The sequence below is a fragment of the Trifolium pratense genome, linkage group LG7 (genome assembly GCF_020283565.1).
Source record: "Trifolium pratense cultivar HEN17-A07 linkage group LG7, ARS_RC_1.1, whole genome shotgun sequence".
Lineage (NCBI taxonomy): Eukaryota > Viridiplantae > Streptophyta > Magnoliopsida > Fabales > Fabaceae > Trifolium > Trifolium pratense.
In genome coordinates this window covers 578921-831540 of record NC_060065.1, presented here as the reverse complement: position 1 = coordinate 831540, position 252620 = coordinate 578921, and the positions used below count along the sequence as shown (strand labels likewise).

Here is a 252620-nt window from a genome sequence, read left to right as displayed (position 1 = left end):
TAGTAGATGTGAAATAGAGAATAACAAAAAAATAGACATTGAAATGCCTTTTCATTTAACGTTTTTACATAATTTTTGTACAGATTAATTTATTTAAATTCCCTGTCAAAAAAAATTATTTAAATTCTTTTAACATTCAAATATATACAAGGTCATTCCAATATTTTGTTTTATTTATTTATTTGATTATCTGGTAGATCACTTTGAAAAGAGCATATATAATATTGAAAATGTCTTGTATCCTTAATTTCTTTTCTACCACTGGAAGTGTTCTACAGATATTCGAGCGCAATTTCGTTAATTAATCTCTCGAACTTGTGAGACTAAAATCAATGACAATTTTTCTCTAAACTATTTAATATTGCTACATATCCAAAATCAAGATGGAATTTAAAATCTTGGGAGAAGAAGTGCACTTTATCACATTCCTAGCTATTTTCTCCATCCCGTATTCTAAACACAAACTACACAAATTTTCAAAAGTACAAAGGCCTTTTCTTCATGAACAGAATTTACATTATCTTAGTTGAAAAAAGCATGGATATATGTTGACCAAAAAAGAGAGAAAAAGGCATGCATATTTAAAACGGTGGTAATTAAATAATATGAAAAATTGGACACTAGAAAACCAAATATAATAAAATTATATTAGAATTTGTTAAGTAACCTTTTAAAATTATTACTATTTTTAATATAAAATTTACCATTTTTATTTCATTACCTACCACCCCATATGCATGATGCATAACTCAAATTAAATTGATCGGAATCATCATGGTAAAATAATAAGTGAGGAAAGACAAAAAAAATAAAAATAATAATAAGTGAGGATTGTATATTTATACAGTATGGACTATAGTCTATGGACCGCCGATTTGATTTCTTCTTTGTTTTGTTCCGATGACAAATCAACCTACCATTTAGTTTGGAAGATGTTACTAGTATTGTAAGACAAAATGAAACATAACATGTGTGTTTGTTGAGGTGGAAAATTAGTCTAAGAAAATCAATTAATTAAATAATGACTTCAACAAATAAATTTGGTTAAGAAATCACAGTCAATTGTCATCATCCTTTGCCAGTTAGCAAACGTGAAATATTGCTGATGTTTGCATCTCCGCATACTTGTTAAATAGAATAGTTTTATGATAAAGTCACTATGTTTGATCTAGTGACGAGAGATTTGAGTAGTACGTTATAGGTCTTATGTTCAATTCTCAGTCATTATAAACAAAAAAAAAAAGTTTTATGATCGGTCAATAAACACTTACCATCCATAATAAGAATTTGTGTAATAAGCTGCAAATAAATTTTTTTTTTCAAAAAATATCTAAGTTTTACAGGTTGGTACTAGTACATATAGTTGAATCTTGTGCTTGTATTTACTAGACTTTTTTTATTTATTTGTCAAGACCTTTGCTTGACCTAACCAACAACCAAACCAACTGTGCTAGCGCGCATTTCATTTACTAGACTTTAGTTCAAATTAATTTGATAATTTGAAAAATTTCGATGAAAGTTTCATTAAAATAATTATACGTAAATTTTGTCATAAATCATTGTTAAAATGGATATTCTCTTTAAATTTTCTCTAAAATTTTATGAGGTAATGCTGTCAAAATTGAGTGATGGGTTTGGGTGAATCGGACTTCAAAAAACTTAGCCTAAATATAATTGGGCCTAAACACATACCCGCACCGAAAACAGTTTTGCTCCTTAAATATTGCCGCGTCGACATTACATTTAAGCAATAAGCATGCCTTGCACTGGAGGTGTCCATATTACATGTACGGATGAAGCATACCTTGATCAAAATTTTAAAATTGAGCAAGTAGTGTCTGACTTCATATTGTTTATAAAAATTACTCGTATTCAAACTCATATATATTTTTGGAGAACACTTTTAGTAATCGTCCCCCGAACACCTAAATGCATGTACTACGCCTATTACATGCACTTAAACACAAAATATTCTTTCTTTCTTTTTTAAGTAAAAATATATATATATATATATATATATATATATATATATATATATATATATATATTTTCTTCTTAAAAAACATAAGAATATCCCAACATAATTAAAATATGATCCAAAATCTTTCGAATCAATTTTCTAATAAATATTACAAATCATAGTATTAGTCAAATAAAAAAGCATACTACAGTAAATATCAAAGATTTAGGACACTAAACCACTAGAGTATTATAATTAGCAAACTACATACCATATTACCTCAACAAAAAATGTGTGCCTCTAGAGTATTTGCTCTATGCGCGCATTACATATATTTTTTGGGTGCCCAATAAACTTAGATTCTTTTTTTTTTTTTTTGACAAACTTAGATTCAATTGTCATTCCAATCTTTCAAAAATGTTACTACTAGAGGCACACTATAGTATTCGTCAAACAAATGTGATTTATGAAGTTTCAACAATATTAAAGAAAAGACATGTTTGAATACTAATTATTTTCCAACTGATACGAACATTTCAATTTTCAACCACTAACTTATCTTGTGTAAAATCATTGAAAGAGAGCAATCAATATAATTTAATCATAACCAAATAAAATAGGTAGGCTATAACTTGATGACTTGATCGATTCTTTTATAAAATACTGGCTATGTCAACAGTGACAACACGTGCAAGGAGTGCAGTCTAATATTTTTTTTGGCAAGTCATATTTTCGATTCAGTTGTACTATATTGTTCTTTTATTTTTGGACAAAACTTGTACTATAGTACTTATTTATTAGTAAGTGGCTCAATCAAAAGAATCAACTACTACTACTGGTCTTTTCTTTTTATTTTTAATAAAAAATAAATGCCTAAAATAATGATCTACAAGTATTAAAGAGTTTTGGTTTTAATTATTCTAAATATTATTTTTGTTGTTAATTCTTTAAATGATATCACATGTTGTTAATTCTTATTATTATTACTTTTTAGTCCTTGTAAAATTTATTAATATTGAAATTAGTATGTTTTTTACGTATAAAGTTTACAGGGACACTTAGTAAAAAATGTCCTGAATCTAAATCAAAGAATAAGTTAGTAAATATGTAGAAAATGTGATGATCTTTCATATCACTAGGGTTTCATGTATATAGACCCCCTTGTACTTGTTTTGGCGAGAAAGACTCGAAGAGAAAGTGGAGCGGGGAATCGCGCCAGAAACGGGGGAAGTACCCCATGTGGCCTATTTTTTTAGACCTTGTCATTGTCATTTTCCCATGATCAAGTCCAAACCCAGAAATTTTTTTTTCCTACCCAACAATCTTCCATCTACCCCAACATATTTTTAAAAATACCCATTTTACCCTTATAAAATATTAGTATATTTTAATATTTTTTATTTTGTCATTTTATAACTGTTCCGTAGACTGTTCAGACTCCCAAAAAAACTGTTCCGGTAATTTTTTTTCTTTTTCTATTAGTTAAAGTTACCGGAACACTCTCTACAAAAAAAAAAGTTACCGGAACACTTTAAAAAAAATGTTCCGATATGTAAAAACTATGAATGTTTACCGGAAAACTTAAATTTATGTATGTTGTTAACCGGAAAACTTATATAACTTAATAGAATAAGTTTTCCGGTTTGTTAAATTTCATTTAAGCATTGTGTCAAAAAAAAATTCATTTAAGCAAAGCTTGAGCCTTTATCCATGGCTATGCATGTCTACCATCGCTAATGTTTCATTCTCTCTCCTATTACATAACCTCCTTTTTTCACGGAAAAAATTTCTAATTCTTTTAACATAGATTGGACAATAATTTGTATTGTAAAATAAAATTGATACTTGAATTGAAATGATTCGTTTGTTCAATGGTGAAAAAAAATTCATATGGCTATAGTGATGATCAATTGGAAATTTACAATCTCAAATCAAATGACAAAACCCCATATTTGATTATGCTCTTAAGAGACAAGGAAGAACTCTCTATGGATTTGGAGGTTAAAGAAGATGAAGCACTTTTCTTCTTGTGTTATGGTTTAAATGTGTAATTTGAACAGTGATTGTTATTTATAATGTTTAATTTTGATTTTACTTGTTTACTAGATCTGTTGATTTGTAAGTTTTAACAAGATTGAAAACTAATGAAGTAAGCTTTTTCTGTGAATTGGGATTCTTGTTTATGTTTTCTTGTTTATTTTAGTATAAATTCTTTGGTTTTTGTTTACATATGGCTTATAACACTATTCATTCCATTCAAGTAATAATAAAGAATCCCAATTGCTCTATTGTTGCAAATGTAGATACAATTTACTGAACTATGAGGGCATAGTGGTTATGTTCAATATCTGTTGATTGATTAACATTCAGGGAAGTCTGAGTGGTTTTTGTTTGGTCTGATGCATTTTTATTGAATTGCAGAATCTGTGTAGATTCCAATAGTAGCATAAGCAAAGGCCTCAAGCTTTATTTAACAAACCGGAAAACTTATTCTATTAAGTTATATAAGTTTTCCGGTGATGAACAACATAAATTTAAGTTTTCCGGTAAACATTAATAGTTTTTACATACCAGAACACTTTTTTAAAGTGTTCCGGTAACTTTAACATACCGAAAAAGATAAAAACTTACCGGAACAGTTTTTTTGGAGTATGAACAGTCTACCGGAACAGTAATAAAACGACAAAATAAAAAATATTAAAATATACTAATATTTGATAAGGGTAGAAAGGGTATTTTTAAAAATATGTTGGGGTAGATGGAAGATTGTTGGGGTAGGAAAAAAAATTTCCCCAAACCCATCCTTCGAAGCTATCCATTAATGGAATATCTCGGCCTAAGACATTGGGCCCTTCTTAAATTGGGAGATATGGACCCAAATTCCTTGGATTAATTGGCGTGACCCGTATGGTAATGGTGTATTTGGTCTGACCGGCGATTCTAAGAAATCGCCCCGTACAATATACAATATTTGATTTTAGTCTTTTATTTTTATTAAGATTTTAGTCTTTTAAAACAAGGACTAAAATAAATATTACATCGATCAATTTAATATCCTGGGACTAACATAAAATATCAAAGACCAAAAACAAAAATTTATATATATAAAAACAATTGCATGTATAAAATGATATTTAAATCAATAATAAATTGCAACTATATGTCGAAATGCTTAATCAACAATTACATTTTAAACTATTGAAAATTTCGGGTATAAATAATAAATTTAGAAATGTATAGTTATAATAAACTACCAGTTTTTTATTCTTCTTTGCTAATACTCCCTCCCTCCAGTTTTTTATTACATTTTATAGTTATAATAAAGTGTTTCTTATAATAAGGACCGGAGGGAGTACTAGTTTAAGTTATCTTCAAAGAATTCATAAAATTTACATAAGCATAAAAATAGTCAATTAATAGACTTTTTATTAATGTAAAAAGAACAATAGTAGACTTTGTTTTTTTGACCAAAAGTAGTAGACTGGTTCATACATTAATCTACAATGTCAACTAGAATAGTCTACCAAAACTACATACTGTTCTAAACAAATAAAATTTTGAATGGATCTAATTACCAAATAATTGAACATGTTAAATTATGAGAGGGTTTTAAATTAGTGACATCAAACACGCCCTTATTCAATGTCAAGGTAAGGTGTACCACTTTGCTTTCTCTGCCAGAATGTCTGCGGCAAAAGTCATTTTCCTAACAACAAACTTTTAGCTTTCAAACTACTAATATTATATAGACATCTGCATCGCTAAACTCTTTGCTAAGTTCTATTGTGTACAACGTGAAGTTTCCAACTTATTAATAATTTCAATTTTCAACTTTGAATTATATATTAAATGTAAAGAATAACTACCTACGAATTATATAATCCTATGATGTTTATGTTTTTTTACTAAAAATAACATAAAAATGGAGATTGTAAACTCCGTAGTAATTGGTGTATATTTGAATATTTTTATTTCTTTCGAACAAAAAAACCGTGTTGGAAAAGAAATTGGATTCATTAAGGATTTTTTCACATTCATGCGGTAGGGGTGTTAATATTTTTCAATTTTAATTGGACGGTTTAAAAAATACTTCTACTTTTATTTTATATTTTAAAATATCAAGTTAAAATTTAAATCTCATCTAATATTTGATAGAATGACCACTAATGGTCGCGTCGACTATCGAATGCAGAATAATTTAGATGAAAGGAATCAAAATCCTCCGGAAAATATGTCAAAAAGAAATAGAAGAGAAAATTGAGAGACTTGTTTGCTTTTTGAAAAGTTTTTTATTTTTATTTTTTAGATTGCTTTTTATTTTAGCAAATTCTTTTAATATTTTCTTTGTTTCCAAATATGTTACTATTTTTATCAAATGGAGTATCAAAAATTTAAAGATGGGAATAGTCAACGTCGAAGATATGATTTCTTTTCCCATTGCCATTTTTTTAGGTAACTATATGAAAATATTGGGCCTTCAAAATTTTCAAACTCTATGTTGTATAGCTATCTGCAAAGTCACATAATCGACACAAATTCAACTCATTTATATATTTGTTTTAACCTTCTCATGTTCACGATCTAACATTCATATAGCCAAAATAAAAGGGAAACTATCTTCACATTGGAGGGAACACAAACATTTGGCCACTATAAAAGATGAATATCAAAACCATCAATTGTGCAACACTGTTACAAGAAACTAAAGCGTCCATCTCACCACTCCTTTTTAACAAAGTCCATCTTACCACTTCAAGCCATAATTGTATCATTTGAAACAAAGACATGAAATAGTATGAGACACGTAATTAAAGAAACTTGTCTTGTGTACGTACAAGGATATTAGAAGTTCTTAATTTTAATCGTTTATACACTAAATTAATTTAAAAGGGTATCTCCATTTGTGCTTCATCCAAATAAAACATGATTGACTCATTGCAATGATAATCATGGATTCGTAAAAAAACAAAGTTTGCCATTGCTTTGCTTTTCACTCCAAAAGCCAAAAAATTACACAAGTCATGATATGAAATAATCGCACGTGATCTATGCTAAGTGGGTAATAATTTGTTTTCTTTGAATGATTAAAGCGTTTTATGTGTAACTTGGAAGTATACATGTACTATAACAAGCACAGAATAGAAACTCTATTTCCTGACCAAGAAAAAAGAAACTCTATTGTAAAATAATGAGTGTTAATTATTGCTTGAGGAATTATAATATTGACTAAAATTGAATTCGTTCTGTAGAGTAGGGTTGATATGATTTTAAATTTTGATGACATAAATAAAAGAGCAAAGCCTAAGCAATAAAATTGTTTCCGTCACACCGGTTTTAAATAATCATAGTCAAATGCAAGAGTTTTTTTAGACAAATGTTACAGCTTCGAAGTGTTTGCTAACGAGTTTCTCTAATTAGTTTATAGTGTTTTTTTATATGTTATTTCAAGTAGCGTATGAACTTATAGCTTATAATTTTTTACATTTTATTTCATGTTTATCCTTATTAGTTTTATTTTTATTTTTTAAAAAATTATAATAACTACCCACTCACACTTACCAAAAGAAGAAGAAGAAAAAAAATTACACACTAATCATGTACTTTTATGTAATTTTAAACTTACAACAGCTAAATTTGCCAAACACTTTAATTTTATTCAACTAACTTTTCAGCTATAAGCTATCAGCTAACTTATAGCTTATTTTTACCAAACAAATGAAAAATGTATTACTCCCTCCGTCACATATTGTTTTGATCATATTTTTTTACTAATAAATAAAAATAAATATTAGCATATAAGATGTTTGATTCGTCTCGATGAGTATTTTAAAAATATCAAATTTTCATAATTTTAACTATAATATAATTAAAAAATATTAATCGTCAAATTTATGCATCGACATGCATAAAATAATCAACTGTGTTACTCAATTTGAGACGGAGTAATGCGCAGCCATTTATTGAATGCTGAAATTCAACTTGTATCAAGATAAATTTGTAGGTCAAATACAGCTAGTTGAAAGGATTCAATTCAATAGTCAACACCTATAACCTTGACTTTTAAACTTTAATTTAACGTGTTTATCCATAACTCTCTCATCTCACACATAGAGGGGGGTTGATGAGTTCGTCTAGTTGACAACACAACACAAATACTAGTAAAATTATGATTCATTTTCGTTTCTTTTTTTTCAAATCATTTAAGCTCTATGGTTAGTAAAATTAAACTATATGATAGCTGAAAAATTAGTAGAATAAAATTAAAGTGTACGATAAATATAATTGTTGTCAGTAGAAACCGACACGAAAGTATGTTATCATTTTAATTAAGTGAGTGATCATTTTATTTTAAATTAAAATAAAGAAATATTTAAATTAAAATAATAAAGTTAACATTAGAATAATGGTAAAAAGCTATAAGTGTTACATTGAATAACATCTTAAAAAAAACTATAACTCCGAAAGAATTTTTTTTTTCAAGCACATTTTATTTTATCAAATAATCTTATAAGCTAATCTAACTAGCTATAAGTTAGCTTATCCATGTTACCTAACATGCTCATTTGAATTTTCCTTATTTTTGAGCTTATGATAATATATTATGCAAATAAATAAATTTTTACATTAATTCTTAATTATTTACCAATAAAAATGGCATCTTTATAAAATGTTTTTTCATAAACTATCTAAAAAATTTATAATAACACATAAAAGCTTATTTATTTACGTAAAATATTTCGCATAAGCTCAAAAATAAGTCAATCAAGACGAGCCCTACTATGTAAATCAAGTACTACTTAGTTTTGAGGGGAGGTCATTTTATTTTTTGAAACAAACCGCACAATTTACTGGATTTGGGCCTTTGGGCCAAAAACTAAAAAATTATAGATGATTCGATCCAAATCCTATTATCACTTTCAGTAGCGTTTTGAGTTTGAAGAACACAAAAAAAATAAACAAATGAAGAAAATACACAAGAAAATATGTGGGTAACATCGACATACTCAAGAAAATAAACAAATGAAGTTATTACTTTTACTTATGTATTTCATATGTGAAATTTTATATTTTGTTATTTAAATTTCCAATGAAAATAAAGATTTTATACTATAATTACTCATGATAAGCCCCCCGTTAATCAAGAGTGCCGCGTATAAGTAAAGTATGATAAAAATTTGTTCTAGTCGGGTTATCCCAAACAATTTATCATAATGTGAGCTCTTATTAACCACTTAATCTCAATGTATGTGTTACTATTGTTATTGTTTAAATATTGTACTTGATGTCTCAAATGTAATATATATGATAAGAGAACCTACTAACCTACTTTTTTTCAACAAGTTGAAACCAAGCTTTCAACATAATGCTTGCCACGGTACCAAAACATTATGCTACAGATTCCAGTTTTCTCTACTTTATTTTCTCTGCTATTATATCACTCTCAAAGAGGTCACGCTTATGGTCATCCTTTGGGTCTTGATAGCTAAATTTAAACAATTTAATCCAAGAGTCTTGTACTCCAAATTCTCTCATTTTCCATATAACAAAATCATTTTCATTGGAGTAGTAAGAAAAACAAAGACAATCTGTCAACAAAGAAATCTTAGGCATAAAAAGTGGGACTTCATCAAAACCCCGCCGGGGGCGAAACTCCATGTATGTCTCCATTCCCAAATCAAGTGAGATAATCACAAATTGGTCAATAGTAAAATCCTTCGGGCGATAAGCACCTGTATGGTTGGAAAGGGAAAGCCGGTTAAGACTATTACTCAAATAGATACCAACAAAACTCTCATAAGGAGCCTTAGGAAAACTTGGAATACTTCTCCAACTATTATTATTATTATTATTATTATTATTATTATTATTATTATTATTATTATTATTATTATTATCATCATCATCGTCGCCCAAAGTGAAAACTCTAACCTTCCCAAGACGGTAGGCTACAACTTTATATTTGGCAGTTAAACCATCATAACCAAATGAGAATTTGGTAAATATGCCGGTGCCTGGAGGGCGAAAATAGACAAGTTTTTTCGACAATGACCTTGTGGTTGGGTTATAGAAACGGAGAAAAAACTCTGTATACCGATGCTTTTCCTTGAGAGGATAAAAAACTAAACAGAGCAATCCATGGCAGGAACCAACAAGCTTACAAGTGTAATTGACAAACAATTGGTAGATAGTATGATCCATGGCATCAATCGACCAACGGATTATCCATAATACTCTCTTCGGTCCTATATAAGAGAACAGTTTGACAAAAATACACAGACCAAGGAGAACTATTTTTCTAATTAAAAATTCTAAAATATCATGTTTAATTCCAAAAATAACTTTGATGTCTTAATTTATTATTGTCTCTTGAAAATAAAACTATTTTTCTAATGAAAAACCCTTTGTATAAAGACGTCAGCATGCAGATATTTATGAAGGTCTTTTTGACTAAATATTTATGAAGGTCTTAAAAATATGCCGATGTCCTTTTTTTATTGCTTGGTCATCCCACGAATTTTTATGCATAATTTGTTTTTTTTTTTCGGTTGTATTTTTACGGTAAAATTTGATTAATTTCCTTTTCAATTTTTTACTGTAATTGTGATAAATTTCTATTAATATTTTTTTTTTGGTTTATTGAAAATCAGAGTACATTGCAACATATATTTGATATATTATTGTTATATTCGTTTGACCTATGATGTTTCATCTTGTCACAATTATAAGAAGAAAAAAAATCATTTTTTAAATCATTGAAAACTTGATGAACGGATCAATCCAGACCAAATTCATTAATTTTTTAATTAACCTAAAAAGTTATTTTTTGTTTATAATAGTAAAAAAAATTACATTTCTTTCTCTAGATCAAACCCTACACATGACCTATATACGAAGCAATTATACCTTGATATAACTGTCTCCGCAGTATAAAACATGGCGTACAGGGAAACATTGCGATTTATCCAATGATACATATGCGTTGAATGAATAATTTCAAATTATATTGAAAAGAACGACAACATGTTGGACTAAATTAGTACTAATAGTTGAGCAATTGTTATAGACTTTTAACCTAGTCTTTTTTTTCTTTAGTTACAAGTAGAGAAAAAGAAAAGGAAAACAAAAGAGCACCAAGAGAGACTACTCCCCGGTGAAAACTAACCATTAGCATCTTCAAAAAGAGGCCTAGTCAAAGTTCTCGGAGGCGTTGTTGTCATAACCAAATGGTATGAGAGAGAACCACCTCCCAGTCACGAGTAATAAGCTGCCGAATACTCAAAATCTCATTAGCAAACCAGTGATGAGGAGAGACCCCACAGAGTATAAGATTAACTGCCTGAAGCGAATCAGATAAGCAATTAATCCTCCTGTAACCCTTCTCCCAACAAATTTTTAGACCATGAAGCACCGCATTATTTCAACGAATAGAATGCTGTTAATCGACAATGTACCGTAAAATCCTAATATAAATCACCGTTGTGATTTCGCAGAAGACCACCATAACCCGCGGAGTTTAAAGAACCCAACAAGCTCCCAAAAAGTGAACTCATTTCTTGCGCACCAGTTCACCCACATAGTGATAAAGAAGATCTTTCCATGTTCCATGCTTTGCTTCTTGTACCAAGTGAAATTGTCCACACCATGAGAAGAGTTGGGGAAAACATGTAAACCATAAGCTCGCCAAACACTAGCCGCGTCATTACAAGTGAATAAGCAATGCTTAATACTCTCTGGAGCTGATGTACAACTCGGACAAATGTCTGTAGCACAAACCCGTCTATGATGAAACACCGCTCAAGTTGGTATAGACATATGGATAGCTTGCCAAATAAAGAATTGGATGTTCGTCGGGAGCTCAAGCCGCCAAATCCACTGCCAGCTAGAGTGGTCTAGCAGAGGTGTAGGATTTGAGAGCCAATTATAAGCATCCTTGACTGTGTACACACCCGAAGCGAATTATCCCAAGTCCATACATCAGGGGGGATTCATCACCAAACGTGGCTGAGTCGTAGTAATAGCGTTAATAACATACTATCTTTGATTTAATAGCATTAATGTATAAGCTGTTCAAGTTCTACTCACCATCGGTCCATACATCTTAGATTTTCACCGCAGTATCTCGAATCGCTACAAAGGGCCACACACAACCTTGATATTAAAAGGGAATTGTCCCTTCAAATAAATATCTTAGAAGATTTTGACCCATAATTTACCGGAGATTGGAGAATTTCCTAAATAAATTTGTCAAAAAGAGCTACATTTTGAGTTTTAACACTTCTCACACCTAGACCCCCATATTTGCATGGTTGCGTGATTTTATTCCAAATGACAAGATGCATAACCTAGTCTAAAACACCATTAATGACAAATAATTATATATATTTTTTGTCTAATTATGTGAAATATTTGGCATGTTGATTGCTCGGATGAGAATAGAGACATTATATTATTAAATGATGTACCAAGGATCACTATCTTTAAGGTGATTGTCTTTTAGTTCTTTTTGAATTCTACCGTTCATGTTTATAAAAAAATAAATTGATTATATATTTTTTAATTTGCATAGAATAGATAAAAAAAATATATAATTTGAAACGAAAGTAATAAACTAATAATAGTAGTTTTGTACTAAAAACTAAAAAATTACGGCTTAAAAAAAAAACTAAAAAAATTACAAAAATCAAAATAAACACCTAAAAAAAATCATGAAAATAAAAGATCTGGAATTTATTTATTCAATTTATTTTTTGAAGCAATTTAAAAAAAAAAAGAAGCTTGGTACTCGTATTTCACTGATTGGTTAGGTTACCACTGACGGCCTCAATCGACGGTCTACATGAATCTATTTTGAACCCTGGTTTAGATCCAACGGCTTATAAGGCCCGTTAACGGGTGTAGCTTAACTGTAGTTAAAAATATCTCCACTATATAAGAACAATAGGGGTAGCTATTTTTCTTCGTGCTCTCACTTCAAGGTGGATTCTAGTTAATCCTCCTTTTTTTTTCTTAAATTCCCAATTTAACCCTATCCCTAGGGTTTGTTCCATTCCCAATTTCAATGGCAGAAGTTGAATACCGATGCTTTGTTGGTGGACTTGCCTGGGCCACTGACAGTGTCGCTCTCGAGAAAGCCTTTTCAACGTTTGGCGAAATCGTCGAATCGAAGGTCCGTTTGTTGCTGAGATCGGATCTGACACCAATCGGATTTGGATTTTCGCAATCTTTTGTTACTCTCTGATCTGTTTTGCGTTACTTGATCTATGTTACTATAATGATTCTGTTATTAATCGCTTCAAATTGGTACGTTCATCTTCATCTTTGATTCAAAGACGAAGATCGATCGGTTACTATTAATTTTTTTTTGATATTTTATGTGAAATTTAGCTAGATCTGATTCGGTTATGTGTTTTTCTTTGTTGTTATTGTTGTTGTTCAGGTTATTACCGATCGTGAAACTGGAAGATCGAGAGGATTTGGATTTGTCACGTTCGCGTCTGAGCAATCGATGAAAGATGCGATTGAAGGGATGAACGGTCAGGATCTTGATGGACGTAACATCACTGTGAACGAGGCTCAAAACCGTGGAAGTGGAGGCGGTGGTGGAGGAGGTGGATACCGTGGTGGCGGTGGTGGAGGTTATAGTGGTGGTGGTGGAGGTTATAGTGGAGGAGGCGGTGGAGGTTACAACCGTGGTGGAGGAGGTGGAGGTTATGGTGGTCGTCGTGAAGGAGGAGGAGGTGGATATGGTGGAGGAGGAGGTGGATATGGTGGTGGAGGTGGAGGATATGGTGGTGGCCGTCGTGAAGGAGGAGGAGGTGGTGGTGGTTATGGAGATGGTGGTTCCAGATACTCAAGAGGTGGTGGTGGTGGTGGTTCTGATGGTGGAAACTGGAGGAGTTAGTTGATTTAGTATTTTAGTTATTTAAATTGAATGATCTTGTTCTGAATTATGTGTTGTGACTTTGATTGAAATGTTCTTTGTGGTTCTAGTATCTGTTATGTTTTGTCATGTGGTTGTGGTTTTTGACCTCTGAAGTTGTGTACTGATATAAACAGTTCATCAAAGAATAGTCAGAAACAGTTTAGTTTACTATACTCTGCTTACTTACCGTTTTTGTTTTCCGTACTATACTATTTTTATCGCTTACACGAATCTTTACTCTAGCCAAGGAATTAACTATTCTAAGTAAATTAACATGATGAATTTGCTTTTTTATTTTGATATGAGAATTGACTTATCAAACACAGTTTGTTGTTTTTTACTTTGAAGTTAATAGGAATCTTTTTTTGTTACAAGGTTAATAGGAATCTATTTCAATAGAACCCATTACTTTACGTAATTTTAAATGATTTAGATTTTATTGGGTGAAATTGGGATAATTACTTATCATACAATACAATATTGTTTAGAGACACATGCTAAATTTGACTACTTCAGCAAGCGTTTGATTAGTTTGTTTGAAAGTAAAAAGTAAATAAAGAGGAGTTCAATTAGACGCAAATAATGTAATTGATGTCAACCTTCTTATGGAAATTGAAGGAAGCGGTATGTACAAGTAAAACCATAACTCCAATCTGCACTTTGGATATTGCCAAGATTTGCTTACTGCGACCATAATTTACTATTGTAATTAAAACATGTGGTAACATGCATTTTTCAATCTCATCTGTTAATCGTAGATGAAATTATTTAGATTGAAAATTGCGTTTTTAATCACATATGATTTATACTATTACACGACCAGATCATTGTATGTATTACACGACCAGATCACCTTCTATTTACTAGTAGAATATTTTTTAGAACGACTACACTGCAACAAGATCCATAAATTTGAATCCCAATAAACTGTCTGATTTTTCATGATTTTGCAGAGATCGAGCATATACATTTTAACCTTCGATTCTAAGGAGAAATAAGTCTTGAAAATTTGGATATACAGTAGTTAAGTGGAGTTCATTAAATAATAGTCCAATCACTTGATTAGAAATGTTACTTTTATAAGTAGAATATTTATGAAACACAAATTTCAACATGAAATATTTTTTACAAAGTGAGGCCCTATACGATCTAAGAATTCCTTCCTACGAGCTGGCTAAATTAGATTAGGGTGATAATTCTATGGTACATAGTGAGAAGCGGCGGAATGCCACCGTTTTTTTTTCTTCAATTGTTCTTATTATAGGTAGAATATTTTCCATGCTTCCGATAAACCCCAATGTTATTGAGACGGATTTAGAAACCCATTGGTTGGTTGTTAAGTATACCCCTCCGAACACAAATACAAGAAATTTAGTTATATGTAATTAATTTTTTTGATTTAATGTAAAATATGAGTTAAGTTTACTATATTAATCTTTTAAATTTTATATTAAAAAAAAAACAATTTCATTGAAACAAGGAATACTTAGTGATTTATGCCTTGAAAATCAAATAAACTTTTGAAAAGTGAAATACGTGTAAAAATGATTAAATAAATGTATATTAAAAATAGTAGTATTAATTAGTTTAAAAGTAATTGATTTTGTTTATTTATCCAAAATTTGAAGTTTTTTTTTCTTCTTATATTTGTGTCCGAAGGAAGTATGAGTTGGGCATATCATAAGCCACCCACATGAAAGTTCCCCATAAGCTTCTCTTCTCACACAAAAACACGCAGAATACCTCGGTAAACATTTACCGAAGTTTTGACCAATGCAAACCGAATGATATTGCGATGACATTATATTAATGTTAGTATAAATAGTATTATTTTGAACGCAAGGAGCCATAAGAAAATGTTTAGAGTGAGTATTTTTTTTTTTTTTGATAAGCAATGTTAGTTGTTAGTATTACAATGTTAGTTTTTTCTCCTTTGCCAGGACTTGAACCCTGGACCTCCTGCTCCTTAACCCTTAGCTCAACTAGTTGAGCTACCCATCCCACCCCTGTTTAGAGTGAGTATTGATACACCTTCAATTCATTCTTATTATTCCATACCTTAATTACTCTACCACAACCATCAAATGAACTTTATATCTTAATGTGATCTAGTTAAGTTTGTTGGGTTTGGTGTGGTTTAGATTCTAGAATTCAAATTCTATCCCATGCATTTCCTAATAAATTGCCATGTTAGAGTTAATTAGGACAATAAAAAGTGTCAATTTTTTCATGATTTCGGATTTGCCATGATCACCACATGAGTATTTAAAAACATTATATGAACTAGACACCCTTTTTTGCATAATGAAATGATTTATTAAAGGGTCTTGCTAACGAGTGCCCCCGGGGCACTCTTTAAGCATTCCATTTAAAGAAACTTTTTATTCAAAAAGTTAAACACTACAATTTCCAATGCGTTGACTTTACGCATTCCGATAAAAATTCTATAAAAAACTTACTATTTAAGGGCTTAAAGAGTGCCCCGGGGGCACTATTTAGCATTTGCCTTTATTAAAATAATCAAAATTACAATGGTGGATGGGGGAGACATGGAGAACATAGGCATTACATTGCTTCAAATCCACTCAGCTTTAAATACTTCACAAGCCTGAGGCAATCAAATAATATAAACAAAAACAAAAGCATGAGTAAATAATTATAATAAAAAAATATCTAGAAACATGCACAAAAAATTGTGACATAGTACATAATTTGATGCTACAAAATGAATTGAAAACATTACCTTACCTCTTTTCTTCATCAAAATTGCTAATTAATTTGCTACACTTTATAGTTTGGAATTGGAACATGACCAGACTCAATATGTTTAAGATCCTCCAAGAGTAACTCATAGTGTCTCTTAACTTCCTCAACTGATTTACCACCAACTGCTTTTGCTACATTTTGCCAACGGTCAGGAGTATCCTTGTCATATTTTGCAAGTGCTTTTTCAAACAACTTGTTTTGTTTTGGTGTCCAAATTGAATCACAAGGCTTGTGTTTGCTAAGTGAAGTTGAAGCCATAATTAAGTAGTGTGATTAATTTAATGATCCAAGGATTGTAAGGTATAAGCAAGAAAATGTAAAGAAGAAGAATAGTTGAGTATGAAAATAGTGCGGTGATTGTTATGCTTATAAATGGGTTGAGGATAGTGGGTTTTAGCTAATAAGAGAATCTGAATAGCTAAAAGTTGAAAAACGTTGTGGCCCTTTTGCTTTGGAACCACAAACTGATGAAGGACAAGGTACAGATACAAGCCAAGATTAGAGAATCAGTTTCCAATGAATCAGGTTCCATATTTCAATTCTTTTTTTTTTTTTCTTTCCTTTTTCATCATATATTGCAAATAAAGTTGTTCACCTTGCTTAGCTTCATAGTTATAAACGTTAAAACTTAGCGTCACCAAAACTTAGTGTCGTAGGTGGGAATAGACTAGACTGAGTTAGGCTTTGTCAAGTCCGAGCCTGTCCTGTCAAAAAATCGAAGATTTGAGTCTGGTTTGTGGCCTATCATAGGCCTACTTTTTAGGTCTGATCCTGGTCTTTTGAAAGTCTGATGTGGCCTGTTGGCTTGTTTAAAAGCCTATTTCATATGAACATATTTAAATAAATAATTATATTTATTTTTAAATATACTTGTTAACGAATAAATCAATGTTACTTTTGATATTTAACATGATATTTTAGAGGATTTGACTATATATGTCATCATATTTTAATTCTAGTTTATAATAATACATTTACATATGTTAAAAACGAATGTAGATTAATAAATTTAAACTACTTAAAAAGTTAATAGATTTATAATTTAACCAAAGTACAAATTTTAATATATAAATTATAATCATAGTAAAAATATTATTCATATTACGTTAAATAGGCCGGCGTAATAGGCCTCAAAGACTTTTTTAGTGGTATGCGGCCCGACCTTTTTAGCTAAATAGGCTTGTAAAAAAACCTTGGTCTGCTCTATTTAAAGAAATAGGCTGGCCTTGCCAAAACCTATGTAGGCTAGGCCTTATGTCCCGGTAGACCGGCCTGACCTGTTCCCACGTCTAAGTATCGATATTTCTGATTGAAGACACATGTCGATGTCGGAGACCGATACCACATAACATATTACATATTGTAGTTATATATGATCACTTCTATATATTTTCTCAAATTTTTAACAATGTCTGCGTGGAGTGTCGCTATTGTGTTTGTTGACTTTTAAGTGTGATGGTTAAATCTCACATTGAACATGAATGAATTTAAAGTTAGATATACAAGAGAGTGACTTTTATATTTGAGAAGTGACATTTATATATGATGTGAGAGTAGAGACATTGATACTTAACAGGAAGATGTATAAGAGGAGAAACTTATTTACCTACCTTAAAATTTTGAGTGGAAATGTAACGTCTTTCTCTGGTACCGAAGCATTAACATGCTGTTGCTTCCATCGCTCCCCAAACTCCGAATAGTGTTTGTGTTATGCTTCGTACTAAGTTTCTAATGCTTGCTTAAAAGAAATTTTACAGTTTCACCCCAGCTAGATAAAACAAATATCTTAAATTGAGGTGGTCATCATCAGCCACCACTGGTGCTATGTGCTGAACTGATAAAAAGCTTATAGTACTATTTTATTCAGTTCTCAGATTTTTTGGAATTGGTTTTTCGGATGTTTTCTCCCAATTACTACATTCCAAAAGGTTCTAGCTGGCTATCTGAAACTTTTGAATATATACAAAATCCATCTGCTATTTAGACTTGTGATACTACTTAAAATATTTTATTGGTTTATATGATTTTTAAAATTATGCATAAACTGGTAGAATTTCATTACGATACATCAATAATGTACATTTATTTTACACATGTCCAATTGCATATCACTGTGTGTAGATATATATTTCCCATGTTACCAATAATCACTTATACTGCAGAATTTTCAATCAAGCTACCAGCATTTGATTCAACAAATACTTTTCATCCCAATTTCATTCTTCTTCTTTTTTTTCCATACCACCCACTTTCTTTTCTGGACACATTAAGGAGTGTGGCTCCTTCCTTTGCTAGGTCGGCAGAATGGGTCACACATCTTGCACACAAAAATGATCTTATTCTTAAAACATCAAAGTAAACTCCCATGAAAATGATACTATTATTGTTAAGCTATTTTTATTTACTTTTCACCTCCGGTTTAATCTGCTTTGGGGGTCACTTATAACATCAAGTGGTTCCACCCCCTTTCGATCGAGTTGCGGGAGAACCGTGGTTCTCTCTATCAAGTTTAATGTCAATCACTACCGAACTAACTGACAATTAATTTTTTCTTTTGACGAAGTAAAAAATTACACCGACTCATGGCTGATTATAAAAAAAGTTACATTGTAATTAAGTGAATTATGTTGTTTGACTCATTGTTTCTTACTAGAGCTTTTAAAAATTGTTGTATTAATTACTTCTAAGAAAAAATAAGAGAAAAAAAAATTAGGTCAAACAATACCATAGTCTCGTAGAATGAATAGTCTTTTCTTCTAGTTGAACCGGCCTCTTGTGTTTTGTTGATGGATTCCAACAGCAGTGAGTGTGGATCAAAATAAAAAAATCGTTTGCGGGAGAACATACCCATAAAAATGGATGGATTCACACTTGAGGTAGGTGAAGATTGTTGATGTTTCAAGTGCGGATTGAATCCCAACATCATATGAAAAAAATGGATGTTAAAACATTTATAAATACCCACAAACCTAATGTCTTAAGATTTTAAGTTAAGATTTGATGTCAAACTCATTGATGTAGTTGTTCGAGACTAAATGGAATGATGATTTTCTGAACCCATCATGATCCAACCGTGTTGTAGTTGATTCTGCCACAAGTTATTTAGGGGATGTTTCACGAGCCCAAAAAAGATAAACGCATCAGCTCAGTGCTCACGTAGTTCATAGTGTAAGTTGAGCATGAATTTCAAGCCTCTCGTGTTAAAAGTGATTGTGCAGATAAAAGCTAACTAAAGATATAAAAAGGTATTTTTGATAATGTCATTGTGGCATATAATTTTTCCTATAGATATTGTGCTTTTCCACAATATATGCGATGATGATTGAGACATCAAAGTTTAGTGTCCATGCTACTTATAGATAATAGTAAGATATTTTTTATAATAAACCATCAACTTTGTTCAAAAACTATCACTCACACTTGAATTCAGTTTCTTAAACTATGCATATATAATATATATTTGTTAATTTACTTTGTTATAAAAATGTTAATAACTAAATTGGCAGATTTTAATAAATATATATTGACGAATTTAATATAATTTTGAGATTTATTATTATACTTATACTGTCTAAAGACAGAATTATGGAGAATAGTTTTTTTGAGTTTTATAGAGAGAATAATATTTTTGGATGGTTTATTCTTTTTATAAAAAAAAAATGGATGCTTTATTGTTATACGGATAACATAGTTGTGGGCCTAAGGCCCATATGTAAATAGAAATCTTGTTATAGGCCTGTCTGATTCATGGGCTTTCAGAACATCTTTGACAGCTGCAGAATAAAATTAACTACAAAATAAAATACCGAATATTTTATTTATAATATATATATATATATATATATATATATATATATATATATATATATATATATATTCAACCTAAAAATTCTGTCTCTAAACGATTCAACCTAAAAATTCCCTGATTTCATACACATTTCTTTCCGCTATAATTATCATTTTTTCCCCTTCCATTATGATTCAGATTGGTCATAGGCCCAACGAAGCCATATAACGTCCGATTCTTTTTTATGCACAAACAGCTGTTCAAGCTCGTAATGCCTCCTAACAGATATTTGACTTCAGCATTGATAAATATGACTACTATAGACTTCTTCATCAGTGTCCACCCACTCCTCAAAAACCTTCCACTCTTACTTGCGCTCAGTGTCTTAAGATTTAGATGTTTGCAAATATCTCACAATCATTTGACGAAATCTATTCCAATTCGACCTACCTTTTTGATTATCTAAATCATGCAATTTAGTAGATGTGAAATAGAGAATAACAAAAAAATAGACATTGAAATGCCTTTTCATTTAACGTTTTTACATAATTTTTGTACAGATTAATTTATTTAAATTCCCTGTCAAAAAAAATTATTTAAATTCTTTTAACATTCAAATATATACAAGGTCATTCCAATATTTTGTTTTATTTATTTATTTGATTATCTGGTAGATCACTTTGAAAAGAGCATATATAATATTGAAAATGTCTTGTATCCTTAATTTCTTTTCTACCACTGGAAGTGTTCTACAGATATTCGAGCGCAATTTCGTTAATTAATCTCTCGAACTTGTGAGACTAAAATCAATGACAATTTTTCTCTAAACTATTTAATATTGCTACATATCCAAAATCAAGATGGAATTTAAAATCTTGGGAGAAGAAGTGCACTTTATCACATTCCTAGCTATTTTCTCCATCCCGTATTCTAAACACAAACTACACAAATTTTCAAAAGTACAAAGGCCTTTTCTTCATGAACAGAATTTACATTATCTTAGTTGAAAAAAGCATGGATATATGTTGACCAAAAAAGAGAGAAAAAGGCATGCATATTTAAAACGGTGGTAATTAAATAATATGAAAAATTGGACACTAGAAAACCAAATATAATAAAATTATATTAGAATTTGTTAAGTAACCTTTTAAAATTATTACTATTTTTAATATAAAATTTACCATTTTTATTTCATTACCTACCACCCCATATGCATGATGCATAACTCAAATTAAATTGATCGGAATCATCATGGTAAAATAATAAGTGAGGAAAGACAAAAAAAATAAAAATAATAATAAGTGAGGATTGTATATTTATACAGTATGGACTATAGTCTATGGACCGCCGATTTGATTTCTTCTTTGTTTTGTTCCGATGACAAATCAACCTACCATTTAGTTTGGAAGATGTTACTAGTATTGTAAGACAAAATGAAACATAACATGTGTGTTTGTTGAGGTGGAAAATTAGTCTAAGAAAATCAATTAATTAAATAATGACTTCAACAAATAAATTTGGTTAAGAAATCACAGTCAATTGTCATCATCCTTTGCCAGTTAGCAAACGTGAAATATTGCTGATGTTTGCATCTCCGCATACTTGTTAAATAGAATAGTTTTATGATAAAGTCACTATGTTTGATCTAGTGACGAGAGATTTGAGTAGTACGTTATAGGTCTTATGTTCAATTCTCAGTCATTATAAACAAAAAAAAAAAGTTTTATGATCGGTCAATAAACACTTACCATCCATAATAAGAATTTGTGTAATAAGCTGCAAATAAATTTTTTTTTTCAAAAAATATCTAAGTTTTACAGGTTGGTACTAGTACATATAGTTGAATCTTGTGCTTGTATTTACTAGACTTTTTTTATTTATTTGTCAAGACCTTTGCTTGACCTAACCAACAACCAAACCAACTGTGCTAGCGCGCATTTCATTTACTAGACTTTAGTTCAAATTAATTTGATAATTTGAAAAATTTCGATGAAAGTTTCATTAAAATAATTATACGTAAATTTTGTCATAAATCATTGTTAAAATGGATATTCTCTTTAAATTTTCTCTAAAATTTTATGAGGTAATGCTGTCAAAATTGAGTGATGGGTTTGGGTGAATCGGACTTCAAAAAACTTAGCCTAAATATAATTGGGCCTTTTCAGCCCAAGCTTATGCAGCCCATTAGGCTTCGGGTTGGTCCATTATAAAAAAATTATGGCATTTTTGTAAAAATAATATCAATGAAAACATAAAACATTATCATCTAATTGAAAAGTTATTATAAAAAATATAGTTAAATGTGTAAGCTCAATAAAACAGGTTATATTTATGTATGATTTGTTAATTTGATTTAATGATTTTATAAGAATCAAACTAGAGTTTAATTGATATTGAGTGCTAATATAAAAATTATTTACACTTGCGTAAAATTATATCTCAATAAAATTAATAATCATGAGTAACTAATACATTAAAGTGACGTAATTGTTTTTTGAAAAAACGAAAAAAATAATATGAAATGGGTCGGGCTGGGCCGAACTCTTTAATGTCTAGCCCAAAAATAATTGGGTCGGGTCAAGCCGAGTCAGACTAACCCATTTGACAGCTCTATTAGAGTTGCATATAAATAATTGGGTCGGGCCAGGCTGAGTCGAGTTGACCCAAAAATAATTGCATATTTCAACTTTATTTTAACAATTTAATCTTTAATTTGAAGTTATAGATAAATGAATCAAAATTAAAGACTAAAATTGTTTGATTATGAAACTAGTTTTATTTTAAGATCTTAATAATGAAGTTTTTAAAAAAATGTCAATTAAAACGCGCGCGATACACTAAATTTTGAAAAGAAGCGGGCCCAAAATTCAAAACTAAAAATTTAATGGGACTAAAGTTCGAAAAAAAATTTATAGGACTAAAAATAAAATTTAACATATTTAGAGGGATAAAAAATATATTTAACTTAAAAAATACATGAGTGTTTAACCCATTCAGTATAGTTATAGTAGTTATAGTCTTGATGTAATGTTTAAGTGATTGAGTATAATATTTTGGGTATGCTAATATGTGTTACCCGAGATATTTGTTAAACATACAAAAAAGAAATATAAGATAAAATTAATGTTTGTAAGACACTCCCTCGTTCCCATATTATAAGAAAAAAAAATTATTTTTTCATGTCACAAATTATAAGTCCATTCAAAATACAAAAAACCTTGTGTGACCCAAAATTGCGATCTACCGCCATGGAGGTAGGGGGCATGCATGCACCCACCGGCAGCAAGCTAATTAAGAGAAAACTTTCTGTGCAAACTTAAGACGTCAGGGGCCGGGGATTGGAACTTGAAGTTTTAAAAACAACTTGTAGTCAATCTTTTCAACTCTTTTCTTCGATACTTAACTCTCTTTGACAAAGAAATAGTGCATATCTTATAAGAGCAATTTTCATTTGGCCACAGCCCCAAATCTATATATTGGCGCGCATAAAATAAATCATAAATAATTTAGTCACATAAATTAATATTAATTAATTCTTTTATCTTTTAATTTTATTTAGGTTTTGTATGTGTGCTTAAATTAATATAGTTTATGTTTGTCCGTTTGTGTCTATATAGGTGTTCTTGGTCTTATAAACTACTCCATCAGTCTCAAAATATAAAGAAATATGATTATATGAGTTAAACAAATTTGATGTATTTAGTTAAAAATTTGGATCAAACACATTTATTTTTGTTGACTAATATTTGTTTATATTTTGTGAAGAAGGGATTACTTTTACAACAAAATGAACTTACATTGAAAAATAATTAGACAACAATGCCAATTTTAGTGAGAGGCCAGAGGGTTGAATTTGGTGCAAAATTATGTGTTGTGCAATATTTGTATTTAAGGAGAAGGCCAAGTATGTATCTGTGCACTGATCATTTGCAACTTGCAAGTGGACCAAAAGGTCCAAGTGAGCTATAACTATGGTCTATGGATATCAATTAGCAACAGACTTCTCCATATCCCAAACTTTATGCTGTCTACATTTTATTTATTTTTTTTATATATTAGGGATGATATGATACTATGCAAGAAAGAATTATATAAAATTCCCCATACATATATTGGATCTGCTGCTCTTCTTCACACAGTATACAGTATGGCATATCTCCCTCACCCAATTATTAATCTGCATGCTCATAGGTATATACTTATAAATTAGATAAGAAGATAAGAAGTTAAGGCTTTTCAATTATTGTCATTGGTTCATTTTTTGAAACTCTAATTTTATGAACAGTAGCAATCTAGCAGATTCTAAAACTGACCATATATATATAAATTGTAGATATTTAAGTTTCTTGACTCCTTGCGAGTTTACAAGTTTGAAATCATAAATTTATTGCTCGAAATGAGAAAATGATCACCCCAGCTATGTCACAAATACCACATGGGACTTATATTTAATGAAGGATGAATTTGTACAACAATGTAAAAATAAAGGAACAAAATTAATCTTTTAACGAAAACAAATTTTGAAAAAAAATAAAAGTATACTTTAGCCTATTTAATTTATTTGTTATTTGAAATTGTGAATATGAGAGAAAAATATGTACAATTTTTTATCTCAGATTTTTTTTGGGTGTAAACTATAAACATTAGTTTAAATTCTCTTGCTTAACATTGTAGTTAATTTGCTTCTACAAAAAATAAAAATAAAAATTGTAGTTAATTTAAACTAAAACATGAGAGTAAGAGAATAATCATAGTTGGTTATGCAAGAGGGAAATTTGAAGCTTCTTGTGATATTATCGGTTTTTTGCGATGTCCTCTATATAGTTTTGTGAGGTGGAGTTTGTTAGGTTTGAGCTCCATTCTTATGCAAAGAAAGATCAAAGTTGTTAGTTCATTATATCTCACTTAGGTAAGTTGAGTAGTGATCATATTAGATTTATTATGTGAATGAAATTTTGTGAGAGAACAACCTTCGAAAGAGAGAAAAGAAGCGTGAAAGCAAATCTCGTTATTCATATAGTAGCCTCAGTAAAACATTGTTTATTGATTCGTTAACCTTTGGATTTTGCTTAGTTTTGGAGGGCAAGTTCGCAACACATGAAGACAATTTTTCACCCTTCGGATCTTTAAAACAAGGTAAGATCTAAGAAATCACAGTTCACACTGAAGCTGTTCTATTGGGAACCTATATTTCAATTTTTTATTTTTGTTTTATAAGCTAGTTTGCTTTATTGTTTGATCGATTGTTAGCACTAACTTGTGCATCACTTTGAGACTTTTTTGTACTCTTATTTGACTATAGCGAATCTATTTCTTCGGTCTAGACGATCCGTGATTTTTTACACTTACATCGAGAGTTTTTCACATTAAAAGTTCAATGTCTTTATTTTGTTCTATTAGTTGGTTTTTATTTATTGTTGATCTTCATGGATTCTTACGGATTTGAAGAATTTAATTTCCGCTACGTGTTGTTGTGTGTTAATTTTCCATCATAAACATTAGATTAGTTTAAATTGTCTTGCTTAACATTGTACTTAATTTAAACTAAAACATGTTTGGTTATGCTAGGGAAATTTGTTATTGTGTTGTTTGATTGGATAATTAGGTGCTCACACAACATATAGAAGAAATTATAGGATGTAACTTATATTGATAGAGAAGAGGAATTAAGGGGATGGTGACTTAAACCAAAATAAAGTGGAAGGAAAAGCTGTTTGATGGCCCATTAGGTGTGTGATAATGGAAGTTGTACGTTCTCATCATCCTATTGGGTTGGACTCCTTCCTACTCTCTAATTATTCATTTTTGTTCACCTTTTCCCTTCCTAATTACTATATGTTGCTTCAAGCTGCAAATGGCAGCATAATTTTGCAAGCAAAGCATGACTTAGACATTTCAGTATTCATTCATTTCAAGTGCCTCATCAGTGATCACATGCCTTACACACTGCTCTCTTTCAAGGTATCATCACATTTTACTCACTAAAGTTTGCAACAACCATGAGAGATGAATATTAACTATCTATCTTCAGATTATTATTTCATTGAAACGCGTCTGGTGGCTAGAAATTCAATCCTTGAACTAAATAAATAAAATGATCGGGATACTTATCACTTGAGTTAAGCTTATGGAACCAAATGATTTTATTTTTAACAAAAAACAACCAGTCTAGCAAGTGCAACTTAGTTAATACTCCCCCCTCCCATAATATAATCAAAAGATGACCAACAAAAGTGAATGTATTTAACTCAAATCTTTAATCAAATACATCAAGTTTTTTTGACCCACTTTTGCTTATATTTTGGGATATAGGGAGAAAAAACTTACAAAGATATTAATGTGCGCATTAGACAAATTTATGTAAGAAAATAATCCCTTTAATCCTTTTTATAAGAAATTTTTGACTTTTCAAATTCATTCAATAATTAATGTATTTGGTTTATATTATAGACCAAATACATTGGTCAAACAATATATAAAAAAAAATTAATTATTTCTTATAAAAAGGATCGGAAGAACTAACCGGTACAAATCAAGAACAAATGAGTCATGTAAGTTTCTCAGCACATTCCCAGCTAAAGTAAACGGGTTCCAATACTAACCAATGAAAGAAGTTGAAGACTAATTCTATCCATGTCACGTGACACGTCATTAACTGACATGTCAGAATGATAGCATAGAGAATTGCCACGTGGAAGAATCTCACGTGGGTGAAGACGTAAGTTGGACCAAGTTCCTGTCATATTTCCCGGGGCCCATAATAAAGATTAGATAACCCCACCCACCACAACAAAATACAAATGCACCCCATTCCCTTCCTTTTTTTTTTAATTTTAAATTAAAATGGAACACCAAAGTTAAATGAGCATGTAATCCTTTTCTTCAAGACTTACGTATAATTTCATTAATTAATCAATTATAGGATGAATAAATGGGGTGACTAAACTTTGGATAGAACTATATATAGGTTCAAGTCTAAATTATTAAATACACATGCATTACTTTAGAAAATTAAAAGATAAAAAAATTAATTAATATTAGATAAGTGAATAAGTGATTAAATTATTTATCTTTAAATTTTTTCAATAATATATGTGTTTAAATATAAATGATTTCACTTTGCGTCCAAAGCAACATTTCTCCTTTGACAACCTTGATTTGATTATAGGATAATTGGTTGAGCGGATTAAAATAAAAAAATTCATAAATTTAGATCATTTGATCGATAAAAATGTTATAATTATCAAGTAAAATATTAGTATGATTAAATTTCGAACTCAACTCTTTTACTTATATACGTGAATTTTTAACAACTATTTTTATTTCGTCTAGTTACTAAAATAATAATACTCTCAATTTCCCAAATAGTCACTTAATTGTGAAGTCACTTTGCAATTAAGAGATATTGTACCTGATTCGAAACTTCGCATTGGAATATCATGCTTCATTGAGTAATCTATTGCATAAGATTAGTAAAATGATGATTACGGAGTGGAAGAGCGCCTCCGTTTTGCCGCGAATGGAACAGTCCCACGTGGCAGTCATATCAAATGGGCCCCAAAGCCCACAGATTCGTTATAGGAACACATCCCTCTCCAATCAACTCAACTCAACTCAACCTCTTCTAATCTATCCCTCTTTCCTAATAATTTAGCCCACTTCTTTCTGTCTTTCACACATTCATTCACCTTTTATTGTTTTTTTGTACTATCTACCAATTTAATAATTAAACTCACGTATTTTATTTGTGAAATACTACTGATTTACTTTTGTATTAACTCTCTAAGAATGTGGTCATAATCCATAATTCAGTTATTGAGGTAAATAAAATTTAACTAAGATTATTTTCATCTAGAATTAAATTTGAATTCTTTTAAGCAATTCGTTTTGAGAGAACTCATTATAAATTTGAACCAAAAATTTGATTTTATGAATAAGAAAAATTGTTGTATCTAATATTTAGTTAATGATCGTAAAAAGATTTTTTTTTTTTAGAATATACATCAAATTGCTTCCGAAATTGCCTCGCCTACTACTAACGACAGGCCAGCTGAAAGATTCATCAAATGGAACAATAATAATCACTCTTGTACTATCCTCACTGTTGATGGAAGTTGCACTAGTTCTCCCATTCGATCGAAATTTTGTGGTATTATGTAAAACACCTTCGACTATTATTTTCCAAGGATTCATTCAAAATGCTCTGACATCATGCTTGCTAAACTTTACGCTATCTACATGGGTCTCTTATTGACTAAAGATGTGGAAATTGACGAGTTTGTGTGCTACTTTGAATTCTTACATTGTATTATGAACTTCATCAAAGGTCCAAACTCAAGTATCATACTCATGATATACTGATCCAAGACATAAAAAAAGTTGTTCTCTCAAAATAATGTTTCTTCTAGTCACTCTTTAAAGAAATGAATTAATGTGCAGATTTATTGGCAAAACTTGGAATCTCCTCCTATCCTGATTCACGACTTCTCAATTATTTATTAACTGGTCTTATTATTTCCCCAAATAGAAATTATATTATATTTAAAAAATAATTTCTCCAATCTATATATACCCCACATCCATTTTCCATTCCAACCTTAACTACGTTTCACTCTATCATCACCTCCTCCTACACTACACAACACCTTCATTCATTCATTGATGTAGTGTGTGCATTGACCCACCTTACTTTGCTTTACTTTCCTCTCAAGTATTCTTCTTCTTTCCTCTCCAAAATTGAATCACTCACTATCACTACAACATATATATAATTCATCTTCCTTTGTTTCAACTTTCAACAACAAGCTAACTCTAATAATCATTATTATTAATTAGTATTCAAGTTTAATAATAATAACAGTGATCAATATGTTGCACTGTTTGAATACTAATTCAGGGAATCTACCATCTGAAAGTTGCTCTTCCGACATAACTGTTTTGGAAAGACAAAGAGAAAGAATGAAGTGGCAACAACAACAACAACAACATGAACATGAGCAACAAAATGAACAACAACGTTACTTTTCTGGAAATGGATTCAACAGTAATAGTACTGTGTTCTGTTCTTCTCTGCAACAACTAGTTCAGAATTCTCAAGATTCTTCATCACTTCCTCTTTTAATGCCTCTTCAAATCCCAACCGTTGATGTCACTTCTTCATCAATTTCAAGAACTTTCAGCTGTCCACCTCTTCTTCCAGACCCCAAACTCATTGATTCTTCAATTGGAAAACACAATTCTTCTAAAAAGAGAAAATCTGAAAAGCTCAAGGTGTGTGGAAATTGAATTTTGCATAGAAATCATTTTTTTTTGAACGGTCAAAGTCAGTAATTAGTTGTTAATTTTTTTTTTGATAAGTAACGTTAGTATTACAATGTTATGTTAGTTTTGTTTTATTCACTTTGCATAGAGATCATTTTCTTTTTGAAACGGCTAAAGTCAGTAATTAGTTGTTAATGTTAGTATTTTTCATTTTACATAGCGATCATAGTTCATAAAAATATCAATGAAATTAGTTGTTGCTTGTTGTTTAGGTTGTTGATGAAATTGAAAACAAAGACAAGAGAATCAAAATTGGTGCTGAGGATGGTGAATCTAAGATCACAGGGAACCACAGTGCCAAAAAAAGCAACAGTAATAACAAAGAAAACTGTGGAGCAGAAGATACTTCAAACTCAAAGGAAAATTCAAAAGTCTCTGAGGTTCAAAATCAAAAGACTGATTACATTCATGTTCGCGCGCGTCGCGGTCAAGCCACTGATAGCCATAGCTTAGCTGAAAGAGTGAGTAGTTTACTATCAATAATAAGAGTGAATATTCATTTTAGTCCGTAACTAAAATGGTGTATGCCGAAAAGGAAATTAGTTTTAGTCTTATAATCTGAATTTTGATGCAGGTGAGAAGGGAAAAGATTAGTGAGAGAATGAAGTATTTACAAGATTTAGTACCAGGGTGTAACAAAATTACAGGAAAAGCCGGAATGCTCGATGAAATCATCAACTATGTTCAGTCTCTTCAAAAACAAGTCGAGGTAAATTCAAGAGTTAGTTAATTAATTAGTCAGATTATTTTCATTAATTCTTGATTTGCCTATCACATTGATCCATCCATCACAAATTAACTTATGTTCATTTGACACATGCAGTTCTTATCGATGAAATTGGCGACAGTTAATCCAAGACTTGATCACTTCAATATTGATGATCTATTTGAAAAAGAGGTAATGAATGTTCAAACTTCAAATTGAAGAATTTCACTTTTCAACTTATCTTAATTAATTAATTATATTCTTGTGTTTGATTTGATTCCTATATAGGTGTTTCCTACTTGTGATGCAAATGCAAGTTTTCCAGCAATTGGAATATCATCAGAATTGAATAATAACAATCCTTATCTTCAATTCAATTCACCACAACAATTTGTTCCTTATGGTGGATTAGATACTGGAATGAACCCTACAGATATAGGACTTAAAAGGAGCATAAGTGCCCCTATATCATTACCTGAAACTTTTATTGATACTTCTTGTTTCTCTGTAGGTTCACTCTCTTTGTTAATTTTTTTGTCCCTATACTAGTTAGTGTTCTTAATGTAATGGTAGATTTGATTAATTTTAATTATAATCTTGTTTATGTGTTTGTTGCAGCAAATTTTACCTCCTACAACATGGGAAGGTGATTATCAACAAAATCTTTACAACATGAGTTTTGATCAAGCAAGAGCAACAACTTTTCCTTCTCAATCTCAGTTATTTACAGGTAGATAAAAATTTGTGTCTAGTCATAAATTCACTTTTTAATTAGCTTTGTATCTTTAAAGTAGAAAGTAGAGGCAAAAGATAGTGGATTTATGGATGATGGAGACATTACATCCCATTGATTTTGATCAAGCATTGAAATATACCAAGACCTTTTAATTTTTATTTTTCACAATAATCAAAATAATGATTATTTTTTTAAATGGATCTGTTAAATCATTCAATTATACAGCTGGTTTTTCTTTTTTATGTGTAACCACTTTCCCACTACTTTTTTTTTGTTGTCATAATTTAGTGGCTAGAAATTCCACTCTTAAGGTGGATAAATGGGATGATCCGGGTTCGAACCCCGACCCTCTGCATATATAATGCAATGTCTCAGCCAACTGAGATAAGCTTACGTGAGACTTTCCCACTACTTTACTCACACATAATGGTTAATGCTACGTAAGAAGACACATGAATCAGGCACACAGACATTAATTTGAAAAAATAAAAATGATCCGGTATTTTAGTATTGTATTTGTGTTAGACATTGACATATGTCAGACGTTGAATACGCCTTTAATTTAATGTGTTAATGCGATGTAGCTTGATTTCTGGTAGTTTGTTTAGTTTAAGGAGAGAAGAAGATTATATTAGCATGACAAAAACATGCATTAGTAGTATGGATTAAGTGATAAAAGCACTTATTTGGCAAGTTAATTGTTTTTATGAAATAAATTGGATTAGAGGGAGCTATCAGCTTCCCTTTTTGAAATTGTAATTTCTTTAGCAACTTGGATGAAAAGGTTTGAAACATTGAGCATTGAGGACCAGCAATAGCATCAATCACTTTCTTAAGGCACAAAGTGGATTACAACTTGAGGGTTGTTTCTGGTTGCCATTTCACAATCTCCCAATTTAGAGACCACTTAAAATCAAAGAAAATGATACTCTCACACTACTAAATGAATGGAAATAAAAAAGAACTTCTTAGATAAAAAAACCCACTTGGGTTGGTGCATTAGTATTAGTTTAGGACCTGGGAGTGTGCTCCTTTTGAGGTTTAAGGTTTGATTCTCTCTAGTGTCAATTTGGGTGGACTAATTTAGCTTCTTCAAAAAAAAACTTCTTAGATAAAAAAGGTTAGAAAAAACTGTAAAAGTTGACTTTGATATTTACATAAATGAACATAAGAATGTTGTAACACTAATTATGGAAATCTTTATACTATACAGACTACAAATTTGCAAAAATTCTAAAAGTGTTGTTTGACATTTATGCAGGTCTAGTTGAAAATGGAAATCTAAAGATCGAGATGTAGACCAGAAATTATGTGACCATTCGTTGGATTAATTAGCTTAATTACTCCAAATGCCTCTTATTAAGATTCTTTTTTCATTTCAAGTACATAGCCTTATATAGTAATCAATTGTCTGTATACTACTCCATAATATGAATAAAGTCATATTAATTAATACCTGATAATTAACTTCAGTAGCTCCTTTAACACGTTCAAATTAAAATATAATCAATTAGGGGTTGAACTTAAGTATGAAAGATCACGGTTCAATCTGCCGTAACTATCACCGAGAGTGGTTGAAAACACTAAATGTCAGAACCGACTCTCGAACCAAGAACGCATATTTCCTATTGTAATATATACACACAAGTACACCTTATTTTAAATCGCAACATTGATTTAAAATTAGATAGTTCAGATTATACACGCATATTTTCTGGTCAGGTTTTACTTACCTCGCGGTTGAACTCCAGACTACTAGAATTTCTTTTTCCTAGGAACCAAGAGAGTTATGAATAAAAAAAGTAAACTATAAACAAATTTCATACGTCAATTCTAGATCGTACGATTAACATGAGTAACTACGTAACACAATTATTGCGTTAAATCCAGATTCAAAGATACAATGTATGTAGGTGAAAGATTTGTTATTCACTCAAAATACACTAAAAATATCTTAGGGGGATGCCTTCAAATGCAAATGATTGCAGAAGTAATAATAGTCAAAGTGTCAAACTAAACATTCCATTTTCTATGCAACAATTTAACCTTAAATAATATGTGATTCAATTAAGCCTTATCCATTTAATTGGATAAAGTAAAACAGAAAACACTGAACATGGTGGAGGGAAAGAGGTGAGATAGTGGACCATCATAAAGTAGCAAGCAATTTGGGTCTGGGGACAGAATAAGAGGGTGTTGATAAAGACAGTGATAGCTAAGCCATAGAATGATGAATACATAGCTCTAAATATGCGGTGGTAAGAAGGGTTATGGGCAGACATTTTTATGTCTTCAATTTATTAGAATCATATTTTGTCTCTAAATGTATCCAAAATTATTTATGATTCAGTTCATTCAAAAATATCATTCATACTTACGATCATGTGTCTATAATTGAAAATGAAATTAAAAAATAACATATATTTAATTATGTCGAGTCATGAATCATGAGGACCAAAATGCAAGCCTCATTATCAAGGTTTCCAAGTTGCTCCTAGTTCAATGGCCCTTATTTATTTTTCAATCCAATCCTTATTTATTTTCATATTAGATGAGATATAGTAGTAATTTAGAATTGAGTTAGGACAATCCAATTTTATATGGTTCTAATTTCTATTACAACATATTTTAACATGATCTCCAAATTTATTTAATACATGTTTGGTCATCAGATATAAGATTACTCGAATCAAGATTCAATGGACATATAGAACAAACATGTCATCTTGTAATTGATGTGAAACTTCTTTAATAAGTGTTTATACTTATAGATAAGTTCAAATAAATTAATCCAACGAGATCTCTCATTATTTTTTTTTTTATATATCTTCCCAATTGTTAGCACATACTATACGTAATACTCTACTAATAAATAATAGGGGTAGACCATTGTTGTTGTCTTAACATGCATGAAAGGAGCTTCTCATTTCCAAAATTTGGTTGTATCGACGGTTAATTAGGAACTACGTACTAATGTTTTTTTAATAAATACTATTTGAAGGTAACAAATACCGCAGCCATATTTCATTTTCAACGTATACATAATTGTGACATCGGTGGATATGTCTCCTTCATAGTGAAGATTTTGTTGATTCTCTGTTCCTAAGGATAGAGAGAGATTTTATTTCATGTTGCTTTCAATTGGCCCATTTTTATCTTTATGTGAGAAATTCTTTTTCTTTCTACCCTTTCAATCACATGGGGGGCTCTTAGCCACAGTCCCAAACATTTTATCATATCATATTATTATAATAATTTAATAAAATCAACACAGATTCCCTTGCTATCAGCATGTAATCTCTATTTTATAGTATATACAAAATAATTTCAAAAGCAAGAATCAATGTTAGCTTCCACACCTTAGTGTTGTGTCTTATTCTTTTTCGAAAAATTCTAAATAGGCCCATGCTGGATCAGATTTGGAATTTGGAGTATGAATATTTGATCCACATACCTTCTTAAAATAGGATCAATTGACATCATTATCAAATTCACACACTTATTATTTTTTTTTACAGAGTATGAAATTAACAACCCCACTAGATTTGGAGTATTAAATTAACAACACCTTAATGTTAGCTTATGAAGTATTATATATAGTATTTATATATAGTATTTACAAAATTTCATGCAAATTAAAAAATCATATTGTATGACACTACTTTCAGACCTAAAGCACAAAAGCCCATAAAAGAAACGTAAACCACAAACTTGGGCTTTTACTTCTACTTAATGATAATGATAATGATAGCTTCTCTTCCGCCCCTCATGTTTCTTTTATTACCCCCAACAAATTTTATTTTGCCCTCGAAAAACAATTCAGAATGCAGAAACCAAATTTTTTCTCGTGAAAATTCAGGAAAGATTCGGTAAACAGAAATCAAAATTTTTTTCATGGAAAAAAAAATTCGGTAAATAAAAACCGAAGTTTTTATTAAAAGACAAAAAAAGAAATCCAAAAAGGAAAAAAGAAACATAGGGCCGGAAGAGAAGTCACACATTAAAATGTATTTTTCTATACACTACTTAAGCCTTAAGGTGTTGCTTTCGATTAAAATTCAACCATGACTTTTCATAAAAATCTATTAGGCCCTTGACCAACAAATTTAACTCATAAGTTACTAAAATGTAAAGAGTTTTTATTTGTACAAACACCTTGACCAACAAATTTAACTCATAAGTGACTAAAATGTAAAGAGTTTTTATTTGTACAAACACATGATTTATTATGAGTTGTTAATACTCACTTTTGAGAAATACAAAGTACATTGAAGGACTAGTATGAATTTACATTTTTAAAATTTAGGTTTTATCCATATTATTATGAGTTTTTCGCTCCCGACATAAAGGCAATGAGTAATGTCAAAGTTGAGTTTGAGACATGTGTCCCATTTTCACCTTTTGACCAACTTTTATGTGTTCTACCCAAAGAGGTAACTTTATATATTGTCCAAAATTCCATTTTAATTGATACCAATTCTTTTGCCCATAAGGTTATGCGATCAATTTCACTACTTGGAATGCTTATGCCTTCCTCAATCCTATTCAAGACTTATGATATGTTTAAAAGTCCTATATAAATCTTAGCCGATGAGATTATCTTGTGGACATTACTAGAGTAATTGTGATATGAGATACACATTTTTTTTGGTTTGTTTATTTATATCATTTGTCTTTTCCTCCAAATTTCATTCATTTACATTAGAACTTGTTTTCTGTCTATGCAAATTGGTGAAGCACCAAAAGAGTTTGTCAATTTGCCAGTCGTGGAAAAATTCATACTTAAGGTTGGGACTTATGAATCAGAAATCTTTAAAAAAAAGCTGGAATCAGAGCAAAACTTTCTAAAATGAAGCATTTGGTAAGTTGTTATTCATTTGAAAATTGAACATGTAAATACTAGTGTTTACTGTAATGTTGGACTCATAGGCATCTTATTTCAAAAAAGCATACGGACAAAAACTTGCTGTTAGTTTGTCTGATCTTAAGAGTGGAAGTAGTTCCGCGGAGATGAATACCAAGGATTTGAAAATGGAACTGCAGAGATGCATGGATGAAAAAAGTGACTTATTGAAAACTGGAGACTACCTTACTGACAAAGTAATTTTTCTCAAAGCCTCTTTTCATTCTTAGTTTTTTTTGCCGTTGCTGTTTTGTTTTTTTATTGAGATTGAGATAATTATTCACTTCAGTAAAAGTTGGCATTGCCTGTTGGGAAAACAAGGTATTATCAACTAAAGTTTTCTGCGATGACCCAGGCTGAAATTCAAGCTAAGAAAGTAGAAGTGGTAAGCATTCTCAACAAAAAATTTTTATTTACTTTTCACAAATTGCCTCATGGTCTTGGTAAGTTAATAATCTAATTTGAAATATATTTTTGAAAGATATATCTAATATGGGTAAAACCTAAATTTCAAAAATATATCTCAAAAATTTTAGAATGGTATCCTCATGGTATGCTGGTTTATTCTTGTTTGATTTTTTATACTAATTTTTCTGGTGTGTGGTTGTTTGAAATTGTTTTCTAATTCTTATTCTTCTTCTTTTTTCTTTTTTTTTTTAAAGATTTTAAAGTTGATATAGATGGAAAGCGCTACTTGCGGAAGGCTATTTGCAAGCTTCCATTTATCGATGAGGAACTGCTTTTGACACAAACAAGAGAAATCTCTGGATTATCAGTAAGAATTGCTTTGTTTACCTCAGCAACAAATGGTATCTTGGAAACTTCAATTGCTAATTTTGTGAATATTTTTTATTTTTCAATTGGGTTTTGTAGGAAGATGAAATGATAAGGAATTCGATCAAAGTTGACCGCATATTTGTTAGAACAAGCCATGAGGATGTTGATTGCTGTGTCGACTATCATGATTGTGATGAGGTCCCTGCTCAAGGTACTAGTCATATGCCTCATCTACTTTCGGGGCTGAACCTACCGCCACAGGTGAAACCCAAAATTTCCGAACATTGTTATCTTTTTTGGTGTTGTATTTTGGCTTGATAAAGATTCCAAACAAATATTTTGCAGATGATTCATGAACGTGACTTGAAGAGAACACCACGTCTGTGGCATGAATCCCACAAATTTAATAATACGTACTATATTTATTTGTTCTTCTATTATTTCTTTTGTTGTGGGTTGAAACGTTTGTTAACCAACTTTTAAAATTTCAGGAGGTAGGTTGCTAAAATATCGTTTTAAATGTTAAACTATATAGATTCTATGTTATTAGGCATGAATTTCATGATAAATGGGAGCTAAAATCATTTTGAGTAAAATTGAAAGTCAAAATGAGTTTACTCGATTTAACTTCCTATGGAATGAGTATAATCACTTAAACTCGCATGTTGTCGCCTAAGGATTAAAAAACTTAATTTTTGTAGTTAATTTAAAAGTTCAATTTTATCATATTAGTAATAAATACTAAGGATTAAAAAACTTAATTTTTGTAGTTAATTTAAATGTTCAATTTTATCATATTAGTAATAAATACAATAACATATCGAGAGAGACATTTCATTTTTGTATAGTAGTATATGTTTTATAATAGAATAGATGAAAACAAGCGAGAAACAAAACAAATGAGTAATTATATTTTGATAAAATAATATAATAATGCAAATAAGTTTTTTTTTTTTTTTTTTTGTAGATAGACGAAATGACGTCAAACTTATAAATTTCGATATTTCAACCAATTGAGCAAAGATTTGTGGATATTTAAATATAATAGGTTATTTGATAAATAATAGATACATGAATATTGTAAAAATAATAATAATATAAAAGGGGTTTCATAAAAATAAAACAAAACAATAGGTGTTAAAATATACAATCACTTTGTATTTCATATATAATATTCAATATCACATGACATGCAAGAGTCACATTTAATACGTGAAAAAATGAGAGAAATATTATTTCTTTACACGATATATTGATATTGATATGTACATATAGTTATTGTATTATTTGTTATTGAAATGCATGACTATATTCATATTTAACTAATGAGAATGAGAGAAAATCAATTAAGCGTGAATTATCTAATATTTAAAATTCATTTTTAATTTAAAATTAATAATATATTAATTTTATCATATTTTATTTAATTAATATTCATAACACTTAAATTTCTAAATTAAAAATAAAATTAAGTAAGTTAAAATATATATTATATGGGTTAGGATCAATTGACACCAATGTGTCAAAATTTATTTGACATCAAATCTCATCCACTCATTTCATTTAATCCAGTGGTTTAAAACTATCACCAAAATAATTAATGTACACCAATATCACCTAATTATAAAACAATTCTTTATCATCATAAATGCATAATAAAATATTCTCTATTTGTTTTCCCAATTTTTTATTTGCTCATTAGCATGTCATGCTAATATTTTTTATTTTTTTTGTTACAAAACTAATAATTTTATTTTTATAATTAAAAATCATGGCAAAATTTATTTTTATGCAATATATATTTTTATTTATATAATTAAAAATGTATAATCTTTAATTTTTTTAAGCAATATATGTTTTATAATTTATAATTCTTAAGTAATATATTGTTGGAAGTTAATACAATTGATAAATTAAAATAAATATTTTCTTTAGTCAAAAAGCAATATGCTATTTTTTTTTTTTTTTTGGTACAAAGCAATATGCTATTTTATTCACAAATAAAAACAATGGGAATTGGTAAAAAAAAAATACAATGGGAATTATGTAAAAAAAAAAACGTGGATTTGTAAAAATCAAAATGGAAAAAACACTTGAATAATAAAAAAGGGAAATCAAATAGGAAATGTTTGATTATGAATTTATTGTGATACAATTTGCTTTTTAATTAGGTGATATTGGTGTACATTAATTATTTTGGTGATAGTTTTAAACCATTAGATGAAATGAAATAAGTGGATGAGATTTGTTATCAAATAATTTTGACACCTTGGTGTCAATTATTTTAATTTGAGGTAAACTCTAAAAATTTACAAGTTAAATCTACGTTTCAATTTTATTTAGCCAAAAAAGAGTTGACTTGAAAATTGGATTGAAAGCTTTTATGAAAGTGACATCAAGCTAGGCTACATGACATTGGTTGAATGAATGAAAAGAAGAAAATTTTGAAAAGTCAGAAAGTTAGAGGGTACAAAAAATGTAAAGTGAATGAGATATTCTGTCTTTTCAAGCAATGATGTTTGATAGATGAATGATTAGTTGTAACTTAGAAAGATTTGGCATGTCAAGCATATTGTTTTACAGAATTGTAAACAATCTCTGTCTTTAGTATAAAAGGCCTTAGTTATCCCTCACCTTTCAATTCAAGGCACCCTCTTCTATTGAGTCTTCTATCATTTATCAAAGTTTTAAAAAGAAACAACCTTTCTTGAAATCCTTATATCTTATTTGCAACATTATTGTTCTAGCTGCAGTTTTGATGTCAGTTGGCTATTGTATATCTTTGCAACTGCAACCGAGTTCTGAGCATAAACTCGAGTTCTGTAAGTTACCTAAAGCAAATGTGCGTACTGCCAACACAATCAAACTTAACATGGCATTTAGAATAACTCTCTCTATATAAAATTAAAATATGGATCTACATGTCTGTATCTTCTCATCAACTTAACCATGGATAAGGTGAAATTGGCTAGCATTTTGCATTCTTCAACAGACTTCCAATCAGAAACTTCCCCGCGAATGACCAACTTCTTGAGCTTGGGGCATAGCTTAATCAGCCCCTCAACCCGGTGGGAGAAAACATCATCGAGCACACTCCAACCTAGTTCCAAGAAACTAACATTTTCCAGATACAAAGCACAGCAAACCACTCCATATTTCACATCATAACTCAGACATAAATGGCTCAGGTGTGGATTGCAAGTGGCAATTAATTTTAAATCCACATTTTCCCCTTTCCACAGCCCGAGCTTCTTTAAATTCGGTGATCTCGAAATCATGTGGTAAAATTTTGGCCATATGGTTGTGGAGTTGCTTGTATCCACACTCTCAAGATCCTCAACTGTATCACCAATATCAAGATGTATAATACTAACAATTTCAATCCTTAAATGCTTCAAGGTTCACCTACCAATAGTTTGAAAACCTCAATTTCACAAACTCTCAAATGCTAGCTCTCAATCCTATCCGCATCCAGTACAAACTTGTCGAAACTGATTCTATCTATATACACACTCTTCAGCTTTGGGCTACTCACTTCAATAGTCGCCAATGAATCAGAAATTGCAATCTCTGGATTGACAAGTTCCAAAGCTTCAATCTTTGGGCATGCAGACACCAAAAGATTAAGATCCAAAGCAGATATACAGACATAACTCAAGGAAAGAGATTTCAAACAAGGAAATCTGTGATGATTAGGCTCAACTCCAACAATGGAATTATGAGCCATCAGGCACATATTTGGAGAATGTTAACATCAGCCATCAGGCATGGTACTCCTCACATTATAGAACAACTGCCTCAGAGTCTCCCTGGTGTGCATCAGCCAAGCCATAACACAATCAATACCGGAGTTATTTTCGAAGGCTTTGTTTATTCTTAAAAATCAATGTAAGAGGTTAACCGAAAATCTGTTTTATATTGCTAGCTAACTATGAATTTGTATGCATTTCTCCGGTCATCCTACAGGATATATATATATATATATATATATATATATATATATATATATATATATATATATATATATATATATATATATATAGCGCTAGACTTGATACAGAATATGCTAAATAACAGTGCAAATGAATTCATAATTTCATTACAAACTAGCTAGCTGATTCATACTCAGAATCTGTGTAACTTGCTTTAGCATGACCCTAATCATGTCATTACTAATAGTAATTTACTATACCGAAAAGCTTTCTTTAAGGGAAAATATATGCATACAACGTTTTTATCCCCAAAAGTAAAAATTCTCCGTAGAATCATATGTACAAGTACAGGGACATTCCTATGCTGATTATAATAGACAGTGTTTTTCTTTCTATTAGTATTTTACAGAAGCATACCTTTCAAGTCCGGTATATAAGAAATTACTCTCTCTAATATATATATATGAAAAAATTTATTTTTTAGGTTCATCGTAAAATTTATGTATTTAGATTATAATATAGTCTAAATTTATCAACTTTAGAATGAATCTAAAAAGTAAATTTTTTTCATATATAAGACCGGAGGAGCATAGAAACTAAAATAGGAGTACCATTTGATAAGACGAGAGATATTTATTTAGACACAACACTAAGGCTCTGTTTGGCAAAAATAGCTTTTGGCTGAGAAGCTACTGACTTCTGACTCTGACTTCTGGCTCAGAAACTACTTAAAATAGCTTCTGAAAAAGAAGCTATAAGTCAGCAAAAAAAACTAAAAGCTACTGAATTTTCTATGAATGAAAAAGATACGTATACGTATAAAAAAAATACCTATACAAATAGATTAGGAAGATACTTAATTTTCTATGAATGAAAAAGATACGTATACGTATTAAAAAAAAGATACGTATACAAATATTAATATTTATGCATTTAGACTATAATATAGTCTAAATTAAGAGTATTATTTGATAAGACGGGAAATATTAGACACAACACTAAATAACATATTTTTTTTACGATACTAAATAACATATGTTAAACACACATAAATTTAAAATGTTAAAAAATAAAATAATTAATTAATATGAAGTTAAAAGATAACATATGTTTTTTTTATTACTAAAAAGATAACATATGTTTCTTTTTGACTAAAAAGATTCTTTTTGACTAAAAAGATAACATATGTTAGACACACATAAATTTAAAAACGTTAAAAAAGAGTGTAATCTCTATACATCAATGATTTGCTTAAAATAGATGTTGAATATTCCAGGAATGAAAAAGATACAAATACAAATATTAATTACAAATATAAATCTCTATATTAGTTATTTAATTTTTTTATTTACAATAATTATTTAAATTTAGACTTAGAGTTCTATAAATTAAGATTGATATATGCCTTGAAGATATTGTGCATCTAGCTATGGCATATGGAAATTCATTTTGCTTAAAGTTCTCAATACTACTTATCATAATATTTGTATTTGAGACTAGAGAGACAACTGCTACTTTATTTGGTAAAGTAACAGTTACAATTACCAATAATGTAACGTTAGGTTCAAGTTCAACCCCCACAAGCATTGAAGTTCATTGTAAATCTAAAGATGATGATCTTGGATTTCATACACTTCAGTTTGGAGAAAGTTATGGGTTTTCATTTAGGCGAACATTAGTTCTATATAAAAATACATTGTTTTTTTGCAGCTTTACATGGCCAGGAGACTCAAAAGTTCATTATCTAGATATTTTTGATCAGAAATATGATGATTGCAATAAGTGCAAATGGAATATCCGTAAATTTGGAGGCTATAAATATATGACAGAAACAGATTCTTTCTCTGAACATCGCCATTGGAACAAAAGTTGAATTACGGCTGCAAATAATAGAATGAAAATGTAATTTTCTTGTTTTTCTTGCAATTGAATAAAATAAATCCAATTTATCTATCTTTCTTTTGATTAAATTTATCTAGTTCTCCATGATGGTGCTTTTATATGAACTTTTGGTATTCTTTTAGTTTATTTTTTTCTTTTCTCTGTTTTTTTTCACGTGTATTGACCGAAATTATACTCCCCTCCATGTTGTGTGAGGTGTCAATCAGTTGGAATTTCTTAAATCCATTTGATACCATCTATTCTCTTAGGTTATTAAAAAATAAACCTTAAGGGCCCGTTTGATGGTCAGGATAAGAAGACATGATATGATAAATCTATCATATCCTGCTCATATCTTCCATTTGATGCACCAATTGGATATGATACATTAATCCTCTTTTTAATCCTATCCTGTCCGGCCTTTGTATTTTCTATCCTGAGTATAAGCTGGGTTAGAAATATCCTATCGTAATTAACAACCCTTTTCTAATTTTGTCCTCTGCTTAACATAGATCTAAACCTTTTCTTCTTCATTCCTCTATGTTGGTCGCTCCTCTCTACATTTGTCTTCTACCTCTGCACGACTCACCTCCAACCCCCCCCCCCCCCCCCCCCCCCCCCCCCCCCCCTCTCTCTCTTCCTCTCCCTCTCCCCCTCTCTCTCATCTAATTCAACCACTACCCTTTCACAGATTCAAGCAAACCAATTTCTGTTCTACATAAACCCTTTTTCCAATCCAATCAAAATCCCAATTGCAAAACTTCAACCAACACCCCCCATAAAATTGAAACCCACTTTTCATCTCTAATTTTATGAATCAATAACCAGATCCTAAACTCAAATATTCAGTGTTACAAAAACAGGTTGATCCTTTCAATTCTATTTTGATTCGAATCTTCCTTCACCACCCGAAACTAATTCTGAACTTGGATCTTTGACTTCGCGGTGGAAGAGTTATGGTCCATCGGATAAGGAAGAGTTCCAAGAGAATTTGTTGGGAGTTTGTAGTAAACTAGTAATGGTGTTGACAGTTTGAATTTGATGTTAATCGGTGCTAATTATGGTGCTGGGTTACAACTTAACATTTTTAAGTTGATTAAAAAATCATACGGTAGTTATAAAAAAATAAAATCATACAGTACAAGTTAATTTGAAAGAGAAAAAAATCACTTTCACTTGAAAGAAAAATAATGAAATTGAATTACAAGGGTAATTTCGTCGTTTAGTTATGATATATATCATATGCTATCTGTTATCATGTGCATCAAACACATGATAGGATAAATAACTATCCTGTTTATATCATGTCCTGTCTCTATCCAGCTTTGTATCCTATCCTGTTTTTATCCTATCATGACCATCAAACGGGTCCTAAAAAATCATTCTTAATGTGTACTTAAAAGATACAGTTTATGTACAAAAAAAATACAGTTTTTTGTCAATAAAAATATACAATTTCTTTTTCTTTTTTTGTTACAAAAAATACAGTTTCTTTACTTTCGTTAAGTATAATTTCGAACAAAAATAAACGATTTTTATTTCTCATTTAAAAATAAAAATTCACAAATAAAAGAACTTGTTTGACCAAACTTTTCTTTTAAGGAGAAGACAAGTTTAAAATAAGTTAGGCAAAAAAAAAAAAAATTGATTCACGAAAAAATAGTTAGTTAATAAAGAATTAATTAAAAAAATAAAATCAAACATACCAATCCTTTTGCTTAGTTTATGAAATAGAAAAGGACTTTAACCCATAAAAAAAAAAGGACTATAACCCATCAAATTAGCTGGATGAATCAGATCGATGGTAAAAAATCAAACATACCAATATAAATATGGTTACTATACTCTTATTAGGACGGCCAATTCTGGGTTAGCTTATGTAGATTTGAGATTATTTCCTTATGTATTGAACATTTAATAGTTAATGAAATGCATTAAACTTGTTTGCTTAAAAAAAAAAAAAAGACTATAACCCATCAAATTAACCGGATGAATCAGATCCATGGTAAAAAATCAAACATACCAATCATTTATTAATTAAGCATCTTTAATCTTTATTGTAGTATAATTTTAAAGGTTATTTAGCATCTTAATTTAGAAGTTAATTAATATCATTGATATAGTATCACTTTTTTCAGTTTTTTACAATATTTTTGCGTTTTTTAATTTTTAGTGTAATCTTTTTTTTTCTTTAGGCATTAGCCCTCTCTACTATAAAAAAAAAAAAAAAAAAAGGAAATCGTGTTCTTAAATGAATTTTCATGAACCTGTTCTTAATGATATATTATATATTATATATTTCTCCATAGAATCATATGTACAAGTACAGGGACATTCCTATGCTGATTATAAGAAATACCTTTCAACTCCTGTATATAAGAAATTCCACTATCTAATCCAATCCAGTAAGAAAAAATTTGTTTTTTAGATTCATTATAAAATTTATGTATTTAGATTATAAATTATGAGTACTATTTGATAAGACGAGAAATATTTAGTTAGTCTGAATTTATGTATTTAGACTATAATATTTGTAGTATATTAACAATGGGTTTTTTTTTTTTTTTTGTCAGGTAGCCTAGTGGCTTGAAATTCCACCTTTAAAGATGGATAAGTGGAGTGTCCAGGGTTCGAACCCTGGCTCCTGCATATAAAATGCTGATGTCCCAACCAATTGAGCTAAGCTCATGGGGACAACAATGGGTTTTTTTTAGTCACACCCAACATGAAGATAATAATTATGAACTCATTGTTCAAACACAAGAGCAGAAACCAGAAGATGCTAATTTATGGAGGACTAGTATATATGTTCAGATATATGGAGAAATGCTACTTAAAAGCACATGGAGTTATAATCACTTTGTTACTATTTTTTTAGGCAATAATGAATTTGTTATAAAAAATTTCGTTTTTATTTGCTTTATTCAAACTTTAGAATTTATTTATGTAATAAATAAAAAGTTAAAATTTATACTACCAAAAAATAATAATTTATCATCTTTTTATTCATTTTTATAATTTTTTTATTTAAAATTCAATGAATTTTTCAAAATCTTAAAAAATTCAATGAATTATTCGAAATCATAAACATCTATAAAGTAATTTGAAATCTGAAAAATTTGTATTGTAAATTCAACAAAATCCCATATAAGAATCCTAATTGTAAAAAGTTATTTTAAAAAAGTCCATTACAATCTCACAAAATCAATAAAATCTCACGAAATCTTTAAAATCATAACGATTTTTTTTTTGTTGCCAAAAAAGTCTTTTAAAATCCCAATCTAGTACACCCCCTAAATAACATATGTTAGACACACATAAATTTAAAACGTTAAGAGATAAAATAATTAATTAATATGAAGTTATATGACTAAATTATTTAACTTTAATTTTTTCCTCCCAAATATAACGTCATATTAATTAATTAATAATTTTATCTTTTAACGTTAAATTATTTAGTCATATAACTTCATATTAATTAATTATGATTAGTGGGGAGAGAAAGAAAAAGAAGAAAAAACAAGTGTAATGTCTATACATCAATGATTTGCTTAAAATAAATTAGGAATATATCGATTTTTTCAAAAATGAAAAAGATACAAATACAAATATTAATTACAAATATTAATCTCTATATTAATTATTTAAATTTTTTTATTTACAATAATTATTTAAATTTAGACTAAGAGTTCTATAAATTAAGATCGATGTATACCTTGAAGATATTGTGCATCTAGCTATGGCATATAGAAATCCATTTTGCTTAAAGTTCTCAATACTACTTATCGTAATATTTGTATTTGAGACTAGAGAGACAACTGCTACTATATTTGGTAAAGTAACTGTTACAATTACCAATAATGTAACGTTAGGTCCAAACCCCACAAGCATCGATGTTCATTGTAAATCTAAAGATGATGATCTTGGATTTCATACACTCCAGTTTGGAGAAAGTTATGAATTTTCATTTAAGCGATCATTAGTTTTTTTTAAGAATACATTGTTTTTTTGCAGCTTTAAATGGCCAGGAGATTCGAAAGTTCATTATCTTGATGTTTTTAATCAGGCAATTGATGATTGCAATAAGTGCAAATGGAATATACGTAAAGGTGGAGGCTGTAAGTATCTTACGGAAACAGAGTCTTTCTCTAAATGTCGTGATTGGAACAAAAGTTAAATTATGAATGCAAATAATTCAATAAAAAAATGTAATTTTATTGTTTTTCTTGCAATTGAATAAAATAAATCCAATTTATCTATCTTTCTTTTGATTAAATTTATCTAATTCTCCATGATGGTCCTTTTATCTGAACTTTTGGTATTCTTTTGGTTTATTTTTCACGTGTATTGACCGAAATTATAGTCCCCTCCATGTTGTGTGAGGTGTCAATAAGTTGGAATTTCTTAAATCCATTTGATACCATCTATTCTCTTAGGTTATTAAAAAATAAACCTTAAAATCTGTAATGAACAACTTTTTAGTTGTTCATTAGTTTACTAATTTACTCTACTTCGAGGGTAGAGAAACCTCCTAAAAACAAAATAAAAACTAAAGACTAACTTTTCATTGATTTGATTCATAATTATTACATTCACTACTACTCAATATATAGGATAGATAATTGGCATATTCCCTAGCATATTTCCTCCTTATCCTAAAGACTTATCTAGAAAATTCTAGAAAGTAAATGACTCACTACAATAGAAGAAGGATCTAGAATCCATCTTCAAATGACTCATCATAATCTAAACTATTGGGCTATTCTCTTGGACCTATTAGATCATTACATTGGGCCTATTAGATCATTACAAAATCATTCTTAATGTGTACTTAAAAAAGATGTACAAAAAAGAATACAGTTTTTTGTCAAAAAAAATACTCCTAGGAGTATACAGTTTTTTTTTTCTTTTTTTGTTAAAAAAAATATAGTTTCTTCACTTTCGTTAAGTATAATTTCGAACAAAAATAAACAATTTTTATTTCTCATTTGAAAATAAAGATTCACAAATAAAAAAACTTGTTTGACCGAACTTTTCTTTTAATAAGAAGAAAAGTGTAAAATAAGTTAGGCAAAAAAAAATTTGATTCACGAAAAAAAATAGTGAGTTAATAAAGAATTAATTAAAAAAAAAAAATCAAACATACCAATGCTTTTGCTTAGTTTATGAAATTGAAAAGGACTATAACTCATCATATTAACTGGATGAATTAGATCGATGGTAAAAAATAAAAAATAACAATGCGAATATGGTTGCTCATACTTTTGCTAGGGCGGCCAATTCTTGGGCTAGCTTTCGTAAATTTGAAATTATTCCCTTATATATTAAATATTTAATAGTTAATAAAATGCATTAAGCTTGTTTGCTTAAAAAAAAAAAAGACTATAACCCATCAAATTAACTAGACCAATCAGATCGATGGTAAAAAATCAAACATACCAATCATTTATTAATTAAGCATCTTTAAATGTTGTATAATTTTAAAGGTTATTTAACATCTTAATTTATAAGTTAATTAATATCATTGATATAGTATCACTTTTTCCAGTTTTTTACAATATTTTTGCGTTTTTAGTGTAATCTTTTTTTTTTCTTTGGGCATTAGCCCTCTCTACTTTAAAATAAAAGGAAATCGTGTTCTTAAATGAATTTTCATGAACCTGTTCTTTGGTAAGGAACCTGTTCTTAATGATATATTATATATTTCGTTTTAAGCTATTATTTTTTCTTCATCAATTTTGTTTTTTTTTTAAAGTTAATATTTCTACCTTGCTTAAACTAAGAAAAAAAATTAATCCAAAAAAAAAAAACTTAGAAAATATATCGTTTATTTTTAGTAAATTTGTACATAAATTGACAACTGCTATATCGATTTAAATTGACCTTCATTAATTAATACATTTATTTTTAGTTAATAAGCAATAAATAATTATATGTTGAATTTAATTTCTGTCAAAGAAAAAATATATTTGAGTTATGAGTTATAATACTCCATCGCACACAATTTCAATGTCGGGCTTCCAAATCATAAGTTGAGACTTAAAATTTGAGTTCCAGTTATGCTATTAAGGAATTTGAATAAAAAAATTACGATTATGCAATAAATTATTACGAGATTGAGAAAACGTGCTCTCGAAGAAAAAATTATTTTAGAAAGTAATATCGGTGATCAGGTTTTCATACCTAAATTTTCTCTAACATCAAGAATTCATTTTAAATTTCAACGGAAACAATATCTTTTGATGATTTCTTTAGTTGGGATATATTTAATGTGGTCGGTTGTATGTTGCCAGTATTTTTACATTGTCAGTTGTATGTTGCGATTTCAAGAGTTACTTCTAGAGAAGAATTAAAAATATTGATCGTCGACGATGACGGTCAAGATATGAATAAGACTTTCAATGTAGTGTATAAACAAGTCTTTCGTAATATATCATTCCTTTGTATGAATATTTATCTAAATTTATTGTTGAACTATTGTTTATTTTTAATCACTCACTACTTAGAGAGCGAACTAAAACACAGTTCGCTGTCTAGAATGCGAACTAAAAAACAATTTGCCATTTAATGTGAATTTATATTTCTCTTTATGTGTATAATTAAAAAAATGTAGGCTTAAATGCAGTTTTACCCCCTGTTTTGAAAAATGCGGAATTTTACCCCCTCTATTTTAAAATGCGGAATTTTACCCCCTCTATTTTATAATTTGTTGGATTTTGCCCCCCCACCAAAAATCTGCTTCTGAGCCTCAAGTTCAAAGTTTCGCACATAACTCAATTTGGATCAATAATTTACAAAAATGATACCGAAACGACCGTAATCGAGTTAGCTTTCCACAGAATCAAACCCCAGTAAATTTGGAGTTACAGAGAGAGATTAATTACCGTTTTAGTGAAGGTCTGTCCAATTATTAATTCTGCAGAAATCTACTTGTGATCTTCAAATTCAACATCGTCTACCGAACGCATCGTAACTCCAAATTCGACGAAATTGACATTCCAACAAGGGTAATTTAGTTAACTTTCCATACATGTAAATAATATTAAAAAATGAGCTACAGACTGAGAGGCATGATGAAAATACCAGTAGTAGTTTCATACGATAATTAATTTGAACAGATCTTCACTAAAACGGTAATTAATCTCTCTTTGTAACTCCAAATTTAGTGGAGTTTGATTATGTGGAAAACTAACTCGATTGCGGTCGTTTCGGTACCAGTTTGGTGAATTATTGATCCAAATTGAGTTCTGTGCGAAGCTTTGAACTTGAGGCTTAGAAGCAGATTTTTTGTGGGGGGCAAAATCCAACAAATTCTAAAATAGAGGGGGTAAAATTCCACATTTTAAAATAGGGGGGATAAAATTCCGCATTTTGCAAAACACAAGGGGTAAAACTGCATTTAAGCCAAATATGTATTTACACTCACTTCTTAAATAGTGAGAGAGGTAAATTGAGAATATCAAGAAGTGCGCATGTATTTCGGGGTGCCAGAAGTTGGATTCTTACTCATAGTCATAAGTCATAACCCAATATAATGAACGATCACTCTATGCTTTAGGTTTTACTCATGATCCGATATATATATATAAAGTAGACGAAACCTAAGATGTGCAAAAATTTAAATAGGGAAAAACAAAATAGAGCAACAAAGAAGAGTCATCCCTAACTATAATATCATCAATCCATATATCGTCTAACATAATATTTCATATCTTGAACACACATAATTTTTTTTCATATCTTATATTTTTTTCCAAACAATTAATAAACAAACAACATATGAAGTTAGATACATACATTACAGTTATAAAACAATGCAGATTTATACAGAACACAACCTAAATCCATTAGACGATTGATGCATCACCAGCTTCTGTCAATCAAAGAAACAAAAATGCTTCAATATACTAAAATTCAGTTGAAAAAAATATGAATAAAGAGAATATCGTAAGGCTACAAATCAGCACCTTTTCCAGGAACAATGACAACAGGTGCTGCTTTACAGTGGTGAAAGCAATACTCACCAACACTTCCTTGTAGCACGCTGAAGAAAAAAAAAAAACCAGAAACATATCAACAATATTACATTTGTATATATATTCAAGATAATTACACCTGAACGAAAAAACAAAAAAACGGACAATAAGCTGTGTCGCTGACCCTAATGATTCAGATTAAAATGGACGATTGCTTGTTTTAGAAAATGAGAGAGAGACAGAAAGGGATTGAATTGAATGGAAAGGTACCCTTACACACACACACACACACACACACACCTTTGAAACAAGCTTCTGCCTCTGGTCCCCAAAACCACAGCTGCAGGTTTAGTCCTCTCTGCTTCCTTGCAAATTACTTTTCCTGCCTCACCTTCCACAATCCGAGCTACTGTTTTCACCTGTGCCAACATTATCATTTAGATTAAGTTGAATCAAATCAAATAATAGATTACCAATTTGCCATAAAATAGAGTTAATAATAATGAGTAATTCTCAGTCTCAATAGAAGTTAAGAGTTGTGTTGGGACTTCTGGGGGAACTTTATCTCAAGTGTATGATTGTCTGCATCTTTGATCCAACACTAGAGAAGAGACCACTCTTGCTCCCTACCATGTCGAATCAGGCTCTAATAACACTGTTGGGACTTTTGGGAGATCCTAAAATACCTGGTCTGATCATTATATTGGACTATGAATTAACAATGCAACACCACTTCTTTACCTAAAACATCAAATATATAGATCTTCTCACTTATATGTAGCTCAATATCTACTTTTTATCCGATGCAGGACTTCTAAACACTTAACACTTCTACAAGTTGAAGTCACAAAAATTAGTATTCATTATTTTTAGGAGTTAAGCCTAACTCAACCCTTAAAAACCGGCTTGCAAGGTGAATATCGTGGATATAAATGGTGAGTGGTCTGATAGCGAAAACCTAATAGCAGCTAGCCAACGGATGTTGTGATACCATCTTAAAATTGTTAGTTACGTCTAACTCAACCAACAATGATAATTGCATTTACTTATAAACTTACGTTCAGACCATCTGACATCCGATTCTTAACAAAGTAACAACTCTCATCTTACGCCGATTCAAAAAAAAAAAACAACTCTCATCTTACAAAGTAATTTTATAAGGATGGATTAGATCTGATATGAAAAACTAATATATAAGGTAAAATAGAGAAACACTAACCATTGCAACTTCAAAAGCCTCAACAGCTAATTTCTCCATCAGCACCTGGGTCAAGTCATACACAACTTGGTTCTTCACATCTGCAACAAAATATTTCATTTAAATTGAAGAAAATGAAAAATATGAGAAGGTAAGAAAGTAAAGGAACAAACCAGAAACAGCATGAACAAGGTGAAGGGTATCAGCAAGTCTGCATAGATGAATAAGAGCCCAATCAAAAGCATGTTTACTGTTTGGACCATGATCTATGGCTAAAACTATATCCCTTCCTCTTCTTCTCTCCCCTGTTTCTCTTTCAAGCTCTGGCTCAGGTACTATTGGAATCAGAGAAGGAAGTTTCACTTCTCTGTAGGTGTATTCTTCAACATCTTCCATCACTGTCTCCATTAGTTTACAATAATCTTCACAGTTTTTGCTTTGTTTTTTTCTGATTAACTCTACTCAAACTTTCAGAAGGTGATTGATTACTCTAATACAGAAATTAATTAAAGGATGATAAGTGTTGACTTTCTATTACTTTTTGAATGAAAAGTTTTCTTTGTTGCTTGGTTGGTGGAACTTTGTGTATTTTATTTTCCATGCTTTTGTCTTAAAATTGTCGTGTCCAAATTGAAAACTTATTGTTTTTATTTTTTTTATTTTATATTACTAACTCTTTAGTTTCCAAAGAAAAAAATCGAATTCGAATTTTCTTGAATAATTTATTCGTTCTAGAGCGAGCTCATTAACCGGATCTCAATGTCTTAGTTTATTTATTTATTTATTTCTTTAAGCAACCTTGTGTACACTTATCTTATTTTCTCCACTAAAGATTAGTATCTTTTAAGATATAATAAAATACACAAGATATTTATATAACAGTATAGTACATAGCACATGTGTGATGGTGATATTTATTTGTCTTTCTTGAAACAAATGGATAGCTGTCTTTCTAGAACCAAACATAGACATAATTTTGTGTTGAAAATTGAAATGCATTTGTTTGTTTGAACATAATAGAGTAGACACTGCAACACTCATGCCACTTCTATTCACATTTTAGTTTCATAATTGATAGTATACTGTGAGTTGTTGAGAATTGAGATGGCAGGGAGTAAGATTCTGTTGATCGGCGGCACCGGTTACATTGGAAAGTTCATTGTGGAAGCTAGCGTCAAAGCTGGACACCCAACCTTCGTTCTTACCCGGGAGTCAACTCTTTCCAGCCCTGCTAAATCATCCACCATCAACAAATTCAAGGACTTGTCTGTCAATTTTGTTGTTGTGAGTAAAATCCTATTATTCCTTTCCAATCACTCTATAACTAGTTTTTATATTATCATCCTTAAACATTGATATTCAACTTATTATATGTAGGGGGATCTATATGATCATCAAAGTTTGGTGAAGGCCATAAAACAGGCAGATGTCGTCATTTCTACCGTGGCTCGCTCCTTGCTTGCTGATCAAGATAAGATCATTTCTGCCATCAAAGAAGCAGGAAATGTTAAGGTACATTATTTGCTCTAAAGCATGTCATTTTACCGTATGATAGTTCATAGTTGTCACATAGGATCTGTTTGATTTGGAAGTGGAATAACTATTCTCGCGTCCTAGTGTGCATTACCGTGCTTTTAGGAAGCTTGAAATCGTAGATTCTGCTAACACACACGTAATATGAAATGTGATATTGTTCTAATGACTAGTATTTTGTTTCATAGAGGTTCTTTCCTTCGGAATTTGGAAATGATGTGGACCGGAGTCATGCAATTGAACCAGCAAAAAGTGCATACGCCGCTAAAGCACAAATTCGGCGCACCATTGAGGCCGAAGGAATTCCTTACACTTATGTGTCAAGCAACTTCTTTGCTGGTTACTTCCTACCCTCTTTATCACAGCATGGTGCTACAGCTCCACCAAGAGATAAAGTTGTTATCCTAGGAGATGGAAACCCCAAAGGTGAAAGAAAACTAGAGATACAGTTTAATATTGAATTTCACACATTGTCCTAACTAATCACTTTTGTTGTTTTGATTAATAGCTGTTTTTAGTAAGGAAGAGGATATTGCTGCTTATACAATTAAAGCTGTTGATGATCCAAGAACCTTGAACAAAATCCTGTACATTAGACCACCAGCTAATGTCTTGTCTTTTAATGATCTGGTTTCTCTATGGGAGAAGAAGATTGGTAAAACTCTTGAAAGAATCTATGTTCCAGAGGAACAACTTCTGAAGCAAATTCAAGGTTAGTGATAACTGAACTTTGTTCTTTATAGTAATTTAATTTGAATATATAAAAACAGTAATAACCAACTTGTTTAACTTTTCTTGTTTCAGAGTCGCCGCCTCCCTTAAATATGATGTTGTCGATTGCTCACAGTGTGTATATAAAAGGGGATCATACTAACTTCGAAATTGACGCGGCATTTGGAGTAGAAGCTACAACTCTCTATCCTGATGTGAAATACACTACTGTAGATGAGTTCCTTAATCAGTTTGTCTGAGATTCGAAAAAAAAGTTTGTCTGAGATTCGAACCCTGATGTGATTTGTCGTCTGGCTAAAATAAATCATGTAATAAGTTGATAATATGGTTTCTTTATTGGTTTTCACAACGAAGAGCAATCGAGATTCAAGACTCAGTATCTTCATAGACACTTTGATACTCAAGTAAGGCTGGTCTAATACTAGAGTAACAATAACAAGAAACAATATGTGTATCTCTTCCATTTTTCTTTTCCATTTAGGTACTTCTTGTTGGTTTATTATTAATTATATTTGGCTATTTAAAAAAAAAAAAACGAACAATATGCATGTGAATTTGAGATGTTCCGAAGCCATCTTAGACAAAGATTAGAAGTTAATGATGCCTAGTTAGCATTATAAATAAGAAAAATGATAGTGTCAGTGCTATACATGAGATTGGACGACTACATTCGAAATTTAATAAATCAGTTTCAGCCATCTGATTTTTACTAACAATTAAGATCGTTTCGACTGTCATTTTTAACAGTAGAAAATCCAAATTCCTGAACAGATTCTGTGTTTGTCGTTGGAACACATACCTTGATCAATGATTACGAATGATAGTTCCATTACTAACATGACATCCACTTTGCTCCAAAGCCAATTAAAAAAATCCGCCACCACCAATTTCACACATGGAGGTGCAAATTGCAGAATTATATCTCTCACTGTTATCAAACCAGTAACTTGTTCATTTTCATTCATCAGAAAACTGAAATTGCTATTAGTCTCTGTCATATGCTCCATTACTTGCTTCAGTGTAGCGTTTTTCTTGTTGGTTACCGGTGAATCCATTCTCGGTGTTAAGCTGTTTTTCAGGTTGAAACTTCCTGCCATGTGATCAGCACGATGATCATGCTCAATGGTTGGTTCAGTGTTTGTCTTGTCGGTCTTTGTGCGAACAAATTCTTCGACAGTTAAAATTCTGTCATCGCATAGAAATGTGTATCTTTGTCATACTAGTCACATTGATGCTGTAAATTCAATATTGTTGCTGGAATTAGCCCATTATTCATAGAATTTAATTCATATACACCATGAGTAGTAAACAAAAACTTACATTGGCAATCAATCATATTTTTTTAGTAAACTGTCAATCAATCATAATCATCAGATGATTAAACACATTTGACTTTAATCATAACTACTTCTAAAGTGACACATATGATTGATTGTGATTTGTTGACCGTGCAAAACTTTTTACTCTAACATTGTATTAAAATCAGACTCTATTTCATTTTCATACATCTATCTATTCATAAGCTGAAGGCAAAGAGCAAGTAGACATATCACATTGGCAATTTACTTGATTGAAGAAGTAGTTGGACTAGGGAATTCTATCATAAAATCAAACACAATACTCATCCTGAATATCTCAATTTTCAATAAGATGCAGATATATTTGCTTCAACTCATAATTTGACAGATACCTGTGTAACGAAACCAATGAGTGCAGCATTAGGTTGTTGTATGACAGGCAAAACTTGCAGCTTATGCTTAGATAGATGTATACTGGGAGAAAGGGTACTGGGAGAAAGGGTTCCCAGAGGAATGACTTTGCCAACTCGCCAACCTAGTAACGAATAACACAAAACTTAGGTCCACTAAATTTCTTGCTTTTACTATTCTCTAATTACAAGTATTCAACACATAAACTATGTATCTAATAGCATAGAAAGAATCGTTTTAATCTTAAACCTTTGGTTTGGCCAAGATGGAGAAAAAACCATCATTCTCTACATCCTTGAGATGACTATCAGTGGCATCTTCCCTTATATTTTCATATTCCTTGAAAATACAAAATGTTCAATGAGAATGCGATCATTAGAATATACAATACAAGTTGCAAGAAATTTGAAAGAAAAAAGAAAAGTGACAAATATACATCAAGACACCAAAGAACAATGTTTGGAAAAGCGATGAAACCAATATAGCGATCAGAATGTCTGATATCATCTGTTTCAGTGTCTAAGACATCCACAATGACTGCACCAAAGGTGTCCTTTTCGTATAACATTTGAATTGCATCCCTTATAGTGTTTCCAGCTTTTATTTCCAACACTTAACATAGGAAGGAACGAAACAACGTTGGACAGCATTGAATCAGACAACAACATTGTTAACAAACTACTAAATGTAAAAAAGTAGTACTACGTACCAAGTGAATTGTTTATGCCGGATATTGACTTAATGGATTTGTGATCAAGACATTGTTGGAGGGCAGAGCCAGAATCAAGCTGCACGCGCCGATCATCATTATCTTCTTCCTTCCTCTCAGCTACTAAACCACAATCTTTTATTTTTCTAGATTGCATTTTTTTCGTTACTTGTTCTTATTTCATATTAATTCATACACAATTTTAAGTTTAGCTTAATTCTTTATTTTTCTACCTCTCTCACCACTAAATTAGGCCCTTGTGACTCGTAAAAAACACAAGAAATTCTTCGTGTCAATCTCTCACTAAACTGATCTTGCAATCATGCATTAGATTTGGATCTGCTGCTGCATATACACGTAGTTTCACACTGTATTTCATCACGGCCGTTGATTTGAAATCGAACGGTTCAGATTACAGATTAGTTATAACATAGTGAAACAATCTCAGCCGTTGATCTAAATCAGATGACCGGCCGCAGTAACTGTGCGAGGCAATGCGTCAAATCCAATTCCTCCTGCATTGACATAGCTGTTTTTACCTTTTCTATCTCCATACATTAAAAAAAAAAAGTTTGATATTATTTATGTTCTGCTATTGTCTCTTTTCATCGCATACACATTTATATTTTATTGTTAAGAATTTGATGGAATAGGGGTAAGGATATAAAAATGTTTACATGATTATCAAATTATTTCATTTTAATGTCACAATATAGTAGATGTATTTTAAGAGAATTTAAGAGTAATAATTACAACAAAGTAGCACTGTATATGTTAAATAATGAAAAAACCACAACACTGGTGAAATATGATCAGATGATTACATAAATATAAATATGTATTCGATTAAACACATTATACTATGAGCTTCTAAACAGGAAGATGATGCTAATGAATCCATGTCCCGTGTGCGGTCTATATATTCAAACTGTGTTATGAATAGATTGTTTGTCACAATTTTCATGCATTCAAGTAGTCAACAACTCGAAGTTGTTAGATCAAGCTGATTTATCGAGCATAAACTTAAAGTCACAATCTCAATCCAATAGCTCTGCCATGCAATCTTGATCCAAAGGCTCCGAGATGCTGACTACATGAATGCCTAGAAATCAAAATTAGTTTATATATAGAGTTGCAGTGAGCAAAGCATTTTGCATTTAGAATCTGCGGAGTAATACTAAACATTTATGTTACTTGGAGAAACAAGTGATTACCATTCAAAATAATATTTCATTGATACAATAATTTGAAAGGAGTCATAAATGTCATATGCAGTTGCCAGTGAGGGGATATGGAAACTTTATAGCTCACATGCTCAACCCTTCAATTTATTTTACTTTGTGCAACTTCACTTTTGTAATTTATTTATTTATTTATTCATTCATTCTATTTTTACATGTAGTGGGAGAGCTCCTATTTTTCACCCGCCGCTTTCTCTATTCAACATAGCATTTTGCAACATCTACCATTCCGCCCCCAAAGATGGGGGAAGGAATGTTCCTCGCGATGCTTCTTCCAGCGCCTTAGGAAAACCAGCTCATGAAATAACCACTAACCATTGTTTATATAACAGTTCCATCTACTATTGTTGCCTTCTCCATTACGATTGTGATTCCTGATCGTATGTAGAATCCATCTTCTGATCTATCTGCTTCTTGAACACCCTACACATAAAACATTCGAGTTTATAAGCATGCATAAATAGCATCACAAAATGTATTGGATCATAAAACTACTAGCTGGTATTTATGCTTACATCTTTGTTCGCGATGATGACATCTTTCCCGATCTTTGCATTCTTGTCGATAATGCAGTTCCTTTAACAAAGATACAAACCATGAGTTGACAATAATAAATAAATCCAGTATGCAAAAATGCAAATTCTCTATCTATCATGGTGCTGGTTACATATCTATGTGGAAATGTTAATTCATTATCTATCACGAGTAACAATTACTTACTTAATTTTGGTATTCCTTCCAATCCCAATAGGGACCTTCCCCTCTGCAAGTAGAGAAGCAATTTCGGATTCAGTTTGGTAATAGTCTGCTCCCATCATTACAGTGTCCTGTAAAAGGTTATTTTATTTTTAGTTAGGATTAACCATTTAATGGGGTGATTTGGAATATTGAGTCTAAAATATATGGTAATTTACCTGAAGCTCAACACCATAATCTAAACGCGATCTTTCGCCAACAATGGAGTGTTGGATTTTACATTCTCTCAAGAAACATCCATGGGAGATAATGGCATCCACAACCTACCATCAAAACGAAAGCAACACAAACAAAATAAGCAAGACATGATGCTACGACATACAGGCAATACAGGCACGCTACAAGATAGATATATTATCGTACCCGTGAGTTGTCAATCTTTGTTGGTGGTAGGAATCCTGGAGATGTGAAAATTGGTGTCTTTGGATCATAAAACTCGAATTTTGGACTCTGCGCGAGTAGCATAATGCAGATATTATATTAGTTCCAATCAACTGAACTGAACGGGAACACTGAAAATTTCTTGCACCTACCTCTTTTGTAAGAGCAAGGTTAGCATCGTAAAAGGATTTTATTGTTCCAATATCTTCCCAGTAATCTCCGAAAAAATATGCCTGCAAAACAACAGTTTTTTTTTTTCTTTTTTCTCATTGCTACCTCTGTCATAAGTGTTATTAACTCTTCCTTAAATGGATAAAAACATCTGTAAGCAGATATTTTTATTGGAATTCGTCTTACTTGAACATTGTGTTCCTTTATAGCTGAAGGAATGATTTCGGATCCAAAGTCATTAGAGGTAGGATATCTCCATTTCAGGAGCTTGAGTAAAACATCTTTCTTGAATACATAAACTCCCATAGATGCAATATATGGTGAATTCAATGCCTCTTGTGGTGACAACCCAAGACGAGAGGTATCTACTTGCTGCAAAATGAGGATGATCAACTTATTTTTTGATTTCTGATAGTGAACAGTCTCGGTAGAATTACCAGATGATAAGAAAACAGAAAGAATGTGCAATCATTAATGCTATTATGTTGTGAATTACCATTGCTTTCAGATCAGTGCCCTTTGGTTTTTCTGAAAATTGGATGATGTTGCCTCTGTCGTCTACCTTGACCAACCCGTAATCTGATGCACGACTGAAAAACCAGGCAATTAAATGCATCAGATTTGTTTTCAGTGAGTCGGTTGTTTTAATTCACTCATTCTAGAATGAAATTAAGTAGAATATTCACTGTGTCCAAGCAGCATAACAATATCATACCAAGCAAAAAAAAGAAAGCATTCTAACAGAAGATTGAACTCACCTGTCATCCACAGCAGCACACGAAATTGTAATATCGGCATTTCTATCAACATGACTCTGTTTATTTGTTATAGATGAATCAGAAAACTATAGAAAATGAAATTAAGAAACAACCTACAAAACAGTTACACTGTATACCTGCACAAGGTCCATGTAATCCATTCGGTATAAATGATCGCCCGCTAAGATCAATACATTCTCGACGTTTATATTCTTGGCATCCTACCACAAAGAATATATTACTTATTTACAAGCTCAAAATGAAAAGTTATATTAATAGAAAATAGGGAGGAATGTTTATTTACCAACCTCAAATATCCAGGTAAATTGTCTCACAGCATCTGCAGTTCCTTGAAACCACTTATTTCCAGCCTCTCCTGGTGTTTGTGTCGCCGCCAGAACCTATTTGGAATTTAGATTCATTTTAATTAGTCATCATGAATCATGAATAGAAACAAACTTAAAATTGGTCAATAATAATCTCCTCCAGCGGGGCGTAAGCCAAGTGGTTGGTATATAGTCTGTGTGTGTGTGTTGTAAACTCCAACTCCGGAGTACTGAGTTAATTCCTATTGATAAAAAAATAGAATCTTATCCCGTGGATTGTATTTCTCTATCAATCGGCAAAATCCAACCAGGAAAGAGCTTATTTGTTCATTTTATGCAAACAGAATTACTTAAGTTTTGTTTCTTTTGTCGGATGTTAATGGCAACTGTCATGTTCGTCTCAAAACACATTGTATGAATATCTATTGATTAATAAAAAGGAGAGAAAAAAGACTAATTTCCACCCACTTTTGTGATGATGATGCATGCACACTTACCTCCACAAATCCATCCCCAAAGTTGACGCCATTTCCGAAATAGGTGCGGGCAATGTGACGGTTAAGGGAAGCAGAATTGAACTGAGTTAGCACAAATATTTTGTTGATGCCACTATTGATACAGTTGCTCATTGGAATGTCTATAAGCCTATAGCATCCCCCAACAGGAACCTTAAAACAAACATAATACACAAAGCATCATCAAAATTCACAACACAGAACACCAAAATGCTAGGATTCACAGACAACAATTATGAGTACTCCCTCCGGCCTTAATTATTATAACCAAATATTCAATTTACATATTCATTTAATAATTGATGTATCTCGTCTATATTAAGGTCAGATACATCAACTATTCAATGAATCTAAAAAATGAAAATTTGCGTATAATTAAGACTAGAGGAGGTATATATTACTATAACATAAGATTCACTTACCGCAGGTGTTGCAGCTCGTTTGGTAAGAGGATATAAATGTGTCCCTGGTCCTCCTCCCAATACAATGGAAATAACATTTTTTGGATCAGCTCTTAGTCTCATAAATGAAGGCACTTGCAAGTTCTGAAATTCCAAACACACTCATAATAATCATAATCATATACCAAATAAAAATGCAGCCATATAATTCACATAACCATAGTAAAAAAAAAAATACTACCTAGTACATAACTTTGCAATTATGTCATATAAAGATCAAAATTCAAAGACTTCATTTTTATTTTATTTTTCAGAATTGGAAAGTTGAGAAACAAAAAGTGAAGGCCAGAATGAAATTGAGCTTACCAAGGAACTTTTGGGGTCATCTGAAGTAAGAATAGCAGATACAGAAAAGTGTTTGACATTTTTCTTGGTTGTGAATCTTTTATTCAACTGATCCGTGACCCAGTTACTATTGTTGAATCTTCCATTGATTCTTTCACCAAAAAAAGAACCTTTATTAGATTTTGGAAAATGGGTGTTGGCTTTTAAGGTCACACAACCAGAAGCCATTGCAGTGACCTCAAGAAACTAAACAGTTTATGAGTTTTTTTGAATGAAGGTGAAGAAGAAGAAGATGAGACAGAGTCAATGCTAGTAGTAAAAAGTCAACTAAGTTTGGTGAAGAATGTGAATCTAAAATAAATGATTGAAAGCAAAATGAAGAAATGTGATCTGAGAGTGATGATGAAGGAAAGGGAGTTGCCTTTATTGGAGTGTGAGCAAGAACCTCTCACGAGAAATCTTGAGATTTTTTTGGTAAAGATCAATTTCTAAAAAACTATAGACAATAAATATAATATTAATGTTGATTTAGCAGCATAGTATAAAATAGAAAGTACTCCATTTCGACGCAAATATAAAAAAAAAAAAAATATTTACGTGTTGTTTAAGAAATTTAGTTAAGTGTATTTAATTTTTTTTATTTAATGAAAATCATGAGTTAAGTTTACTATATTATCCTTTGAAAAGTGATTTATATCTTGAGAATTACATAAACTTTTGAAAAGTGAAATGATTAAATAAGAGTATATTAAAAATAATAGTATTAATTATTTTAAAAATAGTTGATTTTTGCTTATATGTCTAAAATTTAAAGAATTTATTTCTTATATTTGTGTCATGAGAGAGAGTATAGACAATAAATATAATATTAATGTTGATTTAGCACCATATAGTATAAAAAAGGTATAGTTGATTTCATTCATATAGTCCAACTCCAAGTTTTGTAGGTGTACATTATTTACACGTGACATGAGAATCCCATTAACAGACAAAGGACTTGTCATTTTCATGCCCTGCCCTACTAAGTTATGTTAATAAAATTTTGATGTGAACTTCTACGGTTGTTATTTGCTTCAAATGTGTTGCAACAATAAGTGTGATTTTTTGACGTCAAAAATAAGTGTGATTATGTACATCTTTGACATCACAAATAATGGTTTGTTTGAATAAAGTTGATACACTCTATGTAACCAAAAAAAAAAAAAAGTTGATACACTCTTTGATTTTGCAAAAACTATGATGCCTCAGCGCAATTTTGGCAAATAATTGTTGATATTCTAACTGGATGTTAAACATTTTAAAAATAAGATGACCTAAAAATTTATTAAAGTTTTAGGTTAAAATACGGTGTCAAACTCTCTTATGTGGGTGTTCAACAATTTAAGGTCCAATGTCATTCATTGACCTCTTATGATTCAACAATGGTATCAAAGTTTTTTTAGTTTAAATTCAGGAAAAATTCGAAAAACACATTTCGAAGTTTTTCTTAAGGCAAAATATTCGAAAAATACATTCCAAATTTTTTATTGAAGGACAAAAATAGAAACATGAGGATCGAAAGAGAGACTTTCATAGTTGAATTGGTTCGTGGTGTCAAAACTCTATCTTTAAATTTTCTATATCTCTCTTCAATGTATTTTTTTCTCATGTTTTCTCTCTTCTCCTCAGACACATATACTTTATTGCTTGAGGAGAAGCATACAAATCCCACCTCAATGGGAGCCTCCTTCCTTCAAATAAGGCACTTTGGACGGTTCTCGTGAAATTGAAACACATACTGTACATAGTTGGTCCCATATTTACGTTTGTTCTTCATCTCGTGGTCCACCATACCTTTCCCATTCAATACAACTTTCATATATTAAATATATATTAAATTAAATACTAAATAAATTATACTATATATACACCGACACTTGGCAAATCGAAAAGACCATTTCGTGCATTAATATTATATATTTTTTTTGTTACACATTAATTATTTTTTTTACAAAAATGGAAAGCATGACATCATAGTAAATCATCGACATCTCAACTATGTTACACATTAATAGTATATACTAGTAGTATATATATGAAAACTATTACGAAAATTTACTTATTATTTTCTTAACAATAATTGTTTGATAATTTTTTAAAATTTATTGTTGGTATTTAACCCACTAGACTGCTTAATCTTATTCATGGATAAGTTCTGGACTAAATATATATTTTTGTTTATATAGAAACGGAGTATATTTACTTGACAAAAAAAAAGAAACGGAGTATATTTGCAAGTTTTAACTTAACTGAATTGTTAGATGGAACAAATGTGATATGTCATGTTTAAACTTGAGATTACTCATTTGTGTGTTACTATTCCGTCTACGGACAAAATAGAAGAAGCCAACATATTATACTCATTAATAAATTGGTCATAAGAAATTTGGGTCACTTAAGCAAAAACAATAAGATGAAGCAAGTATATTAATCATCAATAAATTGGTCTGCGTGGTTCGGATGACTTGATCCAATTTATGAATGAGTTGTCCAAAACAAAACCTTTTAAATAATTTCACTTTGTATTTTTCATAATGTTTTTACAACGTTTGATCTATTTTGTTAAAATTGAATATAAATTCTCAAGAACTAAAATATGCTCCGACAAATTTAAATTTTGGCAGAGTTTATGAGTGTGTAAGAAAGATGGGTCGATCGGTGTTGTGAGATAAGGATTATAAGTGAGAGGGAGGATGCATGAGCATACCTTATTTAGGCATTTTTAGGGTGAATGGGGTTTTTAACATTTTGTAGGAAACAAACAAAGTGCATGCTGAATGTGATGCACATGAATGCATGCATGCATGCATAAATGTGAATGTGATGGCCTCTTATTGCTTCCTTAGTTCATGACTCACTCTCCACCGTTCAATTCTCCATAAATATCTCACACACACACGGGGTTCCCACTACAAGTCATTGTTTCCTTTCATTTTTGGCCATATTATGTTGTCCTAAATTAAATTAAATAAACACCATTTTATATCAATTTTTGGTTTTGTCACATTTATAAAAATAAGTTGTTTCATGTTAATAACTCGAGTGTTGTGAATTTGTTTTTTTTAGTTTTTAGCGAATTTAATTTTGATTGATCTACTCAATCAATTTAAATGAATGCTTTCTTAGTAAAAATAAAGACAAGAAATGAATATATATACGGTCGTTTTAATTTATTTAGTTTTTTGAAATGGAATAGTCTAAGAACAAAAAATGAAACTAAAAAACGACAATTCGAGGAAAAGAAAATTGCAAACAATCAAGTAAATAATGTAAGCCGAAGTGAGTTGGAACATGTTCACGAATGATGAAATTAGACTTACTATAACACAGTCAAGTAAATAATGGTAATGCATCTACAAATCTCGATTTTTCAATTAAATGGTAACAATATGTGAACTTATGAACAACTCTCTCTCTCATTTATGTGTGTAAGTATATAATGATTTTGTCATTTTTTTCGTCTATCTTAAAAAAAAAAAAATACATGGAGTATTAAATGTGTCCAAGATGGAGTAGCTTATTTTCATAAGACTATCCAAGATAGATTACTTTTAAAATTTGGATTGTTTATAATTCAATTCTATAAGGAGATTAAAAAAAATATGAGATCAATGACTTTTTCTTTTTTTTATGGCTTTCCAAAAGTTTCCTACATGATGTAAGGACTCGTTTGGCCCAACTTATTTTAGAGCTTATGCAAACAACTTATGCAATTTTTATATATTATTATAAGTTTGTCAAGGTAGTTTATGATAAAATATCTTATAAAATTACAATTTTCACTAGTGTGAACTTATAAACTAACATAAAACCTAATTTATATTGCATAATCTGTTTGCATAAGCTCTAAAAAAAAGTTGGGCCAAACGGACCCTAACTAGAAGTAAAAAAAAAGTTACATTTTTAGGAAAAAATTATTCTCTCCGGTCCTTAATATAAGAAAAAGTCCTTAATATAAGAAAAAGTTACATTTTTAGATACATGAAATGATTGATGATTGATGTATTTAGACTAAAAAATAGACCAAATACAATTCACATTCTACTAATCTAAAAAACAAATTCTCACTTATAGTATTAAGGACTTGAGGGAGTATTAGTCAATTTAGTCACTAAACACCTTAAAAAAAATAAAATTGGGATTTAGGGTTTATGGGAAAAATGCAATAATGAGTGAATTGAGTTGAGTTAGTTACCTAGAGCGATTCTTCTTCTTCTTCTTGATCGTTGTTTTTGTCTTCCCGTGGTTCTGTTTTCTGAACAGTTGGATTCTTCGATTATCTCTTGGATCGGTGCCTCACACTCTCATTTGAATGGAAGAAGATAGAAGAAAAGATGATGAAGACAACAAACTCGCTTTGCAATTTATGGATTCACTTCATAACTATCTATCCCTAACTCATTCTTTATCCTCCACACTTCGACAGGTACTTACTTATTCAACCCCTTTCAATTATTACTTAACTTTTCCACCATAAGTGTTTCTCATATAACTGATTATTATGTATAAGTCATTTTTGTAACCAAATATTAAACTATAATCAGAAAATAACTCATGGACATGTCATACATTGCTTCTATAAGCTTTTTCAAACAGTTTCATAACTGCTTATATCAGTTGATAAGTTTAGATAAGTCAACCCAAACAAGCACTTACTTTTAAGATATTCACAGGGATGGCTAGAGCTAGCAAGTGCTAAGCATTCTATGGGTACTTCGCGCGTTAATACTTCTGTATTGGACCTTAAATCCCATTCAGCTTCTACAACATTGAAGATAACCGAAAATGATGATGGTAAAATTTGTGTTTTATAGTTAAGGACATGCTTGCGACTCGACATGCTTTCACTTGCTTTTTTATGATGCTTTTTTGTAACATTGTACTTGATATTAATAAGATAAAACCTCTGTTTTAATATATGAATTTCTGCACTTGATTCAATAGGTACACAACCGCAATTCACGTTGCAGAAATGGGTGTCCTCTGAACATGAAAGTACTAAGTTGGAAGACAAGAATGAGCATGCACAAGATAGTGATACGAAATCGTCCGGTACAGTTTTCTTCTCCTTGCATACTAAATAAATTATGTTTTCCCCATTGACTGCTGGCATTGACAGTGTAAATGGGAGCCTATCTACCGAACATAATGCAAACGCTTTCTTTAGACATTAGCATGCCATTCTGTAATTTCAACTTGATGGTAGGCTTAATCTTGATATACAATTTAGAACAAATTTTTACTTCATGTGTCATCTAATTCTTCCATTATATGCTTTTAGTAGTATGTTTCCGGTTTCTCATTTTCTTGTATATCTGGCTTTGCAAGCTACTGAGGCAACCCTTACTAAGAACTTAACTGGACTTGCAGATAATGACGAAGTAAGTACTTGAATTTTTTTTACCATTTTCTTTTCTTTTGTTATTATATATTCTCTTAACAAGATAATGCCATATTAAAACGAGTAGAACTGGGTTAGATTTCTAATATCTTTGGTCTTGGATTAACCAGGTCAATAAATTATAGATTTGGATATTTCAGTCATTAGCATAAGCATTTGAACTGTCAGTTAAATTACTGTTTAAATCCTTTTAGTGGTTTTCATAGGTTCGAAAGGAGCGAGACAAGTCCTTGTCGGTTTTTGGAGTTTTGATTTCGCCAAAGCTTCGGGCCACCCAGCTGTCATTCGAGAAAGGTGGATAACAAAACTCTAGATCTTAACGGCATGTTAGATTCCCTTCTCAAAAACAGTTTTTTAGTTTTTAAAAATTAAAAACTAAAAAACTTGATTGGTAATCGAATTTTACAAAAGCGTTTTCAAAAATTATTTTTTGTTCATCAGTTTTTAAAACTGAATAACTAAAATTGTTTCAAACAGGCTCTTAGTCTCCTTACTTTATGCGATTTTAGTTGTCTGTTTATATTTCATAGTACTTGACAGTCATGATAACAAATTCTGTCCATTGAAATTCTTTGCAGCACTAGAGACACTCATTGATATAGCAAATATGCGATCATCAGTGTTAAACTCTTTTAACCAACTTCATAAAGAGGTGGAAGATACCAAAGAATGAAAAAGTGGCAACTCCTTCAGGTATGGATAACCTCACTTCTTATCTCATCTCTCTTCTACTTCTAGTTTTGCTGCACATACTTAGAATGGTGTTAGGGATTTCTTTCTTTAAGTTGCATCTGCACATTGAGACTTAGTAATGGCGTTTCATCTGTTTATTGTGATGTATATTATTTAACACCCTATACTATAAAATGTCAGAGTGCATGAGATACTTTAGTTTTGAATTCAAGTCCCTTTTATATACTAATGTTGATAATACCCTTTTGCATCAAATTAAACAAAATTATCATTTTGTGCGCATTATCCCTAATAATATATACCATTACTCTTACAAAGATAAGTTATTCAGTAATATAGGAAGAATTCAAAGGAAATCATTATTTTTAACACCTTGGTAATTAATTTCTTATACAGGCTGCCGGATTAGCATCACACGTGGACAATCCGATTACACTATTGGCCATTGGGGAATTAACATTGCAAGATGCTAGCGTTCATTTTATTGATTTATCAGAAGACTAATTGAAAAGTTCCTCATAGTGTTTATTTCAATTTTTACCTTTAGAGTTTGTGTTAGAATCTACATTGGCTGTGAACAGTTTTTTTGTAGCACACCATACCACATCAAGATGAAACAAGTTTGAAATAATTTTTTGGTGTTTTGTTTCGCTTTTTATTGTGTCGGTTCAATATATATTCGATAGCACTCTCACACTCCAATATTAGCCAAAACAGATGGATGGAATACATAGAAAAGTATCCTTAAAAAAAAAAAAATTAAATTTCTGGTAGACGACCATGGATGCCAGTCCATTATTTTTATCGGTGAGATTAATGTTTCAGGCAAGTTGGCAACTATGAATGCCTTGCATGAATGGATGTTTTGAGGTTGGACTCACCAAATCCTGTTGCTGAGAGCATTGTATCAAAGGCTATTTGTGATGGGGCAATTGATGCTACATTGGATCATGCAAATGGGTGGATGGTGTCCAAGGAAACTGGGGATATTTACTCCACTAGCGAGCCTCAGCTGGCTTTTAATTCTAGGATTGCCTTCTGTCTTAACATGCACAATGAAGCTGTTAGAGCACTTCGTTTTCCACCAAACACACAAAGAAAAAGAAAGTGCTGAAAAGAGAAGAGAGAGACAACAAGAGCAAGAACTGGCCAAGCATATTGCAGAGGAGAATGATGATGATTTCTGATAAGATTGTCCTTTTTTACCCTACCAGTTGCAATCGGGATCTGTTTATTTCCAACGTTTGCTTATATTTCCATCTTGGAGAACTTCTCAACAGTCATTTACCATATGGAAATCTCAACAGTTTGTTTTCTTTCATGATGACTGCTATGATTTGTTTCTGTTGGGATAAACATGTCTTAGAATCTTTGAAAAAAAGTCAATTATTTTGGATTGTGTTATTAATTCTCAGAATTTTTATTATTCAAAGGTGTTGCTCTGAATGACTTGTTGAATCAGCATTGCATTGCATTGCATGGAATGTTATAAAATGTTTTAGGCAATCATATGCTTCAACAAAATACATGGGGATTGGTTTTGGATTTGAAACACGAGGTCCGATAAAATGTCACAAGACACTGCATTACATAAACTTTATACAGAAGGTTTGTGTTATTAAAGCATGATATTTCTATGGCAACCATCCATTTCCCCAACTCCCTTGGATGAAAACCTCTCCCCTTCTCATTTACAATGTAGACTTGATTTATGACAATCCCTCCCTTGGCTTGTTTAAGTTTGATTATTGTGCAGGCTGGAGATGTAGGATATAAGCATAAGTGCAGTGAAATCAGAAATATAGGCTGGAGATGTAGGATGTAAGAAGAGATGATGACTTGTTTCATAGTCCTAATACATAACATAAACTACAACCAGATACCATTATAAAGCAACAGTGATGCATTCAGAAGCAATTCGTATCTCCTCTGATTTTCATGCCTCAACTAAACATTAGAAAAATAACTGCAAGGAAATGACAAACAATACTGCAATAAACTTGAGTCAGAAATAAATCATCAATAAGAAAGAAAACAATATTGCAATAAATTTTGATAACCTCATTGAAACACCAAAAAATGGTTCAAAGCACACTGTTAACTACTAGAGGAAATCACAACAACAAAAGGAAATAAGAACAAATGAAAACTATGCCAGACAAAGCACACACTTATTATAGGCAGTCACAACAATAAAAGGAAACTAGAATAGTTGAGAGCAATAAATACAAATGAAAGAGAGGCTTTTTGTTTTCAACTCAAAAGACCCTTTAAGCCCATCCAAGTATACCTCCGGGTAGAAAGTGCTTCCCAATGCCACTCCGGCAACAAGACCACCTACATACCCAACCAGAATTACATTCCAGTAAAGTTCAAACAAAGATTCTGATTCATCGTCACCATCAGAGGCAGAAGGTGTGGATAAAAAGAAGGCCCTCTTTGATATATACACTTCTTCAACAACTGATCCACACACAGACCTTGGTTACCCTTAAATGAATTATCTTGGAATGTAGCAAATTGCTCATTCTGAGGTATAGGACCTGAGTGAGATTGTTGAAGGACACATTAAGGAACTCCAAAAAAGTAAGTTGTGCCAACTGTTGGGGGAATGTGTCAAAATTGGAACCATAAAATCAGAAATGTATAGAGCAGGGAAATATAGGCCATGACAGGAGAATCAATTATGCATTAAGATGTAATGGAAAGGAAATAAATTGCAAGTGTAGTCCATCTTCATTCTTATGTGTGACATTAAAAGGAAATAAATATAGGGTGGTAGTCATGAAAATTCGAATAACTTAATTTGTAACTACAAAGGATCTCACCTTGTTTTACTCTTATGATAGACCTCTAGCCATCATTTCACAAAGAAGTTTCTCTGTTATATCAAATAGCAGCCATCATTTCACAGAGTGAGCACATGTCAGTATGACATTTTCTAGATTATGACGACATAATAAATAAATCATGAAAATGTAATAAACTAATAGTCAATTTTATTAGGTAAAAAGTCCTGCCAAGAGACACATTAAGACCAAGAGTAGATTCACAAAATCCTTAAATTCATACATCAAATCAAACACTATGATGACAGAAACCATAATTGTATATATCAAAGCTCACAACAATGCTAGAATTTAACTAAGAATTTAGCTACTAGTATAAAATCAAACTAGAATGATAGAAAGGTGCTGAAGTAGTGAAGTCCGAACAAGACCATAGAATTTACTAAGTATTTAGCTCAGGAAATAGATTATTTAATAACCATTGTAGAACAGAACTACCAGATATCTTAAAAATCATTTAGTTTGAGAAATGGATAGATTGGAATTCTCAGTATTACATCACTACCTCAGATACATAAAGCTTGTTTGATCTCTACTATTAGGAAGATACTCTGAAATCTACTAAGCACAAATGTATAACAAAACATTAGCAACAATTCATTGAAATGTATGGTCATACATCATAACAAACCAGTTTTCTAGCATCATCATTGGTCAATTTTTTCCTCTCAATTACAAACTCAAGTTTTTAAATGGGTTGAGTGTATGGTTCACAGTATACATTTGACAAACCATGAAAGTGAGGTTCCAATATTGTCGGAAATCACAAGCATAACAAAGACATACAGAACCTAGTTAACTTAGTTATCTTTCAGATGTTTCATTTGGTGCATTCAACGAAGTTCCCCCGTGATGAACTGTGAAGATCAAACTCTTCAGTTGTATGCATGTAACTATTCCAGCATATGAAGGGCGCAGAACTGGTTTGCTTTTACACATGCTACCAACGTAAGTTCTATCTCTTTCGTTTCATTTGTTACAAATGTAACATTGAACCAATTCCACCAACCATATTTTATAAATATGAAAAGAAATAAAAATTAGCTGGTTGTTTTACTCTTATAAAAGATCTCTAGCAATCATTTCACGATGAAGTTTCACCGCCTTCTCATTTTTTGACAGAGCATGAATAAGAGTTGTGTAAGTTATGCCGTTAGGGGTGCAACCGTTATCTTCCATTTTTGACATTAAGAACAATGCTTCATCAAGCAAACCCTCTTTACAAAGCCCATTAATCAGAACAGTATACATCGTCACATCAAAATGGTAGCCTTTATTCAAAAGATCGTGATAAATCTCTAGTGCATCCTTAAGTCTTCCATTTTTGCATAGTCCATCAACAAATATAGTGTATGTATACATATCTAGCTGAATTCCTTGGTCTTTGATCTTCGCTAATAATTCAATTGCTTTGTCAACCTGATGATTTTTGCACAAAGCATCAAATATAGAATTGTAAGTGATCACATCAGCACGTAGACCTCTATCATGCATCTCATCAAGAAGATACCAAACATCAGAGATTCTCCACGATTTGCAAAGCCCATCAATAAGCGAACTGTATGTTATAGTATCAGGAGACATGTTTTTTAAATGCATTTCTTTGAAGAGATTCATGGCTTCATCCACCATTTTATTCTTGCATAATCCATTAATCATGACATTGTAGGTACAAACATTTGGTTTCACTTCCGTTCGAGCAATAGTGTTGAATACATATGTGGCCTTGTTCACTTGTTTAACCAAAAAATACCCATCTATTAAAGAATTATAAGTAACAACATTTGGTTTCACGCCTTGTTTTATCATAATAGCTAAGACATTTCTAGCTTTTCTCATCTCTCCTTCCTTAGATAAAGCATCAATCAGTACAGTAAAAGTAAAAACATCCGGGCTGATGTTGTTTTTCAACAACATTTCATTTAACAAACCAACAGCTTCTTTGAATTGACCCACAATGCAAAGGCCATATATCAAAGCATTGTAAGTGACAACATTAGGATAAATATTCTTGACAATCATTTCAGAATATAAATGAAAGGCATCACTCACAAGTTTATCCTTGCAAAGACTATGAATGACTGTGGTGTACATTACAACATTCGGTTCAACCATTAACGCGTCAATCCTTCTAAGCAACTGCAGGGCAGCTTTTGTTTCTCCTTTTTTACATAAGCCATCAATCAAGATTCCATAACTAACTTGATTAAGGCGAAATCCCTTTGCTATAACGTCGTCATGAAAATCCAATGCTTTATTAACCTGACCACTAAGACACATGCCTTTCAAAAGTGTAGTGATTGTTATTGTATTAGGGTGATAACCTAGCTTTAGAATTTTAGCTAATACAGAAAATGCAAAATTGAGTTGACCTAGTTGGCAGAAACAATTGAGCAAGATGTTCAAAGTAACAAAGTTAGGTTGAATTCCTTTGGATTCTTCCATTTGATGATAGAGTGAAATAGCAGTATGAAACTTGTTCTTTCTAACAAGGGAACCTAACATCTTACCAACTTCGAAGACGGAGTTGGTATCGAGGAGCATTCGATTGAATGAAGAATCATCATCATCATCAACATTAACAACAACAGGATTTTGATGTATTTTGGAATTGGAGGAATGAGCATGAGAGTAAAAGTGGCGACGAAAATTGAAATTGTTGGAAGCAGAAAAAGCAGCACCACCGTGACTTAACACTGAAAATGACATTTGAAGAATGGTTTCAGTTCAGAGAGTGAAGAATGAGAGTGTGGTATGGTAGTAGTGATTCACTTTAATTCTGCAAAAAATGCCACTCAGTTTTGGATAATAAGATTCAAAAACTGCCATTTTCAGCCACTACATTAAATCAACTATACAAATATATATATTTGTCAAAAAAAAAAAAAAAACTATACAAATATATAAACTGAAAAATAATTAATAATAATAATCTATATCATAGGTAGATACTTACCAAAAAAAAATAAATATCATAGGTAGATACTTGATTACTTGGGTCCGTTAACCATTTGGTCCTGAGTTCAATCCCCGGAAATCCCCGGACGGTACGTATGCCCAAACATTTGTTGGGAGAGGTCAACCCCTTAAATGTACCTCGAGGGATTAGTCTTCGCAGTTGCGCGATGAGGATACCTTTAGTTTACAAAAAAAAGATACAAAAATTTTTGGTGTGAAATTTTCATAATACCAACCATACCATTGATTTTTTCTAACTCTTTGTTACTTTTATTTCAATTATTGTTTTTGACAAAAAATTCATCAATTTTGTTAAAGAAATAATTATTTTTTTTGTCAAGTAACCTGGTGACAATAAATTTCACCCTTAGGTGGATAAGTGGGATGACCGAAATTCGAACTCTGGCTCACTACATATATTATGCAATATCCCAGCCAACTGAGCTAAGCTTACGAGACTAATATTACTTAACTGAGCTAAGCTCACCAAAAAAAGGTTGCACACTCCGTCCACACTATTAGCATTGGCCTCAATGTTCATTGCACCTTCTGGCCACTGTTGATGGCTAGCTATTTTCCTGTGGTGATTGTGATTTCTTGTAAATAGCTACCATACCTCTGAATATATTCTAGTAAGTAACTTAATGTTCATCTATCCTAGATATTATACCTTGTACAGTAGATATATAAATTCAACCAGTTTTAACAAAAGCAAAATAGCATAGGAAATTCTGAAGCTATTGTCATGATTTTTCATTATTGTGACGATTTAATTGCTCGCTCTACCAGTTAGTAAATAATCATCGGGTTTAAAAGGATGTTGCAACCAGAAATTAAGAAAAAGATTTGCTTTATTATTGCTATTGCTATTGCTATTGCTATTGCTATACATTTACACATAATTTCCATGTACAAGTATATCTATATATCACTACAAAATTTTGTTCCTCATACATAAAAGTTCAACTAATTGTTGAGGACATTAAGAAGTGAGAATCTGATTTTAATAAGACGCCTAAATAGAAACTCAAGCCCTTCTTCGAGGTCTTGAATGCATGATTCTGTTTTCTCCAAATGATTTTGCAGATCATTGATGGCTTCAAGTTTTCTAGTTTTGTTCAATACAAAAGACTGCAATGCTACATCCACTTGACCAAATTCACTTTCATCTGTCAATAGCGAGCAAGCAACTCTTTTCGGCTGAATTAGCTTTGAAATGGAACTCCAGCTGTTTGACTTTGATTGTGTGGCTCCTGAGATAAACTGCAATATTGTCTGAAATGTTGATAGTGTAGCCACTTCAACATCTTGTAATAAGTTAATCAAAACAACTGTTTGATGATCTTTGTTTGTAGATAACATGTTGCAACTTTTGGTATTGCCCTTCAAATTTGCCAATGTTTTGGCAATAGCCTTTTTAACTATCTTTCTAGATGTCAAGAATTTCTTAGCTTCTGTCGCGATTTCCACTTCACCTCCTCTTTTTCGTCTTATGATGGATTGAAGTTCCCTTGTACACTCTTTTGTGTGGATTAAAGCATCTTTGGATGAACTGCATACATCTAATAGCCTTAAGGATCCATCCAAAAGGTTATTAACCCAATTTTCTTGATGTTCATGAACAAGTGCATCTTGAGTTAGTGGAAGCTGAATCAAATTTTCAACACACTCAATCAAATCTCGCAAGCCATCAATCTTATGGCAAAGTGAAGATGATGAGGTTTCATTGGAAGCCTTTAATAAGGTGTCTAAATGGTCATTGCATTTAAGAATGAGTGGGTGTGGTCTAGAGGGCAAACTGATTGAGCGACCATGGAAATTGGATTTTGTGTTCAAAGGAGAGGTTGCCATTTTTATTTTATTTTCTCGAGAGGAAGAGAAAGAGAAGCCTTGATGTTGAATGTTGAATTGAATCTATGGATCTGCCTATTTCCATTGACATCTTCTCAATATATATTATCTGTGTTAGGAGACATAAGGAATCTGATCTTAATGTCATATCAATGAGGCCAACTAATCCAGATTTGAATGCAGACATTATTACATAAATGTTAGAGCCATGTCTCCCCTGAGGAATCTCTCCAACTCATACTCTTGTCTCATTTGCATGATTATAACATTTTCAATGCAAATGCTTCACCGAAAAATGTGTTTTAATCTTGAACATAGCAATCTTCACGTGTGTAGTAATGCTGTGATGCTAAAGCAACAACTGCAGTATTGTTAGGCATGTCTCTGGTTGAGGAACACAAATCACACCATGCATTTAAACATATGCAGAAACCCTTGATCTACTCACACACGTGTACTTGATCAAAACAGATCTTAATAAGTGTTATATATATTGAAATGCTTCTCCTCCTACAGACACATGATCTGTTTTCCATGTTCGTTCCCAAATTGTGCATGCTTCTTGCAGTTAACAATTTGAGTTTTTATTATATCCTATGGCAGGTGTGATATTCATGTGATTCCCAAGTTTAAAATCGAGGGATGAGTTGGGAAGCATTGTTTGTGGGAAGCAGCATTGAGGAAACATGTGGAATTTGAAAATAAAATATATATTCTTGTCTCCTCTAGTCATTTGATATATAGATATATATATATATATTGTAAAGTGGCAGAAAAAAAACCTCAAAAGTTCTCTGCATAGCCGCAGCAACATCCCATCGTATCACTAGTCAAGTCGAATCTGCAAAGGTTGAAGGATTCCAAAGCCACTGCTTCTTTGTAATCGTCTTCATTCTGTCACATGCTCAACAGCTTGCAGGATTTGCATGAAAGCACTGGTAAGTTGTTCCAATTGAGAATCATCAAACAAGCATTAAAGCGAGAAAGAAGAAACAAACATGTTGAGGGTCGATATTTGATGGATCTATGAGACTCTTGGATTTTTATTTTTTTGACGAAAACTATAAGACTCTTGGATAGTTGCCATCAAAAGGATATAATGCACGAACTTCAGTGATCGCAGGAGGAGAGATGTGGAAAGTGGAATCACGGTTGAGGGGGTACAATACTTGACATATAGGAAGAACATGAAGAAAGCTAGAAACTAAAAAGCAATGAAAAATGAGTTCACAGTTTCTTCTTGCACAAACAAAGACAATGAAACTTTTTCAATGCTTAGTATCTTAATAGAAGCAGAAGCTGTCACTGTTAAGCCATTAAAATCTTTGTTGTTGTTTGTCAATGGCTCAAAAGGACTTTTAATGCAGAGAAAGTGATCAGCAATATCGTAGCTCTTGCGGTCTCAAAGAGTATACTGTCATTCGCAAGTATCAGAAACAAATGAGACCCAAAAGGTTGACACAGTGTTGCAGTTTCTTATCAGTTCAAAGCCTTCATCTATTGAGAATTTTCAAAGTCATATGAAGAATTTAGAGCTGTGCATTGAAGATAGAAAATGGAGTTGAACGCCTCTCAAGACAACTTATATTAAACCAGAGTTTCCCTTCTCAACAGTTTAAACCACTAGTCAAACTCAAAACATGTTTTAACCATCACTGTCTCATACTTTTTACATAGATGTGATTAAAGAAAGTTGTATAAATATTTTGATCATATTATATTTAGCATTGCAACACTACTTCACACGTGCATTGGGGTTATTCGTTTAATATTAGTTCGTTTCTGGTGAAGCATTTGCGTTGAAAATGTCATAATCATGCAAATGCGTGAGAGAGATAAGATAAAAGTATGAGTTGGAGAGTTTCTATGAGGGAGACACTTCTCTATCATTTGTGCAATTATGTCTAGATATTCCAAATCTCGATTAGTTAGCCTCATTGATTTTATACATGTTTAATTAACATGAGATTCCTTATGTCCCTGACTAGAGCTAACAGATTAGATTAAGGTAATTTCCCCTATGAATGAGTCAGTGACTTGAACTAATAAAATAGTAGCCAAGTTCATATATTAATCTGTGTGGTGTCCTATTTGAAGCAGACATGTTCATATGATGAACGCTGTTTAATACTAGTTGAAACAGCTCCTCATCCAGACAATTATCAATAATCCATGAGATTAGAAAAATTAAATTAAGGATTAAGGATTGAGAAGGCTGGATATGCTCAATATGAAAAGAAAACTGAGATCTGAATCAATCAATATTTAACATGACTTAAATTCAAATACTTTCTGCTAGCAATATATAACATGACTTAACTGTGCTGAATGAGAAAATTTGGACTTGCAATGGAAAATTAAGGAAAATTACTTCATATCATTGCTATATATTTACACATATAATTTCAATAAACATGTGTATCTACATCACTACAAAATTTTGATCCTCATAAACATTCAATTAATGGTTGAGAATATTAAGAATTGAAACTCTAATTTTAATGAGACGCCTAAACAGAAACTCAAGGCCTTCTTCAAAGTCCTGAATGCACAATTCCATTTTCTCCAAGTTGTTTTGAAGATCATTCACTTCTTCAAATTTGCTAGTCTTGCTAAAAACAAAGGACTGCAATGCTACATCCACCTGTGCAAATTCACTCTCTTCTGCCACAAGTGAGCAAGAAACTCTTTTTGGCTGAATTAGTTTGGAAATAGAAATCCAAGTGTTCGACTTCAACGGTGTGGTCCCTGCGATAAATTGTAGTATTGTCTCAAATGTAGATAGTGTAGCCACTTCAACATCTTGTAATAAGTTAATCAAAACCATTGTTTGATGATCTTTGTTTGTAGCTATGATGTTGCAATTTTTGGTATTTCCCTTCAAATTTGTCAAGGCTTTTGAGATGGCCTTTTTAACTATCTTCCTAGCTGTCAAGAATTTCTTAGCTTCTGCAGTGAGTTCCAATCCACCTCCCCTTCTTCTTATGATGGATTTAAGTTCCCTTGTGCATTCTTTTGTGTGAATTAAAGCATCTTTGGCTGCACTACACACATCTAATAGCCTTAAGGATCCATCCAAAAGGTTATTAACCCAATTTTCTTGATGTTCATGGACAAGTGCATCTTGTGTTAGTGGAAGCTGAATCAAATTTTCAACACACTCGATCAAATCTCGCAAGCCATCGATTTTATTGCAAAGCAATGATGATGAGGTTCCATTGGAAGACCTTAATAAGGTGTCTAAATGTTCATTACATTTAAGAATGAGTGGATGTGGTCTAGAGGGCAAACTGTTTGATCGACCATGCGAATTGGTGGATTTTGTGTTCAAAGGAGAAGAAGCTGCCATTTTTTCTTTCTCAAGAAAAGAGAATGAGAAAGAAGCTTTGATGATGTTGAATGTTGAATTGAGTTTATGTGGATGTGCCTTTCTTACATTGGCATGTTCTCAATATATATATGAAATACTATGAGTCATGTTGGAAACATAAAGAATCTCAATTATAAAAACGTATCAATGAGGCTAACTAATTGAGATTTGGAATTAGACATAATTGCATAAATGTTAGAGAAGTGTTTCCCTCATGGAAACTCTCCAACTCATCATACTTTGTCTTATCTCTTCCTCTCACTTCAATGATTATGACATTTTCAACGCAAATACTTCCACATGAACGTGCTAATATTAAACATAAAATAACCCAAATGCACGTGTGTTATGAGTATATTTATTTGATTTCAACTAAAAAGCCTTTACATAGAATTCTTTGTTCAATGTAAAGTTGAAATTCTCAACTAAGTAAAAAGAACTATGCGAACAAAAGTAATGGTTCTTCAATCAAATAGATTTCTTTGTTCAATGGAAAATTGAAATTCTAAACTAGTAAAAAGAACTACGCGAACAGAAGTAATGGTTCTTCAATCAACCAACATTGTGTTCGGTGTCAGGTGGAGTACTTGCAACATACTGCAACATATAGAAACAAGTATCAAGATAGAGAACTACTTGAACAAAACTATCAAGTAAAGCATGTAAAAGGAAGGTATCCAATCAAATAGAGAACTCAATACTTAAGATAATGTGATGGTTTTAATCAATGAAATAAACCAGTTTCAGTATTCTCACCTCGGAATCACTTGAACTATCCTTCTCAGTGTCATCATGAGTACGCTGCAAAATGTGAGCATGAGTAAAAAACAAATTTATACAAAATCAGCCCAATTTGTTTTAAAAAACAAACTACTTTAAGTACCTTATTTGTTTGCTGAAGTACACTATTATTTACCGGGGGATCATTGGCAATCACACGCTGAACATCACCAACATCACTATATGGATTAAGACCATCTCCAAAAGTAGATGTGTTCATGGGGGGATCATCAGCTATCACACGCGGAACATCACCAACATCACTATATGGATTGAGAAGACCATCTCCAGAAGTAGATGTGTTTACGGGGGGATCATTGGCTATTGCAAGTAGATCACCACCGACCTCAACACATGGACAAACACCCTCTTCCCCAAAATACTGATCCCATGTGTAAAGAAAGATTGATCTCAATAGATCAAAATTTTGAATGGTGGATCGGTGAACAGCATAAAAAGTCCGTGCAGTCTTCTACAAATTTATCGCATATATATAAGAATAAGTGCTGGGAAAGATGAATGACAATTTTTACTCAAATTTATATTAAGAAACTTAAATTGCAATTTGGCCTCAACAACTAACCTTATGTTTTTTCATTAGTGGACAAACCTCACCAGTTTTACAATTGAATGTTAAATTTTCGGTAACTCCTTGTAATCCATGACACATTAAAGCACAATAGTCTCTGAAAATTTGATATGAAACACTCAAAATGTGGTCAACCTGAAAAACAATACAGCACAGCTTAGTTGACATTGTTTTTGACAACACACATGAAGACACTAATTAACGTAACTGGCATGACAGAAAACAGCAACAGTGGCAGCACAACAGAGGGATCCGAAACACAAAAACAAGACACTAATTAACATAACTGTTACAAGTGAGTTCCTAAAGGTTGACACAGTGTTAGTTTCTTATCAGTTCAAAGTCTATCTATTGAGAATTTTCAATGTCATGTGCAGAATTTAGAGTTGTGCATTGAAGATAGAAAATGGAATTGAACGCCTCTCAAGACAACTTATTAGAACCAGAGTTTCCCTTCTTGACATTTTAAACCACTGGTCAAATTCAAAACATGTTAACCATCACTGTCCCGTACTTTGTACATAGATGTGATTAAAGAAAGTTGTATATATTTTTTTATCATATTATATTTAGCATCGCAACACTACTTGACATGTACATTGGGGTTATTGTGTAATCATTGTTTTAGCATCATAACACTACCTTACACGTTTAATATTAGCTCGTTTCTGGTGAAGCATTCGTGTTGAAAATGTCATAATCATGACAGTGCGCGAGTAAGATAAGATCACAGTATGAATATGCGAGTTTGCATATGAGGGAGACTCTTCTCTATCATTTGTGCAATCATGTCTTGATATTCTAAATCTAGATTAGTTAGCCTCGTTGATTTTATACGTGTTTAATTAACATGAGATTCCTTATGTCCCTGGCTAGAGCTAACAAATTAGATTAAGGTGATTTCCCCTATTAATGTGTCAGTGACTTGAACTAATAAAATAGTAGCCAAGTTCATACATTAATCTGTGGGATACTATTTGAGTCAGACATGTTCATATGATGAACGCTGTTTAATACTAGTTGGAACAGCTCCTCATCCCAACCCCCAGCTTCTGTCACAAGCAAATCTTTCGCGACTGAGACACTAAAAAAGCGGGGAAATCTATCTTTTAAGGGCTGAAAACCTACCCACACATCGGATAATGCTTAGTTGTTGCTTTTATAATTTTATAGTATTGTAGTGAAGTTATATATTTTTCAAACCATAAATTTATAACCGGAAACAAAGAGGAATTTATAGGAGTTTTTTAAAATAAAAAAAAAAAAAAGCAAAGAGATATTTATTAACAATGCATAAGGGATGCCCTTCAGAGAGTGCAATAGAGTCCACCTTAATCTAGATACTCAATTCACAAAAGTAGCACACCACAAGACCCCCACACAATGAAACCAATCCATCCCACATGCTACAAAATCACCATGCCAATCCATCAGATACATAGAGAAAAACTAACCCCTCTTAAAATAACACAGACAGCCTAATAAGCAACAAATTACAAAGAAGACTCAAAACACTTCAAGCTACTACAAGAATGGCCAACACCAAAACAATATAAACAATGCACACCATAATTATAAGAATCAAAAACATATTTAAATTGATTCTAGTAGTTATATATTTTCCTAACCTCGTGTTTCGTGGTATTAAAGCCCGGTTTTGTCCCATTCAAATATATGCTAATCGATGAACATTCGTAAGCAGTAAACATTTCAGTTTTGTCCATTCTTGGATAATTTTTTGCAAAGCCTTTCGTCCTTAGAAGAATCGCTTGGGTTCTTTTATCATCAAGATTCAATCCTTGTATATTTTTGAACGATGGATCAACCTGTCAATAAAATTGAAAGAAAATAAGCTATATCAATAGAATTACTAATTAAAGAGACTTGATAAAATTGAATGCTTACGGTGTCATCTTGAACATAAGTTGTTGCCATTTGAAAGAAAAAGTTGAATATGCTTGAAAAGTTGAAAATGAAGTGATTAAGAAAGATACATGCTTTGTAGAGGAATCAATATTTGTTTATTCATATAGTATATTAATAGCAGTTAGTTAGTTAGTTAGTTAGAGTGTGTTATATAATAGAATCATAAAAGTTAGTTAGAGTTTTGTTACAAGATCCTGTGACTTGGAATCTATTGCTTGAGTATGTACTTATGAAAGGCAACAAATGGATATATATACAGCCACACTCTTAGAATGCAAAGTACATTGCATGTTTCAGTACTATATGATTAGGGTCATATACTCGTGTTTCCTTTTATTTAAAATTGGTTTGAAAATTTGAATTTTTTTAGTCAAGCAAACTTAAAGCATTTCATTAACCAGTAAATGTTCAATACATAAGGAATAATCTCAAATCTATAGAAACTAGCAAAAAAAATTGGTTTGAATTAATTTTGTTGTCCAAATAGAAAATTCCTGGTGACCTAGTTGACGACGGTTCACCAAGCATAATTTTTATTGTTCATAGTGGTTTCTGCCCGACGTGGAATTCCCGCTCTGTACTAGTGTCTCTACCGTCTCTTGTTTGTTTGGCACGGCATGCGTTTAGTATGCAGAAGCAATTATTTGTGGGATTGAATTAACAAGTGCTCTAACTGATTAATTAAGAATGTAAAATTTATACTAGGAATCACAAACTTTTTAAGAAATTGAATACAACTTTTCAACTCAAAATTTATATAGATATTTATGAAATTCCCTAAAATTACTCTTTTGCGTTTTTACTTGTTTGTTATCCTCCATCCAAGATAACCCTAAAAATTGAATTGCTATTATATTTTTATTTTTTTTACTCATTTATTAAATAAATAAATAAAATACAACAACCCACAAGAATAATATTTTCGGACGGAGGATTATTGTTGATTGATTCTAGTGGTACGTAACTCATGGGTTTCAAATCGGTACATGGGATCGAATCGTAGTCATTTCTATTAAATTCAGCACTAATCAACATTGAATTAACTAACGATCGATATGAATTAAAATTATTTGGACACACATACCAAATAAGTAGGGACGACCCTGTGTTCAGTTAGTAAAATTGATCCTTCATCTAACTAGCATTGGTATTAACATAATATAACTTGAATGGTGAACAAAAAAATTGCAGTAAAATTCTATCTCAAGTTGATGTTGTTACTAGACTATATATGACTTGAAAATATATATCAGCAACCACGTGAGGTAAGCAAATGAAAATACAAATTATGAAGGAATTATTAAAAGATTTCATTGAACAAATTAAGATCCAAACTCTCCCTTAATAATAATCAGATAATGTTTTGCAATGTCTTAACAAATAATTCATAAATGAATCATGGCTCATAAATTGAAAGGAATATCAAACAAATCAAATTGATGAATAAAGATAAACTTCAAATTCTCAATAAATATAGGTAATTACCTATGAATGAAAGGTATAAGTGCAACAAGTTACGCCACAAACCTTTTTTGAATGTCAAAACTAATGTCTTAACATTGCTATTTGACATATATAGTCTTAACAAACCGGGAATTCTTTCATTTAAAATTCAAAAACCTGTCTCATCAGGCATGGTCCACAAACTATAGAACAACTGCCTCAGAGTCTCCCTGGTGTGCATCAGCCAAGCCATAACAGTGGAAGGCGAGTTTAAGGATTTGTGTTTACAAATGTTGCAATTATTATGATGGACAATTGGTTTTTTATATCGAATAGTTTAATTGTTAGATTTACACACTATAAGTATAGAGAATCTGATATTCAAACTTTGATTCCTCCAAATAACAACATTATGCGTTATCCTCAATTAATAAACACAACGAGCAAAGGACAACGTTCCAGGGCTACTAACGATGTCATTCTCAAATCTCAATTGTATTGCGAGTAAGGTTTTCCACAGACCCGAGATGACTTCAAAGTTTTGCATCACTAGGAACTTTTTTAGTTTACTAATAAACACCCGCATATTTTGGATAAGAGTACACCAACGTGTAACATCTATTCCGAAATGGCCTCAAGGGATTCAAAATCTTCAATAGGGAGGAAGTGGAAGACATTCCGAGAGTTGAAGAAATGAATGTTATGCATGTGAAATTATGAAGGGTAGTTAGATGCAAGCGAAGGTTGATGTCTAGATGAAGGTTATGCGGGGCTTGAACTTGATCATTTATCTCAAATAGTAGTGTATCAGACATCAGTGCTTTTGAGCAAATTCTGCAAGCCCTCGGAGCCCTTTAATCTATGCAGATGAAACTCAACTAGGAGACTTGAATACCATTTGGGGTCTTAGTAGTTGATATCTTGTTAATATATATATCAAAAGAACAATATTTTTTATTTTCAAATTCCAATATAGTGTGCTACCACAACACTGTTAGTTTAATGCTTCCCACTAACCATACTTCCCAACTCATCCATCAATTTTTAACTTTAGAATCAATAATTCAAGTCTAGGATGGAAGTGAACTCCAAGAATCATGCAGGAGATGTGAGTGAACATGGAATGCAGATCATGTGTCTGTAGGAGCAGAAGCATTTTCATTTATAAATTATTTATCGAGATCTGTTTTGATCAAGTGCACGTGTATGATGAGTAAATCAATCATTTCTACAGATGTTAAGATATGTTTAAATGCATGGTGTGATTTGTGTTCCTCAACCAGAGACATGCCTAACAATTCTGCAGTAGTTGCTTTAGCATCATAACACACGTGCAGATTGTTATTTTCAAGATTAAAACACATTTTTAGGGAAGCTATTTGCATTGAAAATGTTATAATCATGCAAATGAGACAAGAGTATGAGTTGGAGAGATTCCTTTAGGGGAGACATGGCTCTAACATATATGTAATAAATTAATAATGTCTGCATTCAAATCTCGATTAGTTGGCCTCATTGATATGTCATTAAGATCAGATTCCTTATGTCGCCTAACACCCTTAATATATATTGAGAAGATGCCAATGGAAAAAAGCAGATCCATAGCTCAATTCAACATTCAAATCAAGGCTTCTCTTTCTCTTCATTTGAGCAAAAAATAAAAATGGCAGCCTCTCCTTTAAACACAAAATCCAATTTCCACGGTCGCTCAATCAGCTTGCCCTCTAGACCACACCCACTCATTCTTAAATGCAATGAACATTTAGACACCTTATTAAAGGCTTCCAATGAAACCTCGTCATCTTCGCTTTGCCATAAGATTGATGGTTTGCGAGATTTGATCGAGTGTGTTGAAAAATTGATTCAGCTTCCACTAACACAAGATGCACTTGCCCACGAGCATCAAGAAAATTGGGTAAATAACCTTTTGGATGGATCCTTAAGGCTATTAGATGTATGCAGTTCAGCCAAAGATGCTTTAATCCACACAAAAGAATGCACAAGGGAACTTCAATCCATCATAAGACGAAAAAGAGGAGGTGAAGTGGAAATCGCTACAGAAGCTAAGAAATTCTTGACATCTAGAAAGATAGTGAAAAAGGCTATTTCCAAAACACTGGCAAATTTAAAGACCAATACCAAAAATTGCAACATCTTATCTACAAACAAAGATCATCAAACAGTTGTTTTGATTAACTTACTACAAGATGTTGAAGTGGCTACACTATCTACATTTGAGACAATACTACAATTTATCTCAGGGACCACAGCGTTGAAGTCGAACACTTGGCTTTCTATTTCCAAACTAATTCAGCCAAAAAGAGTTTCTTGCTCACTTGTGGCAGAAGAGAGTGAATTTGCACAGGTGGATGTAGCATTGCAGTCCTTTGTTTTTAGCAAGACTAGCAAACTTGAAGAAGTGAATGATCTTCAAAACAACTTGGAGAAAATGGAATTGTGCATTCAGGACTTTGAAGAAGGCCTTGAGTTTCTGTTTAGGCGTCTCATTAAAATTAGAGTTTCAATTCTTAATATTCTCAACCATTAATTGAATGTTTATGAGGATCAAAATTTTGCAGTGATGTAGATACACATGTTTATTGAAATTATATGTGTAAATATATAGCAATGATATGAAGTAATTTTCCTTAATTTTCCATTGCAAGTCCAAATTTTCTCATTCAGCACAGTTAAGTCATGTTATATATTGCTAGCAGAAAGTATTTGAATTTAAGTCATGTTAAATATGGATTGATTCAGATCTCAGTTTTCTTTTCATATTGAGCATATCCAGCCTTCTCAATCCTTAATCATTAATTTAATTTTTCTAATCTCATGGATTATTGATAATTATCTGGATGAGGAGCTGTTTCAACTTTCAACTAGTATTAAACAGCGTTCATCAGATGAACATGTCTGCTTCGAATAGGACACCACACAGATTAATATATGAACTTGGCTACTATTTTATTAGTTCAAGTCACTGACTCATTCATAGGGGAAATTACCTTAATCTCATCTGTTAGCTGTAGTTAAGGACATAAGGAATCTCATGTTAATTAAACATGTATAAAATCAATGAGGCTAACTAATCAAGATTTGGAATATCTAGACATAATTGCACAAATGATAGAGAAGTGTCTCCCTCATAGAAACTCTCCAACTCATACTTTTATCTTATCTCTCTCACGCATTTGCATGATTATGACATTTTCAACGTAAATGCTTCACCAGCAACAAGCTAATATTAAACGAATAACCCCAATGCACGTGTGAAGTAGTGTTGCGATGCTAAATATAATATGATAAAAAAATTTATACAACTTTCTTTAATCACATCTATGTAAAAAGTATGAGACAGTGATGGTTAAAAACATGTTTTGAGTTTGATTAGTGGTTTAAAATGTTGAGAAGGGAAACTCTGGTTTTAATATAAGTTGTCTTGAGAGGCGTTGAACTCCATTTTGTATCTTCAATGCACAGCTCTATATTCTGCATATGACTTTGAAAATTCTCAATAGATGAAGGCTTTGAACTGATAAGAAACTGCAACACTGTGTCAACCTTTTGGGTCTCATTTGTTTTTGATGCTTGAGAATGAAAGTATACTCTTTGAGACCGCAAGAACTATGATATTGCTGATCATTTTCTCTGCATTAAAAGTCCTTTTGAGCCAGTGACAAACAACAACAAAGATTCTAATGAGTTAACAGTGACAGCTTCTGCTTCTATTAAGATACTAAGCATTGAAAAAGTTTCATTGTCTTTGTTTGTGCAAGAAGAAACTGTGAACTCATTTTTCATTGCTTTTTAGTTTCTAGCTTTCTTCATGTTCTTCCTATATGTCAAGTATTGTACCCCCTCAACTGTGATTCCACTTTCCACATCTCTGCTCCTGCGATCACCTGCGATCACTGACTGAAGTTTGTGCATTATATCCTTTTGATGGCAAATATCCAAGAGTCTTATAGATCCATTAAATATCCACCCTCAACATGTTTGTTTCTTCTTTCTCGTGTTAATGCAAGTTTGATGATTCTCAATTGGAGCAACTTATCAAGCTGTTGAATGTGACTGAATGAAGATGGTGGTGAAGAAGCAGTGGCTTCGGAATCCTTCAATCTTTGCAGAAGCGACTCAACTAGTGATACGATGGGATGTGGTACGTGCAGAGGGTAAGCTGTTGCTGCGGCTATGCAGAGAACTTTTGGAGTTTTTTCCTGCCATCTTTTCCTCTATAGTTGATATCTTTCCAATATATATCAAATGACTAGAGGAGACAAGAAGAATATTTTTTATTTTCAAATTCCACAAGCGCTATCCTACTACAGCAGTGTTTGCTCAATGCTGCTTCCCACGAACAATGCTTCCGAACTCATCCCTCAATTTTAAACTTGGGAATCACATCAATATTACACCTGCCATAGGATATAATTAAAACTTAAATTGTGAACTACAAGAATCATGCATGAGATGGGAACTAACATGGAAAGTGGATCATGTGTCTGTAGGAGGATTAACAGTTCTATTTATAAATTACTTATTAAGACCTGCTTTGATCAAGTACACGTGTGTGAATAGATCAAGGATTTCTACAGATGTTAAGATATTTTTAAATGCATAGTGTGATTCATGTTCCTCAACCAGAGACATGCCTAACAATACTGCAGTAATTGCTTTAGCATCACAGCAGTACTACACACGTGAAGATTGCTATGTTCACAAGATTAAAACACATTGAAAATGTTATAATCATGCAAATGAGACAAAGTATGAGTTGGAGAGATTCCTTGGGGGAAACATGACTCTAACATTTATGTAATTGTGTCTGGATTCAAATCTGGATTAGTTGGCCTCATTGATATGTCATTAAGATCAGATACCCTATGTCTCCTAACACCTATAATATATATTGAGAAGATGCCAATGGAAAAAAGCAGATCCATAGCTCAATTCAACATTCAAATCAAGGCTTCTCTTTCTCTTCATTTGAGCAAAAAATAAAAATGGAAGCCTCTTCTTTGAACACAAAATCCAATTTCCACGGTCGCTCAATCAGCTTGCCCTCTAGACCACACCCGCTCATTCTTAAATGCAATGAACATTTAGACACCTTATTAAAGGCTTTCAATGAAACCTCGTCATCTTCGCTTTGCCATAAGATTGATGGCTTGCGAGATTTGATCGAGTGTGTTGAAAAATTGATTCAGCTTCCACTAACACAAGATGCACTTGTCCATGAACATCAAGAAAATTGGGTTAATAACCTTTTGGATGGATCCTTAAGGCTATTAGATGTATGCAGTTCAGCCAAAGATGCTTTAATCCACACAAAAGAGTGTACAAGGGAACTTCAATCCATCATAAGACGAAAAAGAGGAGGTGAAGTGGAAATCGCGACAGAAGCTAAGAAATTCTTGACATCTAGAAAGATAGTTAAAAAGGCTATTGCCAAAACATTGGCAAATTTGAAGGGCAATACCAAAAGTTGCAACTTGTTATCTACAAACAAAGATTATCAAACAGTTGTTTTGATTAACTTATTACACGATGTTGAAGTGGCTACACTATCGACATTTGAGACAATATTGCAATTTATCTCAGGAGCCACACAGTCAAAGTCAAACAGTTGGGGTTCCCTTTCGAAACTAATTCAGCCGAAAAGAGTTGCTTGCTCACTATTGACAGATGAAAGTGAATTTGGTCAAGTGGATGTAGCATTGCAGTATTTTGTATTGAACAAAACTAGAAAACTTGAAGCCATCAATGATCTGCAAAATCATTTGGAGAAAACAGAATCATGCATTCAAGACCTCGAAGAAGGGCTTGAGTTTCTATTTAGGCGTCTCATTAAAATCAGAGTCTCACTTCTTAATGTCCTCAACAATTAGTTGAACTTGTTATGTATGAGGATCAAAATTTTGTAGTGATGATATAGATATACTTGTACATGAAAATTATAGCATAAATGTATAGCAAATAATAATAAAGCATCTTTTTTTCCTTAATTTCCTGTTGCAATATCCTCTTAAACCTGGTGATTATTACCTAACTTTTAGATCCAAACTCTCCCTTAATAATAATAATCAGAGAATGTTCTGCAATGTCCATTCCAATGTTTTTGGCGCGAAAGTCATTCAATTTCCGATAACCATTTTTCGTCAAGTATTGGTTCAATTTCCGGTCACCATTTTCTTTCTATGTGAAAAGCTTCAATGCAGACTGTGCCACATGTTTAAAGTGATTGGGCCACATGGCTTAAAATGATTGGCCCACGTGGACTAATCATAAATTTATTTTATTTTATTTTATTTTTTCACCACGTATTCCAGTTCATTTGACCAATTAATTTGGGTCCTGTGTCTTGTTTGTTTACTCTGTTTAATAAGTAGTCAATTAAGAATTTACTTCTGAACTAAATTAACGGGTTAATTTGGGCCACATGACCCTGAAATTTTTTTCTACAAATTATAAGGAGTTAAATATGTTTTTGATCCCTATAGTTTCACAAAATTTTCGTTTTAGTCCTTGAAGTTTGATTTCACACTTTTTAGTCCCTAAAGTTCCATCACTCAATGTTTTTAGTCTTTGCCCTCCACATGGATTAAAGGATGATGACGTGGCAGTGCCACGTGGTTAATCAAGTGTTTTCTAAGTGCTTAATTTGATTCCGGATTAGTTCTGTTATTAAGTGGTTCCAACCTTCTCCAAATCGCAATTGTAAGGGATCGAATTGTAGAACTCCCTATCAAATTCAACGTTAATGACCATTAAACTAATTAACGATTGATATGAATTAAAATTATTTGGACACACATACCAAATAAGTAGGGACGACTCTGTGTTCAGTTAGTAAAATTGATCCTTCATCTAACTAGCATTGCAGTAAATTTCTATCTCAAATTGTTAATTGATGTATATATGACTTGAAAATACTGATTAACAATTGAAGACAATACTAATCACCCATATTTTGCATTTGTTAGCCACAGTTTTGCTTTCATGTAACTAACCAATTTCTCTTTATTCCTCTATAACAATATCAACTGGTCAATTATAATTAAATTAACTTTCATATATTTATCACTATATGCATGCTTCCCCACACGGTTAAAACTATACCTTAATTTTGTCAAAACATATTGTTGTCACGCAAAACCACATTAACTAATTCAATTTATCATTTAAGGAAATGAATTGTGCTATAAGTTGGATTAATATGAAACCAATTTCATTCCATGCAAAACAAAGAAGAAAATAAAAAATAGTAGAGTATGGCAAAAACCACTACTTCTTCACTTGTTCTACTTGTCCTAATTGTTGTGCCATTGTTTCTTAATGGCTATAGTGTTGAAGGTGCAGAAAAAGATAATCAAACAAAGAAAGATGACGCTGATGTTTATAAATCTAGTAAGACGTTTGGTTTTGGTTTTCCGTTTCACTGTATTAAATTGTTGAAATGGTGCAAATTTGGTGACCATAAATTCTGTGAAGAATTCAAGGAGAAATGTCTAAGGAAGGATCATGATGATCATCAAACCACCGTAACTAAAAGTGGTAATCCTCCTAATTAAGCTTAAAGCCTTCCATGATCGGACATTGTGGCCTCTAGCTATATCTATATGTATAAATCAAATAAATTTGTGCGAGATCATGTGAAAATATTATGTTATCAAAATTATATAGTTACTAAATAAAGCTTTATAAGCTATGTGCTTTGTAGTTTGTACCAAATTGAAATAAATTCACATGTGTGTTTCTTGTGTCTGGGAACATCACAATACGTATAGAATCTTTATATATATTTAAATTTTTCTTAATTACAATTTTGGTTTTTCTAGCTATTTTTACTCAATTATAAAATTAGTCTCATATTTTAAAATCTCTCAATTTTGGTCTTTCCATTAGTTTTTTTTTACTTAAAAATAGTGATTTAATATATTTTAAATGATATGAGATACTTTGTCCAAAAAAATAAAATGATATGACATGCAGTCTAATGATATTGAATAATCAAAAGTAGGACTGAAAATAAATCAAATCAACTCGAAAATAGTTTGAGATTCAATTTGGTAATAAATTCGTTGAACTTAGTTTATGAACCAAATAAATCAAACTTCAGTTGCAAATTAAGTTCGTTAAATAAATGATCTGAACTTGAGCTTTGCATAACTCGACTCGTTTAATTCATAAGCCAACTCGATATAAATTATACATATATAATATGGATTTTTCTATCATGTGCAAATTTGCACATGTTAAGAAGTTTAAAATGGTAAGTATATATTGGAATTTGGGTAGTTTATATTATATGATTAATTTTTTAATAAATTATTACTATTGTTTTTCAATAAAAATTTACTATTTTTAGTTGCTTTAACATATGCAATTAGACAAACTCATATAATATAAATTAATAATATGACAACAATGAATGCTTGTATAGCATATATAAGATAGTGTTGTAAACAAAACACTTTCAATAAGCTAAATTAGTCAACAACTCACTTTTTAGATAGATAAGTGGTCTTGAATTAATTTGTTCATGTGTTTTTTTTTTTTGAAAACTGTTTATGTGTTGTTTGGACATACTCCGTATTTGTATTTGGACTTATATTTTTATGTCGGCAAAAAAAAAAACGTTCATTTGATTCAGATTATCGAGCGGAATCTAATGAGGTTAATCGACGTTGTTCGTGAATTTGAAATGAATTTTGAGCTGAACTAATTCTTATCAAGTTAATTGGAAATACCATGCATGTTAAGCAATTGGTGAACATGATAAAATTCTCCTCGTGAAAGTGGTTTCTTGATAAGACTTCTGGTTATTCTTGTACTTAGTATGGGTGGAACATGGACCTTGTTCTATGTTTAGCCCAATAATAATTTGTGGGGTTAACCGGATTGATCGGTTCGTGTTAAGATGATTAACGAAGTGTATTGTGCTGTCCATGTATTATTATCGATGAGTTAACACAGAAAATGAACTAGACAACATAGTAAAATTGACACTCACCTAGCATTAGTATTAACAAAATATATATATCTACGTGAAAACATGCATGTTTTATTTTATTTTTAAAAATATTGCTATAAGGCAAAAATGTTTTACATGGGTATCCATTTTTTGATACTTAGAATTCGCTGGGTCAATTTTTAAAAATGTTTTAAAAATTATGATAATTCATAATTTTTCGACTTTAATTATAATTATAAGTAAATATTTACTTATTAGATTTATTGAATAACTAATGAACCGATATTTCAATATATGAATATATGCTTATAATTAAGGCTACAGGGAGTAAGTTTTTTTTTTGTGTAAGTTCTTATGTATTTATATATAATTATTAATATTTTTAGTTGAAAATTTTGCACCCTTGAATCAGGATCCTGATCCGCCACCGACTTAGATCTATTATACAAGTGAGTTGGACACAATATTTTTACTTAAAATTTTAAAGCGTTAGGTTTATGAGTCATAACGCTTGTACATTGTTCTTTGTTCAGCCTTTACAATGTGAAATTTAACTCTCCTCACAATTGCCAAAACATTTTTCTCATTCATAATTGATGTGAGCTTAACTTCTCACGCTTAAAACCCAATATATATATATATATATATGACTTTTTTTTCTTAAGCAACTATACTATATGAATGTGACATGAAAATATACGTGGGTAGAAAGAGAATGAGCAACCACGTGAGTGTGGCTTGGCGTCTGCCTTTGTCCATGGAGTATACTAATTAACAAAGTGAAGACAAATGCATAATCATTAATCAATGGCTCTAAAATACTAATCACCCTATATTTTGCATTTGTTAGCCAGTTTTGCTTTCATATAACTAACTAATTTCTCTTTATTCCTCTATAACAATATCGACTGGTCAATTATAATTAAATTAACCTTCATATATTTAACACCATATATGCATGCATATGCTTCCTACACGATTAAACTATGCCTTAATTTTGTCAAAATATTTTTTTGTCAAGCAAAGTCACATTAACTAATTCAATTTCTCATTTAAGGAAATCAATTGTGCTATAAATTGGATTAATATGAAGCCAATTTCATTCCATGCAAAACAAAGAAGAAAATAAAAAAATAGTAGAGTATGGCAAAAACCACTACTTCTTCACTTGTTCTACTTGTCCTAATTGTTGTGCCATTATTTCTGAATGTCTATAGTGTTGAAGGTGCAGAAAAAGGTAATGAAGCTGAGAAAGATAATGATGATGTTTACAAATCTCATGATTGGATTTTCAAGCATATTTCATTGCGTTGTTTAAAATTGTTGAAGTGGTGCAAATTTGGTGATCATAAATTCTGTGAAGAATTCAAGGAGAAATGTCTAAGGAAGGATCATGATTATCATCAAACCACTGTAACTAAAAGTGGTAATCCTCCTAATTAAGCTGAAAGCCTTCCATGATCGGACATTAATTGTGGCCTCTAGCTATATCTATATGTATCAAATAAATTGGTGCGATCATGTGAAAGTATTATGATGTCAAAATTATATAGTTACTAAATAAAGCTTTATAATTAAGCTACGTGCTTTGTAATTGTACTATTGCTCCAACTTGAAATAAATTCACATGTGTGTGGCTCGGAACATCACAATAAGCATAGAATATTTATATTATTTTTTTTGACTTAACTTATCAATATTTATTATTTTCAAATCTATATGTAAACAGGATCATAAATTTAGGACGAAGAGAACACACCAAATGAATTTTCTTTACGATTATAAAGGGTTCATGATAAATATGCATATACATCTTTTAAGTATACTCTTTTATATTTTATCAAAAAATTTTTAAAGAGAAATCACTTCAAGAAAATCGGCTTTTATATATATATATATATATATATATATATATATATATATACCCATGGCTGTTTTTCAAAGTAGAGAATAATTTTACCTATGAATGTCTAATAATCGTCAGAGTAAGTTAAGTCATACTTCTTTTTAATTTATTTTTTTAATTTGTCATTTTAAACAATTAAAACAAAAATGAAAACACATAAATAGTCTCGGACATTAATTTATTACTCACTCGGGTTTTTATATTATAAGAAATACTTTGCTTTTTAGATTCATTGTAAACTTGATGAATATAAACAATAATATAGTCTAGATTCATCAATTTTACAATGAATCTAAAAAGTCGAGTTTTTCTTATATATAAGACCAAAGACGGTCTCACTCTTCACGTTATCTCTCAATCGTCTTTCTCTTAGCTTAATCTTCTTCATCTTTCACTCTCGATCTATTTCACACTCATTCATCTTCCAAATCGTTCACTCTTAATTGATCGAATCTCTACTCAATCGTTCAAATCCCTAAAATCTTAAAATCTTCCAAATCGCTCAAAATTGCTCTCAATTGTTTCGAATAGCTCTCAATCGTTCCAAATTGCTATTTAGTTTGTTTTAATTGAATTAGATCTATCATATTGTTTACGTGATTGTATTTTTATGTGGAGATAGTTGAACTTTATGCTTCTAGTGTTCTAATTGAATTATATCATTTGATTTGATGCAGATTCAATTTAAAACAGTTGATTATTGTTGGATATTAGGTAAATTGTTGGATTCAAGTTCCTATACACGAGGTAAAAAAGGAGAGTTTGAATTTCACTTAAAAACTGTTTTTAGTTACAATAATTTACTCGCCGGTTTTGATTTTATACTTGAATTAATTTGTTAATCTATATGCTTCATTTATATTTGAGTTTATCCCATTTATATTTTCATTTATTATTTTATTTTTGAAAGGTAAGAGGGATTTAATAATTTTGCATAATATACTTAGAATAAATTTGGTTATTTTTGGATTTTTGTACAAGTCTTCGTCCATAACTGTCAACAATGGAAAAGACTCGTGGTTGAAAGTTCTAAAAAATTTAATTATTGAGTCTAATTCTGCACTAAAAGAATTTTCGTTGGATTGGCCGGATAGAGGCATCGGTGGCTACTATGATTTGGACTTCTCTCATAATAGTTTTTGAGACAAAGTCCAAATCATAATAGCCACCGATGCCTTTATTCAGTCAATCCAACGGAAATTTTTTAATGCACGATTAGACTCGGTAATTAAATTCTTCAGAACTTTCAATCATGAGTTTTTTTCATTATTGGCGGTTATGAATAAAGAGATATACAAAAATCCAAAAATAACAAAGTTTATTCTAAGTATACTATGCAAAACAAATCCATCTTAAAGATAAACGGGTTAAATTCACTGACTATCTGAATCAGATAATATTAAAGACAATAGTTTGATTTTCCACCATGTCTGTTCGTCCACCATTGTTGTCCTATTTATATTGTCGTTTTAGCTTCACTGAATATCTGAAGATTAAAATAAGGACTTGATTCATAACCTTGCAGACAGGTGGGTGGTAAAACTTAAATTTCATACCATTTAATCGTCTAAGAGTTTTTACATTTTGAGGACGTGAACAAATTTCACGACCAATATTATATAATGCCTCGTCAATTGGGGAACAAAACTTAAAGAGTGTGGATGCTTCCAAAAAATTATTTTTTAATCAAGTAAATATTTTTTTTAATCAACTAAATATTGTAATAGTAATAATTTCAATAATTTATTCACTTGAATCTATAACAGTAAAAAAAATTATAAAATAAGGCTCAAATATCTAATTCGTCCTTGTAAATTATCGAGTTTTGATTTTCGTCACTGTATCTTTTTATTTTTTAAATAGTTTTTGAAAATATATTATAAAATAAAGAAAAATAAAAAAGTTTTTGAAAGATCAAAATTGTTTGATTTTGGTACCTGACATTAGCTTCTGTTAAAATAATTAATAAAGTCTATGTGGCCGACAGACGTACACATGACACATTGTGACGTAGTAAGTTATGGACATGTGGCATGTTGAAGTGGCAGAGTGATTAAAACATAGGACTTAATTCAAAAAAAATTTAAATAAGACTATATTATTGTCTTTGGCTCTTTGGTTTGGTGCTCGTGAAAAATTGGTGCAATTTGCAAAATTTGGATTCCCTACATTCAAAAATCCTAAATTCATCTATATTCACTTGTATTTAATATAAAAATGTTAGCAGAGAGATTGTAGAGAGGCGGAGTAGTATGATAGGTAATAATGATAAAATTGACATTAAAAATAAACTAAATACAAATAAATGCAAGTACGGATGTAATTAAGTGTAAGCCATTGGGGGCTCAAGCCCCCACCAAACCAACTAATTTTCTTTTAATATTTGTATTATTATTTTTTTAAGCCTCCATGACTAGATCTATAATTCACTTACCATAATTTTTTTTTTTTGGAAAATATTATTTTTTAACTTTTCACTATTTCAATTTTCACATACTTTCTCTCTTAAATGTATTATTCTTCTCTCTTAATTCATTCCAACATCAATTTCATCTCTCTCACTCAACCATATTTGTGGTATAATATTACATTTTTGATATTTGTGGTATAATATTACTTTTTTGTCCTAGTTCCTTTTTGGTTGTTAGTGTACGTTATGTGGTGAGTGTAGTTGTCTTTTGGGGGAGGTGTCGGGCTCTTGCATCTTTTTTATTATTAGGTGCTTGTTTGTTGTTTTGAGTTTAGATTGAGTTTTATTGCTTTGTAGAAGGTGGAAAGTTATGTTCTAGGATTTGAATTTTGTTATAGTTGCAAAGGTTAGAATACCTCTTGTATTTTTATTAATAAAAAAAAGCTTAATATAAAGAAATAAATTAAATCCAACATAATTTCAAAATAGTCTCCTAAAACAAAACAAGCCACTTGCAAAATAAATAAATTTAAAACATAATTGTCAAAAAAAAAATTCTCTAACCATTTGTAACCTTCCTACTAAAAAAATATAAGGTCTATATATCAAAAAATATATATAAGCTCTGATCAAAGGGTAACGTTGAGTAAAAAAAAAAGTGATATCCTCAACTATTTTTTACGATTTTTTTATGTTTTCTTTAAAGAATGGTGGATATGTTATCCACCTTTTAATAAAAGTTAACTAAATAAACGATTTGATATCTATTTTGTCGCATCATTGTTATTTCAATGATAAGAAAAAAATAAGATATGAATCATTAGCCTATAAAACTCATTTAATTTGAATACTCTATTAATAAAGATGCTCAAAGTAAAGTAAAACTTTCAAATTTACTTTATGTTGAATATATTATCCATAATTCTCAAAGGATAACTTACATTATATCTCTTGTCAAAAAACTTACATTATATCCCACTCTTTAATATATGTGTTGCGCATAAACATAGATAGATGATTATATTTGTCCATATAATTAACAAGTGAAGATAAAAAATGCATAATCAATGGGTTAAAAGTTTTTTTTTTTTAAATAGTTTGATGGCTAAAAAATTGGAGAAATAAATGAAGTGTTTGAAATTCGAACCTTAACTCCTGCATATATAGTACGATGTCCTTGCTACCAACTGAGATAAGTGCATGGAAACAATGGCTCAAAAGTTATCACTCTATATTTTCATTCTCACGCAAAGCCATCGTAATTATTTCATTTTCTCATTGGAAATCAATAGCGCTTCGGTTAAAAAAAAGATTTTGCTGACGAGTGTATCCGGAGCACTCTTTAAGCATTCCATTTAAAGAAACATTTTATTCGAAAAATTAAACATTACTACAATTTTCAATGCATTGACTTTAGACATTTCCATAAAAATTTTATAAAAAACTTACTATTTAGGGCCCGTTTGGTTCGAGGTAGATGGAGGGGAGAGGAGGGGAGATGAAGAGGGTAATCTTGAATTAAAAAAAAGTTTATTGTTTTTGATTCTTGAAAAAAAAATTAAAAACAAAAATAAAAAGTCTAGAGAGATTTGATTGGTTAAAAAAATTTGTTTTTAAATTTTGATTCAAAGTAGATCGAGGGGAGGGGAGTTAAGGGGGATAATCTTGAAAAAAAAAGATTAAAAACAAAATTTTTTTAACCAATCAAATCTCTTTAATAATTGAGATATTTTGTTTTTTTTTTTAATTTTTTTTTTCAAAAATATAAAACGTTATTTTGTCAAGATTACCCCTTCACCTCCCCTCCCCTCCCCACTATCTACCTCGAACCAAACGGGTCCTTAAAATCTTAAAAGTGTCTCAAGGGCACCCATTAACATTTGAAAAGAAAAAAAAAAATACTGCTATAAATTGAAGTGATATGAAACCAACTTTATTTCATGCAAAACTATATTATCAATAAGAAAATAAAAATACTCATTCATATATAATAAGTATGGCAAAAATCACTGCTTCATTTGTTCTAGTTGTCCTTGTTATGGCTTTCGTTCTGAATGGCTATAGTGTTGATGGTGCAGGAAGAGGTAATGAACTAGAGAAAAATGGAGTTGGTATTCACAACTCTCAAAAGTTTTGGTGGCTGCTTGATTGTTTGTTTTTGTATAAGAAGTGTATGATTGATGATTTTAAATCATGTCCTAACTACTTAAATAAATGCGCCAGCAAACACCATCGGTGATTACGGATTGTGGTGTCGGTCGGCTTAGTTCGGTATGTCATTGTTTCCTGTTGTAGTGGTTGCTAATAACGTGTGGTTGTGGCCGCAAGTGTGTTTTTCTCTTGGTTGTTTTATTAGCTTTTCCTTCTTTGGTTGTTGTGTTTTCGCCTTATTTTCCCTTTTCTTGTTTGTAAGGGTTTGAGCACGTTTTGTACTAAAAATAATAAAATTGTTCTCAATGTTTATGTGTTATTTATATATGTAGGAGTATATCAAATTTCTGAGTTTGGAAGTATTAAGATTTTCCAAAAAAAACCCTCCTCATCATTACTTTGCCATAAGATTGAAGGCCATCTCCAAAGACTCGACAAATTAGAAGGGCACTACAAAAATTGGATTACATATATTGATATATATGGATGGCCAAGATTCACTAGTGCGGTAAACTAGCTTCTTGAATTCACTGCAACAACAGTGAATCCATGCTACATCTTATACATGGAAATTATAAATTTAAATTTATTTATGGGGATATAATGAATTAAACTGAAAATCATACACAGTAATGTTAAATTTATACGTGGTAATGTTGAATTTCGACTAAAAATGACTGAGACATGTAGGTTCTTTAGTAAGAATAGTAGAACAAATAAAGGGTAAGTCAAAAAAACAAAAACAATAAGATATATGGAAGTCTCGTATGTTACCATTGAAAGAAAGAAAAAAAAAAAACAAAAACAAAAATGAAGCATCAAATTAGAAACAAGTACACTAATACATTATAGAATGAGGTATATATCCAAGGATAGAGAAAATTACTACTCATCAAATCTCAATACAACATAAACTATGAAGAATTCAAGGAGAAATGTCTAATTTGGAGGAGAAAAAATTGAGTATTGGAGGAATTTTCCTCTTCTCTTATTTCTTTCCTTCCATCTTAAAAATTGAACCAAATAAATAAGATTTAAAATATTAGCTTCCCTCTCCTCCAAAAATCCCGAACCAAACACACTCTGAAGGATCATGATGATCATCAAATTAAACCACCCTAACCAAAAGTGGTAATCCTAAAATTGAAAGCCTTCCATGATGGGATTTAAGTTAACACTAAGGATTTAAGTTTGGTGTGTCTTTGTTTGCATATTTAACCCTTAATTTATAGCTTTAGCGACGTTTGAATTTGTGTTGTTTTCAATGTTTTTACAAATTTAAGTGAATATATTTTTTATTTTTTTTATTTTTAGTAAAAACAATCACTTACACATGAAAAAATTATATCGGTTTTGTGTTGAGTATCGGATAATTTCCAAAAAAATTATAACATTTGTCTCCTTCAAAAATACACTTCCAAATTTTTTTAGAGTTGTGCATAGGGAACGCTTGTTTATAAAAATAAATAATAGTGTTTGTTTACTTTATGAAAATATCTTGTATTTTCAATTTTAAAAAATATATTACTATTCCATTTCCAACAATAACCTTAAAATAGTTTATGTTGAATTGAATCCAACGTGATCTCAAAATAATCCCCAACAAACAAACAAATAACTTGCAAAATAAATTCAACACATAATTGTCAAAAATAATTACTCTAATCACCTTTCCTTTTGTACGCACCAAAAGATCCCCAACCTTTCTACTAAAAAATTTCTACTAAAAATTATAAGGTCTGTTCAAAGGGTAACTAGAGTTAAAAAAATCAAAGGGTAACGCCAACTATTTTTTATGTTGTTTCTACATTACTCTTAAACAATATAGTAGATGAAAAAAAAACAAAAATTGGTAGAATAGTAATCAATGGCTCAAAAGTTATCACCCTATATTTTTCATTCTCACGCAAAGCCATCATAATTAATTCATTTTCTCATTTAAGAAAATCAATAGTGCTTCAGTAAAAAATAAAATAAACAGTGCTATAAATTGGAGTGCTATGAAGCCAATTTCATTTCATGCAAGACAATATTATCAATAAGAAGAAAATAAAAATACTCATTCATATATAGTAACTATGGCAAAAAACATTGCCTCACTTGTTCTAGTTGTCCTTGTTATGGCTTTCGTTCTGAATGGCTATAGTGTTGACGGTGCAGGAAGAGGTAATGAACTAGAGAAAAATGGAGTTGGTATTCACAACTCTCAAAAGCTTGGTGGCTGCTTGATTGTTTGTTTTTGTATAAGAAGTGTGCGATTGATGATTTTAAAAATTGTCCTAACTACTATAATAGGTGTCTCGCCAGCAAACACCAACACCGGTGATTAGGGATTGTGGTGTTCGTTGGCTTAGTTCAGTATATGTGGTTGTTTCGGTGGGGGTGGACGGTGTGTTGCTTTCCCTTCGATTTGCTTGGTTTAGTTTCCTTGTTGGGGTTGCTAAATAAGGTGGGGTTATGACCGCATGTATGTTTTTCTCTTTGTTGTTTTTATTAGCTTTTGCTTCTTTTGTTGCTGTGTTTCCGTCTTATTTTCTTTTTTCTTGTTTGTGAGAGTGCTTCCATCTTATTTTCTTTTTTCTTGTTTTTAAGCACGCCTTTGTACTAAAAAAATAAAATTGTTGTCAAGGTTTGTGTGTTGTTACATATGTATCAAATTTCTGAGTTTGAAAGTATTATGAATGATATCAAGTTTATATTATTTGTAAAAAAAAGTAAGAAAAGAAAACCAAGTTTATATTAGCGTATTCTTACTAAAAACAATTACATTAGTGTATTCTAATTCTAATTAATTACTTTGCTGAATTTGATTACTATACACTAATTAACAGTATAAACATTTTACACTAACATCCAACGTATCAACATTTACATAAGCAACCACTCCAAAGACTTGTCAAATTTGAAGGGAATACCAAAAATTGAATCTTATACATGTAAATTATAAATTTATATTTATTTAGGGGATATAATGAATTAAAACTTTTCCCAACTTTTTAGTTTCAATATTGTCTCAGTAGTACAAAATAGGCAATGATAAATTTTGACTAAGAACATTAAAGTGGAGGAGACATGCAGATTATTTGGTAAGAATAGTATATCAAATAAAGGGTAAGTCAAAAAACAAAAACAATACGATATGCGGAAGTCTTGTATGTTACCATTGACAAAAAAAAAAAGAAACAAACCATCGAATTAGAAACAAGTACACTAATGCATTATAGAATGAGATACATATCCAAGGATAGAGAAATTACTACTCATCAAATCTCAATACAACATAAACTATGAGCTGCATAAAATTTAGGTGTTTGTAGCTCTGGTGTAAATCTGCTGACTTGCATGGGAAGATACCAGCCTGATTAAACCTCTAGCCATCAGATCTCTTATGGCTCTCCTTGCAAGTGATCCGTTAATCTGCAAGTTGTAACCAATTGTACAAATCATGAGAATCTTACTCTACATACAATGCATTTATATTGACAATAACTCACTCATAAAAGATGAAAACAAGTATTAAAATAATGCTAGCACCATCACTTCATCTATAGCTTCAGAGAAAATATGTATATGTGCATGCAAAATGACAATAAAAGTAGGATAATGGTTCAGCTGGTATTGTTTAGAGTTAAGCCGTAAGCAGACAGACAATCCTAGTCTACATGAACAAAACAAGATGAACACGACTGCGTTGCAAACTGAGAAAACAAACATTTTTTTCACAAAATGCAATCAATCATGTGTAATGAAAATAGCAAATATGAGTCCAAGAGCATAGATATTAACATAAACATTGGGCAAAAAACAAAGTGAAAACATGCTATCTAGATTCACAATCCACAAGTATAAGCAAAAGCAAACCTACTTATGTAAGCTCAAACAAAAAGTTCATAAACACTAACTAGTTTCATATTTTTATATCTACCATCTATAATGTTTACCATACCACCCACCAAATATATGTCTCACTACATTCCAATATTCTAGTTTCTTGACAAGTAAAGAATCATCCACCAAAAAAGTGTGAAACAAACATCATAGCAAGAAAATCTAGGCATGTTCATGTCCACACAAGAGACAAAGAATGTATGCATAAAACAAACTTAACAGGATAATTATCCCACTAAAACCAGCACATAGGACAGTTACACACATAAACAGGATTTACATTTCATAATGGATCCATCCAAGGTTGTATAAGCTTGTATTGAGACTCAAGTAACACAAGCAATCAGTGCATAAGTTTCAAGTATGTTATTGTCGGAGTCTCGACAATTCAAATTAAGAACATAATACAAATCATAATCATAATAATATAGTACATATACAACAAAATCTCAATCAATAAAGAGAGAAAAAAGTAAAGGATGTACCCTCAAACGATCGGACAGAACAGAAGGAGTAATGAGCTTGTATTTGGGAGCCTCAGAGAGAAGCTTATCATAAGTAGCTTGATCAAACAACACCATGTTATTAACCTTCTCCTTTTGCTTACCCTTGCTCCACTTCTGTTAAAATCACAAAAATTGACATTAACATTACAATCTTACACAACAAAACCATTCATCTTTCAAATCTAGTGTGACCCAATTGGCACAATGACAAAAAAATTGAAACTTTAAGAAGAAAAATGCAAACCTTCTTCTTCTGCTTGCCACCACCGGATTTGGCGGGCTTTGAGGAAGGTGGTGGAGCTTTGTCCTTCTTTGGAGCCTGAAAGTACCATCAAAAGATGCACAGAACAAAAATTTAGAAAATGGTAAAGAGAATGAAAATTAGAGGTATTGAATTTGGAAGAGAAAGTACCATGATTTCGTAGAACACTACAGTGACAGCAGAAGATGGAGGCGATCACAAATTCACAATCACAAACCTAAATCGATTAGGGTTTTACAATTTTTTTTGTTATAGGAGGAGAAAGCAATTTTTCCTTGGGCCAGGCCCAATAATATTTGGGCCACAAAGCACTGCTACCAAAAAACAATTATAACGTCCACTACTTAAATAAAAATGAAAATGCGTAGGGTGTAACATAAGTAGTTAGGGCAGCAAAAGAAAATCTCTCTTTCAACCTCCCGTTCTCAAAAACCTTTTTAATTTTTTTGGATTTTTAAAAAATTTGGATGCGTAAAATAGGGATTTGTCAAGTTCAAATTTTAAAATTCATATAAATAAAAAGACATTTGTCTCTATGAACATAGTTCATATGATATGAATATTACATTTTATATACAGGTCGGAGTTTAAATCTAATATCTTTCGGTTATTCACTTTCTTTTTTTTGATTTACAATGAGTTGGGGATCGAATCCAAGACCTATAACGTACTACCCAAACCCCTCACTACCAGACAAACCTAGTGGCTTTCAACAAGTGTTGCGCATGAACATAGATCAATATAATGGAAAGGTAACCTCTATTTTTTTTTTCTATGAAAAAAAAACATAGATATACCTTATCTAGTCCAATTAATCTGTATATTATTTCTTTAAGTAATGTGGCTTTGAAAATATAAAAAATGAGGAGGGATTCGTTGACTCCAGGAGTAAGTTATTGGAATCAACGATCCCTCCTAAAAAAAAAATAGATTGGACAGTATATATGTTCTTTCTACTTTATTACTATTTCATTATTATTATAATGTGTTAAAAAAGTTTCACATCGGTTGCGATATGACTTGATTAAGAACTTATAAACTAGAGGCAATCCTCAGTTTACAGGTCGGTTTTGTAAGAATGAGTTAGACTCATTTCGTCGCCACTGCGCTTGGCGAGAGTAGGGGTGTTAAAGAAGTCTCACATTGATTGCAAGATGACTTAAATATGTGTTTATAAAGTAGAGACAATTCTCACCTTACAAACCGATTTTATAAAAATTAAGGTTTTAGAGTTAGACTCAATACTCATTTCTAAGAAAACGTAAAGTGTGGGATACAACCCTTATAATCATTCTTCAACCTTACTTCATATAAGTTTATAATGTGATACACAAACACATCAAATTGGTCAATTTGAAAACTAGCATTACAGAGAAATATGTTTATCACAATACTAAGTTACTAATCGTACCAATTTAATTTTAAAACGAAACAACTGCAAATTACGCAAAATATATCAAGTTACTAGTCTCTTGACAGCTTTTTCTTTAACATCTGCTTCTTCTTCTTTTTCACTTCTTCAAGCTTCTCAGTAGTTTCCTTCAAAGTGGAAGCTTCTTCCTTCACAAGAATTTCTTCCATCACTTCTTTACATATCTCTCTAACATATCGGAGATGTTCCTCAACCATCTCTAATCTTTCTCTTCGTAATTTTTCAATGTTTTCCCAATCTGCTTTCAGTTCTTTCTTAAGTTGTTTATACTTCTTTTTTTCCTCTTCTTTCTCTTTGCGTAGTTTCGTAATCTCTTCTTTAAACTCGTTTTCTGCCATTTCCTCTGTATCAACAACATAAAAAGGTTTAAAAAAAAAAATCAAAATTAGGACTTTTCAGACAGAACTTCAAATATGAATACAAACCTGTTTTTTTTTTTTTTTGGATCAGTGACGGTAGAAAATGCAAACGATCACAAATTCACAATCAAAAACCTAAATCACCTTAGTTATAGGAGGAGAAGCAAATTTTTTCTTGGGCCAGAATAATATAAGCCCAATAATATGTTAATTTGGGCCACAAAGTATGTAAAATTTTCTATTTTATCTTTTTGGTATTTAAGTAGTGAAAGTTATAAAAACGAAAAAATTTAGAAAAAAAAAATTCTCTAACATGAAATTTTTAAGATTTTACATGTCTGCTTCCTAAGTAGCAAACTTAGTTTGCTGCTACTTAAGAAACCGACGTTATAAAAATAAGAAATTTGGAAAGAAAAATAAAACTTCCTAACATGAAATTTTAACATTTTACACGTTTGCTACTTAAATAGTGGAATGGATATTTTGATAATTTCCACTATTTTGATACATAGTAGAAGGGATATTTTGATAATTTCCACTATTTTGATACATAGTAGAAGGGATATTTTGATAATTTCTTAGGAAAGAAAAGCTCTATTAAGTTGATTGTTTCTCTTACATCCTCATGTTCTCAAAACCTTTTTGATTTGTCTTGATTTTAAATATATTGGATTGGATGCATAAAGTTAAATTGATCGCGATAATGCATTTTATATGTAAAGTTAGAATTCGAATTCGAGATCTTCACTTATTCACCTTAAAAGCTGATTTGACAAAAAAACAAAACTTTGAGAAATGCAAAGATTGAAAGAAAAATTATAGTTTAGGTTTAAGTGTATTCACTCCTTTGAAGGTTTTAAACCAAGTTGGCAACGTATTTTATAAATAAATAAATTAATAAATGTTAATAAAACTTTTTTTTTTCGTGTAAACAAAATATCCTCATAGGGGTACATATTTTCTTTGAAGAGCTTATTTATAAGTACTTTTAGGTGTTAATAATGTGTAACGTATAATTGAATTGCTTCTTTTATTTTGAACAATTTATTTTAGGAGGAATTTATTAACCACTTAAGCTCTATATTGTCGATTACAAAAATCTATATTGAGGAGTTTCAATGCATCATGTTTTAAGATTGTCCACAAATTGTATTGGCACACTCCATTCCTTAATCCTTCCCAAGTTTAGTTCACCACTCCTTTACCCAACTTCTTTGATCACCTTTCCTTTTGCAACCCCAAAAGATTCTCAATCTTCCCACCATCTCATGAGTCCCTACCAAAAAATAAACACCAGAGGGTAACGTTTATTTTATTGTATTTTTAATTTGTGTTGCGCATGAACATAGATCGATATAGTGGGAAGGTAACGTCTATTTATTTTTTTTGTGTTTTTTTCTTAACAAATTAATATAGTAAAGATATGTCTTATCTAGTACTCCAATTAATCTCTATATTATTTCTCTAACTATGTAGTATGTACTATGGCTTTGAAGATATAAAAAAGAGACAAAGGACAGTATTTGATGTTCTTTCTACTTTATTATATGGTTATCGTTATACTTATAGTTATAACTTATAACAACGTAAACGTGTGGGATACAATACAACCCCCTAATCATTCTTCTTACTTCATAAGTTTATAAATGTGATAAGGATAAACACATCAAATTAGTCAATTTGCAAACTAACATTACAGAGAAATATGTTTATATATATGGCCTTACTTTATACCTTTAATAATATTCCTTGCTATCACCTTCGTAACGATTTTGGCTAATTAAGCTTGTATAATATTCCTTGCTATCCCAAATTATAATACTAATATGTGTATTTTCTTCTTTTTTATTAATAATAATATGTGTATATGTAACCAAAAAAAAAAAAAATAATAATATGTGTATTAATTGTTAGGTAAATTAAGTGGCTTCTAAAATATATCTTTGTACCAAACCATATATACGAAGCAATATTTGAGCTTAATATTATACAGATTATATATTTCTATTTTACTCAAGTGCACTGGTATTTAATCATTAAAACTCTTAAAAGAAAAAATTATAGTGTTGTACACTTTACAAATTAGACAAACTTTTCCCCAAAAAGCACAACTCAAGGACATGGAGTTTATCATGACTCGGGTATAGGTTTTAATTAGTTCTATATGAAACTTAATCATATTTGCCTATTAACTAATACCAACAACATGGTCAATCATAAACCCCAAACATGGTGCCGTGCCATATGTTTTGAAAGTTATTTTAAGTACTCCTCCTAAATGGCCATTAGAGGGAAATAATTCATCTTCTTCAATCATATTATCCATGTCATTATCCACTACCAAAAATTAAACGTATGATTATTGTCTTTAACATAGGACATAGCTACCTACCAAACAGGGAAAAAGGAATAGTGGACCCTTCAATCCATACCACTACTAAGTAATAATGTTATGTTATACCCTTCTCGTTTAAGTAATTAGCTATGTCCTATGCAAGGACTTGATATTTAATAGTATCAAATATAGATCATTCTCGAACCATATTTATCCATGCATGATAAAACTATGAAAGTTAAATGTCATTGTCACATGAAATAATTGAAAGATTTTTTATATCATGCCAATATGCCAGTGCATGTATCATTCATCCTTGCATTGAATTTAATTATAGTTAAACCTTATTACTCCTATATACCTAACAAATCACCTTTAAGATTAAAAAAAAAAAAGGTATAATAATGAAGTGAAAACATAACCAATTGAATTTGTGCACATATTTATCAATTGTTTAGTTTAATAAGAGGAAAAAAGTAGCATTCTCCTCCATTATTGTTATTGATGGGTCCATTGAGGACAAAAAGTTACTGAGGGACCATGGAGGCTTTGGAGGGTTGACAAAAAAGAGAAGAAGAAAGCAAGAGATAGTGGGTGGCAAGGCAATGCATATTTTTCTTAAAGAGTAAGAAATGGGATGCAAATCTTTGTGGTTTCTTTCTATATTGACCAACTGTCATGCACTCCAATAAGCTACTGCCAGATTACCACTACTAGTCATATATTAATGCTATTCTTTTTATATTCAAAATATTTCATTTGAGGTGATCTTTTAAAAAACAAAATACTATATTGTACATTCATAAAGTAAAATAATTTAAAGCATGGAAATCAATATATATTGGGTGAAGGAAAGACCTTGAAACCTAGAAAAGTAGTTAGAATTTAAATTATCATGAATAAATTAAATGGTGTGTGTAATCATGTACAATAAAAATTTAGGCTTTTTTTTTTTGAACGGTTAAATTTTATTAAAATCGCAACTGAGCGCAAGACGAGCACAGTGCGTAAAACAAACACATACGATCACATTACAAGAAAATAAGCTAAGACAAACAACACCTAAAACCATCGATACCCATAGCGCGCCCTTACACCAAAACCCTCAACCCCCTATCCAACACAAGCTAAATCAACACCTAACCACCGAAATTCATATCGGGCCCTTACACCAAAATCCCCAACCCGCCCATCCAACTCAAATATCATCGCCACAAAAACAATCAATCGTACTCGAACACTAAACACATGGAATCAGGTACAACCAAAACGGCAGCCCCCGAACCAAACAAAAATCACTACACCACACGCCAACACATCACAGTTAATATTTTCAATATTTTTATCTTATACTTTTCATGTTTTAAAAAATTAATTAATATTAAATTGATTCCATGTTCAAAAATTATAATGTTCTAAACATAAATCTAGAAAACCCATATATTTTTTTGTTTTGGACTAAAGCAAATTAGAATATATGTTGCATATTTTCAAATAAAAGAAGGAAAAGAAAAATCATTGTTTAAGAGAAAAGGAAATTGATAAATAAATTAACAAAAAAAAAAAGTAGGAAAGGAAATGGAATATTATTGGGGAAAAGTAAAAGCACTAGATTCGTGACTCTAAATAATATATTGTTTTATGAACACTTGTTTTATGCATGCTTTTGATTCGGTTCTATAAATTAAAGGAAGACAAGACCACTCATTTCCGAAAAAAAAGACCAAACCCAAAGAGAATACAGAACAAAACATAGATACTCTGTCTTCAGATTCTTACTCACACTCCAATATCTTTTCTTTAAAATAAAAATTATTCACTCTCAATTTCCATGCTTCTAATCTTAAATATCACTGCAGTGTCTATTATAGCTGCAGTTTCTTCAGATATTGTTTATATGCATAAATTTTCAGTCCCTTTTATTTAAAAACAAAACAGAGTAAAAAAACAGAAAGTGTTCTGTTTTGTTCTGTTTCATTGCTCTTTTACTAAGATAAAATGGGTTCAACTTCAATCAAGTTGTATAAACTAAAATCAGAGAAATCCAACAAAGTTCAAAAACATCGTCAGCTACGAAAGATTGCAAATTTGTTGAGGTATGTAGAGATGTGTGTTGTGTTGGTTTTGATTTCAAGAGTTTCATTTCAACAACTACCATTAGCTTTGAAGATGTCGAGCGAGTATTTTCACGGTTTCACAGTTAGTCCTCGATTTGTTTTTCTGATTGGAAACATCATCATCATCACACTCTTTGCTCAATCTGGTCATTTTTCATCTAATGATTCTGCAAAAAGAAGTTCAGAAGATGAACTGTATCTTGAGTTTCTTAAGAATAGCAGCATGTACCAGAGAGTCCAAGGTTTTGAACAGAAAAAATTGAGCATAAAAATGGAAAACAACATAAAGGGTCGTCGAAACAATGATCGTTGCATGGTGAAATTCTCTGAGAAAGAGTGTAAGAAAAGTGATGATGATAAGAAAGTGGAGTTGGAAGAGAAACAGGGGATAAAAACAGAGTGTTGCAAAGGTATGGAAGTGAAAGAATATAGGAGGTGTCAATCGGAAATCACATTGGTGAGGGGTGTCAATAGTGATGATGAGAAGGAACAAAAAGTTCTGCAAAGGTGTGAGAGTGAGAATGATGAAAGAAAGAGGAGAAACATTGATTTTGATAAACAGAAAATGATGGAAAAAAGTTCTTGTTTATATCCTGAAGATGGAATGAGCAATGATGAATTTCGTCAAACAGTCGAGGCATTTATTGCGCGACAACAGAAGCTACGAACAAACGCAATACAAAGCTTTTATTCCTAGCTATTTACTGTGTAATTTGTGTGAAAATATTATCAGGAATTGGGTTGTAAACTAAGCTAAACCCTTCTGGTTTTTCTTTTCCTGTTTTTTTATCTAAATTTTTCTTCTTTTTTAATGAACAAACAAATATGTGATGTATCTTGTATCATCATGTAAATAAAGGTTAGGGGAAGTGAGTAAATAACATTTTGGATAATAAAACCATGTTCTGTTTATATTTAATTGGGTTTTGTTTTCAAATCTAAGAATATTTGTGTTATCTAAAGTTAAAACTCAGTAACTGAACTGACTTGATCAAGTAGAACTGAGCTTCAGATGAAGGGTTGTGATTCCATCTCAGATAGACACAGGAAAGATAATAACTAGCATTTTAATTTTTGAGAATGAATTCACATCCTATGGTGTGGCCCTGGTTTTTTTCTATGTAAATCAGATATTTTTCATGCAAAACTGAAAAATTAATCTATCAAGCTGGATTGAACAAAAGGTAAAAGGTTATTAATTATATATTTCTCTTCTTAAACTATTTATGAGCTGCAAATTTCAAAAAATCTAGTTTAGTTGAGCTTGCATCTCTATAGGGAGAAAGTAAGTAGACGCATTCCTATTACTTTAACTTTTTATATAATAGGAATGCGTCTACTTTTCCTACCGTCCTCAATGTAAAAGCCATACAATGTGATTGGCACTAATTCAACAAGCCAAAGTACATTATTACAACCTTTTTAGGCACTAATCAAGTCTTTATTTTTTGGCACCAAAATCTAACTGTCTACCACTATAGGTTTAGGCCTTGTGCATCTTACTTTTAATTTAATAATAATAATTATTATAAAAATAACAAGTGTGGGCAATTAGGGGTCGTATAAGGTAGTACACAATAGAAAAAATATATTATGATAACTTTTCTTCTCACTTGCCCAACTTAATTGTCCAGGTACACTATCTTGACCTTCCTTCTTAACCCTCTTTGATGAGCTTCAATTCAACAATAAAATGGATCAATGAACCTTCCCCTATGATTTCTTATGGAATTGAAAAATGATTGTGAAATTAGTAGTTTCACATCAGGATTTCAATTCAAATAAAAATTACTCTCTGCCTCTATATGTAAGATTCCATTGAGCAAAATACAAAACCACCAAGTGTCCCAAGCTTCGCGGCCCATAAAAATGAGAAGCTCCCTTAGTGTTTACTAACATCACCACCCGCCCCACCCCACAAGTTTTTTTTTTTTTTTTAATGAGAAGCTCCCTTCCTTGAAACACTTCACAATAATAATTTCATATGCTTTCAAAGCAGTTGCACATGTGAAACCATTCTCGAGATGGGTCGGGTGTTACACTTTTTTAATTAAATTACAAGTAATGGAATACTATAAAAATGTATAGTCCGCTAAGAACCAAGAAGCTGCCCACAATTTACTAGAATCTTCTAAAAGATAATTGCTCTTTTCCCCAGCATTACGCACGTAAAAAAAATACACTACCGAAAGATATCTTTCGGTGAGAGTGGAGGGATTCAGAGCAATGTAGGGGGAGAAGAACAATCACCCTTCTTAAAACTACGATTTATACTTCCAATCCGTTTATCCGGAAAAGCTACGCAGTGCACCTCTCTTTCTCGCACAGTTTAGCAGCAGATAAATGCAAAAAAAAAAGTTACATACAAACTTATCATTTAGTTGCTTTGCTTCTGAAACGAACTTTTCATTCCCATCTAGGAATTGACTGCATTGAAGTACGTTCAACTATTTGCTGTTAGTCCATAAATTTGAGGGTTGTGCCTGAAACATGAGTATAATAAAATGTGAAAATCAAGTTACAGGTAAAACAGCCATTCAAAAAAAAAATTACAGGTAAAACAAAAATGCACCACAAATATGAAGCATTCTCATAAATTTCTCTCAAAAGCATGATAATCAATAATGTACTTATAGAGGATTATTGCAAAACCAACAATTAACAGGTATAATGAAACTGGCATAACTTTTCTAAATACCATTTGATGATAAAAACTAGTTTGAATCCAAATTTGAAAGAAAATAAGAATAATTTTAAATTCTTTCAAACTTAATATATATATTTTTATAAGCACTTATTTCCAAAAAGTTATGTGGGCATTTAGTATGTCATACAGCACTTGACTTTAGTCTGCATGCTCAACAAGGCTCTGATCACATGGACCATAAGAAAGAAAGCACCAATCCGCATTCTATAAAAACTGAATCACCTTAATGGTAAACGAATATCCAACAAAACTAAATTGCATTTTGCCTCATTTCAAACAGCAGAAACAACTTGAAGTAGGGACTAAGATCTACCTTATTTTAAACAGCCATCTTCATCTCAATCTTCTGGTGAGGATCATAACCAATGAGCTTGAAATCAGTAGCCACAAAAGAATCGATATCTTTCTTCTGTGGATTAATCTTCAAAGTCTGCATTGGGGTCAGTTTAGTCAGCAAGTAAAAGTGTAACCAACCACAAATCTAAAGTAGTGCTAAATGGTAAAAAAAACTGTGTGCCTGACTACATTAAAGCCAATAAATTTCTTAAACATTACACATACTGGAAAAGGTTTTGGCAGGTTATGAAGCTGGTCCTGCAAAGGCTTCACATGAGTTTGGTAAACATGTGCATCCCCAATATCATGGATAAAATCACCCGGAACCAGTCCTGACAAGAAAAAGACATAATATAAGAATTGATAGTTTCAATTTCAAATTACTTATTGATATCTATAATGATATTATCAACCCAATAAACTTTTGAACCCCAAGCACAACAACACCTGACCTTCAATCCTACAACAAAAAAAACCACCACCAAGCTCTTTCCAGTTTCCCACTGGGTGAATCAGTTGATCCCATAAAATCCTGTCAAGCATAAGATCCAAAGACCATTTACCCCTAAACGTTTCTCTTAATGGTTTTGCCTATAGTTTTCTTTGATCTACCACTAGCTATTAAGCTTATCTTCCATCTGTTAAACACCCCTCTTCTACAAGCCTACTCCTCACATACCCGAACCACCTAAGACAAGACTACCATCTATTCTACACCGGGGGAAACTCTAATTATCTTACTGATTATTGTACTTCTAACCTTACTCTTAAAACTTGGGTTGGGGCATAACTCAACACTATAAAACCAGCTTGTATTTCTAACCATATTTTCTGTTTTACTTCTACTTCTACTTGGGCAAATCAAATATCCCAAAAACTTGAGTTGTAAGGTGAAAATAAATGAATGGTCTTTATATTACAACTCTAATAGTTTGAACAAACCAAATGAGGCTAACTTCCTAGGGTAAATCTCAATTTAACAAAAACAACTAAATCAAGATTGGGCTGACCCTGCACAGGAAATTAATACAACCACCACCAACTAACAAGATTAAAAAGACATTTATAACCAAATAAAAAAAAAACATATATCATCTCTTATTACCCGCACAAAACCTCAAGATTTAAGATGGTTTATACATATTATAACATAGTTACTTTACAGCAGATGTATGGATAAATTTGCATACCACAAATATGAGCAATCATGCATGTCAAGAGGGCATAAGATGCAATGTTAAATGGCACTCCCAGGCCCATGTCAGCAGATCGCTGATACATTTGACATGATAACTCCCCATTTGCTACATAGAACTGCAAAAGTTAAATTTGAGAATATAAATTAAAAAGGACGGAGAGACTAGAGAGGTAGGGGGAGAGAGTTTTCAAAGTGAAATTTCTCAAATGAAATTGCAGACCTGTGCAAACATGTGGCAGGGAGGAAGAGCCATCAATTTAAGATCTGCTGGATTCCATGCAGAGAGAATGATCCTCCGATCATCTGGATTATGCTTTATCTTGTTGATAACATCTAAAAGCTGATCAATTCCTTGGCCGGTGTAGTCATTATGCATGTTAGTATACCTACAAAATATAATATGGAGAGTAAAGAACACATTACCATATAAATAGTCTATTGACCTAGTGAGAAAAGGTCTAAATCCACATACCTAGCACCGAAGTGCCTCCACTGAAACCCATAAACAGGTCCTAAGTCACCCTCCTCCCTCTCTGACAAACCAATGCTGTAATAAAATGTAAAGCCAGTCAATAAATGGAAGAAGTAAAGTGTACAATTTGTATTTAAAAGTTACAGCAATTAACAATCATGCTCGCCTATCAAGGAATTCCCTGGATGCATTATCATCCCATATATGAATGCCTTTTTCCTGTAACACCTGTCAATATAAGTGAGTTAAATAACATGCTTTCAATAGTTCTGCCTCTGACAAAACTAAGCTCAAATAACAAAGTACCCCAGCCCTATGCAGCACAATATTTGGTTCATGTCAATTGGTTAGCGAACTAATAAAGTTGAGGATTTATATGATTGTGCATAAGATTGGTAAAGGATATAAATACCTTGGCATTTGTTGAGCCGCTGATAAACCAAAGAAGCTCTTCAACGACCCCTCGCCAAAATACTCTCTAGCAATCAAATGTAGATATCACTTCAACTTTTTATAAAAATATACAAACAGATATTCCTTTTCCCCAATAAAGACCGAAAGTAGTAAACGAACAAATGAGTAAATAATAAAAACGGCTCTTCCGTAATAAAGACCAAAAATAGTGAACCAATAAATGAATCAACTATAACAAGTTATTTTATACAGTAGATTAACACATCATAAACCATAATTCTGCTACATACACACCTTGGTTGTTAGAAGAGGAAAGCTTCTGCGCAGATTGAATCGCATCTGTGGAATTATTACAGACGTGAGATGACGTAAGCATATAAATTGCATCAGGACAGTAACTGAAGTTGAAGTTTTACCTGGCAACCAAATGTTGACAAGGTCCCAGTCCCTGTCCTATCACCCTTGGTGGTACCTTGAGATATGATTTCTTGAACCAGATTAAGATACATGTACTCCCCATGTCTCTCAAAAATCATTTTAGGAAGAAAAGAAAAATTCTGAACCTCAAATTTTTTAGAAGCTGAATTGTTATCAAAAAGTGAATCACTATTCTGACTCAGGGGCTCTGTTGCAGAACTCCTTACACGCACATAAGTGGTGAAAGAATATCGAATATTGTTTTCCACCTTAGGAAAGGACGAGTACCATGGCCGAAATACAGTGGTATCAATTGGAGGCATAAAAGTGTCACACTCAATGTTTGCTTGAATTTCTGTGACATGGATAGCTTCACATTCAGGTGCATTGAGAGCCTCTCTATACACGAAAATAATCAACTATAAGTCGACAACATAGACAATACTTAACATGAAAGGGAAATAATAGAGACAAAGTAAATACCTAAATATCTCACCGCCCCCGATAACAAATATTCTCTCAATCGACGTACTGTAAGGAGAAGCAGCTAAAAGTTCTAATGCAGAAGACATACTTCTACATATAACAACATTTTCTACTGCTGCACTATCTAACCTACTCGAACGAGTCAAAACAACATTAAGACGGCCAGGAAGAGGCCTAAACTGAAGAGGGATACTCTCCCATGTTTTTCTTCCCATAACAACGGCATTCTTCTTCCCGGATTCAGATGTTGTCGTAGTGATTTCCTTGAAAAACTTGAGATCGGTAGGTAATCTCCACGGTAATTTTCCATCTTTACCGATTCCCATCTCTTCGGTGGCAGCAACTACTACTTGGTAAGCCCTCTGCAAGTTAGGCAGTGGGCTAATGCTGTCATTGGCATTGGCATTGGCATTTGCAGCCATAGTAGAACTTCGAAACCGAATTAAACTTAAAGATTGGTTTCGAAGTAAACAAGGACTGCACAACCAATTATTTTGGATGTGCAGGGCAATCTGAAACCCAAAAAAAAAAATAGTAAATTAAAAGTAAAAAACAAATATTTGGGCAACAAAATTAAATGATTGTTGTTAATTAGTGAAAGGAAAAACAAATGCGTGCAATATAGGAAGAAAAGGGAATAATACCGGTTTGAAACAGAGGCGCGGAATTTTGAATTAATCGTAAAGTTAGAGGGATTCACCCACCGCAACCGCAAGAGAGGGTTTTGTGCGTGCGTGTCAGAGGGTTTACAACAGAAACAAGGTTTTATGGATTCCAAATTCGATTCATATTTGAGTTGAAAAGGTTTATCGGTTTTCGTTTAGATGTGAGTGAAGATCGTTTTTTGGTTTAGGAATCGAAACTAGGACCTCATGCATACTACTCAAATCCCTCACTACTAGACCAAACCTACATCGTTTTGATTTTACACAATATTTATTATCTACTTCTAATATTCTACTAATATTTCAAATATTATATTTTCGTCAAAAAAAAAGTAAATTATATTTTTCATCATAATTTTACTCTATTAATAAGATATAGGTAAAAATAGAAAGAAAAAAAAACAAAAAGGTGATTCTATGCATAAAAATATGAAGGAAAAAAAATAAAAATAAAATTATCGAAAATTTAGTAAAAAAAAACATATAGAAAAAAAAATTAAAAACACTAAAAAGACTTGATGCCAAAACTGACTCCGAATCAGATTAAACTGATGGTTAAAAAATATTGTATATTAATTATTAATTTATACATAAAAAATATTACTACTATAGGAGTATTTACTAATTTGTTCTTATAAATTTTAATAATATTTTAAATTTCTACCTTTCTACGAAATAGAAACATAAAAGATATTAGTAATTTGTTCTTATATGCTACGGAGTATAAAATATTTCTAAATATTTATTCTAACTAAATTTTAGTATTTATATCTATATGAATATTTATATCTAAGTCATTCTCACGTTTATTCTCAATAATTTAATCGGATGTGACGCTTACGTGTGACACTCTTACCATGCACAACCTTTTGTACCATCCAAAATATGAAATGGAAATATGAATGTTTGCCAAAACTTTGGATTAGTAAATTTTGTTGGTGATCTAAACACAGGTCATGAAATGGAACATTCTGAAGATGAAAAGAAGAAAAGGGTTGGGTCTATAAAGAAGGTGGCAAAGAGTGCCTCAACCAAGTTCAAGCATTCCTTCGCCAAGAGGGGGAGGAAGCACAGCAGGGTTGTATCTATCGCTATTCAGGACGATTTTGATGCTGAAGAGTTACTGGCAGTTGACACTTTTCGCCAAACACTTATCTTGGACGAGCTATTACCCGCAAAACATGATGATCCTCATATGATGCTAATGTAACACTTGTCGCATAGTGTAATTTTGAGTCATATGATGCTAAGGTTACACAGTTTCTTATATCATCAACCGTTCTCATGGTACAAAAAAAAAATCAGTTTAAAATGATCTCGACTGTTAATTTGATATTAGACGGCTGTAATCTAAAACTCGCACCGAATCCATATTTTTAGTTATAGCATGAGTAGTTCTATTTTATGTGATTTCATTGCTCTAACGGACCTATAATTTTACTGTACCATGTTTTAGATTTTTAAGGGCAAGAAAGTATGACATAGAGAAAACAAAACAAATGTGGTCAGATATGCTTAAGTGGAGGAGTGAATTTGGTGCTGACACTATCATGGAGGTATATTCAAGTGGAAAAAAATCATGTTCATATCATATACTTCTGCATAACTTTATTTACTTATGTATTCTTATCTTACATTGTTTTCTGTTATAAGGATTTTGAATTCGAGGAAAAAGATGAGGTTCTAAAATACTATCCACAAGGGCATCATGGAGTTGATAAGGATGGTAGACCTGTTTACATTGAAAGGTTGGGTCAGGTTGATTGTAACAAGTTGCTGCAAGTAACATCGATGGAACGTTATCTCAAGTACCATGTAAGAGAGTTCGAGAGGACTTTTACTGAGAAGTTGCCTGCGTGTTCAATTGCCGCAAAGAAGCACATCCAAAGCACAACTATCTTGGATATGCAAGGAGTGGTGTACAATATTCTACTTCTAAGACTATTTTATAATTATGAATATCATATCAATTGTTATAACTGATTTTTCATATTGAAATAAGTTTCACACAATTTCTGACTAGCATGCTTTGTGCTCAGGGTCTTAAAAGTATGAACAAAGCTGCAAGGGATCTCCTCCAGAAGCTTCAAAAGATCGATGGTGACAACTATCCTGAGGTATACTACTTTGTATATTCTACCATAGGCATGATCGATGTTGTTAATCCATATTGCAAAAAACCGTGGTTTGTTCAAATTCTGCTACGCAATGGTACTATAGCACTGTTGTATCCGCTATTTGACAATATTTTGTACTAAATAGCCTATTACGAAATAATAGTATTTTGTTCATATTCTGCTATGCTATAGCACTGCTATTTAATAACAAAGGCATGAATGGACTTGTAAATTGACCCTAATGGAACTTTTGAAGCAGCATCTAATAGGTGAATTTTTGCATTGACTCATTTTGAAGCAGAGATTGCAAATACAGAACACAGGAAACCTTGTGCTTGTGGATGAATTTAACAATGTAAAACGGCAAAGTTTCAATTTTCCAACAAATGTAATGCTCCGAGGCCAGCAACTTGATGTAGCAACTCGACTAACACCTTCACTAATCAACTCAAGCATGTTCTACTCATTCGAAATCGAGAACAACAAGGTTGCATTGTATGTGAATTCGGGTAAATTGAGGTATTCTTATTGGAACTTTCAGCCTTCAATGAATAGAAGTATTACATATATTAAGCTAAGTTCTACTGTTTGATGTTAAATACAAGAAAATAGCTCAAATTCCATCTCAAACTATTCAACAACTACTTAAGAATGAAACAGGAAATTTTGGCCTTTATTACTATTCAAGAGAAACGAAAATTTGAGGCTTCTTTTCAAGCACTTAACAATACATGTGATCTTCCAAATTCTTGTAGACCTTATGGTATATGTACATTTTCCAATACATGTTCATGTATTGAGATTTTGACAAATGGCAAAAAGGGTAGTTATGATTGTAGTGAAGGATTTTCCGAAGATTTTTGCAGCGGTGAAAAGGCAGAAATGTTGGAAATTGATAATGTAAGTAGTATACTCATAGGTGTTCCTCAAACAGTTAATATTAGCCGAGATGTGTGTTCGAGTTTATGTTTACAGGATTGTAAATGTGCTGCGGCATTGTATTTTTGGAATGCGAGCGTAGAAGCTGCAGAATGTTACCTTTGTAGATTAGTCCTTGGTCTCAAACAGGTAGATAAAGCAGGGCACTCCACAAACTGAGTATGCTAAAAAAAATACTTCAAAATTATCATTAGGACAAAATAAAGAAATATTTGAATTTTTAAAACATTGTTCATTCTCCAATACCTGCAAACGGTTGATGGCAAAACATATGATACTTATCAGGAGGCATGTGGTGCCCTGAATTTAATAGATGATGATAGAGAGTTTATTGATGCAATTACTGAAATAGGTGAGTCGGGTTCTGGGCATCAGTTAAGAAGTATATTTGCCTTTATTTTGTCACATTTTTCCCGTGCTTGGCACGGGTCCGGATACTAATTATAAACATCATCTACCAGGCTACCATACATGTTACAACAACAAACAACCAAGTTTTATACCACTAAGTGGAGTCGGCTACATGAATCAAACAACGCCGTAGTGTTCTATCAAAAAATATATTTTTATCCAACTCATTAATCCCTAGATCCTTCTTGATAGTTTCTATAGTTTTTCTAAGTCTTCATCTACCATAAACATGTCACAACAAATAAAAAGTGAATATATGATGTTTCTGGTTTTAAGATACTAACTAATAATTTCATATACTACTTCATACTCATTTATTAAAAAGCAACAAGAGACACACAAGGTTATCATCATTCAAACTGATGAGAAAGAGTAGATTAATGGAGCATCATTATCATTCAAATTGATGAGAAAGAGTAGATTAATGGCCAAAACAATGTACAAGAGACAACACAGCATCCAAACTTGTGTCCCTCACCAAACCACAAAACAACTTTCTGCCCCACACACTCCCTCCGATATCACTTACAAGCACAAACAATCTAAACTACAAAAAAAAATTCAACTAACTATTATATTTTATGTTATTACTTGTTGGAATACTTATTTTCAGACAAGTATGCCTCTGATGTTGATGATAAAAGGCAGTTACTGCCACTGAGGTTATTTGAGTTCAATCCCTTTTACATGAACTGTAGGTTCCAATGTCGACTCACGTTTATCTTCTCCAACGATTAAAGCACTGTTACCCTGAGTCACGACTCAATTACGCACACTCTAAGACCAAACATATGGGAGTTAGATAACTTTTTGTTTTAGAAAAGGTCACCAGCAAGAGGCTGACATCCTCACCACACCTATATCTGAGGTCCAATTATGCGAGAAGTCAAGGAAAAAATAAGCGTTTAAGTAGTTCACAACTTCCTTCCGCCTCACCCTATGTTTAGGTAGTTAGGGAGAGGTGCTAGAGTATATGTTATGTACACTACACAGTACACGAAGCAGCTTTGTAAATAGCCTTTGATAGAATAGTAAGCTAGTTTTTCCATTTGTTTTTGCAGGCTGAACAAATCTGTTTGAAGCAGTTACTACATTGTTTCAGTATCAATGCATCCCTTGATCAGATGAACCTGCCCGCCCTTAAACCAAAACCTAAAAATGAGCCTTACGATGAGACGCAGACATCCCCCATGCTGCAGTTCCCCCTGGTTCGTTCCCGGGTTGGGTTAGGGTAACATCCAAGCAGTGGCTCTATCGTCAGTGTTCTAGTGTAAATAAGACCAAAACAATGTGAATGGATGGTGGGTTACTTTGATTGCATGTGTCCATAGGTTTTTTATAAATATCGTTAAATACTAAAATACATGTTTTTTGCCCCCGCTTGGCTACATTTGATACCAACTCTAAAGGTTTACTGCATATGTACAACTCTTTCACTTTTCACATCATTAAGTTGATCTTCAGAGCCAACAATATTTTTATTTAATTTCTGGTTTAATTTAAATTGTATCCATGCTTAGATCTAGAGTTTTGAAGTCGATATAGTTTTTTATTATGATGTTATAATGTCATTTAAACAATTATACCCGCATAAATTTATTTTTTTGAAAAATGTCAGATTTTATAAAATGGTTTAGCAGGATTATCAAAATTGGGTGGTTCAGTAGACTACTAAGGTCTAACACAAATTGCATCTAAGGTCTAACACAAATTGCATCATATTTTCAAACAACAATCAAATCAAACTCAAAACAAAACTAACATGTGTCAACCAACCAACATGGTCATGTTGCACTCAGTTATAACATTGAAAAGGCATAAACGACGTACTGTACTAGCATACAATTCAAGAATAACCAGATACGAAAAAATGCGGTGAAGAAGAATATTACACTAGTCCATATGGTCATGTTGCAGTCGGATAAAGAACAGGCCATACCAAAATAATGCATCTCATTCAAGCAACATACTTCAATGTTCTTTCGAACCTAAATTAACCATACATGCAAAGATAAAACTGTCATGAGGAGTCATTTAAAAATCCATTCACCTTTTTCTATTCTAGCTGAATAGCCTTTCATCATACACCACCATTCTCCCTTGCTCATTAGTAGAAGCATAACCAAGATCAAGTTTCTCGCTTATATCATGATCCCTATCTGTAGTAATCTTGCTCTTCTTTCCCATGGCAGCATCCTTATCCTCTAACCACCTTCTCTCCCTCTCCCTCTCCTTTTGTCTTTCCACACGTATCTTCTCTCTTTGTTCCCTCTCCCTTTGCCTTTCCACACGTATCTTTTCCGAAACAACGGGAACAGCAGCAGCCAGAGGAGCAACACCAATTCTCTCTGACATTCCTAATTGATCCTGGTTGAGACTTTCCCCCCTGAGTAACTCGACAGAGCTAAAGTTGCCTTGTAAGCATTCTTTATGCATAAGCATGAGTTTGGTAGCTACCTAAAGAATCATGAACAAGTTAACATTGCACGTTTGTGTTCAAAGGATAAAGGAGCATAAGTTTTAGAAGAGAAAAATCATGCATACCTCTTCAGTGATGCCATTAGTAGCAGCAACATCATGATTTATAGGACGAGAATACAGTTCGTTCCTGAGAATCCTTTCTAAGTAAGCCAAAGAAAGCGGCTCTTTTTTGAAATGAAAAAAGAAAATCAGTATCAGTATAGATAAATAAAAAGATAAAAGGAAAAGTAGTTAATTAAAGATTAATCAAAATTGTGTACTTATGGTTTGAGTGAACCAAAAGAGAATGTCATCAGCAAGTTCTTGAAGCATTAGGTGGGGGTTAGATTGACACAATTGATGAATGAAGACATTGCGCACCCACAAATTCTCCATAAGCAAACATATCCCTTGTCTAAACACTTGAGAAGCATCATCCACTTCAGACGAATTGGGCCGTATTAGATGGCGAGCTAGCCTCAAATTGGCTTCCTGGATGATCTCAACAGAGCTAAAATCACCTTGTAAACATTCACGGTACATAACCACTAGTTGTTCAGAAACCTACATACATACATATACATACATTACATTTACATAACCACTAGTTGTTCAGAAACCTATCTATCAAGATATATGATATCTATTCCATAAACCTACATACATACCTCTTCAAGGCTGTTATCAAGATCTATGATATCTATTCTATAAAGACGAAGTAGATGCTCGAGTTTCATCGTTGCAGAAGAAACAGAAGGCGGAACTTCGGATTGAATGAACCAATCAAACAGGCAGCGACGAAGTTGATTAAGGTCACGGTAAACAACATCACGATTCCGTCGAATCTGCCACCAAAAATTGATAACCAAAGAAATCCCTTCTCTGAATACTTTCATTGGCCCTCCATTCAGAACTCCTCTATGAACTACCATCTTCCAGGAATCACCCTTCCAATTCAAGAAAACCAATTCAATTCAGAAGAATATCATACATACTAATGAGACACATATATATATAATCGAATACCGATTGGAAAACAAAAAACATAAAACAAAGAAAACAAAAACAATATCTAACGATCCTACACTAGATTGTGCCAAAAAACCTACGAATCGATGATGATATTAGAAACCAAATAGGAGAAACTTACCGCGTTCAAACTCCAAACCCTAATCGATGATGATATTAGAAACTGTTGGGAAAAACCGGCATAGAGAAAATAAAAGAATGCAATCAACAACACAAAAATATAACGTGGAAACTCCAAACCGGAGAAAAAACCACGGTCGTTGTCAAAACCGACAACCAGAGAATAAACACTATGTGAAAATTGTTACAACACATAGACTACCCTCAACCTTCCCTTGGCCCCCAATACACTCACACTCTCCAAAGCAAATACCTAACTACATCTCTCAACCCTCTAATACAAGAGTACAAGAGAAAAACAAAAAGTCAGATATAAGTTTAAAGTGCTACTGACTGGAGCAATTATAAACAAAGAACTTAGGTCCATTATATAGCCTTGATTCCCCCATTGCTTCACCATTCTAAGCGATGTGGGACTTCTTCAATATAATTTCTTTGACCTTTTTTTTTTCTTCATTAGCAATGTGGGACTTACATTGCAATCAACCCCAACAATCTCCACCTTGATTGTAATTGTCTTCAATCTTCATTGTCTACACCGACAATCATTATCTATTGCTTCCATTGTCTATACCGACAATCATTGTCTTCACCGACAATCATAATTCTCATTGTCTATACCGACAAATTAAATTATCATACTCCACCATAAAAAGTACACTCCACTTGGAACTAAACCATCCCAAGAATTTTCTTCACTTGGAACCAAGCCATCCAAGAATTTCATCTCGAAACCTTGCTGAAAATTTATGGTGCAACTTCCATGTTGGCTTTCTCCGGAAGTTCATCAGCCATCGAGATAACCGCGTACCTTGCATCAATGTCAACCAATGCCCGCACGCTATCATTACACACCTTGCATCCATGTCAACCGATGCCCATGTGCCACTTGAACAACTTTAAACTGCTCTGAAACCACCTTCAGGCCATTGTTAGACTCCAACAATTCCAGTCTAGTTACATCACCTAGTAAACCTTGTTTCACTAGTCCAACTAAACTCATGTCACTAACAAGTACCCACCCGAAGATCCACAACTTAACCAAAACATGAGAATCACCACTAGTAACAAATGCATAACCAATAATAGTAGAGCTATCTAACAAGTATCTACCTATTATCTATGCATCAAAGTTCAAGAAAATATCTCGCATTGTGTTAAAAGAAATTCACCCATACCTTGAACCTTACAAGTTTTTCCGTTTCCAAGATGAACAACTCCACCTTCAACCAGCTCTAGGGGTTTCAAAGTACTCTTTCTTCAAAACACATGTGACCGGAGCATCCAAAGTCCATGATTTAAACTCCACCGATTCTCATAATAAGTTGTTGTTTCAGACGTAACCCGAGTATTATTACCACCGCCTCTCCAGGCTGATGTCGAGTATTATTACCACCGCCTCTCCAGGCTGATGTCGAGTATTATTACCACCGCCTCTCCAGGCTGACCTTGTGTAACCCGAATTGCATCACCACATCCTTGACTTAATATTCCACAAGCCAAACATGATTCTTCCATCAATTTTCTCTAGCCTAAACTTCACAGCGGAACTCCCTCCTCCTGAATCAAACCAAGAGCTCTGATACCAGTTGTTGGGAAAAACCGGCATAGAGAAAATAAAAGAATGCAATCAACAACACAAGAATATAACGTGGAAACTCCAAACCGGAGAAAAAACCACGGTCGTTGTCAAAACCGACAACCAGAGAATAAACACTATGTGAAAATTGTTACAACACATAGACTACCCTCAACCTTCCCTTGGCCCCCAATACACCCACACTCTCCAAAGCAAATACCTAACTACATCTCTCAACCCTCTAATACAAGAGTACAAGAGAAAAACAAAAAGTCAGATATAAGTTTAAAGTGCTACTGACTGGAGCAATTATAAACAAAGAACTTAGGTCCATTATATAGCCTTGATTCCCCCATTGCTTCACCATTCTAAGCGATGTGGGACTTCTTCAATATAATTTCTTTGACCTTTTTTTTTTCTTCATTAGCAATGTGGGACTTACATTGCAATCAACCCCAACAGAAACGAAATAGGAGAAACTTTTTTTTTTTTTGAATCATAAATAGGAGAAACTTACCGCGCAAGGAAGAGAAGAGAAAGAATAAACAGGTTGCACTTTTTCGATCAATTTAATAAAATTAAATTAAAAATTGTGACGTTTATATGATATTGATTTGGTAAGAATATGATATTGATTTTTTCCTTTTTGACCAAGATATTTATTTTTGAGAAATGTTATTTAAACACATATTTGGGACAAAAATACAACAGGGGTAATTATGTCATTTCTCTAATAAAAAGTATAAGTTGGTAAAGAAAAAATAATGATGGTGGAAGAGAGAAGGATATGAAATGACATAATTGTCCCAATGTGTTGTATTTTTGTCTCAAAAATGTGTCTAAATAATATTTCTCTATATTTTTTCCTAAATTGTCATCATTTTATTTTTTTTGGAATTATATAATTTATTTTAATAAGGAGAAGAACATCTAGAGACAAAGCAGACTTCATCCATCATTTATCTATATCTTTTTATTATATTAATAAAAAAAGAAAAAAGAAATATATATACTAGTCCCTAAAAATATGAGGCGAATGGACCGACCGTCAACACGGAAACGGTCCACGTATTAGCGCTACTCCTTACGTAAAGCAGTAAACAATGATGACTTCTTCAAGCTTAACAGTCCGAAATCAACAAATAATACAGATGTTGAATTAGACTCGACGCAGCTTGTTGAGAAACCAAAGCAACCCAGAGTCAATCAAAAGCAAGATCGAGGAATGGTCAATCAACCATTCTAGGAGATGGACGCCATAAGAAAACTTAATCAAGGTAATATACTCGTGAAAGGTGAACAACTTACACACACGTGTGGGGAGCAGAATACAAGCTTCGACAAGTTGCCGTGAAGGAGATAGAGAACTTCGAAAAAGCTAAGACCGAGATTGAGGCATATACTCGAATGGATGATGGGAAGAATAAGAATATACTAAGGTTATATAGTTATGTTCAACTCAGTGATAGGGTCCAACTAGTGCTCGAAAGAGCACAGTGTTCGTTGGCTGAATTCTTAGCAAAATGTTTTCATAATACTCAACTTTCCATCATGGGTCCAACCAAAGAATGGTTTATGGATCGTTTGAATCCGGAATTTGTGGCTAAACTTGGCAATCACGGTGCACCATCTGCCTTCTTCCTTAAAATAATAAGGTAATAAGTTAATTAGTTTTAATTGTGTCTTGAATATTTTGATTCTTTTGTTTTTTTATTTATATAAATCATATGTTGTGCACAGAGACATTGTTTACGGTGCAGAAAATTTCAGAAAAACAAGCTCACCCATGGATGTTTGGGACCGCAGAATGTTATGATTTTCGAAGACTTTAGAGCTAAGCTTGGCTGTAGGAAACTAGATTTGCAAAACCGCACCGGAGATTTCGTCGCACTTGCTGAACTTATTCATTGTTGCGCAACACATGGAGAACCCTGTGTTAATAATCATGGTGTACTTTCCGCGTCAGATAATCTTTCTTCAGATATGAGACATTCAGCAATGAATAAGTTCAGTATTCAATAAGCAAAGTTTGAACCAGTGACTGCATGTTTTTAATTAACAGCTCCAAAGGGTATTCAGAAACCACCATTGTTGAGCTTGCGACAACTCATAAATTGTACATATTATATAAATTATTGAGCTTGCGACAACTCACAAATTGTACAAATCCTTGTGATGTTGATTTCTTGTCTTGTTGTGGCGTTCGTCCAACCATGACTGGTGACTATATGATGATATGGATTTTTTTTTTTAAAAAAGTGTGTTTAGCTATTAAACAATTATTATCATCAATACTTTGTTAATTAAAAAAAAAAGAATTTAAATTTTAAAGAATGTAATTAGATTAGATTTATGGAAGAGAAGGATTGCATGAGATTTTTATTGGAATTCCACGACAGTATGAGACTGGCGAGAAGGCTCTTTGAGCTCGTTTACTTCTTTAATTAATATATCTCATTTTTGCATGTTAAAAAACAAATTTGTTCAACAAAAAAATTGACAATCTTCAATTATATTGCACTAGACCCTAGTACGTTGACTCTTTGAATCTGGATCATTTTAACATGGTTTACGAGGGAAACATGATTCAAGTGACTAACCGTGAACTCAATATAATGATGTTGAATGCTCAATTTGTTCTGATGATCAAATCAACTTAGTAACACAGTGTGGACACTTTTTCTGTTATGATTGTATTTACAAAGTTCTCATTGTTGATTGTTGGTTTCCCATGCCCATATTGTCGCAGTACGTTACACCCATTTCTTCAGGTAAGTCGCATCGCATGTCGATGAAATTATAAATGGTAAGCTTGAAAATATTTTCGTCTATGAAATGGTAAGCTGACTTGAATTATTCTTATATTTTTAAATATTTTTGAATAATTTCTTTTGCAGATATATGTTTAAAATATTATAAAAAGTTTTTCGCAAAAGAAAAAACTCAAAAATTAATTTCTAAATCTATATTTTAATTATTTTTATCTTATACTTTGAATGTTTTAAAAAATTCATATTAAATTGACAATCTCCGATTATCTTGCACTAGACCCTGGTACGTTGACTCTTTGCATCTCGATAATTTTAACCTGGTTTGTTTACGAGGGAAACATGATTCAAGTGATTAAATATAATGATGTTGAATGCTCGATTTGTTGTGATGATTAAATCAACTCAGTAACACAGTGTGGGCACTTTTTTGTTATGATTGTATTTACAAAGTTCTCATTGTTGGTCTCCCATGCCCACATTGCCGCAGTACGGTACACCCATTTCTTCAGGTAAGTCGCATCGCATGTCGATAAATTAGAATGGTAAGCTTGAAAATATGTTCGTCTGTGAATCGGTATGATGATTCGAAGAGGGTTGTAGTATTGTGTAATATGTATAAGGTCTTTGAAATCACTTAAAGGTGGATTGGTAGGATTAGGTCGTAACCCATTCATATGTGATGATGATACTATGACACTAGGAGAAGTGATATAGAGTTTCCTAAACTCGGACAAAAATATTCTGTTACTCCCCTGAAAGATTTGATCAGGGAAATAATTCTACCTCTTCATTCAACCGTTTTAATAGTAGACATCGTTGTTCGCAATATTTGAAATTATATATTCCAAAAGGAATGTACATCGCAGAAGATACGATCGAGGATATTGTCGTGGAACCAGAATACGAGGACGAATATGATATGACAGATGCAAAAGACACAGTCGAGGAGCTTATTGTCGTGGAACCAGAATATAAGGACGAATATGATATGATGGTTGCATATGGCAATTTCGCAGGACAAGTATTCCAAAGGCAATATAGGTCCCTTGCACTGCTAAAAGCTACTCACGACTTAATGCTGCAAACTGATCGTGCATTGAATGTCCCGTTTGAAGATCCCGGTGAAGAGGCTGAAAAAGATGCAATCTTCTAGTGTTAATTATAAATGTAGTGTTGATATTTTTAACTTAAGAATGACTACCTCTAACCTCTTGTAGATAATGGTTGTGTATGTGCTTTTCCTTTGTATTGTTGTTTAAATGTTTAAACAATTATGTCTGTGAACTAACTTCCTTGTTACTTTTGGGTGAAGTGGGCTTCGGAAACAACCCCGTTCCTGACGTTTCATGGGCCCTAGATCGACCAAACATAAGAAAAAAAACTTCTTCCATTTAATATATTAGCATTAATCCTTCTTATATATAATAATTATAATATGCAATTAGGTTTTTTCACTATCTATTTTATTAAATAAAATTATAAAAGAGAAATGTGTTTACCATGAGAATCAAACACGGGATCACTTGCTGTGAATAAAGGTTTTCAACCACTATGACATGTAAACCAATTGTGTTTAAAGTTACGTCCTCAAGGTGTTAACCATATCGAAACTTTACAATTTCGAATAAATTTTGGGGAATTAATTTGTTCATACTCAAATAGAAAAATTTCATATGTCAATTAAGCACCATGAAATGAATTTTAATTAACTTGATTTTATTTTTTTTATATCGGAATTATGTATTTAGTATACGTATATGAGAATAAAAAAAATAAAATGGGAATTCTTAGTTGTTAGAATTATTATAGTTTTTTTTACATGAAATTAGACATTAATGATTTCAAAAAATAAGTCTATGTAGGTTTATTTTTTTATCAACCACTACGAAACAAACACAAATCCTAAAAAAACACATATCTATAAAAGGTTGCATGGAAATATCACACCAACAAGACCATGAAAATGTTCTCAGATTGAGTTTTGAGAATTGGTGATGTAAGTATTGGCGACATAGATGATGTTGACATTAACCTGCGTATTCCAAATGATATTATGATACCAAGTTCAGGTGATCCTATTGCCTCGATCGTTACTGCATATATCAATTTTATAATTGATAAATTAGAAACTTTGGTGGTAATCGATTTTAATATATTAGTAATAGATGTTTTATCACAAAAGTTTTCATTTTGGTGAGTGGTAGTAGGCATGAATATATCCTGACTTAGTGGAGCACCATATAACATTGTAATATTGTATATACCAGCTGACTTGAATTAAAGAGTTTTTTTTTTTATTAAAAAAACATATATAAAACTGTGAGAAATGTTATATTTGAACAAGTTATTATGGCACTTGTAATCCTCTAAATGAAAATGTTAATAGGACCAAATCAAAACGAAGCAAGAGTGTAACGTAAGAAGAGATCATGTATTGAAGAAAATAATAATAATGTAATTAAGGACATGATCAAATCAAATAATAATAATGTAATAAGGTAACAAACTAACAATTAATATTGATGAGTTGGTAAGATTGAGTGGGAATTAAGAAATAGATTTGTGAAAGAAATGAACGGAGTGGCTTGCATTTCGCAAACACCAACTCAATGTATGTAATAAATATGATAATTAACAAAAACAGCAAAAGTCTATAATTGTTAAGAAGTTGTACACCAACCTTATCTGGCTTTGCCATTTTGACCAAACTATCTCATTCATATCATTTAATCAGATTTATTCGGATATCATATATTTGTGTTTTTTGTCTTTGCTTTTTCCAAACCCCTACCTACATTCTTGTTTCATAGGTACCATTTCATCTCTCCTAATTAAGATTCTATTCTATCATTTTTCATCATGTACAAACTATTCTTACCTTTCTTGTTTGCTTAATTCATCTGCATTTAATCATTACCTTTCTTGTTTTTTAAGGTATAATAGGTGCACATGAAACCTCAATTGTGGGGATTTGATCTATGCTAGTGCTTGATTTTCTTCTGCCTTAAAGGCTGTGTTTGATCATTCGAGTTATCTTGCAATATTCAATTAATCATGTGTGACCTTATGTCCGCGCCAGCACCAATCAAAATTGGTCAGTCTAATTCAATTCTTTAATTTCATATTTCACTGCTTTCGGTTTTAATTTTTACCGGAATATTTATGTTATATTCACGCACTATTAGTATATGATGATATAATTGTGCGTGAATTATATGTATTCTACGGAGTATATGGTTAGATTTTGTACCATCCAAAATATGAAATGATACAAAATCAGAAATATGAATGTTTACCAAAACTTTGGATTAGTAAATTTTGTTGGTGATCTAAACACAGGTCATGAAATGGAACATTCTGAAGATGAAAAGAAGAAAAGGGTTGGGTCTATAAAGAAGGTGGCAAAGAGTGCCTCAACCAAGTTCAAGCATTCCTTCGCCAAGAGGGGGAGGAAGCACAGCAGGGTTGTATCTATCGCTATCCAGGATGATTTTGATGCTGAAGAGTTACTGGCAGTTGACGCTTTTCGCCAAACACTTATCTTGGACGAGCTATTACCCGCAAAACATGATGATCCTCATATGATGCTAAGGTAACACTTGTCGCCTAGTGTAATTTTGAGTCATATATATGATGCTAAGGTTACACAGTTTTTGATATCAACCGTTCTCAAGCTACAAAAAAACAAAAGCAGCTTAAAATGATCTCAACAGTTAATTTGATATTAGACGATTGTAATCTAAAACTCGCACCAAATCCTTTTTTTAGTGATAGCATGCATGAGTAGTTTTATTTTATGCCTTGAGATTTGATTCCAATGCTCTAATGGACCTATAATTTTACTGTACCATGTTTTAGATTTTTAAGGGCAAGAAAGTATGACATAGAGAAAACAAAACAAATGTGGTCAGATATGCTTAAGTGGAGGAGTGAATTTGGTGCTGACACTATCATGGAGGTATATTCAAGTGGAAAAAAAAAATCATGTTCATATCATATACTTCTGCATAACTTTATTTATTTATGTATTCTTATCGTAAATTGTTTTCTGTTATAAGGATTTTGAATTCGAGGAAAAAGATGAAGTTCTAAAATACTATCCACAAGGGCATCATGGAGTTGATAAGGATGGTAGACCTGTTTACATTGAAAGGTTGGGTCAGGTTGATTGTAACAAGTTGCTGCAAGTAACATCGGTGGATCGTTATCTCAAGTACCATGTAAGAGAGTTCGAGAGGACTTTTACTGAGAAGTTGCCTGCATGTTCAATTGCCGCAAAGAAGCACATTGACCAAAGCACAACTATCTTGGATGTGCAAGGAGTGGTGTGTACAAAATTCTAATTCTAAGACTATTTTATAATTATGGATATCATATCAATTGTTATGATTTTTCATATTGAAATAAGATTCTCACAATTGCTAAATGATGATTCTTTGTGCTCAGGGTCTTAAAAGTATGAACAAAGCTGCAAGGGATCTCCTCCAGAAGCTTCAGAAGATCGATGGTGACAACTATCCTGAGGTATACTGCTTTATCTATTCTACCATATGCATGGTCAATGTTGTTAAAATATTGCAAAAAACCGTGGTTTGTTCAAATTCTGCTACACAGCAGTGCTATACACAGTTGTATCCGCTATTTGACAACATTTTGTACTAAATAGCCTATTACGAAACAATAGTATTTTGTTCATATTCTGCTATGCTATAGCACTGCTAGTATTTAATAACAAAGGCATGAATGGACTTGTAAATTGACCCTAATGGAACTTTTCTTTCCACGCAGTCCCTCAACCGTATGTTCATCATCAATGCTGGTTCTGGATTTAGGCTCTTGTGGAACACTGTTAAGTCATTCCTAGATCCCAAGACCACCTCCAAAATCCATGTAAGCATTTTTAGGCTACTTATAAATTTGTACCTATGGTCCATTTTTTGTTAACTTGTTAAGCAAGGAACTGAACATATTAATTGAACTATTGACCAGGTCCTAGGTAACAAGTACCAGAGCAAGTTGCTTGAAATCATTGATGCCAGGTTAAATTTATCTACTTTCTCATTATAGACATTTAGGTTTTAAATCATGCCGTGACATAATTTATGACAATGAGTAACACCTTAAATTGTTTATGTAAATTTACCAGTGAACTTCCAGATTTCTTGGGTGGTACTTGTACTTGTGCAGATAAAGGTGGATGCATGCTATCTGACAAGGGTCCATGGAATGATCCAGAGATCTTGAAGGTAGTTTTGCTGCAAAAATGATGAATTTTATTTGTGACATAAAGATTAGTAGCAAAGTAAAACGATAAAGTAACGATTTTCTTTGGATGAATTAGATGGCTCAAAATGGTTTTGGCAAATGCTCGAGATTGCCCTTATCCGCACAGATTGAGGAGAAAACAATCCAACAAGTTGAAACTGTATATCAGAAGGAATACAAAGATCCATTTCCAGAGTCATTCGATGTTCATTGCTTACCCCATGATGAACCTAAATCCTATGCTGTAAGTTTTAGGAAACTACATTCCTAGTTTGTTTATCTTAGACCAAGTTTCAAGCATAGTTAGACCAAATTTCATGACTTGATGAAAACTAAACTAAAATTCTAATCCCATTGTACCTTTTTCTTAATATTGTGTGTTGCAGGTTGCAAAGAAATGTGATGTTTATCAGTATGATTCCTATGATGTTCCAGTACATGACAAAACAGTGGATTCATCATGGAAGAAAACAATACAACATGACAAATATGCACTTTCTAAAGGTATTATACCTTTTGAGTTTCTGTCAAATAAACAGCTAAACAGCTTAATTAAGCGCTTATAGTATATGTGTTTATCAAACTATCAAACTGTTTTTATATAAATTATAAGCTGTTTTCATAAGTTATCCTTTAGAGTATATAAAAATAGCTGAAAACAGCTTATAAACATTATTTTCATAAGCTCTTCCAATGAGTCCCAAATAAGTCAACTCAAACATACCCTTCATACATTATTCTTCCCATTTATATGTGTTGAAATTGATGTATCTAATAAAAGTCAAATAAAAATCTAGATAATTCTACTTCTAAAAGCATCATTAGACACATACCAATAAGTAAACTCGTGTGCAATTGTATTTAAGCTTTTAAGATCGATATAAAGTCAATAATGTTCAAACTTCACCATACTACATTTCTCCTCCTAAAATAAATTACTTACTAATGTGTTGCCTCTTGTCGGATGTTACATATTAGTACTCGACCGCTAGTTCTCATACTGTATTATAATATGAACTATTTTTTCTATTATTAAAAAAATTCCTTAATGTGCAGATTGTTTCCCCAACAATGATGGAAAGATTTCTGGTGGTGGGATTAGCAAACAATTTGTTGGTGGAATAATGGCCCTTTTGATGGGAATTGTGACCATGATTCGGATGACAAGGAGCGTGCCAAAGAAAATCACAGAAGCAGCACTTTATGGTGGCAACTCAGTGTACTATGATGGGCCCATGATGAAAACAACACCTGCTGCAGTTTCAAACAATGAGTATATGGCTATGATGAAACGCATGGCTGAACTTGAAGAGAAAGTTACTGTTCTCAGTGTTAGGCCTATCATGCCTCCAGAAAAAGAGGAATTGCTTAATAATGCTCTCTCTAGGGTCAGTACTCTTGAACAAGAGTTGGGTGCAACCAAAAAGGTACGTACTGCTTCTTTATTTTATTGTAAACTGAAAAGTATCTCATCTTCAGAACTGCAAAAACTAATCATTCGAGTTAGTTGACATACATTTAAAAAGATTATGTTTTTTCATACACATTGGTCAGAGATAGAATCACTGATTAAATGGTTAAAAGACTGTCCGAAATGAGAAATCTCGTATAGCCTGTGTCACACCATGTTTGTGAAATCGGTCACTTTAGTCTCTATTATGAATATGCTAGGACTTTAGTAGCTATATTTATTACTTCACATGTGTCACACCATGTTTGTGAAATCGGTCACACCTGTGAGGTCTCAAAAATCTTTTCTTCTATCACTTCACCTGTGTCACACCATGTTTGTGAAATCGATCAATTTAGTCTGTGTTATGAATATGCTAGGACTTTAGTAGCTATATTCTCATTACTTTTATATACTTTAGGCACTAGATGATGCTCTTGCTCGCCAAGTAGGACTCCAAGCTCAGATTGACAAGAAGAAAAAGAAGAAGTTGGTAAGTTATATCTGCTTTGTATCTTCATAAGGTTATAGTATAGAGTATGTATAAACTTGACTTTATTGGGTTTGTGTGATTATTACAGTTCCGCTTGCACTGGTAAAGGGACAATTGTGTTTGTTTTGTGGCCTCCAAAAAACAATAGTTGTAAAGTTGGAGGGTTTCTATATATTCAGCCCGGTCGAATGAATGCCTCCAGCAGCATTCTTCTAAGTTATTCATCTAGCATTATATAATTATTATTATTATTATACCATTAATATTAATAAAGTTTGCCATCTTTTGACAATTGTGTACATGTTATATTATTGAGTCTCAAACCCATTGATAGTGACATTTGGTTTTGAATATCATTGTAATTGTAACCCCTTTGCCTATGCGCAATCGATCATGATATAACAGTTTTCCCTAGTATATCCCTAGTATTTTATTCACTCATTCATAGTCTTTAGGAAGCCGATGGATATTTCACACCAATAATATGATTACAGTATTAACCGGCCGACGCATTAAATAAACTGTCATTTAAAATTTGTACACACAAATTAAAAAATGAAATAATGTTTTAAAAGAAATACACTTTTACAAAATTAACTTAGCAACAAATAATAAGAAACAAAGAGTAATTACTAGTGTATTTTTCTAATCTATGACTAAGTAAATTTTTCAATATATCTAAAAGTGATTTTTTTTTTTCTTATATTAAAGAATAGAAAAAGTATATTTGTTTTTATTTACTAATAAAAAAAATATAGTTAAAACAAAATATCTAAATCTAAATAGTGCATATAATCTAATTATTCTTATCATTGTTTTGAGAAGAAGGTTGTAGATAGAGAGGACCAAAAAAAATGACATAGCCTAGCCTCCAAGATATTCCTTTTGACCACCTCTGCAAATAGATCGTATTAAAGATATTTGCTTTTTTCTTTCAAAAAAAAATAATATTTGCTTAATACTATTTCCTACCAACTCCTCTCCTGTGTTTGATTTCGGTGCCTCAAAAGCTCTGCTGGATTAGACAGACACACAATTTAAAACATACTTTTTCACCTTTGTACGCATGTCATGTGCATTACAACAACGCGTGCTTGTAAACCAAAAAAAAAAAACAACTAACATACATGAATAAACAAACGATAGAACAATGTATTACTTTTGCAGAAAGAAAGCACTTCAACAAAAACCAGGACAAGATAGATAAGCAGGAAACCGTGTGAAACTAAAGCTTTTCAACCAAGGAAAACAAACCAGATACAATGATAAACAAAGGTTTCCACAACCAAAAACTGAAAGAGCTTGTGTTTAACAAGCTAGCAAAGCTATTCTGGATTATACACACATGTGAAGTAATTGTCCGTTTAGTTTTACTCATACAACACTGGAAAACAGTGGATAGAGTACAACAAGGGTACAACATTTCGAAAGTACAAGTACAAACTGTGGTCTCAGAAACATCCTCCTCTGTGGAGTATCTTTCAATCAGTCGTATACCCCTCTACCAGCAAAACTTCTTTTTCTGATTGAAACACAGCAAATGAAGGAAACAGAAATATCAGAAATTTGAAAAAATGTCCCATTTATAATAAGGTTTTAGCTTTGATAAGAAAAGATATAGATGCCAACATACCCGGAACCTGGCTTCTTCTTGGCGGTCAATGTAAGCCAGCAGCTCTTCTTGCCTCATTAACGCTTCGTAGAGAGCCTATGCATGATCCAGAAAAATCAAATATTTAGGACCTAACTTAGGTAAGGAAGCAATGAGACAGTGTATTTTTCAAATCATCACACTATAGAAACCCATTTTTGAAATGCAAAAACCAATACCACAGTTCCAAGCACACAATAATTTGCTACACTACACTGAATGCTACATGCAATCAGCAAGAAGCTAAACATGTTTTACATTTTAAATTTAAAGATAAGAATACAAGAAAAAACGATGTATCTCAATGGTTTAGACCTGTACTCTGCTATTATAAAATTAATTCCCAGGACTGCACTTTTTTTGTGGTAAAACAAAAATACAGAATCCTACCTTTTTAGTAGCAATTAACTCTGCTTCCAAAGCATCCACCCGGCAGACAGCAGCATTCAACAATTCCTCCTTCTCGTAAGGCATTTCAGATGGCTTAGATTGGAGTGTGTCAACCTTCTCTTCAAGCTCACCTAACCTCTTCAGCATTGAGGGAAGGAGAATTTCCTCTGATTGTGCTTGGCTTGTTGAAGGACGACCTTCCATGTTTGCTGCCTCAACAGTTGGTTTTGAAGTTCTCTGATCATCATTAGATGATATTGCAGGAAGTTTGTTGGTCACACGATAAGCAAATTGACGGAAAAGAGCAAATAACGTCAAGAAGAAAGCAGCCAGTGCTACCCAAATCCGAGCTTTAAATCCTTCTGGAGTATTTTTTTTGTCAGGAAGAGGACGTGCTCCTGTAACTTTTGCTGCAGAAAGTTACATTAAATAATTAAAATCAAGAAACCAAGCAACACCATCAAGCACTAGCTCTCCTAAAAGCTAGAACTCATAAATACTAACCCAGGAATGGTTTAAATCTCTAACAGACCCCTGGCCGAAATTTTTACGTGCAAATGAAATCTGGGTGCTTAGTTGTCAATCTTGGCTAACGGTGTGGAATGATCGGCCCCGAAAAAGCTATTGCCCAGTATAAATGATCTATACCACAACCATGAATGCTAAACCTAAGACATAGTGGCATAGTCTAGACACAATCATAAAGCCTATCAAAATATCATACTGGTAGAACTATTTGTGCAATTGGGTGAAACGTGAAAGTTTAGTGAACAAGCAAAATAAGAAGAAACATCAAAAGAGTGCATCAATAAATGCCAAGACGACACCAACCTTTTAATGTATGAGACCTCTGTAGAGATGCTTGCCTCTTCCATTCAGCATCAACAGGTTTGTCTACCATTGGAACATAGTCATCATACCCAGACATGTTATTGGCATAGGTTGTCTTTCCTACTATCTTAGCCTGACAAAGAACACAATGTGAACGAGTATTATAATGGAAACAAAACAGGGAAAATTCTCTGAACAGGTTTCTTAATGTTATACTTTGATTATCGTCATCGTCACAATATCTTCAAATATTGTGGACTGCAACAAACAACCACAACAACCAAAGCCTTTTTCCACATTATGGAGTCAGCTATGTAGATCACACGACACCACAACATCCTGTCAGATTAGTTATTAATATATTTAAAGTAAATAGTCAGTTTGTATAATAGGTCAAGACTCACTTCCTCACGAACAGGGGTCAGTCTAAGGTGCGAATAGTTCTTCATTGCTTTTGGAGAACCTATATCTTCAGCTTCTGACCCTGATTCAGCAGTAGATGTATCACTACCCTTTACCTGTTAGGTGAGAGTGATATACATGATAAATAGACCGTTGAGAAGAATGTGTGAAGCACCAAATTGGCTCCACTTGGTTAAGGCAACAATTAGAAATGCAAAGAGTTACCATTGGGTATCGTGGCTTTGCATACGCAATAACCTTGCCTTCACTGTTGAGAACCTTTACCACTTGCCTAGCCCGCCGGGGTTCACCATTGAGAACCATCTACAAAACGTGCAAACACAATAAACTGTCAGCCTATTACAAGTCAGACTGCTATAGTATAACATCTGTCAAAATCTATCAAAAAGATAAACCAAGAATAGCATATAACCTTCAATATTTCAGGATTTTTCCATGGCCCTTTATCAGATCTAAGGCAACCTCCCTCATCTGCACAAGAGCAGGTACCTCCGAGAAATTCTGGCAACTCACTTTATTAAGAGTACAATGTGTTAGGCTTGTTAAAGAATGCATTTGTCAATAGAAAGGAAAAATATCACGGAGCAATTATGTACCTGGCATCAATTACTTCAAGTAATTTGCTTTGATACTTGTTTCCAAGAACCTAAGTAATGTTTCCAACCAAGCATCAAGCAATGTCAGCAATTCATACTATCATTAAACAGAGTTTTAAACAGCTCCAAGAAGACATATAACATACATGGATCTTTGAAGTTGTTTTGGGATCAAGAAAAGACTTGACAGTGCTCCACAACAGTCTAAATCCAGGGCCGGCATTTATAATAAACATTTGGCAGAGTGTCTGTATCAGAACAAAAGAACCAGTAATCACTACAAACATAGTACATCACCTTTGGAATTTCCAATAACTGGTTAAATAACATTACAAAACAATAGCAAAAGCAATATACAGAAAGCGATATTGCACCTCAGGGTAGTTGTCACCGTCGACCTTCTGCAATCGCATAACGAGTTCCCGGGCTGACTTTGTAAAATTCTTAAGGCCCTGATAATTGAATCATAAAATAAAAATGGTTTAAATGATTTAGAACTTCAGTTTACAGTTAATGCAAATAGAAATAACTACTGGAAACATACCACTCCTTGAACATCTAAGATTGTGGTGCTTGAATCTATGTGCTTCTTTGCAGCAATAGTGCAAGCAGGAAACTTTATTGCAAAAGATTTCTCAAACTCTTGCACATGGTACTTTACATATCTATCCATAGTTGTAACTTGCATAAGTTTGTTGGGATCAACTTTACCAAGCCTTTCAATATACACAGGCCTTCCCTCCTTATCTACACCATGATGGCCATGTGGATAATATTTCACAACTTCATCCAACTCTTCGAACTCAAAATCCTGATGCAAAAAATTAAATATTTAGGTAAGGCCAATCAATCACCTGAGGGTGTGTTCAAATCTAGGGCTTTGCATGGGAAGACTTTAGAGGGCTAAGTCTATATTTTGATATATATTGGAGAAAAAATTCGACATAACAACATCGTAGATGATCGCATAACATTTCAACCGCACTAAATTTATTTTTAGAAAAATATGTAGGAATATCTTCCTTAATTTAGAAACTTAAAATAAGCTCTCTCCTCCTCTCCAAAATCATCAATCCAAACAAACCCTAAAGGTATAGTATAGCATATCTTGTTCCCTACAGAAATGGAAGACAAACGAAATGAAAACCCCAAATTGTAAGTGCATTTTACCTGCATAATTGTGTCAGCACCAAACTCCTTCCTCCATTGTAGCATATCAGCCCACATATGTTTTGCTTTTTCAATATCAAATTTCCTTGCTTTCAAAAATCTATAAATAAAATATAACAAAAATCAAGTAAATACTAAAATTTTAAAGATGATTAATCCAAATTAGTCCAAATATCTATCATACAAAAGTTAACCTTAACATCATATGGTAATCATCAAAAGCTTGAGGAAGCAACTCATCCATGATCAAAGATTGACGAAAAGCATCGACAGCTTGAAGCTCTTCAACATCTCTAACATCCTCAATTGAAACAGAGCTAACACGTCCATCACTCTTTCTCCTACCACTCTTCTTTCTAAGAGAATGTTTGAATTTTGTAGAAGCACTTAATGCTTTCTTTTTTAGAGATCCAATTCTAGTTCTCCTTTCATCTTCTGAATTCTCAAAATCAGATCTTCTCTCACGTTTCTCATCACTTCCCGAAAACCCCTCAAAACCTGTTAAATTTCACAATTCAAATCATCAATTACATAAATTCAACAGAATCTTGTGTGTTTATGAGTGTGTAGTGTAGTGCATGTGTAAGAAGCATCGAATTGAAAACTGAAAATTGAAAAATGAAAATGAAAAATTGAGACTAACAAGGTCTGGCGAAACGATCCAGGGGTCCGGACATTGTTGAAATCGAAGATCAAATTGAGAAACAAAAACGAATAAACAAATTGAGAAACCCTAATTTGGAGAGAGTTGAAATTGAAATGAAATGAGAGAGAGAGATTCTTGTTGTTGTTGAAGAGAGGAACAAAGTAAGAATAAGAAGAGAATTTATTATTTAAAGAGTAAAAAAAAAAAAAGAATAATGTAATATAAAAAAGGAAAATGGATGATTAACGTCGGAGACAGCTAAAGACAGAGGGCGCGTGGTGATTAATGTTTCTTAATTTGTTTCCCAATAATGTGTTGTTGATTGACGCTGCTGAATGAAGCTGATGAAAGGGGTAAAGAGAGTGGGACCCACTGGCACTAGATATGATTCATAGGATTCTTATCATAGGGCTCAGAGAGAGAAGACCTAAATGATGATTCAGTACTTTATTTATTGGACAATTGTTCATTCCCTTGCCCTTGGGAGGGACGTTTTGTCAAACACTGCAGCAGCTTTTTACTAACGTGTCCATATCTTTTTTACTGCGCCTCCTATTTCAGAATCATACCTTGGATTTTTTTTTAATTGTTAAACAGCATTTCAGGCTATAATTAAACATACCGATAAAATTGTAATAGAAAGAAAGTTGGAATTATTTGATGTCAGAATTGTCCTATAAATTATATCAAATTGATAATAAAAGAAAAAATAAATAAACATACCGATAAAAATAATGTTTATCTTAAAAAATGTGTATTTATATTCTAAAAACTTGCATATTTAATCTTTTAAAAATATAAAAGTTATTTTTTAATGTTAATTTTACCTTTAATATTTAGTATATTTTATTTTTAATAGTTCGTAGTTCCTTCTTTTGTATTTTGTGGATTCTTTAGCTCTTTTTTATTTTTTGTTTTATAACTCTTTCGTTCATAGGGGAAAGAGGTTCTATTAGTCCAGAGTTCGGTCGCGAGGTAAGTAAAGCTTGATCAAGAAATTGTTTCACTTAGAAATCGAATTCGGATTTTTCCAAAATCTATCCTTTTTGATGAAGCTCATTAACCACTTGAGCCAAATGACTTAGTTCTTTTAACTCCTTTTGGTATATCTTATGTTAAAGGAGCTACCATTGATTTTTAATATATTTAGCTTCTTAAAAAAAATATAAATAATTGAGTTTTTTCAACAAAAATTAAAAATAAATAAACAATTGAGTTTTTAAGTTTACTTATATATCTGGCTTATATTATAAATAGATGTACATCAATTATGTATTTAATATAAAAAATAAGTTGTTTCTTAAATTATCTTTATCAAGAGTATTGATGTTGTAAATGGTAAATGGAAGATGATTACGGTGGACTCTAAAAATAGGTACTCTCTTTGGTCTAAAGAGAGTAATGAAGGATTTTTTTTTTTTTTTCATGACTAGGCTTCTTTTGATGACTTTACGAATATCATAGACATAGTAGTAGTATTTTATTAAAGGAATAAAAAAATACTTCAATTATTACATAGAAAATTGTATTTATTATTAGGGCGCGTATTAAAATATGGGTCTTGCTAACGAGTGTTCGGGCCATTCTTTAAGCATTTTATTAAAAAACAAAAATATTAAAAAAATTAAACACTTCAATTTCCAATGTGTTGACTTTACGAATTTCCGTAAAAATTCTATAAAAAACTTAGTACTAGTTAAGGGCTTAAAAAGTGTCTGAGGGCACTATTTAGCATTTGCCTTAAAATATTCAAAAAAGGAAACTTTACATCAAAGAACACCAAAAATTTAATTTTAGAAACTTAATTAGACAAATTTTAAAAAGGTAAAATATAATTTTCTATTAATATAAATTATAGAGAATCAACAATATTCTATTAATGTTCATTTTTTAAAAGGTAAAAATTGGAATACAGTTATTTTTAGTCAAAAATTGGAATACAGTTGCCCACTAAAAAAAATACTTGTGAACATTTCAGTATCTCACACACTATTTGAAGGACTACATCATCCAACAGATTTGCAAGAGATTTGCATGTGTGAGGCGGATAAATCTTTAAAAATAACGACTATATCATACTTTAGGTTCTATACAATTGTTTGTTATTTTATTTTGTAAGTATGTTCTATACTTTTGTATGAGTTGTTGCTAGAAGATGTTGATCTAGGTGTGTTGGTGAACATTTTAAAATAATCTTAAGAATAAAAGATATTTATTTTATTTCATTATCGTTAATATTTATTTGAGCTTCAGTCATTGATGGGAAGTGGCGATTAAGGGGTCCTATCAACAACAAGAAGAATTAAGATCATTAAGATCAAGATTGATCGAGCGGACGTTACAAATGAAAATAATTCTATGAGTTGGGATCCAAGGACCAGATGGACTCTTGAAGTGAACTGGTTGAATCCTTAGGTATTGAACCGAGTACAACGACAAAAATGAACTTAGATTCGGTCGAAAAAACAAACATAAACACTAATTTTCTAACATTTCCATTAAAGAAAAACTTCAACAACAAGCAATATTAATCATCTTGATTTGCATTTTCTTCAAAAAAAAATGGATCTTGAATAACAAACTCTTATCATTCACGTATGCAATATTTTGATTCGGGTTTGCGAAAAGGTGGATAATTTCAAAACTATAGTTGGTATTTGGTGTGATCGAATAGCTACAAGCAATCACATTTTTCTTATATTTTTGAGTCTTTGACTGAAGCTACACACAATCACTTAACTTTTAACAATTGTTCTTTAAAGAAAACTACTTTTTTAACCTTTCAAAAAAATAAAAATTGTTAAAATTATGTATATCTTTGGTGATAGTTTTGTTTATAAAATAGAAATTTATTCAAGAAATAAAAAAATAAAAAATTAGGAGCATATAAATCTAATCCAATAAAATATAAAGACAAAAAAGAAAAAACTCAAATTATATAAGACTTCAACCTATATATTCTCGAATATATTACTTCACTCCAAAAATCAATAATATGTATATCCTGAAATATGGAGTATCTCAAATGACTTTATCTAGACATCTTCCAAGTCATCATTCAAACTAAAAATATAGTGATTGCTCGTCTCAATTGACTCTTTGTCGATCTTCATTGCATTATAGGCAATACAACTTCTTGCATCATACAAATTATTGTCTTTCATAATCAATGATAATAAGTCCGGCCAATGAATGTAATAAAAAAAATAAAGTTCACACTACAACACACAAGAGCTCATCTTATAGCTTAGTTTTGGAAACAATTGTTTTCCAGTCATTTTTCTAGAATAATTTTTTTTTTTTTTTTTATAAAAAGTTTTGGAATAAAAAAGAAGTTAAAAGTTTTTATTTTTTCTGACACAAAAAGAAGTTAAAAGTTAAAGATGATAAAACGCTATTTTTGGAGTGAAAGGACCAAATCTGAATTTATATTTGACAGTTTTTCTTCACACCCGACGTTTCCTTTCTACCTCCAAAGCACGCAAAAAAAATTGGAAAACATTTTCCGAATTTCTTTTAGTGTCAATTCACTGAAATTTACACTGAATTTTTTGTAAATTTTGAAGGGTGGAAAAGAATTCTTCATATTTTGTTCACTTTTGAAGTTCAGCCCATTAGCTGTAAAAAAAGGAGTTTAGCCCATTAAATTTTTGTTGTATTCGGCCCAGGCCCATTAGTTTTTGTCCTTCTGTTTGTAGATTAGGCTTAGCTTTTTTTTTTCTCCCTTGAATTCTGTTTGTTTTACTTTTAGCTTGTTTTTGTACATGGACCTAAATGAAACAAACAATAAATTTTGGATGTTTTCTCTTCTGCCCCCTCGAAATTTACTCTGAATTTGCACTAGAAAATATTCGGTTTTTGTGAACCAATTTTTTTTGTAAGGGAAAAATTGGAATATTGGGGGGTGTAAAAGAATCACGGGGGTCGGAAGAGAAAACATCTAAATTTTGTACATGGATCTAAATGAAACAAATAATAAAAAAGGTTAAGTAAATTTTTTAGAGATTTACTTTTCCCACCCTATTGGTTACTCACACGCCCTACGCCTTTCCTTTTTACCATTCCGCTACTTAAGTAGCGAACGTTATAAAAATGAAAATTTCTAAAAAATGTCGTCGGCTACTTAAGTAACAGACGTTATAAAAGTAGGGTGTTTTGGGGGTAGGGCGCGCGCCAGAATGAGTGGGTGGCAAAAAGAACGGTTTGTGTTGTTCCTATAAAAAAATATGGAATTCTAGTCTTTGCTAAATTTATTTTTTAGTTATTCTTAGAGTATCTTCAATAAGAGTATTAAAGAATGTTTTTATAGGCTAATGATTCATACCTTTTTTTTTTTTTTATCTTTAGACTTTCATGACGTGGAATAGGCGAATGCGTGTAACCGCATGCATGCATTCATGGTGCACCTAATCCAAATTCATTAAAAACAACTGAACATTGAATTGATGAGACATACAATTGAGACAATAGGAAAAAAAAAAAAAATCTCAATTTTTATCCCTACAAATATCAAGTTTTTCGGTTTGTGTTCCTATAAAAAAAATTAACATGGAATTCTAGTCTTTGCTAAATTTATTTTTTAGTTATTCTTAGAGTATCTTCAATAAGAATATTAAAGAATGTTTTATAAGCTAATGATCCATACCTTTTTTTTTTATCTTTAGAGTTTCATGACGTGGAATAGGCGAATGCGTGTAACCGCATGCACTCATTCATGGTGCACCTAATCCAAATCCATTGAAAACAACTTAACATTGAATTGATGAGACATACAGTTGAGACAATAGAAAAAAAAATGAAAAGTACATGTATGATTTTGGCAATTTTGTGTGTTACACCAAACCTAAATGCATTCGAAGTTTGTTTTACTTTGACAGAGTAAATCGAAGAAAAATTACTTGAATGTTAATTTGAAACTGGAAAACCATGATAGGTACATTTAGATGAGCAAAACTACTCCAAACACACAAAATTTGGCTTCAATTTTCATCACACTTTTGACATGAATTTAGCCACAAAATTAAGTTATTTTATTTTCTATTAGAAAATTCAATTTCCTTAAACTATTTGGCTTTGTAGAAAATGGGATTTGGTAGAAAAATAATAGTATGCTTGTTGATGATCATCACAATAGGGTGTAATGAGATTGATGGTAGAGAACCTGTGCTGCATAGGGTTGGAGGTGGAAAGTATACTTGGAAACCAAAAATTAACTTCACACAATGGGCAAGTAATGAGCACTTCTACAAGGATGATTGGCTATGTAAGTTCATTCATCATTTTTATATCTTCAAATTATTGATTGATATTTAAGAATATTTTATTTTATATCATTGCAATTTTTATTTTGCTAACTAAATTTCCTTTTGTCATAGATTTTGGTTTTGATAAGCACGTTTATAATGTTCTTGAGGTGAACAAAACAAGTTATGAGAAATGTATTGACACTGGCTACATAAACAACATCACTAGAGGAGGAAGAGATGTTTTCCCACTTTCAGAAGAGAGGACATATTACTTTCTATGTGGTAGAGGCTTTTGCTTCCAAGGAATGAAGGTTAAAATAACCGTTGAACCACTTGAGCTACCACTACTACCTCCTCCGACAATCCCGAATAAGGCTGGCTCATCAAGAAAAATGAATTACAGTGTATTCATTATGCTTTTAGTCATCGCTTTGGCGTGGATCTTCGTGTAGTGTCGCAAAAATCACATTTCATTACTTGCATTTGACTATAGTTACCATTTCGTCTACATGTTTTAGTTGTTTCTTTATCGTTGCCAAATTTATATCATAGTTAAATTATATGAAGTTGTAGACTCGTATGATTGTAAGAATAAATATAATTCAACGAGAAAATATAACACTATTTATCGGAAGACGATATAAATTTTATTTCTCATATTCAAGATTAAACATCGATCAAACCAAATTTGAAATTCATAATACGTTTTAATCCGACCGCAATGTAATTAAAATTAACTTCATAGTTTTATCGAACATTTTCCGATTCAACTGATTGAACCGACCAATTGTATTTAAATTTTTAAAACAAGGGTAAAACAATTTAACGAAATCATAAGATGCCATGTGGTTTGGAAGTATTTTTCAAATAAGACATATTATGTCCTATGTGATTGTTGGTTCCCAGCTGTATCTTGATTCCATACTTGAATTGTACAGTCTCCCCATTCTAATATTTTTGTTTTTTGTTTTGTTTTCAACCACCACTAGTTGAATCTGGTTCGAAGGTCAGTTCTGACATCAAGTGGTTGAAGCCCCCTCCCCATTCTACTATTACTACTACTTTGTGTTCTTTCTTTCTTTCTAGTTACTTCTTCCACTTTCCAAAATAAACCCTATTTTCTTTATATTATTTATCTATCACTCAAAAGAAAGAAAACAAAGAAAAAAGCAAAATAATTCAGGACCCTCCCTTTTTCTTTATTTTATTATCTTTTCTAGATTTCAATGTACGACTTATATTATTTTTTCATCAACTTGTTAACCTTTTTGTTCTATAAATTCACTGCTTCAAACTCATTCACTCCTCTTCCACTTTCCTCTTCTTTCTCTCTTTTAAGATATTTTCTTTCTTTTGTTTAGCTTTTGGATTTTCCCTTTCAAACCTCTGTTTCTCTGTTTTTCCTCTGTTTTCTCTTTCAAGCTTCAAAATCTTAAATGCTTAACATATTGTTATTGATGTTTGAGATTCATGAATCAAATTCTGAGTGAAATTTACCTTTCTGGTTGTATGATCAATTCTACTGTTAGGCGCAGGACTCATTTAGTTCAATCTTTCTCTGTTGTTTTCCTTTACTGGCTTTACTACGTTTCATGATTTCTATTTTCTAATCACTTATATTACTATTAATTTTCATTTTTCTGCAATTTTTTTTCTTTTTTCTTCTTAGTTTTTGGGTCCTGTGTCCAGTTTGTTTACTCTGTTTTGTGTTCTGTTTTCTCTGTTCTGTGCTCTGTTTTTTTGTTCTGTTTTCTCTGTTTTGTGTTCTGTTTCCTCTGTTCTGTGTTCTGTTTCTGCAACTAAACTCTCTCTATTTCACATGGCTTCTTCAAGTGGTACATCTTCAGGCTATTCTACACTACCAAACTCAGGTTCAGAGGAAGATTTGATGCTTCTAATGGATCAAAGAAAAAGAAAGAGAATGATATCAAACCGCGAATCGGCAAGAAGATCTCGATTAAGGAAACAAAAACACTTAGATGATCTTGCTGTTCAAGTGAGTCAGCTAAGAAATGAGAATCAGCAGATTCTAACTTCTGTTAACCTCACAACACAAAGATTCTTGGCTGTTGAATCTGAAAACTCTGTTCTTAGAGCTCAACTGAGTGAACTCAACAACAGATTTGAGTCATTGAATGAGATTATCAACTTCATGAATGTTACAAATGGTGTTTTTGAACCTGTTGTTGATAATAATAACAATTACTTCAATAACCCTTTGAATATGGCTTATTTGAATCAACCAATCATGGCTTCTGCAGACATGAACATGGTGCATTATTGATATTAGATCTATCGGGATTATGCCTGCTCTACTGCCTGTCTTGCTACCCTTCCGTGGACGCAAAACTTGCACTATGCACAGAGTCATTAATGGAAAAAAAGAAAGATATGAGATCTATTGGGTTTTGAAGTTTGGTTGTATTGAATCTGTTGTTGGTGGAAAAATCATGATTAGTGAAGATTATTGCCACATAGAGAGAGATATTAAGGAATAATGATGAATGTGTGTACTATTAGTAGTAGTAATGTATCATAAAGAGGGTAAAGCTTGTTAGGTGCTGTTTCTATTAATAACCCTTTGTAGTGTTCACACTTCATATATCACTATATTAAGGTTGTATTTTTATGATTGAGTCACTATTGTTGTTGTTAACTTGCTTCTTATAATAATATAATATAATCATATTAATATTGACTAAGTTCTCCATTTAATACTTTTTATTTTATTTTAAATTTATTTAGTGTCCCTCTTGCTATGATGCTTTGTATGATTTTATTGTTTTATATGTATCCTAAAATCAGTGATTTATTTGACTAGAATTGAGATGGTATACAATTTTGGCACTTGCTCAATGATAGTTGAGTAGACAAAGTTGAATTCATATTAATAATAATTCAACATTATAATAGTAAGTTTTGATTGAACTTAGACATACTAATGCATTGCATGTAATTAATCTTTCAATCAGTGGGTTTGTGCGTAAGCATAAATTTTATACAACTTTTCCAACTTATGTTTGCTTATATAGCATATTAGTTCTTGTGTTCTTGTCTTTACTTTCCATTAAGTTTCCACCACACTCACTAACATAGTGTAATATAAGTGGTAGATAATTAGATCTCTTAATTATTTAGTTTGAGGTTTGATTTCTGACCAATGTATACAGAGAAGTATTTATTGAGCCTGTCTTCCGAGAGCTCACTTAGTTGAGGAGTTAATTCTCAACACCGAAATACTCGGTTCGAGACTCAGCACGAAGATGCAAAAAAAAGAAGTATTTATTGAAAAATGTCAAACTCTTAAATAGATCTTAATTAATTACTGTGAAAATATATTTCTGTTTGTGTAGGGAGGGTTTAAGTAATGACTAGAGATACGTATCTTATTGGAAGGAAAAGTCCAAAAGTGAGCAGCAAAAGAAAGGGACAGGTGCTGTGGAGAGTTGGCCATGGCACCCCCAATTTGTGATCTTGTCATACTAGTTTTTAGTTTTTTTATTTATCAACTAAGGAAGAAATTCCTTGAAATAGGAAACACATAAACATCTACGGATGCTTGTGTCTATTATATTTTGTGATATTTCAAATCTTCAATTAATTTGAATCATTATGTTTCCAGCTATTTACTTGTCTCTTTACTTATGCCTAACACTGTGACCTACCCCAACCAAAATTACTTCATGTTTTAACTGTGTGAATTTAGTTGAATCATTTTTGTGTCACTGTAATTTTTATAAAAATTATACTTTATAACTTTAACAAAAATTAAGGTGGCAAACTTAGAACTGGCCTGTGAACAAGTACAATCATGTTACCCCTTTTTAATAAACAAAGAACTAGCTGGCTCCTCTTGAGGTCTGATGTTCGATTTTTTCTGGCGCCAATTTGAATGAGCTAATTTAGTTTCTTAAAAAAAAAGGAAACAATTAACTGCCAATGAAAAATATAAGAATGTGAGCTAATTTGTAAACCTAGCTTTTTTTAGAGGGTAAACCTTGCTTTTTGAGTTCTTATAAGTTGCAATATTAGAGTAAATAATGTGTGAATGGTAACTTCTACAGAAATAGTCTACAGTGGATTGATGTTTGAAAATAGTTCGAAACTCCAACAACGATCAACATTGTTTCTCGTAAATAAAAATTCATAGTATTACCGTCTTCACAATTAAGAAAGTGATTCGATCGACATTTGTTAGACAATAAAATAATATTATTTAAAAGACGTAAATAACTATCTCACTATATATCTCGACATTAAATCAATACCGATTAAGTCACTATCTCACTCATACATACATACGTAAATAACTCTAAATTGACGACATGAACCACATGTATAGCACTTCTCTACTCAATCAATTGGCCGTGTAGATTCTAGATTCTATAAAGTGATGTGACACTGAAATTGTAGATCACACTTTAGCAATAAGTGTAGTTGCACCATTTGTAGGTGCTTCTCTTAAGGAAATACTACATTTTAGTTCCAACACTTTTCTATTTTCATCTTAATATTAGTTTGCCTTTGGAAAGACAAAGATCATGAGCTTAACTTGAGAGAGAGCTAAACTGACACCAAAGAAACTGAAAGTAAAAGTTACATACAACTTTGTGTTAAAGCTGTTTCACCAAGTTCTTGGAAAGTAATTAAAAGTCATGTTTTTTAGTTATATATCATAGATGAGTGCGCTGATTTTGTGTGTAAGATCACAATTTCGCACGTGCAATGAACTAAGTTTACTGAGCCAGTGGTTTTTTGAACATGTAAATATGGTTTGCATAATGCCATGTTAAGTTCTGTGAATTTTTTTAAGCTGAATCTCATTAAATTAATGATAGATAATACATTAAGCATGTGGTTTTGTCACATGGAGCTAATTAAAATTCAGTTTAAAATATGACTTAGACTTATATACACTACTATGAAAAATTTGAAATACCAACAAAAATTTAGATATGCAAAATGACCATAATTCTGTCAAATTTGATGATCAAATTTATTTTTCTGTATGGAATTTTCCATCACATTTTTTTTTAAATAGGAAGAGAAATTAATATTAAAAAATGTATGTTAAATAATTGAGGAGCCACTAAGGAGTACTCTGTACAAAAATGGACCACAAATCATTTTGCAGCAAATAGAAAATTAAAAGTCATAGGTTCAAAACGCTCCATTGCAGCAAAGCCTGGCACCAATTTTAATTTTTTTTTTTTTAAACTGTGCTATAGTCCCACAGACTATTAGCAAGGACCACAATTAAAGGCCAACAAATTTCTATATAGACGGAACAAAAACAAAAATTGACACCGAGATGAATTGAATCTAAAACTTAGAAAAGAACATACTCTAAAGTCTCAAGTCTTTACCATCAGGCTAATTCCCCGTTAGCATTGAAATAACTTAATTGTTTATGAGGTTTATACCGTTGTTATTTCTATATTATTGCATGTATGGTCTGTGGAATTTTTTGTTAGAAAAGAATAAAAGGAGGATGAAGAATTTGTTGCAATAGCAAAGGCTGCTTTGCTTGCTCATAGTATAGGAAAAGTTTAAGCAAGCCAATTTGTACCTATAAAATCGTTTTAATTACATGTAGCAGCTTGTATTTGACTCCAATTACAAACACTTTGTTATAGCAGACTAAACTTTTCTATGGATCTTGAACTCTAATAAGATACGTGAACTAATAACTTTGATTTTCTTCATATACTAGTTTTTTATGGGGAAATAAAGTTTGATAAAATCATATACTGTACTTTGTTAAATAAATTCCTTTGGAGTTTGGAGAGTTAAGAAGTAATGAAGAAACTGATGTCACAAATTAAAGTGATAGTTACTCGACTTAAGGTATAAGCAACAAAAATAGATTCTATCGTGTATAATTTTCATTCATAAAATACCTCGACAAACTTATAATAATACATAAAAATTACATAAGATGTTTTGATAAGCTCAAAAATAAGCTAATCCAAACGGGTCCATTATCTCTTTATTTTAATGTTCAAATAAAATAATATTGTACTTCTCATACATAAGAGTCCAATTAAAAAATCACATCATCCCAACATATTTTTTGTAACATAAGAAAATAACACTACTTTGAACAAAAAAAATAACATAAACAACTAAGGCACTATGCCAAGGAAAACAACTACCCCTATAACATTTTTTTTTTTTAGAAAGACTACCCCCTATAACATCTTTCCCTAATGAGAACTAATTATCCCAATCTTTTGAATGCTTGATTAAACTAGATGGGGAAATTATGATAAGTCCAAATGCATGAAAACTTAAAAAGGCTATAGTCAAGTGGCAAAATAGGCTCCAACCCAACATTAAAATAAACAATATGACATATATAAAAACATTAAAACTTCTCTCATGCATTATATGATGTTAAGGTGAAATTTTGTTATCTTGCTCTCAATAGTTGCTTGGTGTCCTATCAACAGAATTTCCTATCCTCAACATGTAAGATATTTAACAAATTTTGTATGTATATAACCAGTGTATATGTACAACACAACATTTTCTCCAATATCTTTTAATTTTATAAAAAATAAGTTCGTTTAATTTCCCCTACCTATATATGTCTAATTAAGATTCCAACACTTTAACACTTCTACGTCTTAAACAACGAGAACAAATTATAACATTATAAAATGCCAGATATTTTTTTGATTCAGTACACGTCTTTTTTTTTAATCTTATAGATAGCAAGTACATGCACATGTCATTGTATGGTACGTATTCTTCCACAAAATACAAACCATGTTAGGGGTCTATTGAAGGGTTATCAAAGCTTCGATAACAATCCAAAAATAATAAAACAAGTGTTATAATGATTCATCAAGTACTTACGCAACTACTCTCAGAAAAAAAATAAAGGAGTACGTACGCAACTTATTATTTTTTTTAAGCTCTCTTTAATTTGAGAGTAATATTGAGGGGAGAACTTTGGAAAAAACGGGGGATGAAATTAAGGAAAATGAAAGGAAGGTTGGTCCCTAACTTGAATAAAGAGTTTATTTTTTTCATGGTGATATTTTTTTTTCCTCTTTAGTTATCGTGTTACAAATATGAAGTTTTAAGTTTAGCAAGGTAACCTATTTCTATGTCTAGTCATTGTGTTTTTGAGTCAATTCTTCATTGCATTGATAACTATTTGATTAATGAAATGAATTGAGTTTCTTTTTTGTAAAAAATTCAATTGAATGGTGACAAATTTATATATTATTTTTTTAGTTATCATGTTATAAGTGTCAAGTTTCAACCGCCACTTAACGTGACTAATCACAGTCAAAGAACCTCCAATAAAATTAATATTTTCTTTATAGCAGTCAGAGATCAAATCTCTGACTACTTGGTTAAAAAGCTCAAATTTCTTACCACTAGATCAATTCATTGTTGGTTTATACAAAATTCTTTTAATATGGAGAAACTTTAAAAATAGGAGGATTTATAATATTATTAATTAAAATTAAAAGTATATTATTATAAAAAAATTAAAAGTATATTAATCACAAGAATAAAAAAAAAATTGGTACAACAAGAATTCAATTTTTATTATCAAATAAGTTGCAAAATTTCTTGGACCAAAAAACAAAAGTTGCAAAATTTCTCTCACTTTACCTCATAAGTTTAAAAAGAAAAATAAGTCCCCTCTTCCAAAATTTCCACCCAAACATACCAAAAGATTTTTTACACAAATCTCTCAACTTTACAGTAGTTGAGGTTGATATTCTCTATACATCATCAATCACTAAAAAACTTTACTAATCGAGAAGTTGGAGAGGGAAATAAGAATATAAGATGACCTATTTTCACATTAGAATATCCCATGCCAAATTGAAATGACAATTATTTTTTTTTAATTACTAATCTCCGCTGTGAATTGAACATAAATGAAATACTTTAGTCCAAGTTCATTCATTAGTTTCCATAATTTTATTTTCTCCTCTTTCTTTCTTTTCTTCAAACCAAACACCCAACAGGATTAAATCGAGGCGTGTTTCATGAGATATTGTGGTGAAAAATTATTACTCAAGTTGGGAAGAATATTTCATAGCATAAATGTAAGATCTCCAATATTTTATACGACTAAATATTGGATGTTAAATAGACATCAAGAAAACAGACACAATGTTTTTGAGATGGGAATATTGTGACTGATATGTGGGGTAAGAATAAGATATTAATAGTACAAATTTCATTTTCACCTTCGTGGAATATTTTTCCCACATCTTTTTTAAATTTTATAACTTAAACCAAACGCACACTTCAATAGTATGAGCATGCAATCTTTAGCAATCCCAAACAAAGAGAGTAACTTACATGGAAAGTAGTCCAATAGTTAGAACAATAGGGAGACTTAAAAAAAGTTCCAATATGCATCATAGAAGCTTAATGGCCACCATTGAATTGGCATATATTTCTTTGCATGTAACAATATTTCAATTGGAGGGTTGGCAATAACTCTGGGAGAATAATTTGAAATTATCAACCAGGACAGGGAATTATAATTTTTTTATTTAAAAAAAGGCAGAATTATATAATGTACTATTTGGAACTTATTTAATCACAATTTTGTTTTGGTCTTAACCATATGGTTTCCAGCCCAGGAGAAACGAGCTTTGATAATTCGAAGTTTGATCTGAGAGATAAATAAACTTTTGACCAATGATTGTTCCAGCAAAGATTCGAATTCAAGTTTTTCGAACGGTTCCTCCTTGGCTAAAGCTCATTAACCACTTGACCACTTTGTTATGTTATCTACATTTTTTTTTTATCTCTAGTGAGGAATAAAACCTATATGCTTTATTTCTTATCAGCCCTATCTATTCCCATTAATAACATTTCCATTAACTCTGGTACACAAATGAAGAAAGAATAATTCCCAGATTACAAAAGGGAAATAGATAAATGGACGGTTTAGTGGTCTTAAGATAAAAGCATGAATTATAAACTCCCTCCGTCGCAAAATATAAGTTAAAATTGGTCAACAAAAGTGAATGTATTTAGTCCAAATTTTAAATCAAATACATCAAGTTTTTTGACTTATTTTTGCTTATATTTTGCAACGGAGGGAGTACATCTTTTGGTGATGCTCCATAGTGCTATATGTTATGTTATGTTATGTGAAGGAATGCAATATTTCTGTAAAGGAACAAAGATTCTCAGAATGTATAATTTCAATCAGATAATAAAGTTTCTCTTATTAGGGTTATTGGCATTTGGAACCATTATTAGAAAAAGATAGTAAAAGAAGTAGTAAGTCAAAAAATACATTATTAATTTCCTCATTTTGCCTCTTGTTTTAAAATTTGTTATGTATTTGGTATTCTCCTCTAGAAGAGAATTTTTTTTGGTGTTTGTCCTTTGTTTTCAAGTTCAAAATATACTACTGATAAGATTCCCATACCTATTGCCTGTAATACTAGGCTTGGCTTAGCTACAAAATTGTGACTCTTACTTGGTTTCCATTAGTTGCTTAAGTGACAAAGTAAAGTTAAAAAGATGAAACCACCCAAATTTACATTTCATTTACTTTTTCTTTAGAAATTAAAAGCAACAAAGATGGAAAAAGACATTAATTTTTAACAAGCAACAGAACTTATGAAAGTCGGTGTACTTTGCTGTTCTGGTTTATATATAATTCTATTATTCTATGTTTGGGGTGTGTATGTACAAGGCTGGTATTATTATATTATATGATGAATTTGATGCAAGTCTCAACATTAGAAAAGAGGGGCATGGGTGATGAAATCTCCCATGATGCCTTTTTTTTGGATTAGAATATTTGATTACATGTTTAAAAATTAAAGTTTAGGGTATTATTTATTGAAAAGGGGGGTGAGCATGTGGCCAGCCATGCAATTGAATGGTTCACATGCTTTGGTAAAAAGTTGTCCTAACTCTGCTTACATTTGGCAGGAGTTTAGTATTTTAATTAAGTTCTAATTGAAGTAGGTTAAAGTGATGTCATTTAGCAAGAGTGCTCTAGAATATGCCATGTTCTTTAAAAAAGGATTAAACAGAAATATATACATATAATCTGAGTAAAAAATGTGAGAAAAAGGGACTTACAGTGCAAACTGACAATATCACGAGTTCTCATTGGATGTTGCTGTAAAACTATTTTACATCGACAGTACAGCGAGTGCATGCATCTCCATTAAACCCTAAAAAATTGTTCTTAAATATGGCGTCGCTGAGCATCATCATTAGAAAGGGAGAGGGCCAGAGGTAGTTATTTGGTATTGGAGACAGGTATTCTTTTCCCCTTTGCAAACAGAGATTTTCAGTAAATTCATATATGTAACCAAAAACACTTGAAGTTCATATTAGGGATTCAAAGAATTGAAGTTAGCAATAATTTGTAAAAACTGATAAGGAATACTGCCTGATGAACTGACCAAAAGTACAGAAACTGAGACTACTTGGAATCAAAATTAAGGTTGAGCAATGAACCGATTCATACAAGTTTCTGACTATGGAAGCATTCTAATAAATTTAAAATATTTAACAGATTAATTTAAAAACATCTCTTGTCAGTTTCTCAAACTCAATGCCACAAGGTAGTAAAGAATAAGAAGTGCCATTTGTTTTTGAAGAAAAGAAATGGCATGTTATAATATAGATGGTGACTTCCTAGAGGTTATAAAATAGCACAAGAGTTTTATTTCTATCATAAATGACAAAATATATCAACAGTTTATTTTACCACCAAGGGATTTTAGATCTCTCACTTTATCCTTTAAAATGAGGCTTAACTTCAGAGGAGCATTCCTTCATGTTTATAGTTCATAAGATTGATGTCAGAATTTAAAACCATTGAGTTCCTGACACCATTGGCCTTCAATGCATGTTTGGTATCACGTGAGTTTACCGAAATTACGACGAGGCATCGTGATACGAAACATGCACTCGGTGCAGTTAAATATAAAGAAAAGGTGATGTTCAATGTTACTTCCTTAATTGGTTTCATTCGGTCCTTGATTGGTATCACCCCCCGCCCCACAAATGATATTTTATGAGTAGAGTAAAATGTCTTACAAATAGAAATTTAATTTAGTAACCTGTTCCTTAATTGATTGAGATATTTGTCCACCAGATTTAGAATTATGTTCACGAGTCAGAATACTAGCATAATCATTATTTATTCTCAAACTCTTGGTTTTGGACAAAAGATCTAAGCAGCTTTTCTTTAAATTTAATGAATGAAATCAATGAATGGTAGGTGCATGATACCAACTAAACCCATGTTACAAACAACAATCACGGGGGAATCAGTTTGCTTCACAGTCAGAGAAAAACTATTTTTAGGACAATAATCATGTTAAATTAAGACAATTAAAAACAGTTTCATTACAAACAAAGTTAAACTCGCCGAATTCATTTTAACATTTTTTATTGATTGTTGTTGTCTTCTATCCCTTCCCCCTTTCTATTGACAAATATAAGGTGACAAATGTCATTTTATATTTTTTTTTTCTATGTTTAAAATCTTCAAAGAATTCCTCCAAAGTTAAAGCATACAATTAGAAACATGACATTAATTTATCCTTTATTATCTAGTTCAAAATTCCTCTTTTTTCCATGATGATAGTTGGGTTTTTATTATAAGAATTAAGAATATTTCAAAGTTTTCTGAACATGATTAAGCCTGTGATAGGACTCTGGGTTTGGGCCCGGCCTAAAGCCCAACAACTAAACTGAATAGGGAAGCGAGGAAATATAAGGAGAGGGAGATCATTCAAGCATCATCATTACTGTTAGAAACCTTTTGGGTTGGGTAGAGAGAGATTCATCTCTTCTACAAGGAGCATTAGCTCTGGGATTACAGGGATTATCTTATGTAATAGTTCTGACTTTTTTATTTTAATTAAAAATACATTGTGCTGCTTGTTTTTAATTCGGGTTCCTAACACTCTGACTAAAATATGAAATTGGATTCTGCGAAGGGACTGGAGCAATGAAAAGAAAAATTAGTCCATGAAGCTTGATTGTAATTATATTGTGTCAATTTTATATTAAATTTTTTCTCAATACAGTTAGCTAAGTAGCAAAAGGGACAAAGCTCCTATACTGGCTAACATAAATTATCTGTTTAAGCAAAAGGGACGAAACTTTAAAAACCAATTGTGAATGCCGAAAAGAAAGGATAGAGGCAACTGGGAAAGATATTTTGATAATTTGTAAGCTACATCAAGTACAAACTTATGTGAAGCCATTAACCTAAACAACATGTTATAAAGCATTCAAATCTAATTTTGTTGAGCACAAAGCTTCATATTCTTATTCTTATGTCAAATATATGAATACAACTCCAGAAAAGGAGTACAATAATGATCAAAAAGTATAATTTCAGTTCAATTCTAAAATGTAAAGTTTTTGGCATTATTATCTAATTCTTTGCATGCAATTCATTACAAAAATCAAAGTTTCAAAATAGTAATCATTTTTCGACAGAATAGTATGATAATAAAAGTTCTTATTGATTTGATATCACATAATCTAATAAAAATGTATATTCAATGATACAACTTAATCGATTATCAAGTAACAATGTCTTTAACTAATGAACAGAATGTAAGTACTTCACAACAAAAAACATGTATATGTCCTTGCAACATACCTGAAAATTGCTAACAGTATCTGGCCAAAGAACTTCCAAAGAATGAATGTGGTTCTCCCTCTTTGGGTGTCCTATATGACCATATCTAAAGCAAATCAATGTTGTCAATCCCGAGAGTCTAGGTAAACTTGTGGAGCCTGCGTAGAATCGAGTTGTAGACTCAACTTGAGAGTTTGACAGCCTTGAACCACATAGAAACTGAATTATGTAGCAGTACTTTGACTATGCACATTTGTCACGAATTATGGATAGATCACAAGTATATCCCATCTTTTGATGTTCATCAGAAAAGGGCCATCACATCTCTCATGATTTACGTTTAAAATCTGAAATCATGTCCATGCAAGCAGAAAAATGCCTTGGCATTTAGAATTTGTCTCGATGGCCAAATTAGGCATCAAAGCTAACACAGCTCATGTGACTGTACACTGGTATTTCTCTACAAGTTTTCCTTTTATGCGTTACAACATTCAATCCAAGGACAATTCTCATGCTACCAATAATCTTTACAAGAGCAATCCCCATTTTTGAAATGATGGAAACGTATTCTGTCTCTTACTATGATGTCTCTTTGGTATACCTTAGAGATTAATTTCATGAATTCATGACAGTCCTTGCAAGACCTTAGGTTCTTTACAATCCTAATTTTGGACCTAGGACATGTCCTAATCAGTCCATAAGAAAGAGCTAGCTTCTCACTATGGTGAAGCAACTGAATGGCCTTCTCCTCATCATCCATCTCAAGCATTACCTCTGACACTTTTGGATTATACCCTTCTTTTCTAAGTTTATCCACCATCTGATCCAATTTGACAAATATTTTCTCTGCTTCAGGGTGATTATAATCCCCCATCACAAATTCATGCACAACACCGTCAACTTCAATCCTACTAGACCCTGGTGGCTTTAGCAGCCCCTTTTTATTCATCAACTCTCTCACCTCTGCCTTGTCACACCACTTCCCTACGGACGCATAAACATTACTAGCAAGTATGTAACTTCCACTATCATTTGCACTCATGCCTTGCAGTTCAAGGTGTTTCATCAAACGCTCAGCTCTTTCTGTATCTGCATGAACTTTGCACGCCCATATCAAGGTCCTCCAAAGGACTGCATCAGGTTTCATTGGCATTGCATTAATGAAATCTTCAGCTTCCTCCAAACACCCTCCTCTAGCAAGGAGGTCCACCAAGCAACCAAAATGTTGAATTGTGGGTTTCATACCATAACGCTTTTGGACATCACTGAAAAACATGTAACCTTCACGAACCAAGCCTGCATTCCTACACGCCGATAAAACCACTGTAACTGTCCTCTCATCAGGTTTTATATTACACTTTTCCATTTCAACAAACAAGTCAATTGCTTCTTTGCTCATCCCGTGACAAGCAAGGCCAGAAATCATTGCAGTCCAAACGAAAACATCTCTATCCACAACATCATCAAACACCTTCCTTGCACTCTCTAAACACCCACATTTCGAATACATATCAATTAGCGCAGTGCAAACATTACCCTTCAAATCAATCCCCTTCTCCTTCACAATCCCGTGCACTTTCCTCCCCACACTCAACGCACCCGAATCCGCACAAGCTCTCAAAACAGAAATCACCGTGGCATCATTCACATCCACTCCACCTTCCAACATTCTCTCAAACAACTCAATTGCCTCAATTGGAAGATCACAGTTAACAAAACCATCAATCATAGACGTCCAAGAAACCACATCTCTATAAGACATTCTATCAAACAGTTCACGTGCAACACCCAATTCACCAATTTCACAGTACATATGAATAAGCGAGTTTTGAATATATAAATCAGAACCAAAACCCAACTTAGTAATCAAACAATGAAGCTGTTTTCCTTGCTGGGTAAGTTTCAAACGAGCACAGCATTTGAGAACAAAAGGATAAGTGAAGTTATCAGGTGTAGGTACATGGTGGTTGTTGTTTGGTTGGAGCATGAAGATGAAGAGAGAAAGTGCTTGAAAATGATGGGTGGGGTTGGAACTATGAGAATAAGCACGAATGATGGTGTTGTAGTAGTAAGAGTTGAGAGATGGGTTTGTGTTGAGAAGAAGACGAGCGTAGTTGAGGTCACCGGAGGGTGAAAGAGCTGAGAAAGTGAAGAGTTTTGAGAAATTTTGTTGATTTTGGGTTTGTGATTTTAGGAATTGAGCATGAAGTTGCAGAGCTTGGGACATGTTTGTCACTTCCATGCTCAACCATTGCACAACAACATATCATATCCTTCAATTTTTAGTTTATCCCAATGTTTGGTTGTTGACTTGTTTCTTAAACTACATGTTTGGTTGTTTCTTAAGCTGCATTTTGACTTTTGTTTTTCACCATCGATATACGGACTACTGGACCGCTTAATCTGGTTCGAGGGTCAGTTTTTGCGTGGTTTCGGCTTCTTTCCAATCGCAGTTGCTGATATTGAACTGTGGTCTCCCTACCAAGTTCAACGTTAATTATCATTGAACCAACTAACGATTGATCATTTTGAAGCATCTTTAATCATATATAGTTCATCGATTATTATCTTCGATCCTTTTTATCAGAAAAAAAAAAAGACTTAAAGGGAGTTTCATTAAAGTACACATGCTAAATATTAGGATCACATTGTCATTCATATTACCTTAGTTTATTTCCATCTTATTATTATTAGTTGTTCAAAATAGCATTTCTCTTATTAAATAATGACCGAACGTATGTGCTAATGTACTAATTAAGTCATAAATTATAAGAACTAAATTACTTAATTCTTTATTAAATAATGATAAACAATAACAATATTGTATGGCAATGATGGAAATATCATAGACCAGACAACAACGTGTACAATAACAATAACAAACTAATTTATTGAAATGAAATTAAAATGTATGCGGATGCAATATAACCATTCTTTGACTAGAGACTGCTGAAATTGAAATTAGTGGTACATAGTATATTTATTCATGAGACTAAATTAAACAACTCAGTAATTTGAACCCATCTTATTAAGACTTGTTTTTGGCACACATGCAGAATTAACCAGAGAAAGGATCCTCATCACAGTATTTGCATTGACATTTCTTGAAAAAGAAACCACATTGTCCTGAGAGTGCATTTTCTACACTCTGGCAGTAATGGTTACAAACTGCTGAATGGAAGCATCTTGGATGAGGCCATGTCTCACTGTTACGCCAACATTTCTTGCTTGGTTTTGGTTCACCCTTCTCTTCTGAATGAGCTGCACATTAAACAAAAATTGTGTTTACTACTTTTAAAAAATGATCACATAAAATAATGTGATAAACAAAATTTAGTGTGACTTGCCAGATGTTACAAGGAGAATGATAGCAAAGAAAGCTGCAAAGATTTGAATACGATTAAGGAGTCTAGCCATGCTTGCTTATTCACTTGTGTTGTTGGTTGATATTATAAATGAAATTAAATGAGGATGTATACATATATATACTAACTAGTAATGTATCATATAGCTCATTTTCATGCTTAAATGGTGAACTCATTGTTAGGTTAAGTACACAAATAGCGTGTGTCCTGCTAGAGGGTAAGTCTCCCACACCTTAATTACTTTTTAGGCATCATAAGATTCAAAACGCTATCATATCTTACGATTTTTTAGATTTAAATTAGGCTACTATTGAAGTTATATTAATCAAGTCCGGCCCAGGTACATCCAACTCAATGAAACTGAACCTTTATTTTTAATGGGCCTCAAAAAATAAAATAAAATATAAAACATGAAAATGGTATATATGTTGAGCGACGTAAACAATTATATTTCAAATGATCTGGTGGTTTCTCAAGTTGTGTGTTTCCAAAGCATATCCGTGTTCAACACTAACAGAAGGTTTTGGCCTCTAAGTTATTCTAGTCGGCCCTAATATTAATATACTATATTCTCACATTGCTAAGGTTTTCTAGCCGGCCCTAACATTAGAGAAAAATTAAAGAGGATCCAAATCCAGATAAAGATCATCATGAACAACTTAACACTCTTTTCTTCCCCATCTTCTTCTTCTTCTTCTTCTGCCCTGTATCTCTCTCAACTCTGTTTAGAGGAGACGTGAAACAATGTTTTGAAATAAAATTTTTGTTTTTTACATTGTTAAACAATTTAAGAATATATCCATATATAGTTACATTGTTTTTTTTTAGAAAATTTGAAATTCTTCGGTATATTTTCCATTTCCTTCATTCTTTCTTTCTTTCATTCATTCATTCATTCATTCTTTCTTTCTTTCTCACCGGTCTCCTACAATGGAGATTCGCCCTATTCCTAGGCATTTCATGACTATACCAAGATACAAGCGCGTTTTACTGGTGGGAATGAGTTACTTAAATGACTTCAAACAGTTAACCATTTCGTGCTTTGATTATGACGTGTTTGACGTAAATAATAAAATTGAGGAACATAGCTATTTAAGCCCGAAAACATCGAAGTGATGTTTGATGCCGATTACTATTTCACGGAGAAGGCTACTGCACAAAATGTATTTAACAGACTCTTAGAGCTCGAGACATTGCATGGAGATACGCTTTTATTCTACTTCACATATCATGGAGACCGAAGAAAAGCATCAAAGAACTCTAATAACAATAACAATTATTTCGAATACTTGCTTTTGGCTGAAGATACCATGCATCTTTACTAGTAATTTCGTTGATTTACAATTTTTTTTGTTACTTATGTTAGTATATATCTTTACCAATTGTCATGTTGTTTGACTTATGTGAGACTCTATAATATTTAATGTAAGTTTTCCTATTTGTTTTATATTCAAGAAAGTTCTACTTCAATATATGACTTAATTCACATATTCAGGATATAATCATATTTGTTGGTATACAATTGAGTGACATGTTTCATTCTCTCCTACTGTGTGCGTATCTGTTTGTGAATGTGTGTGTGTGAGAAAGCACTACACAAGTTTAGGAGTAAATTTATGCAGAAACAGACCAGATTTAAACTCCTATATTCCTAAGTTTGTTTGACTTATATGAGACGTTTATTAATTTTTTCTTAATATCAAATGTATTCAATGTTACTCCTAAATTTTCGTATGATAAATTTGCATTATTTTAGGAGTCAGTTTATACTGAAACATATCAAATTTGAAAAGGTTTTTATTATTCTACAGACGTTATGATGCGACGAAAAACAAAGCATATGTGTTTTGGGAGCTGCTTGGTCATACTAACTGATTCGTGTCACTCAGGAAGGTTTCTTGGGATAAACAAATAGGTTGCAGCATAAGAAAACCAACATTACCACCACTATTTAAGGGACCTCTTATGCAGGATCTGGGAATTCATATTTCTGGCTGCCAGTCAGATGAAATCACCACTTTTGTATATTAGATAAAGGAAGAGAGGGGATTATGGCTCAACATTTACCAATGCTTACCCCAAAGTTTTGCGCAAAACTCGTAGACAAGTCAGATATCGTGAATTGATGGATAGAACAAATGAGAAATTTGCGAGGCAGTCGAAATCGCCACAGACCTGCGGTCTATACTGCAACGCAGAACAGTCAAACAAGCAATTTATTAAATTTGTTTACATGAGACGTGGCTATTTATTAAATTTGTTTAAATGGAACACCACATACAAACAAACTGTCACAAACACTTCTTCTTCTTCTTCTTCTTCTTCTTCTTCTTCTTCTTCTTCTTCTTCTTCTTCTTCTTCTTCTTCTTCTTCTTCTTCTTCTTCTTCTTCTTCTTCTTCTTCTTCTTCTTCTTCTTCTTTGTTTATATGAAACAGGACCTCTATTTTTTATGGCCTCGAAAAATAAAATAAAAAACGTGAAAATTGTATATATGTTGAGCGACATAAACAATTATATTTCAACTCATCTGGTGGTTTCTCATGTTGTGCATTTTCAATTTCAAAGTGTATCCGTGTTCAATACTAATAGAAGGTTTTGACCTCTAAATTATTCTGGTCGACCCTGATATTAATATATTATATTCTCACATTGCTAAGGTATTCAAACTCTTTTATATATATATGCAATCAGGGCCGGTCCCGAGTATTTGGAGGCCCGACTTAAATATTAAAATGGGCCCTTAATAAAAAAATACAATTTTTTAAAAATATCATGTTTTACAAAAAAAAAATTGAAATAAATAGAGCTAAAATTATGCAAAAAAAATGATCATTGCTGAGATTTGAACCACAGACCATGCACACACAAATATCACAACTTACCATTAGTCTATTAATGCAAATACAATACTTAATTAAAATTGACAATATATAACTATTAATAATGTAAGGTCTCGAAATTTTGTGGCCTAAATTTTTATCGAAATTTGGAGGCCCGATGCCGTCGCATATGTTGCCTATGTGCTAGGGCCGGCCCTGTATGCAATGAATGCTCTTATTCTTTCATTTAGCTTTTAGGGTGAGATCAAAGTTTGTTTAATATAGTACTAGCGGCCAGACAGGGCGCGTTCCGCGCCTGTCTGTGTCTATTATACAAACTTATGTAAAAAAAATATATGTATTATGTTATGGTGAGTTTGTTAATAAAAAATTTTGTTGCTAAAAAGAAATATGACTTATGTTATGGTGAATTTGTTAATAAAATATTTTTGCTACTAAACAAAATCAAGGGTATTATTAATATTATGAAAAATTCACACAAAAAAATTTTATATCCTCTTTATATATAGGTATAGATCAGAGTCAGATGATATTTAAAAATGATAATGTGGAATTTGACTCAAGATATACACTAAGTGTACTAAGTGTGAAGATGAATATTAAAATTGTAATATTAGAGATCAAATATAGTATATTAAGTCAATTCATTGTTGATATTTTTGGTATCGGTTATTAATTCTAACTACCATAGACGTGGTAATGGCAGGATCTTTTTATATTGCAACAAAATTCCATCATTTAGAACAACTTCAATGTAATTGGCTTGTCAAGTAGTAAGCTAGTAGCTCTTGACCTTATTATTAGTAGTAGTAACTCATAAGTCTTGACGTTTACCGATTAATTTCTTAGGTATAAAATTGGTTCACACCTAATTATAGTTTAGAAGATGGAGCTATACAATGGCGTTTGTCACAAACCCACGACACTTCTTGATGGTTGACACTTGACAGTGATCCAACTTGCACTATGTGGTACTAGTGACTTAAGTACGGTGAAAAGACGTATATGAATATGACCTTCATTTTAAGGGTGGTAAAATATTAGTATGTGTGATTTATGTCAATTTCTCGCACAATCACTACTTTTCTTATTTTAATGGTTGATAAATTACAAAAAAAAAAAAAAAATTAACAAGAAAGAAAAAAAAATAATGACTAAAATTACTATAATATGATCAACATCAAAGAAAAATTGAAGAGGATTCAAATCCAAATAAAGATTACTATGAAAACAGATCGAACAACTTAACATGTTTCTTTTAGAGAAAAACTAACATGTGCCATAAGGAAACTTGTTAGTATACTATAGATATCAATTTTATATTAAAAATTATGCATTTCTTTTATTTAAAAGTCAACAATTATTTTATTCAAGGTAAAATTACTATATGAAGTAACCATAACATGTGTCTTACTACACATGTTAGTATACCTTTTTTTTTTTTATTAACCTTCTGATTTTTGGAAAAGGGGGTCGGTAATTCATAATTCGGTCGTCAGGAAAGTAAAGCGGACTAAATTTTTTTGGTCAAGTAACCTAGTGTCTAGAAAATCCACCTTAAAGATGAATAAGTAGAGTGTCGCGGGTTCAAAACCGGATTGCAGTGTAATATTCCTACCAACTGATCTAAACTCACAGAGACTAAAAAGTGGATAATATACTCCTTCCGATCCTATATATAAAAAAAGATTTTACTTTTTAGATTCATCATAAAGTTAATGTATATAGACTATAATGTTGTCAAGATACGTTACCTTTTTTAACTTTTCGATGAATCTAAAAATCAAATTTTTTCTTATATAGAAAATTATTTGAAAGAAGGTAGGTGGGGCCAACATATTTCCCACGTAGTGGTGATGAGAGAGTAAAGTGGAAGAAGAAGAAGAAGACGGCTCCCAAACGGGACGGCGCACTCTTTTTCTATTACAAACAAACAAACAAACCGTCCCAAACACTCTTTTCTTCTTCTTCTTCTTCTTCTTCTTCTTCTTCTTCTTCTTCTACCTCTCTCTGAACTCTGTTTAGAGGAGGAGGTTGATTTCATTTCATTTCATTATTAAAAGGTAATAACGCCAGTTTTCACCTCATACTCATACCATGAACCATATCATCATGTGTGTCTGATTTATTTTCCTATGCTATACCACAAATCATGTTTTTTTATGCGCCTAATTTCAATTTCATTATTTTTATTTATTTACCCCCCCTTTAATTACGATAATAATATTCATTATTATTATTATAAATTTCATATTTTGTGGGTCTTGACTTTGAATTGCGTTTTTTTTGCATTTATTTCGGATCCTTCTGACTGTACTGTACCTACATGTCTCTTGTTTTTTGGGATCTTCTGTTTCCTCTATTTATACTCATTCATTCATTCCACTACTCTCTTCACTTTTCACTCTCTGTCTCTGTGTACTTCATTCTTTCATTTCATCAATTTCATTTCTTTTTCTGTTTTTGTTTTCTTTTGTTTTCACACTCACTCTTTTTCTTGTCTACTGCTGATTTCAGGTTAGTAACCATATCACTTGTGGTAAGAGTACAACATCATTTGTGTGTGTTCTGTCTAATTGTTATGGATCATTCTTAAAGTTTTGTTCTTTTTTTTGTGTCTTTAAGTGGCTTTCTTAGTTTGGTGTCCCCTTATAAAATTGGCGGCTAAAAATTATAGGACGAGAAATTATAGTGTTTTTTTTTGTTTTTGTTTTGGTGGGGTTTTAGCTTTTGAGTTGAAATGATGTTTAACTTCACCAAGAATAGACTTGTTGAGTAACAATCATAGTAAAGATTATTTCTTTAAGATTTTGATTGACATAGTATTGAATATTGCGATTGATTATACGCCTTTTTCATCGCTGTTCCAGGTTAAGAGTTGCTTGTTCATGAGTGAATGGTGTGGATCTGAAATTTTGGATGCAATTCGGTGGCTGTGTCTTACTATAAGAAGCTGAAAGTTATTGCTACTTCACAATGGGTGCTGCTTGTTTTGTTCCTGCCAGAAATAAAACTGTACAAAGTGGACCGACTAGTGAGAATTCACATCGAAATATTCGAATGTCTCCTACATGGAGCTTCCGTTGGGATCATCGAGGGCGTGTGGCTGGTGAAGATACTTCTATAAACTGGTTTTCTGATAGTATTAGTAGGAATGATGGATCAGAGAATAAAAATGAATCAGGACATGTATTAGAGGGTAGAAGTCCGTTGCAGAATCATCAGCAGAATAGTTGCCAAAAACCCCAAATTTCTGAAGGGACTGATGCTAATGCTAGAGATTCACCTTCAGGTAACCTTCACATAGTTAGCTTTATGGATTTAACTGTGGACCTACGTGGTTTGGACTGTTTAGAATTGTAGTTTGTATCAATTATTTTACATTTCATCCTCAAAAATAGGCCTCCAAGTTTAATAATATATATGAACAGTTCTAAGCAATGGACAGAAACAATCGGTAGTGCAGAGGTGAAAGGCCCCATATTTTATGTTGTTATGTTGTTCATCATGGAATCGCAACACATGTTTTGCATTTTTATATAATTTATGTTGTTATTGGGCCAACCACATCTGTTCTGTCCATGCTTTAAATGTCTAGTCTTGAGGGTGAGAGGGTGTGTTAGATCCCGCCAATGTGACCTTAATAATGCTTGACCTCAATTACTATCTTTTGTAGTTGAATTAGGTTTAGCTCTTTTTTTTTTTGGTCAAGTAGCCTAGTGGCTAGAAATTCCACCCTTAAGGTGGATAAGTGGAATTAGGTTGAGCTCTTATAGACATTATACACTTATAGTCACAAATATATGTGAAAGATATGAAATTAGTACATGGTGATACATTGAACTTTGAGACATGGTCATGCCTTCACAAATATGCTTCCATCTGTAAGCTATCAAACACGAAGTTGAAAAGTTGAAAATTAGTCGTTAATTTGGTACTTATATTGATAGTTCTCTTTGAGAGTCCCGCATTGACATGTGACATGGTTTGAAATTTGAATAGTACTCCCTCCATCTCATATTAAGGGTCCAGCATATGTTTTACTCCCAATAGCAGTTAATATATTAATAAGGATAATTTTGTAAATTGTTATTCCCTCCGTCTCATATTAAGTGTCTTTTAAGGTTATGCACACTAAAGAAAATCATCGAATGCACCAATTTCTATGTTAAAATGAGATTCATTTACTAAAGTACCATTATTAATACTAGTAGCTAGTAGACTAGTTTTTATTTTCTGAACCAGCTAGTAGAATAGTTGAGTGAGTTGATGCGCAATAAATAGAGGTATATTAGTAAAAAAAAGTTCCATAGGTAATCTAAAAACACAAATAATACGAGACAAGTAGATATTCCATATGGGACATTTAATTTGAGACAAAGGGAAAACATCTTTCATTTATTTGCAACTTTTCTTAATTTGTGTTATAAGCCTAAAGTGACGGTTAATAAGGGACAAAAGATGTGGGCAACCCTTACCCCAAAAGCTAGCTTTGTGGGTTAAGTCCAAACTCAAATTCTAAGATGGTATGAGAGTTTTCTTTGATCCAATTTAAGCTTAATAACAGGTTGACATCAAATAAACAGGACAACATAGACATTGGTTGTAAACTTGTAATCATGTTGGTGTTGATGAATGTCCAATCTTTATGTTAACCTCTCAATTAAATCTGATCATCTGAACCTTTCTGCTAAGATTTGATCTAGGTAGTCAAAAGTTTCGCTTTGTGTTAACCTGTCATACCATACTAGGAAGTCAATTCTGCTAAGATTCATTTTGTATTAAAAGTTAAGGATGCTATGACTATGACACTATTATAATGTAACTGATCCTGTGATTGACTATTGTTCTGTCAGCTGGTTCTTTTGTAGTATCTGACATGGTTATTCATGCATATTGCAGATCAATCTATTTCAAGGTCTGTTTCTATGGATGTGAGCATGGAACAGGTGAGGTTATATAGTAAAGAATTTTTGAAAAATTATATTCCTTTTTGCTTAGTTGCTTGTATGTGGTTTCTTTCACGCTCTCCTTGCTAATAAATCATTTTTTAGGCAAATGGATCCGCATTGCATTCAACTTCATTGTCAGCATCTCCTGTATCATCCCAATCTCACATGCTTCCACCTAGTTTTACCCCATCAAGGCGGCCCGGTCATTCCCCAGGACACCAGATGTTATGGCAAACTTCTGATATCCGAATGCAAACATATAAGTCTCCCAGTAGCTACTCCCCGTCTGAGGAAAGACCCGTGTTTCCTTCATGGAGCAACGGATCAGGAATGCGCTCCCGTGGGGGGTCTTCAGATGGTTGGTCTATACCTGGCTTGCCGGAGCTGATGGGAACTCCACACAGAGAAAGATGGTCACTTGATAGTGAGTCCTTTGGTTCTAATCATGAAAGGATAGTTAGATCTACTAGTTGGTTTTCAGCCTCGCCAGTTGATTTGAGAACATGTAGCTTTTGCTCAAAGGTTTTAAAGGAGAAATCTCCTTGGAGCACCCAAAAGATATATGCAAATAATGACCTTTCAGTAGTTGCTGTTCTTATCTGTGGACACATCTATCATGCTGAATGTTTGGAGAATATGACAGCTGATATTAATAAGTACGACCCAGCTTGCCCAGTTTGCAGTTTTGGCGAGAAAGAAACTATGAAGTTGTCCAAAAAAGTTCTAAAAGCTGAAATGGATTTGAGGGCTAGAAACAAGGCACTGCAGAATCAGGCTGAGGACAGTGATACTGAATATAATATTGAAGATGATGATTCTGTTGTGTTTGATAGCTTAAAAGTCAGAGAAACTAAAGGTAAAGGCAAAGGTCGTCAGATAGGCTCCAGTTCCCGTGGGAGAAGCTCCTCCAGAAAACATTTTCTGAAGCGACACTTCACGTTTGGATCAAAAGGTTTCAAATCCATGTTAGATAATCACCCTACGAAAAAGAAGGGCTTCTTTTGGACAAAATCTAGCAAAGCATAAGCTGTTTCTTGGTTGTTGGGAGAGGTTAGTTGCATTATTTTCATTTTATTGCATGCGCCAATTTATCCGATATCCTTAAAATTTGCTTATGCCATGCATTGCAATGAATAAATAAGATTTTGCTCCTTTTCCATTTTATAGATAGAAATATATAGCACTTCAAAATTCTTTTGGATTTGGCTTCATGTAGCAGAAACTGAACTTCAAAAACACTACAAAGTTCAAACACTGTCATATACCATCCTGGAAATCCGCAGTAAATGTAATTTCTAGCTTAACACATTTCTTTTCACCACCTTTGTAGCAGGCTCGACTCCGCTGTTGATAATCTTGCACCATCGAAAAGATTCTGGAGTATCTATAGACTAATCTATGATTTCAGAAAATTAGAAGCTGAAGTGACTCTGTAAAGAACACATACAAGTAGTATCTTTTTGTGCTGTACATGTCAATTTGTTTATTGTATGGATGGATATAATTGAATATCCTAATTATGTTATGTTTGTCCATGATTCTTCTTGTATGTAAGGCATGCCAATAAACTAATGGTGTTTCTGGTGTGGGACAATAGTCTTTACAGATTGATCAGCATTGCTAATTATTTTGATTGGTTGGTTGGTTTTAATAATAGAAAAGTTTCTGATAGGCTATCATCAAATTTGTGCCTTTTATTTAACTACTAATTAGTGCAGTATGAAGCCAATTGGAATTTAACTACTAATCCTAGTATAACCAACGGTCAAGATTAATTTTTGAAGTAACGGTTTTGTCCGTCCGATCATAATCAACAGTCAAAGTTGATTTTTTGAATGTTTGATTAGACCGTTTGATCTCAAATTAACGGATCTTAATCAACAGTCAAAGTTGATTTTTGAATGTTTGATTAGACCGTTTGATCTCAAATTAACGGTATATTATGCATTCCTGCGTGAAATTGTGGCATTCCCTAATGCCGGAATCCAGATCCTACATAGTTTTTCTTATTTTATTTTAATTTGTATATGCAATGTGTGACACTTGAAGAGGAGACAGGTGTCGTCGTCATTGATCTTACGTGGCAACTAGTGATGTTGTGTTGTCCAGCTACGTGTTGGCGCAAAGATACATGCATTCTCCACCGCCAATAGCTTCTTTGCTTTTATAAACAACAACAACAACAACGTTAATAGTACTAGCTAGCTAACTCTTGTGTTTAAGGTAGAAGAACAAACAACAATCAATCAATTTGTGAAGAACAAACAACGTTGTTTGAAAGAAAATGGCGGGAGTGCAAATAAAAGACGAGCATGGAAACCCGATTAAACTTACTGATCAATTTGGTAATCCAGTTAAGTTAACCGATGAACATGGCAACCCTATCACCCTCACCGGTGTAGCAACCACTGCCACAGCCACGACCACTACTCATAATCCAACTGCAGGTTCAGCTGGTTTTGGAACTTACGGTACCGGTGCTTATGGTGGCGGTGCAACCACACACCCAACAACAACAGTGGCAGATCTATTGTCCACCGAACCTGCAAGCAAACAGCATCTCCATCGCACCGATCAGGTTGCTGGAGGAGGGCATCATCGCTCCTCCAGTTCAAGCTCTAGCTCTGTACGTATAATATCTCTATACACTTCTCTTTTTATGATTGAATCTTATACACTTCTCTTTTTATGATTGAATCTTATATTTGTAACATGACACTCTAATATATCTGATTTATATCTGTGACATAACACTATCTACGAGCCTTTTTAGATAATTGAATAACTGATATATTTGGTTTATATGTGTGACATGACACTCTAATATATCTGATTTATATCTATGACATAACACTATCTACGATACTCTATCTACGAGCTTAAATATATCTGGTTTATATTTGTGGTATGACTTTTGTGACATGACATTCTAATATATGATTTATATTTGTGACATTAAATATATCTGGTTTATATTTGTGGTAAGACTTTTGTGACATGACATTCTAATATATGATTTATATTTGTGACATGACACTCTATCTACGAGTCTATTAAATAATAGATATATCTAATTTATATTTGTGACATGACGGAGTACATTATTAGAAAATAAGCTTATTTTGAATTCATTTCTTATTTTCTGTTAATTTTTCTTTTTGTTAAATAATGAATTAGTCGGAGGATGATGGACAAGGTGGGAGGAGGAAGAAGAAGGGAGTGAAGGATAAAGTGAAGGAGAAGATTCCAGGAGTGGGAGGCAAGGACCATAATTCACAGACAACCACAGCTCCGGCGGCTGCAACGGCAACTCATCACTCAGCTGAGCCAACTCATGAGAAGAAGGGTATACTTGATAAGATCAAAGAAAAATTGCCTGGTCACCACAACCACTGAACCTATCCTATAGCTATTTTCTATGTGCTCGTTTTGTACGTAACTATTATGTTATGTTGTTTGTGTTTATGATTGATTAGTTTTATACATTGTACTAATTAATCATTAATAACTAAACTAGTTAAATTAGTTATCATGTTATGTGAACACTATGTATGTCTATGTGATTTCACCATCTTGTGATTTATGTACGGTATACTAGTATTATTATGTAAAAAGAATTAATATTCCCACTAGTTTTTTTTTTTTAATCAAAAATGGAAAGCATGGTATTAAGTCATCGAAATTTCAATTACATTGGTATCTCAATGTATTACTAAAATGAAAAACAAAAGATGAGCATAAACCAAATCTACCAAATTAGTAAAAACGATAATTAGATAAACCAACTCTATTTTTAAAATATTCTCACTAAGTTCAAACTAAGCTTATCAATTGTGACAAAATAAAATACATAATAAATATTAATCAATGATTAATATGAAAAAATATATTTTTATCATTAATAATTATAAAAAATTAGAAATATTCAGCGAACATATTTCTCACCCTATATAAAAAATACGGGACAAATATCTTGTTTTATTGTAAGTCCATAAAATTACTATTCTTTTTTCAAACAAATATATATGCTGCACATTTCATTATTTATATGTATGTATGTATGTATGTATGTATGTATCTGCAGATCATGCAAAACCTTAGTTCTGATGGAAGGTAGAGTTAGAAGCGGAAGTTGTGCCAAAATGTTTGGATCGATGAGACCAAAATGTTGGATTTGAGGAACGACGAAGTACTTGGAGAGGCATCGATCATGTAAGATTAAAGGTCTGATGCGATGATGTAGATATAAAGACATTAAAGGCAGTGGCAGAACCAGGAATGTTTTCTTGGGTGGGCCGTTAAAAAAATTTATAATATATAAATTAAATTAAAAAAAATTATATTGCGTATAAAAATTTCAAGTCATACTGAGCAATTAAATTACATACCTGAAAATAATACTTTGCATATGTTTGAAATATCAATAATTAACTTTGAACTATATTGATTGCATAATTAGACAATTAAAAAATTTTAGATTGAAATTTATTCACTAATAAATATAAGATAATTACACACAGATTAATTAAATTGAAAATAGTCATGTTTTATATTTTTGGTAAAAATAAAAATTGTGAATTGGTATATCATATGAAAAACACTAATCTCAAAATTATATCTTTACAGGTTTAAGAGTTAAGACAATCATTTATTCTCAAAAGGGTGTGTGTTAAAGTTGATTTTTGAAAGAAAAAAAAAAAAGGAAGGCATGGTTCGAACCCATTAGCTTTACCTTCTATATGTAAAATGCGGAGACTCCTCAACCAGCTGGGCTATTGCTACGCTTTTGATATTATTTAACTTCATAAATATATATAGTATTAGCAATATGTAATTTTATGAAAATACCAAGGGTATATTAGTAATTTACTATTTTTTGGGGAGGGCCGTGGCCCACCTCAGCCCTCCCCTAGTTCCGCCACTGATTAAAGGAGTATTATCGAGGTGAACTAACACACACTTATTCCGGGTATGGTTGTACCAAGCAATACTGCCGTCACAATTGCGAACGATGTTCTTTAATTTTATGTGTCTTTTTAAAATGCCTCAGTTGAATAAGATAAAAAATAGAAGAGATTTGCTAAAAAAAGAGATAAAATTCAAAATTGGATATTTTGTTTTGAGAAAAATAATTTTTTGATGGTTAAAAAGTTGAATGCTATATTGGGTTTCAGCCTTTCAGGAGGGTTTCAGGAGAATGTGAAAAAGGTTAAAAATGAGTTATGTGTATCATGTGAAACCAACTTTAAGAACTCAGGTGCTAGCTGTGATGCTGTAACATATACTACATTACTACTACCTACAAACCAGAGACAACATCAATTGTTTCTACTATAAGTCACCTTTAAGCTAGTACACAACATTTATTTTATATAAAGTAGCAGCAACGGCTCAGAATTTTCATTATACTCATTTTATTTCATTTTCATTCTCTTTAGTTTCACAAAATTATTTTAGATGCTTCAATTGGCCTTTTTCCCTGCTGGTAATACTCGAAATAGATATCCACAAAATTTTTCACCGGTCTGTATAATATTGGCCTCGATTCGTTCACTAATTTGTCAACCGGTTTAATCTCTTTTTCTGAATCCGGAATGCAGAATGTTGCTACTGTGAGCCTCTCCTTTTCTGCATTTGTCACTACTCTGTGTACTGGACTCTGGAATATTCCATTGCTCATTATCTGTGTAACACATTCAAAACCAACAGTTTGTGTCAATCCTGTCAGTTATAATATATATATCACGGATAAGCTATAGTGTCGTAATAATTCGTAAATCTAAAGACAAGTTATTACCTACCTCTAATTGATCACCAACATTAATCACGAGAGCATCAGGGATGATTGGAACTTTAAACCACTGATTATCTTTGAGGACTTGGAGGCCTTCTACCTCTTTATCTTGCAGCAAAATAGTTATAGATGATCCATCAGCATGCGGCTTCACGCCTAGAACATGATCAGGCATAGGACATGGGGGGTAGAAACTGAATCTCATAGACATTGAAGCTTCCTCTCCACATTCATTTAGGAAGCAGTCCTCTTCCAAGTCCAATGACTTTGCCATGGCCCTTAAAATTACTTCATATAACTGCCTTAAACTTTCGATATATTGTTCTATAGTATTCCTGCATTGAGAAATCCAGCGATATGAAATATATTGTTCATGAAATATATTTATAGGGACTAAAAGGATATTTAAACCTGCCTAAATAGTTTATGTTTACAGTACATGAATATTCAAGACAGCAAAATCTTTTGGTGGAGCTATTAAAGTATAAGTTACTTGATGCCGTGTAAAATAATATTAAGTTTTATCGAGAACTTAGTGACGATAAGAATTTATACCTGAAATCATCGGGTTTTTGGGGCCAAAATTTGAAATTCCTCTGATCTTCAGGATGTACCTTCAGAAATAATCTGTCATTCCAATCAAGCTTTTGATTTTCTGAATATATTACATCATTTCCATATCCTTCAATATCGTTTGGTTCCCTTACATATTTTAGCTTTTCTCTCCTTGGAAGATCAAAGAATTGTTTTGAAATTTCCCTGACTTTGTCAAGAAACAAGCCTGTCATACCATGGTTTGTTGCCTGAATCACACAAAATAATTAGGAACATTATTGGAACTCAGCAACCAACATTCTTGGGTTTGTGAAAATGACTTATTTAACATTTACATTTCTACTTTGTGATTTGATCCTTATAGAACTACTTGAGTATCTAAAGTACAGATTATTATACTGTTAATCTGTTATCTCTAATTAGAACCAATAGACCATAACAGGACAAATAAATTATATAAAGTAGATATTAACTACACTGTTCTTTAAAACTGAATTTTGGGGTCCGGTAATCCAGAATTCGGCCCAAGGTAAGTAAACCCTGGCCAAGAATTGTTTCCACAAGGAATCGAGCTCGTGTTCTCCGAACGATTCGTCCTAAGGGGAGCCTATTAACCACTTGAGTCCAATTACTTGGTTTCTATATTGAGGTTTTGATAGGTTATGATATGGTAATGAATGATGATATGTCTCATTCCAATTCCCTAATGCTTGACGCATGGACAAGCATATATTCAATTAAGGATAAGGGTTTGGGATAAATAGATACTAATAAAAAAACTGTCTCAAAGACTATTTTTTGGTACCTACAGCTGCATTATGGTGCTTCTCGCTGTATCTAATGGTCCCTACACCATACTTAGAGAATGAAAGTTTGTTACACTTACTATATTTGAGGTGAACTTGATTGCATGCATGCAGTCCTTCAATCGGCGCATTTATGGCTGTCTGATCTATGTCGGACTAAAAATGCACTGACTTGTAGTTTTTTGACTACATGCAATCTAAATCTATATTAGAGGCGATTTGAACTCAGTATCTTAAGTTCAAACTCTTACCAGTTACCACTTACCGCCAAACTGTCACCTAATAGACAATAAACAAAGTAACAAACTATCTCAACAGCTGAAGTTGACCTGAAATAATCCCCAAGAAGAGAGTGCGGAGTGGAGTTTATGAAGCTCCTGTTGTGCTGCAGATGGAGATGTGAGGTTGCCAATGTCAATGACAGGAATCTCAATATCATCTGATTCGGAAGGAAGAAGAGCATCGCGAAATCCAACACCACCTTCTTTGTGAATATAATTATTTGGAACATTTTCAGGATTCAACGCAAGTTCTTGCGCTGATTTATTACCGATAATATCTACCTCCACCGATTCTGCCATCTTTCTGATACTCACGAACGATGAAGCAAAACTTTACATAAACCTTACCATATGTTGATAGCAGTGGCGGTGGCTCAATTGTCAATATTGAGATTGTTATTATTATATTCAACATCAACATGTTCGGTGGTTGTTTGTTTGGATTCAAAGGTGGAATCTGTTTTCTTGTGTGTGAATGAATGTTTAGAGATTGTTTTGTTTGCATTCAAACAAAAGATATCCTTGTGAGTTTTTAGATGGTACGTGTATGTCGATCCATCTACAGCAAAAATATCTAGTTAGTAAATATTTTTTTAAGTCTCACAATAATTAAAAAGAAACAATTTAATTTCTGCAGTATAAAAATCCTCTAATAGCTTGTTTGTTCCTCTTAAAACTGGGGCAGAAAACTACGACAAAGTGGAAGCTATCTTTTATATAGTAATTTTTTGAAATGATTTGTTGACTTCAAATCAAATTGACTAACAAGATATCTATCTATGTAGAGAACTTTTGAGGAGGATCATGACCATTTCAATTTTATGCCAAGTACTTGGAAACCAAGAAATTCTTAGTAACAACTTTAGCATATAACAAAAAAATCAACGCAAATCAAGTGAGCCTGAAATGGGATGCATAGACAGTTATTGTGAAAATTACCATCATTCTTGCATATGCTGATCCAATACGGCCAGCTCCGATAACACCAACTGTTTGTCCCTTGAGCAAGTTTCCGACAAATCTGCCAGAGAAACAAAAGCAAAGCAGTTATTCCAGCCTTCTGAAGAGTACGTGTGACACTCACAATTCAACGTATGAAGTCTAACAAAGAAGAACTTGCACAGTATTTAACAAAACTCCTAAATAAAAGTAAAACAAGAAAGGATAATTTTTCATACAGATGAGGTAGCCATCCATCATATAGTCCTGCCCTCTTGAACTCATCTGCCTCAACTATCCTTCTAGCAGCTGCCAAAGTCAGGGAAGCTGCCAGCTCTGCCGTAGTCTCTGTGAGCACTCCCTACAAAAAAAAGGAATGAAAATGATAGTAATGACAGTTTTACAATCGTCTCCGAGGGGATTTGACTCCCATTACTTGAGGTTACAAGACCAAACTTTATTACTAAGCTGATACGTCAACAACCACCGCGTGCATTTAAAATGAAAGTGTAACCATATTAGTTATTAGTTACTAAAAAAATGAGAGATAGAAAAGAGATTTCCAACGGCAATACCATACTTGTTAACAGCATTAACATCAACATTGTTATAACCAACAGCCATATTACTGAAAGCTTTGCCTCCTGCTTTGCTCAAAGCAGATAACAACTCTTCTCCCCTCCTTGTTAAACATTTTAATATATTCAAACTTGTAATGCATATTTTTTTTCTTCTCTATTTTCGATTCACAATATCATTATAATACTTTAAGAATTGAATTTATATACACCATCAGTGCAAACCGTTTTTACACTGTCAATCATAACTGTTAGATCGTTAGAAACATTTTACTTTTATCATAACTACTTTTAAATTTAAAGCCACACGCATGTACTAAGAGTGTCAAACATTTTTTTACACCGACTGTGCACGAAAATTCTGCTCCAGATTTAGCATCCCCTTTGATTAAAGTATTGGCTAAAGCAAGATCATCTCATTCTTGCTCAACATTTTCTGATGAGATACAAGAAAACAAAATTTAGTCACAGCTTACTGCACGAAACAGACCAATTTTATGTTGTTTAGATGTTCCAATATGATGTAATAAGAATATGATTCTTAAAATTGAACTGAAAGTCTATTGTCTGTATGGCTGCTTCCCTTTATTAATGCATATCGTCCAATCTCTCTAACATCAACATATCTTCAATAAATAAAATGGTCATTTTAAAAAAAATTCCTAATTGAAGTATCATTTAGCATGTGTTTGGGTTTTAGCCAAAGCAGTGTCACCGTGCACTGAGTTAGCTTCAATAAATCGCGGTGAGCAACTTTGGGATGCAAGAATGAAGGCAACATATAACAAAATGTAAGCTTAGTTGCTAATATAGAAGCAAATCACAATGGATATAAACTACCTTGATTTTCAAAGTCTTCAACATATCCACCCTGTAGGAATGAAAACCGTGCTTCTTACTGGTTTCCAACCTGTACTTGAGGAAGTTTAATTAGATTTCCAAATCCCATTACATAGGCTCCAGTCCACCAGCATCCCCTGGAAATAGATTAATACAATAGCATCAGAAATTAAGAAATGTATATCATAATTTAAATGCCTGGAAAGAAGTAAGATGATCTTTGGTCTCCGGGGACTCTGAGCATTTGATTTCACAAGCTATAAAATGACATCACCCCTAGATAGACAAAAGTTTCAATTATGCATTCTTGCAAAGCTGGCTGTTTATTGGAATCTTACAAATAACTTCCAGATATTTCAATGGAGCTGAGTCTCCTAATGTATATTCCTAAGAGCATACACATTGTGAAGAAGGAAATGCCTTCACTGCTCCCTCTATGAAGGAAATGCCTTCACCCATTTTGGATAGAATTTTCATGTTTGTGGCTAATGTTCTTAACCTGACATCTGATCTTACTCCATAAGAACATGTCCAATTCACATATTGCTAACCTCAACTAAGCTGCGAGCAGGTAGTTTTCTTAATCCCGCCTCATTTACCCTATCTCTGACAATCTCTGCATCTCTCCACCTTCCTACAGAAGCATCGAGCTTTGCTAACAGAACACAATTTCCAGTGTTTTCAGGTTCAAGCTCAAAAGTCCACCTAGCAGCCACCTCTCCCAGTTCAACATTCTCATGTATCCCATGTGCCAAGTAGTGCACCCCATACAGCATGGTTGTGTGTTATAGGTATTGTTATGATAAGATTGTAAGCATCATTCAGTCGACCAGCACGGCCAAGAAGATCAACTATGCATGTATAATGATCATCACGAGGAATAACTTGGTATTTTTTAACATAAAGTTGAACAGAGACAAACCCTCATCAACCAAACCTGCATGGCTGCAAGCATGCAGAGCAGAGGTGAAAGTCACTTCATTTGGTTTCTCACCAGATTGGACCATCTGATTGAAAAGTGAGACAGCCATTTCACCGTGCCCATGCTTTCCATAAGCAGCAATTATTGCACTCTAAATAATAATATCCTTGTCTTTGGGAGGAATTATATAAAAAATTTGGTGAGCATATCCTGAACTTCCACACTTCGAATATATATCAACTAGCATACTAGCTACTTCAAGTTTGCAAAGAAATCCCAATCTTATAAGGTAACCGTGTATGTTCATCGCCAGTTTGAGGTCAGCAAGAATAGCATATGCAAGAAGAAGACTATTAAAGGTTGGACTGTCGGGCCGTACATTTTCCACTAACATCTATTTGAAGAGTTGTATTGCTTTTCTTGCAAGCCTGAACCCAGATAGTACTGCATTCCACGGGGCTGTTCTTTTCTTCGAGGTTTTCATAAACACTATAACTGAGGTTGCCATCATTCTACTATAAACCCTCAACGCCTCCTCCGCACAGTTATTCCGAAAGTAGCCATTGATCAAAGTATTCCAAGACACAACAGTGTGCTGCTATATTAATTTATGTTGTAGTACATGTAAAATTATTTCCTCATATAATACCTCATTCATCTCCCCAAAAAAGGAATGGACGAGGTAACACATAACGGAAAGATTTCCATCATTGACTTAACGATGTGGGACTTATACACCACCTTGGTTGGGACTCACTGCTATAAGCATCCCCTTTATATATGCTGAAAACCAAATTGTTTAGGCTTCAAAACAATCAACATTCCTTGTAGCCATGTAAATCCATGTTACTCCATTTCAATTGGATCAAGTCATGTTCAGTTGAATTCATTTTCCATTTTGTGAGCTCATAAAAAATATCAATGATGACGAAAAATAGTTGCAATTTGCATTCTGGTATCATCAATTGACATTTTAAATAAGAGTAGCAAACATATATTCAAATAGGTGGCAAAATTTTCTCATATTTTATTTTAAAGCATTCTTGGTGTTCAATTCAGAATTTTAAATATACTACAAGAACATGATAATGATTACTGCAAGTGTCACCATTCCCTCACTTTCTGCAATTGATTACTTTTGAAAGTGTTTCAACCGTGAAAAGATTGAAAGTGTTTCAACCGTGAAAGGACTAATGCATGGGTTATAATTATTACCTTTGAGGCAGATGCAATGTGAGGTACTACAATTGCATTTTTCAACTCTGCAAGCCCGGGTTTCATATAGGGCTCATCCTAATAAAAAAATCACATGGAGACTTGAAAAGATGGTTGTAATGGAAAACGCAATTATCCAAAATCAGACAAGGTTCAATTACCTCAAACACATCAAGGCCTACACGAAACATTGGGTTATGTCTTAAGTTATCTACAAGTGCAACTTCATCAATAACAGGTCCTCTACTGCAGTTGATAAGAATTGCTTCCTGTGTAATAAGAATATATATCATCAGTACAAGAGGCAATTTGCATTATTTGATGCCATGAATGAATAAGTTAAAGAAAAGAATTTGTTCCTTGAACTCTTACCTTTTTCATCTTGGCAAGTCTTTCCTTGTTGACTAGATGATAAGTAGTTTTATCCAAGATAGGATGAAAACTAATCTACAAAAGCATTCATGATAAACCAAATTATTTGGAGTAATTGAATGTGATTTGTTTATAAACTGCCTCCTGGAGAACCTCATCCATGGATGCTGCCCTTTTCCAAGTTACCGGTATTTCACCATTTGCCTTTAAGAAAGCACCATAAACTGGAATAAGGAAAAATGGTTATTAGTCGATTTGATTTGAAGTCAACAAATCATTTCAAATCCTCTAATAGTAATTGGAATTCCGTCATATAGTGAGAAACTGGGGCTTGCTGATAAATTTACTGTGACAGTAAATTGGAACTGTATTTGGAAGATTAACTAGCCGCCAAAGACACGTCATTTGTTATGACGAATTTGTAGAGGATACTTAATGATGCGAACTCGACTACAGCACCGGCAAGTGAATTGCCCTTCAATCTAGTATTAAGGTGATGCTCAAGTTGTTATGGATGCTTTGTCTCTGAATGATTCAGGTGTATCAGAGTTTAGCATGTTGATTTCTAGTATTAAGAATTTGTTAAATTTATGTCCAAACTTTGAGGTTAAGTTTGTTAGGCGACAAACGAATATGGTTGCTCAAACCCTTGTAAAGGAGGCCATTTGTTACCCTAGTCACCATGTCTTTGAGTTTATTCCTCTTTGTATTGAATCTATGGTGAATAATGAAATGACTCAAGTTTGGTGAACAAGAGATGCTATAACCTGCCCCCTACAAACCAGAGACAACATCAATTGTTTCTGTCATCTTTGCAATGGATCACGTGCCCTCCCAGCCTAACCTGGGATTTATACTTGGTGGTCTCTTATTCCTGTGTGTGTACTCTAAACAAAACTATTATCCTGTTCTATTCAGTGGATTTATGCCACCTCAATGAACTTTCCTTCCAATACAGAATGTTGCTACTGTGAGCCTCTCTTTTTCTGCATTTGTCACCACTCTGTGTACAGGACTCTGGAATATTCCAATGGTCATTATCTGCGTAACACATTCAAGATCAACAGGCTGTGTCAATCCTATCATCAGCTATATATATATATATCATGGATAAGCTATGGTGTTGTAGTCATTGGTAAAGCCAAAGACAAGTTTACTATCATTATGTTTTTTTTTTTTTGACAAAATCTTCATAAAAATAAATAAATTAAAATCATAACTTATTTTATAACTAAACAAATTCACAAATTCAGGTCATATTGTCTTAAAAAAAAAAAAATTCATGTCATATTAATTTTTTTTTTTTTGACGGAATTAAAATAACTTTTTTTAAATAACCCCCAATCCTCCAAAAAATTAGGGTATTGAATAACCCCCAGATTAGGGTTCCAAATAACCCCAATCCACTAAATTCCGGTGGGAGAAGAAGATCAACAACAACAACAATGTCTCCGGCCAAACGCGTCCACGAAGAAGGTGCTGACGAAAATGAAATCGTGAAGGTTGATGATGGCAAACGCTCGAAGGTCGAAAGTTGTTCAATCTTGGATTTTGAAGAGGATGACGATCCCAATGAACCGGAGCAAGACTTATCTCTCTGTGAGGATCTTGCTTTGCTTTTATGTATTTTCAGTTCAATCATGATTGTGTTTTTAATATTTTGCGATGCTATCTTAAACGATCATGATCATCATCATGTTTTTAAACCCTAAATTTCGTAGTATTCTGAAATTTCAATATCACTTTAATCACTTTAATTAATGTCTAAACCACCAAATTAGTTCCTATTTCGTAAAACACTCTCAAATTAGTTCCTTTTTTAAATATTCTACCTTGTTTGTTTGTTTGTTTGTTTGAGAGTGTGTGTGTGTGTCCATTGGCTCAGAGACTAATTTGATGGTTTAAGATAACTAAAATGAATGCCTTATGCATGTCATGTCAATAAACATGTATCAATCTCTTGATATGTCTACAGTTCCCTCCTTCATCACGTCTGATGATTACACTGGCGGTGCATTTACTCTTTGTGATTTTTCTGACGAGGAGTCTGGTCATCATCATCATGATAATTTAGATTACGAGGATGATGGTTCACTAACACTTATTCCGGGTATGGTTGTACCTCCCTTTCTGTTTGATTTTACCAAGAATGAACTTGCTAACTCCGATGATAAAACTGTTCTGGCAACCTTCCTCTCGCGTGAAATAAGGGAGCACTCTCATTTGCATGATCTTTTCACGCCTATTGGTGCTGTGCACCGTGCCAAGCTTGCTATTGCTCCAACTGGCACTCCTGGGGGATATGGCTTTGTTACCTTTGTCACTAAGGAAGATGCTGAGAAGGCTATTAAAGAACTCAATGGCCATGTGCATGGCTGGGACGGACGCACCTTGAAAGTTGATTGGGCCGACCCCAAGAAAAGGCTAAGCCCCCCTTCAGATTCTTCAGATGATTCTTCAGATGAATCTTTCTGAAGGTCTTTTAATATTTGTAATAATCCGAGTTTTATTGTTCAAGGTCTTTTAATATTTGTATAATCTGAATTCTGGACCATATGTATCTGTGTGTTTATTTAAATGATTGTTGTTGTTTTCTGACAATTCTTTTTGGTTGCATAGTTATCTAATAGATGTGAACCGTCATCTAGGTATCGGCTTGCACTTAATATGAATTTATCATTTTCTATATTAATTAAGTTACAACTTACAAGAGTACACACCTCACAACATAATAGTGAATTATCATTCCATTCATATATCACAAGTTGGTCTATATTGACAATGCATTACTTAGTTTTGGCAAAACTCTAATTCATCAACACCTTTTTTTTCCTCTTGGATTATGATCAACAATATTTTGACAATGCATTGAACACTTAAAATTAAATCTTTGCAACTTAAATGACATTATTTTTATTTTTGAAAGGAAATTATATAGAATATACTATAGTCTAACGATTGATTTTTTCCTCCACAAAAATATAGATATAGTACTAGTAAAGGTTATACTAGAAAATTAAGTAAGTTTGTACCAATAAAAGAAAAGAAAATTAAGTTATGTACCTGCTGCAAAAACAAAAGTATGTTATCTACAAAAAAAAAAAGAAGTTAAAACTCTCTTAGAAGTTTGGCTTTGAAAAAGATTGAAATCATGGCAAGCTATCAACAAATGAAAGGAAAAGCAAAATGAAAAGAAATTGATAGTTTGGAGATCAAATTGATAATTTATTCATTTAGCATTTATCTAACATTGAACACACGTCACTAAAGAGAAATGATTGTGATTTCGGAAAACAAATTTCATGCTGTCATTTCTGACACTGTTTTCACACTGTTTTATAACTGATTGTGATTTCGGGAAACAAATTTCATGCTGTCAGTTCCGATTAAAATCATGTGGTTGATATCGTTTTGAGTAATTTCATAACTGATTGTCTGATCTACATTTAATGGTTGTGATTTCAAACTCTATCCGTGATTTAGTAACCTTTTGGAAATGTTTCTAAATCCTAAAATGTGTTAACTAAGCAACTTATTATGCTTCCAACCAAACACAATAACTTCGGAGTTAAAATCGGTCAAAATTAATTTTTCCAGCCATTGAAGAAATTATTGAATTGAGTTACATATTAAGCCGTTCTTTTAAGACGTTTTGCGACATTGTCCAAATTACGATGATACCAGGCATACTACAATATGAATAAATAATGCCACCTAGACCACCCTTTATTATATGTTAATTGGACCATTCTAAGCGTTGACTCTACTTAATCACTGCTTCTCTTCCACTCTTCACCACCGGAGTCAGAATATTCCGTAACTGAACTGTGAAATGTTGTTGTCACAGTCACATCTTCTTCTTCACTCTCAATTTCCCTTTCGTCTCAAATCTCCAAAATCTTCCACACTCAGACTCAGACCTATGGCGGCCTCTTCTTCTTCTTCGCCTCCACACCAACTCCACGACTTCGCCAATGTTGCTAACAAAGCCGCCGACGCCGCCGGAGATGTTATCCGTCAATATTTCCGAAAGAATTTCGACGTTATTCACAAACAAGATCTCAGTAACTCAATTCACTCTTTCTTCAATATTAATTCATTTACTTCACGAAATTCTTACTTATTACTAATATTTTGTGATTCAATCACGCAGGTCCTGTCACCATTGCTGATCAATCCGCTGAAGAAGCTATGGTTTCTATCATACTCAACAATTTCCCTTCTCATGCTGTGTAATTCTTTTTCCCTCTCTCTACTTTTGTTTTTCTTTATTATTGCACATTAATTGATTCTAGAATTGATGATTTTGACATGTTTCGTTGCTCTCGAGTAACATTGGTTTTGTCGCGTAATTATTCATTCTAACTTGAAGTTACAATACATGCTAAACATCAAGGTGTATCAGAGTTGAGTTCTTTAACTATGAGTTGATTGTAATCAGAATTTTGAGATCAAGTTCACCACGTGACAAGCGAATATGGCAGCTCACACCTTAGCTAGGGCGGCCATTTCATGGTCTAGTCACACGTTCTTTAACTATGAGTTGATTGTGTTTGCTTCAAAAAAAATAAAAAATCAATTTTTAGCCTTGAATGCATTTTTCATCTCACATTTATATGAATGAATCCTAATATAAATCACTTTACATTAAATTCACTTTTAACCAGAATCAAATACGCTCATGTTATGCAATTTTATTGGTGTGGATTTGGAACTTGAAAGTAGTAACTAGGAAAACATAACTTGCATCCGAATGGTAGATTCTACAATTTAAATTACTGAAGCACTGAGCCTGGATTTTCCACTAAATAAATTGCAGTTATGGAGAGGAAAAAGGGTGGAGGTGTAAACAAAACAGTGCTGATTATGTTTGGGTATTAGATCCCATTGATGGAACTAAGAGCTTTATCACTGGTATTAGTATTTCTTAATTTCATTATTATTGTATCACTCAGAATTACATTTTCACTCTCCTTATTTTGTATCCATTTCAGGGAAACCCTTGTTTGGCACTCTCATCGCTCTTTTGAAAAATGGCACACCAGTAAGTAATTTTCTCATCTCTTACCACTTCAATGCCTGTGTAGAATTTGACTCTGTCGTTTTGTTTTCTTTTGAAATATTTGAATGTCTCTTATTGAAGAGTAAACAAAAACAAGATATTCAATCATATTGTTTTCCTTAATATTTTACCTACATATTTGAATTGTAGACAAACTGCGGATGTTGTTAAGATGAACTGCAAATTGAAATCAGTTTGTCATCATTTTCAGTTATTTGAGTCGTAAAACTTTGTTTTAAGTTTGGTTTCCTTTTCATCAGATCCTAGGCATAATTGATCAACCTGTGTTAAAAGAAAGATGGATTGGACTAACTGGAAAGAAAACTACACTCAACGGCCAAGAAGTGTCCACACGCACTTGTGCGGACCTTTCTCAAGCATACTTGTATACTTTTCTTCTTTTTCTTATGTAAACTCTTATCATCAGAAGTTCTTAAGTGGAAGAGGGATAACCAAGATGTTCTAGAAACTGCAGTTGACATATTTTTTATCTACTGGTTGCCATGGATTTTACAACTCTTATTGGTATCCCATTTCATTTGTGCACCATTCAGGTACACCACAAGTCCACATCTTTTTAGTGGAGATGCAGAAGAGGCATTCATCCGTGTTAGAGACAAGGTGTGTTGCATTTCTTACTGTATTGTTAACATAAAGATCATGCACAATATACCATTATCATAGAAGGATAAAATTTACTTACGTATTTGGTTTGAGGAGCTATGTTTTCATAAATAGATACAATGTAAATTTATATGCACTGTACCTAAAACAAGCAGGCTTGGCACATGAATCCATTTATGCACTATGAAAAATTTCAAGCTCTATTAGTTTACAGTACTGCACTACTGTTCGTCTTGTTTTTATGTATGTATATGCTGTGAACTGTTCTATGCATGATTACTGCTTCTGACTGTAATGATAAAATACGATTTTATTTCCCAAAAGACTTGTCTAGATTTTTTATTTTCATTCAATTATTCTATCTTTTGCACTCTTCAGGTTAAGATTCCATTATATGGTTGTGACTGCTATGCATATGCTCTATTGTCTTCTGGCTTTGTGGATCTTGTTGTCGAGTCTGGTCTGAAGGTATTCCATACTCTTTATTATCCAATTTGTGGTTGTTTGTTTTTGTTTAAGAATCTTGTGAGCTATTCAGAGAAAAACTCAGATGATTAAAACAATATTTGGGTTGCTATTTACTCATTATCTGAATATATTCCTTGGGTGAACTTGTAATTCAGCCATACGATTTTCTGGCATTGATACCTGTTATTGAAGGCTCTGGAGGTGTCATAACTGATTGGAAAGGACATCAACTCCGTTGGGAAGCTTCACCACTTTCAATCGCAACAAGTATATTCTTAGTCAACATCTCTCTCTTAAAGTCCTGCCTATTTTCTAATTTGTTCTTAGTAGCATTGGATAGACATATTAAAACTGGATAGAACAAATCTTATGGATTTTGCTGTGTGTTTGGTTCATATTAAAAATAGAATAAAATACGATGCAAAAGTGGCACGTTTTATTCATCTTAAAGGTAAAAGTAACCCAACAGAACAAAACAAAACAAAAAAAGTTGTCCTGATTTGTTCCATCCGATTGCCAAACACTAATTTAATTTATTTGTTTTAGTCTTTTTGCCACCTTAAAATTCATGTAAGTTTTTGTCGCTTTAACTTCGTTCTGCCCCATTGTTGTCTTAATGAATTGTCCATTTGTCTGTGACAGGTTTTAATGTTGTGGCAGCTGGTGATAAACAGATTCATCAACAAGCTTTAGATTCCTTACATTGGTAGTATGGATGATAACTCGATTACAGTTAAAATTTGTAATCTTCTGCAGAAGCCGTGTCCTAGTTCAGATGTTTCTAAGGACATGCATTATGATTCCATTGTTTGGCATGTATTTATCAAAGTTCAAATGGTGTAGGCCAATCCTTGTGAACATTATTCCTACTTGAAATCATGCCGGTTCATCTTCATTTTTATTGAACTGTTGTTCATATTATTAAAGATATTAATATTTAAGATGTACCTTTTTAGGCGAAGACAGTGAAGGATAATTGTCAGACTATAAATAACGAAGAGATGCTAATTAAGTCTTGGTGTGTGTTTGAATTTATTATAGAAAATATTGAAGTTTATTTTAACTCTTATGAAATTCCTTTTTAAAGCAAAAATTAGAGTGCAAAATCATCACATGACAAAAAAAATGACATTTCAAGTTTACAACTGTTTTTTATTCAAAAAAAAAAGTTTACAACTATGTTACACTCTAAAATTACAACCTATTGCAGCAATCCAATAAATATATTTAAAATAAAAGGAAGAATAAATAGGCTTCTGGAACTAGAACAAAATTCTACAGAAAAAACTTGTACATGAAAACAATGGTCTCGTTAAAAGATCAAATCAGTAAGCTCATTTGCACGATTATTTATCCTCCATAAATATGAGAGCAATAAAAATAAACTTTGAAAAATATTAATCAGTCTGTTTAAAGATATAAATATAGTAATATGGTTTTGGAACTTGTGGAGTCAACTCTTTATCATAAATCCATCCATTCACTTTAAACTCGACTTTATTTAATTTGATTTACTCAAAAAACCATGTTTGCTTTTTTTTTTTTTTTTTTATTTTATATTTCAAGGTCATGCTTGTTAAACACCTTGAATTGAAATGACCTCCCAATTGGCAATTGCTCATCCATTTAAGATAGTAACAGTAGCAAAAGAGATAGTGAATATATATAAACAAAATATTCTTCCCTTTGCTTTCAAATATGAAAAGGAAAATAGTAAGTCGTGTAGATATTTTAAAAGTGACCTGCACCATAGTTTGGGCGTCGGTTTGAATCCAGTCTATAACTCTACGTCGTAATTTTTACTCGCAAAGCAAAGTACTAAAAAAAAACACATAAAAACTATCTACCAGCAGATTCGAAGACAAGTGTATTTCATTTCATGTTGAAGGATAAACCTTTCACACTGAAACAACTAACATAATTAAGTTTGTTATACAGATAAATTGTGCACAAACCTACAAAAGCATCTATATCAAAAATTTCATTTTGGTACTTCACAAAATGTCTCACTTAAAAGTTTGCTTTAGTCCTAAGAATGTGTTGGGCCAACCCTAGATACTGAAAGTATTTAACCTTAACCTATAATAAATTAAACTGCAAAGCCAATGAAAACTATTCAAGCTTTCGGAGCAAGAGTATATCAGTTAGTAGCTATAAGAGACCAGACAACGGAAAAAATGGAGTATTCTACTTGCTCCAAAAGTCCTTTGGGTAGTGCCAGATAAATGGATGTACCACCAAAAAAGTTATTTTAATCTTTCCCAAAATCTGCATTATAATGGGCGCTTGCTTCCAGTTTCTTTGCTTCGGTCAGTTTGCGCACGGCCTGGAAGATCAGAAAGATATAAGAAAGACAATAAATAATTTCAGATAGGCATTCTGCCCCAAAAAAATAATTATTCTACTCATGAAACCCATACATGAATCTCCACCTTCCTACTACAACAATGTGAAGTAAATTAGCACATGATCAATCCTAGCATCGTGTGCAATCACAACTCATTTTCAAACTACTAGCTTGGAACTAAAAGGAACTAAAGTCTAAGATGAGAATAAGACCCGTGACATTAAAAAAAACATGCTTAGTAAATAACCACAATGCATTAATTTTTCAATATAAAATCGGGATTGGAAAACATGAACTACTGATATTTGCTAATGTAAAGCAAAATACCTTTGGAATTCAAAGATCAAATTCAGTCATTAAAACTTCAACAGATGGATAAACACAAAGCATTTGTAATGGACATTACTAAAACTTGGATAAAACACTGTTTTGGCATCCAGCACCCTTTGCGACTAAAAGTTGCCACACCAATCAAAGTGTGAATATTACTATTTGAATGCATGGAAGGGATCTAAATTCTCTAAATACACATTTTCCACACACAGAAAACTAACAGGAGCAAGACATGTGAACAAGACCTCAATACGATGTGGTAGAAACAAAAGTCACTTATACTTTCATATTTTGCCTATAAAGAAACTACGATTTAAAGCACCCAATGAAACATGACCAGTCCTTACTGCAACATAAAGGATCTACTAAGTGTTATCAAATTGGAGCACTTTACCTTCATGAAATCTTCATGAAGTACATAATCACGTTCTGCACGAATAGCAGCCATCCCAGCTTCAGTGCAAACATTACGAAGATCAGCACCATTGAACCCCTGAAATCGATACAATACATAGAAACCATAAGGAAAAGAATGTGAAATATAATTCAACATGCATAAGTATCCTTAACCAACATCAACAACTTTTTTTTTTACCGTACCTCAGCAAGTTTAACGACTGCTTCGTAGTCAATTTCACCATGCTTTGCAATTCCAGCAGCATGGATTTTAAGGATTTCCATCCTTGACTGCTCATTTGGTAATGGAATTTCAATTTTCCGATCAAGTCGACCCGGGCGAAGAAGGGCAGGGTCAAGCACATCAGGCCTATTTGTAGCCATAATGATTTTAACCTAGAGACAATATACAAGTTAAACCATTATTGTATATGTATTCCTAAGAAGTGCAGATCTTGTAAACGTTAAGAATGTGAGTAGATCCATCATTGGCAGTTAAGAACAATAGCAGAAAGGGAAATCACCTTTCCAAGCTGATCAAATCCATCCAACTGGTTTAGAAGCTCCATGAGGGTCCTTTGAATTTCACGATCAGAACTTGTGCCCTCGCTGAAACGCCGTCCACCAATGGCATCAATCTCATCCATGAATATGATGCAAGGCTAAATAAAATGATTGAAACAGTAAAAATCAATTCTGAGTGGGTATGTAGAAGAGAGAGAAAAAAATCCCAGTTTGATGTAATAGAAGTTCTTCCTACCTGATGATCACGAGCATACCCAAACATTTCCCTAATCAACCTTGAACTTTCACCAATATATTTATCAATTATAGCACTGGATACGACCTGAACTACAATATAACTTTGATTACAATGACAAATCAAGCACTTGGAGCACAGAGCACAAAGAACAAAGAAAAAATACAACCTTCAAGAAGTTAGCATCAATATTGCTAGCAATTGCTCTCGCTAATAATGTTTTCCCAGTTCCAGGAGGTCCATAAAGAAGAACACCCTGTGAGAAGTAGTAAGTTCAGTTCATTTCCCTTCAATGAAACACTAGTCATAAGTCATACAAATATGTTCTGAGATATCCTTACCTTGGGTGGTTTGATTCCAACCCTAAGAAAAAGCTCAGGATTCATTAGAGGCAATTCAATTGATTCCCTTAGTTCTCGAATCTGATCTGAAAGCCCTCCAACTGCAGAGTAACTGACATTTCCAGGGTCTTCATGCAACATATTATATACAACTGGGTCGACCTGCCAAGTTGTGATTAAAACACATACATCACACGAATGTAAAAGGCTAAAAACAGTTATCATCCACACAAAACATGGTCTAAGATTAAATGATGGGGTATACTTCACGGGGAAGAATTCGCATAATGGTTAGTGTAGTCATGTCCAGCACAACTCGAGTTCCTGAAGTCAGTTTCTCCTTGTCCACCATACTACGACAGCCAACTACATATCTTGGCCCACTGCTCGCTTTAACGATCACTGAAAATATTCAAATAATATGCACTGCTTAGACTCATCTTTAATCAATCCACCGATTTGTGGCTCTAAGAGAAGGACAGACATAATAGAGTTTACAAAGAGAAAACAACAATGCATAAATAAAAGTTATGCTTGAAAAATTGAGACCCATTTGATTTTGAAATTTGAATTCTACCTTAATTCTAATTACCATTATCTTGTTTTCAAAAATCGGTATGAAACAAAATGAAAACACCCAAACAAAACTAGCCCTTAGAATAAGCATTGTTAATTGGGGAAAATAGTGGTTTGTTCACATTTTATTGCAGTAAAATACGTTATAGTCGTTGCAGAACACTAGCGATTTGTTAGATTCTACTACTATGCTATAGTGACTATTTGACAACACTGCTTCGAATGCAAATCACTTTGAATTGCACTCGTTCGCTACGTCATAAATGTGGGATGTTTGAAAGTGATATTCAAGTAGTAGTTGTAGTAGTAATTTACAACACATGGCATGAAGGTGAGTTGAAAGTGATTTTTTTTCCACCTTCTAACAAACAATAAAAGTAGTAAAAATCAAAACTTTTCCACCTGAAACTAATTCAAACACCAAATACCTAATTGATGAAACATAGTAAACAATAGAAGTAGTAAAAATCAAAACTTTTCCACCCTAAAAATATTCAAACGCCAAATACCTAATTGATGAAACATGGTAAACAATAAAAGTAGTAAAAATCAAAACTTTTCCACCCTAAAATAATTCAAACACCAAATACCTAATACCTAATTGATGAAACATGTTAAACTTACACAATGAGATAGAATGAATGTATTAAAAATTCAAACTTTACCGCGTTGATGATCAAGAGGACTGAGAACCTCGCCAACAATTTGACCAACACTCTGAAAAGACTTCAAATCATCCTCTGATTTGTTGAAAACCTTCTTTGAAGTCAACAAATTCTCTCTAACTGAGTACACAATGTAACACAAATTAATGAAGAAAGGGAAAAGAGAAAGAAAGAAAGAAAGAAAGAAAGAAAGAAAGAAAGAAAGAAAGAAAGAATTAGGGTTTGGTGTAATTGGTTTACCTGATCGGAGTCTGGAATCAAGTTCCTTGTGATGGAGAAGCTTTTTGCGATAATCATTAACAGCAGCAGAACGACGTCGTACGGCATCATCATTCTCGTTTAACGACATCTTCTTCTTCCAACGTTAACTGAAGTGTGTGTGTGTGAGTGTGAATGATGATTTAGGAACAAAACTTAGGTTTCTTTCATGTTCGCCTAATAAATAGGGGGAATATCTTAGGTTGCCGCCTAAGCAAGTAAAGTTGAAAATATATTCTTAAAAAAAGTTTAAATAAACAAATTAAATTAAATACTGTATAATATTATTGTATAAAAAAAATAAAAAAACTGTATATAAGTTTTTTTTTTTTATAAATCATTCTTTGATTGATAATATTAAAATTGTTTTTTTTAATGCTGCAAAAATTTATTAAAATTGTTAATTTGAACTTCTGCCGATGTTCGAATCTCGACTCTTTGTGTGTGAATTTTCAATTGGACAAAATTTATATGCATTTCTTTAGATGCAGTTTTTCTTGTTCCTCTCACAAAAAGGTAGTTATTTATATTTTTAATTAAAAAAAAAAAATTGTTTTTAAATAAAAATAATTTTGCCCCATGTATCTAGCATAGTAAGAACTGTGTATATGGAACTGTACATAAGTTTCGTTCTTTTCAATTACCATTGTCATTTTTCTACATAAAGAGTAATTGAGTAATTGATTGAAGTCACTAAGTTTGGTCTAGTGGTGAATGATTAAGGGGTGTATTGGATTCAAATTTCAAAATATTTAAAAGACATTTTTATGATAAAAAAAAAATTTGTGATATTCGATCAAGATTTTTATGATATCTAAATAAATTTTGTCGTATTCAATTAAGACAATCAAAATTTTTTTTTAGGGCAATCTAATATGTAGATATTCAATTGAAATTTCACATCACTTATAAAATATCTATTGGTATTATGTGGAGTGAATTTTGTGAGACTTTTTAATTAAAAATACACATAATAAACTATTTTAACAATCTCACCAAAAATCTTGAGATTTGTGGTTCGCAACTTCATTCATATCCTATATATCTTTACGTTCCTTGGTTTCAATGGAGCTTGTGTAATTCTTCTTCTTGAGAATTACGAACATACTGTATAGCTTAACCTCTTCACATTCATCTGCTTTTGAAATTTTCCTAATATATATTGAGTCAAAAGTTATACTATATTAGTAAACTATAATCATCCATAGACATATTATTCTGGACATTTGAATTTGAATGTTGTTACATCAATTATAAATTTTGTTGGGTTGGATGGATAGTTCAACTAGCTTAAGTCAGTTGAGCTAACTGCTAAGGGTTAAGGAACCTGAGGTTCAGGGTTCAAGTCCTGACAAAAGAGGAAAAAAAAATATTATAATACTAATACTTAATATTGTTTATAAAAAAAATTATAAATTTTGTTATTAAATTGTTTTGTGCAATTAATTTGAAAGTCTCTTGCAAAAAAAACTTGAAAGTTGTAAACTTGTTCGCAAATTTATCATTTTTTTTAACTATTTTTTTTGGTAGAGATTTTAAGTGATTTTATCTAATCATAATTGACGTGGCTAGTGGCACATATTATAAACCAAAAGGAGAGATTAAGAATGAGGCACATTACATATATTTGTATTCACCTGAAATTAGAAGTCTCTCTTATTGTCAAAAAAAGAAGTCTCTTGAATGATTGAGAGAAAGTGTAGACAAGAATGCGGTGACATACAATCTTGTTATCTATAAACACAAATCCCATATTTAATTATTGAACCTAAATCCAATCATTTCCTTAAGCAATGAATGTACCTCTCATGCCATAATTTTATATTTAGTTGATTCACCAATTTCACCAACTTCTCATATATAATGCATGTTAGACATCGAAGAATCTCACAATCATAATCACAATCAACACTCTTAACAATTGTATTATTTTATAACTTTTCTCTCACTTTCTAATAAAATGGAACAAGAGATTGAGAATATGATATTAAACATGGGTTCACTTGGAACAAGTTTCTCACAAAAGTAAGAACATTTAATTATTGCAATAATAAAAATAAAAAAATCTCTATTTTTGTTTGTTTCATTGATTTTATTTAAATTGTGTTATTAGGAGAGGATTATCAAAGTATTATTCAGGAAAAGCAAGATCATTTGTTTGTATGGAAGATGTTCATTCTGTGGAAGATTTGAAGAAACCAAAACATCATGATGCAAAGAAAAGGAAGAAACAATCTCATAGGAAGGAATTCATCAACCCATATCCTTGTCGAAGGGCACCAAGTTGCACTCAATTAACTACCCCATACGTAAATGCTTAAAATTTGTTCAATTTTATTGTTCACAATAATCGGTGTATCTTTAGATTGACGGTGGGTTTAGCAAATTTACCGTGACACCATGATTTTGTTGAAACTTCAAATTGTAGTTTTTATTAAAATTATGGGCGGTTCATCGAGATTACGGAAATGTCACTCAGACAATCCAAAAGTGCATTGAGATGAATTCATTACTCTTCTCTCCCCCTCATGTTGTATATATTTTTTGAAACAATTCATGCTGTATACATTGTAAGCTAATTATTATTTATTTGTTTTAGCACCTACGCTCTCATGCATTCTCTATACATTGTACAGTTTCAATAGAGAAATTTGAAATCAAAATTTGATAATTAAATCTTGTCCTTCTCAGCATTTTTTTTTCTTCTATATATGTTACTTGAGAAATTAAATCAAGCACAACACAATCTTCACGTATAAAATGTCATTCCAAATCAACAATTATAAGATTTAATGGTGTTTTTGTGCGTTTGTATTTATGGGATTACACGAGATATATTTTATATAGAAACAAATTATTTTAAATTTTTAGTTACCACTCATTAGGAGATGTTTTTCTATACTTTCCGCATTCAGTTCTAGCTATTTATATAATATAATACTACTGAATAAGGATTTTTCACTTAACCCAACCCTAACGAGTTTGACTAATTAAAACCGGTGCAACTTCAATATAATATCCTATAATAATCATAATAAACAATCTCAACACACATAATATTAAATTGAAAGCAAGTTAATTAACATTTTAACTTTTAAGACATGCAATTCATAGTAAAAAAAAGAAAAAGACATGCAATTCAGATTCATGGGGAGAGTTGGTCAAATCTGGTGAAGCTTGAGACTTCAAATCTAGTGAAAAAAATATGACCGTTAAAGTCATGTATATCGATCACCAAAAAAACCACCGACCAACTACATGCTTAACACCAGTTAATTTTCATGTATTACACGATTCTTAGATTTATACGTATTGTGTGATAATATATAATATATAGTATGTTACAAATAAAATATAATTGTAAATTCTAACCCTTATTATATTTGTTTATAATGTATCTAATACTCCCTCCGGTTCTAGATATGAGAGGAAAACTACTTTTAGATTCATTGAGAATCTAATGTATTTGATCTATAATGTAGGTCAGATACATTAGATTCTCAATGAATCTAAAAATTAGTTTTCCTCTTATATTTAGGACTGGAGGGAGTATCTATTAAATAGCTGATTTTTTTAAAATAATCAAATACAATTTTGTAACATTTTATCATATATTTTTTAGACAATACTCAATCCCTTCTTTTTTAACTGTTGTTTGAGAATCGTGCGCACTATTCATATAATTTACTTGATCGTGATGTTTTATTAATATATAAAAATAAATATTAGCATATAAGATGTTGTTCAATTTGTCTCGACGAGTATTTTCAAAATATAAAATTTTCATAATTTTTTATAATAAATAATTAAAAATATTAGTGATCAAAGTTATACATTAACATGTGTAGAGTGATCTAAAACGACACTTAAAAAGGAACGGAGGGAGTAATAACAAATATCATAAACATTAATTATTATTTTTTATCAACCCACTTGGGTTGGTGCATTGGTATTGGCTTGGGACCTGGGAGTGTGCTCCTCTTGAGGTCTGAGGTTCGATTTTCTCTGTTGCCAATTTGAGTGGGCTAATTTAACTTCTTCTTGTTTCTCTTTGTATATTCTTTGAGTACCTTCTATATGACACGCCTCACTATAAGTGTCAAATTAGCAGATTTGACCAAGAGATAAACTTAATACAAACTTAATTTTGCGACGACAGTTCCAACATCATTTGTAGAGCTGCTACATAAACTACATTGAGGCGATTTGTGGTGCTAACTTTGCAATAGCATGCAACAAGTTGTTGTTTTCACTATTGACAAAAGAATTCAGGAAACTTATGACACAAACTTATGAATAAATCTTATTCCGATTAAATTTTCGTTCTCTGACTTGAAAAAATATAATGAGTTCAAATTCTCACGACAAACTATAAATAAAGTCTCCATTTAAATTTTAATAGAAAATAGATTCCGTAAAATTTGAAACAACCGATATATCTTACCCATTTTCTCAAAAGTTAAAAGAAAAGAATTTTCGAAATACCAATAAAATAAGAACATTTTTCTATAACATTTAAATCTCATAAAATTATTGTGCCAATTTTGCAAATATTAAACTAATGCGCAAACACAATTTCAGCAAAAATTCTGTCAAAATAGATAATTTCACAGAAAGCAAATAAGAACAAATACTAGTATGATAATAGAGACGATACTAACATAACATAACAAGTACCGGAGAAGCTAAAGAGAAAGACTGTAAAGTCAAAGTCTTAACTAGTAAGTTGGCAGATGACACCGAGCGAGAAAGACAAAACAAAACAGTTTCCTCAGTTTGGTAAAGCATCCCAAAAAACGGAATAACCTCAAACTTTATTAGTCATCCACGCCACCGTGTCATGTGTAAAACACAACACAAAGCCACGTCAACATCTTCTCACACAAGCCCCTACACTTTCATTTAATTACCAAATTGCCACATTTACGTAACGTCGTCACCACCAATTTCCTTTTCGGTCAGTCTCACTCACCAGAAAGAAAGAACAAACAAACGTTGATAAACACATCGACGCACCGTTTCATCCCTGTTCAGCGAAACACCAGAATATTAGGTTTTTACTTATTCATTCATTCATTTCTTCACCGGTTTTTTTTTTATTACTCTCATTTCATCATAATTCATAACCATGGCTAAACCAAAAGCTCCAAAGCGAACCCTAGAGTCATACCCAGTCAAACACATGAACAAAAATATCAAAGGTACTTATTTTCTCGGCAAAGTTTTCTTCCAATTTTCTCGCTCAATTTTCAATTTTCTGTTTGCGTTAATTGTGATTTTTTGTTTTTTTAGCTGGTGATTGTGTGCTGATGCGTCCAGCTGAACCATCCAAACCCTCGTATGTTGCTAGGATCGAGGGGATCGAAGCTGATTCAAGAGGTGCTAACGTGAAAATTCATGTTCGTTGGTATTATCGGCCGGAGGAGTCGATTGGTGGCCGGAGACAGTTTCACGGCTCGAAGGAGGTTTTTCTTTCTGATCATTTTGATGTTCAGAGTGCTGATACAATTGAAGGGAAGTGTACTGTTCACAGTTTCAAGAGCTACACCAAGCTTGATGCTGTTGGTAATGAAGATTTCTTCTGTCGTTTCGAATACAATTCCGCTACTGGTTCTTTTAATCCTGATAGAGTTGCTGTGTGAGTTCATCTCTTTCAATTATTACTGTCTTTATCATTAATTCTAATTATCTAGGTGTATGATTTTGTGTTCGAATGGAATTTTTAATCTTTATTTTATTCCGCAGCTATAACATGTAGCAATTAATGACAACGTTTGAAGATATTTGCTTAGATTCTTGTGTAAAAGATGAAAGATATTGCTTAGATTATGTTATTATAATAAGATAGAATTTATTTGCTTGTTCGGTTGGAGAGTGGAAATGTTCCTGCCATGGAACAGAGAGTTGATCATATGAATGGTGATGATCCATTCTCCTTGTGTCATCCTTATCTAATGTGAAGGAAGGGGTACTCAGTACTCTGATACCAAAGTAAGGTAGAGTGAAGAGCAGAGCTTAGGTGAAGTTTGAATTGGGTCATTATACTTGGGGGTTTAGCCCCCGATTTATAATAGTTTTGGATCTTTGCATTATGCTATGATTGAAGCATTTAGCATTCTACTGGTTGATTCCATCGTCCTTATCCTCAGTTCAGTTCCGCAATAAACCTTATCTGGACGAGGACTTGGGCACTGCTCCTCAATATGACCATTTGACGGTTATTCATTGAACTTAGCCATTATATGATAATCACAGCTGGCATTTATGATAATATATTCTTATCATCTGATGTTTGTTTGTTGGGCCTAAGACTTAATTTTGAGATGTCCTTATGCTGGGCTTTCCAAGTCCACACTGTTACACAGTAAAAACTTTTTTGTTACAATGGAGAAGGTGTGGGATCTTTTATCTGGATTCTGACTTATGTATTGTTCATTGCTGAAAATTTTCATGGCAGGTATTGCAAATGTGAGATGCCATACAATCCAGACGATCTTATGGTCCAATGTGAGGGATGCAGTGACTGGTAAGTTGAATATTATCTCTAATTTATTTGTCTTCTACTTTGTTTTTTGTTGTGTTTCAGTATCTGTTTGATTTTCTGGAGTCTCGTATGTCTGGTTCTGTTCTGTGGACATTGTGTATCGTCCTCATGTGAAGAAAACAAGTATTTTAAGTTGGCATTAACCATATGAGCATCAGTTTTCCTTGTGTAAGACTCTCCAATTAACTTGGACTACCCTTTCCTTTGATATTTTGGTACCTAGCTGTGTTGCTTAATGAATGATATAACGTTTCTTAGTAGCAGCTTGTTTGGATTATGCATATCTAGATTGTAACTCTAGAAAATTATGTTTCTTTTCATTATAGTTGTCACTGTTCATGACATATAAGTAAGCTACAGATGGAAACTAAAGAAAATAATACTTCTAGTTAGGTGTTTAGCTTTATTGGAATTTCAACATGCATGAACATATCTAGTTCCTTACGCATACATTTTGTGCCAATCCAAGCACTATTGAAGCCAAATTTGTAGATTTATGAAGTTTAATTTGCAAATTGTACAGCTGATTTGTAGATTATCAAATCTAACATATAAAAATCATGCATTGAGTAATTAAATTTAAATGAATATAAATAGTAAGGAATAAAACAGTCACTACAAATTGAATAAAAAATTTATGCATTTGAATGATGTTTTTTAGTATTTCACTAAACAAACATCACGAACATTCAAATCTCTGTTTGCAATTTACTTGAATGGGATCTTTGTGCAAAGTTCTACCTTAGCTCTAAGGTCTCATAAATATCTAAATAAGTGGATTTTGGATTTTGGATATCTGTTTGCAATTTACTTGAATGGGATCTTTGTGCAAGGGTAAATGGATAATGAAGATCTGGAATGCCAATCAAAGATTCAGAGGATTAATTCCCTTTTAGAAGAAGATGACGAAGAGGATTAATTTTCTCTGGGGATGTAGTCCTTCTTTCCTAATCTAAGAGGGGAATCTTCTGTGTAATTGTTCTAGTGGCAACTCAAGTAGTAAGCACTTACACAGACTAATTAAAGAATAACCTTAGGTAGATAGATTTTGTATAGTGACAAACTTTACACTGTTATCCCAACTTGTTAAAATCATGATTAGAAGAGAACATCAATTTAATTATCTGCAATTTCTTTAACCTCGTGTTTGTGGTCATTGATCACAAAAATATGGCTGTTTTATACTGAAAACTTGCCTTGTGAATCGCAACATTTTTTTAGCTTATTTTTATGGGAGACATGATCAATTAGGAAGGTTAATAAATCATTTTTTAGTCGGCTTTAAAGATCTATCTTGAGGCTGTTAGTTTGTTTGCTAAGCCATGATAAATGGAGAAGATTTGAGGTTTCGGTACATGTTCGAAGAGGATTTACATGAAAAATGGTTTGTTTCGCAACAGAGGTCTTTATAATATATCAGGCTTTGAGTGAATGTAGTCTTCAGCATAATATTTGTGATTCAGGTTTCATCCTGCTTGTATAGACATGACTGTGGAGGAAGCCGAGAGACTTGACCACTTCTTTTGTGAAAGTTGTTCTGCCGAAGGTCAACCAAAGTTGCCAAATCCTCGTTCTGCTACAAGACACTCAGATACCAAGGTATTTATAATTACTGTTGTTTGATGGTTTGAGAACGAGCTTGTTTGATGGCCACTTGAAATTTTTGATATCTTTATCTGTTGTCCGTTGGTTTGTAAAATTCCTATTCCGATGGCGGATGCTTATATCTTCAGAATACTTTGATTCTATGCAAGATGTATTATCAGATGATCTGTTTTTATACCGGGTAAAAGTTGCTTCTTCAATATGAGAATATAACTAGTCATGTCAAATTTGAAAATAGCAAATTTGAATTTAACTTTCTTTTGATGAACAATAACAAAAGTCTGATTGCTACAAACATGCATGATGGAGACTGAAATAATGTCAGGATGTCACATCTTCTACCTCTTTTTAGGTCAATGCAAATTTTAGGACAATGATCTCTGTTTTTATATTCCTATGCTGGTTATTAAAGAATCAAAAGCTTCATGTTGAATCGCTTGAATGCCTAATGAGCGAGCCTACTATATTCAGGCTTCATATTTATGAACATCTATATTTACTATATTATGTTATAGAGAATAACCAAGTTTGACCACCCGAAAAATATTTGATACTCTGTATATTTGGATATGCTTCTCCATAGGCATAGCCATGGAAAGACATAATCTTATACCGTAGACCTATTTTTAATGATTTATGTGAGATAGACTGCAGTTTTCTTGTGATTTGTTTCTGCTGACAAAAGGAAGAATTGATGTATTAATGTTTATATTTTGTTTGGTATTGTTGTATGTAGGTGGATACTAAACGCCGTCGAAGGTAGAAGTGATGATAGTAGATAATGCATAAAAGGAGGTAGATCTATAATGGAGGGGACCCTTGCTTTTCTGATCCTGGGTAGAAGCTGAGCAAACTTGGAGGAGACAATGATATCTAGTAAACTATAGTCTTTCTCTACTTTAATGGAAGAGACTAATTTAAAAATGTTTGTCAATGGTTTGAGTATCCATCCTTGTTTCCCTTGAAAGTGGAGGATGTGTTTGTTTTGTCTGTAATTATGTGGTGATGTAGATTCTCCATCAATCCCCTTCAGGTCCTTGTTCTTCCTCTGACTTTTGTGAAGTACCTTGACTTTATTTACAAGCAGCAGTAGACACTACTTTAGTAATAGATCAAAACTTTTCCAACAAAATAAAAATAATCAAGACTTTCTATTATTTGGTGATGTCATTGTGATGGGAGTTGGCGTGGCAATTTGGTTCATGAAAGTAGAGCTCAAAAAACAAAAAACAAAATATAAATGTTATTTTGACATAGTACTTGACATGGATTTTGGACACTCTTCAATTCAATTTTTTCTCACATGTTAATTATCTTTTTCGTAATCTCGTAATCTAATGGTTGATGAATTAAAACAAAAAAACTTAAAATGAGAGACGAAAAGGGAATGAATGACTAAAATTACTATTATAACATGACCAATACGAGAGAAAAAATTAGAGACAATCTAAATCCAACACTTGACATAAGGACAATTTTGTCATTTCATTAATAAAAAAGAAAGAAAGGCAATTTTGTTAAATAAAAACATATTACCTTTCTCTTTCTTCTATGTTCCTCCACCATCAGATTTGTGACTCTGATAATCACAACAACGCCAAACCCTAATATTCAAACCCCAAACTATAAATGCAAAATCCTAAATTTTAAACCCTAAACAACAAACACTAAATCTTAAACCCTAAATCCCAATCCACAAACTTCAAATCCTAAACCTCAAACTCTAAACTTCAAACCCCAAATCAAACACTAAATCCTAAACCACAAACTTCAAATCCTAACCCGAAACTCTAAGCTCCAAACCCTCAATCCTAAAACCCCCAAACTTTAAACCCTAATCACAAACTCCAAACCCCAAATCCTAAATCCCAAACTCCAAACTATAATATGCATATTTTATTAAAAACTTATATCGTAACATTATTTTTTATAGGGTAAATGTCTATTTACCCCCTGCAAAATTAAGGATTTTTCATTTACCCCTCTGCGCGAATTTTTTTCCCGTTTACCCCCTACAATGTCAAGATTTTTTCATTTTGCCATGTCAGCAAAGATGCACAGTCAGATGCCCACTTGTCTATCTAGGGGGCAAAATGAAAAAATCTTGACATTGCAGGGGGTAAACATAAAAAAATCTGCACTGGGGGTAAACAAAAAATCTCTGATTTTGCAGGGGGTAAATAAGCATTTATCCTTTTTTATAATATGTTTGTTTGGGATGCAGCGTACATTACGATCCTATAGAAAAAAAACTTAAAGAACTATTTGAAAAAATTATAATTAAAAGACCGATTCAAAAAATGGGTTAAAATAAATAAAAGTATACCTTTAAAACAAATATTATATCAAAGGTAACAAAATTCAACTTTTTTTCTTTTCAAAATAACAATGTAAAGGAACATAGCTCGCATGTATATTCGAGTATATACAAATTAAATTCATCGATTTATTTTACAGAAATTCATTCATTTTTTTGGGTAGTGTTTTCTATAATTTTGTTTCACTTAATATAATTATCCTATTCTATACACCACTGGACGTTAAATTAAGGGTATATTACTAACAAGTGTCTTTCTAAAAAAAAACTATGTGTTAAGGATATTGTTTAAAGAATATAAATCAAATATTTATCAAATTTGCAAATACACATTATTTTATACAAAAATTGTCAATTTTAACTCATTAAAATTTAAGTTTAACTCAATTTTAAAAATTGACTTGTAAGATGAAAACTGTCGGATTTATAAATATATATGAGTTCAACCATGATATGTTCCAACCGCTCCGCGATTCTCATCAAACCAACTAGTGTTTTAATAGTACACGTTAAGAAACTCGGAAATAGAAATTTTATATTAAGAAAAAATTGTTTTTAAAAGTTTTAAAAGTTGAATGTACAACTGTACAACTTTTAAAACAAATATTTTCACATTTAATTGTTTAACATGTAATTTGATCCCTTATATATATACAAAACATCCCTTATATCTAAGGGTTCGTTTGTTACAGATTAAGAAAATAGTGATTTTGATGTAAAATAATTTATAGATTAATTTTTAGAAAAGTTAAATTTACTTTGTGTGTGTTTATTACAATAAAAATCATTTTTTTAAATAAAATAATTTTAATTTATTTGGATATAACTTATAAAAGTGATTTTTTTAATTACAAATAACTTTCTTTTTTTAACATTTATTTTCTTTTTCCTCTAATTTTTTTTTTTTATTTTATAAGCTACTCTTAGTAGCTTCTCATTTTTAGCTGTTTTCTGATTATTTTTAGCTTATGATTATTTTAAAAATCTATAACAAACAGATGCAAAACAATTAAAAATAATTATTTATATAAAAAAAAAGTGATTTTTTTCTAAACGTTATCAAATTTCTTATGTGTTTTTTTTTAATGGAGCGCAATCTTAATCACTTAATTAGTAGTACTTTTTTAGCTACTGAACTCTGATTTTCATGAAGTAAGTAAAATTTACCAAAAAAAATTGTTTCCACTAAAATAATTGAACCGTGATTCTTCCTACCAAATTCAGAGTCAATCACTACCAAATCAACTAACGATCGGGTGACCAATTTAACTTTATCTTAGGAGAATCTTATTGATCACTTTAATTTAATTATTGTACGTTCAATGTATTGTATTATATGTTATGATAAAGCAAAGTATAATATCTAAACCGTCCATGACTCCATGGCTACAAGAAAAGAAAAGAGAGCGTATTGGAATGGACAAGTATCATGATCACCACAAGAAGAAGCTAAAAACAACGTCCCTGTCTGACGAAAACATGGTTATTCTGCATCTCCACCACTGCCACGGGTACCCCCCAAGACACCGACCTATATAAATTATTTTGATTAATATACTCTGTTATTATGTGCTACATACTAGGGCTGGGCATCGGTTCGGTTCGGTTCGGTTTCGGGCTCAAACCTTAGAACCAGTCGAACCGATGGGTGACATATGCATAACCATATTGAACCAATTAAATACTCGGTTTGGTCGGTTTATGGTTTCTCGGATTGACTCGGTTTCGGTTCGGTTCAACGGTTTAAACCATTTTTAAAAAATTTTGTTTTTCTCAAATTTTTAATTAAAATTGGCCCAATATAATTGCAGGTTACTTGTGTCATTTTTTGTCCAAACGTTTTTTCCCCAATTTCAGGGCCTTTAAACTTAGCCATATTCTTAGCCCATTATTTTCTATTTTTTTATCCAAATATCTTGTCTAAATCTTTGGTCTAAATTTTTAATTACTTATTTTTTTAAATGATTATGCTGTTAGTAGCTATATGCTTGATAATAATTAATAATTAATAATAATAATAAATTAATAACGGTTCGGTTTCGGTTTGCGATGGGCCGAAACCTTCCAACCGTAAACCACCCATTCAATGCCTTAATATCCACGGTTTACACAATTCCAATCCGCGGTTTCACAGAAACCGACCCGAATGCTCTGTTTCGGTTTGGGCCGAACGGTTTCAATCGGATTGGGTCGGTTGTGCCCAGCCCTACTACATACATCCGGGCCGACATTTCAAACAAAACCCCAGGCCGACCTTTTCCGGTCCCACAAGACACCTCCTCCCCACGTTATTCGTCCACGTGTTCCTTTCTCATTCGTGTCAGTACAGATCACTTGTAACTCCGTGTCTCCCTCTTCTTTTCCTCTTTTCCTTCCATCTTCGCTATTGTCTCACTCGCTCTAGTCTCGACAATTAATCATCTCACAAATTCATTTTATTGTTTCACTTTGTTATCCATTTTCATGTGCAAATTAAATTAGTCTTCATGAACTTAATTTGGAGTCTCACATCGGTCGGAAGTAGTCAATCAACGCGATCAATCTGATAAATAAGGTCAAATAATAAACATATCAGTTATCACTATAGATTAAGGGGGGTGTATTCAATTAGGATTTCAAGGAATTTTAAAAGACTTGTTTATGATGACAAAATCTCGTGGTATTCAATTAGGATTTTAAAAAACTTTTCTAGTGGTATTCAATTAAGATTTTAAAAGACTTTAAAAAAATCTAGTGGTATTCAATCAAGACTCTTTACAACTTACAAAAAGTCTAGTGGTATTGAAAAGTATTCTAATTTCGATGGATTGTTTAAAAAATAGGATTTTAATGGATTTTGATGGACTTTTTAGTGAATTTTGAGCTAAAAAGAGTTTTTACTCATATCATAAGATTTCCATGGATTCTCATTTTTTTTTATTTCTTTCACCTCCCCTCATGTTTCTATTTCACGTTTCTTGATTATCTCATGTTTTTTATCATCGCTTATTTTCTCCTTACCTCTCTATCACGTTTTCTCTTCATGGTTGCTCTGCTACTATAGATAGTGTCACCTTTATATTAGTAACTCCATCATCAATAAAAAAAATCTATTAAATACCCATTATGAATGATGTTCATGCCTTCTTCCACTGTCAAAACTGAGAGTACCGATAGAGAACCTTCATGACTCCATCTTTGATAAAAAAAAAAAAAAAAACCTACTGATAACAAAAAAGAGAAAAATTTGGGATTTTTTTAAACAAAATTGCTGCATTTAATTTAAAATTCAATGCCTTTTAAAATCCAATAAATCCATAAAGTCTTTCAAATACTATAAAATCTTACCATATAAATCCATTGAAATTCAAATTACAAATCTTAATAATCTTTTAAAATCCTAAAAGTCATTAAAATCATGCACAATCTTTTAAAATTCACAAGACTTTTTTATGCAAAAATTATCTTTCAAAATCTTAATCCAATATACCCTCTTGAAACTACCTTATCATATACTCCGTGATTTATTTAATCTAATCCAATCCAATACATTATAATGTAGAAATAAATATCTGCATTGATGGCAAATAATTGAAGCGTGTGAAGTTGTAGGAGCGTGACTAAACTAAACACATTTCATCTTCCTTCTTTAACTTAATCTACACGTCAGCTACATGTCCTTTTAAATTTTACGATTATCTTAATCTTGATTAGTAATCTTAATTAGGGGTGTTTGCGGTTCGGTTTGGATCGGTTTTGAGGCAAAAACTCATCCGATCGAAAAATAAATTCATTTGCGGTTTGGTTCGATTTTGGATGACAAATAAAAAAAATCCGATCCAATCCGATCTAATATTATGCGGTTTAATTTGGATCGGTTTTTGGATATCCAAATTATAAATTGTAATTTTTTTTAATAAATATAAATATTATAAAAAATGCTACAAAATAATAGTTTGCCATTTTTGACAAAATAAATATTAAGTTTGATGTAAAATATATATTGAAAATTAATATTTTGGAATGACAATTACCAATTATATTCGAAACATATAAAAAGTAAAAAAAAAAAAAGATTAAATTAAACTAACATATAGTATTAACAAAATTTAAAATAGATTAAATTAATTAACAAAATTTAAAATGAAAAAAAAAAGGTTAATGCAATATATATATTTATACTGATAAAAAGATAAATAAATATTAAAATATATGTATGCGGTTTGGATCGGTTTTAAGAAATCAATCCGAAATCCGATCCGATCCAGCGGTTTTCACAAAAGAACATCCAAACACATCCAAAAAAACTTCGGTTTTTTGCGGTTTTCGATTTTTTTGGATCGATTTTCAGTTTTTATTTGGATTGGTTTTGATTTGAGCACCCCTAATCTTAATAGCGGGTAATGCGTGTCATTATGTGTAGTAGTGAACTACTATAAAGTGCCATCCCATCTCTTTGATTTCCATAAACCAAAACAGCGAGCGAGCAAACAACACTTTCATCATAATCTCATATACTTTACTTTACCTTTCGTAGTGTCATTCATATTCCATTGTATCGATCAATAATCTTGTTTGCATAGTTATCATCATGGCTGAGGAGAATCAGAACAAATACGAGGAGACCACTAGCACCACAAACTCTGAGACAGAGATCAAAGACAGAGGTGTTTTTGATTTTCTTGGTGGTAAGAAAAAGGATGAAGAACATAAGCCTCAAGAAGAGGACATCAACACTGATTTTAGTCACAAGGTGACTTTGTATGAAGCACCATCAGAGACCAAAGTTGAAGAAGATCAAGGTGAAAAGAAACACACCAGCCTCTTAGAGAAACTTCACCGATCTGACAGTTCCTCAAGCTCTGTAAGTACTTTTTTCCTTTCATCATTTTCTTAATCTTCTTAATTAAATATGATCATATATTGATGATAGTGAGCGTACTTATTTTATTTTTATAAGTGATGTATCTGATCTATATTAAAGACAGACACATCATACATTAGATATTCAATAAATCTAAAAAAAAAAAAAAATTGCGGTCCTTGTAAGTGGCAGAGTGGCCTTATTAGTATTTATTGAAATTCAGTTCTTGTCGCTTTGATTCGTTATGTCTGTTTGTCTGATACAAAAACTAATGAATTGTTTTGATGCGTGGATATATATATATATATATAGTCGAGCGAAGAGGAAGATGAAAACGGTGAGAAGAGGAAAAAGAAGAAGAAGGAAAAGAAGGAGAAGAAAGAGGACACATCAGTGCCAGTTGAGAAAGTTGAGGTTGTTGATGGAACAACAGTAGGTACTGAGGAGAAGAAAGGTTTCCTTGAAAAAATTAAGGATAAGCTTCCAGGACACAAGAAAACAGAGGATGTAACAACTCCTCCTCCACCTGTTGTTGCTCCTGTTCCAACAGAGACAACAACAACTAGTCATGATCAAGGTGAGAAGAAGGGTATTTTGGAGAAGATCAAAGAGAAGATTCCTGGTTATCATGCTAAGGCTACTACTGATCCAGATCATCACAAGGATGAGACTACATCTCATTAGGCTTTTCTGATCTGATTGATCAATTGTGGTGTTTTGTGGCTTTGGATGGGGGGTGTGCTTGCTTTGTTTAATTAATTGATTTCATCAAGGCCTAATTGTGGTTTTATTTTGTGTTAATTTCTTTCTTGATGATATATGCATGTGGTACTTATTTGTTTTTGTGTACTACATAGAAAAGAAAACTTGTTTGGGTTTCTTTTCTCTTTTCTTAGATTGAAAAAAAAAATCGGTGTATCAAAAGAAATTATGTAATGAATAATAATGTATTATGTTTGTGAAGCAGAAGTTCAATCTTCATATTTATGATTTGTTTTTTACAATGTAATGAAACAATATTTGATCATTTTAATTTATCTTATAAAGAACACAATCACTTTAATAAAAAAGGAAAAGAAGCACCAGACCGTATGTAACATTTCACTTACCTTTATCTTTTGAAACAATCATTCATATTTTTAAGTTAACAACATGTATGTGGTTAACTAATTGACGAGCTTGAGAAATAGTTGAAGTCATATCCAATTGAAAAATTATGTTATCCAGACGCATTTCAAGTAATTGTACTAAAATTTGACCGGATAACCCTTTAGCTTTTCCAGCTACGCGAATGTGTATTTAAGCAATTGTTGTGGCTGAAATTTGTTTTAAAAATAGTTTATTTATAAAGTATTATATTTTTCTAATTTTATCTTATGTAAGCACTAAGCACACATATTTATAAGGTTCTTCTAATTTTATTTTACGTAAACACTAAGCACACATATTTATATAAGGTTCTACTATTCATTTTATTTCATAAGCACATAGCGTTGTTATCAAAAAAAACATCACTCCTATACCAAATTAATTAAAGAGTAGCATAAGCAAAGCATAACAATTCAAAGATTTTCCGTACTTCCCAAGTAGTTAATTACTACCAGAAGTGGCTTCCATGAACTTCGATCATCATCTTCTTCTTTTTCTGGCAAATATTTTATGCTGCTATGGCCCTACCTATAAGACACATATGATGAATGTTGTTGAGTGTTGACTAGCTGTTGTTGATTCCTAACTTTATAGCCCCACTTAAAGACCTCACAAATTATTTATCTTTGCCAACTGTTTTTACTTTTAATTACTTTTTTGTGTGTGAATAAAAATGGTCTTTGAAGATTAACTTATTGGTATGAGTTAAGATGCTAAATGAGAAAATTCCGGAGGTTCAACATTGGATCTTGCTATCTTGCTATTAACACATTCTTTCTCACCGATTAAATTAACCACACCGAGAAAGCAAAAACATAAATTTGATCATATCATTAGACAAAGGAAAAATTTGGAAAAAGAATGTGTGTTTAGTTGACATCACCATGCACATTTTGAGACTATTTGTAATGGGAAAGCTTAAGTAACATAATTGTAGTACAAAGAAACTATAATGTAGCAAAAGTTAAATTCTTCGATAAATTTTTTATTTAGATATGTAAATTCAAATAAGATGTGTATCAGAGTATTCATTGTAACAAAAATGTCTCATTGAAAAGTCCTCCAAAACTAAGGAAACCACAAATTGAGAATCGGGCGACTCAATCTCAATACTACAAAAACATACAGCCAAGCTCAATTCTCTTTTAGATCACTCATAATTGTCCAAAAGTAATAGAAAAAAAATTATAAGACTCTTCCTTTTCGCGCCTCCTTGAAGTCCCCGTTCACTCCCGAAAATTTCAAAAAATCCCCCTCGTTATTTAAGTAACGAACTCAGAGAGCTAAAAATCTAGAAAAAAAAACTCAGTTCCTAGGATGCGAACCTTATAAAATCTAATATTTTTCGTATCTCTCACTCTTCATTCGTCCTTATTTTATTAGGTTCGCATAGGATGCGGACTATTTTTTTTTTATCAAATTATGGTGACAACCACACCCCCAAGTTTTTTAAATCACTTCTCTTGTATTTCTTTTTATCCTTATTTTAACTATTTTATTTGTAAATAAAAAATTGTATACAATTCAGTTGAAGATTGAACTCATAGCATACTATCTAAATCTCTTATCACTAGATCGAATCTAGTGGCTTAAACATTTTTCTTTGATCAAACAAATAATTGAATGAAATTTTGTAAATTCAATTATTTTTATGACAAATGAAATGATAACTTGTATTTGCCACATGGAACTTTTGAAGAGTAACATCTCAACAACGTTTGAGGATAATAAGTCATAACCATAGAGACAAATAAAAGTATAAAAGCAAGAGTGTCTCAATATGCTCTCTAATAATTATAACAAAGGAAGCTTACATGTTACGTTTAAATGTTGTGTAGTACTAATATATGGCGCCCTAATATATACAGTATATGTCTAATATGGAAAAGAATTGTAGTGTAGAAAATCCACGTTAAAAAGGTAAAATTTTAAATCTTCTAAACGTATTTTTTGTTTCAGACAATAGAAATGAGTTTTCCTGAAAGTGGAACTAACATGTAATTAATTAGATGTACTTTTACACTTTTAATGTATAACAATGAATCTTACTGGGAACTTTAGAAAATTGTGTGTGTGTGTGTGTGTGTGTGGTGGGTGGGGGGTGGGGGGGGGGGGGCGAGGGTGGGGTGGGGGGTTGTGATAGAAACGCAAGTTGTGGGTATAAAGAAAAACTTTTGTTTATCTGAACTTCTATTATTTTGGGCTTAACAATACGGTTCTTTATTTACTGAGATTTATTTTTGCCACCCTACTGGTTACTCATCCGCCCTATGAATTTTCTTTTTTACCCTTCCGCTACTTAAGTTACAAAAATGAAAATTTGAAAATTATAACTGTTGGTGTAAGCCCTAGAGGCCAATTATTTATAATTGCATGATACTTGTATTGGATAATTCACTTATTAAATAAAGGCTTTTCTTTATTATGTTTATGTGTTAAATAATAATAGAGTCCCTAGAATAGTAAGTTCATTGAATGGAACGTTAAGTGTGACTTAATCGTGAGAATCCATTACACATAAGAACACTATTCTTAAAACATCCGTAGTCGAGCTTTGCTGTGAATTGGGATAACATCAAAACATAGAGACTATTATGTTGGTAGACTGATGATCACATCTCACGGATCATAGATAAAGAGTTATCAAGTCTTCACATAGATATAAATATTAAGAGTAATATTTATATCGGATTGACCCACCATGAGAATACTACATAGTATGTTATGAAATGTCATAAGATATTCTCATAGTGATAAGTGGTGTATTCCACCCTTCGACCTGAAACCACTGTGTTCCCTAGATGTAGGAGTGTAGTACTTTGTCGCCATTCAAAGTTATCCGTAATAGGATGACTATAAAGTTGGTTGATGGGTATTCCACGAATCATACTAAGGGACATGAGTGACCTAGATGGAATTTACCCCTCCTACATAACAGGAGATATGTCTATGGGCCCAATATTGAACTTAACAAGGGTGACGTACTATGCCTTGTGTTCAATATAGACATAAGGGTAAAAGGGTAATTATACACAAGACATTTATCACGAAAGGTTTGTCAGATCACGTGACATTCTTATGACTTGGGTAGCAGTGATGTGTTGCTAGATACCGCTCACTGTTTATAATATTGAGATTAATATTATTGCCAACGTCATAGGAACCTACAGGGTCACACACATAAGGACAGTTAATGACGGGAGAAATAAGTATGACTTATTAATGGGGTGCGATTAGTAACAGTAGGTTATTGGGCTTGCGAAGTCCAATAACCGCTTTGGCCTGAAGACAACATAAGAAGTTCTATAAATAGAGTCTTATGCAATTCAGTCTGGTGTTACAAAAACAATACGAATTTTAGAGAAACCCTAATATTCTCTAAAACCCTAACCGCACTAAATCTCCCTCTACCGTCGTCTTGCAGCTAGCACTAAGAGGTGAACGGAAACTGTTCGTGTGGACCGGCTAGAGGTGCTGCGATCGTGCGGTTCTTGTGATCAATACAGAATCGAGGAATTGTTCTTCAAAGGTAATAATCGAAACCCTGATCATGTCCATTCACAAGGATCCATCGAAGGAAAATTTTAATTTCCGCTGCGTTTTACACTTTGTTTTAAATGCGATTTTCCTTCAGTGGTATCAGAGCCACTTGTGAAACCATGAATCGGTTTGTTGCTTATTACTGTTTTATTAATATGGTTTTGAATCGGTATTAATAATAATAATAATAACTAGGATTAATAAAATTTGATTGATCCATTTTAAAATATATATGTGATATATAATTCTGATACGACGCGTCGGTGTATGTGATACACTGATCGTGTCATTCATTCGAATGTTTAAGTGATTGACGTTTAATTTGGATGATTGTGAGCGTGAGCTTCGGAACCGTTTATGGTGAAGCATCATATATCCGATCGTTCATCTAGAACTAGCAGTCCTGAAACGTTTTGATGAATGGTCGTTGTATTGGGGTTTATAACAATACAAGTGTTGTGTTGTTATATAAACAGAACATATTGTTCATTGAAAGTTTTAAGTGATTGTCGTGAGCATGGATGATTGTGAGCGTGAGCTTCAGAACCGATAACTGGTGAAGCATCATATATCCAATCGTCTGTGATGAACAAAATCCTGAAACGTTTTGATGAATGATTACTGTATTAGGGTTTGTAACAATACAAAGGTTGTGTTGTTATACAAACAGAGTGCGGCTATAGGGTTTATATCTGAAGCATCAAGTGTTGGTGCGATTAGGATTCACTGTCCGCTGACCGGGCAGCGGAACCCCCGGCTAACTCTGCGTAAGGTGATCAATCATGGTATTTTATTAATTGGACTAATTTAACAATAATAAATTATGTGTTAATTGTTATTAAAGTTGCATGATGAATGGTTATGGCCTTAGTTCTTCTTTTCGTTTTATTTGGGATTTTAAATACGGCCTGCGTGTCGTGCCTCTCTTATATTCTCTTGATGTAATTTCTTTTCTCATCTCACTCCCTCGTATGAACACGAGTTTCTTGTAGTGATGTAATATAAGATTAGCAAATAGGACAGGAAGGACAGCAATGAAGATCTATCTTGGAGAAGTATAGATCGTTCTTAGATATAGCATAGGTTCTCTCATTGGCTTGAGGGAACAATCACGCTAGGGGCCATAACCATGTCACTTTATTATATTATGTATGTTGATGCATGTTATGTATGGAGTGACGTCATTGTATGTAAGCCGTGGTAAGGTGAGATCAAATTAATTATAAAAGCCCTCAGAGGAATTAATATTAAATTTTATCGCTTTCCAACGAATAGCGCCCTTCAAGATCAATATCGATCAATGTAGGTTTTGCCAACGCGAAGTGTATTGTCAATATTGATAAGTTGCGGTGAGGTAATTTGTTTATCCGATCGCTATTTAATGGGTCTAACTTAACTAAAGAAAATATAATAAGATTATATGACTTTAGAAGCAAGTATTGGGTTATTCCATGTGATGGATTAGAATAAGCGTTATTCACCCAATAGAAAGCATATGAGAGTTGTATGAGATACAATTGGAAAGGAGTTTCCTACCTAAATAACTAAATTTTGTGTAATCAGCCCAACGCTGACTTAAAACGAAGTGAAATATGGATCTCATTCTCACTAGAAAATCTTCCAACGGGATTTTCCGAATCAAATGTCGAGGGTCATTTGTTTTGAGTAAAATAGTGGGAGCACATGTTTAATTAAATGCCTAATTAAATATGTATTAAAATTGTTCAATACTTATATTTTCACTTTTACAATTGTAGATCACCATGTCAAACACCAATACTTCAAACAACATTTTGCGAAGCATTCTTGACAAAGAGAAATTATCTGGGACAAATTTTCTTGATTGGCATCGTAACTTGAGGATAGTCCTCATGCACGAGAAAAAGCTGTATGCTATTGAGGAACCCCAACCTAACCCTGAGGATGAACCTGCGGCCAATGCTCCTAAGGCTCAAAGGGATGCTTATCAGAAGCGTCTTGATGATGCCATGGATGCAAAGTGCCTCATGCTGGCTACCATGACCTCTGAGCTTCAGAAGCAACATGAGGACATGAATGTGTTCGATATGATCGAACACTTGAAGACGCTCTACCAAGAGCAAGCCAGGATTGAGAGGTTTGAGGTTTCCAAAGTCCTGTTTTCAGCCAAGCTATCTGAGGGATCTCTAGTAAGTCCACATGTACTCAAGATGATTGGGTATGTGGGGAACTTAGAAAAATTGGGATTTCCACTCGGAAATGAGCTTGCAACTGATCTGATCCTACAATCGTTGTCGGAGAGTTTTAATCAGTTTGTTCTGAACTTCACCATGTCGGACATGGAGAAAACTCTGCCACAACTGCTAGGCATGTTGAGGCAAGCTGAGCAGAACATGAAAACAAAAGGGAAGTCCAACCATGTTCTTATGATTGGCAATGGAAACAAAGGGAAGGGCAACAAAGGGAAGGGAGGCAAAGGGAAGGGCAAGGAAGTTGCCAAACCCAAACCTACCCCTAAAGTTTTGAAGCCCACTGGGGGAGTTGCAAAGGAGGGTAGGTGCTTCCACTGTAACAAGACTGGATATTGGAAGAGGAACTGCCCAAAATATCTGGAAGATAAAAAGAATGGAGTAGAGAGCTCCAATTCAGCAGGTATCTTTGTTATTGAAATTAATTTATCTACTTCTTCTACATGGGTATTAGATACCGGATGTGGTTCTCACATTTGTACTAATGTGCAGGGGCTGCAAAAGAGTAGAGGATTGGCTAAAGGTGAAGTCGACCTACGAGTGGGAAATGGAGCAAGAGTGACCGCAGTAGCTGTAGGAGTTTATGCTTTAACTTTACCTAGTGGACTAATAATACAGTTAGAGAACTGTTTTTATGTACCTGCCATTAGCAGGAATATTATTTCTGTTTCTTGTTTGGATAAACTTGGCTTTTCATTTATAATAAAGAACAATTGTTGCTCCATTTATTTAAATGATATCTTTTATGCCACAGCACAAATGAGTAATGGATTATATATTCTTGATCTTGAAATGCCAATTTATAACATTGATACAAAAAGGATTAAACCTAATGAGTTAAATCCTACATACCTTTGGCACTGTCGTTTAGGCCATATAAATGAGAAACGCATTTCCAAGCTCCATAAAGATGGGCTCTTGGATTCATTTGATTATGAATCTTTTGAAACATGCAGATCTTGCTTATTGGGAAAAATGACAAAGACCCCATTCACTGGTAAAGGTGAAAGGGCAAGTGATCTCTTGGCTCTCATACATACTGATGTATGTGGACCATTGAACACACATGCTAGAGGAGGTTTTCAGTACTTCATCACATTTACTGATGACTACAGTAGATATGGGTATGTATACCTAATGAAGCATAAGTCGGAATCCTTTGAAAAGTTCAAAGAATTTAAAAATGAAGTACAAAACCAACTAGGAAAGAAAATCAAAACCCTTCGATCAGATCGAGGAGGTGAGTGTTTAAGCCTAGAGTTTGATGACCATCTAAAAGAGTGTGAGATCTTATCCCAACTCACTCCTCCTGGAACACCACAATGGAATGGTGTGTCTGAGAGAAGAAACCGAACCTTGTTGGGCATGGTGCGGTCTATGATGAGTCACGCTGATCTTCCAAACTCCTTTTGGGGACACGCCCTATTAACAGCAGCTTATACACTTAACTGTGTTCCTTCTAAAACGGTTGAAAAGACACCATATGAGATGTGGAGTGGCAAGAAACCACATATGTCTTACTTAAAGATTTGGGGTTGCGAAGTTTATGTAAGACGCCAGATTTCTACTAAACTTGAACCTAAATCTGACAAGTGTTTCTTTGTGGGATATCCTAAAGAGACAAAAGGATATCACTTCTACAATCCTTCTGAGGGCAAAGTGTTTGTCGCTCGAGCAGGAGTATTCCTAGAAAAGGACTTTGTTTCCAAAGGAATCAGTGGGAGGAAAGTAGATCTTTAAGAAATTCACGATCCACAAAGTAATGACACACCAATGGAGGAACAAGAGCAGGATGCACAAGATGTTGTGACAGAGAATCCTGCTCATGTAACACAAGAACCACGTAGGTCCAACAGGATACGTCAAGAACCTGAAAGATATGGATATCTCATATCGGAACAAGGTGATGTATTACTCATGGATCAAGATGAGTCTGTGACTTACCAAGAGGCCATTACTGGCCCTGAATCTGAGAAGTGGCTTGAAGCCATGAAATCTGAAATGGATTCCATGTACACAAATCAAGTTTGGAACTTGGTGGAAGCTCCTGATGGGATCAAACCCATAGGATGCAAGTGGGTCTTCAAGAAGAAGACTGACATGGATGGAAAGGTACAGACCTACAAAGCGCGATTGGTTGCTAAAGGTTTCAAACAAATTCATGGGGTAGACTATGATGAAACATTTTCACCAGTTGCGATGATCAAATCCATTCGGATCTTACTTGTCATCGCTGCATACTATGATTATGAAATCTGGCAGATGGATGTAAAAACTGCCTTCCTTAATGGGAGTCTCCTTGAGGATGTGTACATGACACAACCTGAAGGCTTTTGCATTCCAGGAGAAGCCAAAAAGATATGCAAATTACAGCGATCAATCTACGGATTGAAGCAAGCTTCCAGAAGTTTGAATCTTCGTTTTGATGAAACTGTAAAGCAGTACGGATTCATTCAAAATGAAGATGAGCCTTGTGTTTACAAGAAGGTTAGTGGGAGCATAGTCGCATTCCTAGTATTATATGTAGATGACATATTACTAATAGGAAACGACATCCCTACCTTGCAACAAGTTAAAACTTGGTTAGGGAATTGCTTTTCTATGAAAGATCTGGGTGAAGCAGCCTATATATTAGGAATAAGAATCTATAGAGATAGATCACAGAAACTGCTTGGCCTAAGCCAGAGTACATACATAGATAAAGTGTTAAGACGCTTTAACATGCATGATTCCAAGAAAGGATTCATTCCTATGCAACATGGCATATGTCTTTCAAAGACACAGTCTCCTTCATCTAAGGAAGAAAGGGACCGCATGAGTAAGATCCCCTATGCATCGGCTATAGGATCTATCATGTATGCCATGATATGTACTCGACCAGATGTTTCATATGCCTTAAGCGCAACAAGCCGTTATCAGTCTGATCCTGGTGAGGCTCATTGGGTGGCTGTCAAGAACATCCTTAAATACTTAAGGAGGACTAAAGACTCATTCCTAATATATGGAGGCCAAGAAGAGCTAAATGTAATTGGTTACACTGATGCTAGCTTCCAAACAGATAGGGATGACTTTAGGTCGCAATCAGGCTATGTGTTTTGCATAAATGGTGGCGCTGTGAGCTGGAAGAGTTCAAAGCAAGATACAGTTGCTGATTCTACAACCGAAGCTGAGTTCATCGCTGCATCAAATGCAGCAAAGGAAGCTGTTTGGATAAAGAAGTTCATTACTGAACTTGGCATATTCCCTAGCATTGTGGATCCCATTGAATTATTTTGTGACAACAATGGTGCAATCGCACAAGCTAAGGAACCTAGATCTCACCAAAAGTCCAAACACATACTCAGGCGCTATCATCTTATTCGAGAAATAATTGATAGAGGAGATGTGAAGATATGCAGAGTACCAACACTTGACAATGCTGCTGATCCACTTACAAAGCCTCTTGCTCAGCCGAAGCATGAGGGCCACACTAGGGGCATAGGTATTAGGAGTATGCCTGATTGGCTCTAGTGCTAGTGGGAGATTGTTGGTGTAAGCCCTAGAGGCCAATTATTTATAATTGCATGATACTTGTATTGGATAATTCACTTATTAAATAAAGGCTTTTCTTTATTATGTTTATGTGTTAAATAATAATAGAGTCCCTAGAATAGTAAGTTCATTGAATGGAATGTTAAGTGTGACTTAATCGTGAGAATCCATTACACATAAGAACACTATTCTTAAAACATCTGTAGTCGAGCTTTGCTGTGAATTGGGATAACATCAAAACATAGAGACTATTATGTTGGTAGACTGATGATCACATCTCACGGATCATAGATAAAGAGTTATCAAGTCTTCACATAGATATAAATATTAAGAGTAATATTTATATCGGATTGACCCACCATGAGAATACTACATAGTATGTTATGAAATGTCATAAGATATTCTCATAGTGATAAGTGGTGTATTCCACCCTTCGACCTGAAACCACTATGTTCCCTAGATGTAGGAGTGTAGTACTTTGTCGCCATTCAAAGTTATCCGTAACAGGATGACTATAAAGTTGGTTGATGGGTATTCCACGAATCATACTAAGGGACATGAGTGACCTAGATGGAATTTACCCCTCCTACATAACAGGAGATATGTCTATGGGCCCAATATTGAACTTAACAAGGGTGACGTACTATGCCTTGTGTTCAATATAGACATAAGGGTAAAAGGGTAATTATACACAAGATATTTATCACGAAAGGTTTGTCAGATCACGTGACATTCTTATGACTTGGGTAGCAGTGATGTGTTGCTAGATACCGCTCACTGTTTATAATATTGAGATTAATATTATTGCCAACGTCATAGGAACCTACAGGGTCACACACATAAGGACAGTTAATGACGGGAGAAATAAGTATGACTTATTAGTGGGGTGCGATTAGTAACAGTAGGTTATTGGGCTTGCGAAGTCCAATAACCGCTTTGGCCTGAAGACAACATAAGAAGTTCTATAAATAGAGTCTTATGCAATTCAGTCTGGTGTTACAAAAACAATACGAATTTTAGAGAAACCCTAATATTCTCTAAAACCCTAACCGCACTAAATCTCCCTCTACCGTCGTCTTGCAGCTAGCACTAAGAGGTGAACGGAAACTGTTCGTGTGGACCGGCTAGAGGTGCTGCGATCGTGCGGTTCTTGTGATCAATACAGAATCGAGGAATTGTTCTTCAAAGGTAATAATCGAAACCCTGATCATGTCCATTCGCAAGGATCCATCGAAGGAAAATTTTAATTTCCGCTGCGTTTTACACTCTGTTTTAAATGCGGTTTTCCTTCAATAACGTCCACTAAGGGTGTTTTGGGAGGATGTCCGCTACTTAAGTAGCGTACATGAGTATATTGGTAATTTCGTAGGGCGCGCCCCGTAATCAGTAGGATGGCAAAAGTAAAACTCTTATCTACTAGTATTTGGCTCTTTTGAATGTTCATAATTTTTTTTTTGTGAAATTTGTGGATCAATACCAAACAATTCTATCATTCAATGACACTATTAACATTTAGACTTTTTCTTTTCGTCTCTCTTGGAAATCCTCGTTCGCCTCAGAAATTTCAAAAATATCCCCCTCGCTATTTAAGCAGCAAATTCAAGGTGCAAAATCTGGCAGAAAAAAAAGTTCACATGCATCATAGAATGCGAACCTTATAAAATCTAATATTTTTGTATCTCTCATCATTCATTTGCCCTATTTTATAAGGTTCGCATCTTAGGATGCGAATTGTTTTTTTCTCCAGTTTTTGTTATTTACACACTCGTACCCTACGTTGCGAAGGGGGTAGAATTGGAAGGTCGAAAAGCGCGTGTGAGACTCGGGAGACGCGAAAAAAGGAATCTTAACATTATTTTTGTTTGAAAGTAAAATGTTTATTAATTCTAAAATCCTCAAATCCAAATGTATGTGCTTTTAGCCAACGAAGCCTCACACTAAATGCCCATTCTTTACCTCTCTTAAGCACTTCACTCCATAGGCGTTTGGAGGGTTGTGGAGCGTTATATGTGTTAATATCGAACTATATTGTCTTAAGTATTTTCATCAAATATGAGACTTCTAACGATCTCTCTTGATAGACCAACACTTTAATGTGTAATATGACGTCGGTTTAGAGGTTTAATTGACATCAAATTTTTTGTAATTCTGTTTATCCCAGTCTCTGTTCGTCTTGTGAGAGATCGGTTATTATTAATAATATTTTGGCGTTCAAAAAAATTTTGAGATAATAGTATTTTTTTAAAATATATATAATATGACTCATAGCTTGTCACAACACAACTTGGTGTAGCACGTACAGTTGCTAAGCTGGCTAGTTACTTAGTGATGGGGTCTAATATTAATTAGGCTAAGTTTAGCCATTACAAATAGATGGAGGTCCACACTCCCCATTAGTAAATGGTCCTCATAGTCATACTTATGCATCACACGTGAAAATGCAAGCTCAAGAGCAAACAGAATGTAGGCAAGTTCCATCAAGTTTTGGGCCATGAAATCCTTTTTCAACTTTGCAGGTCAATATCTCCATATTTAGTATACATCCTCGATCGGTCCTATATATAAGAAAAAATTTACATTTTAGATTCATTGTAAAGTTGATTATCTATACAACATTATAGACTAGATACATCAACTTTACAATGAATCTAGAAAATAAATTTTCTCTTATATATAGAATCGGAATGAATACTTTTTTTTGACTTAATTAAGTATACATACTTTTTTGTTGTTGATAAAATTTAGTATACATAACCATACCTTTTCCACATATAATATATGTGATGAAATGAAAATGAAATGGCCTAAACATGAAGAACTCAAAGAATACTAATAGAATGTATTCACCTCCTTACACGAATGAATCAACTCATTACTAACTGAACCAACTTCTATTGTCATCTAATTAAACTTTTTGCTTAGCCAAGTACGCTAATGAATCTCCAAATCTTAAATTATATATTATATTTTGGTTTTTCTTATGTTTACCGAGGTAACCATATAAATTTGAATAAACGAAATATGAACACATCTTTCAGTCGTGATTTGAATATTGATTCATCAAGTTATTTGTTAGAGTCAGCTCTCTTCTACTAAATTCATCCCCATTTGTTCCATTTAGAATTCTAATCCTTATGAAAATGAAAAGATAGTCTCTAATGAGATCAAACACAAAATTTGAGTCCTCTTCTTTTTGAACTATACTTCGAGTAGTTTTTTTTCTCCTTGTTTGTGCTAAATAACCATCCCATTTGAAACCTAAAAAGTGCTTAATTAGCACACACCCCTACCCCCCCCCGCCCAAGTATCAATGAGCCCACTCTCCATCGACTTGAGTTGCAAATTGTATCACATGGTTTTAAAATACTTTTGATAAGACACTTAATGTATAAAAACAGTTTGCAATCCATGTGTTGTGAGGAAGAATTGGAACTACAATAAAGATTTAAATATAAGCAATGATCAAAAGTGCAATGTTCTTTTCTTATCTTCTAGTCAATACCTTTTTAATGCCGACAAAATGTATATCTTATAAAATATTTTGTTCAAAGATTCACAAAGAGATCATCATCCATATCTATCTATAGTACCCAAAAAAAGTGTTGTTTGTCGTCTAGTCAAGCCAACTTCTTAATTTAATCACTTTTCCATTCTTGCACTTTCCAAATTTGGGTTATTATGTACGTACTTCAATAGTACCAATCACATCTAGCCAAAGTGCCAACTAATATGATGCAGTGCAAGGCAACAACCACGTTTATATATCATCTTATAAACTAAATTTTTTAATACATCAACTAGCTAGCAATAAAGATTAAAAGGTTTGACACGGTGGCTTATGAGATCATTAAACATCTATATTATGAGCATGATTAAAATTGCATTTTGATACATTATATTACTATATATTTTATTATATTTGTATGTGTAATATTAATTGGTATCCATAATGTTTTAACTCTAGGCAACCTAACTTAGGTAAAAATCATATTAATATGTCATGCTAGGTCCCCTCTACAAATGGATTCTTTGTTGTAGTTTGCGTGACACAATTATAAATCTCCATCGTCCGATCTAAATTAATAGTCGGTATCATTTAAAATTAATATATTAGCTAGCTGTGTGATTTAAGCCCTAAACCCTAAACTTTGGCCAAAAGAAGTGAAAAATCAAGCAATTGAAAATTCTTTAGTGGACTTTCCTAAATAGAAGGGAAAGAATGAAACTTTGATCAACTGGTCAAAAAAAACAAAGGAAATTAAATCTTAGGGAAACAAGTGACATCACTCTCCTTTCTCTGGTTTGGTCAGTATCATTTATTTTAGTAGTTACTTAGAATAGAGAAAAAGTGATTATCTAAATAAGTTAAGATGAAGACTGATGAGGCTTCTGAATGAATAAAGGAAGTCAGATAAAGCAGACCATGCCTCAAAGTTCAGAATGAGAGTGATAGCAGCTAATGTGCTATACTATAGAATACTAATATTAATATTCAACCAACTTGCTCTTTCCAAAAATATAGACAACTTGCAAACTCCATATTTATTATGAAAGAAAGAGAAAAAAAGAGATAGCTATGAAATAGGTAATTCATTCATATGAGTTATTAAGTGTTTCTCTCAAAGTCAGAAGACACTAAATACTATCCTTCCTTAAGGGTGAGCCTAGTGGGAGCTGATGTTTCTGGACCCTAATGCCAATTCGCCCATAAGTCTTTTGTCCCTTTTCCTTTACTTTCCCTTACCCCATTCAAGAAAGCTCCTTAAAGTTAAAGTAAATAAAGGAGAGTGAAGACAACAACAAAAGATATAGACACAAACACAAGCAATCAAGCAGAAGAAACTGTTTAGTTGCTATAGCAAGAGATCATGAAGATCCAGTGTGATGTTTGTGAGAAAGCTGAAGCTTCCATATTCTGTCCTTCAGATGAAGCTGCTCTTTGTAATGGATGTGATCATACTATTCACCATGCAAACAAACTTGCAACCAAACATGCTCGTTTCCCTCTTGTCCACCTTAATTCCAAAGACTACCCTCTTTGTGATATTTGCCAAGTATGAATATATCAATTACTACTTACTCCCTCCGGTTCTGAATATATATTTTATGGTTCAGATACATGTTTTATTCAATAAACCTAGAAAGTTGTTTTTTTGTTTATATTCAGAACCGGAGTAGTAATGTTTTAAAGAATCACCATCAAATGTGACCGCAGCAACATCAAATACCATGATGCCACGGCCTAAATCGAAGTCTCAAACTTTTTTAAACCTTACTCATCATTCTCATGGAATTTTCGCTTCTTCTAATGTGTGTGTGTTTTTGTTGCAGGAGAGGCGTGGATATCTATTTTGCCAAGAAGACAGAGCGATTCTATGCAGAGAATGTGACCTTCCAATCCATAGAGCAAATGAACATACACAGAAACATAACAGGTTTCTTCTCTCTGGTGTGAAGCTTTCAAACAATTCTTTGGACCTAGATTCATCATCCACTAGTATTGGCTCTGAAACCAGAAACTACTCTAATAGATCATCAAAAGCAAACATAATACCAAGATCAGTTTCCAATGAAAATGTCAGTTCTTCATGCAAGGTTGAAGATAACATGGCTAGTGACACTGGTTCTGTTTCAACAAGCAGCATTTCTGAATACTTGATTGAAACAATACCCGGTTACTGCTTCGAAGACTTTCTCAATGCTTCATTCCCACCTAATGGTTTCTGTAAGGTTTAATTTGTTCTACACTCTTTAATTATATATAATCAATTAATCATACATACTTATAACTATGTACTTACTTAAAATAGTTTTATAAAAAAGTATTAGATAGTTGTTAAGATATTTCAATATTAAAATATTTGTGAAGATATTTTTTAAAATAATACTATTAGAGGATAGTTATTAAGATCTTATAATTATGTATCTTAGAGAATATTGAAGGACTAATTCTTCTTATGGGATTTAACAAACTTGAAATTGTGTTTGTTTATGCAGAATCAATATTCGGCATTTCAGTACCAAGATCTTAATGCTAGCAAGTTTTTATTTCCTCAACCTCAAGTAACATGTGTACCTCTAGCACAGATTCAATCAGCTCAACTAATTATTCCCACTCCTTCTAATATTGGTTCAGTGGTTGGAGTTAAAGAAATTCCAAAAGTGAACACTTACAAAGGGAACTCAAAATGGAAGAAAGATTATGGATGTACAGTTCCAGTAAATGGTGCTACATTCATAAAAAAATCTAAATACTCTAGATAATTAACTGTTTGTAGAAATCTGTTGGAAAATATCCCTTTTTATTTTGCTTTCTGCATTTCCTTGTAATTCATTTTTTGTTTCTCTACTATGTTTTTCAAATTCATATATCTACTGTTTTGGTCTCATATTTATCTTAACTTACAAAACCTTAAATTAAAGCTACTCCTATGGAGTTTCTAGAGGATTTTTAGGTACTCTAAGTAGTATGCTTAGTACTAATAAAAATGTTTTGTCACTTTGTGATCTTCTTCAGCAACTCTAACTAGAGATCTTTTGGGATCTTTATAGATAGCAACTCTATCATAGCACAGTTAGAGTGAAGACAAAAAATAAGCGTGTGGACTATTTAAAGACATTATGGCTGTTTGCTCATATATATGTTTTAAAATATAATATGATAAAGATAAAATTTTAAGGCCATTGAATATTATAAACATATTTTTTTGGATTTTCAATGGTGCCAAAGTCCAAAAAACCATCTATATCAATAGTACACCCAATATTAGTTTAGATATGGAGAAAAGATTCTCTCAAGTGCAGAAAAAAATATGTACATAACATAGAAGGAGAGGATCCGGATCTCTTCAACATATCTTAGATCTTCCGCATAATATTGCATCTCACAGAATACCATCCTTATCACCCCGACACTACACAAAAGGACTCCATAGTCCATTTGTACCATTTATTTGGCAAAGATTTTTGGCAATACTACATATACAAATACCCCTCTCATCACATAGTAAACCTCCATAATCCATCGAACAACCACTACTTTTCGACGCCTCATCCTTAAGACGGAGCAACTTTGATGGAGGAGCAACCCAATTAATATCAAGTTATCAACACATTGAAATGAGCATCCAACTCGTATGAGAATCCATCTCCTTCCTTCGGTTAACGAGTAAAGCATGTTTACCACAAAATCCCAAGGTTTAAAATGAGCATCTGAGTTGGGATCACGAACTCTCTGGTGGCACCATGCTATATAGCTAATAACATATGTTTTAGCCCAAACAACATCCCAAAACATGTGTTGGATTAAGTTGTGATCAAGCCATTGCACCAAAATAACAAGGGTCTCCCAAACCTTACTTTGTCATTCTCACACTAATAAGTAAACGATTAGGGAGAGCTTGCCTAATGAAGACTCGAACACTTTCAAGAGAATCAGTACATATGACGCCAAGAAGTATTGTCGTTCTTGTTAAGAAAGCCACCAAATATATGATCAACACTAGCTATAGAAAATCAGCTCAACCTGTCATATGATATCATCCACTAAATCTAAAATTCTTGTATCATCAGTCCATTTGTCTTTTAAGCGAATAGTCTTAACATCGCCAGTTGCCTAGTATCAATGCTCTTGCATGTTAGGCCAGAAATTAACAATGGCTTTCCACAAACATGAATCAATATGACTCACCACCACCTCACCATTCCCAATCTAGCCGTGCCCAATTTGTAAGAATAAGGATTTGAGCCAAGTCTCGAATCTCCTATCTTTAACAAATCATTCATATGATAAATTATGAATGTTATAATATTTTTTCAACTCTATTAATGACAAATCATCAACGAAATTCTTATATGATTGAATATTGGAGAATGTTTCATCAAATCCTTCAAAGTGACATTACTTACGTGAAAAAAGGATGTCATCATGTTACTAGCAAATTGTTACCAATTTCAATGTGCAATGAGGGACAGTTTAGAGTTTCACATTAAAAATCATGAACCTGATATGAAGGTTTATATTGGATTGGACAATCCTCCTTTTCGAATCATGATTTTGAGGTGAAGTTAGATTCAATCTATATCACAAATTAAATCACTAAATGCATTCAAAGAAAAAAGAAAAAAAGAAAGAAAAAAAACGTAAATCAAGTTACATTACAGTGTACATTTTTACAGCAAAATTTTCATTAAAAAGTTTGGTTTTAATTATAAATAATTGAATTATATTAGCAATAAATTCATGTGGAACCTACAAACAATTTAGTAAAACGTTCAAACTTGAAATTTCAACCAATTTGAAAATTTTAGTAGAACGTTCAAACCTCAAATTTCAACCAATTTGAAAATTTGTTGAGAAGAGTGTCAATAGTACACTCCTGATGAATATACTTTTTAAAGCCACATATAATTGCTTCCGAGTTATTGACCAAGGAAAACATTTTCATTGAAATACAAAACAAAAAAAACAAAAAAATCCTTGACGGTATGTCAAATTTAAACTCATTTGTGTTATAATTTGATTGAAAATCTTGATAATAAAAATTTTAAAACTAAATTCAGTCTAAATTCTATCCGAGAGTCCAGAAAAACCTTCACTGCTCTTATACACAGCAAATGAAATAAACAGAGGATTCGCAACAAAATTCTACCGTACTAACATACATTGTTCAATATGTACTTCAGTGGTGCTGTTTGCACCCTTTCCCTTTTTACATTCTTTCTCCATACCCCTTTTGTTTTCTCCTATTATACAGTTCCCCAGGGGTAGTTTAAAAGAAAGAAGATATCGATGTACCTTTAAACAGTCTTACATACAGGCAAACTAATAAAAGAATTGCACCCGCAATTGCATGGGATATATTAATTCAATGCGATAGATCCCTGCAAACATTAAAACAGCCAAAAGTAAACACGTAAATAATTTTACAGCATATGAATAGACAACATAAAAATATATTAAGATAACAGCAAAAACCTCTGTTAATAGGGTCAAGATGTAAAAGCAAAAAGTCTATCTGTAATATTTGTGCGGCATATAGGACATTCAGAACAAGCTAGTGAACAAGATTTACACACTGCAAAAGCAAACAAGAGTCTGTTAGTATTCTTGCAGAAAACATTAAAAATTGCCAAGAATCTGGGGGGAAGAGTTTCAGACATATATTGAAAATACTTACAACAAAAATGTCGGCATGGAAGAAGAATAGCAGCAGTAGGAGATTCAAAACATACTTTACAAACATGGGAATTGGCATCACCATTCCCAAGGTACTTGAGTTCTTTTTCCTTCATCTCTTGCATGCGTGCCTGAAATCACAAAATTGCAACTCAAAAACCGTCTCTCAGCAGACCTTTCTGGCACAAAACATATTTTCCAGTAAATGCCAAAGAAACTGTGCGCTTAGTCATCAGATCCAATCATCCAAGCTAAAAAATAAAAGAGTAATTACTGCAGAAACTGAAAGTGACACCATGTTATACACAGGTGAAGGTGATTCATTTGCTAGAATATTTAGATAATACCTTCAGATATGTTTATTGTTTCTAGGAATAAGAGTCTTTCAGTGGAGAGAACTATGTGTTGCTAGTATTCCCTGGGATGGCTCAAATTATTAGTATAATTAGGACCATTGGATGAGTTAGTATTTTTTATAAAATTAATTTCCTGTTGGCCAATCTACGTAGAAAATCAGTTCAACATTTTCGAGGACAAACACTAAAATAACTGTAGTATGGTGTTACCTTGAGGCGCACAACCAGGGTTTCTTCCTTCGGAATTTCACCATGTGGTTTTGATACATCCAAAAGCTGCTCCTTAGAGACAAAATTACATTCGTTGTCATTAGTTTTTTTATCATTTATGTTTTCAGCCCCATCAATTGTTTTATCAATGTTAGATTCTGGGACAGTCCCGCCTTCTTTTTTTAACTTAGCAACAAGGACCCACATATTAGCTAAATCGTTCTCCAAGGCTTCTTCTCTTTTCTTGGCTTCTTCAGCCTTTTTCCTGAACTCTTCTTCCACAAATTCCTTCTCAGATAATGCAGCCTCCAGAGCAGCCTCTCGCTGTTTCCTGGCCTGCAGTTCCAGCCTCAGATCATCAGCATCAAGACTCCATGACTCAAAGTCATCAAGACCAGCTCCTGAAAAGTCATTAGCACGGCTAGAAATCCTCCCCTTCCTCCCAGATCTAGCATCACTGTACTTACGGTTAGCACCATTAACTGTTTGAACGACAGCACGGGAGTTAGCATGGTCTCGTACAGTCATCAATTCTTTTTCCAACTTTGCATTCTGTAATGAGAGTTTTGTCACTTCCCCAGCCAAATTCTTCAGTTCTACAGCAGCAGCAGAGGCCAATTCTTTGGCATAAGAGGCTTCTTCAGATAGTTTCTGATTCTGCACACGCAACCCACTATTCTCTTCTGACAAGTCAACTTGCTCTAGCTTAAGTTTTTCATTTTCAATTTCCTGAAACAAGGACGAAAAATATCAGTTTAGTGCAATCAAATACAACATTGTATCATCATTTAGCAGCCTTAGGAAAGATTATAAATTACAGTCCCAGCAAGTGATTACATAAGTAACAAAAATGCAGGGGAAGTATTTCGACAAGCATGGGAAAAATGCATCACAAATGTGTTCAAATGTGAAGTGAACAAAAGACAATGGAACATATAAAACACATAATCTATCACACTGTGCAACCTAAATAGCAACCAAATTTGGTTACCTGGGATTGTATCTTCTTTTTTAACTCATTAACGTGTTCTCCTGATGCAAATCGTTCAGAAGATAATGATGTACCACTAGAACTTGCTGCCAGTTGTTGCTCAAGTTGTTTCAACTTTTGTTGCAACTCTCTGTTTTCAGAACACTGTTGACAAAATAAAATTCAAAAGGGAGGCTGTCAAGTACAAAATTTCATAACATATGATGTACACAAAATCAATTGGGAAACCCAACAAAGGAGCACATATGGATTCAAGTAAGCTCCTTAGTCTCGAAAGAAGAAAAAAGACAACAGAAGAAAAAAAGGGGCGCCAATTGCAATTGAGGACACGTACCTTATCATTTAGCTGTTCCTGAAGGACACGATTGTCTGCAGATTTAATCTACAGTGAAGAGACACATTAAGAATGGTAAAAAGTGATCAGTGTCAACCTAGGTGTATGCTGAATGTGTACAAGTACAATTCAAAGACCAAATACAACTGCGTACAAAAATCAGAATTTTGGAACTAAATTGATTACTGCCCAAGAAACACTCTAATATCGTTAAAACACTACTCACCTCCAACTCAAAGGCTTTTTCGTTACACTGAGTCATTAATCTTGAGACTGTCTGTCATAAACCGACAAAGAAAAACAATTGCATGAATGAGCATTATGAAAGCATTTACTAAAATGCAGGCTTCAAATCATTAATATTGGTTACATACTTGCTGCATTTCAATTAGTGATGAATTAGCCAGAGAAGATTCGCCGGTCTCAGTTAATCTTTGTTCTAACAACCTCATTTGCTTCCTTTTATCTTGGATTTCACGTTCTAAGTTCTCGATCTGTAATTAACAAAGCAATTCCAATGTAAACATGATGCATCGAAACCCCATAAACTTTTTTGCAAAACTGTTTAGCATAAAAAAACTCTATAACACTGTAGGTCTGTACATTAGTGGAAATCAGACCTAACAGTATAAATAAAGGTTGGAGAGAATGTTGTTGATTGAAAAAATGTTTGAAAACGAGGTACTATACCTGACTTTTGGATCCATCAGGGTCATTTACAGACTGCTCTATCAAGCGCTTCAGAGTGCTGGTACTGAAAGCAATGTCTCCAGCTAGCATCTTGACTTGCTCAACAAGAAGATCCATCTGATCGGACATCGTAACCCCACCCTACAATTCAACGGGAGCACATGTAACAATTTTGAAAGAGTGCATAATGATCAACCACTTAAAGTAAGAAAAGTCAGCGAAATATAATACTCAAGTGAAGGTATGGTAAACACAAAAGGAAAGATATCAGCACATCCACCCAAACATTTTTCACCATGGTTTTAAGTTGTATCATATATCTGATAATTAAACAGGCCAAATCCTTTACTCAGGGTATTGACATCAATAGAACCCAAATGCCAACCTGACCCTTAATAAAGTGCTAAACGGCTAATTTTAAAACCAGACTCCGGACTGATCCCAATATAGATGAAGTGGTCCACTCACCACATTAACACTTTGAGAGCTCCATCGTGATTACAATTATTTAAAAATATTAAGACGAGCTATAAAAAATTAAGATTGGAAAGCAACAATATTTTTAGTGAGGGGGAATGAATTTACTGGTGCCAGTTTTGTTTTGCTGATCAGTTCACCAGCTTGTGTTGATTCTGTAACGCTACTGCTAGTTGGGGAGAATTCATCATTCCATCTACTTGATGATCTTTTATGTCTACCATCATGAAACAGATGTGATGACACTACAGAAGCATCTTTTTTACTCTCATTTTCAACCAGCATACCATCACGAAAGGCATCAAGTTTCTGGAAAAATAAAAAAGAACATAAATATTTATATACTTTGTAACACTTTCTTAAAGAACGTAGCACAAGGAAAGTTCATCTGAAAAAAGATAGTAATATTCAACTATGTAATAATATATTTAACAAAACAGATAGTTTAGCACGCAGTCAAAATCCAACTTAACCTAAAAGTTTAAGTGGTTAAAAGGACACCATTGAATGGTGCACGTGAAGGCCCCTAGCCCAGTGGTTTGAGTTCGAACACCAAAGGAGTTTTATTCCATGCAAGAGGTCCAAGGTTCAATCCCCAATACTAACATTTCCCCCTCCCCCTAAATAATTAACCACTTTCCAAAAAAAATGCCCTTTAGGCTTCAAGCATTTCCTTGGCAGAATGGTTTTTAATTTTTATCACTGTACTAAATCAGTGACTGAAAAACAAAACTAATTGTACTGCATGATCCCAACAGTTGACAGCATGAAATTTTTTGGCTATGGAAATTTAGAATATGAAGAGAAACTTAATATGCAAAACTAATTTAACTGCAAAGTGCTCCTCTGCTTCTTACTACAATTTGCAACCTGGTAAAGTAAAGGCTCCCAAACCATGGTGATATACAGGGAAAACACCATACCCAAAGCATATTTATCATAAACAAGGAGGCAACTTTAACAATTGTACCAAGTCTCTACAGGGTTCCAGCGAAGAAGAAAAGGAAGGATAACACAATCTACAATAGTTAATAAAAGGAGTAGCTCACATCTTCCTCGCCAAAAGAGTGACTTCGCTGGTGGTTAGGAACATCAGTAAGATATCCAGGAATTGTATTCTTCGAGGAAACCAGAATGAGTTTGGTAAGCCTCTGTATCCTACTCATAAGAGCAGCCTTGGCATCTTCCTCCTCTTCCAATCTTGATTGCATTTTCACTTGACCTTCTTCCAGCTACTCGTATAACAGCACATTATATAAGAAAATACGGTTAGAAAATCACAAAATCCTGTTTAACAATCACAACATGAAATGATCACCAGACTAAGCTAAAAACCTTCTGCTTTAAGGTCATGATCTCTTCATGACTGACACCAACTAGCATTCCCTTCTTTAGTTGATCAAGTTCTAGTTTGAGAACAGAAATTTCTCTCTGGTACTTTTTAATTAGAGACTTTTCATCAATAATCTGCAACAAATAATTCCACCGTAAATCAGGATTCTCAAGTTTATGCATATAGGCATGCAATTGTATAGATAATTAATAGTTTGAGTCGACCTTATTACGCGACGCATATATTTCTACTCGTTTTGCCCTGCTGGCAAACTTTAAAGTATTATGAGTTTCCTCCATATTGCTGGACGCTGGAGTTATAGTACATATAAGCTGAAATGTTCATGTTAACAACAAATGTTAATAAGAAACTCATGTGCAGCAAACAGTCTATCATCCTTACATGGGAAACTAGAATAGCTATAGTAAAACCTACTTAAGTAGCATTTTAAAATAGAATGACAATCTAAAATAATACAGAATTAAAAGTGACTGAAAAAGTTTAAACAATCAAATTACTTAAAATGCTATAGAATTCCAAACTCACTGAAACATGGCCATGCCCACTAAGAGAAGATTGCAAGAGGCGAGTTAGCTTTGAATCTCGATATGGTACATGGGAAGCCTTCCCCTCGCTCAATTTTCCTATAACCTTCATTGAAATCACAAAATCAAGACATTAAATCATGCTCACCACAAAAAGGAAAACGAAAATAAAAGAGCATGAAATTCCATCAATCCACACACACACAAAAATGACTAATATTTGAAAGATAGTCCATTGTGAAATGCATTACCCAAAAAAAAATTATTTGAAATGCATTATTTTCAGGCAGTTGTAAGTATCTTTTAGAAAGATATTGCATGCTCTGAAACTAGTGTCATCGTGTACAAAGAAAATATCATAGTAAAACTTTTCTCGAGCTAAAAATATAGAAATTAAAAATGGTGATCTCAGGTGCAATAGAAAGATATAACAAAAATTCTCCATATCAAAAATATAGACATTGTATGACACCTACTGTTCCAAGTGTCAGAAGACTTTTGTTGATGTAAGATCCTTCTTTTCTTCTCAATCCAGTTGTTTCAGTTTTTGAACTTTCAGATCCAGCCAAATCAATCAAGTTCTGAACATAAACATAAATAAAAATACGATCAAAACTATATTTATATAAATATGAATATTTCAGTTAAGTTATAAAAAAATTTACATACAAGCTGAGAGAAGATCACTCCATCATACTCATCACCGTGGGCACTGCTCTCAATCATCTGTAAATGTATTAAATGACAACAGAGCTTAGATTTATATATCAAAATAAAATTAAATAAATTAGAAATATATTTTGATGCACTGTTGCGGCTTGATTCATGACAGAAAACCAAAATACATTAATTGAGAAATAGGTAGACACTTTGGTCTTTCTATCATGAATCAGCTCCAAAATGCATTTATAAAAGGAAAGTGCAGCAATCTGCTTATTTTTAAAGGAATATGTTTGATAATAATTTTAACACCGTCATATCAAGCATTCAAGCATGTTTACCAGTGTGAATATTGTGTGACTCCGGCTGCTAAAAAGATTAAAATTATTCGATCCAACATGACGATGCTCTGCCACAAAAAAGAAACAAGCTAACTAAAAAATGCTTCGCAACAATCATTTTACACGAGAAATAATATATTATATACTATTGAAAAACAATTTTGAGGATATGTGTAGCTATCATTATCGATGTAAGTACCTTCTCCAGCAGCAATAAAAGATAGGGCATGTCCAGGAGATAGAACAACTTCTTCCTTTATACCCTCAACATAAGTTCCCTACAACCCAACATATCAATAATTGAATAAAATGAAATTAGACACATGCCCTTCGGATCACAAATGCCATAATTGATCCCAATTTCTAAATCGAAAATAATTTTGAAGGTACTTTTTTTCGGATCACAGATGCCATAATTGACTTTTATGAAAGAAGAAGACTGATAAATTAAAACATCAATGTTTTGAAAATGAACACCATCACTGATCATGCAAAAGCACATATACTCTATTCCAAGATGAATGGAAATATCAGTTCTCATATATTGAAACACAAATAAAAAAGAGTAAGACTGTAAGAGACCCATGATTACAGTTAGATATAAAAATAGATGGAATAACAACAGCAATAAGATTTCAATCAAGATAAGGAGTATAATGAGAAACCTGTGAATCTTCTCTGACCCGTAAGTTTTGACCAGTTGGGTCAAGCAAATCATTGATCACCTGAAACCAAGCAGAAACAATCACCATATACCCATTTAAATATATATTTTGGAAATCTGTGCATACAAAATAAGACAATATGAATGCAACAATATGACAATCCATGTCAAATAATGGTCATCGAATGAGGAAAAACACTAAACCATGTTCAGCATAAATATGATTTAGAAAATAATTTCAGTATTTACCTCATTGTATATTTCTAGATATGACACTCGGAGTAAGAATTCTCTTCCTGGAGTCTGCAGCGAAAGTACAATTAGATGTAGATGGGATGGGATACTTCTAATCATGTCAAGTTGAAGCAGCAATAAATAATTACCAATCAGGACATAGAGGTCAAGTATATCCGTTTAGTAAGTAAGAAATAACTAAATGGAGCACAAATATGGTCAAACACATGGGGAAAGGGAGAGTGATGCACACACTGTCACACAGAGAAAGAGAGAGATGGTAATTGTGACAAAAGGGTACAGAGACATCCCGTATACTTCGTTGAACATGATATAATGAACACCAGTGACACATGTGTAATTTAAAAAATCAATAATTACTAAGTTTGCAAGAAGGCTTACATCTTGGATCATGCTGAAAACATCCTTTATAGCTAATGGTATTATACCAGGAGAATTTTGATCACCCTGCATATATTATCATTGAAAACAAAATAACTCAAATCAAAAGATCACACCTACGTAGAAAAGTATACCAATAAGATACTGCAGATCAACTGTCAAAAAAGAAAGATACAGCAGATCACACGCAGAAAGAGATGTCAAACAGAAGCAAACTATATGAGAGCTAATATTGGTAAGAACTACAAGTGAACCAAGCATTCACATGTGTTGATCATGGAGTTCTAAAGCAGAAGTAGCATTCGGGAGACTGCAACAAAGCAATATCAGAGGCACATGTGTTGACCATGGTAGACTTTATAGAACCATTATACAAATGGTTGCAACCTATGATTAGTACACATACCTCCTATTATTTGCATCATTGAATACACACAAAGTGCAGTGCCAGTTACACAATAATATTTCTAATCATCAATGTTTTTGAAATTGCAGTCAAAAGATGTCTTATCAATACTATTTGCAATTGCAAATGAACGCATTAGAGCATGGTAACAAGCTATCTTAAATTTTAAGTCAGTCTATAACATCATATTTCATATGATTCAACTACAGGGAGTGAAAATAACAGTACAGCAACAAGGGAATAGGTAACAAGAATGGGCCATCAAAACTACGTAAACTGGACAGACATATGAAATTTCAACCATTGGATTTAAAATAAATCTACTGCAAAGCAGGCATACCGCAGCAACTAAGGTCCAATATCAAATCAAATGGTTAATTCAATCATGCAAATCCTTTCCCATATCTGAATGACATTAAAATACAATTCTCGACTTTCCTATGTATGTTAGGAACCAAAGAATTGGATTCCAAAGAAGGAACAAAATTTATTAAAAAATAGGAAAAAACAAGAGAGCAAGCTCTCCTACACTGGTTATAAAACCAATCAAAACTAAGATATGCCAAAGATGATTTCTAAGGGAGTGGAAGTCTCTTTATTTATAGATTTTCCTATACAAGAGAAAGGTACAAAGTATCACAAGGACTAACTTAAAACAGAAAAACAACCAAACTAAACAATCAACTAGCTAGTTACTCTACCAACTCATAACTACTTTAACTAATCTAATTTCTCTTTATTCTATATCCTAACAATAATGCATCCTCTTCTGTACATACTCATGTGTAAAGTCCCTTTTAACCATCATAGTCATCTGTCAGTTTCCGCCAAGAGTGATCTGAATCCTACAACATTCCTCATGTGTAATTGATTGTTAATTGCTAATAGTCCTAATTGGTAGTTTACCAGACTATGAAGTCCCCCGGCGAAAAAAACAGTATCAGCTGTAAGTGGATCAAATCCCTTTAAACATCACCCAAAAACAAATCTTCTGAAAAGTGATCTTTAGCCATAAGAACATCAAGCAACAGCCAGAATATTAATATCACCTAGCACTGCTATGTTCAAAAATCAAAACCAGCACAAAATTACTAACTGACGCAGACCTTATTTTGGAAAACAGCCAACACTGCCCAAGTAAACTCTGCGATCTAAATCATAAAACAAGCTACTAAAATTGCAATATGATGACGATTGATGAAAGGTAACAGGGACCCCCACCCCCCCAGCTTTGAGCAAAAACCATCAAATGAAAACATAAAAAAGAAAAGCAGTTAGCTAAAGAGTGACACTTACATGCATAGTATGTGTCTTACCACTACTTGTCACACCATATGCAAATACAGTCCCTGCAATGTTTAGACTTAAAGTTACTTTCCATTAACCAAAACAACTTTATAAAAGGAAAAAAGTTATCCTCAAAACTCAGCTGACTCATTAGCCACTCTAACACTAAACAGCATATATAACTAACGAATCACCCTAGTTATTGTAATAAAGATATCAGATGAAACTAAAGCAGCTTTGATCAATCCATGAAAATGACATGGTAGTACAAAATTAAACTCTGCTCACACATCACGTTATAAATTTAAATTAGCCTCAATTCCAGAATTAGCATTTCATACCATTGACACCTTCCATGGCAGCTTTCACCACAGGTTTGGCTGCTACTTCATACACCTCATCTGATACGGTATGTGGTCCAAATACTCTATCTGTCAGTAATCAAAAATCAGAATTATTATAAAATTAACATCCACAATTTCTCATTTCTACACTAAACTCAAAACCACAACAAAATCAATCAAAAGTAATAACACAACACAACACAACACAACACAACGCAATATGATTCGATACAATACCAAATGCATAAGCAGTAGCTGGATTATACTCATTTCTAACAATCTTATCTCCATCGGCATACCACGCGATCTCGTCTCCTTTATTATACTCCCTTTCACTGCAACAAAATCAATCAGTGATGTATAATCTCACAGCAACCAATGGATCTGAAATCAAAACACAGATCTAAACATTGTTACCTCAACGGACGAAACCGAATCGTGACGGAAATGCTATCGGCTGACGTAGACGTATCGACCGGGTCCACAATCAGCTCCTCCGCTCCAAACGCAACCGGAGAACGATCTCTATAACCACGCGAGCCGTAAAACGTTGACTCGCTACGACCGCGACTCGGAGTGGTGGATCGGCCACCAGGATTGAAAAACGACGACGTGGCGGAAGATGAAGAGCGAGGTATTATCCTTCCGTTAGTGAGAGAAGAAGACGAAGAAGTAGAAGAATAAGGAGTTGAAGGTTTCCGGTGAGAAAACGGTGAGCTACTCCTAGCTCGGGAAGAAGACGCCATTGAGTTAACTCACTCACCGAGTTGGTGACTCAGTAGAAATGATGAAAATAGAACTATCTAAGTAGCGTGGGAGAAGAAGAGAATGTGTCAGAAGTCTCACATGGAGCAAAATATGGTTCTCAATCTCATCGCTTTTTTTTTTAATTTTGATTTTTCTTGCTTTTTTTGATATAAATATTCTCACGGACAAGTGGAGTATTGTTGCGTCTTTTTGAAGGAAGATGAATATGAATATGAAATTGTTGTTGTTGATGTTGTTGCAGTGATGAATGAGAATGATGAAGAAGAAGAAGAAGAAGAAGAAGATTCAGTGAGGGAGAGAACGGAGAAGAAAGTTTGATTTCAATTTCAAATTTTATTTCTTATTTTGAAAAATTAATTAATTGGGGGATTTTTAATTTAATAAATTGAATATTGAATGAAAAGTTTTATGTTGTTAGATTTGTTTTTACTGAGTGATGAGGTGGCAGATGAAAGGGTAGTTTGAATTAAATTATAGTGTTTGGAAGTAGCACCCGCATAAGGAAATTAAATAATAATGGTGTAGCGGCGATAGTCTATTCGAAAATATGCAGTGTGAAAATGAGCGGGAATAACTGCGGACGCCTATTACGAACACAAATTTTGCATTTTTTATACAAGTACTAATAATAATAAAATAAAATATATTATAATTATAATTATAATGATAAATTCAAAATACTAACTAACCAGTAGGGCTAGAAATTTGTAAAAAAAAAAAAAATAGTAAGGTTAGAAATGAGTCGAGTTGAATTGAATTCGTTTGAACTTAAATGGATAAAAATTGGTTTGGCTTTGGAACTCGGAACGAGTTCAATACAAACTCTTTTTTAAGTTCGAATTTGACTTATTTAGAGTTCATGAAGAGATTAGTTCGATTCGTTAGTTTTGGTTCATTTTTAGCTCAAAACTACTACTCCTGTTTTGAATATATCATTTAATATAATATTTATTTGGACCATAAAAGAATTGTTCAATACACTATTTTACAAAATCGACACATTTTATTTTATCACACGCCAATTGAACACATATATAAATTGCATAAATAATCAAATTTGTTGTTAAAATTTCAAAATATCATTTCTCATAACTCATTATACGGATCGAGATATTTTCCATTTAATAGACACTTCAATTTAAAGAAAGATAGACATCTCGAATAATAATTTTTTTGTCAATTTGTCTGATGGTTAAAATTCTACCCTTTTAAAGTAAATAAGTAGAGTGTTCATAATTCGAATATCAATTTATGCATGCAAAATGTGATATCTTTATCAAATAAGTTAAATTCACAAAAATAAATAAATATATTGTTTTATCATAGGTTTATCCTTCTTCGAGTAAAGAAAGAATTAAAGAAATAACATGTTTAAACAAACTATATTCAGAAAACTACAAAATTTCTATTCGAAAAAAAGAATAGACTATAACTTATTGAATATATGTGAAATCATACATATTACTATTGTTTGATACATCACGTGATTCTATCTTGGACCAAAATATATAGAACACGAACTTTTACTAGCTTATAGTTTATTTTGATAAACTAATTCAATTAACTTATAACTTATTAATATTTATACAAATTTTACTCATATCTTCTTACTTGAAAAAAATAAACCTATATTTTATATCATTTCATATTTATATGTCACGATCGTTAAAGTTGATTATTATATAATTAAATTATATAACTTAAAATAATACACTATGTATAACCAAATAGTTGAATACTGCAAACTAATATTTGCACTAATATTTAAATTAATGTGTATCGAGAGACTTACGATCATTAATAATAAACTCTAAACTAATATTTACATTAATATTTGTACGAATATGTATACATAATAATTTAAAGTTATTTATAAAATTATTATTATTATTTTTAAAAAATATTTGGGCTGGGCTAGTGTGGCTATAGCCGCACCAAGCCTCACACAGGTCCGTCCCTGCTCACCACGCTACTGGAAAAGACCACACCACCAGTCCACCACCACCACCTTTCACTCTCTGCTCGGAAAAGCCCCTTCACAAAGAGTATGCAAATTTTAGAGTATTTTTAATTATGGGGTTATTTAGTTTTGATTCAAATTGGTTGTTGTTGTTCTGCTGTTGTTGTTTATGATGTTCTGTTGTTGATTCACAAAGAGTATTTAGTTTTGATTCAAATTTGGGGGTTTGTTGTTGTTCACCTCACACTAAGTCTTATTTCAAATTGATTCAAATTTGGGGTTTCTAATGTACTGTTCTTCACTTCTTCTTTTTCTGTTTCTTCACAGAGTATGTTATGTGCTTCACTTAGATATATATTGTTATATAGTCGTTAGTTTGTAAAGTAGAAATTGGTGCATTCCATGATGATGATGATGAGTGGGTTTCTGATTCCTTTATACATATATTTTAATTATTTTTTTTAATTAAAAATATTTTAATTTTTTTGTATTAAAAGAAAATGACATGGAATATATCAGCCACGTGTAAAAACCTAACGGTGTTGGTGAAAATTTTGAAGGGAGGGACTAACTGATGGGACAAAATAAAAGATCAACTTGAAACTTTTAAAATATAAGGGACCAACTTGAAACCTAAAATAAAGACAAGGGACCAAATATAAAATTAAGCCAAAACAATCAGTTCACCGGAGAGCGGTGTACCATAAAAACTCCTTATTAAATTAAATAAATAAAGAAAATGTTAGGCTTAAACGAAACTATACCACATTAAATGTATTACTATTTTCTTTAACAAGTTAATGGCAAAACCGATAACATAATTCCTCCACTGGCTTTGGAGGGTTATCGTTTACAAAAGGATACTCCCTGCTCATTTCATTGCCTTTGCAGGTCAAAGTCAATACACTTCCAATCTCGGTGTTAATCTCGATGCTCTGCATCATTACATCAATCAATCACAAAAATGTTAGTACTGAAACATATCACTTAAAGTTTCAAACTTTCATTTTTTCTTTCTCTCTCGATTTTCACCACAAATAAAATAAATAAACAAATAATAACATCGATCATTCACCTGACACTCATTTCCTCGGTACTTGCAATGCCAATCTGGAAAAGAATGCAATCAAGATAATGACACCATGACCAGTGAAGAATTCTTCGAGCTGGAGGTCAGAATCCGAGCGTTGAAGGTGACCGACTATGAAAAAAAAAAAAGTATTTGCATAAAACAGTTCGTTCCCTAAGTCCGTATAAATTTGAGGTAAAAGTAGAAGATATAATAATGCAGAGAGAGAGAGAGAGAGAGAGAGAGAGAGAGAGAGAGAGAGAGAGAGAGAGAGAGAGAGAGAGAGAGAGAGAGAGAGAGAGAGAGAGAGAGAGAGAGAGAGAGAGAGAGAGAGAGAGAGAGAGAGAGAGAGAGAGATGTAATCTTTTTCAGCAAAACGGCAAAGCGTTCAAATCAATTGAAAAAGATGTGTCCAAGTCCCTAAAATAAATAAAGAACTAACAAAAGGGGACTTGCTCGAGAAAAGTTTTGCTGTCCCTATATGAGATTTTGATAGCAAAAGAACGAAAAGGAAAAATACCAATGAAACAAAAATAAAATAAAATTGACAAACACTAATAAAACAAAATTTAATTTGAGAAGCAAAACATTTACTTTTCTTTTCAATGTGGACAAAATTAAAATTCATTTATGAGTCCTTAATTCACTAATTTTCTCCCTTATTTTGCATAGCAGTCTCAAATAGATTTACGAGATTATGAATATTAAAAATATTAAACTATTAAATATTGAAGTGTTCATTGGTCCCTAATGTTAATTAGGAGGAGGACATACATCTCAACGCAATGAAACTGAAACTTATTGCATGACATGAAATTGCCTATAAAATACTTTTGGAATAAGATTTGGGGAGTATATTGCTTTTGAGTTTGACAAAGGTGTCGTGGGAATAATAGTAACTTTACGGCACATGCACGAGACATCGATTTTTAATTTGTAGTGGTCCTTTTTCATTCATTCATTCATCATATATTGTGATTGATGCTTGCTTGCTTGCATTGGTGGTGTGGTGTCTCTGTCGAGATACAAGCCAACTACTATCTCACGTGGGGACATTGGGCCATTTTTTGGGCTCCAATAATACCCATATGTGGACGTGGATTCAAGACCGATGTCTAGCTACTCAATGCACCAGCCCTACTCTACTTCCTATTTCTTTTATTTTCATTTTTTTCCTTCTTATTTTATAGTTATTATTTTATGAAAACTCGGTATTCTGCACAAAAATAGACTAATTTAAGGATCAATCTCACTATCTATTAATAGAGGGGTTTGATTAAAGTTATACTAAAAGTCATGTATAAACTAATTCAATACTAAAAGTAACACATTCGAACATAAGACCTTAAAAGAAATACACTCTAAAATCTCAAGACTACTCGATCATAAAAATTTAATAATTAAAATGTAGATAATGACAAAAAAAAGTTCCAACACATGCATAGAAATTAATAAGAATTTATACTTTAAAACCATGTCTCTTTTTGTTAAATACTAAGAAAAGAAAAGGTCCAACTATGTCTCAATTTGTCTACTCATGATCTCTTCCTTACTTTTCAGTACCATATCCAATGTCTTAACTTTACTAGTTGAGAATTCAGTTACAATTAGAAGGGAAAATATTTATGATCATATATTTTTTTTTAATTTAAAATGTGACTTTATAAGTGTTATAGACATCAAGATTGAAGATCATTATGTGTCTCTAATTTTCGTTTTTTTAAGGAGTAAAAAGGCTATATTATGATATATCTCTTCAGGTAGGAATTGTTGGGATAGGTTTGTCTAATATTTTTCATGCCTATGGTGCTCACGATTTGGCTCCAGATTATCTTTCCAATTCAATATGGGTATGTTTCTTCATATAGCATGATAGTAGAACCTTTTTAAATCTCCTAATTTCTGTAATTAGAACCTTTTAAAATCTCTTTCCATTAAAAAAGTCCAGTATCCCTATTGTAGGTTTGACACAACAATGACCCTAAGTAAAACTGCAAAAGGCATGCTCTTAAAAGATCTGACAGCAAGAGGAACTTATAAAAGCAGTTTAAAATATTGTTCGAAAAAGGTCAATACAACGCGATTGCACCATATAAATGCCAAAGGAATAGATTCTTGACATAGTCTTGAAAAATGATTAATAAACTAAGAAGAGCACACACAAGGTGTGAAAGATAAAGTTATGAACACCTCCAATCCAATAAAATAGCTATGAACAAAAATGCAATCTTCTATATGATTGATAATCACATGGAAAAAGTTGTCACCTATATCACAAATCAATTTGCCGTATGCTAAGAACACATTATCTATTGCTAATCACAGACCAAAACGTGAACACGTAGGGCAAGAAACCAACCAGAAACTTCAAAATACTTCCGCCACCTTGCTTGCAAGGACTCGATCCCTCCTTTCAACATAACCAAATGGAAACCAACCTGCTTTCCCTTTGCATTCACCCTCAGCCCATCCATTGTTTGTCACCTGTCAAAACCACAATCATGTAACGAACAATTTTTAATCCAAAAAAGAAGAGAGAGAGAGAGAGTTCTTCAAATAAAAGAAAGCAAAATACATTCTATGCCCAAAAAAAGATATAATGATAATGTCGGTAAATCACAAACCTTTCGAATGACGATGTAATCACCAACTGATAAATTCAGTTCAACTTCAGACTCAGCATGATAGGGAAACAAAACCTACACGAGTAAAATGTACAACGGAAAGTACAGTAAGCTAAACAGTCAATTATTTTCCAACACATTATCTGTAACCTTCTTACAAGAAATGGTCTAACCTCTCCTAAGAAGTAACCCATACTGTCTGTTATGCCATTATGATCCTGAGAAGCATAGACACCATTCACTTCTTTATATGATGGAGGTGGCGGCATGCTGTTATCCACACTAGGCGTAGGAGGAGCTTCAATACGCTGCCGTTCTGATATCATCTGTCATTACATATAAACATTACGCATAATCATATCATGATATCAACAGAAAATGATGAAACAGTCAGATGGCATATGTGACTTCTATATGGAGAATAGAATAAAAAGTAAATGAAGAGATGCCATCACTTGCCTCTCCTTCGAGATGATCAAGTATTTGGAGCACTCTTTGATGATAGGCACGCTCTGCTTCAACCTGCATAATAAAAAATAGATTGCGAAATTAAGCAGGACGAATAATTTTTAACAACTGAGCCAAGATTTCACAACAACTGAATATTGCAGCATCATATGGTGAAACTGTAATACCATAGCTATAAGACGCTGGAGTGTTAATCTCTGTTGCTGTGCTTCAACAGCAGTCATTGCTGCAGCTGCTTCCTTCCCCAATATGGCCATGTTTGCCTTTAGATCCTGCAGCTTTGTTTCAGATGCTTCCAGTTTCATAGCATTCTCAGCATTGCCTGGTGTTTCCCTTACTTTTGCCTGGCGTTTGGATACTTCAATAGCCTGTCTAGGTTTAAAAGACAGAGTAATTACAAAGTTCAAAGAAACAAAAATACTAGTTATGAACTATTTACTTATATTCATACATTTACCAAAAAGAAAGAAGAAAAAAAGCTAGTGACTGCTGAAAAATGAAATTCAAGATACCTGTGCTTCAGCATCCTGCCGCATTCTGTCATAACGTTGAGCAAGATGCCGAGCATCCTCCAATGGAGCACCCATTACCATTGCTCTTAAGGGCTCTGCAACCTAAGCATCAATGTTCAAATAAGTTAACATGAGTCGGCAAATAAAGATGGCAAACAAGCATACACCAGATAAGTTAACATGAGTCAGCTTTATAAATAAGTAGTGGAAAAGGTCAACTCGATGAATGTATCTGGATCTGGATATTAACTTATAAGTTTGATTCAAGGTTGGACTTGTACCTGGCCTAGATTTGCACTTATATTTAGGTCCATTAAAATTAAAACAGTTCAACTAGGGAGAGAAAGCAAAATTACTTATGTAAATCCAGTTTGAAATATGTATAATTCTGTATAACCCCATTCTTGAAAAAAATCCAAGAATTACATATATGAAGCTATATTTAAAACCTGAAATCACTCAATTACAAGTAGTGGTAACTGGTACGATGTCTCATGCATAGCACTAAAGAAAAGGTTTTGGCCAATGCATTATTGCCAAATCCCAGACCGTTTCAAAATAAAAAACCAACCCGACATGTATCAAAAAGAAAACATTACTAGGTACCCACATTTTTTTTGAACGGCCAAAATTTATTGATAAACTCAACAAAAGATAAGATATGTTTGAAGAGAAACAAGTACAATTTAATTGCTTAAAAATAGGCTAAAAAAGTAACAAACAAAACTTAACCCCTAACCAACATAAACCAGAGACAGCAACAAAAAGGAAATCACAAGCTAAAACTAACCCATAAACTCAACCCATAGAACAGCAAAAAGAGCAGCCCAGCGCCACCACATCACCCACAAGACACAGAGCACCCCAAACATTGAATACTACACCTCAACGACAGAAACAATCAATTTGACTCCAACTCCACTCATAGAGTAAGCAAGGACCTTTCGCTGCACGACCGATAAACCATTGCCAAGAAAAAGGTTTAATTTTTTATCCACAATTTCATCTATTACAACTCCGCCGTTATTGAAGATACGGTCATTCCTAACTTTCCAAACTACCCACATAAATGCATTCCAAATCAACACTAATCCTTCCTTTTGTCGTTTGCCTTTAGCACAACCGATTAACATTGCAAACACATGAACAAATTTGGTGGAAGAATTAATACCAGACCGAGCCAACTCATTATCTGATACCATACCCTTGTCGTGCAGTTACAGTGAAGGAACAAGTGAAGACCCGATTCCACCGTCAACTCACAGAGAACGCAGCCTGCTTGCTGTTACTGAATAATCCTCCGCTTACGCAAATTATCCTTGGTCTGAATCCGTCCTAATAACAACTGCCAGGAATATGCACAAACTTTAAAAGGGGCAGCACATTTCCACAGGTTTTTAAACACAAATTTTTCCAGTGGCTCTCGCACTCTTTGAATACTAAATTTCTCCGCCAAAAGAAGATAAATTGTTTTCACTGTGAACCTCTTGTTATTCGCCCCCAACAACTGCCAGCAATCTTCCTGAATTGATGGGAGAAATTGAGCAATTATCTCCCGAAACTCAGTATGAAGTTGTTCTTCCCATTCAAAAAAAGCCTGTCTCCATAACAACTCTCACCTCCAATTCTCACCAATCCAACTTCCCATAGAGCTACATGTCGCATCTTTTTGACTAGAGATACCAAACAACCGAGGAAACCTTTGCCGAAGAGATTGTTCTCCAATCCAAATATCATTCCAAAAATTCGTCAGTACCCACATTTGAAATTGGCAAAAATATTGGATGCCAATCCTAATGAATTGTTTTCGTTCTTCTTGTCCAAGTCGAGACAATCACAAAAAGCCTAAGGCATGTCCATGTTGTGGTAACTGACTCACACCGGATATTAAATCGGTGTTTTCAAACGAAAGCAGATTGTTTTTTTCACACTAGGTTGTTTTTCGTAAACCAGTTCAGAACCAGATTTTGTTTTTAAAGTGGTTTGTGATTTTCAAAGAAACATAAATATAATAAAACAATATGCACTAATAAACAACATCAGACCAAAAGACAAGTACAAAAATAAACTAAACAACATGCGTCAAAGAGCACACAAGAGACTCATTGGAATGTCCTTTGAAGCCTTGACAACAACCTTCTCCGCACTATCATAACCTTTCAATAAATGTTTTATTTGAACATACTTTTGACGATCAGTTTCATAATACCACGAATTAAATAAATAAAGTAGGATCCCAAGCATTTGATAGTGTTAAAAACAAAAGAAAGCATACAAAGTTATTTAAATCTAGCATGGTGAAGCTTGGACTAGAAATAAGCTGCAAACTAAATAGGAACATAAGCAGTATCCATCCAAGCAATGATACTTCAATATTACAGTTATCAATGGAAATCTAGATTATCTCGGCGCAAAATCATAAGTATTGGTGTCATCTGTCATGGTGTGAAACTTAGCCAAATAACTCTATGATGTGTGTGTGTGCACACATATATTTGAATGTATAGATACCTGTGTGCCAAGAGCTTTTAGTAAGTTGCCACGTTCCTTCTCCATTTGTGCACGGGAGCGTGCATAATTTAGCGCGGCTCTTGATAATGTACTACCACTGGTACATGTATTTTCTGCACCATATTTCCTGCTATCTTCTGACAACTTTGTTCCTATTAAATAAAATGTATATAATTATAAACTGAATAACAATATGATATGAACCGGTATTGAGACTGAAAAAAAGATCTAATTAAGTCGATGAGAAAAGCACCTATTTCAACTTGCTTTGATCCATTAACAATATAACCTTCGACGCCACGGACAATGTCCCTTTGATAATGCTTTGCTGCACGTGTGGATATGTAAAGTTTGTCAAGTTTGTGATGTTGCTGAAGCTCAGCCTGATCAGTAACCATATTATCTGAACCTCCATAACCCCCAGCCCCAAACTGTTTAAGCACAGCCTAAACTAAAATAATAATTGTGATTAATATATGAATGATTAACAACACCTCAATTGAAAAATGGAAATTGAATATGGAACCTGTTGTTGGCGAGCGACTTGTTCACGAAGCTTGGAGGCTTGCTTTCTGATAGCTTCCATTCAAATTCAAATTATTAAACACAACTCAACACAAAACCAATCGAATCGATTTATTGAATCTCTCTCTCTCTCTCTCTCTCTAATCGCACAGTTTTGATGATTTCAGACCAAAATCACCCGACACGCACCAACACCAACGGAAGAAGACAAGAGAGGGTTTTCAAAATGGAAATTTAGGGTCCGTTTGATTCGCTAAAAATAAGGGACTGATTGTAAAACTGTTTCAGGAACTTGACAAACTGGAAGTAATGAACAGGACAAAAACAGAATTTTTTATACCTCACTAAACCACAGCACAACTTTTTGTCGGCAGTACAAGTTGTCTAAAATGTCAAAATACCATTTTATTAACAAAATATGGTATAAGACAAAAAAATGTTCAATATACCAAAAGTTTGTCCTGTGTTGTGCTGTTCTGTCTTGTACTGTTCTGTCCAGTACTTACTCTTTAACAAATCAAACACACCCTTGCTAGTAGTACACCCCGTGTTTTTTTTTTATTAATGGAAACTTACAAAAATGTTATTACCACGTATACACCTTGTAGTAATACTCTTCTTTCCTGTCAATTTTATTTATTTATTTATTATTTTATAGTGTTCCCGTAAAAAGGAGTACGTTTCAAAATAGAATAGTGTTTGAAGAGATGTAGTAAAAATAAAAAAAATATATAGTGACAATATTTTAAAATAAATTGGGGGTAAAGAGATGAACTTTTTTTTTCTTTCAAAATGTCATAACCATACGTTTCAAACTTATTATTATAATTTTTTTTCCAAATAAATATATTAGGCCATAATCCATATTTTTTAAAAGATCGGAGTTTTATACTCTTTAACCATCTTTTACTCTTTCCGATTTTATATATAAGAATTAATTTATTTTTAAATTTATTATAAAGTTAATGTATCTAAGATTAAAATATTATCTAAATACATTAATTTTACGATAAATCTAAAAAATAAATTTTTTCATATATAAGATCGGAGGGAGGAGTAGTAAAAAACTTTAACCTTTGCGTAAAAAAAAACATCTTAATTTGTGTCGTCTTTAACCTTGAGATGCAATTCACAGCTTACGCACCGGTTCCTCGGAGTTTAGTTCAATTATTTGTAATATTAAAAATGTACTATTGATAAATTCAAACTTTGTGGTAAAGTTTATTAAGCGACAGGCGAACATGACTGCCCATACGCTTGCAAAAACAGTCATTTCGTGGCCTTGTCACTATAGTCTTGCGATGTTACCTTATTGTATTATTTCTATTTTGTAGTTTGTCAAAAAGAAAAAGAAAAAAAAAACCTTGAGAAAGCTATTCCCCCCCGCTCACACCAAATAAGAGACGTACTCCACCGAAACACCTTGAGAGATTTCAAAAACAGTTTTGGAGAAGAAATTAAAAGAAAAACGAGCGTTTATTCTCCCTCCTCACCGCGTTTTTTGTAGCCACTAATCCCTTTTTAGCAGCCGCCACATCTTCCCCTCCTCAGCCTTCAAGTCAGCGTCAATCCGTCCACCAACGCAGCCGCTCTGGTCTTTGCCTATCCGTCCATCTCACCGGCGTCTCCCTCACGGTAACCTTCTATCTCCACCATCGAAACCCTACAATTAATTGGAGTTTCGATTCATACTGATTTCGCAAAGTAGTGGCATGTGTCGGTGTTCGTTTTTCCATTACCTTCAAATCGAAACCCTAATTATTATTATTATTATTTTTTTTACACATGTTCTTTGTTACTACTAACTTACTGGTTACTGCTATAGTGTAACTCAGTAACTCTTAGTTCTTAAGTTATCTAAATAAATTGTTAATCACTTGTCAGAGATGTCTGAGAAATTCTCGCCCGCGCTTCGGATTGGAGATCTCAATGATTTCGTTGCACCATCACAAGCATGCATAGTTTCCCTCAACGGGAAGAAAAAGCTTCCCGATAAAGTCGAGGTAGAAAGTTTCGAATTACTGTTTTGTGTGGCTTATCTTAATAAAATCATTTTACATTACTGGATGGTATTGAAACCAAAAGGAAACTTGTTTGTTAACTTTTGCATTCCTTTGTTAATTGCAGGTGTCAATTGCTGACAGACAAGTGAAGTCAGAACCTGTTAAAATTTCACTCAAGGATTGTTTGGCATGCAGGTTACTCTCTCCACTTTTATTCTTTTGTTAGCGTAGTTAGTTAGTTTTTGGCCTGTGTAATTGTTCACTTGGTAAGTATATAGATGATATTGTTGCAGAGTGAAAAAGTATTTTGTTGCTTCATCTTAGAGCGATTTAGAGATGAGAAAATTACTCATGAAGTTTTCTTGGTATGAGAGTAGTTAAGCTATCAGTCTAGTGAATATGAGAGAGAAATTCCGGAGATCAAAAGCAAATTAACTAGAGAGAATGTCTTTGTAAATTTAATCACCAACTTATCATACCTGGTCAACTTCCCTCTTGTAAAGGGTGTATTAGAATCACGAACAGGATAGGCTTTTTAAGTCTATATAATGTAACCATTTTTTCATTTTGGTCCTTGCAAGAAACTTTTGTCTCCTCAAGTCTTTTTATGATTTTTTTTTTTTTTCGTCGCCGTGGTTAGGATTACTCTTTTAAGTGGTGAGGTGGCTTACAGAAGTCATCCTAAATGGTGATATGCATCATAATTTGTCCAGACGAGTACCACCTTATACTTTTATTTTCTAGATAAGTATGCCACTCATCCTTCCGACTCTCCTATTCCCCTTCCCCACTGCCCCTTTCAATGTAGCGTCTTGCTTTGGTGGCGGAAATGAATGTAAGGAGGCTACTGTTTGTGTAGCGGTTTTCGGTGGAGCCGCAATGGTTCTAAATTGCTTTTTTCAGTCAAGGGCAAGGAGATTCATGGTGAATGTGTTGGTTGCAAGTGGTTCAGTTCACATGTGATTGCCTTGCTGTGAAAGTATTGACTATGGAATTTTTTTGTTGAGAGTCAGTTTTTACCGGTCACGAGAAGTTGCGGGTTCACGTGACTGAATTGTTTTGAGGGGCCACACCTTTCTACTATTTTTCACCCTAGACAATCCAGAAAAATTTCACCTGAGAACCAATGTAATCACATTATTTTGTGATGAGCAGTGCTATGGACACACGTTTTAACACTCGCTGACTAACACACGCAAAGGATAGACTGCCATGTTCCCCATCTATGTTTACCACTTACCTGCTAAGCAGCTCTATTTGTTACTGATTGTTAGCTCCTTTTTTCTATTTTTATTTTTATTTTTTCTTCGGATATATTCAGGTCTACACCCCTAGCCACCCAAGCAACCAACATGACACTCAATCCTCTTCTTTATTTTTTTTTTCAACACCACACTCAAATGTCATTCTTCTAAAAAACTGTCATCTTCTTCTAAGTTCTGCTACTACTACTTATCTCTCTTCCTTTCATTTTGACATCTTTATTTTCTTACCAACATCAATCATAGTTTGTGAGATTCACCTTTCTCTATAAAAATTCCCCTTTCTCTTTAGCTTTCCAACTGCCGCAAGCACTAGCTACACATTTGGGGAACTAGATCTGAGTCCTCCTCTGAGCTTTTCGATTTTGATTGTACTGATTTGTGCATTTGTGCTATGTTTGATCTGATGATGGACTAGGCTTCATCTCTTCCATTTTTTTTTCAAGCCATTTTCAATCCACTGTTAAGATCACAATATACACCGCTAATTGAAACTCTAAAGTAAATCATACAGTAAAAATAAGAATTATTTGTAATTGTTATAGATTGTTCGGTGAGGCCATGATTTGCTGGTGCGGCGAGATGACTGATGTCGTCATGAGATACATGGTGGTCGCCAGTGGATTGAGAGAGTGGGAGATGGGTGTTTTTTTATTTTATTTTTTTGCGCAAAGGAGATGTGGGTTTTAATTTTCAAACTGGTATAGCCGGTTGCCTATGACACAGTTTAATGAAAAAGAGTGATGTGGCATCATATTAGTGGGCGTGTCTTAGAGGGTGTGTTTGAAGGTGTGACGGTAGCATTATAATGTTCTGCTTCTGTGGAATTAATTACT

The 252620-nt window shown here is 32.6% G+C and overlaps 35 protein-coding genes, 2 long non-coding RNA genes and 2 pseudogenes across 50 annotated transcripts in view; 20 read left to right on the top strand and 19 right to left on the bottom strand.

Moving 5' to 3' along the window:
- Positions 1 to 12907: 12907 nt before the first annotated feature.
- Positions 12908 to 14054, top strand: LOC123899221 (glycine-rich RNA-binding protein-like). Of its 2 annotated transcripts, none has more exons than XM_045950295.1 (2): positions 12908 to 13127; positions 13398 to 14054. In XM_045950295.1, exons 1-2 carry the CDS (start codon positions 13020 to 13022, stop codon positions 13860 to 13862), a joined length of 573 nt encoding a protein of 190 aa, XP_045806251.1. In that variant the 5' UTR covers positions 12908 to 13019; the 3' UTR covers positions 13863 to 14054. The 2 variants fall into 2 exon arrangements, with proteins under 2 accessions (XP_045806251.1, XP_045806252.1); XM_045950296.1 differs by having other exon boundaries at positions 13126 to 13261.
- A 2303-nt stretch (positions 14055 to 16357) lies between these two features.
- On the bottom strand, positions 16358 to 16997 carry LOC123899222 (protein RADIALIS-like 6). Of its 2 annotated transcripts, none has more exons than XM_045950297.1 (2): positions 16627 to 16997; positions 16358 to 16491 (listed from the first exon to the last, which is right to left on the bottom strand). In XM_045950297.1, exon 1 carries the CDS (start codon positions 16905 to 16907, stop codon positions 16665 to 16667), a length of 243 nt encoding a protein of 80 aa, XP_045806253.1. In that variant the 5' UTR covers positions 16908 to 16997; the 3' UTR covers positions 16358 to 16491; positions 16627 to 16664. The 2 variants fall into 2 exon arrangements, with proteins under 2 accessions (XP_045806253.1, XP_045806254.1); XM_045950298.1 differs by having other exon boundaries at positions 16376 to 16491; positions 16632 to 16997.
- Positions 16998 to 29021: 12024 nt separating this feature from the next.
- Positions 29022 to 32671, top strand: LOC123899220 (transcription factor bHLH63-like). Its single transcript, XM_045950294.1, has 7 exons — positions 29022 to 29706; positions 29970 to 30218; positions 30332 to 30466; positions 30581 to 30655; positions 30752 to 30970; positions 31082 to 31193; positions 32461 to 32671. The coding sequence occupies exons 1-7, from the start codon at positions 29305 to 29307 to the stop codon at positions 32496 to 32498; spliced, it is 1230 nt and encodes a 409-aa protein (XP_045806250.1). The 5' UTR covers positions 29022 to 29304; the 3' UTR covers positions 32499 to 32671.
- A 2822-nt stretch (positions 32672 to 35493) lies between these two features.
- Positions 35494 to 37513, top strand: LOC123899219. 2 transcript variants are annotated; one of them, XR_006805534.1, is made up of 6 exons: positions 35494 to 36060; positions 36148 to 36299; positions 36392 to 36487; positions 36765 to 36877; positions 36976 to 37140; positions 37225 to 37513. It is a non-coding gene; the product is annotated as an uncharacterized LOC123899219 (long non-coding RNA). The 2 variants fall into 2 exon arrangements; XR_006805535.1 differs by having other exon boundaries at positions 35535 to 36299.
- A 2260-nt stretch (positions 37514 to 39773) lies between these two features.
- On the bottom strand, positions 39774 to 40711 carry LOC123899746 (annotated as a pseudogene).
- Positions 40712 to 50330: 9619 nt separating this feature from the next.
- On the bottom strand, positions 50331 to 52274 carry LOC123899217 (universal stress protein PHOS32). The gene is made up of 5 exons (XM_045950292.1): positions 52040 to 52274; positions 51888 to 51967; positions 50969 to 51087; positions 50660 to 50736; positions 50331 to 50565 (listed from the first exon to the last, which is right to left on the bottom strand). Exons 1-5 carry the CDS (start codon positions 52272 to 52274, stop codon positions 50540 to 50542), a joined length of 537 nt encoding a protein of 178 aa, XP_045806248.1. The 3' UTR covers positions 50331 to 50539.
- A 232-nt stretch (positions 52275 to 52506) lies between these two features.
- Positions 52507 to 54778, top strand: LOC123899215 (phenylcoumaran benzylic ether reductase POP1). Its single transcript, XM_045950291.1, has 5 exons — positions 52507 to 53150; positions 53244 to 53378; positions 53588 to 53825; positions 53908 to 54111; positions 54204 to 54778. The coding sequence occupies exons 1-5, from the start codon at positions 52971 to 52973 to the stop codon at positions 54368 to 54370; spliced, it is 924 nt and encodes a 307-aa protein (XP_045806247.1). The 5' UTR covers positions 52507 to 52970; the 3' UTR covers positions 54371 to 54778.
- Positions 54779 to 54822: 44 nt separating this feature from the next.
- Positions 54823 to 56180, bottom strand: LOC123899218. The gene is made up of 3 exons (XR_006805533.1): positions 56090 to 56180; positions 55822 to 55964; positions 54823 to 55365 (listed from the first exon to the last, which is right to left on the bottom strand). It is a non-coding gene; the product is annotated as an uncharacterized LOC123899218 (long non-coding RNA).
- A 1541-nt stretch (positions 56181 to 57721) lies between these two features.
- LOC123899214 (glucose-1-phosphate adenylyltransferase large subunit 1) lies at positions 57722 to 62058 on the bottom strand. The gene is made up of 14 exons (XM_045950290.1): positions 61465 to 62058; positions 61120 to 61242; positions 60680 to 60850; positions 60165 to 60257; positions 59994 to 60077; positions 59857 to 59912; positions 59595 to 59688; positions 59285 to 59470; positions 59080 to 59160; positions 58910 to 58996; positions 58705 to 58809; positions 58511 to 58617; positions 58306 to 58366; positions 57722 to 58213 (listed from the first exon to the last, which is right to left on the bottom strand). The coding sequence occupies exons 1-14, from the start codon at positions 61669 to 61671 to the stop codon at positions 58112 to 58114; spliced, it is 1557 nt and encodes a 518-aa protein (XP_045806246.1). The 5' UTR covers positions 61672 to 62058; the 3' UTR covers positions 57722 to 58111.
- Positions 62059 to 65581: 3523 nt separating this feature from the next.
- LOC123899213 (coiled-coil domain-containing protein 115-like) lies at positions 65582 to 68207 on the top strand. Of its 2 annotated transcripts, none has more exons than XM_045950288.1 (7): positions 65582 to 65908; positions 66156 to 66276; positions 66427 to 66534; positions 66811 to 66863; positions 67090 to 67177; positions 67462 to 67576; positions 67973 to 68207. In XM_045950288.1, the coding sequence occupies exons 1-6, from the start codon at positions 65795 to 65797 to the stop codon at positions 67554 to 67556; spliced, it is 579 nt and encodes a 192-aa protein (XP_045806244.1). In that variant the 5' UTR covers positions 65582 to 65794; the 3' UTR covers positions 67557 to 67576; positions 67973 to 68207. The 2 variants fall into 2 exon arrangements, with proteins under 2 accessions (XP_045806244.1, XP_045806245.1); XM_045950289.1 differs by having other exon boundaries at positions 65583 to 65908; positions 66853 to 66863.
- Positions 68208 to 71484: 3277 nt separating this feature from the next.
- On the bottom strand, positions 71485 to 73134 carry LOC123899733 (putative pentatricopeptide repeat-containing protein At1g12700, mitochondrial). Its single transcript, XM_045950941.1, has one exon. The coding sequence runs from the start codon at positions 73132 to 73134 to the stop codon at positions 71485 to 71487; it is 1650 nt and encodes a 549-aa protein (XP_045806897.1).
- A 1116-nt stretch (positions 73135 to 74250) lies between these two features.
- LOC123899212 lies at positions 74251 to 75291 on the bottom strand. Its single transcript, XM_045950287.1, has one exon. It carries the CDS (start codon positions 75232 to 75234, stop codon positions 74350 to 74352), a length of 885 nt encoding a protein of 294 aa, XP_045806243.1. The 5' UTR covers positions 75235 to 75291; the 3' UTR covers positions 74251 to 74349.
- Positions 75292 to 77603: 2312 nt separating this feature from the next.
- Positions 77604 to 78629, bottom strand: LOC123899211. Its single transcript, XM_045950286.1, has one exon. The coding sequence runs from the start codon at positions 78581 to 78583 to the stop codon at positions 77696 to 77698; it is 888 nt and encodes a 295-aa protein (XP_045806242.1). The 5' UTR covers positions 78584 to 78629; the 3' UTR covers positions 77604 to 77695.
- Positions 78630 to 79156: 527 nt separating this feature from the next.
- LOC123899731 lies at positions 79157 to 81908 on the bottom strand. Its single transcript, XM_045950938.1, has 6 exons — positions 81879 to 81908; positions 81602 to 81799; positions 79968 to 80108; positions 79488 to 79856; positions 79343 to 79405; positions 79157 to 79201 (listed from the first exon to the last, which is right to left on the bottom strand). Exons 1-6 carry the CDS (start codon positions 81906 to 81908, stop codon positions 79157 to 79159), a joined length of 846 nt encoding a protein of 281 aa, XP_045806894.1.
- A 3052-nt stretch (positions 81909 to 84960) lies between these two features.
- LOC123899210 lies at positions 84961 to 85891 on the top strand. Its single transcript, XM_045950285.1, has one exon. The coding sequence runs from the start codon at positions 85006 to 85008 to the stop codon at positions 85888 to 85890; it is 885 nt and encodes a 294-aa protein (XP_045806241.1). The 5' UTR covers positions 84961 to 85005; the 3' UTR covers position 85891.
- A 2407-nt stretch (positions 85892 to 88298) lies between these two features.
- On the top strand, positions 88299 to 89403 carry LOC123899209 (protein BPS1, chloroplastic-like). The gene has a single exon (XM_045950283.1). It carries the CDS (start codon positions 88349 to 88351, stop codon positions 89231 to 89233), a length of 885 nt encoding a protein of 294 aa, XP_045806239.1. The 5' UTR covers positions 88299 to 88348; the 3' UTR covers positions 89234 to 89403.
- Positions 89404 to 101926: 12523 nt separating this feature from the next.
- LOC123899208 (40S ribosomal protein S25-2-like) lies at positions 101927 to 103711 on the bottom strand. The gene is made up of 4 exons (XM_045950282.1): positions 103593 to 103711; positions 103425 to 103499; positions 103160 to 103294; positions 101927 to 102203 (listed from the first exon to the last, which is right to left on the bottom strand). Exons 1-4 carry the CDS (start codon positions 103593 to 103595, stop codon positions 102090 to 102092), a joined length of 327 nt encoding a protein of 108 aa, XP_045806238.1. The 5' UTR covers positions 103596 to 103711; the 3' UTR covers positions 101927 to 102089.
- Positions 103712 to 109230: 5519 nt separating this feature from the next.
- LOC123899207 lies at positions 109231 to 110604 on the top strand. Its single transcript, XM_045950281.1, has one exon. The coding sequence runs from the start codon at positions 109567 to 109569 to the stop codon at positions 110380 to 110382; it is 816 nt and encodes a 271-aa protein (XP_045806237.1). The 5' UTR covers positions 109231 to 109566; the 3' UTR covers positions 110383 to 110604.
- Positions 110605 to 111641: 1037 nt separating this feature from the next.
- Positions 111642 to 116660, bottom strand: LOC123899206 (bifunctional dihydrofolate reductase-thymidylate synthase). The gene is made up of 12 exons (XM_045950280.1): positions 116360 to 116660; positions 115713 to 116227; positions 115229 to 115628; positions 115107 to 115151; positions 114811 to 114876; positions 114565 to 114626; positions 114399 to 114473; positions 114147 to 114312; positions 113919 to 114042; positions 112954 to 113060; positions 112706 to 112822; positions 111642 to 112168 (listed from the first exon to the last, which is right to left on the bottom strand). The coding sequence occupies exons 2-11, from the start codon at positions 116135 to 116137 to the stop codon at positions 112712 to 112714; spliced, it is 1581 nt and encodes a 526-aa protein (XP_045806236.1). The 5' UTR covers positions 116138 to 116227; positions 116360 to 116660; the 3' UTR covers positions 111642 to 112168; positions 112706 to 112711.
- A 678-nt stretch (positions 116661 to 117338) lies between these two features.
- LOC123899712 lies at positions 117339 to 119595 on the top strand (annotated as a pseudogene).
- A 2017-nt stretch (positions 119596 to 121612) lies between these two features.
- On the bottom strand, positions 121613 to 123589 carry LOC123899205. The gene is made up of 5 exons (XM_045950279.1): positions 123458 to 123589; positions 122976 to 123254; positions 122589 to 122871; positions 122392 to 122492; positions 121613 to 122304 (listed from the first exon to the last, which is right to left on the bottom strand). The coding sequence occupies exons 2-5, from the start codon at positions 123237 to 123239 to the stop codon at positions 121909 to 121911; spliced, it is 1044 nt and encodes a 347-aa protein (XP_045806235.1). The 5' UTR covers positions 123240 to 123254; positions 123458 to 123589; the 3' UTR covers positions 121613 to 121908.
- Positions 123590 to 130425: 6836 nt separating this feature from the next.
- LOC123899204 (phosphatidylinositol/phosphatidylcholine transfer protein SFH3-like) lies at positions 130426 to 135431 on the top strand. Its single transcript, XM_045950278.1, has 14 exons — positions 130426 to 130616; positions 130741 to 130900; positions 131146 to 131398; positions 131665 to 131764; positions 131865 to 132131; positions 132253 to 132330; positions 132595 to 132696; positions 132796 to 132845; positions 132953 to 133052; positions 133148 to 133315; positions 133458 to 133575; positions 134128 to 134498; positions 134943 to 135014; positions 135103 to 135431. The coding sequence occupies exons 2-14, from the start codon at positions 130861 to 130863 to the stop codon at positions 135118 to 135120; spliced, it is 1737 nt and encodes a 578-aa protein (XP_045806234.1). The 5' UTR covers positions 130426 to 130616; positions 130741 to 130860; the 3' UTR covers positions 135121 to 135431.
- A 761-nt stretch (positions 135432 to 136192) lies between these two features.
- LOC123899203 (phosphatidylinositol/phosphatidylcholine transfer protein SFH6-like) lies at positions 136193 to 141092 on the bottom strand. The gene is made up of 14 exons (XM_045950277.1): positions 140719 to 141092; positions 140270 to 140573; positions 140076 to 140175; positions 139450 to 139716; positions 139280 to 139357; positions 139052 to 139153; positions 138906 to 138955; positions 138722 to 138821; positions 138514 to 138612; positions 138291 to 138404; positions 137887 to 138019; positions 137056 to 137465; positions 136648 to 136722; positions 136193 to 136536 (listed from the first exon to the last, which is right to left on the bottom strand). Exons 1-14 carry the CDS (start codon positions 140750 to 140752, stop codon positions 136516 to 136518), a joined length of 1887 nt encoding a protein of 628 aa, XP_045806233.1. The 5' UTR covers positions 140753 to 141092; the 3' UTR covers positions 136193 to 136515.
- A 4711-nt stretch (positions 141093 to 145803) lies between these two features.
- LOC123899202 (lamin-like protein) lies at positions 145804 to 146419 on the top strand. Its single transcript, XM_045950275.1, has 2 exons — positions 145804 to 145984; positions 146097 to 146419. The coding sequence occupies exons 1-2, from the start codon at positions 145804 to 145806 to the stop codon at positions 146417 to 146419; spliced, it is 504 nt and encodes a 167-aa protein (XP_045806231.1).
- A 713-nt stretch (positions 146420 to 147132) lies between these two features.
- Positions 147133 to 148665, top strand: LOC123899201 (bZIP transcription factor 11-like). Its single transcript, XM_045950274.1, has one exon. The coding sequence runs from the start codon at positions 147787 to 147789 to the stop codon at positions 148249 to 148251; it is 465 nt and encodes a 154-aa protein (XP_045806230.1). The 5' UTR covers positions 147133 to 147786; the 3' UTR covers positions 148252 to 148665.
- Positions 148666 to 155979: 7314 nt separating this feature from the next.
- Positions 155980 to 160858, bottom strand: LOC123899200 (pentatricopeptide repeat-containing protein At4g21065-like). Its single transcript, XM_045950273.1, has 2 exons — positions 158605 to 160858; positions 155980 to 156249 (listed from the first exon to the last, which is right to left on the bottom strand). Exon 1 carries the CDS (start codon positions 160823 to 160825, stop codon positions 159098 to 159100), a length of 1728 nt encoding a protein of 575 aa, XP_045806229.1. The 5' UTR covers positions 160826 to 160858; the 3' UTR covers positions 155980 to 156249; positions 158605 to 159097.
- Positions 160859 to 166598: 5740 nt separating this feature from the next.
- Positions 166599 to 171380, top strand: LOC123897948. 4 transcript variants are annotated; one of them, XM_045948782.1, is made up of 5 exons: positions 166599 to 166852; positions 167660 to 168081; positions 169692 to 169738; positions 169844 to 170791; positions 171075 to 171380. In XM_045948782.1, exons 2-4 carry the CDS (start codon positions 167766 to 167768, stop codon positions 170765 to 170767), a joined length of 1287 nt encoding a protein of 428 aa, XP_045804738.1. In that variant the 5' UTR covers positions 166599 to 166852; positions 167660 to 167765; the 3' UTR covers positions 170768 to 170791; positions 171075 to 171380. The 4 variants fall into 4 exon arrangements, with proteins under 4 accessions (XP_045804738.1, XP_045804737.1, XP_045804735.1 ...); XM_045948781.1 differs by having other exon boundaries at positions 171072 to 171380; XM_045948779.1 differs by lacking the exon at positions 166599 to 166852 and adding an exon at positions 167067 to 167306 and having other exon boundaries at positions 171072 to 171380.
- A 274-nt stretch (positions 171381 to 171654) lies between these two features.
- Positions 171655 to 173365, top strand: LOC123897949 (late embryogenesis abundant protein-like). The gene is made up of 2 exons (XM_045948783.1): positions 171655 to 172367; positions 172919 to 173365. The coding sequence occupies exons 1-2, from the start codon at positions 172026 to 172028 to the stop codon at positions 173135 to 173137; spliced, it is 561 nt and encodes a 186-aa protein (XP_045804739.1). The 5' UTR covers positions 171655 to 172025; the 3' UTR covers positions 173138 to 173365.
- Positions 173366 to 175107: 1742 nt separating this feature from the next.
- LOC123898718 (codeine O-demethylase-like) lies at positions 175108 to 177477 on the bottom strand. Its single transcript, XM_045949733.1, has 4 exons — positions 177226 to 177477; positions 176091 to 176338; positions 175543 to 175870; positions 175108 to 175424 (listed from the first exon to the last, which is right to left on the bottom strand). Exons 1-4 carry the CDS (start codon positions 177475 to 177477, stop codon positions 175182 to 175184), a joined length of 1071 nt encoding a protein of 356 aa, XP_045805689.1. The 3' UTR covers positions 175108 to 175181.
- Positions 177478 to 180850: 3373 nt separating this feature from the next.
- On the bottom strand, positions 180851 to 182264 carry LOC123899691 (glycerate dehydrogenase-like). The gene is made up of 5 exons (XM_045950903.1): positions 182182 to 182264; positions 182044 to 182118; positions 181833 to 181940; positions 181672 to 181749; positions 180851 to 181051 (listed from the first exon to the last, which is right to left on the bottom strand). Exons 1-5 carry the CDS (start codon positions 182203 to 182205, stop codon positions 180851 to 180853), a joined length of 486 nt encoding a protein of 161 aa, XP_045806859.1. The 5' UTR covers positions 182206 to 182264.
- A 904-nt stretch (positions 182265 to 183168) lies between these two features.
- LOC123898674 (eukaryotic translation initiation factor 3 subunit G-like) lies at positions 183169 to 184732 on the top strand. The gene is made up of 2 exons (XM_045949687.1): positions 183169 to 183642; positions 184019 to 184732. The coding sequence occupies exons 1-2, from the start codon at positions 183489 to 183491 to the stop codon at positions 184516 to 184518; spliced, it is 654 nt and encodes a 217-aa protein (XP_045805643.1). The 5' UTR covers positions 183169 to 183488; the 3' UTR covers positions 184519 to 184732.
- Positions 184733 to 185803: 1071 nt separating this feature from the next.
- On the top strand, positions 185804 to 189271 carry LOC123899510 (bifunctional phosphatase IMPL2, chloroplastic). Its single transcript, XM_045950659.1, has 9 exons — positions 185804 to 186107; positions 186197 to 186275; positions 186863 to 186957; positions 187038 to 187087; positions 187366 to 187490; positions 187660 to 187726; positions 188108 to 188197; positions 188353 to 188464; positions 188840 to 189271. The coding sequence occupies exons 1-9, from the start codon at positions 185876 to 185878 to the stop codon at positions 188905 to 188907; spliced, it is 918 nt and encodes a 305-aa protein (XP_045806615.1). The 5' UTR covers positions 185804 to 185875; the 3' UTR covers positions 188908 to 189271.
- Positions 189272 to 190051: 780 nt separating this feature from the next.
- On the bottom strand, positions 190052 to 194024 carry LOC123897711 (26S proteasome regulatory subunit S10B homolog B-like). The gene is made up of 10 exons (XM_045948449.1): positions 193856 to 194024; positions 193616 to 193735; positions 192640 to 192776; positions 192375 to 192536; positions 192203 to 192289; positions 192034 to 192120; positions 191798 to 191935; positions 191478 to 191669; positions 191272 to 191370; positions 190052 to 190523 (listed from the first exon to the last, which is right to left on the bottom strand). The coding sequence occupies exons 1-10, from the start codon at positions 193962 to 193964 to the stop codon at positions 190449 to 190451; spliced, it is 1206 nt and encodes a 401-aa protein (XP_045804405.1). The 5' UTR covers positions 193965 to 194024; the 3' UTR covers positions 190052 to 190448.
- A 4783-nt stretch (positions 194025 to 198807) lies between these two features.
- LOC123897672 (chromatin remodeling protein SHL) lies at positions 198808 to 203163 on the top strand. Its single transcript, XM_045948396.1, has 5 exons — positions 198808 to 199074; positions 199166 to 199511; positions 200331 to 200399; positions 201881 to 202016; positions 202759 to 203163. The coding sequence occupies exons 1-5, from the start codon at positions 199002 to 199004 to the stop codon at positions 202783 to 202785; spliced, it is 651 nt and encodes a 216-aa protein (XP_045804352.1). The 5' UTR covers positions 198808 to 199001; the 3' UTR covers positions 202786 to 203163.
- A 5556-nt stretch (positions 203164 to 208719) lies between these two features.
- Positions 208720 to 210151, top strand: LOC123895432 (dehydrin ERD14). Its single transcript, XM_045945789.1, has 2 exons — positions 208720 to 209182; positions 209495 to 210151. The coding sequence occupies exons 1-2, from the start codon at positions 208910 to 208912 to the stop codon at positions 209864 to 209866; spliced, it is 645 nt and encodes a 214-aa protein (XP_045801745.1). The 5' UTR covers positions 208720 to 208909; the 3' UTR covers positions 209867 to 210151.
- A 13986-nt stretch (positions 210152 to 224137) lies between these two features.
- On the top strand, positions 224138 to 226129 carry LOC123898275 (B-box zinc finger protein 20-like). Of its 2 annotated transcripts, none has more exons than XM_045949190.1 (3): positions 224138 to 224684; positions 224962 to 225360; positions 225628 to 226026. In XM_045949190.1, exons 1-3 carry the CDS (start codon positions 224499 to 224501, stop codon positions 225892 to 225894), a joined length of 852 nt encoding a protein of 283 aa, XP_045805146.1. In that variant the 5' UTR covers positions 224138 to 224498; the 3' UTR covers positions 225895 to 226026. The 2 variants fall into 2 exon arrangements, with proteins under 2 accessions (XP_045805146.1, XP_045805147.1); XM_045949191.1 differs by having other exon boundaries at positions 224594 to 224684; positions 224798 to 225360; positions 225628 to 226129.
- Positions 226130 to 228247: 2118 nt separating this feature from the next.
- Positions 228248 to 239326, bottom strand: LOC123899674 (kinesin-like protein KIN-7D, mitochondrial). Of its 3 annotated transcripts, XM_045950881.1 has the most exons (25): positions 238500 to 239326; positions 238320 to 238417; positions 238080 to 238169; positions 237748 to 237800; positions 236046 to 236111; positions 235659 to 235712; positions 235411 to 235470; positions 234945 to 235023; positions 234746 to 234813; positions 234414 to 234470; positions 234221 to 234325; positions 233746 to 233850; positions 233424 to 233531; positions 233202 to 233333; positions 232916 to 233098; positions 231975 to 232175; positions 231390 to 231530; positions 231074 to 231193; positions 230926 to 230976; positions 230700 to 230747; positions 230366 to 230509; positions 229375 to 230103; positions 228810 to 228939; positions 228608 to 228707; positions 228248 to 228513 (listed from the first exon to the last, which is right to left on the bottom strand). In XM_045950881.1, the coding sequence occupies exons 1-24, from the start codon at positions 238826 to 238828 to the stop codon at positions 228622 to 228624; spliced, it is 3237 nt and encodes a 1078-aa protein (XP_045806837.1). In that variant the 5' UTR covers positions 238829 to 239326; the 3' UTR covers positions 228248 to 228513; positions 228608 to 228621. The 3 variants fall into 3 exon arrangements, with proteins under 3 accessions (XP_045806837.1, XP_045806838.1, XP_045806839.1); XM_045950882.1 differs by lacking the exons at positions 228248 to 228513; positions 228608 to 228707 and adding an exon at positions 229156 to 229226 and having other exon boundaries at positions 238500 to 239200; XM_045950883.1 differs by lacking the exons at positions 228248 to 228513; positions 228608 to 228707; positions 228810 to 228939 and adding exons at positions 228956 to 229090; positions 229156 to 229226 and having other exon boundaries at positions 238500 to 239200.
- A 4679-nt stretch (positions 239327 to 244005) lies between these two features.
- Positions 244006 to 248747, bottom strand: LOC123898665 (SH3 domain-containing protein 2-like). Of its 4 annotated transcripts, none has more exons than XM_045949675.1 (9): positions 248521 to 248747; positions 248248 to 248445; positions 247995 to 248146; positions 245484 to 245585; positions 245139 to 245339; positions 244963 to 245025; positions 244677 to 244829; positions 244504 to 244578; positions 244006 to 244363 (listed from the first exon to the last, which is right to left on the bottom strand). In XM_045949675.1, exons 2-9 carry the CDS (start codon positions 248390 to 248392, stop codon positions 244247 to 244249), a joined length of 1008 nt encoding a protein of 335 aa, XP_045805631.1. In that variant the 5' UTR covers positions 248393 to 248445; positions 248521 to 248747; the 3' UTR covers positions 244006 to 244246. The 4 variants fall into 4 exon arrangements, with proteins under 4 accessions (XP_045805631.1, XP_045805630.1, XP_045805634.1 ...); XM_045949674.1 differs by having other exon boundaries at positions 248248 to 248440; XM_045949678.1 differs by having other exon boundaries at positions 248248 to 248322; positions 248521 to 248654.
- Positions 248748 to 249838: 1091 nt separating this feature from the next.
- Positions 249839 to 252620, top strand: part of LOC123897617 (protein NAR1-like) — a 6900-nt gene continuing 4118 nt past the window's right edge. The window contains exons 1-3 of the mRNA XM_045948330.1: positions 249839 to 250154; positions 250404 to 250522; positions 250647 to 250717. Coding sequence (XP_045804286.1) covers positions 250406 to 250522; positions 250647 to 250717 — 188 coding nt within the window. The 5' untranslated portion in view covers positions 249839 to 250154; positions 250404 to 250405. The remainder of the gene's footprint in view (positions 250155 to 250403; positions 250523 to 250646; positions 250718 to 252620) is intronic.

Coding starts and splice junctions, on each gene's coding strand:
- LOC123899209 (XM_045950283.1), top strand. CDS start 88,349: ATGGAAGCCTCTTCTTTGAACACAAAATCCAATTTCCACGGTCGCTCA.
- LOC123899691 (XM_045950903.1), bottom strand. CDS start 182,205: ATGGATGAGGTTCTCCAGGAGGCA. Junction 182,119..182,181: donor ATGAGGTTCTCCAGGAGGCA/GTTTATAAACAA, acceptor ATGCTTTTGTAG/ATTAGTTTTCATCCTATCTT. Junction 181,052..181,671: donor ACATTGCATCTGCCTCAAAG/GTAATAATTATA, acceptor TTAATATAGCAG/CACACTGTTGTGTCTTGGAA.
- LOC123899207 (XM_045950281.1), top strand. CDS start 109,567: ATGGGTTCAACTTCAATCAAGTTGTATAAACTAAAATCAGAGAAATCC.
- LOC123899206 (XM_045950280.1), bottom strand. CDS start 116,137: ATGGCTGCAAATGCCAATGCCAATGCCAATGACAGCATTAGCCCACTG. Junction 114,474..114,564: donor TCCAGGGAATTCCTTGATAG/GCGAGCATGATT, acceptor ATTTTATTACAG/CATTGGTTTGTCAGAGAGGG. Junction 114,313..114,398: donor TGGAGGCACTTCGGTGCTAG/GTATGTGGATTT, acceptor TATATTTTGTAG/GTATACTAACATGCATAATG.
- LOC123899222 (XM_045950297.1), bottom strand. CDS start 16,907: ATGGCTTCAACTTCACTTAGCAAACACAAGCCTTGTGATTCAATTTGG.
- LOC123899214 (XM_045950290.1), bottom strand. CDS start 61,671: ATGGCTTCTGGTTGTGTGACCTTAAAAGCCAACACCCATTTTCCAAAA. Junction 61,243..61,464: donor ATGACCCCAAAAGTTCCTTG/GTAAGCTCAATT, acceptor TTGGAATTTCAG/AACTTGCAAGTGCCTTCATT. Junction 58,367..58,510: donor GGAAGGAATACCAAAATTAA/GTAAGTAATTGT, acceptor TCTTTGTTAAAG/GAACTGCATTATCGACAAGA.
- LOC123899200 (XM_045950273.1), bottom strand. CDS start 160,825: ATGGAAGTGACAAACATGTCCCAAGCTCTGCAACTTCATGCTCAATTC.
- LOC123898674 (XM_045949687.1), top strand. CDS start 183,489: ATGTCTCCGGCCAAACGCGTCCACGAAGAAGGTGCTGACGAAAATGAA. Junction 183,643..184,018: donor GGAGCAAGACTTATCTCTCT/GTGAGGATCTTG, acceptor ATATGTCTACAG/TTCCCTCCTTCATCACGTCT.
- LOC123899674 (XM_045950881.1), bottom strand. CDS start 238,828: ATGGCGTCTTCTTCCCGAGCTAGGAGTAGCTCACCGTTTTCTCACCGG. Junction 235,713..236,045: donor TTTTCAGCATGATCCAAGAT/GTAAGCCTTCTT, acceptor CTTTCGCTGCAG/ACTCCAGGAAGAGAATTCTT. Junction 235,024..235,410: donor GGGTCAGAGAAGATTCACAG/GTTTCTCATTAT, acceptor GTTGGGTTGTAG/GGAACTTATGTTGAGGGTAT.
- LOC123899212 (XM_045950287.1), bottom strand. CDS start 75,234: ATGGCAACCTCTCCTTTGAACACAAAATCCAATTTCCATGGTCGCTCA.
- LOC123899220 (XM_045950294.1), top strand. CDS start 29,305: ATGTTGCACTGTTTGAATACTAATTCAGGGAATCTACCATCTGAAAGT. Junction 30,656..30,751: donor ATGATCTATTTGAAAAAGAG/GTAATGAATGTT, acceptor ATTCCTATATAG/GTGTTTCCTACTTGTGATGC. Junction 30,971..31,081: donor TTGATACTTCTTGTTTCTCT/GTAGGTTCACTC, acceptor TGTTTGTTGCAG/CAAATTTTACCTCCTACAAC.
- LOC123899731 (XM_045950938.1), bottom strand. CDS start 81,908: ATGGCAACAACTTATGTTCAAGATGACACC. Junction 79,857..79,967: donor CACTAATGAAAAAACATAAG/GTTAGTTGTTGA, acceptor ATAAATTTGTAG/AAGACTGCACGGACTTTTTA. Junction 79,202..79,342: donor AGGTGAGAATACTGAAACTG/GTTTATTTCATT, acceptor TATATGTTGCAG/TATGTTGCAAGTACTCCACC.
- LOC123899510 (XM_045950659.1), top strand. CDS start 185,876: ATGTTGTTGTCACAGTCACATCTTCTTCTTCACTCTCAATTTCCCTTT. Junction 187,491..187,659: donor GACCTTTCTCAAGCATACTT/GTATACTTTTCT, acceptor TGCACCATTCAG/GTACACCACAAGTCCACATC. Junction 188,465..188,839: donor ACCACTTTCAATCGCAACAA/GTATATTCTTAG, acceptor TGTCTGTGACAG/GTTTTAATGTTGTGGCAGCT.
- LOC123899221 (XM_045950295.1), top strand. CDS start 13,020: ATGGCAGAAGTTGAATACCGATGCTTTGTTGGTGGACTTGCCTGGGCC. Junction 13,128..13,397: donor GCGAAATCGTCGAATCGAAG/GTCCGTTTGTTG, acceptor GTTGTTGTTCAG/GTTATTACCGATCGTGAAAC.
- LOC123897672 (XM_045948396.1), top strand. CDS start 199,002: ATGGCTAAACCAAAAGCTCCAAAGCGAACCCTAGAGTCATACCCAGTC. Junction 200,400..201,880: donor TGTGAGGGATGCAGTGACTG/GTAAGTTGAATA, acceptor TTTGTGATTCAG/GTTTCATCCTGCTTGTATAG. Junction 202,017..202,758: donor CAAGACACTCAGATACCAAG/GTATTTATAATT, acceptor TGTTGTATGTAG/GTGGATACTAAACGCCGTCG.
- LOC123899213 (XM_045950288.1), top strand. CDS start 65,795: ATGGAAGAAGATAGAAGAAAAGATGATGAAGACAACAAACTCGCTTTG. Junction 66,535..66,810: donor TAGTGATACGAAATCGTCCG/GTACAGTTTTCT, acceptor TGGCTTTGCAAG/CTACTGAGGCAACCCTTACT. Junction 66,864..67,089: donor GACTTGCAGATAATGACGAA/GTAAGTACTTGA, acceptor TGGTTTTCATAG/GTTCGAAAGGAGCGAGACAA.
- LOC123899204 (XM_045950278.1), top strand. CDS start 130,861: ATGTGTGACCTTATGTCCGCGCCAGCACCAATCAAAATTG. Junction 130,901..131,145: donor GCCAGCACCAATCAAAATTG/GTCAGTCTAATT, acceptor ATCTAAACACAG/GTCATGAAATGGAACATTCT. Junction 132,697..132,795: donor AGACCACCTCCAAAATCCAT/GTAAGCATTTTT, acceptor ACTATTGACCAG/GTCCTAGGTAACAAGTACCA.
- LOC123899733 (XM_045950941.1), bottom strand. CDS start 73,134: ATGTCATTTTCAGTGTTAAGTCACGGTGGTGCTGCTTTTTCTGCTTCC.
- LOC123899217 (XM_045950292.1), bottom strand. CDS start 52,274: ATGGAGACAGTGATGGAAGATGTTGAAGAATACACCTACAGAGAAGTG. Junction 50,737..50,968: donor GGCAGAAGCTTGTTTCAAAG/GTGTGTGTGTGT, acceptor TTTTTTCTTCAG/CGTGCTACAAGGAAGTGTTG. Junction 50,566..50,659: donor TGTCATTGTTCCTGGAAAAG/GTGCTGATTTGT, acceptor TTTGATTGACAG/AAGCTGGTGATGCATCAATC.
- LOC123897949 (XM_045948783.1), top strand. CDS start 172,026: ATGGCGGGAGTGCAAATAAAAGACGAGCATGGAAACCCGATTAAACTT. Junction 172,368..172,918: donor CCAGTTCAAGCTCTAGCTCT/GTACGTATAATA, acceptor ATAATGAATTAG/TCGGAGGATGATGGACAAGG.
- LOC123897711 (XM_045948449.1), bottom strand. CDS start 193,964: ATGTCGTTAAACGAGAATGATGATGCCGTACGACGTCGTTCTGCTGCT. Junction 192,537..192,639: donor TGCGAATTCTTCCCCGTGAA/GTATACCCCATC, acceptor ACAACTTGGCAG/GTCGACCCAGTTGTATATAA. Junction 192,121..192,202: donor TTGATGCTAACTTCTTGAAG/GTTGTATTTTTT, acceptor ATTGTAGTTCAG/GTCGTATCCAGTGCTATAAT.
- LOC123898665 (XM_045949674.1), bottom strand. CDS start 248,580: ATGGAAGCTATCAGAAAGCAAGCCTCCAAGCTTCGTGAACAAGTCGCT. Junction 245,340..245,483: donor GGCAGGATGCTGAAGCACAG/GTATCTTGAATT, acceptor AAACCTAGACAG/GCTATTGAAGTATCCAAACG. Junction 245,026..245,138: donor TCCAGCGTCTTATAGCTATG/GTATTACAGTTT, acceptor TTTATTATGCAG/GTTGAAGCAGAGCGTGCCTA.
- LOC123899202 (XM_045950275.1), top strand. CDS start 145,804: ATGGGATTTGGTAGAAAAATAATAGTATGCTTGTTGATGATCATCACA. Junction 145,985..146,096: donor CTACAAGGATGATTGGCTAT/GTAAGTTCATTC, acceptor CTTTTGTCATAG/ATTTTGGTTTTGATAAGCAC.
- LOC123899203 (XM_045950277.1), bottom strand. CDS start 140,752: ATGTCCGGACCCCTGGATCGTTTCGCCAGACCTT. Junction 140,574..140,718: donor GGATCGTTTCGCCAGACCTT/GTTAGTCTCAAT, acceptor GAAATTTAACAG/GTTTTGAGGGGTTTTCGGGA. Junction 138,613..138,721: donor AAAATCCTGAAATATTGAAG/GTTATATGCTAT, acceptor CACGTTTTGTAG/ATGGTTCTCAATGGTGAACC.
- LOC123898275 (XM_045949190.1), top strand. CDS start 224,499: ATGAAGATCCAGTGTGATGTTTGTGAGAAAGCTGAAGCTTCCATATTC. Junction 224,685..224,961: donor CTCTTTGTGATATTTGCCAA/GTATGAATATAT, acceptor TTTTTGTTGCAG/GAGAGGCGTGGATATCTATT. Junction 225,361..225,627: donor CACCTAATGGTTTCTGTAAG/GTTTAATTTGTT, acceptor TTGTTTATGCAG/AATCAATATTCGGCATTTCA.
- LOC123899205 (XM_045950279.1), bottom strand. CDS start 123,239: ATGGTAGTTCATAGAGGAGTTCTGAATGGAGGGCCAATGAAAGTATTC. Junction 122,493..122,588: donor TTGGTTCACTCAAACCATAA/GTACACAATTTT, acceptor ATTTCAAAAAAG/AGCCGCTTTCTTTGGCTTAC. Junction 122,305..122,391: donor CTAATGGCATCACTGAAGAG/GTATGCATGATT, acceptor ATGATTCTTTAG/GTAGCTACCAAACTCATGCT.
- LOC123899215 (XM_045950291.1), top strand. CDS start 52,971: ATGGCAGGGAGTAAGATTCTGTTGATCGGCGGCACCGGTTACATTGGA. Junction 53,379..53,587: donor AAGAAGCAGGAAATGTTAAG/GTACATTATTTG, acceptor TTTGTTTCATAG/AGGTTCTTTCCTTCGGAATT. Junction 54,112..54,203: donor ACTTCTGAAGCAAATTCAAG/GTTAGTGATAAC, acceptor TTCTTGTTTCAG/AGTCGCCGCCTCCCTTAAAT.
- LOC123899210 (XM_045950285.1), top strand. CDS start 85,006: ATGGCAGCCTCTCCTTTAAACACAAAATCCAATTTCCACGGTCGCTCA.
- LOC123895432 (XM_045945789.1), top strand. CDS start 208,910: ATGGCTGAGGAGAATCAGAACAAATACGAGGAGACCACTAGCACCACA. Junction 209,183..209,494: donor CTGACAGTTCCTCAAGCTCT/GTAAGTACTTTT, acceptor ATATATATATAG/TCGAGCGAAGAGGAAGATGA.
- LOC123899208 (XM_045950282.1), bottom strand. Junction 103,295..103,424: donor GTGGCAAGCAGAAGAAGAAG/GTTTGCATTTTT, acceptor TGATTTTAACAG/AAGTGGAGCAAGGGTAAGCA. Junction 102,204..103,159: donor TTCTGTCCGATCGTTTGAGG/GTACATCCTTTA, acceptor TACAACTTGCAG/ATTAACGGATCACTTGCAAG.
- LOC123897948 (XM_045948782.1), top strand. CDS start 167,766: ATGGGTGCTGCTTGTTTTGTTCCTGCCAGAAATAAAACTGTACAAAGT. Junction 168,082..169,691: donor TGCTAGAGATTCACCTTCAG/GTAACCTTCACA, acceptor TGCATATTGCAG/ATCAATCTATTTCAAGGTCT. Junction 169,739..169,843: donor TGGATGTGAGCATGGAACAG/GTGAGGTTATAT, acceptor ATCATTTTTTAG/GCAAATGGATCCGCATTGCA.
- LOC123899201 (XM_045950274.1), top strand. CDS start 147,787: ATGGCTTCTTCAAGTGGTACATCTTCAGGCTATTCTACACTACCAAAC.
- LOC123898718 (XM_045949733.1), bottom strand. CDS start 177,477: ATGGCAGAATCGGTGGAGGTAGATATTATCGGTAATAAATCAGCGCAA. Junction 176,339..177,225: donor CTTCTTGGGGATTATTTCAG/GTCAACTTCAGC, acceptor TGTGTGATTCAG/GCAACAAACCATGGTATGAC. Junction 175,425..175,542: donor ATGTTGGTGATCAATTAGAG/GTAGGTAATAAC, acceptor TGTGTTACACAG/ATAATGAGCAATGGAATATT.
- LOC123899211 (XM_045950286.1), bottom strand. CDS start 78,583: ATGGCAGCTTCTTCTCCTTTGAACACAAAATCCACCAATTCGCATGGT.